General features: G+C 40.9%; 1 protein-coding gene across 2 annotated transcripts; it reads right to left on the bottom strand.

The window, feature by feature from the left end:
* Positions 1 to 5,389: 5,389 nt before the first annotated feature.
* kif26ab (kinesin family member 26Ab) lies at positions 5,390 to 211,105 on the bottom strand. Of its 2 annotated transcripts, XM_072269687.1 has the most exons (16): positions 210,536 to 211,105; positions 209,803 to 210,051; positions 123,188 to 123,694; positions 104,778 to 104,947; positions 67,205 to 67,388; positions 46,808 to 47,017; positions 46,600 to 46,693; positions 45,150 to 45,412; positions 44,713 to 44,896; positions 44,432 to 44,591; positions 41,945 to 42,107; positions 38,300 to 41,756; positions 9,495 to 9,688; positions 8,996 to 9,019; positions 8,703 to 8,853; positions 5,390 to 6,766 (listed from the first exon to the last, which is right to left on the bottom strand). In XM_072269687.1, exons 1-16 carry the CDS (start codon positions 210,584 to 210,586, stop codon positions 6,588 to 6,590), a joined length of 6,240 nt encoding a protein of 2,079 aa, XP_072125788.1. In that variant the 5' UTR covers positions 210,587 to 211,105; the 3' UTR covers positions 5,390 to 6,587. The 2 variants fall into 2 exon arrangements, with proteins under 2 accessions (XP_072125788.1, XP_072125795.1); XM_072269694.1 differs by lacking the exons at positions 5,390 to 6,766; positions 8,703 to 8,853; positions 8,996 to 9,019; positions 9,495 to 9,688 and adding exons at positions 34,651 to 36,579; positions 36,774 to 37,010 and having other exon boundaries at positions 210,536 to 211,103.
* Positions 211,106 to 282,899: the final 71,794 nt, after the last annotated feature.

Below are 282,899 nucleotides of genomic sequence, written 5' to 3' on the forward strand. Positions count from 1 at the left end.
ACTTCCTTTCCTGAACAAAGGAATAACATTTGCCACCTCCTCTGTATATGAAATGATCTCCCAGCTGCCCGTGTTGGGAAACTTGAAGTTTATCTGTCTACCTGTATTGCACTTTCCTATACCACAATACTACACCCTGAATTCTATTTTCCTTAACTACTGTGATGTACTTACTTAGGGCATGATCTGTCTGGCTGGCACTCAAACAAAAGCTTTTCAATGTGTCCTGGTACACATGACAATGAGGATCAAATACCATCATTAGGGAGAAATCTATACAGGAAGCTTATACAAGTCTGAAGCTTTGAAGGAGTTGGATTAATGTATACATTCAAAGCTGATAATATCAGAACTCATGATTGCATTTCCAATATATTAAGTAGCTATATTAAATTAAAAGATACTAAAATTAATCAAATTGAGCAGTGAATGCCAACACCACTCTCATCCTATAAACAAAAATAATTCATTGTAATTGATTTCAAAATGAATCCTGGCATTGATCCCCTTAAATGAAAAATCTCACAGAACGTTATATAGCAGATTATTTTGGAGTGTAGTGACTGCTGTTTTGAAGGCAATTGCTTAGTTAGCATTGACTAGTGGAGCACTGAAAATTTTAACTCCATTACAAATGTGATTGAAAGCTGTTGTCGTCACTTAGAGAAATAAAGCAGATATGCAGAATACATTTCAAAATGGTATAAATAACATAGTTTTATCTTGCCTGTCTTCTCCTTAAGTCAATAAAATCTTCCTCATTTCAGCCTTTGAAGTTTAATTTGTTTCTTGCCTTCAACATGTCTGTTCTGCTCATTCTGCCACCTTCAATGTTCTGGTTCTCATGTTTGGATTTTTTCCCCCAGACCAAGTCACACTTACTTACAAAAAGATTTGTTTTTGTAAACTGTGGGTCATATGACCATCAATCAGGCAATGGATATAGCCACTCCCTGAGGAAGCAGCGCTCATGAATGCGGCTAAACTGGAGTGGAAATGGGTGGTGTAAGTAGTAGCTTGCTTAGAGGAATCAAAATGTGGATGACCTCCAAGGAAACATCCAATGGGGTTGATTTTGATGCACTTTAAATATTTGACTGGTGTTGAGAGTGGAATAGCATAATGTGTCCCGACCAGTACTACCTTCAATCAATATCATGGAAAATAAATCCTCCAGACATAGGCACATTTTTGTGGGATTGTGCTGTGCACAAATTGGGTGCCACATTCCCTACCCACCACATTTCCAACCTGCCACAGTGACTGGATTTCAGAAAGTACTTAATTAGCTATAAAGCGTCTGGGGAAGTCTTGAGGTGAAAAGTCCTTCTTCTAATACTGGCACATTGTGAAAAATGTGGCTGGGAAATGGGAACATACTGTACAGCTCTGAATGCTAAGTAAGTGGTAGAGAAAGAAGTAGATCACCTCAGAAGGATTATCTTCTGCAGACCTTAATTTACAGCACAGCCCATGCCCCCGTGGGCTTCCCTCAGATGATTCTCCATCATACTAACTGCCCCTAAGTGAACATAAAGACATCAGGAGGTGGAATTTCAAAACTGAGGAGCCAAGACATTTTCCAGCTATTGTCAGATATTAACTTGCCTCCTACCATGCCCTTCACTTCCACCCTAAACAACTGATTCCATGTGAATGCAACAGTATTGTTGTTCAGACAGAAGAATCAGGCCTAGGTGACTTATGGAGAAAAAGTTAAGGAAAGCAATTTTACTGTGTCCAGACTGCTGTTTACTTGGTCTTTTCCTAATATATAGTTTTAATCTTGATAAACTATAACAACATGACCATAATGGAGGAATATCATTAGTTTTTAAAAACAAACTGAACTATAATAATTAATTCATTTCTGAATCAGTCCAGATAGAAGAATGAAAGTTAATCACAAGGAACATTATAATCATTTGTAGAAATTTTGTGAGAACTCTTTCGAAAGGACCATACTTTACCTACTGCAAAAAGTCAAATTTTTACCGAGTGAAAAACAAAAAAAAATTCAATTCAAACAATCGAACATCTACAACTACAATTGACTATACTTTACCCATATAGTTGCTGTTTTACTCACTGGCTGAAAGTTGTTTATTATGCCAGTGTGTGGTAAAAACAGTGCTTATTATTTATGGTGAGGCTAATACACTGAAATAGTGTCAAAATGAAAAGGAAGGTATTGTGCACGATGCAGCCCATGATTCACACATAATCCTGTGGCCACATTAATCATTTCGGACCACTGGTTCCAATTGTACTGCAGGCAAAGTCAACTCATGATGCACAATGGCCTATGTCTAAGCTTCAGATGACGGATTTCAAACATGATACCCAGACTGCCCTGGTAGCAGTCTCTCAGCTTATCCTGTCAAAGACCTTTTCACCTTTTCCTAAATGTTTCAGAGAATCAGATACTTTTAAAATTAGTTGAAATAGTAATTAAAAATATGTTAGTGAATAAAATGAAAAATAATAAAATTGAAAATGCATTTAACTGATATATCATTATTTAAAACATTATTATTAATAAAAATCAGTAAGAAACACAAACAATTTTTTCATTATTTTTCCCATCCAGTGCAACAATCAAATAATTGAGGTCATGTTAATAATGTACAGTGGACATGGCTGACATATAACATCAGATATGATATGTCCAGGCATTCTACTCAGCACAAACGAGCTCCAAGCCCAGACTCAGGTCAAGTCCAGATGAAGTCTGAGAGGTCAGATATCCCAGCATGTGACCTCCAGAGGTTTTGATTTTCCCACTTTGCAACACAGAGGTGCAGAAGTCGGGAATATGGTAACACACGCTGACCCTGGAATTAACATGTGCAAAAGAAGACAACCAATGTACAAAAGAAGAAAACTGTGTAAATAACAATGATGCTGAGAACGTGAATTGTAAAGAGTCCTTTAAAGTGAGCCTGAACGTCATTGAATCAGTTGCGAGTAGTGCCAAATGAAGTTGGCCACATTGGTTTAGAAGCCTGGTGGTTGTAGGATAACTGTTCCTGTACCTGATGGCATGAGACCTGAGGCTTCTGTACCTCCTACTGTATGGTAATAGTGAGAAGAGGACATGGACTGGATGGTAGTATTGCCAACGCTCATCTAAAGAATCCAGTCAGGATTTTGAAGTGTGACTTAGCATAAGAGTTTCATTAGAACTAAGTGTTCATTCAACTAATTTGAGTTTACAGGTTAAATGGTTCTTCAGGATCAACAAATGAATAAGGAAGGTTTCCTGGATTACAAGACTGATAGAACTGGAAATTACCTAAGAATTTCAGTCCATGCTGCCATCCATTGACTTGAATCTGCTACTACATCAATACTTTCGACAAAGGAAGTGACAAATGTTGAGACATCAGTGTGATTGAAATTTCTGCTCACACAAAATGTGTTTTGTGGACGGTACTGTGTGCCCGAGATAAAAATGTTAATATGTAGTTACTATTTTTAATAAGAAGAAATTGTGAAGTCTTTCACATTTCACCATTTTTGCCCATTTTCTCATCGATAGGCTCCTTTAAAATTTATTTCAGCATAACTCTTGCTCTTAGGAGATTAGTTTCTCAAGACAATCACCTACTGGTTTCCAAATACAAAGCTAACCCAGTCAAAAGCCAGGTGTTTTATCCACCCATTTATAGCACACCTCATGCTAATTTGGATCTTAACCTCCTGCTATGAGTAAATTGTATAGACGTCTAAACTATAGTCAGCAGGGTCCACCTTTACATATGTAGATTGAGACATGATGGTAATATGGAAACCCAAATGCGATTTTAACTGAGCCCTGAAGCCACTCAGTAAGAGGACTGGGATGTCAACTGAGACTAAGATGTAATTTTCCATCTGGGCTGTGATAGGCCAGGAGAAGCTCAAGTGCTCCTTTGAAAATATAAACCTCCCTTTCCCCACTTCACCCCACCTGTAACAGCCTGGACATCTTTCTAACTCTATGAATTCCATTTCTCCATGCCTGTGTGCTGCACTGGTGAGGGGTGTTACCCAAACTTTAATAAATTAGAGACGGAGGTGGTTATAAGGGAGGAAGTAGGTTGAAATGTTTTTCTATGATGACTATGATGACCAGACTTGCTCTTCCCAATCTCAAAGGCAAATCACAAACCTATTTTGTAGGTTTACCTGCTGGCTCTGTTCTGGATTTGCTCCTGCCTTCTGACATACTACAGTTAAACAGACAACCACTGCAATCTCAGCAGAGTGGACACAGCCTCGTTTTTAGTTCCCCACTTGGAACATTGTCATCAGGCAAAAGATGTTAAATTTGGCCCTTTCTGTACCCAAACTAGATTCTATGAAAATAAAATAAAAGAAAGGCACTGAAAGTTTAGATCTATGCCTAGATTAATCCACTGTTCAATCTAAGAGTTAAAACAAATATCTCTAATGGTTTCTTCTCATTAAATTTTTGAGCCTTTGTGAAAGTTATCCTTGTACTGGTCTGGCAAAACGGACAGAAATGAGGGTTCTGATTAACTTTAAACTTTAACTCTCACTCTCCACAGGTAAAGATTGATCTGTTGATTCCTTCCAATAGCTTTTGGCTTTCTTATGGTAACTGCAAGGGTTGCCTGGGATGTCTGTCTGTTACATACTTTTCCAGACTTCCCTTGCACTCCTACTCTAGAGCAATCAACTCCCCATGGTGTCAGCCTGTCTCTGACCCCCACTCAATGTGGGACAGGCGGATGCTTGGAGAAATAATACACTCTCTAACCACACACCTGCCTTCACTACCCTCCCCTTGACTCTCCACCTCCTACCCCACTCCCCTCCATTTCCTAAGTTAGTCTCCTCTCCGACATCATTCCCCCCAGAAATATATTCTCTAATCCTAACCCCTTTCCTTCTTTGATCCCCCACCTCCACAGATAATCTTTTCTCCAATACCTTCCCTAACCTCCAACACCTAACTCCAAGATGTCCTCCCATCTTTATTCCTGTATCTTCCTTCTGTTTTTCTCATTTTCACCTCTTTGTCTACATTTTAGGCCTTGTCTGTCTCCAACTATGCCCAAATCTGATTAAGAATCAACAGCTTGAAACATCGACGCCATCCAATCCTGCCCAAACTGCTGAATTCCTCAAGTACTTTCTACTCTTGTTTTGGATGTCTGGCATCCACAGTATTCTGTTTTTAACACTGGAAATGTTGACTTTTCTGCAGTTGTACAATCTAAGAAAAACATGTGCCAAACTAGAAGTTCCATAAAGATTATCATTATTGCCTGATAGTAAAATATTGGATCTATATCTTTATGCAAAATTTTAATTATGAAACAGAAATATTACTGCCAGTCAACATGTCATTTATTCACAGATAAAACTAATGTCACTACCATAATATACATTTATACAAAGATGCTGAAAAAAATGTACAAATAATATTGTCAGAAAATATCATCCGCAATGAACTGTGATCCGATATTTATTATTTCTTTATGTAAAATTGTTGTTGTTTGGCAATATTCATAACAATAACAGCTTTTGGCCAGTATTAAAATGAAAAAGAAACTGTACATAAACTTCTATGCAGTGTGTTCACATGTAAATACATCTTCTATCAAATTTGCTTTTTTGGGTAGTAATCCTGAGATGCAGTATCTTTCAATGACAGAGTCAATACTGTTATTATTTTGTATACCTGCTTTTGGTTTTAAAAAAGAGTATATAAATTTGATCATTAATAACTTACAATATTGTAATCATTGTGCAGTGTCACTTTGTATTTGCAGTGAATCATGGCTGTGAGGGTCACCTCAGATCAGTTGGCACAGTGAGCTCTTTGCTGATATATTTATTACTGGCTTAAAAAACTAGGAATTTCATTCTGCACTTCTGTTCCAGTAGCAATGTGTACAAAGAAATAACCCAAAAACAGACAAGATCCCATATAAAAACATCTTCAAAAATCAGTACATTTCATTACATGCTTAGATGAATGAAACTTTAAACACTATTAAAACAGAATAACATGAAATATTATTATACACACGAACATTGTAAAATTGAAAAGATAAAGATGGCTCTCCTTTCAATAAGAAGGCAAAGTCAAGGATGTGAACATAATTTACTTATTGCTTTGCTACAACGAAAGTTTTTACATTTATCGTATAAATACAATATACATTATAAAATAAGCAATTTGTTTCAGTGTTTATTTAGGTATGCTGGTTTCTTTACTAGCACCAATGCAAATAAGTCAAGTGAATCAAAAAGGCACTTTAAGGTTTTTCAGTTCTTTGTTCTTCTTGGTTTATGTTGCCTTCTTTCTTCCTTTGGGGAAAGGAAATTGTTCGCATGAACAGTTTAAGCTTTCATTCTCTTTCAGCTCGGAGGCACAGTATTGATTTACACAGCTCACCATCAAGATTCATTGCCACCATATCAGCTCACCCTCAACATTCTCTTGCACTTTCTTCTGTCTCAGCATCACCAACCCTCACTCAAACACAATTCCTTTAAGTACTTCTCCTTCACGTGCTGACTATTTTCACGGTAGAATAACCCTTCTCACGTTCTCCCATTAGCTGTCTTCTTTACACTTGCACTTCCCTTAGACCATCATTCACGTCAGTGATCACACCAATATCAAAACAAGTCACCATCATTATTCTTGCCTTGCACAGGTTGACTCGCTGCTCTAGCTCCTCAGTTATCTCTTCCAGAGCCTCTAGGTACTCCAGCGACTCTTCATCCAGATCCATATCAATTTCAACTGTTGGCAGAGAGAATACAAGTGAGTCAAGCAAACAGAAGAATAGTGCATATAAAAAGTCTTTAGCATTCTGATGAAGCATGTGAAACATTAATAGCTCCCCCATCTCAGTGTCACAAAATTGTACTCTGGACACTTGAGGCTAGAAGTCGATGCTAACACAATAGCTTAAGATTAGCAATTTATTCTTTGGAAACCCATGGGCCATCACTCTCACACTGTAATGTAGGAAGTGATGAAGCTTTTCCTTTGTCCAATACATAAAACAGCCAGGATACTGAACATTACAATTCTTGTGTTGATGTACAATTTTCTGATATTTATCATTTTAAGCAGTTTGAGAACACTGCTTAGCAGCCTCTGTAAATTTAGAGGAACAATGCTACAGCATGAATCAGATTAGCTGGGGAGATGTTCCAGAGGGGATGTATTGATTCACCTGTAACATTGGCAAGAGATCAGTATAAACCCAGACGCTGAGGCCTCAACCAGTATTTTAGTGTTTATGGTTGCCTCTTTGAGTCTTCTGGCATCCTTACAGCTACTCTCAAAAATCCCCACAGAAAATGCAGGCAATCATTACTTTGTCATAGGACTTGTATTTGAAACAACATATTGGACAAGTGAATCCATTGTGAAATTACTCACAGAAACAGCAGATATATCACTTCTATATTCTGCAAAAATGCTATTATTTTTCTGTTCATTTCTATCCTTTAGCCATGTGATATATCCATGACAAATAACCAGAAAATCCATGGCATTCTAGCCACAGCATAATAGAAAAAATATATGAATTTGTTGACCTTGATTTCTTTGATCTCTCAGCAAGGCAGACAACTCAGTAAGCCACATTTACCCAGAGAAGGTGTCTCTGACAACTAAATATGTAATGATGACTGAGGTGAGTGATCATGATTTCTACCACAAACTTATCAGTACAGTAGCAGCACAGCTTCCTCACTGGAAACCCAAATACTCCTCACAACCACTGTACTGGACCTCTGAAAGAACCTAGCCTCCAGGTCACATAAGGGACAGAAATTAATCCCATTGGCAAGGACATTAAGGTTACTGATCTTAATGATCTGAAGCTGCATGAACAACACTACCATGTTCACCTACACCTCTTCCCCACCAGGAACATATTGAATGAATTTGTACTCTATCAAGAACTCCTACCAGCATTGTGTAACAAGTTACTGCTGGGTACTCTGGCAGTGTCAGGGTCGGGGTCAGCAATATCATCTCCACTAGTCTTATTGCTACAGTTAGCTCAAGGGCAATTGTTGATGCTCTGAACAGTTGCCTACCTGTCACTCTTGAATCGGCCATTAGAATTTACATTTTGATCTTTTCTGTGAAATTAATTATTTGCTTCTTTGCAATCATTAAGGGTTACCAATGCCTTTCCATAGATGTAAGATTCTGCTGATAAATCAAAATTATCAATGAACTCGGAATAAGCATTGTGCACTGTCCACTAAGTGTGTAATATTAATGCTTAAATAATTCTTTTGCTGCTCAGCCTTGGTGTGCATCGGATCTCTTCCTTTGTGAAACAAACTACTGTTCAAGATTCCAAATAAATCACACCGATCACATCTACATATAGTCCACAGTTCCCTCCTGAAGCTCTGACAAGTGAATACTCACTTTATAGAGATTTGCACCTGGATTCTCTGATGGATGATACGTATTTTTTCCCAGAAACTGCTTGGGCATATCCTTTGCATCTTTTTAGTTTTACTCCTGGGCTTAGATACATGTGTGCATTTTCACACACTGTAACATCGCATTTTGCTGCTTGCTGTATTTGCATTTTGATTGGAACGTAAAATAAATCAAACTGGCATTTATACATTTATACATGCCTATCTTTGTCATCCTGATCCTGCTTTCTAATAGAACACTGGAAGCCATGTGGTGCACTTACACTCTGAATTCCATTTATTCGGATCCATCATCAGCCTGTCCTTGGCTTGCTCCAGCTCCTTTGTCAACAACTCATGCTTCGCCTTTAACTCCCGAATCCGTTGCTGTCGCTTCTCCAACACCTTCAGCTTCAAATTGAAGTATATCAGACCCTGAGAGGATATAAACAAATGCCTCGTGTCAAAGCCCAAGTGGAGCAAGTGCAAATCAGTTGAAATTTTCACTCTGTATTTTTGTGAACTCAGAAGTCAAATAAAAATGTATCAGGAAAAGGAAATCATCTGAGGATCTCACCTCATCGACATCTTGAAAAGATTCCTGTGGCGTTAAAGGCAAGAGAGAATAAAGTTAGCCTGACATATACTTCAGAAGGAATATGGCATTTGTGTACAATACAAAAATTTGGGAACAAATCTAATTATAGTACTGCTGCTGCATTTTAACTTCAAATAGCACACCTGTTCTCATCTGCAAAGGAGTTAATGATGCTGGGACTGAATGGCTATAAAGTGTGATAAACCAGGAAAGACTGCCAAGACTCATTGATAACATATTCATGGATTTCTTTCATTTATACAATCTTTCCTGACTAAGCATGATTAATAGAGAATAGTAATGATTTTTATCTCCTCTTGGTAAGGGCACTCCAACATATGTATAATAAAATTAATAATTATAGCAATTTAATTGCAGTCAAGCTCCTGTATGTAATTGTACTTCATCTCCATTTAAGCAGCCATTCTACACTGCTGTCGAAATTTAGATTGTCTCAACTCACAGTAAATGTACTGACCTCAGTCTCTTCTTGCCTACATCTCTGTAACAGCTCCACATCATCGATTTCATAAACCTTAATTTCAAATGATTCCTTCAGGGTGCCCGGCAGAGGTGGCAGGTCCACCCACTGCCCAGTGGTGCCCGTTGGCTTCCGTCCCAGAGAAGAGGTATCGGGCAGAGGGGCTGGAATCAGCCGACGCCGCTGGGTACCTAAGAGAGAAAGATTAGCCCTCTGTTTACTGAATCCACTGCTGCAAGATCAGCCCTCGACCTACTACACAGCGGGAACAATCTCCCAACAAAATTTGCAGGAAAGTTTGCTGCAATCCACACTACAGTATTAGAACAGTATCTTCACCTTGACCAGTGTTCACTCTGCGCCAAAGTCAAATTTTATGAGTCAGATTTAAATCTACCACTGTACAATTCATACAATATTGTCAATATCTGAATACAACTGAAAGTCCATCTTATGTACTGCATCAAGAATTCTGATACAAAAAGCACTTTATCACATAAAGAGTTAATTCTGCCCATTGTGACTGCAGCAGCTCTTTCAAAGGGTTTCACAAATAAATCCACTGTCTTGCTCTTCTCCCACAGGCTACAATATCTTGTTTTTAGAAACAATTTGAAACACATAGTTTTTCTAGAATTTGACACACAAAGTGACACTCTGTTTATGTGATACAACTAGTGGGTGACAGAGTATTCTGGAAAACAAAACTAATATTTTAACTTGACATAAAAAAAGGCTTGACACCAATTGCTTTTCTTATTATTGAGCCATAACCTACAATTTGAAATTTCTTCAACTCTATTGACATATTGGACAGGATTACTAGAAATCTAATCAAGTAGGATTCAGCCTGTTCTCAGGGACAGCATTCTCTCAGTTGTGTCTGGAGTTTAGTGGGTTTGCAGAAAGTACTACATAGTCAGAGTCCCTCTTTTTGAATGAGACATTAAACCAAGGATATGCCTGTCTGTGGGGGTGTACGCAAAAGACCCATACCACTATTTAAAGGAGAGATGGCTAGCATCTAGCTCTCAAGCAAGCACCAAAATGAGATTATAAGGTCACAAGGGCAGCTGAGGATGGGTAATAAATGCTGAATCAGCTGGTGATGCCCTCATCCCGTAAATGAATAAATAAACAAAAAATCACGCTACTCACCATGGGATCTTGCTGTTGAAATTGGCTACATTATAACACTGCCTACGCTTGAAAAGTATGTTCCTAGTTCTAGAGCAACTTGGGACAATGTGTCAGATGACATATCAAGGCAAGTCTTGAGGTAGAGTTACTGCCCATCGCTCCAGTTCACTTCTGATCTCCAGTGCTGCACAGAATTTGCACGAACAGGTGAATTTCCTGAATGCTCTGGTTTCCTTCCAAAATTTGTAGGCTAATAGCTACAGTAAATTTTGCCTGCTGTAGCCAAATGGCAGGAGAATAAGGGTGGAATTCGGAACATTTGGAGGAACTCAGTTGGTCGGGCAGCAACTGTGAAGGCAAATGGATGGTTGAAGGCTTGAGTCGAGATGCAACGTTAAAAATCTTCTGAGGGTTGGAATGGGTGATGGGAGTAGAGAACTCAACGTGGCTAATGTTGCATCAGTAATTGGAAATGAAAATATCAAGATGGGGTAGAAGGCCTGAAAGTAGTGGTGAAGAAGAAGAGTAGTTCAGAAGATGGAGAAAGGTTTCCGGTGACATCATCATCCAGAATGGCAGCTTAAATCAATAGCTCCTCCGGAAAAACGCATATTTTACCCCGTTAATCCATCAAAAATAAGATCTTTCGAAAGTGTCTGAATTGATAAGGGGGGCAAGAATGGGGAAAAAAGAAGCATCACTTTGGAGCCTATGAACGAGAGGGATGCAATGAGCTGCTCTCCTACCCGAATGCGTGGTAGTGAGGCTGACAATGGGCCTCATTCAGGGGAAGCGGCAAATATGATAAAAATTCTGGAAGAGATATGGGGATTCCAAAAAGATATATGTAACCGGGTAACCGTCGAATCTTATTCATTATCGTTAAAAGTGTACTTAGGCATCCATCCGAATAATGCTAGAATAGTTATCTGTGCCTTTAAGTGGAGATGGTGATGTCATTACTCACGTGCGGGATAGTGGAGAGACCATTTTTGTTTTTGGCAGAAGAAGCTGGTGGGGCTTTGGGATTAAGTTCCTCCCAGAGATACTGGGCATGGTGAAGAAAGGTGAGTATTAATTGACGATATCCATGTGAATTCGTTTATGCTTGTTGGCGAATCGAGAGTATCAGTAATTTGACATGTTTTACATGTGGATGCTTTAGATTTTAACGAGTGAAGGCATTAGCGCTGGACAGCGTGGCCTGTGCACAGTTCCTTACCAGTCAAGTAGGTAACTTCCTGTAACTTAACTACCAGGCAATAGCTTGTAAAAGTTGTGCCAAAGTGTACCTTTTGTCTAACTTTATTATATCATGACTGATTGTGAATGTAACAGCGTAACGTGAATGTTTAGTCTCTGGAAGTTTAGCACGTGTGTACTAAAAAGAGAGTAGACGTTTTAGATGAGATGTATTCGCTTACATTTTCGCTGCTATGTATAAGCTACAGGGTTGGTAGGATTCTAATGTTGTTTGTATGGTGTTCCTTCAGAATTGCCACTACCGTATTAGTTCTGTATTAGTTTTGTATTAGTTCTGTCTGGTTTGCTTTATGTATTTTTATACCGCATACGCAATTCGTCGATACACAAGGGTGTGGATCGGAAGTTAAACTGAGATTGTAACGGCGGGAACTAGTTGTAAATTCATTCATTTTGTTTTGAGACCCTCTTCCAGCACTAAAACATCTAAAACAGATAAAGGAATTAAAACCCGAAAAAGTATTTGTTGTCCTGCGTATGTACTTTTCCCCAGGCTACAAAATATAAAACAGCAACTAAATGATATAAAGTCAGAGCTCGCCAACGTCAATCAAAAAATAGCATTGGCAGAGACACGAATTGAGAAGGTGGAAGATCGCGTGCAAAATGTGGAACGGATACTAAGTAAGACGATAAAAATATTAAGTCAACAAGAAAGTAAACAGCTTGACCAGGAGGGAAGATCACGACAGAAAAATATCAGGATATACAATGTTCCCGAAGAAGCAGAGGGTTTGTCTATGATGGAGTTTGTAGGAAAGTTACTGCGGGATGCACTGGAGATTCCCTCGACTATGGAGCCTGAAGTTGAGGGAGTGCATCATGCGCTCGTCCCGAGGCCTACTGGAGACAGAGAAGATAAGCCACGCTCAATAGTAATTAGATTCCTTCGATACAATACCAAGGCGGAAACTCTACGAAGGGCCTGGGGTAAGAAGAGGGTGTTTTTGAACAGGAAATTAATATAGTTTGATCAAGATTACCCCCCGGCAGTCCTGCAGAAATGGAAGGAATACTCTGAAGTAAAGCGAATATTAAAGCAAGGAAAGATTAGATTCTAAACTCCGTACCCTGCTAAACTGCGAGTGTTTTATGAAGATGGGGCGCAACTGTATCAGATAGTGGAAGAGGCGACTACAGACATGAAGAACAGAGGGCTGCCCGTTAGCGTGGTCAAACCAAGGGAAAGCTTGGCTGAGCAGTTATCACAATCTGCTTGGGAAATGGTAAGAGAACCGACAAGGCAGAGGATGGGAAGAGGGCGACAGAAAAACATCAGGGAGAGACTGTGAGTTTTCTGAAGACAGCCCTCACCCCCTCCAGAAGAGCCATGAGGTTTGGCTAACTTTAAAAGTGTTGATAAGCTAAACAGAAGCAAAAATAGACGGTGTAAAACCTATCTCAAGAAATACTTATTATAATGTGGATTTTATATTACTCAATTTTTTTATTCATTCATTCACTCCTTTTTCCCCACCTAAATGAGAATATATATATGGGAGGAATACACAGGGGAATCTTTTCTGTGTAATGGACATAGATTTGTTCACTTACTTCTATGGGTACTGTAATGGGGGCCCTCAACTCACAGGGAGGAGGGGCTATCTCCCACAGCTAGATGTTTCCTCTAGCTCAAACCAGGGTCATCTACTAGAGACCTCAGCCTTGGAATCACACCTTTGTTGCCTTTTTTTTATTATTCGCATTTCTTGATTCTTATTTGTTCCGGGAGTAGATCGATTAAATTTTATTCGGCTAATTTCAATGATACATTGACGGATAAATACACATGGCTAAGGACAAAGAAAAATTCATTTCTTTTAATGTCAATAGGCTGTTAAATCCAATCAAATGCAGTAAAATTCTATCCAAAATGAAAAAAAAACAAGCCCGTGTAGTATATTTACAGGAAACTCACGAGGATAATGAGCATGGAAAACTAAGGAGAATGGGTTTCACCAATTTGTTTTTCTCCTCATATAAATCAGGACATAGGAGAGGAGTTGCTATTCTTATCTCAAGCAAGCTAAACTTTGAAAAAAGTATTCGAAATGGGAGATAAGGATGACAGACGTATTCTGGTAAGGGGGAATATAGACGGAAATTCAGTTATTCTACTGAATATATATGCACTCCCAGGAAGTGATAATAGTTTCTTTCAGAAAATTACTAATATTATGGTAACGGAAACAGAAGGTCTCCTGATATGTGGGGGAGACTTAAATTTACAATTACAACCAAAGTTAGACTCTTCCAATAGAAAAACCTATGAAGCAAAGTCCTTACATAAGAAAGTTAATACACTTTTTGAGGTTGTTGGTCAATTGATATATGGAGGGACCTTTCCCCCGATGGAAGGGATTACACTCATTATTCTGCGCCCTGTTCTGTATATACAAGAATAGACAATTTCATAACGTTTGGAAAAGACAAAGACAAAATAAGCACCTGTGGAATTGGGACAATAGATGTAAGTGACCATGCACCTATACATTTATCTGTTGATTTTGACCTACAACCAAAGAATACTACTTGGAAACTAAATTCAAGTCTACTCAATGATCCCTACTTTAAGGAGCAAATTAAAAAAGAAATTGGTCTTTACTTAGAATTCAATGATAATGGAGAGGTTTCACCTTCCGTTCTATGGGATACTCTGAAAGCTGTCTTAAGAGGGAAAATTATAGCAGTATCTTCATATCCTTCATATAAGAAAAAAATAAGGAATAAAACATTACAGGAATTACAAAATAGGCTGAAGGAACTAGAAAAACAGACAAACTGAATTTGGCACAGGATACATTAGAGGAAATTTTAAAAATTAGGAATGAAATTAATAGTTTGGCTACACAAGAAATCAGGAAAAAATTAATGTTTCTGAAACAGAGACATTATGAAAGTGGATCTAAATCTATGAAAATACTGGCGTGGAAACTGAAAAAAATGGTAGCAGAAAATACAATTCATAGAATTAGGGATCCAAGAACAAAAATGATAAAAAATAAGCTAACTGAAATTCAAGAAGCTTTTGAAGTATTTTACAAAACTCCACATTCCAAAGTTCTAGGGAGAAGCATAACCCAAATTGACACCTTCCTGAATTCTCTAGAGATACCCACTTTAAGCGAAAAACAAAATAGAACGATGACTGCTGACATAACTGAAGTTGAACTTAAAGCTGCAATTAGTAGGCTTAAATTAAGCAAGTCACCAGGATCAGATGGGTATATGGCAGAGTGGTACAAAGAATTTAAAAACGAGTTAATTCCTGTCTTGCTCCCCACACTGAACAGGGCTCCAAAAAAAGCACAAATGACTCCCAGCTGGAAGGAAGCGATAATCTCAGCTATACCAAAAGAAGGCAAGGATAAAATGGAATGTGTGTCATTTAGACCAATATCCATTCTTAATGTAGATTATAGATTATTTACCTCCATCACGGCCAAACGATTAGAAGAGTTTCTACCCACACTGATACATAGTGATCAGACAGGTTTTATAACACAACGTCAAACACAAGACAATATATGAAGGACACTTCACATAATGGATCATGTACAAAAAGATGAAATCGAAGCAACAGTGATAAGCGTGGATGCTGAAAAGACATTTGATTCGGTTAATTGGAATTTTCTTTACAGAGTTTTACATAGATTTGGTTTCCATGACACAATTATTAAAACTATACAGGCACTATGTGACAACCCTACTGCTAGGATTAAAATCAATGGATATTTATCAAATAGTTTTACACTAGAAAGGGGCAGGAGACAGGGTTGTGCATGGTCACCGCTACTCTTCGCATTATATCTGGAACCATTAGCTCAATACATCAAACAAAGTGAAGATATCAGGGGAATTACTATTAAAGGGACAGAGCATAACATAGAGCATAGAACATAGAACACAGAACATAGAATAGTACAGCACAGTACAGGCCCTTCAGCCCACAATGTTGTGCCGACCCTCAAACCCTGCCTCCCCTATAAGCCCCCACCTTAAATTCCTCCATATACCTGTCTAGTAGTCTTTTAAACTTCATTAGTGTATCTGCCTCCACCACTGACTCAGGCAGTGCATTCCATGCACCAACCACTCTCTGAGTAAAAAACCTTCCTCTAATATCCCCCTTGAACTTCCCACCCCTTACCTTAAAGCCATGTCCTCTTGTATTGAGCAGTGGTGCCCTGGGGAAGAGGCGCTGGCTATCCACTCTATCTATTCTTATTATCTTGTACACCTCTATCAAGTCTCCTCTCATCCTCCTCTCCAAAGAGTAAAGCCCTAGCTCCCTTAATCTCTGATCATAATGCATACTTTCTAAACCAGGCAGCATCCTGGTAAATCTCCTCTGTACCCTTTCCAATGCTTCCACATCCTTCCTATAGTGAGGTGACCAGAACTGGACACAGTACTCCAAGTGTGGCCTAACCAGAGTTTTCTAGAGCTGCATCATTACATCGCGACTCTTAAACTCTATCCCTCGACTTATGATAGCTAATACCCCGTAAGCTTTCTTAACTACCCTATCCACCTGTGAGGCAACTTTCAGGGATCTGTGGACATGTACCCCGAGATCCCTCTGCTCCTCCACACTACCAAGTATCCTGCCATTTACTCTGTACTCTGCCTTGGAGTTTGTCCTTCCAAAGTGTACCACCTCACACTTCTCCGTGTTGAGCTCCATCTGCCACTTCCCAGCCCACGCCTGCATCCTATCAATGTCTCTCTGATAAATTGGCCTGTTACACGGATGACATTTTGATCTATCTAGGGCAACTAACAGGATACAAGATCAACATAGATAAAACCCAATTACTTTCATATAACTATAGCCCACCAAGCGGAATTGAAAGTAGATATCCCTGGGCATGGCAAACAGAGTCTTTAAATATTTGGGCATCATTATGCCAAAAGATTTGGCAAGATTATCAGAATGCAATTATCAGCCTATATATAAAAAAATTAAGGAAGATATAACAAGATCCTGGAACTTAATTCCATTTTTTTAGTCTCAGTTCAAGGATTGAATCTAGTAAAATGAATATACTGCCCAGACTATTATATCTCTTTCAGACCCTACCAGTAGAGATAAATCAAAATCAATTCAATGAATGGAACAAAATGTTATCAAGATATATATGGCAAGGTAAAAGGCCTAGAGTTTGTCTCAAAACTTTGCAATTAGCCAAGGAAAAGGGGGGATGGGGCCCACCTTCTCTTAGAGATTATTATTTTGCAGCACAGTTGAGAGCCATGATATGCTGGTGCAACCCATCATATGATGCTCAATGGAAAAACATTGAGGAGGGGATACTTCCCATCCCCATACAGGCAATTTTGGCTGATAGCAACCTACAAAGGTACATAAATACTATTGATAACCCATGGATGAAATGGACTCTTAAAATTTGGAAAACTATTCTAAAAGAAGATAAACTAGAGATAGATATTGCAATTCTTAAATGGTGTGCATATGACTCAGATTTTACACCGAATAAACTGGATGCTAGATTTAAGGACTGGACAGCTAAAGGAATAACAGTTCTTTACAATATAATGAAAGAAGGAACACTATTCAGTTTTGAAATGCTTAAAGAGAAACACTTATTAGAAAAACAAGACTTTTATCAGTATTTACAGATGCGACAGTATGTTAATAGGACGGTTAAAAATGTAACCAAGGCAAGTACATGTTTGATAGAGCTATTTAGAAAAGCATATAATTCAGATAACGGTAGTAGAATCATTTCAAGCGTGTATAAGGGTTTGTCAAATCCTAAAAGACATTCGACTAAAACAAAATGGGAGAAGGAGGGAGGGATAATTATATCTGAGGAAGAATAGGCAATAATATGGAGGTATCAATTGAAGTGTACTAGTTCACAGAAATGGAGGGAGTTCGGGTGGAAAAATTTGATAAGATATTTTATTACACCCTCTCAGAAATCCCATTATGATAGTAACCCCCCTGTTTGCTGCAGAAATTGTGGAAATCAAAATGCAAACCATTATCATATTTTCTGGGAATGCCCCGTTATCAAAGACTATTGGAATGGGATACACAATGCCCTACAAGACATCTTTAAATGTGAAATACCCTTAGAAAGTAAGACCATATATTTTGGGTATATACCTCAAGAATGGTTGAAAAGAGATAAATATTTAATGAATATACTGCTGGTGGCTGGTAAAAAGACCCTTACCAGAAAATGGTTATCACAGGACAGCCCAACTTTAAATGCATGGATGGAAATTACAATGGATGTTCACAAAATGGAGAAGATAACAGCATCTGTTAATCATAAGTTGGAACAATTTGATTCATACTGGGAAAATGGTATAACTACATAACACCTCATAGGACTGATTTTATTCCCACAAATCAATGATTATGTTGTAAAAAAATCACTCCCTACTTGTACATAGTTTTCTCCTTTTGCTTGTTCTTTCTTTCTTCTCTTTTCTATAAGTGTATACCTCAGATAAATATATGTGGAGATTTGTGGCATATATGAATATATGATATATATGTACAATATCTGAAATATATCTTATGGAAATGACTGATGATGAACTTCAATAAAAAATATATTTAAAAAAAGACAGAGAAAAAGGGCGGAGTTGGTCAGCATATGAGAGAAACAGGGACACAAGTGGGTTTGATGTGATTGTTCTGAGAGCTGGTATAGGCTCTATACCATTGAAGATAGAATAAATATGAGAGATTTATCTCTACCACATAGGTAAGATTGATAACAAATTTTCTATGGGACAACAGAAAATATATGCTGTCAAGTGCAAATTTCTTCCAAGATGATGAATAGAATGGCATTTGATGCCAAAGTCTTGGTAAGGAGTGATGCAGGGTTACTATCTGGTGCATTAGTTTTCAGTCATTGCATGCCTGATTGAAACTGTTTCAAATACACTCAATCGATAAGGCACAGTTCATGTGATTTTCTGTACCAGTTAGGTTTGCCTGAGGGCTTGGAAGAGGAATTTTCTTGCTCCCTTCTTCTCTCTTGGATTTGGACACTTTTTTAGCCCCTTTCAGGAAATTAAGTCTGTGGGGGCACTCATAAATTCATAATTTACAGCAGGTACTTTGTCCATCATGCACATCGTAGTGACCTCCAGTCATCATGAAGGGTGTCTTATGGATGAACAGGTCTTTAACTGCCTGTCAGTTTCACTCACTCACAAGTAACACTGTGCAATGCAACAGGCTTTCCAAAAGCCTTATCCGGGGGCTAAAAACAGCTATTACTTCAAGCTACATAATTGTTGACAAAAATTAGCAGCAGACATAAGAGATAAATTCATTCGAGATGATGTGTGGACACTGTCATGTTTAGAAAGACTGGTAGCACATTTAGGAAATTACATGACAATAATGACATTTACCATTTCAGTGAACATTGGAAACATCAGGAAACATGCAAATACAGAAATCATTAAAATATTGAGGTATTTGACATGCAATTAGTTCATATGTACAAAAGCCCATAAATATATTCATTTTACGTACTAAAATTAGCCCATATACCAACATCATTTTGATCCTGCCTGCAACAATACATCAAACATCCATTCAGAACCTTTATTTCTTGCTTTGCTATTCTGATCATCCTCGAGTTCAGAAGAAAAGCATGCTGTGAGTTCTGTTGAATGATTTCTGTAGCTTTCTCCCTCAATATATTTCACTATATTTCAAATATTCATGAGAATTAATTTGAACATGCAAAATTGATTTAAAATAAATGTTTTCAGGGAGTGAACTGCAATTAAGGCTTTCTTCTCCTGCCCACCACAATTTCAGTGGAAGAGCCCCAAAATTCTGCTTCTCTGGGATACCTCATGATCTTTCACGAGAGTTTGAATGGAGAGTGGTGAATCCCCCTACAAATTCAATCCATTCATTGCAGCCCTTCTTTAATTACTTACATAGGTAATTTCTGTTAAATTGCTAAGGGGTTCATAACCCTCTGAGCAGTGTTTGGTGAAAACATCAGAAATATCAAGATAAAAGTTCACTTCAGAAATTGAAGGGCATTTGCAATTCAAGGGCCAAGAATTAGATGTGCAAAGCCAATCTACGCTTCAAACAAAGCATATGATTAAAGTTGGGAATTAAAGGACGGCTTTGCAAGCAATACCCATACCACTACTATAAATGAAAGAAGAAATTACAAGTCGGATATTAGGGGATATTCTTTGCATATTCATGATTCACCTGCCATGGTTATGCTGCATATTAATTATGATTATTGAATGATCAGTAAATAGAAGGATCCAAGTTTTGCCTAAAAGTATTCAGTCCTTATATGGAGCAGATTTTGAAATTAATCTTTATTTATAAAGATCATGAGAAGGACATGTAGTCTATCTTATAAGCTAATCAACTTCATTACCAAATATTGCATCAAAGTTTTGCTCTACCTCCCAGACTCCACCATTTGCCAGAAAATTTTGTCTGTCTTGTGATGACTGATAGACCTGAGTGGAGAGAGAGAACTGTCTAAGCTGGGTACTTCTGCTGATCAGTTATAATTGCCCTCCCACAAACTCTGCAAAATTCTTTTGAGCTAAGTGCTGGAGGTCAAATCCATTATAGTGAAATGAAAAAAAATTAGTTTCTAATTGCTTTGAGACACTGAGGTCAGAACCTCCAACAGATTTTTCTGTAGATTACTCTCTTTGATAATATCCCTTGGTCTATCTGGGCTTTCCATGGGCCTCAGTTATTGGAACAGCCTTTGTTGCTTCCATTCAAAAATTACCAATTGCTCTTGTAGCATTTACACCCTCACTCATATTGTTGTACATGACAGCAGCCGTCACATTTTCATATGGTCTTATAAATGGTGTATTTTGCAATATTTTCTGAGTAATGATAAGCTACAATAGATTAATTGAGCTCTCCAGCACAGAAAGTTATTTGGGCCATCGTACCAGTGTCTGCCTTAGGAAATGGATCTCCAATCAACCCACTCACATTACACTTTAAATAACCACACAAGACACAGGTATGTTCAGCCACTTCCACAACACAAGTATATTTCAAATTAAAATAAATGTCAGAGAGATGTGTGAGCAATTTTAGAATTATTGAACAATTCGAATATCAGTGTCAAGCATGAAGATAAAGGTTTAGGAGATTTACTTCCTCTTCCCTCCTCTTGCTGCTTTATAATTGCTTTTCATATCCATTATCAATCAATCAATTACAACTAATACAATTCAAATAATTGCATTCCATACAAATGTTAATAGAAAGAGGTGCAATGAATTGGTTGTACGATGTCATAAAGTACTGTAAACAGCAGCAAGGTTTGGCACTGTGAATATAATATATTCAGTTTTTCACCAAGGTTATTATCTGTGAGAAAAAGGTGACTGAACTAGGTTAACAATTCACATAATGCTGTCTTCAAGATGGTATTTAAAATTTCTACACTGTCGCACAAATTCTTTTATTATCCTAAACTGAGTCCTGCCAGCTAGCAATGTAAGAGGCCATGACACCTACATCTTAGATACTTCCTCAAATCCAACACAACTTGTGCACTTGGCTAAAGGGCAATAATTTCCCCATGGTATTTAGATCATGGTTCTACATTATTTTCCCAGAAAGTATGTTCCCATAGTTGTACAAAATACTTGCATGCATTTTGCCAACCTGTATGAGCTGCCTCTTCTCAAATACCGTATCCAACAACCATGCTGTGAAAAGAGAGGAGACTAATTCAAGGTGAGGGTAAAAACAGTTGTCTCTGGATCCCACAAGGTATAATGAAAGACAATGACTTGCTAAAGTACATCCCATTCAATCAAAAATGGATTCAGGCTCTCAGTTCTGTGTGCTATTACCTTACTTTTAATCATTTGTTCCAAAGGCCACAGCTACTCCAAGGCATAAGGTTGCCCACACATTTTCACTTCAAGACTAAATATTACATTTACAAACTATACATGAATTCAGACATAGCATAGAGCCAGCTTTGTCAGCCCTTCTCATCATATAAAACAACATAATCCTCCTGTGGTTTCACTGGTGACAAACATAAACAGCCCATACCAATGGTATTTACAATTTGTTCACTTCTGGATCTAGCCCAGGGCAGTGTTCTTTCAGTCTTCTTGTAGATAGCAGATTTACAGAATTTCTGCACCTCTCTGGCCAACATTATCCATCCCCTGACCTGAGAATAAGTTCACAGTCAGGAGCTTCGTCAACTGTGAGATGTTTTGCTTTGCTATGTTGATGTTGTACTCTCAACCTCAGAGCAGCCAAACACTGCAAACACAGCACGTTTAATTAAACAAAAATTGACAATCCGTCCTTCAGTATAAAATATTCAGGTACAGCTGGAGGAGTTCCAAACTACATCATGCAGCTGCTTTACAACTATGTGAGTGAGGTATTACCTAAAGTTTCTTCATGTCCTTTCAAGGAAATATTCCTCCTAGCAGACAAATGGCTCAAGTTGGCAGGTCATCTGCAGCTTCTCATCCCTGCTACCACCCCCAGAAATATCCTAATCTGCCTTTGCCTCAGTTTCACTTATACAGCATAGTGTGGAATGTTCTAGAGAGTTATGAATGAAATCCTCTCAGTCCCGAATTATGTAATATTTTGTATGAACACAACTGGATCTAGTATCAATATTCTAGTCACCTAAAATTCTTTAATCATAGAAATCTTAGAGCCACGGGAATTTTATAACACAGGGCACCATATTGCCTGTTCCGTTTATGGATGCAAACTGTCATTGGAAGAATATTTCACAAACTTGCATGTCCCCAAGTTCTTTTTCCTAAGGTAAAAAAAATATCAATATTACACTTCCTTCCTTTCATCCAGATAGGATATTTTTACTGTTTTACAAGTGTGACTCAAATTTGAATCTGCTTTGAAATCTGTTTTTTTTTGCTATTTTATTCTCCAAAATAGATGTTACTTGCAGTGTGCAGATCTTTAATGGCATCATATAGCATAGAAACAGGTCCTTCAGTCCATCACATCCATGCCGGCCTTCTTGCATGAATCCTATCTCGCTGCATTAAAACTGATCTCTCTACACCTGGCCTATTCAATTGCCCAGCTAAATGACTCACAAACCTAGTGATTGTATCTAACTCCACCTCTTCCTCTGTCAACGAATTCCAGATATCAATCACTCTCTGCATGAGAAACATACCCCTCAGATCCCCTTTAAAACTCTTCCCCTCACCTTCAGAGTCAGAATCGAATTTAATATCACTGGCATATATAATGAAATTCGTTGTTTTGTGGCAGCAGTACATTGCAATACATTGGAATAAAAAAACTAAATTACAGTGAGAAATAAATTAAAATAGGTGCAAAAAGAGCATTAAGAAGAAAAAAAATAGTGAGGTAGTGTACATGAGTTCATTATCCATTCAGAAATCAGATGGCAGAAGGGAAGAGGCTGTTCCTAAATGTATCGTCAGGCTCCTGTACTTCCTTCTTATTGTAGCAATGAGCAATGAGAAGAGGGCATGACCTAGGTGATGGGGGTCCTTAATGATTGACACAGTCTTTTAGAGGCATCGTCTTTTGAAGACATCCTCAGTGCTGGGAGGGCTAGTGAAACCATAAGACGACAACATAGGAGCAGAATTAGGTCATTCGGCCCATCGAATCTGCTCCACCATTTCATCATGACCGATCCATTTCCTTCTCAACCCTGTTCTACTGCCTTCTCCCCGTAACATTTCACGCCCTGCCTAATCAAGAACTCATCATCTTCTGCCTCAAATACACCCAATGACCTGGCCTCCACAGTCACCTGTGGCCACAAATTCCACAGATTCACCACCTTCTGGCTAACGAAATTCCTCTTCATCTCCGTTCTAAATGTGCATTCTTCTATTCTGAGGCTGCGCCCTTTGGTCCTAGACTCCCTCATCATAGGAAGCATCCTCTCCACATTCACTCCATCTAGGCCTTTCAATACTTGATGGGTGTCAATGAGTTCCCTCCTCATTCTTCTAAATTCTAGTGAGTAAAGGCCCAGAGGTTCTCATGAACCTCCTCTGAACTCTCCAATGTCAGCATGTTCTTTTTTAAATAAGGGGCCCAAAACTGCTCACAGTACTCTGTGAGACCCCACCAGTGCTTTGTGAATCCTCAGCATTATATCCTTGCTTTTATATTCTAGTCCTCTCAGAATGAATGCTAACATTGCATTTGCCTTCGTCTCCACCAACTCAAACTGCAAATTAACCTTCAAGGAATCCTGCACGCGTATCCTCAAGTCCCCTCGCACCTTGCATTTTTGAATTTTCTTCCCATTTAAAAAAGTCCACGCTTTTGCTCCTTCTTCCAAAGTGCGTGACCAAACACTTCCCGACACTGCATTCCATTTGCCTCTTCTTTGGCCATTCCCTTAATCTGACCAAGTCCTTCTGCAGTCTTCCTGCTTCCTCAACCTGCCTCTCCAATTAGCTTTGCATCGTCTGCACATTTGGCTACAAAGCCACCAATTCCATCAGCCAAATCATTGACATACAACATAAAAAGAAGCACTCCTATGACGCATGTGGGACACCACTAGTCACCAGCAGCCAATCAAAAAAGGCTTCCTTTATTCACACTCTTTGCCTTCTGCCAATTGGACAATGTTCTATCCATGTTAGTATCTTTCCTGTAATACCATGGGCTCTTACCTTGTTAAGCAGCCTCTTGTACGACACCTTGTCAAAGGCCTTCTGAAAATCCAAGTACACGACATTCACTGATTCTCCTCTGAGTATCCTGCTTGTTATTTCCTCTAAGAATACTAACAGATTTGTCAGGCAAGACTTTCCCTTAAGGAACCATGCTAACTTTGGCCTATTTTATCAAGTGCCTCCAAGTACCCCGAAACCACACTTTTAACAATCAGCTCTAACGTCTTACCAACCACTGAGGTCAGTCTAAAGGCTGATTTATACTTCTGTGTCAAATCGATGCTGTATGTATGGCGTAACCACGAACCCTATGCAGAGCCTACGTGGATCCCTATGCTGTAGCCTGACGCGCACCTCTCCCAAAATGTAACTACGCATCGCGGCAACGCGGACCGCAACAACTGTGATTGGTCCACTTGGTAGCATCGCATTTCCTCCTACGCTGCAATAGCTTCCCATTGGGCGACTGAAGGGCAGGGAAGGAACTCTGGCTGCAATGCTTTCCATAAAGCTTTACAGACCTCCGAAATTATGGAGGACACATTTCGCTTTTACGAGAAAAGACGCCCGCTTTAAACTTGTTTACCCCGAGAAAGACTACCATGACCATGAAGCCTTGCACGGGCAGGTGTGTGCGCATGCGCGACATGCCCGAATTGCAGAGCGACGCAGACACACCAGCGCACAAGTGTAAATGCTCACAACATACATAGGCCACTTGCATAGGTTATGGCGTCCATTTGACGCAGAAGTATAAATCAGCCTTAATAGGCCTATTTCTGCCTCCCTCCCTTCTTGAAGAGTGGAATCGCACTTGCAATTTTCCAGTGCTTCAGAAACATTACAGAATCTACTGATTCTGGAAAGATCATTACTAATGCCACCGCATTACTTGTACTCATGATGGAGTTGGCGGAGTTTGCACCTTTCTGCAGCTTAATCCCATGTCCCTACCATAGGATACCCCCAGCACAGAAAAAGATTTTGACTATGTATCTGATTTATGCCTCTCAATCTTATATACTGTATGTCACTCAAATCGCCCCGATGTCTCCCTTGTTCCATAAACAACGTACCGCCTATCCAATCTCACCCCATAACTAATATCCTCCAGTCCAGACAATGTCCATGTGTATCTCTGCTGCACCCTCTCCAGTGCAACCACATGCTACTCCTCCTGGAGCGGCTTGCACTGGAATCAATGTAAAGGATTAACGTTCCTTCTTTCATCTGTTTTCCATGTTTGTTGTATACTTACACATTCCAATATGAATAGTATGGATAAAATCAGAATCAATTCTCAGCCAACAATGTAACAGTCAGCTCAACGCAATGCACACTGACTCTTATTGACTGATTGCACCCAACCTATTACACTGCAGCTCCTAATACAACAGAACAGTGGAAGTATATTTGTCATTCTTATGGCTACAGTTCAAGGGGATGGTTCATCACTGCCTTCTCAAGGCCGCTTAGAGGATCAGCTTAAAATATGCTGGTAGGTAATATTTCTAAATAGATTTTTTCTATTTAAATCAAAAATAGTTGGTATGACAAATTTTCAAAGCTACATCATGATTGTGCACTTATTTACTCAACCAGTGGAGGTGGAAAATCTGATTAAATGTTGTAGTTTGAGCACTCGAATGAAGTAAATTCGATCATCTGATTAGATGTTCCCCATGTGAAAATATTTTCCACCATCACATTACAAGCAAATTTGGAGTTTACAAGCAAGTCAGCAGATAGAAAAGAAACTATTTCTCAGATCCTTTCTAAACCACCCACTTCGAGCCTTGAACCTATGCAGTTGGCTTTTATATATCTTTCCTTTGGTGAGAACGTTCTTAGTATCTAGCCTATTTATGCCCCTCTTAATCTTGTACACCTTTATCAAAACCTCCCTACATTTCCTCCACTTCAGGGAAAACAAGCCCAGCTTATTTCATCTCTCCACATAACTGAAACATTCCATCCCAGGCAATGTGAATTTCCACTGAATCCTCTCCATGTGAAAACAGACTGTACTCAATAGCCCAGTTGTGGCTCAATTCCAAATGCATTTTGGGAGGACTAACAAGGCTATAACATACACAATGTGTGGTAGACTCCACAGGACTATTGAGGAAAAATGGACTTTGGCATCCAAATCCAAGAATCCCAAAAGTACAGGAAGAAAAATCAGTTAGGAAGGCAAATGAAATGCTTGCCTTCATTAGCTGGGGCATAAAATATAAGAACTAACAGAACACGGTATGCCTTAGCCTTGTTAGTCCTCCCACAGAATGTCACTTACCAGGATTCATTTCCATCTGCCATCTCTCTGCCCATCTAATCAACTCATCTACATCCTCTTATAATTCAAGACTATCATCCTTACTATCAATACCACTATTAATTTTGTGTCACCTGTGAAATTATTAAGCATATCTCTCCATCACTAGTCAAACAAATCCATCTATGAGAATTTGGTATTGAAGATCATGAAGTCCTGTGGCAAGATGAACAAACTGAAACAAGATAAACATAGAAACATAGAAAACCTACAGCAAAATACAGGCCCTTCAGACCACAATGCTGTGCCGAACATGTACTTACTTTAGAAATTACCCAGGGTTACCAAAAGCCCTCTATTTTTCTAAGCTCCATGTACCTATCCAGGAGTCTCTTAAAAGACCCTATCACATCCGCCTCCACCACCATCGCTGGCAGCCCGTTCCACGCACTCACAACTCTCAGCAAAAAAAACTTACCCCTGACATCACCTCTGTACCTATTTCCAAGCACCTTAAAACTATGCCTTCTTGTCTTAGCCATTACAGCCCTGGGAAAAAGCCTCTGACTATCCACATAATCAATGCTTCTCATCATTTTATACACCTCTATCAGGTCACCTCTCTTCCTCCGTCGCTCCAAGGGGAAAAAGGCTGAGTTCACTCAACCTATTCTCATAAGGCATACTCCTCAATCAGGCAACATCCTTGTAAATCTCCTCTGCACCATTTCTATAGTCTCCACATCCTTCTTGTAGTCAGGTGACCAGAACTGAGCACAGTACTCCAAGTGGGGTCTGACCAGGGTCCTATATAGCTGTAACATTACCCCTCAGCTCTTACACTCAATCCCACTGTTGATGAAAGCCAATGCACCGTACGCCTTCTTAACCACAGAATCAACCTGCACAGCAGCTTTGAGTGTCCTGTGGACTCGGAATCCAAGATTCCTCTGATCCTCCACACTGCCAAGAGTCTTACCATTAATACCATATTCTGCCATCATATTTGACCTACCAAAATGAACTGCCTCACACTTACCTGGATTGAACTCCATCTGCCACTTCTCAGCCCAGTTTTGTATCCTATCGATGTCCCGCTGTAACCTCTGACAGCCCTCCACACTATTCAACATAACCCCATCAGCCAGTTTACTAACCCATCCCTACACTTCCTCATCCAGGTCATTTATAAAAATCACAAAGAGAAGGGGTCCCAGAACAGATCCCTGAGGCACATCACTGGTCACCAACCTCCATGCAGAATACGACCATCTACAATGACTCTCTGCCATCTGTGGGCAAGCCAATTCTGGATCCACAAAGCAGGGTCCCCTTGGATCCCATGCCTCCTTACTTTCTCAATAAGCTTTGCATGGGGTACCATATCAAATGCCTTGCTGAAATCCACATACGCTACATCTGACGAAGGGTCTCGGCCTGAAACGTCGACTGCACCTCTTCCTAGAGATGCTGCCTGGCCTGCTGCATTCACCAGCAACTTTTATATGTGTTACACTACATCTACTGCTTTACCTTCATCAACATGTTGAGTCACATCCTCAGAAAATTCAATTAGGTTCGTAGGGCACGACCTGCCTTTGACAAAGCCACGCTTACTAAGCACTGAAGTAAGACTCACTGGTCTATAATTTCTTGGGCTATCTCTACTCCCCTTCTTGAATAAGGGAACAATATCTGCAACCCTCCAATCCTCTGAAACCTCTCCCTTCCCCATTGATGATGCAAAGATCATTGCCAGATGCTCAGCAATCTACCCCCTCGCCTCTTACAGTAGCCTGGGGTACATCTCATCCAGTCCGGGAGACTTATTCAACTTGATGCTTTCCAAAAGCTCCAGCACATCCTCTTTCTTAATGTCTATATGCACAAGCTTTTCAATCCGCTATAAGTCATCCCTACAATTGCCAAGATCCTTTTCCGTAGTGAATACTGAAGCAAAGTATTCATTAAGTATCTCTGCTATCTCCTCTGGTTCAATACACACTTTTCCGCTGTCACACTTGATTGGTCCTATTCTCTCACATCTTATCCTCTTGCTCTTCACATATTTGTAGAATGCCTTGGGGTTTTCCTTAATCCTGCTCACCAAGGCCTTCTCATGGCCCCTTCTGGGTCTCCTAATTTCATTCTTAAACTCCTTTCTGCTAGCCTTATAATCCTCTAGACATATATCATTACCTAGTTTTTTGAACTTTTCATAAGCTTTTCTTTTCTTCTTGACTAGATTTTCAAGAGCCTTTGTACACCATGGTTCCTGTACCCTACCATCCTTTCCCTGTCTCATTGGAACATACCTATGCAGAACGCCACGCAAATATCTCCTGGACATTTGCCACATTTCTGCCTTACATTTCCCTGAGAACATCTGTTCCCAATTTATGTTTCCAAGTTCCTGCCTGAGAGCTTCATATTTCCCCTTACTCCAATTAAATACTTTCCTAACTTGTCTGTTCCTATCCCTTTCCAATGCTGTTGTAGAGGAGATAGAATTGTGCTTACTATCTCCAAAATGCTATCCCACTGAGAGACCTGACACCTGACCAGGTTAATTTCTCAATACCAGATCATGTGCAGCCTCTCGTCTTGTAGGCTTATCTACATACTGTGTCAGGAAACCTTCCTGAACACACCTGACAAACTCCACACCATCTAAACCCCTCGCTCTAGGGAGATGCCAATCAATATTTGGGAAATTAAAATCTCCCACCATGACAACCCTGTTATTATTACACCGTTCCAGTATCTGTCTCCCTATCTGCTCCTCGATGTCCCTGTTACTACTGAACTGAATTCAGCTCTGATTATTGAGTGTTGATTTATTAGCAGCAATGCATGCCAGTTTAGAGCAAGCCCTGCTACACTATTTGTCAGTTCTATCCTCTTTCCTCATGACCAGCCGGAGAAAAGTTCTGGCAGTACATATTAACAGAGCCCAATAATTGACAATAAAATAGATTATTTTTCATCTAAAATATCAAAAAAACACACTGGCCAAAATTTTGGACTGGAATTCTCCTGAATTATCACGTCATAAAGATAATTTTGATCTCTGAATTAAAGATTATATTTCCACGTTCTGTGATTTCAACCAGTGCTCCCCTGAAGTACTGAAGGGATGCAACACTTTCACAAGTGCCAGTGTTCAGATAAAATCGCTTATCTGGGCTCTCACTGGTCGATGTAAAAGATTCTATGGAACTCTTTTGAAATTTGCAGTTATCTTCAGTGCCCTATCCAATAGCTATTTTTCAGTCAGAATATCTAAAAAGAAAGATAATCTGGTTATTTAAAATAGAAAAAGAAAATGCTGGATGGACTTTGTGAGTCAGGCAACGGCTGGAGAGTACTTCTACCATTTCTGTTTTTATTTCAGATACCCAAGCTCCTGTAGTTTACTGATTTCCATCAGCTTGTCATTATCGCATTGTCATCTGTTGGATATTATGATGTTGAAGTTGGTAACATGTAGCAATGCCTGCACTGTATAGGTGATTAATGACACTAAAGAACTGCTGCGATCTTTTCCTTTCTTTCCAATCCCCCCCTAAACCTCCAGCCACAGAGTCAGATGAATGCAGGATCTGGACTTTTGGAAGTAAAGGATATTTTAAAGTTTACCTCAATATTTTAGACAAATGGATTTTAGCGCAACAAATAACCAGCTTCAGGTGGAGCAGATTTAATGGACTGAATGGCATAATTCCACTCCTTTGTCTCATGGTCTGATATTAGCATGATTTAACCTGCTGAGTTAATCAGAGGTTCAAAGGGACTTGGGAATCCTCATCCAGGATTCCCTAAAGATTAATTTGCAGGTTGAGTCGGTGGTGAGGAAGGAAAATACCATGTTAGTATTCATTTAGAGAGGACTAAAACATAAAAGCAAGGAGATAATGTTGAGGCCGATGAGGCACAGGTGAGGCCTCACTTGGAGTATTGTGAGTAGTTTTGGGCCACTTATCTAAGAAAGCATGTACAGACATTGGAGAGGGTTCAAAGAAAGTTCACAAAAATGATTCTAGGATTGAAAGGCTTGTCATATGAGAAGCGTTTTATGGCTCTGGACCGCTACTCACTGAAATTTAGAGGAATGAATGACCTCATTGAAACCTATCGAATGCTGAAAGGCCTTGATAGAGTGGGTGTGGAGAGGATGTTTCCTATGGAGAATGAGTGTAGAACCAAAGGACACAGCCTCAGAATAGACAGACAGATAGATAGATAGATACTTTATTGATCTCAAAGGAAATTATAGTGTCACAAAATTACGAGTGCACAGATATTCAAATATGAGGAGAGAAGTAAGAAAGAATAAAAAATAAGTTACCTCAAACAGTCTAACAAGAGGTGGTCATCACTTCCCCAGCTATAGGTTGACTCATGATACAGCTGAATGGCCGAGGATAAAAATGGCCTCATATAGTGCTCTTTGGAGCAGCGCAGTTGTCTTAGTCTATTACTAAAAGTACTACTCTGTTCAGCCAAAGTGGCATGCAGAAGGTGAGAAACATTGTCCAGAATTGCCAGGATTTTCCATTGGGTCCTTTGTTCTACCACAGCCTCCAGTGTGTCCAGTTTGACTCCTATAACAGAGCCAGCCTTTCTAATCAGTTTATTGAGCCTGTTGGCATCACTTGTGTTGATGCCATTGTCCCAGCACACCACCACAGAGAAGATAGTACTGGTGACAACAGACTGGTAGAACTTGTGAAGGAAAGGCCTGCATACTCCAAAGGACCTCAGTCTCCTCAGAAAGTAGAGCCATCTCTGGCCTTTCTAGTACACAGCCTCTGTGTTGGTGCTCCACTAAATTCTGTCACCCAGGAGCAACCCCAGGTATTTAAGGGCCTCACCATATCCACGTCTTAACCATCAATAGTAACAGGAGCAATGTAGGTTTGGTCTTCCTAAAATCCATCACCATCTCCCTTGTGTTACAGAATAGAGTGGCGTCCTTTTAGAACGGAGATGAGGAGGCCAAAAGGCCAACTGTGGAGGCCAAGTATTTGGGTATATTTCAGGCAGAGGTTGATAGATTCTTGATTAGTCAGGACATGAAGGGACACGGAGAGAAGGCAGGAGATTGGGGTTGAGAGAAAAACGGATCAGCCATGACGATACAGCGGAGCAGATCAGTGGGCCAAAATTCAGCTCCTATACCTCATGATCTTTGAAGTTTTTCCTATAAATCTGCAATTGCAGATTTTGCTTTCTTTTGTTAATTTTCCTGTTGTAATATTTCTTTCTTTCCCTATAACTGTCCTCATTAACAGATCAACCAAATTACTTCATTTACAGCTTATCCCCATGGCAAAATGACCACACCCATTCAGATATCCTCTTTATTGTATTCCTCCTTTCTCTACTCTTGCTGCAACTTAAAACTAACTTATTTTCTCTCTCTCCACCCCCCCCCCCCAGTTTTAAAGAAGAGTCAACCACCTGAAATATGAACTGTTTCTCTTGCCACAGACGCTTCCTAACCGGCTGAGTGTTTCCAGCTTTCTCTGTATAGATTTCAGATTTCCAGCATCAACAGCATTTTTGATTTTACCTCATATATTAAATAACATCTAAATATTAACCCCCCACCACACCCCCCCCCGAACTTCTCTTAACTCCCCACATGTGCCATCATCAACCAGTTCTATGTTATTTCTCACAAAACTTTCTACCTCAATTTCTGACATCTTCCTTCTGCTGCTTGCTTCGTGTTATTTCAGTACAAACGATTTGTTCCAGACCCTTGTCAACCCTCAGCCCAAATTCCCCATTATTTCCATTCACCTCAGATGCACTGCTTCACTCTCTCCCAACACATTCAATTCAATTTTTATAATATTGATTTCAAAGCCTTTCGCTGTCTCAGTCTATTTTAGCTCTGGGGCCTTCTCTTGCCCGGTGACACTGCCTGAAACCTAACCATGTTGTATTTCCTCTCCTCTTTCGTAGCAACAAGGCTCTTCATTCCTTTTGTCCAAATTTCTGGAATTCTGCTTCTAATTGTATACAATTCTCCTGCACAATTTAACCTTTAACAACCCTGTCAATTATCTTGATAAATAAGAACGATATCTCAAAATTCTCATTCTCTTCTGTCATTTTTGTTTTCAAGTTTATCTTCCATAAATAACAGAGTGCATGCTTTTGAATATTTTGTCTTTTATTTCGGTGTTCATTTATATGTGGACGGATGTCTGGCACTCACTTCAATTTACAATGTTTCAATTTCCAGGAATTCTCAGAAATCAAATTATTTTCAAATAATGAGAACTATCTGCTGGTGGCACTTGTACCTATAACATTTAATTCCCTGAGCACAGCAAGAGTCCGAGGAAAATGGGAATGTGGTTACAATAGCTTATACAGCAAGTAGGGGAGATGATAACTTAGACTGGTAGCTTAATGAGCTAATTCCCCACAAAGAGAGGACAGGAGATATAGATGGGTCTTATCTCTGTGAAAAAGGATTGTCTGGAGCTTATTTGAGAGAAAGTATTTCCAAGAGAAAGAAAGACTAGAGACATAACGAAAAGAGAAAAAGTCAAAGGACAAATTTCAATTTCACTAGATAAAGGAAAAACAATGCAGAGGACTTTAAATACAAGCTTAAGGTAAACAGGGCTAAAGGCAGAATTTCGATGAAATAAAGGCTTACTAAATGATCTGAATTTTGAGAAGATTTATGAAGGAAGGGTGCAGGAGGAGTGTGGAAGCAGAATGTGTCAGAAAGAATTGGAAAGAAGTAAATCTGGAAGCAAAGGTTCTGTTGATAATGATAAGGTGAAGCAAAAGAATTGTCACTGATGTTAAGAGGAAGGAAGCAGATAACTAGACCTAGCCAGAACAATCCAAATGTAAAAGATGCAGTATTTATCATTTTACATTTTACATTTGTATTGGTCTGGCTCGGAGATGGTGAAGATGGATGTGAAAATTTTTGCAAGATTAGAGAAGAAATCATTTCCCATCTGTTTCCTGTTCATCTTCAGAAACGGTCCAAGATTACATTCAGTGGAAGACTGGACAGTGGCATCATTTGGCTCGGACAGGGGTGAACGGCAAAATGCTCGGATATAATTGTAACACCCACCTAATGTTTAAGAAAGCATACTAGAATTGTTTAGCAGATGCAAAGCAAATTCATAATTATAACCAGAGAATTGGAATTTTAGGGATGGTGGAGGAAAAGCAGTAATTAACCTAATTATTGGGGAATAGAATCAATTACCTTCAGTGAGGCAATCATTATATTTTACCTGAATGTTTTAGTCACACTCAACTAAGCCTTAAATTAAGCCTTAATTTAATCTAAACCTCAGCACCAGTCACTGAATGAAATGTATTTCTAGTTGTGCAAAATATTGAAAGGAAGCAGCTCAGACCAATGAAGTGTGAGCAGATAACATTCATATAAATGATTGACCGGCATCTTTTGAGTCATGCTCTGTGTTACACAAATTCATTGCAAATAATACAACAGTGTATTATTCAAAAAGCACACATAACTGTACATCATACATGTAGATTGCTATCTTCCTGCTACTGGTACCAGAGAGGATACCCCTTGCATTTGATTTTATTGGCACTCTCATGGACATGATGCCAAAATGAATGAAACGATTGAGAAAAAGGGTATAATTCCACACTGGCTCAAGTGCTGTTGTGAAATCACTGGGTGAAAGATCACGAAGAGAATAGAGATATTAATAAAAACACAATAGAGCCATAAATGAGAATAGAACTACTTTACTGGATAATTAGAAAAATAGTACAAATGAATAAGTTATTACTTAGTACAAAAGTAGAATACATTTAATTGTAGTTATCTACATTGCTGTCTTCAGATAAGACCATAAGACATAGGAGCAGGATTAGGCCATTTAGCCCATCGAGTCTGCTCCACCATTCCATCATGGCTGATCCTCTTTATCCCCCTCCTCAGCCCCACATAGATTGTACAAATAATGGATGATATGGATACATTGCAAATACCTGTATATTGTAAGTGCAATTTCTACCAGTACTTCGCAGTTCTGTGCAGAAATATTTAAACAACTAAACAATGTTGACAATTACATATTATCTGAAACGACTAGCACATAACTGTTCTTTTGTATCTTACAAGTAAAGTTTGTCAGCAAATTCCTTTGGATGATTGGTTCATTGCAGATGTGCTACTACTTAATGTGTCGTTGTCCCTTGGCAAGGTTTTCAGTTTTCTTCAAATATTGAGTGGTTACTCCTCAAAGCAACATGGAGGAGTGCAGCTGGTCTTATAGCATTATTGTGGGAATTCAACTATTTTATTATCTCTATTTCACCAAACAATGCAATATTTTCCGGATAAACTATGGCTATGTAGACCAGTGATCATCAGATAACACCCAACAATATAGGTGTGAAAACAACCTACTTTCCCTCAAATTCATCTGGTACATTCCTGTATAAGCAGGTGATCATTTAAATTAACCAAACATTACTAACCAATTTACCATTTCCACAAAGTTAATTTTCCAAAATTACTGCCGCCAACATTCATGTAGCATGGGCTGTTACACGTATTTACTCAAATGGTCACACCTCATTAGACTGTAATTCCCTGTATGATAAATCACCTCCAACTGGGGTTATTGCTCAAGACTGATTGCAATCATTGATACGTTCAATGGAGAATTATTTGATGTACTTAATCCCCTCTAAATGATGTGGACCAATACTGCTTCAATAGGGTTTTGCTACAACATTTGTTCAATAATATCACCATTGCTTTAACCTATCTAGCACATATAGGGATCAAATTGTCCCAATATCAGTATGTCTATTATAAGCAAAAAATATTCCACCTCTGCACTGCCCTGAGGGGTTAGGCAATGAATTAAAGTCTATGTTTGCTTCTTATTCATATTTCTCCCTCAGCCTTTGAATGTGGGACTTCTAAATGCTTGAGCTGACTCCAGAGAATCTCTGCATATGATCAGATAGGAGGAAGGTGCCTTCACACCACTGAGAGTCAGGCTATAGCTACATGGAGCCAGAGGTTATCAGATCCAGTGCAATATCCTAGGGATTGAAAATAGACTACTGCCATTTCCTATAGCTATAGTTTGCAAATAGAGTGGAGATTCAGTCTACATTCTGGTGGCCATAGCTCTTGACTCCATTAGCAAAAGTTGCAAATTGCAAACTGTAACTTGAGCCTCTATTATTCAATTAAGTGACAGGGAAATCATTGCCAGTAATGCACAAATACCTAATAACCATCCTTGTCGTTAAGGTGAATGATAGACTGTTCAAGTTAAATTAAAGAGAAAAGACTTGCACTTATATTGCAATTTTCATCTTCCTTTCAGAACCTTTCGAAACACTGTGTAGTCAATGAACGACTTTTGAAATGTAATCATAGTTGTAATATAAATCTAGTGAATTATTCCATCAAAGTTTGCTGCAGATAATAGCATAGATTTAAAGCTTGGCACAGGAAAATCAATTACTGCTATCAATCAGCTCCCGTAAGCCTCGCCTGAAGTTCATTTTCATTGAGAAACATCTGAATGGCATGCTGTCATTAAGTCCCAATGACTTCTCCCCAGCAGTGGACTCCTTGCTCTCTGGTTCTCCTCCAGGCTGTCAGGAAGAATCAAATCCTATTGCACTGAATTGTGTACAGCTCAAAAAATGCACCTAAGGAGACAAAAGGAACAAAGGACAAATTGTTAATCACCTGTGGGATTGAAAGCAGACAATTCAAATTCAGGCAGACTTGGAATACTTTTGGTGAAATTTTTTAAAAAGGTCCAGATTATTTTTTAGATTCTGCCTCGGCTTAGTTCAGACAATGATATTTTTCACACAAAACAAATTAATTTAAAACTCACCAGATTATCTGTAACTCCAAAGTAGACGTTTTGCCTGCTAGAAAGAACTTTGTGACTCTTCCATTTCTTCAGTGGCATAGCACCTTAGCAATGTCCTTTCAACCTTTGAACAATTTTTTTTCACAAGCCTTTTCAGGTCACAGATTCTTCTCTGACAAGGTTGTGGTGTAGCCAGCTGTTCAATGGGTGTTGATACTGAGGTGACTGTTCCAAAGAAAGCATCTTGGTATTTGACAACTATTGATGAGAATAATAACTCTCTTGGTGAAACATAACCAGTGCTCTTTGCTCCTGTTCAAGTCCACTTTGCACAATTATCATAAGCAGTTTAGGTTGCATTCAACATATTGTTAACATAGTCGGTGCGTAGATTTAAACAATGCCAACTGGTTTCTAATTGATTGCCTTAATCTACCACAAGTAAAATCTGATAGGCATTGCTAGTGAATTATGGAGAGAAATATTACATATCTAAACAGTGGGAAGCCCTTTCATTGACAAAACTGGGATAATATGATATTATATCATATGGCGATGACCTCCAGGAATGGACCATTTACATATTGTAGGCCATATCTCAGACTATCTTCAGTAATATCTACCATCCTGACCCAATAAACTAAAGGGAGTCCCACTGCTGCCAACTAAACGCCATTTCTTCTGCAACCAATTCTTTCTGCAAAACTGACCTTTTAATTTTTTAATCTGCCCTGAGGCTCTTAACAACATTTGAATGTTGAAAGTGCAAAGACATCCTTCACACCGTCTAGTGCCTACTGCAAGTAATGAGTAGTCCATCACATGATATACATTTCTCATTTTATAAGTTCTGTCCACATGCATTCATACTATATACCCAAGTTCAATGTCACCTCAGTTTCCAAAGGACATAACTGAAACACAGTATTACCCAGCAACAAACACATATCATTTTCTAACCCAGCTGCATTACATATCACGTTCATGTCCTTTCATTTTACAGACCACAGCTTCAGAACCTGCAAATTCAATTGTCTTGAAAATCATAGATTTAAATGGGAACTGTGTTTCCACTCAACAACCAGCAGAGTTGGGTACAAACAATGAACAAGAGACAAGATACTGGAAGGCAGTGGTGAACTGAAAATTGTAACCCAGAAAGAAATTGCTGTCATTCAAGGAAAAAGAAAGTGTGGGGATTGGTGGAGACAATTTAGGAAATAACAGGCAAAAAGCTCTTAGACAGCCTAGTTTCTAGAGAATGGTAATACTGCCATCATACAATGGTCTTTTTTAGTGGGTAGCTCCACAACTCTGTGGCACAATAATTAATGAAGTGAACTACTAATACAAGATTTGTTGTAACTTAGAGCACCTAAAACAGTAAATGTTTTAAAATGCTTGAACTGAAAACACATTTGCACAATACAACTTCAACTTCCATTATTATCTGCATAAGAATCATTATTTGCCCAGCTGTTTATTAAAACTTCCCATTCTGAGAAACACGAGTCAAGTAGTACAATAATATCATGCACAACGTTTACCTGCTGTCCGCTTCTTGGGGGACTTGGAACTTCTGTTGCGGCCAACTGTGGACATCCCACTTTCACTCATGGAATCGTGTGCGGATGACGCACTCCCTGTTGCCTCGCTGTCACGAATCATACTCTCATAGCCACTGCTACCACCGCTGTGATAAAAGAGAGCCGTTCTTCCCATGGCCGGTGGCAGCTCTCCGCTAAGGACGCTGCTGTTGTCACTACCATGCCCACTGCTGTAACGCTGAGGCCGTCTTGGTGCAGTTATTTTACTGTATGGAGAAGGCAAGACTGGCATCTGCATTATTTCATCACTCAAGTTGACTCCACTGTCATTCCCACTATCAGAATCAGCAGATCCTCTCAAATGGCCCACTTTACTGGATGAGGCTGCAGAAGCTAATTCAGACACACGGCTGTTGGCTGCCCTGACTGCTTGCTTTGTTCCCATAATTGTTCCTTTGCCAGGTTTACAACTGGCTACCTGTGCTGAGCGAGGTACTGTTTTTCCATTCGATGGTACACTGGAACTACGCCCCACTGACTGCGTTAACGACTTAACAGATGTGCTTAACCCCTTTGCACCGCTTGAAGAGAGGCTTCGACACTTGTTTCCTGCAACCAATGCCTTGTTATTGGAAGGACATTTGGTTTGATTGGACTTAACTGGTACCGGGACCACAGGAATAGATGGGGTAGACATTACTGGAGCTGACGGTGACACACCAAGCCTTGGTACTGAGCGTCCAGTTCTGCTGTTGTTGCTGTTGGCAGGGTGACCACCTTCTTTGGTCATACTGTTCTTGGATCCCACTGACAACAGACTATCACACCTCTCGAGTGACAGCTGACTTCCGCAGCAATGCACTGCCTCAAGTTTAGGCATTCTGGGTTTTGAAGCTGAAATACTTCTAATGGAGAACTGATCAGATTTTATGTTTGCTGCTTTGTTGCAGTTACCCTCAACAGCACAAGGAGCCACATTTAGTGCTCGATCTATTTCATCTTCTGATCTGGGAGGTGATACCATAACTGCCTCTGGACTGGTACATTTTTGTGGCACAGCTCTGTTTTTTTGCTCGAGACTAGACTTACGGACAGGGGGTGCTGGCGGTGTCCCATTGAGCCTTGGCAGCATGCTTGCCTTGGCTGCTGACGTTTTCCTACTAGCTGTTGATTTTAAGCTGCTCGTGTCTCGCTGGTCTTTGGGTACAGCTCCAGCACTGGCACTGGTGTGCATTATTGGCATTGTTGCAACCATCGCACTTCCTTTTTTAACCTGCACCACTTTTGCCGGCACTTCATTCTTTCTGCCATTCACACCTGTGACACCATTAGCCGCAGTCGATTTACTTGCCATTTCACACCCATACACAACTCGTTGTGTACAGGAAACTGTTGTGTGAAATTTGCTGAGCCGAGGAATGGTCCCAGTATTCTGGGCCATTTTTGTTTGCTGTTTAATTTGACTGTTGGTACCAGATTTGGGAGGTGACTTCACTGAGAGTGCTTGATCCTCTATTTTTGGTACTGATTGGCTGTTCGTGCGAAGTAACCAGGGATCCTCGAGCTCACTTTCTTGCCATTGCCTTTCTCCACAATGTACTGTACTCTGGCTCACAGCTGAGGTAGACTTTATTTTCCTGGGAAGACTAGAGGAGCAAACAGGGTTGCCTTCAGAAATCGTTGGGTCAGGATGGTGGACTGGGGTGCTTGCCTTAGTTACTGATGAATTATTAGTACCAGTCATCACTTTGGATAAACTTAAGGCATTAGAACCTTGGTTGGTGTGTGAAAGAAGTCTGCTTGAGCTCGTAATTTCATTAGCCAGTTCAGAAGGATGGAATGCACCATCATTCAAGATGCTTTGTTGAGCCAGTGTCAGTGGTGTGGTCATGTCTTGCAGCACATCAGGTGAATCCAAGTTAAACTTCTCACCGTAACTGTAGCAAGACTGCACAACAAAAGTATCGGATGGTTGTGCTCCGTCACTTTCTATAGCACAGATACTTACTTCACTGAGCCAGGAGCTAATCGATGAGCGTCTGCTGCTGTTGCAAAAAGAATCATCTGTAAGTAGCCCAGCAGTGTCTATATTTGATCCAGCATTGGCTGCCGGTGAGGTATAAGCTTCATAATCATCATTAATGCTACTAATAATACTGACGGGCCGTGAGCCCGAAGCCAGTGCCTGAAGTGAACAATCACTATTAAAGCTAATAATGCTAGCCGGTCGACCACTTTCCAAAATACCTTCAAATGACAGCTCCTCTACAACAGTAAATACCAACTCATCTTCTCCGTTCAGTTCCACTGGCTGCTGCAATGTCACGGTGGTGGTCAACATATCTCGGTCAATGCACCCGCTCCGCAATGCTGATCGTAAGCCGGTCGCGTCTGATGCACCAGATTGCTTATATCCACTTCTGTAGTTGCCCACTTCCTTTCTAATTATGGCTGATTCAGGTTTACTTGTGCCCTGATGGCTCATTCCTACTGGAGGAGTTCTAATTCCACCACTGCTGCTGAGTTCCAAACTAACGCTTTGCTTTTCTTTCAGTTGTGGAGGTGGGGGTGCAGGGCTTGGCAAAGGTCTCCTGTTGAAAAATGATTTCTCCCTCACGACAGGCCCGGGCGTGGCCTGCGGCTGCTCTTGCGTCGTAGAGCAGTTGGGTCTGTGCATATTGGTGGAAGCCGTGGTTGTCTCCTTGATTCCTTCTGCCTCATTATCACCACTTGCTTCCAGTTTGCTTCCTTCACCTTGAGTCTGCAGCTTTAAATGTTCAGTTGTTATGGAGTGAGGCAAGTGAGATGGGCTCCACACAGGTGATCCATTTTGTTGCTTTGCAGAAATGGGGGGCTCCAAATTCTGCCCTTTTTTACAAGACCCTGCTTCGACTGAAGAATGTTTTCCATACATTTGTGAAGAAGGTACCTTTTCTGATACCACGACAGATTGTGTCACTTCCTGTACGGAGATACATTGCGCATTCTCTACCCTTGGGGGTCCTACACTACTACTGCAAATGAAAAGTCCCTGCTCACAAGAAAATTTGATGGGTTCCTCGCTTCCATCAATACACTCCAATCTCTCTTGCAATTCTGCAAAAGTGTTGCATTTGAAATAATCCCTTTCACTCCTCTTACCAACGGTGGCAGCTTCCCTACCCTTCTTCGGCTCACATTTCTTGCTGAGGGAAGGGATTATGGGTACAAACTCTGGCGGACCTTCGTTATCTGTCAGTTCACGATCAGACAGTGCTGCACCGTTGGGACCGACGTAAATAACTGTATCACATGATTGTTCACTGCTCGAAGAGTAGTCGGGTTCACTAGATATTCCTAATGCTGGAAGATCAGGATCAAGAGCTGTGGTTCTTGCATGAAACGGCCTTAAGTGAGGCGGTCTTCGAATCCGACCTTCTTCACAAGAACTCTCCCCACCAGAAGAACTTGAGGCATACTGGTTCAAAAAGAAAACAGTTTACATTTAGAGTGGAAATAGAACCACAAACATAACAGAAAAGAAATCGAGATAAATACTTACTATATTAAGACTTAATGTTATTCACAACAAAGTAATCAAAATACTTTGCAAGTCCATATTAGAAACTAGTATCATTTAAAACTTAACACAAAACCGGGACTGACCTTGGACTTTTTCTTTCTCATTCGATGAATTCGCGCTGCAAGCTGAATGCTTGTTAGGGTTTCTGTATAGTTGACAGGAGAGTCAGAAATATGGGTGATCATAGTTGTTCTGCAGTTTATATTCCCCAGCGATTCTCTCAACAGCATAGTAAGCTTGCTATCTCTGTTGTGCAACAGAACAAATACATTTAAGTACAAGGAAAGTGTTTGATTAAGCATTTTCATTATTAGTTCATTTATACATGAAGGAAAATCTTTACATTTTGTGCTCTTTCCTCACATTCCACGTGTAATAGGGATTAAAAAGGTCTTAATTTAGAATTTCATTTCAGGTAAAGAAAAACAGAATAATTCTTCCCTTCAGTCAAAAAAATCTCTCCATTAACTTAAATCTTTTTATTCTCTGTGCATGGGGAACATTTTATGTCATTCCAAACAAATACAAATACAGCAAATATTACAAACTCACATGTTTAGCATAATAAGAAAGCCTTTTCCACAGAGATTTTTATTATTGGTACAAATGTAAAGAAACTGTCCACTCATTGGCTGTGCTTCTATATTTCTGGCCAGTGGCAATGAACTTAGAACAATTGGGTTATGTGTCAAATCATTTCCATCCAAATTTGAAAAACTATCTTTCTTTCATCAACTCTTCAATAATGCTTACATTAAATTAAAATGACTGAGATGCAATTTTCATTCATAAGCAAGCACCAAATTTGATCAAATTATTAACAGAAAAATTTGCTGGAAATGTCAGCTGACCACAGTTTGATCAGGGCGATGGGTTTCCAACAATTTCAGGGGATAGCATGACTAACAGAATATCTTCTAAACCAATGAAATTTAATGATTGCACAATAGAAGATAATGGAAGAGAAGGGTGAATTAGAATCAGATCAGGTACTGAAAGGAAAATAAAAAGAGGGAAATTGCACAAAGGGAAAGGAAGAGGAAATCAAAGCAGCAAGCTAAAATTAGAAATACTTTGATTTTCTAAGAATAATATAGTTCCAGGTGGGATGAAACTGAACAGTTTAAATTGTTCTTTCTGGGCTAGACAGTTCGGCTGGCATAGCAATTGGCAATTATCACATTTAAAGGAGCCTTAAAATCACAAGTTTTAACTTTATGCAGTGGGTTTAATGATCAATTAGTGTGCAGATTCAGCAGTTATTAAAAATAACAGGAAAACCAAGGATATATCTGGGAAGCAAACAGTGAAAAGGTATAAATTCATCAAAGTAAATTGATCTGTTGATTCATAATTCATGTTGGATTTCTTAATCCCCTCAATATGGTGCTTGATCTCCGCATTAATAATAGTGTGTTATTAACACGCTGTTATTTTTCCAATAAAATTTAGCTCAATGTGTCTCCTTCTGAGAGCCAACAACCGAGCCCATGTGGTCCTTTGTCCCTGCGGTCCTTTGTTCAAATTAAAAGTTTAAATTCATGCCATCTTACAATTTGTTAGTAAATTCTGGATAGTTTATAATCTGGCTGTCATGCCAAACAGAAATTAAGAGCTGAGTTGTGCCAGACCCTGATCACTCCCTCTGGCCTTACCATGTTTGGAATACCTAATGAGTGGCTGTGTTTTTAGAGTGGCTAGCCCCAGAATGCAAGGCAATTTGTCCCACTGAAGATTATAGCAAATCAGCTGCAAATCACACCTGGCCAGTCACTGCAATTCCAAGGAATATCAAGTAGGACAAAGCACAGGATCTCTTCCACCTGAAGTCCGTAGACCAACCCACCCAACCACGTGAAGAGGGCAGACCGTTTACTCCAGCAGACCACCTAGAAACATGGCTGCAAGCCTGAAGCAACCGATGATCATTACTTTCTAACATGCAGAAAACTGATTAAGTTGTAAAAGAGAGAGTTGCAGTTTATAAACCTCATTTTAAAAAAAAATAAGGAATAGCTATCTTATCTAAAAATGTAGCATAATTTTTGCTTTAGGAACCTGTTCTTTTTCCAAAATATCTAAAAACTCAGATTGGACAATAGCATTAGACATAGATTCAATTAGATTATTAAATACAAATGCTTCTTGACTCACAAATGCTCATACAACTCTATGCTGTAATAACACTGACTCCTTTAAATACTGTATGTGCCTTCAAGTTACAAAAGGTATTTTTTATTATAATGAACAGTGGACCATTCTCAGCCCATGGGAACATACTGTTGCAAAATATACGGAGTGTGTTTTGCCAAACTACTTCTGATCTCATGAATCAATTTCCAGGAAGTCATGCCTATCATAAATTGAGGAATGGCTGTGTAATAGCAACCATGAATCCCACTTCAGTTCCACTGTCTGCAACGGAAGCGGATTTAAGGCAGAATGGAACATTCAAAAGTTTCAAATAAACATACTCAATTTCTAGGCAGAATGCTTTTCATAAACAATTATCTCAGCAGCAAAATGATTTACCCAGAGTTCATTCTTAATTACTCATGAATTTTACTTACTTGTATGGAACATGTTTAGCCCCATTTACTAATGCCAAAATGACATTGCCCAGAGCTGAAAGTGACAGACAAAGACCACCGCCACCATCCCGACTCTTACTGAGAACCTTTTCACAGCTTCCCAAGTCTACCAGGTGCAAACGACTGCGCCCTCCGGACACTAAAGGGAAGAGCAAGGTGCATAGAACCAATGAGCCACTCTGAATTTACTAACAGATATAATGAATGCAAGCTATTTTAATGATAACAAAATACTGCTTTGACCTTAAAAGTGAACATACTTCCCCCTTTGCCACTCTTATCCATTCGATATTGGTAAATGTGAAGTGTAAAGAGCATATGGGAGTTCCTCCTCGCCTCCTCATCACAGTCTAGCCTACTGGTCCTTCTGGACGCAATTGCAGCATCAAGGAAGTAGGCGGCTTTTTCTGCCGTGGGGGCTCTCAGCTCGTTTTGATTCTGAAGCTGGATACGAAGAGAAAACTATTACTAATTGGAAGAGGGTTGCATTTCTGCTCAACAGATTAGGTCTCTGGGGCAATTCGTAATAAATTATGTATACCAAGGGAGCAAAGATGAAAAAATGCAAAGCCAAGACTGTGGCAGTGACATTTTAAACATAGCTGGAACATTTCAAATATTCTTTGATGCACAACAGAAATGTCACAATACCAATATACTTCAAAACAGCAAAATTAATGTAGTATAATAAAAATACCTGAGTCCCACAGACTGGGTCCTCTCGGAGGTAGACACCGGGAGACTGGCCATCCTGGAGGCTGCCGGTGGCCACTTCAGATAACAAGTCCCTAAGGTTTTCATCCTTGCCCCAGATCTCCACAGCAGAAACCCTGACCGAGAATCGAGTTCCAGTTTTCTCCTTGCGTTCATTTATTAATTTAAAAAGCCAGGATATTGCACAAGGAATAACACCAAGATTTTGCATTGAATTATCCTTTCCAATCATAGTATATGTCTTTCCTGGAAGTGAAAAGTAAATTAGAATATTCAATTGTTTAATTTCTTTAGTGATCTAGATAGACGTAAACATGATAAATTTGCCTTATTTTCTTGAGGATCATGTCACATTGACATCTCAGTGGTGTGCTCTGAGTACCAACAGACCTCAACATCTTCTGACTGGAAGATGAGGCAGCCAGCTGCTATGGTTGCGGTTACTGTGGAGGCAGCAGGAGGTGCATAGGCCTCCCACAGGAGTAGAGACCCAGACTGGCAAATTACACTTCAGGGTGAAACCTATGTGTGCAGAGTACACACTCCTCTTGGCAATGTACAAATATATTGGGTACATTGCAATATATGATGTCAGCAGGCCAGTCATTCAAGGGATCAGAAATCAGAGGACATGAGGATAAGTGTGATTAGTTAAAGAATCAAAAGATACATGAAGAGAATACCACTTATAACACAAAGAGTTAGAATCTGGAGTCAACTAGTGTGATAATGGAGGCAATCCAATTATGACATTCCAAAGCAGGGCTGAATAAGCACAAAGTGAAAGAACTTGCAGGACTGTGAGGAGAAGATGGATAAATTACTCAATCAGAGAGCTAGTATGGGCTCCCTAGGCTGAAAGGCCTCCTTCCAAGTCTAATGTTTCTGAGAATCTGTTACATTTTCTCTAAACTGCAAGGTACCTGAACTGGGAACGAGAACAAAGGTTTTACAGTGGATGTGACCACCAAATGTAGAGGTGATGGAGTGGCTGAACAAATTGACAGCTGCAATAATATTATCAATCACTGAAAACAAAAGGTTCAACGGTTGAGTACTGGAAGTGCCTTGGAAGTACAAGAAGCATTCCCGGGGTGGGTAGAAAAGAAGTAGAATAGAAGGGTGTAGGATATGTGAATGATGAACAATACAGGGAAGTCATTTTCATGACTAAGAATAGCTTATTTATTCAATAAGTCATGGCCAAAATCAAAGATCTAATATTAACTGTTATACTTTAAACCTTATTACTTTTGCTCCTACTGATGTTTCAAGAAATAATTTAGAACCAAATTTTAGTAAATCAGCAAAGTCCATTGAAAAGAAAATTCTACTTCAGTCGTATACTATCAGGTTTATTGTTACAGAGGTTGACAGCATGTAATTACTAGTCCAACACTGTAATTAACAGCAAAAATAAATTGGAAGCTCACCAAGCTTGACATGACCAAAACAGAATATGCAGCCATCTGCACCATTCACAACAGACTGAATGACTTCTGCCACTGTTCCTGAACAGACCTCAGCCTAGGATTATTAGTGCAAAAGAATAAATTATGTTACACTGGAATGAATACAAGACTAATTCAAGCTGATATTGAGAATGAACTTAGCTATTTACTTTATCTTCCTTCTGCTCACCTGCGAGGCATCTTGGGTGAAAACTGCATCAAATGCAAACATTTTTGGAGCTGCAACCACTGTTCTCCTGTGGGTGGAACTCAAATGCCCACTCACTGAGGGGTCGTAGAGGGTTATTTGTTTTTTGCGAGAGTCTACTTTCAGAAAGGACATCGATTCTGATGTATTGCTTGTCCCTTGGGAAGGACAAATCCGTACCATCACCTTCACCTGAAAGGAAACAACAAACAATCAGCTTTCAATATCACCTTTGAGCAGTAAGTTTGGTTTGCTTATTTTTTGCAGATGACCCAGGAAATGCAGGTATTTCAATGATTCGAACCAATTTTACCCTGTAAAATCCGAATTCGAGAAGTTGAGATCCAGATAATGTACAAGTATGCAGCTAACTAGTCAAGTATGACCTGTGTTAATGGGATTAAATGCCAAATAAACTGGGAGGTAATTTGAACTCCCTCATGCGCAACATGTGCTTTACACTTCATATCAAAAGGAAAAAAAGGTTAGGTAGTTGGGTAAATGGGCTTAGTTAGTAAATGTACCTTATTTGTTCCCTTCACAGATCTTTGAAAAGAAACTACAGAAATATTCCTGCAGAGGTAAACACCTTTCGCTTAGTTCACCATTTATGTGACTCGAACAAGAGGCTACACAGACTCCCTTCACAATTATCATGCAGTGATGTAGATGAACTAACCCAACGTGACCACTCATGGAAGAAGGTGCCATGGTCAGGCTGGTTCCTAAGGACAAGTGCAGAACAGAGTAGCAAATACTATATATTTTAGAACCTTCAAACAAAAACACTTCCATCCATATCCGCTGTACTCCAGTCGAACACCACAGCAATTACAGACAGTATATACACAGAAATAAGGCTCATTCTTATTATTGTTGCCATTCGGATTTCAAAGCCAAGATCCAAGAAGCAACTAAGGCTGACTATGACTCAATTAAATGGAAGAGGCAGTTGGCAGCATGTAATTGAAAAACCGCATACACATCACCAGGAAATACTTGAGTGAGTTGTCAATTTAATTTGAAGATAGCCTCTGTCTGTACTGTGTTCACTGAAACAGAGGAATGGCTGAGAGACAATGACAGACATGGTCTTGAGCCATCATGTAACTTTTTTCCAGTGCAGTGAGCATTTTCCATCTATTACAAAAGATATTTCTTCCATTCTGGCATCATAGACACAAAAAGAAAACAGACTATGCATATCAGCAACTCACCTGGTACAATTAATGCTGGCCCAGGAGCACTGAACAACAGGGTGCATTGGGATACCTAGCAGTGTTGGATGTAAAACCTCTTACAAATGATGCAGAGCTGATAGGGCAATATGCCTGATCTGGTGGTTAGCAACAGTCAGAAAAATGGACAAAATAAATAAACCTAAGAAGTCTTGCCCATTTTTATTACAAAAACTCACCAGAATTTGCTTTACTCTGGGCTGTTAATGTAAGGCATATAATTTCAATGGCCTTCCCAACCAATCTGAATAAAAATATAAATCCCAATAGACATTCTAACCACTTCTTCCTCTAGCAACCCTGTCCCTTTCATCGTTATCTTGTTTCCAACTTTGCCTCTATTGATCTCTTCAGTCCAGCAACTCTTATACTTTAATTTACCCTTTTAGTTCATTATAAACTGGCCTGGCATGCATACTGGTTTGCGTGTCAATAACATAGACAGCTAGGACACGACATCCATTGGCGACCATGACCAACGGAGGGCCTCTCTAATTATGAACTCACAACCAAAGTGAACCAACATGAATGGAGTCAGGCGGGATCGAAATAGCCTTTTTTCTTTAAGAACAAGCATTGGTGCTATTTTAATAAAGTTTCAATATTGACAATAATTTAATGAAGACAGGAAACTTCTGAGGCAATGCGTGGTTTTCACCATTTTTGCATGGAATGGAAATGATCTCCTCCATATACTGTCTGTTTCCTATTCAGGAAACAAACCTGCAATAAATTACTAAAAACCTACATTTGCTGCATAAACAAAGAGTCCATGAAGGTCGTCAATAGCACCAAGTGTAGAGTGCATTCCATGCTTTCAACACTACCTGCACCTAACTTCTGAGTTTGATCCAATGGAAAGCTCGAAACCAGTGTAAAAGCCCATAGCAGAAACTAAGCAAAGCTTAAAAATAAAGGAAACATCTGTTGTGAATCACTAAAAGGCATGGAAATGGCAGATTCAAGGCTAGCCCTACTCATAAAAACAGAATGGGGCCACTGTGGTATTTCAGTGTTTCACACAAGCCCACAGTCGTTCAAGCTGAATAGACAGAAATAAAATCCATCCTTGCATACTAATTTATCCAGTTAAATCTATTTTATATCCACACTTCATTTTATTTGCTGCTGCATCTTTATACTCTGTAGTACATTCTTAACCAAAAAAGCAAACTTATGTCTCCCAGCACTTAATGTTTTTTTATTTCTCTAGATTCTCGTGCATTTCTGATGTAGTCACTACAAACAACTCAACATTGACTGCTAGAAAGTGATAAGAAATTCAATTTTGTACACTAAAGAGCAACATATTGAAACCATAATTATAATGCCTCCCACATGCACCTTGCTAACGACTACTGACCATTCTGATAACATGCTCATTTTGTCCAGTACGTGCTCATAAAGATTAAATTATTGTATATTATACAATCAGACAATTAACTTGTTACATAGTTACTCTCAGACATTCAAACTGGGACTTTTTATAAAAAGTACCAGATTTAATTAACCTTAAATTAATACTGCTGTGAATCCCACTGATGAAATCCAACATTACTGCACTCCACTGTAAATCACATTATATAGGTCTCAGCTCAGAGACAATTTTACTGTGGATTTAATTGGAACTGATAGATGTGGATGACTTTCACAAATTAGATTGGTCTTCTAGCTCACTCATTAGCACATACATTGTTTGTGTATAGAGCAACTTACAGGGCAAGATTCAGTTTAATTTTTGCAAAGCTGATAAATAATTATGAAATGATACATAACAGAGTTTAGTGATGGCATGGAAAATTAAGCTCTATTTAATTTGCAGAAATATTTGGTTTACAAACTGGCTTTTGTGAAGTGGATATAAGTTATTAACTTACACATTTACACACTGATAATTCCTGCCCCAACTATTTTACAAGTACAGTTCTCAACTGCATATGAGGACATATTCAGAGGAAGTTTTTAGGTATAAAATCGTACCTATCTTCTGTCAATGTATTTTTTTAATTGCAGATTCTATAATATCCAGACCTACTCCTTAGGTTCTGTGTATGTTAGTGACCTTCTTTAATATCTTGGAAATAAATCTCAAGATCATGGAGAACTCAAGTCATGAAAATTCAAGGCAGATGGAGACACTGGAGGTAAACTTGTGCCCTGAAGTAGAAAAAAGTAGCCAAGCCTTCAGCTCTTGGCCATCGCCACAGTGACCACATGTGCAGACATAGGACAAGAGCAGGATTGGGCTACACCATTTTCTTCTCTACAGAAACCACCTAGTTTGTCTGAAGTGCAAGTAAGAGCTTCTGGAGTGAGAGACAAATTAAAAGGATTGAATAAGGAAACACTGACAGGGGTAATGACTTTCATTTTTATTATGCCATTGAAGGAGGATATTCAGCCTCTGAGTAATGCTAATTCTCAGAGCAATCATTCCCTAATCTTTCCTTAAAACCCATTTTTTCACACACGCAGATTAAGAACCTGTGATATGCCAATGTCTCACCTATGCTGAAGGATAACATCAAGTGGTCAATTATCTTACCAATCTGTACGCTTCTGGGATGAGGAAAGAACTGGGGCATCCTGGGAGTACCCATTTGGCCACAGAGAGAAGGTATAAATTCTACACAAAGAGCACTGGAGGTCAGCATTGAAATCAGGTCACTGGAGCCATGATACCACTGTTATGTTCTATTTTTTTGCGTACCGATATAAACATTCTCAGTAGGAATGTAACAGGCTCCTTCACCTAATCCTTCTACTTCTGAAGTCATCACTGCCAGAGTCAAAAAAGTTTTATTAATAACATTATGCTAGTGAAGAGAAAAAACAGGTAGAAAAAGAGGAGGAAAAAAACACTTGCTAAATAAAATCACCATATGTTAGCAGATAGAAAACAATTTTTACAGATCTGTTTTCCACAGTCCAACAGAAATGGTAGCAATTGAGAGAGAGCAGAAGAGATGCACCAGGATGTTGTCTGGAAAAGACAACTTTAACTATAAGGATACAGTGGATAGGCTGGGTTTACTCTCACTGGAACAAAGGAAAAGAGAGTGACATTTGAGGTTTATAAAATAATGGGGGGGGGGTGGTATAGATAAAATAGAGGTCAGAGTCTTTTTCCTATGATGGATGTGTCTAAAAGTAGAGTGTGATAGAATGAGTAGCTAGAAGTGGTAGAGGCAGATATAATTACAGCATTTGGACAGGTTTTAGGAAAACAGGATAGGCAAATGAGCATAAAACAGCTTGGCATGGACAAGTTGAGCTGAAGGGTCTGTTTCTATGCTATACAACTTTATGACCCTACCATTCTAATGCTTTTAGGTAACAATATGTGCATCATTAATTTGCAGAATTTAACTATTATATCAATTAAAATACACATGTTTTTAAGGAAATAATTCTCCTTCACCAATAGTATAGAGGTTCAATAGTAAACCCAGCAGACAAGCCCCACTTGTGAGCTTGGAACCCTGCTAAAAACGCCAAGCTCAGTATCCTACAGGACAAAGCAAATGACCCATGCACAAGCCTGATTACTCTCCAAAGCTCTCTGTTAAATATCAAAATGTATAAAGCAGGAGTCAGCAGGTAGAATGTGACATTTAGTTGAACAAATTTTTAATACACCTACAGTGTACAAAAAAACTAGTTTTACCACAGTTGGGGTACTTCATGCAGTTCCCCTAACGACACTAAAGGAAGCATGTGATGCCAATGGCAGAGTATTTACAAGGATGTTACCAGGGTTGGAGAAAACTACGAGAGGAAAGATTGACTCTGTTTTGTAAAAGAAGACTTTGGGCGGAGATTTCATCAAATTGCATATAATTATGGGACGACTAGATAGAAATGATTTTGGAAGAACTTATTTCCCATTTCAGGCAGGTGAATAAATAAGCTAAGCTGATTTAAGGTAGTCGGTAAAAACAATATAAGACAGATGAGAAATATTCATTCATACAATGAGAAATGTTAAGGATTTCACTATCCCTATGAGTAGCGGGGGTGGGGGGAGCAAGTGTTTACCATTACCAGAATTACTTTGGAAAACCCAGGGGTTTGTTCCAGTTTTTCTAACTAGACAAAGATAAAAGACTTATGGACCTTTTCCTGAAAGTCCTCTTATGGTCCCACAAAGGAACACTAGTTAGGTTTCTTAGTACACTGAACAATCCAACAACTTTATGGCATATTCATTTCCCATTTGCACAAGATTATGCTGATTATCCGAGAGATAATAGTGAGTAAACAGAAAATATGCCGCTTTGGACTATGGATGGAAGGAAACTGCCCTGTTCTTAATTGTGATATAATATTCAATTTAGAAGTTACAACGAAATTTATATGAACACTATGGCACATAAAAGCATTTTTTATTCTTTATTAAGCAAATTCACACAAAAAGAATTGTTTAAATAAGGTTTGTTAGTGGCCTCGCTTAACATAGGTTTAATGTTGGATTCAACAGGGAGAAAAAGGTACAGAGGAATATAATAAATTTAACTGTCCCTTTCTCAATCTCTCCCCTTGACACCCAGCCAGCTTCTCCATTTTATCATTGCTCAATTATTGACATTCTTCAGCTTCTGTATGTATATTGATCTCTCCGTTCCACTTCACATAATTATTATTTCAGGGCAACTAATGGAAATAAATCATCCCTTTGTCTTAATATTGCAAGTCTGTCAAATATCTCTCAACATTCTGTACAAAGTAAATCCCCCTGCCCGAGCTCTGCTGTGCATTATATTCAGTTGAGACTATGCTTCCAACTACTCAAAACATTTTTGTTTCTGATTTAACTTGAAGCAGAGATATTAAATTACTTTCTAGTCTGCTGATTTGTAAAGAACTAAAATCACTCCCCAAACTATTTGGCTGATATGCAGTATAGGGGGAGAAATCAAATCAAAAGGCTATCTCCCCTCTGGACTTCCTGAAAAGAAGCGAACTAAGATAGTAAAATAAATAAATAAGGGCCCCTCACTGCTTTTTTTAGTTAAAAATGAGAGCTGAACTATAACACAAGAGTTTCCGGTAACTGAATGAGAATCACTTCAGACAATACGAATAATTAAGACTGCAATAGCATTGCAAAACAGAAAAAAACAAATACAATGCAACACATTTTTAAGATCGTAAACACGAGGAATTCTGCAGATGCTGGAAATTCAGGCAACACACATCAAATTTGCTGGTGAACGCAGCAGGCCAGGCAGCATCTCTAGGAAGAGGTACAAGGTCCTGACGAAGGGTCTCAGCCCGAAACGTCGACTGTACCTCTTCCTAGAGATGCTGCCTGGTCTGCTGCGTTCACCAGCAAATTTGATGCGTGTTGCTCACATTTTTAAGATGTTAACTTGCTGATAACAGTGACTCAGTTGAGCTACACCATGAATTCAATTTTCTCACCCTTGGTTTCATATCAATTCATTGTCTGTCACCTCACTACCTACTCCAGTCCTATGATTTTCGGAAATATCATCTACAATTTTACTCTCTTTACTAGTCTTCCACAACGATCCACCATCTGCACCAATAATCTTAGCTACTCAAGCCCAAAACTCCTGAATTTCACACCTCTACCTCTCTCCCACCATTAGAATGCCATATAGATCTATGTCTTTGATCAAGCATTTGGTTAATTATCTCAATATTCCCTCATATGGTTCAACATCAGCTTTTGTTAATGACATTCCTGTGAGGCACCTCAAAAGAGTTTACCAAGTTATTAAATAAACTGAGATGTCATCAGTGCTGCTTCCCCCTCATAATACATTGATGAATACATAATGAATACATTTAAGTTATTCATTTAAACACTACATTATGTTGTGAAGTTATCCTGAAACTAAACTAATTAAACTAAGAAATAATTAAACAAAGCTCTAATATCTGCACTTATCTGCTATGATTTGTAAATAAATTGTCCTTTTAAAAGATCCATCCTGACACATCCTTCCATGTATACATTTTCAGGCCACTTATGTTGTTATTTTTTATATTGTAAAAGCATGCTGAGCACTATCCGCATTTTGCGTAGACAACCCTACCAGTATTTTATTTGACCTAAAACGATTGATTCTTGACTCACCAAAATTTAAAAAATAATCTACAAAATTGTAGAAAATATTCTATCAATCTGACTACAGGATGAATGCCTTTACCTAATTTACCTTGATTGATTGCTTGGATTAGCCGAAATAAAATCAATGCCATTCATCATCTGCAGGAATATCAAAAATGTTTGTAATGTGAGCTCTGATGCTGTAATTATTCTGTTGTAAAATGAACAAATCTTGAGTTGATTCACAAAGGCCACAGTGGCAATTTTTATTCCAAAAAAAACTATTCAACTAAAACAGCACACAAAGAATGACCATATCATCCACAATGGACTGGCAACCTATCAAAAATATGAAAGCAACCACTTCCAATTTCAGATCCCTGTCATTTATCTTATTACAAAATTACAGGCTAAAAAGATGGCTGTGAGTGATTTATATGATTTTTATCAACAATCAATGATTCTCCTTCTTCCCACCTCCCCACCCACACTCCCCAACCCACCAAGGTAACTATCTAAGAAAACAAGATACCTCCATGCCCTAGTCAAGTTGTAACATAGTATGTATAGATGTGATTAAGTTATAATCAAAATCTTGCGTAATTGTGAGCTAATTAGGAAGTCCCATTCTCCATTTACACTATTTCTCTGTGGAAGCAGGTTATTGGTCAAATTTCACTATTTAACCAGGTAGTAATTTCTTCCATTTGAGTTTAAATCGTTAAATTGCACAAACTTCTTTACTGATCTCAGGTGCACTATTTATAACACCAACTAGGTTATAAAAATGCTGTTCAATAGCCAGTGTTCTATTGAGAGAGTTTATATATGTCACATTTGCAAGTTTAATAGCCGTAAGATCCTTGTCCCTTTGTACTTCCCATGTAAAGAGGCAGTGCAAGACTTCCCACTGCACTCAAAAAAAAAGAAAAGGCATCAAATCTTACTGGCATCGACCCTTTTAAGCGCATTTTGTGTCAGACTGGAGAGTTTAATTGCCTCTCTTTTTGCCACGTGTCTCACGTAAGAGGTCTCTGTCAGAAAAACTGACAGAAGCTTTGTGATTGTAAAACACTTACTCACTGATCACAGAAGTGGAACACCACTTCAAGACATTTGTTGAAAAGGGAATTCAGAAAAGTGTTTTGAAATAAAGGTACCATCTAGCACATTAAAGTCATTCGGGAGAGGCATAATGAGATGCATCTCAGCAATGCTACAATTTCATAAATATCTCAGATGGAAATATGCACATACAGCTTAGAGACAAATAACATAGCTCTAGCAAATGATGAATTAGGATTCTTCTCACATATTCTTCAATAATCTTTCCTGAATTCATTAACATATTAATAAATGTAAATAAAGAAAAAATGCAAAAAGAAAGGTAGAATTAGATTTGTTTCAGATGATGACAGTTCACCAACATTACTGAGGTTTATTGATCCCTTGCATTACATGCAAGGATAATTGCTCAGTCAATCATTTAAGACATCTTACATTTCAATAATTATGCACAGAAAATCATCTCAATCTACCTCATTGTGAATCTGGGAAAAATTGACACTACCACAAATTTGATGCTACAAACTTGCAGGCTGGTCTCTTCTCTGAAGGTCATTAGGGTGTCAGAATAAACATGTGTGGCTATGTCAGGACTGTGATTTACTGACATTTAGTTGCAGGTGTTCCACTTTTTCCATCATAAACTAGTTTTAATACTGATCTGTTTGTAAAGCTTTGGACAGAAGACTATCTTTTGATGGGGTAAATACATCACGACAAATTAGGAACATCTAGATTTTAGATACAGCAGATGTGGTTACTCTGAACATTCTACCACAGGGCAAAAAAGTACTAGATTACAATTTCTCAGAACCTTTGTATTTAATAAATACATTAAATCATTGGAACTTACTGATTTTGTCCTTCTCAGTGCTTGAGATTTGCAACATGTAAGAAGCTGTCAAAATATCCAACATGAAACTGCATGCATTTTGTAAAAGGTACACCCCGTGGTTTAAGGGAGTGAATGTTTAGGGTGATAGATGCGACTGAGTTTTGAGTTCAACTTGTTGAGTGTTACTGGAACGGCAAACAGGTGGAGATTATTCCATCATATTCCTGCCTTGTTATTTTGTCTATGGTGTTGTGACTGTGATTGAAGTCGCTGGACAAACACTGAAGCTGATGATGTGGCAGTCTTTATTGTGCACAAGCAGACATCATTCCGCAGACATTCTCAGTGGAGGCTCATAAACCCAAAGATACATTACATTTTTATACCCTTAAGAGCAAAGTTTACAGAAGGTGATTCAATACAGTTTCAATATTTAGAACGACATTGTTTACTGCAATATTTTGGGTTGACAAATGGTTCCTTTGGGATACATAATGGAATCACATTGTAATTGGTAAGACACCTCTGAAGGTCCAAACACCTTTAGGAGAAACTAATATTCTAAAACCTTTTGATGACAGAGAGCCAGACACCCAAAATTGTCAGGGCTGTCTCTGAGTTCACGGATATGGTGAGTACACAAAAACTAATGGTTGCCTCTACCTGTGACCATGTTTGATCCGTAAGACTGAACTGATTGTGGACTTCAGAAAGGGCAAGACGAGGAAGCACACACCAGTCCTAAAGGAGGGATCAGACATGGAAAGAATGAACAATTTCGAGAACCTGGGAGTCAACAACTCTGAGTATCTGTCCTGGGCCGAACATTAAGATGTAGTTACGAAGGAAGCACGACAGTGGCTGCATTTCATTAGGAGTTTGAAGAGATTTGTAATGTCACCAAAGACATTTACAAACTTCTATAGATGTACTCTGGAGAGCTTTCTAACTGGCTACATCACTGTCTGGTACGGGGGTGAGGGGCTGCTGCATAGGATCGAAAGAAGCTGCAGAAAGTTGTGAACTCAGTCAGCTCCATCATGGGTACTGGCCTCCTTTAGCATCCGGGATGTCTTGAAGGAGGGACACCTCAAAAAGGTGGCAATCATCATTAAGGAGGTACAGCTACCTGAGGGCACACACTCAACAATTCAGGAACAGCTTCTTCCCCTCTGCCATCAGATTTCTGAATGGACATTACCTCATTATTTTTTTTGGCACTACTTATTTAACTATATATAGAAAACAACAAAATTAACAACATATACAGGTGATATTAAACCTGATCTGGTTCTGATTTTGATTAAGTGACAACATCCAACTGGTCTGCCAGTTTGAACTCAAGTCACAATGGTGCAAATAACTTAGCTCATGTTGCCTGGTTTGATGCAAGCCAATTAACACAACCCCATTGTCCTAACAACACACATCAAAGTTGCTGGTGAACGCCCATTGTCTTAACATTGGGTTCTTGCTTTGTCTGTGGAGCAGCTTCTGCTTTTAACCTCAGTTTACCACTTACAATTTACAAAAACAAACCAAAGGCTAATTGCAAGCTTCTTGAGAACTGAAGCCTTGTTCTTGTTTGAACTAATATCTGCTATATTCACATAACTCCAGAATACCCTCTAACATTGGTATCTTCACCAAAAACACTACAGTGGTTCAAGAAAGCAGATAAATGGCATCTTCTCCAGGGCAAATGGAGATGCATAATAAATTTCAATCTTACCATCAGCACCCACATATCAAAAATGCTCTCTAGCTGTTGTCTTCTCTGACTGAGAAGGATAATAGGCCCTCATTTGCCTTACCTAGTCCTCACATGATGTTATGCTCCTCAAAGAGGTCTCCCCTCAGCATCTTGATCTGGAAATATGCTGCACTCACTTCACTATCACTGGGTCTAAATCCTCGATCTCCCTGTGCAACAGCATCATGAGAGTACCTACATCTGAAAGACTGAACTGGTTCAACAATATGGCTGGCCACCTTCGGCTCAAGAACTGTTAGGGGAGGGCAACAAATATTGTACTTCCTCTTGAAAAATCTTGTTACAAAGATTTGAGAGTCAAAACAACCTTGACCTCAGAGGAGCGAGCAGTCCAAGCTTGGGAACATGGCCAAAGATCTTCCCTCAACATTCCACATAGTTCTTTCATAACAGTCTTGGAAAACCCAAGCCTACTGATTTCATCAGTAAGGTATGTGATGTTGTTTCTGTGGTGAGTCTGGGAGTCACAGAATCATAGATGGCCTTTGGACCATCTAGTCTGTGCCAAAACTGCTACTCTAAACAACATGCAGCGGGACCATAGCCCTCCATACCCCTACCATACCTATCCAAGCTTCTCTTAAATGTTGAAATTGAGTTTGCATGCACTACTTGCACTGGCAGCTCGTTCCCACTCTCATGACCCTATGTGTGAAGAAGTTTCCCCTCATGTTCCCCTTAAACTATTCACCTTTCACCTTTAACCCATCACCTCCAGTTACAGTCCCATCCAACCTGTGGAAAAAGACTTCTTGTATTTATCCTATCTATACCCTTCATAATTTTGTATACCTCTCTCCACTGAGATCAAAGTTTCCTTGACTCTCAAATTCTTGTGACAAGATTTTTCAAGAGGATATACAGCTCTTACAAAGTGCTTTCTCCATCCAATAACAAGGAAACAAAAGCCAAAAAACAAATCAATGCCAGTCAAGATTTCATTGATGTAACACACACAAAATGCTGGAGGAACTCAGCAGGCCAGGCAACATCTATGAAAAAGAGTAAACAGTCGACATTTCAAGCCAAAACATTGACTGTTTATTCATTTCCATAGATGCTGCCTGGCTTGCTGAGTCCCTCCAGCATTTTGTGTGTGTTCCTTTGGATTTCCAGCATCTGCAGATTTTCTGGTGTTTGTGTTTCCTTGATGTAGTCTGAATTGGAAGGGGGAGAAGAAAGTCAGCATTTCTGAGCAGCCCGTACTTTCTTTATAAGCCTCCAAGAACTCTATTAATAGGAAACCAGGGAGCTAAAGTGACATTTTCAATTGTTGCATTTTAAACAGTAGCTTTCACATCCACCTCAGGCTGTGTGCATGCAAAGAGCTTGTGCTGAGCCCAGTCCATGCTTTCACTTTGTACTGGGCGAGAGTAAACAGTTTAAGGAAAGCAAGATAATAATGAATGAGAGTGAAAGTAAACACGAGACACAGGACTGAGTTATTCATCAAGCAAAATATGGAATATTTCATGGACAGACTCAGAGAGTACTAGTCCTTCTTTGTGAACAGAATTCCCAAGTGAAAAACAAGCCTGCTTAATATTTTGGATGACAATTTTGACTATCAATTATTTGCCAATCTGATTTTATTCTTTGAATACTCCAAAATACAGTCACAATATTGCCATATGACACCCAATCATATGCAATTTCTAACCTGAAAATATCAATTACATACAAGGAGAGTAATCAGTCAACATGGGTTCACTTGATCTGCTAAAAAAGAATGGACAGGCTTCTATACAAAACAAATAGTAAGAAAATAGGTATTCTTCTCCTTTGCCCAGGAACAAAGACTAAACTGGTTACTTGTTAGACATGAATTCAGTTGCCTGTCAAAAATACCCTCTTCCTCCAAAAATTCCATCAGTTGGACAACTAATGAAACATTTTTTGATTTAAATATCACCATAGTGTTTGAGTAAAATACAGAACTGGCCTTGGGTTGTAGGTGGTCAGATTCTGTAACACTTGTTAACCTCTACAATGATCATCACATTGGAAGTTAGTCCTAGAAATGATAGAGATCTGCCCTTTTGTAAAACTATAATCCCATTTATAAATTTTAAGTATTTTGAGCACAGAAAAATTACACAAAAAGAAACAAATTACATTTTATTTTAATTAAAGGCATAATGTCAGGACATCAGGAAAGCTAGCTTTTCTTTTTTAAATTAGTGCTACAACATTTGCTTCATTAACTACAGAAACGGACATAGATAATTTCAGGATCTCATCAAATGCATAATTTATGTGTCCATATTTTAGAGTTTAAGTATCTTTTACCTTTGAGGCAGGAGTGCAAGCAAATGTGCAATCTGCTGTTCACACTTTACAAATGCTGAAAATCAATAAATAGGAGTGGACTGTCAAGCAACTTTCACAGACATATATTTGTGGGGTGACAACATGGAGGACATGAGCCTGTAGATTAGCTGATATCAACTGCTCCCACACCGGATAATTTTGCTGTCAAAAAGTAATTAGTGTGGAAATACTTAGCAGACTTGAATCACAAGCATCTCCTCTTATTTGGGAAAGCATTGCACTGATAATTGAGGTTTCACTGTAAGTATTTTTCTGTATAAACCTTATTTAAAATACATTTATTTATATTATTTAGAGATGATAGCAGGCCCTTCCGGCCCAATGATCACATACCCACCCCAATTACATCTGTGAGACCAAGTAATCTATTAACTTGTACATTTTTGGAAGGTGGGAGGAAACCCGTGGGGTCACAGGGAGCACATACAAACTCTTTACAGACAGCAGCAGAATTTAACTCAAGCTGCTGGCACAGAATAGTGTTACGCTCCTATAAGAACTACGGATCATTCTAATAATATTACGGCCATTTTAAAATGAATATTTTCTTTTGTATTCAATTAGTAGTTCCAAGAAGTTCTAAAAGGACAACTTTTGCAGAAAGCTTATAAAGCAAACACCTTATGCAAAATCTTACACTCTGGGTATGAATTTCAAGAGGATGGCACTGTTAGAGTTCAGGTGAAAATTGGCATTTAGCATTCACTGCAGAGATCACCATTAACCCAGCCCTAAAGACAAGAACAGGGAACCATGGGTACTTTATGTGCAGTAGTTTGACGTTATTTGATTACAAGACTGTAAAGTCAGTGCATTTGATCTTAAATCTGTCACACAGCTGTGTACATAAACGCTGTACAATACAGGTACTATCCATGTAGTAATGCACACAGGAAGCCATCTGCAACAATTGTCTCACCAGTATATGGAGAGGGGGTGATAGTACTTGATAACACAGTCATTCATGCATTTCCCAGTTGCCTATATTACCAGGGGACTATACTCTGATTAAAAATATAATCAACAAGTCTCATAACTGAAAGGAAATTTAAAAATTTTTAAAAGTAAATACAATTAGCCCTCTGCACTAGCTGGGTTCACAAAATCATTATATGGCTTAGAGTGAGAAATACTACTGAGCTTAACCATTCGGAAAAAAGCCACCATTCTGCTCCACGATAACTAATTCTGGAGTCATTGCTCCACACAGTATTGCCAGCGCCCATTCCATGCCTAAAACACTTAAGGAAAAAAAATTACAGATACCTGTTGAGATTTACCTTCTAGCCTGAATAAATGTGGGTCCATACAACCCCTGCAATTTATTTACATATAACATTCTGGATTTGTTCTTTCCATATCTTTGTTTTATCAATCCTAGAAGTACAGTTTCCCTGAAAAAAAGCTTTAATATAGATTTCATGTAATTTGTACATGCAGTGCCAGCATTTATGCCCAACTCCAATTGTCCTGAGCAGAGGTGGAAGACAAGAGTTTGACTTTGTTGGCCAGGAATTTCATCTTGGTCATTCAAGGTAAGAATGGTAGATTTCCTTCCCTAAGGGACATTAGGGGATGACATGGGGTTTTTCAGCAATCCAACAGTTTCATGGACACCATTATAAATACTAGCCTTATTCCAAGATTTAATTAATTTCTTAATTACTCAGCTGCTGTGATAGAATTAAAACTCATAAACCTGGACCAAACTTCGGGCCTTTGATGGTACTCCATTAATTAATCACTATACCATCATATCATAACTCAATTTCTAGAATGCAAGTCTTTCTCCTGCCCATCCTCATTCAGGAACTTCTAAAGTAAGAAGCAAACCTTTAGCTCCACACTGCCTCCTGAATTTAAATGTATCTCTTTACTCCCGGGTATCAGAGCTGGATTAACTATTCAATGTGTGGCCATACAGTTAGGTAGCAAGTTCTTCTGATTTATTTCAACTGCATACATTGTACAGTTAAGCATGCCATTGGCTTTGTTGACCTGCAGCATCAGTTTACCACGTTTAGCAGTAAATCCTGAAAGGGCCTTTGGAGACATCCTGGTTCATCTTGAATCATTTGAGCACCTCCATATTCATATGCATTTCTTCATGTACAAACATTTGTATTGCTGTCACTTTTTTGCATTAAATTTCATCTGTATTAATTTGTCCGTGGCCCTAGTAGCAACTGCTATATGACCGCAGTATGACCTCATCTTCCATCGAGGCATGTCATAGCTTTCCAGGTTTCTTATCAATTTCAACCACTTCTGGAAAAACCTCCAGCATTTTGTGTGTTGCTCAAGTAATTCACTTTCTCCGTTTGTAACAGAACTGAAGAGTTCTGCACCAGGTCATCCAGTAACATGCTGTTTTTCCCGCTCCACTACCATAGCCTGACACGCTAAAGTATTTGCTGCAGCTCGTTTTACCGCTCTAATACTACTTTGTTTGTGTTCTCTAACTTTCCCCATTAACCTGTCAGCTTCATCAACGGCTTGTCCCACAGGAACTCAGGACACATTCTGGCAGAGATATTCCATTGCTCCTATCTATCCCCAGAACACCTTCCTTCCAACTCTAAACAACCTTGTTTTCTCTCAGTCCCAGTTCTGATGGTCTCTGATCTGAAAGGTTAAAGCTATTTCTCTTTCCATGGCTGCTATCTAACCAGGTGTTTCCAGCATTTTTATGTTTTCATTTCAAATTTCCAGCATCTGCACCTTTTTGATTTTCAAATATCAGTTAAATTTGAAGGAATGCTATCTACTGCATTCTTACATTATACACACACTCTGACTTTGAAATACATTTCTCCTCCTCCATTGTTCCTTCTCAACAGTGGGAGTACCTTTATCAGTAGGGCTGCAGTGATCCATAAGAGAGCTTACCACCACCAGCTCAAGGGCAGTTAGAGAGGGTCAATAAATGCTGGTCTTGCAACATCTTCAACGTGCGAAATGAAGACATAGAAACTTGAGGACGAGAATCAAATAAACAAGAGTGACTCCACCATTTAGACTATTATTTATTCGCCTTCAATACCATAATTCCAAGCAAAGAATTTTCAAATTTCAAGACTTGAGACTGCAATTCCTTCCTTTGCAAGTGAATCCTTCACTTACTGACCATCAGACCACAAACAGTAAGGATAGGAAACAACACCTCTGCCACGATAGTGCCCCACAAGGCTGCATCCTCAGACCCCTACTCTATTCCTATCTGTTCCAACGTTCTGTTCCAACCCCATCTTCAGGTTTGCAGATGATATCACCACAGTGGACCATATCTCAAATAATGACGGGTCAGAGTACAGAAAGGAGATTGAGGGCCTAGAGACACAGAACCCTCAATGTCAGCAAATAAAAAAGGCTGGTCGTTGACTTCAGGAAAAGGGGGTGGCACACACTGCAGTTTACAACAATGATGCTCAGATCAAGAGTACTGAGAGTTTTAACTTTCTAGTTTACATACTACCAGGCACCTGAGATATTGAATGCTGCCATCCTGGTGCATTTCAAATCATTGTCCGGGTCTTTAATTAGGCTTCTTTGAAGAAATCTCTGCCCAATTATCATCGGCATATAACCCACAGTGCCAGGGGTCCCAATACGCTCAACCATTAATCTACTACAATTAGGAATGACTACCGTTCCATGCCTAGACTGCACTTCAGGAAATCTGATCACTTGGCTGTCCTTCTCCTACTTGCATACAGGCAGAGGCTAAAGAGCAATAACATAGAAGTGACCATGGCAGGCAGAGGATTTCTTCAAGTCGACGGATTGGGCCACATACAAGGACTCATCAGGGGATCTGAATAAATACACTATGGTTGTCACGGATGTTATTAAAAGAGTCGTGGGTGAGTGTGTCCCCACAAAACCATTCAGAGTCTTCCCCAACCAGAAGCCCTGGATGAACCATGAGATCTGCTGAGGCCCAGATCAGTGGCATTCAGGTCTGGTAATCAAGTAAGATACTGGAGGTCCAGCTACGATCTCTGTAAAGCCATCTCACAGTCAAAGTGGCAATTCTGGATCAGACTTGCCACTTGCCACTGCTCAGTAGCTGTGGCAGGGTTTGAATGCTAGTACCTCATACACAGTTAAACCAAGAGACACTGGCGACAACAAGGCTTTGCTCCCAGATGAGCTCAATGCCTTCTAAGCTCATTTTGACACCAGTCAAAACATGGAGGAACCTTCATGAACTCCCACAGCCCCCAATAACTCTGTGATTTCAGTCTCTGAGACCAACGTTAAGAGAATCCTTGCAAATGCTCACAGAAAGCATTCGGCCCAGATGAGGTACCAGGCCGACTGTTAATGACCCGTGCTGATCATGTGGCTGGGGTGTTCACTGACATCTTTAACTTCTTGCTTTAGCAGTTTAAGGTACCACCTGCTTCAAGCAGGCTTCAATTCTACTAGTGCCTAAGAAGAATGTGGTAACATACCTCAATTGCTATTATTCTGTCGCACTTATATTCCCTGTGATGAAGTGCTTTGAGAGGTTGGTGATGAAATACATTAACTCCTCCCTGGGAAGTAATTTGAATCCACTCCAATTTGCCTACCGGCACAATAGGTTCAAAGTTCAAAGCAAATTTATTATCAAAGAACATATATGTCACCATATACAACCCTGAGATTAATTTTCTTGCAGGCATTCTCAATAAATCCATAATAGCATAATAACCATTCAACCAGTGTGCCCAGCAGATGACATTTCATTGGCTCGTTACTCAACCTAGAACATCTAGACAGCAAAGATGCATACATCAAGATGCTCTTTATCGACTACTGCTCAGCTTTTAGCACTATCATCCCCTGAAAACTAATCAATAAGCTTCAAGATCTTGGCTTCAATACTTCCTAGTGCAATTGGATCCTTGATTTCCCCACACGTAGACACCAGTCAGTTCAGATTGGTAACAACATCTTCATCAGCACAGACGCTCCACAAGGCTGTGTGCATAGCCCCTGCTCTACTTGCTTTACACTTATGACCGCGAGGCTAAGCACAGCTCCAATGCCGTATTCAAGTCGCTGACAACGCCATTGCTGTAGGTTGAATCAAAGGGTGGTGATGAATCAGCATATAGGAGCAAGTGAAAATCTGGCTGAGTGCTGCCACAACAACAACCTCTCACTCAACAAAAACAAGAGAAAACCTGCAGATGCTGCAAATACAAGCAACACACACAAAATGCTGGAGGAACTCAGCAGGCCAGGCAGCATCTATAGGAAAAAACACAGTCGATGATTCAGACTGAGATGCCAACTGCACTCTTCTCCATAGACGCTGCCTGGCCTGCAGAGTTCCTCCAGCATTTTGTGTGAGTTGCCCTAACCTCTCACTGAATGTCAGCAAGACAAAGGAGCTTATTATTGACTTCAAGAGGAGGAAACTGGAGGCCCATAAGCCAATCCTCATGGGGGAGGGGGAATCAGAGGTGAGAGGATTTGCAACTTTAAATTCCTCGGTATCATTATTTCAGAGCATCTGTCCTGAGCCTAGCATGTAGGTGAAATTACAAAGAAAGCATGGCAGCACTTTACTTCCCTCGGAGTTTGTGAAGATTCGGCATCACATCTAAAACTTTGACAAACTTCTATAGACATGTGGTGGAGAGTATCTTGACTGGTTGCATCACGGCCTGCTACGGAAACACCAATGCCCTTAAATGGAAAATCCTACAAAAACTAGAGGCTACGGCCCAGTCAATCATGGCTAAAGCCCTGCCTACCACTGAGCACATCTACATGGAACACTGATGCAGGAAAGCAGCATCCATCATCAAAGACCCTCACCACCCAGGCCAGGCTCTCTTCTCTCTGCTGCCATCAGAAAGGTGGTACAGGAGCCTTAAGACCTACAGCACCATGTTCAAGAACAGTTATTACCCCTCAACCAACAGGCTTTTGAACTTCACTCATCCCATCTCTGAACTGCTCCTATAGCCTAGGGACTCACTTTTAAGGATGCTTCATCTCATGTTCTTGATATTTCTTGCTTTTTTATTTATTATTATTTCTCATTTGTATTTGCATGGATTGTTTGTCCGTCCTGTTGGGTGAAGTCATTCATTAATTCTGTTGTGTAGCTTGGACTTACTATGTATACCCGCAAGAAAACAAAACTCGGGGTTGTATATGGTGACAGATAGGTACTTTGACTTTCGGAGTGAACATCACCAATAGCCCGTCCTGGTCTGGCCATTGAGATGCCACGGCCTAAGAACGCTCTGTAGTGCCTCTGCTTGGTAAGGATGGTAAAGAAATTTGGCATGTCCTCTTTCGCCCTCACCAATTGGTAATGCTGCATCATGGAAAGCATCCTATTTAGATATATTACAGCTTTTTATATGAGCTACTCTGCCCATGACAAAAAGAAACTGCAAAGAGCTTTGGACCCTGCTCGGCACAGAAACTAACCACTTCTCACAGCCTCAATAAAGCAATCAACATTATCAAAGATCCCACCCTAGACACTATCTCTAGCCCACCTCCCACTGGACCAAAGCTACAAAAGCCTGAAAGCATGTACCAGAAGGCTGAAGGGCAGCTTCTATCCCATGGTTATAAGGAGGACTCAACCTCACAATCTATCATGTTATGATATTGTAACTTATTGTCTACCTGCACTGCATTTTAAATGTCATTGTAATATTTTATTCCACATTCTACTATTGTTCTATCTTACCCTTTTTCAATGCATTGTTATAAAGAATTACAAGTTTTCCACTGTACCTCAGTATGTGTGACAATTTATTTATCATTTTACGTCCCGTAACTTTACCATGGAAGGATTATAACTTCTGCTAAAATCAGCATAGAGCCAGAATATTTCTGAATATTTCACTGTATTTAGAAATTACAGTAAGTAAGGTAAGTAGCATAATTTCATCTAGATCTGTAGCTACTGAAAGTTACATTTAGGAGAAAAACAGCATTTAAAAAATCACCTTGGATTCAATTCATTTTGTGTATTTATCATTCACACAGATTTCAGCAGTGATAAAGATCAAAGGCACTGAGAATAGTTTATTCATACCTTTCCGATGCCTGGGTTGTCCTTGACTTTACACACAGCCCTCAAAAGGCATGGCGGTGCTGGGGGAGGGGACACTTGCAAAATACCACTGAAATTTGTTCTGTAGTTTGAAAGCTCACGTGAGTGCTGGATGAGTGGATGGCTTTTCTTTTGCTTTGAAGAGAGATTCAGCTTCTGTGCTGCTCTGTGAAATGTAGTGGGGAGGGGGAGAGAAAAAAACAGCAGGGTTACTTATTGCCAAATGCAGTCTGGTTCCACAAAACAGATGTTCAATGTCATCATTTGCTGTTTCCCAAATCAACTCACTTAATTCTAATCAAATTCCATAGGAATGTTCTATCAAGAGACTAATATAGGCAGACTCCAGCAGAAATACAGCCAAGGTAATATTCGGTTAATTTCTCTCTCACATAGTTTCAATTAAACTATAACTTGGTGAATGGGTTCAACAGCTGAGTCCAAAGCAGCTGAAATCTCAGCAACACTATAAAAGTTGAAATCAGCCAGATGGGCTGCCCGGGTACATACAGTACATGGTGATCTAACAAATTACTGGCATTTCAGAGGATTCACATTCCTATAGTACATTGCAAAATATATAGTAATGGTCACTTTTACAGCAACCCATTAATTACACTTTCAGGCATAATTCTGGTTTACTCAAGAGGTGTAAACAGCAGGCAAACACAGCAGTCCATAAATAATTTGGAACCATTGTGGCTCGTTAAAGCAGCATAGTTCAGTGAAACAAAACATGAAAGCACAAATGTACTTTCAGATCTCAGATGAAAAATTAATTTTGTCAAGTCATCACTAATAGTACATTCAATTTTATTTCAGCACTGACAGTAAAGTGGATTTAAAAGCTCACTTTTCCCACATAGCATTTATTTGAATAACAGCAGGTTGTTATGACCACAATTTATCTCAACTTTCAAAAAGAATGAGGTAAGTTGCTGATGTCTCTCCTTCAAATTGTGCAAATTATACATTCCTGGAAAGAAATGACAACTGTGGCCTCTGGAGGTTCCACTCCAAATACAGACAAGAGATGCACAAGACCTGATGAAATAATTATTACTTCAATAAAGTCTAGTATAGCATTTCCCTTGGGAAAGACTGTGAAAGGAAGCAGGATGTAAAAGCTACATATGCACATCTACTATTCATCTGGGCAGACAAAGGTTTAACCTGCTGCTACGGCAAGTTTCCATGAAACACACTTACAGCAGAAAGCACAAATGACACGGAAATCCAGTTTTAAAAAGACACATGCTTGTTCACCTCAGCCTTTTCTAAAGAAATATTTTTTTTAACGTAGCTCAGCTTCTATGTATTTCATAAAGAATATATTTCTTTTCTCAATTAGCAGTGGTAGCAGGTTTTTGGTCTAAATATATTTTAGTCAATTGGACAGTCAAATCCATTGCTTAAATGATGCATAGACCCAGGCTAAATCCACACTGGATTTTCTGTTTAGTTTGTCTGCATTTGAACAAAATCCACTTCTAACACCAAAAAATGGCAACAATTCAAAATCGGAGCATTGTAGAAAAAAATCAAAATTACAATAGCTACTTAGTGAAAGGCTTTAAATAACATTTTTAAAGCATGGAATTTTCCACAAGCATTAAGGAGCTAGTAAAAGTCATATCTTGTACACACTCAAATAATCCTGAAATTCATTTATTCTTTTAAAACTTCTTAATGAAACATCTACTGTACAAAATATGATTGATAAGCAGTATAATGAAGGTGTCCAAAGTCAACTGTTGTAAATCAATACAGGAAAAGATGCCCAAATTTACTTACAGTTCCCTCCAATCCATCATCTAGTTAGGGTTTATAACCAGCACATGAAGCCAATAAATAGCAACTTCCCCATCCATTTTGCTTTGACATTCCATTATCCGGGATGCGTAGGGACAGTTAGGTCCAGCAGCAATCATTGAGGTTTCCACATGATTACACGGTGACTTCTGATAAACCGCTGAGCGCAACAAAGACACTGCAGTGATGCCGAGCACAAGTCATCAAGATATATAAATACCTCATCAGATAGCTCATCATGAGAAGCTTGAATATCATATTATACATTTTCTTCTTCTTGGTAGGATTTTTTTTTAAAACATGCTCAGGCTTTTCTTCCTGCTTAAGTTTATTGTTAGTTGCTAATTTTCTACCCAGCTTCAAATTTCCCTCTCCATCTGATCCCCCATGTATCCAAAAGTTGCTTTAGCTCATAGAGGATGAGCAATTCTGCCTCTCTCTGGCACCTTTAAAATTCTCACTAGAGAGCTGAACACTAATCCAACCTAATCCGTGCTTACTCAAGAAACAAAAGCCCAGGCGTGATTTGTCCCGTGCCTCTCTTGTCCAAGGCTCCTCCTTGTCAATATCTTCAATGAGCAGCTTTCAGTTAATCGTGATGCAAATTAAAATTTCTCCATTACTTTGGTAGTGAACTGGCAGCTGTCCTTGGTCTCTCCTCCTCCCCTCCCATTTTCCAGTGTCACTGAGGAAGCAACACATTCACATTACATGATTACCGCTTCTGATTCCTTCCACCTTTCACTCACGTCACACAGATTATCATGAATTCTTCATTAGCCAGAAGAAAAAGATTCTACCTCCTCCTGCCTTCAGACTGCTGGGACATGTTTCTGCCTCTGCATTATAAAAATCATTTGACTTGGCTTGTCAACTACTCTAAAATCATTCATTACTTGTCCATCATGTTAAATAAACATTACTAAATAGTACAATGCTATTCCCAATTTTAATGCAAAGTTGAAAATGTTCTGGATAACAGAGAAATGTTGCATTTGGGTGAAGTACACATTTATTTCCAGTTTTCAAGTGAGCTGCTTTGAGAGCTAAAGCGGTGTATCATCGACTATACAAAACTGCTACTTAGCAACACATGTGCTAAGGAAATGGTGATTGTACATTGACCAAGATTTATTCATTTCTAAACCAGCACCAGTGTAATTCTCTTCTGTTGTTTCACTAAAGTTACATTTATTCATGGACTGATAAATGTAGACTTAGTTACTTTATTTTATACAGTTTAACTGCAACTCTACTGCCTCAAGCATTGTGCAGAGGGTATAGCAGCAGAGAAGATTGAATTCATATTGCCAAATCTATCTTGATTACAGTAAATGTTCTCAGAAAAGCAGCTTTATGCCATTTTCTTTGATAGGCTTTTAAACAGCCAGGACAGCACCTTATGGTGGGATAAGCAATGTCTGTGCCACAATGGCAAGATGTGTCAGAATTAATCGAGATGATATGCTATCAAATTTGCTGCAGTGACATAAAATTATCCCAAAGCTAATTTCTAGTACACCAGGTTAGAATAGTCCAGCAATCCAAATGCCTTTTATTTGATTGAGGTGATCAGTTAGTTCAAAGACTAAAATGTCATATATATTGTAATTAATAATTGATCATTAATAATAACTACATTGTTCACAGATTTATAAAAGCTCCAGATTAGCAATGGGACTGAAGCCATCTCTGATGGGCCCTGCCCCAAATTCCATTCCACCGCCACTAATTGCATCCATGTTCCTTGCCATTATATTGTTGATTTCCATATTCAGTGCTCTAATTTATTCTGAGCTGAATACAAAATATCACAGATGCAGAAAAGCTCAAGTGAAAACAGAAAATGCCAGAAATCCTCAGCAACACAGGCAGTAGATTGTTTCAGTGACAGTGTTTCATTAGTTATGAGTTCATGGCTCTGGGCCTGTACTCACTGGACCTGAGAAGAATGGGTGTGGGGGGACTCTCATTGAAACCGATTGAATATTGAAAGGCCTAGACAGAGTGGATGTAGTGGGTTTGTTTCCTATAGTGATGAAGTCTAGGACCAAAGGGCACAAACTCAGAATAAAAGAACGCCTCTCTATAACAGAGATGAGGAGGAATTCCCTTAGCCAGAGGGTGGGAAATTTGTGGAATTCATTGCCACAGACAGCTGTGGAGGCCAAGTCACTGGGTATATTTAAAGCGGAGGTTGATAGGTTCTTGATTAGTAAGGGCAACAAAAGTTACAAGGAGGTGGCGGGAGAATGCGGTTGAGGGGGATAATTAATCAGCCATGATGGAATGGTGGAGCAGACTTAATTGTCCGAGTGGCCTAATTCTGCTCCTATTTCTTATGGGCTTATGTAATTCTGTTTAAAAAGATCCATTTTAACATTTCTCTCAGGAGTAAAAGAAAAAGACTCCTAGAAACGTCAACCTTCTGAACCCAAACAAAGTTGATCAATATGTGAAACCTGAATCAGAATCAAGCTTATCATCACCCCGCCCCCCCCGTATCTCATGAAACGCGTTGCTTGGCGTCCACAGTACAGTGCAATACCTAAAGAATGATAAGTTAGGCTAATATATAAAAAATAAAGAAGTAGTTCAAAAAGAGAGCAAACTAGTGACGCAGGGTCCATGGGCTCCCGACTGCTCAGAAACCTGTTAAGGGCTTTTGTATAGGATGTTGTGGTGATGTCTATATTTTGGTGGAAGTGTTCTGGTACCTGATATCTGTGAGGGGAAGAAATGTAAATATAAGTGTATCTGGAAATTGAAAGTTTTGTTGTGCTGAGAAAAAAAAATTATATAAAAACAGAAAAAAAAGAATCAACAGCAAAGCAGAAATATGATAATAGAAATATTCCTATAGCATTCACTGCATTGTCAGACTCAATGTAATGGTCTGTGAGAAAAGTGCATTCTAGTCTTGGTTGCTTTTCTTCAATTTAGCACTGCTGTTATGTTTAATGTTTTAGTGAGTGTATGTTGCTTATTAGTAGAAGGTTAGATGGGAATTTGGATTAATATGGGATGCAATATACAATCACAGATAGTAATAAGCCACCCTCACCATTTACTTACAATATCTAATTTTCACATATTAAATCCAATTACTGTCTGGGCACAGCAGGTCAGAAAATCAAGTCATATAATAATTAAAGTAAAATAAAATGCATAATGATTATTGTTGTAAATTTTCTTAATAACAAGATTTGTCCTAACGTTGTTACCAATGATAACTGATTCTTTAAAATTTGACTGTAGGGCAAAGACATACAGATCACCTGGGTCAGGGAAGTGATTTGCCTTGGATTACCTGGGAATACAATTGCTTTTAATGTACAATTCACAGTCTCTGCACCACCTTTCCTCACTGAACAAGTCAGTCAGGTCTCCCATTTCATACCAATACCCAGTGACTGCTAAATAAGGACCGTATCAACCTGTATTGCAAAAACCATCACCACCAGTAATCTCACACTTCACCCTCCTAGTCGAGGGAACTGCATTGTTTGCCACGGAGCCCTGTGGATCAATAATGGGCATTTGGAGCCCGTCGAATCTTCCTCTGGGAAGGTGTCAAAATCTTAAACTGTGAACTGTGAGTAGTAAAGGAAATAAGACTGCATGACAAACAATAATGTGTATTCATGAGCTGCTCTTATGGCAGGAAAATACCATAGCATGCTTCATATTGGAGTAATCAGACAAATTTAGCTAGTGCACCAAATTCGTAAATAGGAGGATAGATAACCAAATGCTTAATTAAGGGGGTAGGTTTCAGAAATATTGAGAGATGTTGAGTTTTAGAAGAGAGTTCTGATGCTCAGAGACGTTCAGGAACAGCCACCAAAGAAAGGAGCCAGTGTTTGCCAAACCCAAGGTTGAGCTTCCAGTAATGAAGTATGGGGGATGTGATGCTGGCTGGCAAAACTTGGGATGAGTCAAGTCTGTACTTTACTGGCGCCCAAATAAGGTTTTAATAGTAGATGAGCTGATGGAGTTGCAAAGACAAACACTATTATACAGAGATGAAAGCCTTTGCGATAGAGAGGGTTGGAAAATCAGCTTTCGATTAAACAGCAATTGCATATAATTTCATGCCACCTTAGCTGTCAGGAGAGGAGAAGACCATCACAATAAGGAATGGAGTTTATGTCAGAAGCCATACACAAATGCTTTGACCTTCTTGTTGTGTTTTTGGAGCCTATATTTCTGTGACTGGGGTAGTTAACTTTCCACATCTTTCATCCCAAGAAGAAAAACAGAAAGTGCCACTTTACTAGACATAAAAGCTATGCACTTTAATGATCAAAGGAGTATTTACTCCCTGCTCTCTGAAAATCAAAGATCATAATTCCTAAACATCCATTTCACAGACTTTACTGGAATGATATTTCTCCTCTTGCAATTGAAAATAAAATATCCCTTGACACAATTCATGCTTACAGACTGATCAGGGCCAGGAGAATTGCACAACTGTATTGGGGGCTTTCTGAATTATAGTGCATTTAAATTAATGGATAAAAATGATCTGGCAGCTTCTATTATAGTTATATTATCCTCCCCGATTGAATTTTTTTAATGCACTCTCTTCTTTATAGCTAAGCACAATGAGAAAAGGGTTCTAGATTCAGAAATTTTTCTAAATCTTTGTTTATTAGTTTTCCCTTTCCCCTTCTCTCCCTAAGTTAATAGACTGAGATTCATGCGGCTCCAGTGGCAAGCAGATGTGCAAGTTCAAACATGAAAAGGAAGTGCTGATTAATTATTCATTTTCAAATGGTTTTTTTTAACTCACTCTCCACCAAGCAGAGACCTGGCAGGGAAGCAGTTAAAGTGGAGCAAAAACTTGCACCTTTTTCTTCTCCAATTTGATTGACTGCAATCTTAAATTATACGTAGAAGAAAAGTTCAAAGTGAAAATTATTATATAATATTATATACTACCTTGAGATTAATTTTCTTGCTGGCACTTACATAAAATTTTACAAAAAAATTATACATGAACAGACAAAGACTGATAACCAATGTGCAAACAAAAGACAAACTGTGCAATTAAAAAGTAACCACTGAGTTATAAAGAGTCCTTAAAAGTGACCTTCTTGATCAATTTAGATCAGGCAGCCATCTCCTGTCTTCTTCAAATTCTTGACTTAAGAAGTATTCCCCACGGTATTAAATTGCCGCTTTCAATTTCTCTACTCCAGCAGAAGAGTAATTCATATTTCTGTTTATAATCACAGTTGTTTTGATATTATGCTATGTCTAGGTTCCATGATTCCTGTTGTTCCATTGTTCTTTCTGTAACAGCGCACTCAAAACAATACACAGTACATTAACCGTGACCCACCTAGCATTTTTAACCATTACTTGTTTCCCCTTACAATGTCCACTTAGGCTCTAAGCTGTTATTTCATAAACAATAAGAATAACAAAGGAGAGCGATATAAGTAAACTAAAAGGTGAAATGTCTGCCCCAGAAATTTATTTTGCAGTTCTCATGGTGAGACCAATCGGATGAACCGAATTTACAGTACAACTCCGAATATGCAGCTTCCAATTGTTCAGAAATCCTGGTTGTTTGGCAGCTCACTCACTCATTAGTCTGGAGTGGGAGCCAGTGATCCAGAGTGCAAGTAGAGTGGGCTAGAGCCAGGGGTCTAGAGTACATCTAACACCCAGACCATCAGCTGGGTGTGCAGATGGATTTGGAGTTGGAGTCCGAACCCAGAGATCAGGAACAGAGGTAAATGTGTAACCATAGCAAAAGTCTGGAACGCTTGTACATTTCTTGCTCTGTTTAAACTCTTTGGATTCACTGTAACATTTATTATGACACTGTCTAAAGTATTTAAGAAATGAAATATATGGTCTTAATAGGAGTAATATTCAATTTATGGAACATATGCTTGTCCAAAGGGTGCCAGATTATTAGAGTTTTATTTGTATCTCACCAAGAAATCAAGTAAATTGGAGTAAGGGAAAATATGAAGCTCTCAGGCAGGAACTTGGAAGCATAAATTGAGAACAGATGTTCTCAGGGAAATGTACGGTAGAAATGTGGCAAATATTCAGGGGATATTTGCGTGGCGTTCTGCATAGGTACGTCCCAATGAGACAGGGAAAGGATAGTAGGGTACAGGAACCGTGGTGTACAAAGGCTGTTGAAAGTCTAGTCAAGAAGAAAAGAAAAGCTTACAAAAGTTTCAAAAAAACTAGGTTATGATAGAGATCTACAAGATTGTAAGGCTAGCAGAAAGAAGCTTAAGAATGAAATTATAGGAGAGCCAGAAGGGGTCATGAGAAGGCTTTGGCGAACAGGATTAAAGAAAGCCCTAAGGCATTCTACAAGTATGTGAAGAGCAAGAGGATAAGACGTGAGAGAATAGGACTAATCAAGTGTGACAGTGGAAAAGTGTGTATGGAACCGGAGGAGAAAGCAGAGATACTTAATGAATACTTTGCTTCAATATTCACTGTGGAAAAGGACCTTGCTGATTGTAGGGATGACTTACAGCAGATTGAAAAGCTTGAGCATATAGACATTAAGAAAGAGGATGTGCTGGAGATTTTGGAAACCATCATGTTGGACAAGTCTCCGGGACCGGATGAGATGAACCCCAGGCTACTGTGGGAGGCAAGGGAGGAGATTGCTGAGCCTCTGCCAATGATCTTTGCATCATCAATGGGGACAGGAGAGGTTCCAGAATATTGGAGGGTTGCAAATATTGTTCCCTTATTCAAGAAGGGAAGTAGAGATAGCCCAGGAAAAATATAGACCAGTGGGTCATACTTCAGTGGTTAGTAAGTTAATGGAAAAGATCTTGAGAGGCAGGATTTATGAGCATTTGGAGAGGCATAATATGATTAGGAAAAGTCAGCATGGCTTTGTAAAAGCAACACACATCAAAGTTGCTGGTGAACGCAGCAAGCCAGGCAGCATCTCTAGGAAGAGGTACAGTCGACGTTTCAGGCCGAGACCCTTCGTCAGGACTAACTGAAGGAAGAGTGAGTAAGGGATTTGAAAGTTGGAGGGGGAGGGGAAATCCAAAATGATAGGAGAAGACAGGAGGGGGAGGGATAGAGCCAAGAGCTGGACAGGTGATAGGCAAAAGGGGATATGGGACAGGAGGTCCGGGAAGAAAGACCGGGGGGGGGGACCCAGAGGATGGGCAAGAGGTATATTCAGAGGGACAGAGGGAGAAAAAGGAGAGTGAGAGAAAGAATGTGTGTATAAAAATAAGTAACAGATGGGGTACAAGGGGGAGGTGGGGCATTAGCGGAAATTAGAGAAGTCGATGTTCATGCCATCAGGTTGGAGGCTACCCAGACGGAATATAAGGTGTTGTTCCTCCAACCTGAGTGTGGCTTCATCTTTACAGTCAAATACGATGGCAGAATATAGTATTAATGGTAAGACTCTTGGCAGTGTGGAGGATCAGACGGATCTTGGGGTCCGAGTCCATAGGACACTCAAAGCAGCTGCTCAGGTTGACTCTGTGGTTAAGAAGGCATGGTGCATTGGCCTTCATCAACCGAGGGACTGAGTTTAATAGTTGAGAGGTAATGTTACAGCTATATAGGACCCTGGTCAGGCCACACTTGGAGTACTGTATTCAGTTCTGGTCACCTCACTACAGGAAGGACGTGGAAACCATAGAAAGGGTACAGAAGGGATTTACAAGGATGTTGCCTGGATTGAGGAGCATTCCTTATGAGAATAGGTGGAGTGAACTCAGCCTTCTCTCCTTGGAGTGACGGAGGATGAGAGGTGACCTGATAGAGGTGTATAGGATGATGAGAGGCATTGATCGTGTGGATAGTCAGAGGCTTTTTCCCAGGGCTGAAATAGCTAACACAAGAGGGCACAGTTTTAAGGTGCTTAGAAGCAGTACAGAGGAGATGTCAGGGTTAAATTTTTTATGCAGAGAGTGGTGAGTGCATGGAATGGGCTGCTGGCGACGATGGTGGAGGCGGATACGATAGGCTCCGCTAAGAGACTCCTGGATAGGTACATAGAGCTTAGGAAAATAGACGGCTATGGTTAACCTTATGTAATTTCTAAGTAAGTACATGTTCAGCACAGCATTGTGGGCAAAAGGGCCTGTATTGTGCTGTAGGTCTTTTATGTATCTTAGTCACCAACTACAACTTCTTTAAGTGAATCGAATATCTTCCAGTGCAGATACTTATGGTGTTACTTCATGCTCTTATTATTCCTTCAGAGAGGTTCCAGCCTATAGTCGAGCAGCAGTACAAGACTTGAAATAATAAACTATCAACCCCCCAACAGTAGGTTGCCTTCATCACACTTTGAGGGGTTTCTCAGCTTACTTAGTATGTAGCAAACTCTTTTCAGATCCACATGGGATAATTGGAGGTTCCAGTTTACGTTTATGTGAGAAGAAAGAAAACCTTTATTACTATTTCATGAGCATGAGTAAGCTAGATTTCACTGCAGGGAGGAATTTTTAATGTGTGTTTGTCTCTGCCTTTTTTCTCAATAAGGGCAATTTTAAGAACTAAGGCGTGAAGTTCAACTACCCAGCTGATTTGTAGCACTTAGAACAAAACTTTTCACACCAGTATGTTGGATAATTTGCAGTTTACAAAGACACCACAGACACTAATCAGGCCACAGATATTCTATCACTCATTGAACATTGAATGGTCCAGTAATCACCAGCTCTTCCTGACACAGATGTATCAGAAGTACCATAAATAAGCACAAACAAGAGAAATTCTGCAGATGCTGGGAATCCAAGTGACACATACAAAATGCTGGAGGAACTCAGCAGGCCAGGCAGCATCTATGGAAAAAAAGTACAGTCAACATTTCGCGCCAAGACCCTTCAAATTTCCAAACATATGCTGAAGTTGATTCGTAAATGGCCAATCAAGAGGTGTTGTATCATTACAGTAGCACCAATATAACGGCTCCAATTGGTTCAGTGCCTTGTAATTCTAAATCTTCCTCCTGGCAGAGGTCCAGGATGATAAAAATGCAGCAATATAATTGGGATGAATTTTAACCCAGCTAGCCAGTTTGCAGCTTGGGCAGATACTTATTGAAAACAATCACGTAACAATTTACCTCAGTCGCCACTTGCTGCACTTATTCAGGAACCAATTTCTTCTAAAGACAACTGATTAAATGTGCCATTCATGGAACCACAATGACACTTTAGTGACCTAATGAGCACAGTGCCAACATGGGTGTTCAATAACAGCTGAAGAAGAGAAGGAAGAGGTCAGGATTATCACCACACCATGCCACCATGCCACCCCCGGCTCCTTGATTACCATGCAAAATTGTCCTGATTTCTGAACAATTTGCTCAAATTCTGAGGATCATAATAGATCTCAAAGTCTTTCTCTAAAATATTAAACTGAATTTCATTTATATGCTCCCATAAAGATTTAAAATATTTCTATACAGGACATGAATGCACCATATCTTAAAGCTATTGCATGTCAGCTGAAAATATTACACTTATTTTGAACTATAGAACACAGAGAAAGACCATTCAGTCAAATAAGTTGGTGCTGGCCCTCTGGAATATTTATTTGTTGAGCCCTCTTAGCCTGCCCCTCAGCCAAATCCTTTTTACATCTCTATCCAGTTATCTTATAGTATTGCTTTTGAACTTATCTCCATATAGGACCAAAGTGTCGAACAGGAGAGTTCACCAATTAAGCAATAAATCCCAAAATAGGATTGATATATATAAACTAATCAAATGCATCTTGATTCATTTAGCAAATGCCAATGTGGTGGAAGTAAACAAAAGTATCTGAGCTGTCAAACAAGTTGCTTGCAAAGTGAACGCTCATTTTAAAAAAGATTAAAATTTGAACCAGTTCATTTTATCAACCACCATTTTCTCTGACACTGAGATGGGAAGCATACAGCTGGGAGCTGAATCACATCTGTATCATATTGGAAGCCTCCAAAATATTGCTTATCCTTCACAAAAATATAATGCAGCATGTCCATTAGATCATTTGACATGCGCTTCATATGGAGTGACAGGTAGTCTCCATAGTTAGTAAACTGGGACTCTTATCACACCCCTGTTGTTGAGACCTGTTTTCAAAGAAAATAATATATTCCATATTAAACAATAAAGAAAAACAAAAGGATAGTGCTGTTAGATTTTCCCATTTTGGCCAGCAACTAGGAATTTTGCTTGCAACCCACCTGCAGTTTCTCAGCCTGCACCTTATCAGATTCTTGACCACAGGCATCCATTCAAAAAATCAGGTCTAAATACTTTGCGGAAAACAACACGCACAAAATGCTGGAATAATCCTGCAAGTCAGGCAGCATCTACAGAGAAGAATAACCAGTTGATATTTATGGCCAGCATTCTTTCTGAGGAAAGGAAGGGGGAAGAAGCTGGAATAAGAAGGTTGCGGGGTGGGGGGAAGGAGTACAGACAAGATGACAGGTGATGGGTGAGACCAGGTGAGGGGGGGGGAGGGAAGGAGATAAAATGAGAAGCTGGAAAGTGATAGGTAGAAGAGGTGAAGGACTGAGGAAGACATTAGGCCAATAAAGAGGAGAGAGAAGTGGAACCACAGGGAAGTGATGGGTAAGAGAGGAGAGAGTTACCAGAATGGCTAATGGAAAAAGCAGGCAGGGGGGAGAAATTACCGGGAGCTGCAGAAATCAATGTTCATGCCATCAGACTGGAAGCCACCCAGACAGAATATGGGGTGTTGCTCCTCCAGCCTGAGATAGGCCTCATCATGGCATTAGAGAAGGCCATGGACCAACATGTCTGTATAGAATGGGAGGTCAAATTGAAATAGGTAGCCACCGGGAGTTTTGCTATTTTGCAGCAACAGACCGAAAATGCTGGATGAAGCTGTCTCCTTGTCGGTGTCGGGTCTCACTGGTGTAGAGGAGACCACACTGGGAGCAGCAGATACAATAGGTGGCCCCGATAGGCTCCCAGGATGTACTACAAATGATGGTGAGGGAGAAAGTATAGGGGCAGGCGTGCTGTAGGTGCCAGGAGGGAGGTCAGTGGACAGAACCAGTAATGCAACCACATTGGGCAGAAGGGCGTATTTCTGTATGCAACATTCTCAAGATTCACTCCAATATAAAATTTGGAGCATTCAGGAATAACGGCAAAATATACAATTAAACTGGTAATACTCAGTTTTTCGGTAGCGCTGGACTGGCGGATTTTACAGACTGTTGGATGTTACTAATACTCCAATACAATATTAGATCACATTTTTTAAACAGTTCCAAATTAGAATAATAAGTGTTCCAGTGGATCTAGCAATTTTAAAGGGAATGTGGAAACAAAGCCCCAGTCATTTTCAAGGGACCTCAGGATCTGGGACCCTAGTGAGTAAAGAAGTTGTGCAGGAAGTGGGATGAGTTCGAAGGCCAAACATGGCCTGTCGAGCCAGATACTGAATAGTCGGGTCAAGGATTATTGGAGTTTTACTGTACCTGCAGTCTCATCTACTTTGCATGCATTATGGTTGGTGCCATTTGATTTATTTAATAAGAACCCACTTTTGCATCTTACGGTTCTTCACAGCCTCTTGCAGCAAGTAATGGAACTGATTTTTGCAACTATGCTTGAGTGAGAGCCATGCTGAGCTTTCATTTGTAGCTATATTCAGTTAACTGGCTCTAACTTGGAAGGAGCCCAGTTGGAAGCCCAAATTTTCATTGAATTAGGATTCTTTTTAAACACTAGAAATCAATAAAGGATATCATTTTCATGACATATGCTGGTGATATTAAACCTAATTCTGGTTCGTTACGAAAGGAAATCATAGCTCACAATACTTTGTGCTTAAAGACTAACAGTACTTCCATAGGAAGAAAACAATGTGAATATCATCAAGAGCAAAGGATGAGATCAAAGCGGGGCAACATTCCAGCACTTTGTACTTCATTGCAGAAATTATTCATTGATTTATATTAATTGGTTCCCATTACAAATTTCAATAGGTAGCTATCAAAAGGTGGTTCCTGTATTCTATTTGTGAAAACTTCAATGTTCTGAGTTCTGTTTGTAGATCTTGAATTTAAACCTCCACAGATTTTTTTTGGCATTACATCCTGGCTGTTCCTCTCATTGGCTCAATGCATACAATGCCTCAAACTAGAAGCTTGTAATCATCTATCTGACCCATCTGGTACTGTGCAAACTTTCCGCAGGGCATCTGATCTGCCTTGCAAGTGGGGAAGAATACCTTTTGTGTAAACTGTGCCCTTTACTTTCTAGATGTGCAACTACCCTTGTTTCTATTTCCATTACTTTATGACCAGTGCTTTATTTTATATCAACAATATATACAAACAACAGATAATGTTCCAAGCCTGTTAACATTAATTGTGTGATGTCACTACATTAATCTCAAAATGCAACAATGATAAACTGGCAATTATTATATACTAAATCAAAATGAAGTAGTAGAATTGTTGGATGTTTATCAACAAGGTTTTACTTATCAGGTACGTTGTTATAGCATTAATTAAGCTCAACTAATTTAAACCTTTTGACTCAAGTATAGCAATTTACTGTATCTTAGAAAATTACTTTGAAGATTTTGTTGCCATGATAATGAATGTTAGATTTACAAATATTCACCGTAACACCATTTTCTTTGGGGTATGAACATTCGATTTATGAATCTACACTCCACCACAAGAATAAATAGACTTTTGCTTGTAGGAACACAAAGTGCCAGTGATTCATTTCACTCAACCTGGTTTTATTTACAAAATTTCATTTAACAGTTTTTTTCAGGAAGGCATTACTTTTGTGAATCAAGGGAGACCCATATCAACACAACAGACATTTGCCTCTTGCTAAATTACCCAGAACACAATCTATAGCAACGTTTACTTGTATTTTGGTTGGGGAGGTAGTTGTTTGGAAACACACTTTTAACCACTATTTGACCAGTTGTTGATAACTGTTCAATTAACGAAAGATAATTGGAGTATTCTGAAGCCATTGATTAAAAACATGTTAAAAGAAATTTGTAATTATAATATCTTTGTTTATATAAATTCTGTTATTCTGTAGAGGACAATTGAAGGCAATCTTCTTCAGTTAATTGGAAAATGATTTCAGCTGTCCAATATTCACTCATTCAAACTATTAACTTGATTAGCACATATTATAAAAATGTTCAGAAGTATGAATTTCAATTTATGATTGAATATCGTCTTGAAAATAGAAGAACACACATCGTTAATCCCCACTGTTCTTTTCAAACTACTAGTGCTTTTTCATGGTTTTAAGGCATTGAAAATATGAAATAGCTGAACTTAATAGTTTAAATTCTGAATAGTATATTTTCTATAATTCTTTAAATGAAACAGTTATCAAACGCATGATCAAACGCTGAGATTTGCAATGCTTTTTATTGTTTTTTTGTATTGTCTTGCTTTCAGCAAAAATCCTGTCAAACTGCAGGATATGGCTAAGGGGCAGATTGAATAGAAATCCCCAAAGGATAAGTGTTATCTTTTTAAGTACACAAACAAGGAACCTAGCACTTGTGCTAAGCTTTCTACATTATTTTTAAGGCTTATGCTTCTTATACATTTTCTCTTCTGATAATTACATTTGCACTGTGCAACTTTGCTTCATTTTTCTGATTTCAGTATGCAGTTGGATTTCACTTAACCTGTTTTTATGGTTAATAGAAGCTGTCTTTTAAGACGCTCTGGAGAGTTCTTTTTTCAGGGCAAGCCACATGGCAGAGGATAGTAATATACAACGCATCCAGAAACACTCAAAGATCGAGTGTCAAGGGAGGGTCCCTAACCTGCTCCCCCAGGCAGTGAACAACTTCACAATTTAGCGCTACTGCGTAATGTACATTGAGATCATAGGAATAAAGGAAATGAGATGGATGAGGTGATTTTTAGTAATGCATGACTTCTACTTCTGAAGGAAGAATGGAGCACCAGGGTACTATAATGTATTGATTGCTGTTTTCCCATTAGCAGCATAACTGTCAAAAGAAGAGGATTTCAAAACATCTGGCAATGTGGTGAAGTCAGAAGACATTAAAGTAAGTTGCATTGTAAGCATAATGCTCATTTGAAGAAGCAGATTTTTGATCACTCCATTCTTGTTAGCTCAAATAAAAACTTAATTAACAAAAGCACGTAATAAGGATATAAACTTTAAGAAACAGATTTTAAAATGACACCTATTTACCGCCTTTTATTGTGTATGTTCTTTATATACCATACCTTGCATAATCTTGCTAGCATATCCTCATTCAGTAAATAAAAAAGATTAAGCAAATGATTTTTATGATTTCTGACACAAACCTCATCTGTAAGACAGATTACATTTATTGAATCTTTTTTCTCAGTATATGTTAACTGTAAGTTTTAATACTAATTTCAAATTAGCACAGTGATAGCAATGGCACCATGATAATTATACTTCTTTAACATTTCAATACTAAATTTAACAAATAAACAGATAATCTAACAATACATCTAGAACCAATATTTGCCTGCAGCTTCCTATAAATAGTCGTATCACATATCCCTCATAAAACGCAAACAACAGGAATTCTGCAGATGCTGGAAATTCAAGCAACACACATAAAAGTTGCTGGTGAACGCAGCAGGCCAGGCAGCATCTCTAGGAAGAGGTGCAGTCGACGTTTCAGGCCGAGACCCTTCGTCAGGACTAACTGAAGGAAGAGTGAGTAAGGGATTTGAAAGTTGGAGGGGGAGGGGGATCCAACTCCCCCTCCCCCTTTCAAATCCCTTACTCACTCTTCCTTCAGTTAGTCCTGACGAAGGGTCTCGGCATGAAACGTCGACTGCACCTCTTCCTAGAGATGCTGCCTGGCCTGCTGCGTTCACCAGCAACTTTTATGTGTGTTCCCTCATAAAACACCTACTTATTACAACATAGCAGGAGGCTGGTTGACCCAGTGTGCCCATGCCAACTTCTGAGACAACAACCCAATTTTCTCTCAACTTATCTTGCTATGGCCATGCACTTTTGCCTATTGGCTCCCCATTTTTTCTTCCCTGCTTACCTACAGTAGGGATCATTTACAGAGGTCAACTAACCAAGTGGCACATATTCAGGATGTTACTCCACTCTTCAGCCAATGGTGATTTTATCAATGTAACTGAGTCCTAAAATGGGGTTATATCTACATATCCTTGAACAAAAATGGTCCTCTTACATTTCTATGGTAAATAAATGGATTTCTATTGTAAAGAAATGGTTTCCCACAACATTTTCAGAAATAATTTTCTTTCAAAGCATATCCATTATGTTGTCCCCAGCAGGCATGGTGCTGAAGGGTCTCTGCCCAAAATATTGACTGTTTATTCCCTTCTATAGATGCTACCTGACCTGCTGAGTTGCTCCAACATGTTGTGTGTGTTGCTCGAGATTTCCAGCATCTGCAGAATTTGTAGACTGGCTATAGAAAGACCATTGGGAGGTAGAAACATGAAGACACACATGTAACTTTAAAGCACCAGTAAGGTGTGCAAACCCACCCAGTAAATTTCAGGTTTTGGATGTATAACTCATCAGTCTGCGCCATTAAATGGAATGAAGCCAGAACCACTCAAGAGATCCACTCCGGACCTTCTACTGCTATATTTATGCTCTATTCTTGGTTGGTGCGGCTGTAACGAAACCCAATTTCCCTCAGGATCAATAAAGTATATCTATCTATCTATTTCTGGTCAAAGACAGTAAATCCCAGATCATGTAAATGCATACTTCTATATAACTTATTACAAGAATGTTTTATTTTAAAACCATACAAATTTGATACCAAAGTTGCCACTATTTGGCATTGTTACAAAATTGTCTCACAAGTTGAAGCTTTGACCAATGACTATTCACCGGAGGTGACAGATCATCAGGAAGCAAACAAGCTAGTATCCTGGTACTAACACAACTTCAAAACCATGGAAATTAATTTCAGCCTCAGAAGAAATTCGTCTCATCTCCACTCACTCATCATCAACAACTCTACAGTTAACATAGTTTCAACTTTCAAGATCCTAGGTATCATTATCAACTACACTGCCTACAAAAAGTATTAACCCCCCTTGAAAGTTTTCATGTTTTATTGTTTTACAACATTGATTCACAGTGGATTTAAATTGGCTTTTTTGACACTGATCAATGGAAAAAGACTCTTTTGTGTCAAAGTGAAAACAGATCTCAACAAAGTGATCTAAATTAATTACAAATATAAAACACAAAATGATTGATTGCATAAGTATTCACCACCTTCAAGTCAGAATTTAGTAGATGCACCTTTGGCAGCAATTACAGCCTTAAGTCTGTTTGGCTAGGTCTCTACCAGCTTTGCACATCGGAATACTGCAATGTTCCCCCATTCTTCTTTACAAAACTGCTCAAGCTCTGTCAGATTGCATGGGGATCATGAGGAAACAGCCCTTTTCAAGGCCAGCCACAAATTCTCAATTGGATTAAGGTCTAGACTCTGAGTTGGCCACTCCAGGACATTAACTTTGTTGTTTTAAGCCATTCCTGTATAGCTTTGGCTTTAAGGTCAGGGTCATTGTCTTGCTGGAAAACAAGTCATCTCCCAAGTCTCCACTCTCTTGCAAACTGCATCAGGTTTTCCTCCAGGATTTCCCTGTATTTTGCTGCATTCATTTTACCCTTTACCTTCACAAGCCTTCCAGGGCCTGCTGCAGTGAAGCATCCCTACAGCATGATGCAGCCACCACCATTCTTCATGGTAAGGATGGTGTGTTTTTGATGATGTGCAGTGTTTGGCTTATGCTAAACAGCATTTAGTCCGATGGTTAAAAAGCTCAATCTTGGTTTCATCAGACCATACAGCATTCTTCCAGCTGACTTCAGAGTCTCCCACATGCCTTCTGGCAAACTCTAGCCAAAAATTCACTTCAGTTTTTTTCAACAGTGGCTTTCTCTTCGCCAATCTCTCATAAAGCTACAACTGGTGAAGCACCCGGGCAGCAGTTATATGCACAGACTCTCCCATCTCAGACTCTGAAGTTTCCAGGGCTCTCACAGGTCTGCTGGTGGCCTCCCAATCTAGTCCCCTTCTTGCACGGTCACTCAGCTTTTACACTCAGCCATATTCTATCCATCTCTTGGTGATTGACTTAACTGTACTCCAAGGGATATTCAGAAAATATCTTGTATCCATTCCCTGACTTGTGCTTTTCAATATTCTACCCACAGAGTTGCTTGGAGTGTTCTTTTGTCTTCGTGGTGTAGTCTTTGCTAGGATACTGACTCACCAGCAATTGGACCTTCCAGATACAGGTGTAATTTTACGACAATCAATTGAAGCACTTGACTGCACACAGGTCTCGAAAATTGATCTCTATTTAACTCATTATGTGACTTCTAAAACCAATTGGCTGCACCAGTGATGATTCGGTGTATCACATTAAAGGGGAGATGAATACTTACGCAATCAATTATTTTGTGTTTTTTATTTGTAATTAATTTAGATCACTTTGTTGAGATCTGTTTTCACTTTGACATGAAAAAGTCCTTTTCTGTTGATCAGTGTCAAAAAAGCCAAATTAAATTGTGATTCAACGTTGGAAAACAATAAAACATGAAAACTTCCAATGGGGGGACTTTTTATAGGCACTGTTGTATCTCCTTAATTAACAAAAGAACTTGGCAGAGGATATAGTGTACTTCTTGCAGCAGTTGGTAAAATGCTATCTTCCTCAGAACGTACTGGTGCAATTGTACACTGCCACCGCAGAGGGGATTCTCACATAAGGCATTATCATGTGATTTGGTGCAGCATCCTCTTCCAATATATGAGAAGTACAGTGAACTGTCAGAGCAGCTGAAAAGTTCAGTGGGTGCAGTCTACCATCACTGCAGGACTTGTATCAGTGCAGGAGAAAGAACCCAGCAGGGAAAAATCATTACAACACTATCCACCCAGCAAAATTCCTTTTCCAAAAGTTTCCTTCTGGAAAGTGCTCTCAGCTTAGTAAATCAAAAACTTAATGCCATCTTAGAAGTTTCTTCGCCCAGACAGTTCAACTGCTCCCCTCTGTCTATTACCTCATTCACTGCACAACCCTGTAAAGAGAATTATTTACTTCAAGCTATTACTTCATTCACTGCATTGCACTGTTTACTTTAACTTCTAACTTAACTTTGTATAATTATTTGTTCTTATAGTTGTTGATTCTTTTTGTTGCATGCTGTGCCAAAACACCACAGCAAATTCCCTATACAGTAGATTCCAGTTAATTGGGCCATTGATTTTTCAGGGTAGCCACTTATTTGGGACAACTTTCAAAGAATAAAAACTAATTGTGAAAATAGCCAGGATTCCTTTTGTTGATTGGGACACGGTGCCACTTAATTGGGACAGAAGACTGTTGCCAGACAGTTTCTAACTAGCGTCAGTCGCCTGCACTTGTGTGGTCATCATACACTACTTAGAGTGAACAGTTTTTAAATAGCTTCAGTTCTGTGTGTTTGTGTTAAAAAAGCAATTATTTTTGCCACTGATAGTTGGTGAGAAATAAGCAGTAAAACAACTCCAAACTATTTTGCTCACTGTGGTTTCAATCATTCAGACTTGGAGATGCAAGAAATGGCTGGGAGTGAAATTGAAAAAATTTTACTACTTCAACAAGTTAAAATGTTACAATCAAAATTAATATTTGGAAGATGTAAGCATTGAAAGCATTATATAAAGGAAGTCCATTATCTGCACTGATTTTGTTCAAAAGAACATGGCAGCAGAGAATTCCTCCATCAAGAACAATTAAACTCTAATAGACAGTTTTACAGTACTGGTAGTGTTCTAATTTGTTCTGTATTTCATTTAAATATATAATTTGTTATTCAGTTAAAATTAGTTTGTATTTTTATACCTTTAAATTATTTCCAGGAAACTTTAGCTAATTGGGACAGCCACTTAATTTGGCAAAAATATACTGGTTCCAATGTGTCCCAATTAACCGGAATCCACTGTACATATAAATGTATATGGTGAATTACGTTAATCCTTGTATCCTTAAATGAATCCATTTGACCAATACCTATGTCCAGGCTGAAGATTTTCCTCACACTTTTCATTTGCCTGAATCCCCATTCACTTATTCTTGTTTCCCCTCATGTTCTCTGGTCCCCTTTCTGTTATTTCCGCTGTACTCATCTCCAATCTTGAGCTCATTTTCCATTTCAGGCCTCCAATTATCCTGTCATTTCCAGATGGCAACAGTCGTTAGGTAGGTACCAAGGGTGGACAAGCATGGGGCGGGGGGGGGGGAGCTAGTACTAATGGAGGAGGAGAACAACAGGCACTACAATAGTTGTCAGAATCAGACTACAATAGTTGTCAGAATGCTACAGACTGGAAAGACTAGTCCCAGTTCCATTCGATGTTTAAAAATATCTATTTGACATCCAACACTGGCTACAGAGGAAGTGCAACTGTTTAAAGGTGGGGTCTAATGGAAGCTTTAGGCTGTTATTTACTGTTTTCCAATCCACATCTTGAATAACACCACATACTCAGCCATTAAATCCCTTCATATCAAGCCTATGAATGATATGAATGCCCAGGCTTCCACTCAGTTCATTTCCCATAATATTTATGAGACAGGGAATTGTTAAATTTTTGACTCTCTGGTCAAAGATATATGGATTGAGATACTGATAAAGACCATAATAAAACACGTCAGTGAAATTCACTACAGTTCGGAAACAAAACTGAAGTAGTTTGTTCTGGCTGTCTGATCGGTCTCTGTCTAATGTAACTAACGGAACGTGAAATACAATTCACGTGGAATTTCAAGTTGAAGTTCATGAAACATAAATAGATACAGTACATCAGAGCTCAATTTTACACTCTGTATTGTGGATTTGTTATGTGGGAGCATATTAAATTGCCAGATTTGTTCTGGTGAAGTCCTGATGACAAAATAAAGGATTAGACAATAATATTTATAATGACACAAAGGAGTTGAGAAGATAAAACCAGCCATTTTACAAATTTGGCATGCGCTCTCACCCACACATATCAAAAGAAAACCGGGTAAATTTCTGTCCATTGAAATAATTGAATGGCAGACAAAACCCAAAACTCAGAGCAGAATTTTTGAGAATGACCCAAAGGTGCCTCAGTTACAATTGTAGGAACTGTACAATTGTACAAACTGCTAACCGGTCAGCAGGCAAAACAGAATTCAGAGGGTCAGACAACAGCCATGGAAGGAAATGAACAGTTGACATTTCAAGTTGAGACCCTTCATCTGGACTGAAAGATAGACAGGAGATGGCAGGTATAAAGAAGTGGAGGGAAGAGACTGCTGAGTTCCTCCAGCATCTTGCATGTTGCTCCAGACTGCAGCACCTGCAGTTTCTAGAAAAAGCAAGGTATTTAACTCAAATATCCGAACAGCAATGCACAGTGCAAATTGCAAAGCAGAACAGAGAATTAATCCCAAAAATGCCAACCATCAAACATTCGACCAGCAATCTATTATTATCTTTAATAGCTTCTTCATTGCAATGTAATTACCTTCTACACAATTTAAACATTGCCAAAAACTACTCATACAGAGCCATTTATTTTTTATGGCACAGGAGGCAGTAATTTGGTTCACTGTCAATGGCAACATTTTGCGGAACAATCCAGTCAGCCCAGCTCTTTCACCATAGCTCTGCAAATTACTTTTCCTCAAGTGACTTTCCTAATCCATTTTCAAAGCGCTAAATACCTGTCTCCACCTTGAGAAAGTGAACACCAGATCAGAACCACCAAACATTATTCTCATGCACCGCTGTATCATTAACCATCAGTTTGAAACTGTCTCTGCTCCTCGTACCATCTGGAAACAAAAACTGTGAATTTCAATGTTCACTCTCCATATTCATCATGATCTTGTACACTTCTCTCGTACAGCCCCTCCGCCCCAGTAACTTTGAAACTGAGATCCCTTATTCTACAGGCCATTCTGATCAATCTTTTCTGCACTTTCCCATGAGCTTCAGATCCTTCCCAAGCTAAATCATTAGTGGCAGAATACAACAAAATATTGTAATTATATTTTTTCCCTTTTTTTTTGAGGTATCTTGGAATTGAATGAGTTTCCTGTTCTCTGGTTATGTGGGTTATGCGGTGATGGCAGAGGCCAATGTGGGACAGCAGCCTCTTCTACATTTGAGGCAGGAGGTCACTGATAGGCCAGGCACAAGTCGCTTGGAGAGTGAAACCATACTCTTTGTTGCTTTTGTTGCAGGGACCCGAGGTTCTCAATACCATTCAGAATGGCCCTTCTTTACCTCTGTCATGTTTTCCATCAAGTTTGTGAATTAGCTTAATAATGTTTTTATTACTAAAATCAAAATCTATTTATTAGTAAAGGATTCAAATCATAAGCACTGATTTCCTTCTCTATCGGGACCCATGCTGCGTAGATGCGGTTGTTAACCTTTACAGGCAACAATTCAATACCACAAGCAACAACTTAGTGTGTGTTCCAGATTCAACCAACTCTGCTTTCTGTGTTAGTAATTAACTTCTTCAGCCACTGATTCTTGGAATCATTGGACTCTGTCAAGTTCTAACCCCTTCAACTCTTGCGCCTTCATTTCAACATCAATCAACAAGTAACAACTGGGACCAGAAGCCCTGGCTGGCAACTTTGATCTTAACCCTGAGTCACTGAGACCAATCACGGTGACCCAAGCAACAGAAAGCTCTGCTCAGCCAACTCACCTGCAAAAGGCTTGAACTCAGGACATGCTCATGTTGTCTGACACACTACCCCATTGATGTACTTATCCACTAAGTCACGAAGTAAACTTGCCAACTGATAGATTTTTTAAATATTTTGGAAGGCTTGGTCCTACATACTTGCAAGGAAGAGTTAATGTCACTTACTTTTTCAACAGCTCAGAACAGACCTGCTGACTACATTTAGTGAACTGCTAATAAGGCTCAGGCTTTCTCCCCTGGGTAACATATATTTCTAAAAGAGAATGATGCAGCTAATATCCTTGTGCAACAAATGCACCCATTTGTGCAAGACTGGTTAAGTTATAAAAGTAACGAATAAAACAATAAATATTTCTCTGGAAAGGGAACTGAACAAATTCCAAGGTGCTGCATATTTTTAAAGCTGAACATCTATATCTCTCTCATTGTCAATATTTCTCCTTCTCTCAAACAGATGTTTTACTTGCCTTGAAAACTTTTAGACTAACCTTTCTTACATTTTTGTTTCTCCAGCATAATTATCTAATTGGCAATAATATTCTCACTAACAGTGATGTGATGCAACTTTCAATGGATCAGAGAACATACTAAACCAACCGGAACAGAATTAATCTGACATCTGTCCTTTGCTGGTTTCTCATCTTAACACCTCTATTACTACACAATATGCCTGCATGCGTGAGAACTGGATTTAAACCCGATTCGGAATAGGACTAATTGTTCTAAAGACACAGCCATTCTGTTTTCAAGTTGAGTGAACACAGATGAAAAATTGATTAAAAGGAAAAAAACTACCAATAAATTTAATACAAATCACTGTATACAATATTAAGAGGGATTACCTGGATGTGGGAAAATGAGTCTAATGACAGCAAGAAAAACACACAGCAAGATTTATCAAAAATGTTAATGCACAGGTGCTTGGATTTGCTGAACTCAACTCGGCAGCAGTTCAAAGGACAAACCAACAAAATACCTTTAGGCAAACAAAAGGAAAGTCATCCACAGATCCCTGTCCTGTGTGATGGGCAGCAGAAACCTCCCAACTGCTATTTTCTCCCAGAATAGTCTTCTTCAGGAGCTGCTTGTGCTTGGATGCTGTGTGAAGATGTGTCTGAGCTATCATTTGACCAGCCAGTATTCAGTGAAGATTGATATGCTGCCAGCCTTGCATCTGCTCTCCTTTGCTCTTGACAGTAAAGCACTCTGGCATTGACATTGAATGGAGTGGTTCTGCCATCAGAGAGGCAGCTGATCTCCATCAAGTTTGGTGCTCTCCATTGTTCACACATAACCATGATGAGAGGTCAGGTAGGTGGCAACATCAAACTGCAGGCATCAACAAGCAAGCACAACTATGGAGCTGTGGGCAGTGCAAATGGGTGAAGTGGATGCTGACTCCTGCCTGACGCTCTTCACAGTGGACAGGGCACTAACGTGAATGGAGCAGTAAGTGACCTGACCTCATAATTTGCCATACTATCCTACCCTTTTATGTAAGTCAAAGGGTGTCTAATACGTAGCTTGGGAGAATATATTGATAGAAGTAGGAACTTTAAAGATGCACAGTGATACCATGAACTAACAGAAATAAAACTGCTAAATCTTAACATCATGAAGTAAATATTTCAACATTAGTGATTTGCCACTAAAAACAGCTGAAAGACTTTTGTGTGTTACGTCCTCAGTCAGGCATATCTGACACTTAGAAGCTTGGGACAAAATTCACTAAACAGATTTCATAATCACTATTTGACCTATAAAATTAACCCTGATTCTCTTTCAACAAATACCAGTTGAATTTGCTGAGCATTTGCAGCAAATTCTGTTTTCATATCAGATTCCAAGTTATGTTTTTCCTTTGTACTATCAGCTTCATTGTGTTTAATTGAGGATCACAATAATTTACTGAGTAGTTCTATTTCCGACTTATTTCCTTATTTTAGCTCTGATATAGAAGAGGCTTTTTGTTTTTTAATGCATTCATAAGATGAATAAACTTCCTTCCTTTTATGTCTTTTGGAAACATTCTGGCCATGAAGAATTGAGCTATTAGTTCCTGACCCTTTCTGATCATGCAACCCACTGACATTCCCATTAGTTTGAATTCATTATGATCAGCTAGACTATTATCACTTCACATTTGTCTTATTTAAATACAAATCAGTGACCTTTAGCTTTCCAAGTCAACCACTGTGTACATAGCAACATGTTTGACACATTATACTGCTGTCACTTTTTCTCATGTGAATAACTTGGTATTTAATGCAAACCTGGGGTGGAAAATAAACAATTATTTATCACTGAATTTCTTCAGAATCTACGTAACCAGCGTCTTACATCCAGTACATTTAACAGCTGTAGCTAAGCAAGCATTTTATTTGCAAACTGACCACAGCAATTCTTCATACAATTTATTGTCAAGGGCAAAGTTTAAGGCCTATACAACACACTTGCAATAGAGGGAAATGGATAATCGTTTTTTTATGATGCATATGTTACTATGGTTACTTTCAAGGTCAAATGTCAGAAGTCTGAATCCTAACACAGTGTGGTAAACCATGTATATATGTTGTAACTCGGTTACCTGTCTGGACACACACCTCTGCTGACTGCCCCTGTGGCTCCTCTGACTGCCCCTGTGGCTCCTCCCACAGAGTCCTGTAAAAAGGTGTTCGCCTTGCCCCTCCCCCTCAGTCCAGGGGCAGACACTCACTGTGGAGGTCGTATTGTACAGCGAATAAAAACCTTTCAGTATTTTACCAAACCTCAGTCTTTTGGAGTAATTGAAAGTGCTTCAATTTTATTCGCTGTACATTTTAAAACATGGAACAGGCCCTGAGACCAGACAAATTAGACCTCGATCCGCAAATGCCTGATGCTGGAAACGCTTTCGAACTCTGGCTGGCCGGCTTCGAAGCGTATCTAGAGGAGATTAAAGCGACCGACCCCGTAGCAAAGCACAGAGTTCTACTCTCCAGGGTCAGTCCACGGGTTTATTCGCTGATCAGAGACCAGCCGAACTACGACGGCGCGATGAACGCACTCAAAAGACAATATCTGCGGCCGATAAACAGCGTCTATGCTCGGCATCGTTTAGCGACACGGCAACAACGGTCCAGGGAGTCGAGTGCTGAGTTTGTCCGGGCCCTACAGACACTCGTGCGGGTCTGCAATTGCCAGGAGCTGACGGCGGCGCAGCATGCAGAACTCCTAGTGAGAGACGCCTTCGTCACGGGGACCAGGTCAGTGTACGTGCGCCAGCGGCTGCTGGAAAAAGCCGATCTTACCCTAAGTTCGGCGATCCAGCTGGCTGATACGTTGGAGGCCGCTCTGCATAACTCCGAGGCTCTCCAGGCACGCGATCCCCCGATGGCCTCGTGGGCGCCGCAGACCCCGCAACCCGCCGGCGAATCGACCTCGGCTGCAGTCAGTCGTGAGTCCACGAAGTGCTACTTCTGCGGACTGGAGAAGCACCCCCGGAAACGCTGCGCGGCCCGACAAGCTACCTGTTCCAGCTGCGGAAAGAAGGGCCACTTCGCCAAGGTCTGTAACGTGTCACGTACCCCGCTACTGACCACACACACACACCGACCCGCGCACCCCACCCAACATCATGCCAACTGCCACACTACCGACACCACTTGCGGCCTCTCCACCCTCAGGATCCCTCCCCCACCGCTGTTCGCCAACCTGACCCCCGACTGTAAACCCGTGGCAACTAAAAGCAGGAGGTACAGCGTGGGGGACAGAGCTTTCATTAAGTCGGAGGTGCAGCGGCTGCTCAGGGAGTGGGTCATTGAGGCAAGCACAAGTCCTTGGAGGGCGCGGCTGGTCGTTGTTCGGAACGGGCAGAAGAATAGGATGGTCGTGGACTATAGCCAGACCATCAATAGGTTCACGCAGCTCAATGCGTACCCTCTACCCCGCATCGCGGATATGGTCAATCAGATAGCACAGTACAAGGTGTACTCGACCATAGACCTAAAATCCGCTTACCATCAGCTCCCCATCCGCCGGGAGGACCGCCCTTACACTGCCTTCGAGGCGGACGGCAGGCTTTATCAATTCCTGCGCGTCCCCTTTCATGTCACGAATGGTGTATCTGTCTTCCAGAGGGCAATGGACCAGATGGTGGACTAGTGCCAACTGAAGGCCACGTTCCCATATCTGGATAACATCACCATCTGCGGTCACCACCAGCAGGATCACGACAACAACCTCCAAAAATTTCTCCAAGCTGCCAAATCTTTCAACCTCACCTATAACAAGGACAAGTGTGTATTTGGGACCACCCGACTAGCTATCCTTGGGTGTGTCGTGGAGAATGGAGTCATTGGCCCTGGCCCTGACCCTGACCGTATGCGCCCCCTGTTGGAACTCCCTCTTCCCAATACCCTCAGAGCCCTCAAAAGGTGCCTGGGCTTCTTTTCATATTACGTCCAATGGGTCTCTAACTATGCAGACAAGGCCCGCCCCCGGTCAAGTCCACCACATTCCCCCTCTCTGCCGAGGCCCACACAGCCTTCAACCGCACAAAAGGGGACATTGCCAAAGCAGCAATGCATGGGGTGGATGAGGCCATTCCCTTCCAAGTAGAGAGTGACGCCTCCGACTTTGCGCTGGCTGCTACCCTCAACCAGGCAGGAAGACCAGTGGTGTTCTTCTCCCGTACCCTTTAAGGCCCTGAAATTCGGCACTCCGCGGCGGAGAAAGAGGCCCAGGCCATAGTGGAAGCTATAAGGCACTGGAGGCACTATCTTGCCGGCAAAAGGTTCACCCTGCTAACTGACCAGCGCGCTCAGTCGCATTCATGTTTAATAATCAGCAGCGGAGCAAAATGAAAAATGATAAAATTCTGAGGTGGAGAATCGAACTCTCCACCTGCAACTATGACATCATGTACAGGCCTGGGAGGCTCAACGAGCCCTCCGATGCCCTATCCCGGGGAACATGTGCCAGCGCGCAGATCGACCGGCTATACGCCCTACATGTAGACCTTTGCACCCGGGAGTCACCCGGCTTTTCCACTTCGTGAAAGCCTGGAACCTGCCTTACTCCCTTGAGGAGATCAGGATGATGACCAGGGACTGCCAAGTCTGCGCAGAGTGCAAACTGCACTTCTACCGACCCGAAAAGGCACCACACATCAAGGCCACCCGCCCCTTTGAGCAACTGAGTGTTGACTTTAAGGGCCCCCTTCCCTCCACCGACCGCAACGTGTACTTTCTTAACGTAATTGACGAGTACTCGCGGTTCCCCTTCGCCATCCCCTGCCCCGACACCACTACCACGTCAGTTATAAAAGCCCTGCGCAAGCTCTTCACTCTGTTCGGATACCCATGCTATATCCACAGTGACAGAGGGTCCTCGTTTATGAGTGACGAGCTGCGCCAATATCTAATGACTAGGGGAATTGCAACGAGTAGGACCACGAGCTGTAATCCCGGGGGAATGGACAGGTGGTGAATGAGAATGGCACGGTGTGGAAAGCCACAATCTTAGCCCTCAGGTCAAAGGGACTGCCGGTCTCCCGCTGGCAGGAGGTCCTTCCCGAGGCACTTCACTCCATCCGCTCCCTGTTATGCACAGCCACCAATGCCACCCCTCATGAGCGGCTCTTTTCTTTTCCCAGAAAATCGACCACTGGAACCAGCCTACCAACTTGGCTGATGTCCCCGGGGCAGTGCTGCTTTGGAAACATGCGAGGAGCAATAAATACTCCCTGATGGTCGAGAGGGTTCACTTACTTCATGCGAACCCCCAGTATGCCTACGTGGTTTTATCTGATGGGCAGGAGGACACTGTCTCCATCCGCGACCTGGCGCCCGCAGGAGCTCCGGGCCCCTACCCTGAACACTCCATGGTGACTATTGACCCCGTACCCACCAATCTATGTACCTACGAGACACCGTGCACCCCAAACCCTATACAGACACCACACGACACTCCCATACCGGGCGCGACGCACACGCACGAGGGATTACCGACGCCTAACGTGCTGGCACCTGAAGTCAGGCCGGAGCCAGCACAACAGCCATTGCCGGTGCTACATAGATCACAGCGACGGACTCGACCGCCTGATAGACTTAACCTGTAAATATACTTCTTGTAAATATTGTCAGTCACTTCACCCCGCGGGACTCTTTTTAAAAAAAGGAGGGGTGAATGTGGTAAACCATGTGTATATGTTGTAACTCGGTTACCTGTCTGGACACACCCCTCTGCTGACTGCCCCTGTGGCTCCTCCCACAGAGTCCTGTATAAAGGTGTTCGTCTTGCCCCTCCCCCTCAGTCCGGGGGCAGACACTCACTGTGGAGGTGACATTGTACAGCGAATAAAAGCCTTTCAGTATTTTACCAAACCTCAGTCTTTTGGAGTTATTGAAGGTGCTTCACACAGAGACAATTTTTCTCCTAAAAATTTCAACAGTGCTGATCATAGACAGCTTTGAGCCAAATCATTGGTGTTCTAGTTTTTATGAACTATACACATAGTGTAAACAGCATATTTTTAGAAATGGAACTCAGGATAATTGCATGGTTTGTTCATTTGTTAATATACTATTAAACTTTTTATCATGTTGGCAAAATAGTCACAAAATTTAACCAGCATCTAAAAGAAAATTGGTTTACTCAATGCCATTAAATTGTTAGAGCAATCATTTCCCCTGTTATACTGACAAGTGTATGACACCACCCTGCCCTGAGTTTAGCTAAAATTCACAAACCATCAGCAATGAAATGATCCAGAATCTGACAAGTCCACTTCCTACTTACCACATCTGAATTTGGGAGCTTCCATACATTTGCACAACACAACTGATGTCCTGATCTAGAAATTATAATATGCCAGAAATGTGTGATAAAGCAGCAACATAAGTCTGTTTAGGGCAAGGTTTCGCAGGAGATATTCTATTGTGTGTGAAGACCAAGACCTCGTGAGCATTAGAATGAAGCACACATGAAGAACGTCACACACCAGCCTTTATCGCATTTTCTCCAACACAGAGAGCAGAGATCACAGAGTGACTTAGGCAGCAGGTTAAGAGTGGAAAGATCTGGAAGAGAGGAAGTGGGTGGATTGCATGGAAGGGGAGGGAAGTGTTTAGAAAAACAATCAAGAAGGTGTGAATTTAAATTTGGAAGAGCAAAGAAACTTAAGGACATCATCTATAAGGATAAATCCATCTACCTCCCTGTCAATTGTCCAGATGAGATAGATCCTCTTACATGATAGTGATACAGACACCAGCTTTCCAGTTAGGTGTGGGTTCAGTATATAGGGCCCCTGGTATTCATAAATCAAGTCTGTACACCTTTGTTGAGTCCATGTGACCTTAAGAATGAGTGCTTCACAATGTTCTGCACATGCTCAGTGGGCGCCATTCATAAGCGCAAGGAGTTTGCTTGAAAAATCGGGAAGTGCACAGAAAGTGGCTGCACAATAGACGTTCGAGGTCACTGTCCATGAACCGGTAACATGGATTGGCTGCAGCAACAAACTAATTAAGGCAGATTCAAGGCACACCAAGAGGTCCAATCACTGAATTTCAGTCTCAACATAAAACGGAGGCATGAGAAAAATTAATGAGTGAGGCAGTAAGATTACCTTCCCTGTAATGTTTAGCAGGAACCCATCTGATCATTACAGTTAAAGCAAATTGATGCCTCAGAGTTTATAGTTACTAATTAAACAGTGAAATGCACTGAAGAACATCAAATTAGTCATTTTTCGGCACTGGTGTTACTGATATGCATTTTGCTGCCATTTCATTAAGAACAAACTGCCTCAATACACTAATCATATGCTTGGTCACAGAACAATCAGTACATTGAGCATCAGCAAGCTGTGCCCCCACAGCTAAAAGCTGATAAGGTACCTGTTCTTTTGAGTAACCTCAATTATGTAGAAGGCATTTCATGGCCGATTCTAATAACCAAATGCTTATCAGTGACCCATCAAGTGTCAGTGACTGCCATATGGTTTAACATTATACGGAGGCAGCATTCTTATCACTGCTGTTGGCTCAAGATGGAACATATTCAGCAACTATTCATTTCTAAATACAAACTACACAAGGAAAATTATATTTTGTCCACATTCTTTAAAATAATAATTTGCACAGCCTTTCAGGTTAATAATCATAAGCTACAACTGTGTCAGGCTAACAAAATTCACCAGGTTGTTAAGTGTTCTTTGTAATTGCAAATATTTACAATTGTTTGCACACGACATTATTTGAGTAGTGTTGTTGTCCTGGGAATTTCCCTTATTCACATAGCAAGAATTAGTGCAGCTTAGCATCCTAACTGGGGTTTAACAAAGTTGAGTGAATATGGTAGAAAAGAAAATACGATGGATATTGAAACGTGAAATAGAAACAGAAAGCCCTGCAAATATTCAGGAGATCGAACGGCATCTGTAGAAAGAGAAAGAAACATTTCAGGTTGGTACTGAGAGCTGATGTAGTTTTTCACTTGGTATCAAGTCAGGCTAATTAATACTTTGATTATTAAAATGATCTGTACATTCTCTTTTTAGAATATTTTGCCAATATTTTTCTGTGTTAAATCTAGAAATGACCTGACATGAAAGCCCAATGCTTAGTTCACAACATTCCCTTGTACTTGAATTGCTATTAATATGCTGCAGATCACCCAACAAATGGCTAAGTGTCACAATGGTATTGAAATTTGCATACCTCTAATTTTTGTTGCATCTTAAATGAAAATTGCAAATACAATGTAAGAATTAGAAGATTCTTTCAGTCTCTGAAACCTTTGATATGCTCACTTTGATCTTTTTAACTTCCTGCTACCAAACTTACAAATTGCGCATTGCAACACCACACTCATTAAAATAACACTAGTCTGTGCTTTTACTTTCATCAGAGACTTTCAAAATTTCCATTTCTGTGAGAAACTAAAATTTGATTAAAGAGAAAGAGCATTCCTTGGCTCTTCTGTTTTTAGTTTTCCCACTAAACTGTACCTTTAGAATTGATTATAAAACCACACTTCGAAAGTTAGAAGTAGTATTGCATGAGTGTGTATTTAACAGGGAAATAACAAGAAGAAATCAGAGACTGAAAGAGGGCTCAGCAGGAAATCACCTGGTGTGTCTGCCAGCTAACAACATTCCATCCAGGCACAAATATTACTGAGGTGGGGCCTCTTGCAGTTTTCATTAGACTAGTTTGCATGTGGAAGCTATGGTAATACTGGAAGTGTTAGCTAATAACAGTGTGATGAGGACAGTAGAGCATCTTGATGAAGAACAAGGCCAACAGCAGATCCAATGATATTAAAGGGACAAATTTTAAAAAGAGTAGAAAATATAAGAAAGAGGGTGAACGTGGGTGGGTGAACAAATATCCAGGCAGGTATAGGAAAAGAAAGAAAGAAGGAGAAAGAATATTAGCTTAAAAGGAAGATATGAAAGAGGAAAAAAGAAATGTATCCACTCTTTTTAGAAATTAACTAGGAATTTCTCCAGCGTATTTCACACTGGGCAAGACAGGTTAATTGACAATAACTGACAACCATTATGTCACTGAAAGGATGCTTGGGCTATTAATTGTTAGACCTAGTTTTCTGTGGAAAAGGGCTGAGTGAGCACTGACATATGTGATCCAATAATGATGGGTTACGTGGCCAATCAGTCTGCACATTAATAATGATGTGCCTTACACAGGTGCAGTTGATTATTTAGAGAAATCTCACACAAAATGCCTGCAAGATTTTAATCCACCGACTAGTCTAGGTGACATCACAAGCAGCAGGATATCATAAACACGGGAAAGTCGCTGCAGAGGCCAGAAATCCAGAGCAACACACACAAAATGCTGGAGAGACTCAGCAGGCCAGGCAGCATCTCTGGAAATGAATAAACAGTCAACATTTCGGGCTGAGACCCTTCTTCAGGATGAAATGGAAGGGGGAAAGACTCCAGAATAAAAAGCTGCAGGGGAAAGAAGGAGGCTAGCTAGAAGGTGCTGTGGTAGCAGGTCTGGGTGAGTGCATGGTTGAGGAGTGGGTGGGTTCACCCAGACTCACTACCTCAGCATCTTCTAAGCTAGTCTCCTTCCCCACCACCCACCTTTTTTATTCTGGAGTCTTCCCCCTTCCTTTTCAGTCCTGGAGAAGGGTCTCGGCCTGAAACGTTGACTGTTTATTCATTTCCATGGATGCTGTCTGACCTGTTGAGTTCCTCCAACATTTTGTGTGTGTTGCTTAGGATATCATAAAACTCTTTAATGTGTTGAACACTGAGACTCATTGCTAGTCTGATCCACCATTGGCAGATTTCATCTTTCTCCTTCATATGTTACAAGTGGGACCTTTGTAAAGGGCATCACTGAGAATGCTAATTGTCTGGTGCATGTAAATGGTGAGCCTGTGGTCTACTAGATCTTAATAAACTGATGAGTTCAAAAGTCAGTTAAAAATGACAAACCTTGTGATATGAAAAAGTTATGTGAGTTAAATATGGTTTACTCATCTAATCAGCGAGCATTGTGCTGAGCATTCTGCAAGTGTTGCCATGCTCCCGGCGTAAATATAGCATGCCTACAACTTACCAACCCGAGCAATACATCTTGGGAATGTGGGAGGAAACCGGAGCACCCGGAGGAAACCCATGCAGTCACAGGGAAGAGCGTACAAGCTCCTTGCAGATCGTGGCAGGGATAGAACTCTGATCTTACGACTGGCTCTGTAAAACATCCAGCTTCCACCTGTGATACTAGCTGCACAGAGGAGTTGTCTGTACCCTACGTGTTGTGGATGAAGGACAGTCCAGCTGCAAAGCTCCATTGAGTAGGCGAAGGGGTGCGAGGGGATGTGAGGGAGTGAGGGGGGCATGTAGGAAGATAGTTGTTGGAAAATGGAGTGGTCAGCACAGGAGTACCAAATCTGACTAACAGTCTGACAAAGGGTCTGTGCCCTGAAATATTTTCCTTTCCACAGATCTGTCCTGACGTCCTGAGAGTTTCTATCATTTTGTGCTTTTGTCTGTTACTCCAGACACCCTTGATTTTCCAAGGCTAACACAAGATCTTCAGCTACCGAGTCCCAAAACAAATTTTGGAGACACTGATGCTGCTGCTAACAAAACTCACTCTCCGCTTTCCTGTGAAGAGGCCTTGCATTGTTTTTCTGCACTGTGTCCGCAATGAGCCTACTTCCCCGTACCTTTAGACACTGTTTGTGCAGTGCAATTTACAAAATAAATGCACAATTCCTGCTGTGCAACACTAAAGCTATTCAGTGTTGCAGATCAAATTGTGGTTTCTCCCAACCAGAACACTAACATACCACATGGAGATCTCACGATTGCATTTCCAGCCAGGTCTCGTGGATACAAAGGAAATCTGCAACCTAAACAGAAAATGCTGGACACAAACAAGAGAAAATCTGCAGATGCTGGAAATCCAAGTAACACACACAAAATGCTGGAGGAACTCAGCAGGCCAGGGAGCATCAACGGGAAAAAAGTGCAGTTGACTTTTCAGGCCGAAACCCTTCAGAAGGAAATGCTGGAGGTGCTTAAGAGATCAGTCGGCAACTTTTTACTACAGATGCAAATCCAATCGGCTAAGCTTATCTAGTATTTTCTTTTTTTTATATAATCCCCCTGCATTTCTCTTATTCCAAAATTTATGTCCACATTTCATCAATACAAATAAAAACCTGTTTTAACATTAACTGAATCTCTTCTATATTGAATATTCAACTTCCAAAAGCAGTTACTCTGTAAAAGCACTGAGAAAGAATCATTCAATCACCATAGAGTTAATGGAGGAAGTTGTCAATACAGGAGCTACACAGTGATTATTGATATATACTGACTTTCTAGTACATAACACAGATATTTATTGTGGCAGAGGTCTCAAAGGAGCAGAATCATGGTGCCAGCCCTCAAGACTAACACAGCCTGCCAGAAAATCTGATGCAGAGAAGCACACCATAGTAGGATCAGGGGCCAAAGCTGGCGTGGGACTGTATTCCTGCATTATACATAGCTCATCTTTTTAATAGAGCAGGGGATCCCAAGCATTTTTTATGCCATGGACCTACCACCAACCGAGGTGACCCCAGTTTGGGCACCCTGAAACAGAGGATTACCAGAGACCACAGTGCACCTCTGCCAGAGTACATGAGATACCCAGAATAAAATCTTCCATAAACTCAAAAGCAAACAAATCGGGTTGCTTAGATACTGCAGCAAAAGCTTTTTACAAAAAAAAAGCAGGTTTGAATCCATTATCTCTGACATTAACTGAGATTTCTAAATTGTTTTCACTGACTGACCCACATGGCAATGGCAGTTTGTATCATAATATAAGAAGTGCCAGGAGTCTATGTATCGCTTCTTTTTATTTCCGTTCATAATATTAAGGGTGGCCGGTGTAGCAGCTTTTCTTACACATACTTGTTCAGGGATCTACACGGAAAGAGGTTTCAATTTTGTTGTAGAGCAGGGGAGAAAAGATCAGCAGGGTTCAGGTTCTGCAGATGGACATCACTTTGATCAGATCAACGTTATCCTACCTACCATCTGCCCTGCAAGATTTATATTGGAAACAGAGAAACAAATAAACTGGAAGGTTATGGCAAATCAAAAATAGTAGTATCTCTCATACCTCTATAGAGTTAGCTGATTTGGATGTTTTCACAGTTCAAAGCTTTATCATACCATAAAAGTATTTTAATTCGTCCAGAGATTTCACTTCCACTGTGCTCAATCCATGGAATAGACTGACTAGAAAAATTCTGTAAATGATGTTGATTTATTCAAAAAAATACATAGAATTCTTTCAATAATAACATTTTTCAAAAATATATCGATTTCAGGAAAAAAAGGAAACAAAGGAACCCTTTTAATCTATGGATCCCCAATTCTCTCCTGTTGTTGGGCTTCCTGGATTCATATTCTTGTCTGTTGTGGACAAACTGACAAAGGTTAATTGCCATGATATGTCAGGAACTCTATTATTATTCATGGAATTATAAAATTATATAAGCACAGCAGGGAGCCATTTGCCCTATTAACACACAGTGGAGCTGTCTAATTAATCTAACCTTCTTGCCCTTAACCCAAAGCCTTATTATTCTTTTCCCTTCAGTATTTACATTGTATATTATGACAAGAAGAATGGTAGACGGTTAGGGTCTTTCATACAATAAAAATACCCAAATCCCATCTTTCAAAGGTGGATTTCCTCCAGCCTGTCTGAAAAACCATTCAGAACAGAGAAAGGAAAATCAGAGATTCCAAAATGCAGTTACACACACACACAGAAGAAGTTTGGACAGAGGACTGGCGATGTATGCTTTGAACATACAAAGCATAATAGGAGAGAAAGCAGATATAAAAGGCGAGATTCTCCTTGGCTAGATAATAACAAGAAGAGTGTCTGCTTTAGCTCTCCTGCAATATCTAATGTCACTGATTCCAATGCCAAAGGTGCCAGAGCAGCGCAGCGGCTAGTGCAAAGCTATTACAGCGCAGACCATCGGAGTTAAGGAGTTCAACTCCAGCATCATCTCTGAGAAAGTCTGCATGTTCTTCCTGTGAGTGTATGGATCTCCTCCCGGTGCTCCACTTTCCTCCCACAGTCCAAAGACGTACCAGTTAGTAGTTTAATTGGTCACTGTAAATTGTCCTGTGACTAGGATGGGGTTAAATAGATGAGCTGCTGGGCAGTGCAGCTCGTTGGCTGGAAGCACCTGTTCCATACTGTATCTATCAATAAAATAAAGATCTACCCCAAAAAGATAAGAGAAAATCAACTTACAGAATGACAGGGAGAGAAATCATTTGTATCAAATTACCTAATAATGCAATAATTTACTTTAAAAATCAGTTTCTAAAGCTCAACCATTTTTAAGCTTTTAAGTGAAAATCACATCAACCAATCAAGCTTGACTGAAAATGTTTAATCCAATTTAAAGCTTCCCATTGACAAATGAAATAATCTGATACCTGATGAAGAAAGAAGCTGCAGCCGAAGTGCCAGAAGAAATCCTTCCAGGCAGTAATGAATTCTGAGAGGCTGGTGCCCCTGCTGCCCAGGGCTGACTGCTGCTCTTCTGCTGGATGATGGCTTCTTGCGATAAACCTTCCTTTCCACTCTCCGTCATTGTTGTTTGTGTCTAAAAGCAAAAAAGTAAACAGTAAAGGATGGATGGTGAACTGACTTGTGAAGCATCTTGCTTTATATCATTGCTGTCTAGCTCCCTTATTCATTGCACCAATTACAGCGGTGACAACTAAAATTAATTAATGTGGACAAGCATGTCTTACAATGTCCAGCATTAGGAGGTTACAACCAGGAATTCACTAGACAAGGAGCATACAACTAAGAGGCTTTGGTCGGAGTAATGCACAGTTAAACAGCCTGACAACCATGAAGTAATGGAGAAATATAAACCGATTTCCATTATTGTCACACATTTTATCATTCAATTGCAGAGTCGCTCGCCTTTTGTAATGAATATCTGTTTCTCAGCAGTCTATCACTTAGGGTTACTACCTGTTTAAGTGGCAGCTCATACAAATGTAATGAATCACACTCTTTGCAAGGTCGTTCCCCTTCCCTCTTTGAAACTACCACTTCTTTGAACTCAGAATTTTAAAATTATATTTTAAAAATAGCATAGCACCGTACCTTCAATGAACAGATAGTATTTTAAGCTTCCTAAAGAGAACTGTCCAAGCGTATAATTATGACATATGTACACACAAACTAGATTAATTTAAAACAACTATCTGGTATAATTGCTGAAGTATAGTAAAGTGAAATATTGTACTTTTCAAATCACTCACACTAAAACACAATGATGGGCACTTTAATAGCTCTCCAATTAAAAAAGAAGCATGCTCATTAGAGACTCTTCTTGGAAGTGAATTTATTAGTCAACTGGCATCGCATCCAGAACAATTCCATGTGTCTAATAATCAAATAAGAAATATTTTGCAATAAAGATGAGATAAGTATGAATAGCATCATTACTAAAAGAGGAAATTTGGCCATTGGTCCAAGCTGGACTGAAACACCTGGTGTGTGTGGTTAATTCCAAATTGTCAGCGTAACTTTGAAAGTAAGTTTCAGATACAGTGTCCTTCATACTAATTTAATCTTTTGTTTAATTTGCTGAATCAATAAATGCAACCACTGGGTTTTAGATGATTTGGTCAGAGAAATTAAACGAGGAGAACATGGGAAATAAAGGAAGGAGACTAGCTGACCGTATTACAGTAAGGAGTCACAAGCTTTGTTTAAGTCCCTATGAACAATGCTTCCCCATCCATCAGTTACTAATCTAACTTTTAAGGCCAGACCAGCATCTTAATTGGACCATTTACGACTACTCAGTATATTTAGCTTGGTCTCTTATAGATCACGTTTCTCTGACCCATTTTGATTTTTACATTTACTAATCACTGTTTCTATGTCTCTTCCAATAAGATAGAAACATAGAAAACCTACAGCACAATACAGGCCCTTCGGTCCACAATGCTGTGCCGAACATGTACTTACTTTAGAAGTTACCTAGGGTTGCCCATAGCCCTCTATTTTTCTAAGCTCCATGTACCATGTCAATGATGTCAATGTATTTCTACATATATGCAAAGGCAATTATTTGTAAAGCAAAATCCTGCATCGAGCTTTGTCATTACAGCAAGGTGGCTGAGAAAAGGAAAGGACTGGCAGCTCAGTATTCCAGGATACAGATTCAACAGGTGTGACAGAAGGGGTGTAGCCTTTTAGATAAAGGAGAACATAACAGCAGTAATTAAAGATGACATTCTTGGAGGATATTGCAGTGAGGTTACATGGGTAGAAACAAAAAGGGGAGCGACCCTCTCTTGGGCTTGCATTATAGATCCCCACCCCAAATAGTCAGCGGGAACTTGAAGAGCAGGTGTGTACAGAAATTACTCATAGTTATAATAGTATTAGTGGGAGATTGATCTTCTCTTGAGCCTTAATTTAAATAATAAATTGTATGAAATGATTTTTAATTTGCTTGTAATTTTCATTGAAGATATAAGTTGCTATATTAACCCCCCCATCTTCTAAACAGAAGATTTCAAACAAACTATAAACTGTATTGCCACAAGAATTAAAGCTGTGAATGCTGTTTGCTCAGACTGTGATTTTTATATTGTCGCATTTAACCCAAAGGACAAAAGGACCAAGGCAAGTCTTTCACTGTTCACTATGTAACACATACTTGCTATGTCGTAATTTTTACTCATCTGAATGCGTTGACAGAAGGTACACAATTGCGAGGTGAGGAATTTGGCAAGCCTATGACAACCCTCTTTAGGATTTGTTCAGATGTTTATTCAGAATAGGTACATAACTTTAAAGTTTTACAGCTCTTCTCCTCAGCCATAAACCGAGAACAAAAGATTTACTTGCTTTGTTGCTTAAGCACCATTGTATAAAATGAAACAGTTTTGCTTAAATAAAATGAAGGTTTTCCAAATAACCCATTACAGACTGAGGAAAAATAGACAACTGTTTTCAAGTCATTCTTGTTAGTGGCACTGTACAGTCACAGCTGAACCTCTTGCTACTAAAATTCAGCTCCATTGACATCAAAAGCACTAAATTTCAGAAGTGGAAGATGGGATATAATTGCTACAATATCGTTTGACAGTGAGATTGAATGACAATTTTTAAATCTTCTGATTAGCAAAAACTCAGTGTAACTACATATTTACATGGGACTAGAAAGATGACATAGCCTTGAAGCCTGTTTTGCCATCACATCTGATCATGGCAAATCAAATCGTCATGAGTGGAAACACCACCTTTACCACGACAGGCCTAGTAGAGAGTCAGAAGCTATTTCTATTACTGAGGAAGGTCATGTTCACTTAGTGGCCACTTTATTAGGTACACCTGTACACCTGCTCGTTAATGCAAATATTTAATCAGTCAATCCTGTGGCAGTAACTCAATGCATAAAAACATGCAGACATGGTCAAGAGGTTCAGTTGCTGTGATCTAAGTGACTATGACCATGGAATGATTATTGGTGCCAGACAGGGTGGTTTGAGTACCTTGGAAACGGCTGAATTTCCTGGGATTTTCATGCACAACAGTCTCTAGGGTTTACAGAGAATGGTTTGAAAAAACAATAAGAACATTCAGTGAGTGGCAGTTCTATGGGTTAAACAGCCTTAGTGAGAAAGATCAGAGGAGAGAATGTCCTGATTGGTTCAAGCAGACAAAAGGGCAACAGAAACTCGAATAACTATACGTTACATCAGTGGTGTGCAGAAGAGCATCTCTGAATGCACCACATGTCAAATCTTGAAGTGGATGGGTGACAGCAGCAGAAGACCATGAACATACACTCAATGGCCACTTTATTAGGTACAGAGGGTACCTAATAAAGTGCCACTGAGCATAGTTCATCTTGTTTATGCTGGTCCAGAAAATGCTACATCGATCTCATCAGAATCAGAATCAGGTTTATTATCAGCGGCATGCGGCGTGAAATTTGTTCACTAATCCCACTTCTTAACACTAGTTACAAAGTTCTGCAGGTCACATTTCTTCAAGTACACAGTCACCACACTTTCATGCGGTAATTTCAAAACCCCTACCACACTCTGGGTGAAAGAAAGGATCTGCTGACATCTCCACTAATCACTTTAAATCTATATCCCTGGGTTTTTAACAAATCCTTCCCATTGACTCTATCCAGACCCCTCATAATTTTATACCTGCCATTTAAATCAGACTCCATAGAAAGCTAACCTGGCTAATTCAGTCCTGCCTTGAGCTAAATGTTTTCAACATTTGTAACATCCTTATAAATCTCCTCAGTACCATCTCAAGTGCAATCACATCTTTCCTATAATGTGGTGAAATGTGTAAAATTCGAAATGTAGTTTCAGTAGCAATGTACATGTTCTAACATAGCTCATTCCATTCTGTGTTTCCTTATTCACCCTTTTGGCCTTTTCTACTGTTGGTAAGGATACGTGGACATACATTCCAGGATACCCTTAATCTTCCCCAACATTCGATATCCTTCTATTCTGATGCTAGGTCGCAGGCTTAGGTATTAACAGTTTCTCTTTCTACAGATTCTACCCAACCATCTGAGTGTCTCCAGTAGTTTCTGCTTTATTTCAGATATCCAGCATCTGAAGATTTTTTCATTTTCAATATCATCCCACCTTTTGTGTATTTCCTGGCCTTGTTTTATCTCCCCAGATGCATTATTTACACCGCTCCAGATTATATTTCCTTCCCACTTTCTTACAAAACCTCATATAACTTTGTGTACTCTAAACCTTTCCTATTTACGGTCAACCGCACAGCTAAATTCTATATAATCTGAAAAGTCTTTTATTATGTCTTTCACAATTAAACTTTAATTATTCATGTACATTTCAAAATGCAAAGGACCAAGTACCGAGACTATTAAAACCCCAGTGGTAAAAGAGTTTAAATCATTAAAATGTCCTTCAACAATTACCTCTCATTTCCTCTCACAGAACTAACCTGAGATCCAATTTACACCTCTCTGTGGATTATGTGTTCGGCATTTTTGGCCAAAATGGCATCAGGAACCTCATCACAATCCTTGCTCCAGAATCACTGTGGTTGACTTTTAATGGCTTTCCTGTTCAGTATCAATTAGGCAGTGTTGGCAGTAACCGTGACCAATTAAAAATCCCCATTTCTGCATTACCAATCTGCGTTCGTCAATGCCCTAACCTTGTACAGTCAAATTCTGGAAGTTTCAATTGTCCCAACATCTACCAACTGTTTGGAAGATAGGTTCTGGCATTTTCACAATGCACACTGCACTGCTGTGCCAGTATTCTCAGTATCTGAGCATTGATTGCCATCATGCATTCAGTCTACAGGGACTGTATGTTGGTTAAGTACAAAGGTGGAAAAGAATAGTGTTACCATATCTTCAAGATCTCAGAACTGGCATATCAGGACACTTAATGCCATAGCATACTGACAGTATTGGGCAGAGAGGTACACCAGCCATAATACACGTGTTGTACTTTACAAAGGGACTGTGCTAAGTCAAAGCAAACATCATGGGCGGGAGGAGAAGATGGCGACACGACGCAGCTCGCAGCAGTCACTCCGGTGAATGATGTCTGTTATCTGTCAAGTAGGGTGACGTGCGCAATCCTGATTTGACGGAGACAGACGTGAGAGCACGGAGGAACATCTGTGAAACTTCTGAAATGCCTGCTTCGCTGCCGCTGCTACCGTGTGATCCAGAATCTCCAGAGGGGAAGGCCCCGAGTCCTCGGTTTTGCTTGTTGCTTGGTGGCCGGGGCGGGGTCGAAGCGCTCGGCAGAGATGGTGCTCAGTGCTCAGTGTCAGAGGGCTGGTCGGAGGCTCGAAGTTTTTGGACGGACTCAGAGTCGGTTGCGGTCAGGTGCTTCCAATGCATCAACAAGTTTGCGGCGCTTGGAGTTCAGGGCAAGGAGAGTTTCTCTCTTCTCTCGTCTGCTTGAGATGATGGGCTATCAGGACTTGAGACTTTTTTTTACCGTGCCCATGGTCTGCTCTTTATCAAATTACAGTATTGCTTTTGAACACAGAAGGCCAGGCAGCATCTCTAGGAAGAGGTACAGTCGACGTTTTGGGCCGAGACCCTTTGTCAGGACTAACTGAAGGAAGAGCTAGTAAGAGATTTGAAAGTGGGAGGGGGAGGGGGAGGGGGAGATCCAAAATGATAGGAGAAGACAGGAGGGGAAGGGATGGAGCCAAGAGCTGGACTGGTGATTGGCAAAAGGGATATGAGAGGATCATGGGACAGGAGGCCCAGGGAGAAGGAAAAGGGGGAGGGGGGAAAAACTCAGAGGATGGGCAAGGGGTATAGTCAGAGGGGTAGAGAAGGAGAAAAAGGAGAGAGAGAGAAAGAATGTGTGTATATAAATAAATAACGGATGGGGTACAAGGGGGAGGTGGGGCATAGTGGAAGTTAGAGAAGCCAATGTTCATGTCATCAGGTTGGAGGCTACCCAGACAGAATATAAGGTGTTGTTCCTCCAACCTGAGTGTGGCTTCATCTTTACTGTAGAGGAGGCCGTGGATAAACATATCAGAATGGGAATGGGATGTGGAATTAAAATGTGTGGCCATTGGGAGATCCTGCTTTCTCTGGTGGACAGAGCGTAGGTGTTCAGCAAAACGATCTTCCAGTCTGCATCGGGTCTCACCAATATATAGAAGGCCACATCGGGAGCACCAGATGCAGTATATCACCCCAGCCGACTCACAGGTGAAGTGTCGCCTCACCTGGAAGGACTATCTGGGGTCCTGAATGCCTTCTATATATTGGCGAGACCCGACACATACTGGGTGGTTGTTTTGCTGAACACCTATGCTCTGTCCGCCAGAGAAAGCAGGATCTCCCAATGGCCACACATTTTAATTCCACATCCCATTCCCATTCTGATATGTCTATCTATGGCCTCCTCTACTGTCAAGATGAAGCCACACTCAGGTTGGAGGAACAACACCTTATATTCCGTCTGGGTAGCCTCCAACCTGATGGCATGAACATTGACTTCTCTAACTTCCGCTAATGCCCCACCTCCCCCTTGTACCCCATCTGTTATTTATTTATATACACACATTCTTTCTCTTTCTCTCCTTTTTCTCCCTCTGTCCCTCTGACTATACCCCTTGCCCATCCTCTGAGTTTTTCCCCTCCTCCCCCTTTTCCTTCTCCCTGGGCCTCCTGTCCCATGATCCTCTCATATCCCTTTTGCCAATCACCTGTCCAGCTCTTGGCTCTATCCCTCCCCCTCCTGTCTTCTCCTGTCATTTTGGATCTCCCCCTCCCCCTCCCACTTTCAAATCTCTTACTAGCTCTTCCTTCAGTTAGTCCTGACGAAGGGTCTCAGCCCGAAACGTTGACTGTACCTCTTCCTAGAGATGCTGCCTGGCCTGCTGCATTCACCAGCAACTTTGATGTGTGTTGCTTGAATTTCCAGCATCTGCAGAATTCCTCGTGTTTACAGTATTGCTTTGCACTGTTGTAACTATATGTTATAATAATGTGGTTTTGTCAGTTTTAGTCTTGGTTTTTTCTGTGTTTCTGTGATATCTCTCTGGAGGAACATTCTATCATTTTTTAATGCATGCATTTCTAAATGACAATAAACAAGGACCTGTCCTCATAATCTGATCTAATCTAATGTTTTGATGCTTATTTCTAGAATATGACTCAAACAATCAAGAAGTTTGCACATAAAATTGGAATAATCAAATTTTTAAAAATTTCCCTAGTTAAATAATTGTTTCAATATCTCTATCATGTGTATGATATGCTGAAAATGTTCAGAGGTTCCAAGCTATTATATATAGACACAGACACTCAAGCGGCCGTTTTGTTTGGTACCTGCTGGTAAATGAAATGCATCACCAAACATCAGAATGGGGAAGGAATATGATTGATCTAAGTGACCTTGACTGTGGAAAGGTTGTTAGTGCTTGGCAGGGCGGGTTGAGTAATTCAGAAACTGCTGATCCCTTGGGATTTTCACACAGAACAGTCTCTGAAGTTTATAGAGAATGGTGCGAAAAACTGGGGGGAAAAGCACCCAGTGAGCAGCAGTTCCCTGGGCCTTGCTTATTGAGAGTGGTCAGAGGATTATGGCCAGACTGGTTCAAGCAGACCAGCAGGTGACAGTAACTCAAATAGACACGCGTTACAACATTGGTGAGCAGAAGAGCATCTCAGAATGCAAAACATGTTGAATCTTGAAGTGGATGGGCTACAGCAGAAGAAGACTATGAGCATACACTCAGTGGCCACATTATTTATACAGTATACAGGAGGTACCTAAAAAAGTGGCTATGGAGTGTTTGTTACAGGGTGTTTGTGTCTGTATGCTACAGGCATACAGCATACTTTTGTATCACGTACAGGCATACTTTTTCTCCTTAAGTGTTAAGCAAATTGTTGATGAGCTATAGTAAATATACCATTAGACAAAAGGTTAAAAATCTTCCACAGAACCAGTAGCTTTGTTAGTCTCTACACATGTTGTTGCTGACTATTTTCACAAGTTCTTATTGGCTGATACTTACGTCATATAGTGATATCTGCTCGTTTTATATTACCTCAGCCCTGAATTAAATTCACTTTATATAACCAATGGTCTCACATTGAGTCATAGAATCAAATGGGAATTAAATATCAATTACTGGCAGAACAGCAGGTTCAAGTCAATGCAACAAGGCAAATTTTAAAAAATTATATTTGATAAATGCAATATTGAAGCAACCCAAATGACTTTAAAATCCCCAAAATAATTTTAAGTAATGATTCCTTCAACTGGTAAATACTTTAAAACACAAACCTCATTAGACAAATGCAGGTTTAATTTACATTAAATTGAATCTATGAAAAATTCAAAGTGAAGAAGCCAAACTGTCTCTATAATTTTCTGTTGATGACTGCCTGCTCTATTGCATTTGAACAGAAAGAAGAATCAGAATCAGGTTTATTGTCACTGATATACGTTGTGAAATTTGTTGTTTTGCAACAGCAGCACAGTGCAACACATTAATAAATTGCTATAGGTTATTCTAAGAAACGCAAGATAAATAATTAGTGTGAAAAGAGAGCAAAACAATGAGGTAGTATTCATGGACTGTTCACGAATCTGATGGCAGAAGGGAAGAAGCTGTTGCTAAGACATTGAATGTGCGCCTTTGGGCTTCTGTATCTACTCACTTACAGTAGCAATGAGAAGAAGGCATGTCCTAGACAGTGAGGGTCCTTAATGATGGTCATCACCTTCTCGAGGCACCACCTCTTGAAGATGTCTTCGATGGTGGGGGGGGGGGTATGCCCATGATGGAGCTGAACCTTCTAGAGCTATCTCCCAGTCCCGTGTATTGGACCCTCTATACCAGGTGGTGATGCAACCAGTCAAAATATTCTCCAGGGTACACCTGTAGTTATTAGCTAGAGTCTTTGGTGACAGATCAAATCTCCTCAAACTTCTAATGAAGTATAGGCACTGGTGTACCTTCTATATGATCGCATCAATACATTGGGCTCAGGATCTAAGATGTTGACACCCAGGAGTGTGAAGCTGTTCATCTTTTCCACTTCTGACCCCTCACTGAGGACTGGTGTGTGTTCTCCCGCCTTCCACTTCCTGAAGTCCACAATCAGTTCCTTGGTTTTACTGACATTGAACTCAAGTTTATTGTTGCAACAGCGCTCAACCTGCTGATCTGTCTCACTCCTGTATGCTCCACCTTGCCTTCTGAGATTCTGCCACCAACGGTGATGTCATGAGTGAATTTACAGATGGTGGTTGAGCTGTGCTTAGCCATACAATCATGATTCTAGAGAGAGTAGAGCAGTGTGCTCAGCACACATCCTTGAAGTCCACCTGCGTTGGTTGTCAATGAGAAGATGTAATAACCGATTCGCACTGACTGTGATCTCCCAACGAGGAAGTCAAGGATCCAGTTACAGAAGCCTAGTTTTAGAAACTTGTTGGTTGGTACTGAGGGGTGGGCAGTGATAATGTTGAACAGTGAGTTGTAATTGATATATAGCAGCATGACTTTGATATTGCTGTTGTCCAGGTGGTCCAAGGCCAAGTGGAAAGCCATTGAGATTGCATCCGCTGTAGACCGACTGTAGCAATGGGTTCAGACCCTAGTTCAAGCAGCAGTTAATTCTAGCCATGACCAAGCTCTCAAAGCACTTCATCATAGCAGATGTGAGCACTAAAGGGCGAAAGTCACTTAGGCAGCTCACCCTGCTTTTCTTGAGTACCAGTGTGGTTGATGGTCTTTTGAAGCGCATGGGGAACTACGACTGCAGTAGTGAGAGATTGAAGGTGTCCTTGCATACTCCAGCCAGCTGGCTGGCACAGGCTTTCAGTGCCCCACCAAGTACAACATCTGGGATCTGGGCCTCGCACCTTGCAAGGGTTCACCCTCTTGAAAGATATTCTAATATTGCTCCCAAACTGACTTCGAACTGAGCTACATTTGTAACACAAAATATTTGAATGATATACTTTGTTTGATTTCTTGATGCTGAGAGCCATTCTTCTGTGTGTTTATAATCAAAAATAATAGGCCTGGTCTTAAGAACAGTGAGTTTTTGCCACCTTTGCATCATGGCTCATTCCAGATCCCACTCAACCCCATTCATCTGCCTCCCTGCCACACCCTTTGATGCCCTGACCAATCAGGAAACTATCAACTTCCACTTTAAATAAATCCACAGACCTGGCCTCCACCACAGTCTGTGGCAGAGCATTCCAAAGATTCACTATTCTCTAGCTAAAGAAATTCCTCCTTATTTCTTTTCTAAAAGATTGCCTATCAACTTTGAGGCTGTGCCCTTTAGTTCTGGACATCCTCTCCACATCCATCCTATCTAGTCCTTCCAACATTTGGTAGGTTTCAATGAGATCCCCCCGCATTTTTTAAAATTCCAGTGAGTACAGGCCCAATGCTGCCAAACACTCCCCATATCTTAACCCCTTCATTCCCGGAATCATCATCGTGAACCTCCTCTGGGCTCTCTCCAATGACAACACATGCTTTCTGTGATATGGGGCCCAAAACCGTTGATAATTTTCCAAGTGCAGCCTGACTAGTGTCTTATAAAACCTCAGCATTATCTCCTTGTTTTTCTATTCTATTTCCCTTGAAATAAATGCCAACATTGCCATTTGCCTTCTTTACCACAGACTCAACTTGTAAATTAACCTTCTGTGAGTCTTGCACAAACATTCCTAAGTCCAGTGGTCCAATATCAATTCTCACTTCCCTTTTACTCTTTATATAACTGAAAAACCTTTTAGTATCCTTCTTTATATTATTGGCCAGTTTACCCTCATATTTTATCTTTTCCCTTCTTATAGCTCTTTTAGTTGCCTTTTGTTGGATTTTAAAAGCTTCCCAATCATCCAACTTCCCATTCACTTTTGCTACCTTATATGCCCTTTCATTGGCTTTTATGCAGTCCTTAACTTCCCTTGTCAGCCACAGCTGCCTACCACTACCATGAGAATTTCTTCTTCTGTGGTACATATCTATCCTGCGCCTTGTGAACTATTCCAAGAAACTTCAGCCGCCTCTGCTCTGCTGTCATCCCCGCCAGTATCCTCCTCCAATCCAACTGGGCAAGCTCCTCTCTCATGCCTCTGCAATTTTCTTTATTCCATTACGATACTGATACATGTGACTTATTCTTCTCCCTCTCAAACCGCAGTATGAATTCAATCATATCATGATCAGTGCCTCCTAATGGTCCCTTTATATTAAGCTCTCTAATAAGATCTGGTTTATTAAACAATGCCCAATCTAAGATAGCTTTTCCCTGAGTAGGCTCAAGCACAAACTGCTCTAAAAAGCCATCTCATAGGCATTCAACTAATTCCTTCTCTTGCGATCCGACACCAACCTGATTTTCCCAATCCCCTTGCATATTGAAGTCCTCCATTACAATTGTGATATTGCCCTTATTACATGCCTTTTCCAGCTCCCTTTTCAATTTCAACCCTACTCCTTGGCTATTTGGAGGCCTTTATATAATTCCCATAATGTGTTTTTTTTTACCCTTGCAGTTTCTTAACTCCACCCACAAAGATTCAACATTCTCTGACTCTATGTCACCTCTTTTTCAAGATGTAATTCCATATCTTGCCAACAGAGTCACACCACCATCTCTGCCTTCCTGCCTGTCCTTTCGATATAAAGTATATCCTTTGATATTAAGCTCCCATCTATGGCCTTCTTTCAGCCACGACTCAGTGATACACATAACATCACACTGACCAATCTCTAATTGCGCCACAAGTTTGTCCACCTTGTTCTGAATGCTGCATGCATTTAAATACAGCACCTTCAGTCCTGCATCCTTCACCCTTTTGAATGTTGCCTCCGTGGTACAATTTAACTCTTTGCTCTGCCTACACTTGTACCCAATCATTGGCTTGTACTTCCTTACACTCATGTTACGCCTATCACCTACTTGTAAACCTGTTGGCTCATCCTCAGCTCTATCATACTAGTTCCCTTCTCCTTCCATATTATTTTAAGCTGCTCCCAACAGCTGCTAGCAGGAATATTGGTCCCGCTCAGATTCAAGTGCAACCTGTCCCTTTTGTATAGGTCACACCCGCCCTAGAAGAGGTCCCAATTATACAGAAACCTGAATTCCTGTCCCCTGCTCCAATTCTTCAGCCGCACATTTATCTACCACCCCATTCTATTCCTGTCTTCATTCCTGTGTGGCATAGGCAGCAATCCCAAGATTATTACCCTTGAGGTCCTGCTCCTCAGCTTCCTTCCTAACTCCCTGTATTCTGCTTTCAGGACCTCCTCCCCTTTTTTTAATCTATGTCACTGAGACCAATATGCACCAGGACTCCTGGCTGCTCACCCTCCCTTTTTAGGTTATGGTAGATGTGTTCAGAAACATTGTGGACCCTGTCAGCTTTGAGGTAAACGACCATTCGTGTTTCTTCTTTGTGTCCACAGATTCACCTATCCATCCCCCTAAATATCGAGTCCCCTATTACCGTTGCCATCCTCTTCAGCTCCCTTCCCTTCTGAGCCACAGGGCCAGACAGTGCCAGAGGCACAACCGCTGTTGCTTCCCCCAAGTAGGTCGCCCCACCCCCCCCAACAGTACTCAAAATGGAGTACTTATTGTTGAGGGGAATGGCCACAGGGGTGTTCTCCACTCTCTGACGTTCTCCCTTCCCTCTCCTGACAGTCAACCATTTATCTGTCTCCTGTCACCCCGGGGTGACTACCTCTCTGTAGCTCCTGTCTATCACCTCTTCACTTTCCCTAACAATCCGAAGGTCATCTCCATGCACCTGGTGCAGGTGTGGCCATCGGGGAGGCTGGTAGTCTCCTGGAAATCCCACATCTGACACCTAGAACAGAACACTGGCTCTGTAGACATACCCCCTGTTCTCTCAAGAGTTAAATAAGAAAAAAGAAATAAGAAATAAGGAATGAACTTAACTACTTATCCTTCCTCCGCCAGTTCTCGCTGAAGCCCTGTTGAGCCAAAGCCTTACCACTCTGACTCAGACCACTCCAACACCAACTGCTCCCACGATGGCCGCTCTGCTGCATGGTTCCCCTCTTTTATGGAGACTGGGTGAAGCTTTTCACCAGACTTGGGCGGGACTCTTCTACAAGTTACTACTCCTTCCTGAATCTCTTTATAGCAATAACATGATAGGTATCCTCTTGACTGCCTTTATTATCACTGTTGCCATACACAAACAACTATCCAATTTAAACAAGGACCCCAATAAACAAAGAGAGAAATAACTTTTGACAACATTATAAAAACCTTGCCAAGTCCATCAATTATAAATCACTAGTCTTCACCGGACAAATTCATTACCAAAAACCCTCAATGCCACAAACATGGGAAGAGCAAATTATATGTGGCCATGATATTCCATCTCACTGAACACAAGACTAAATTCTCCATATTTTCTGTATTTAAGAAGTCAATTGACTTTGTATCTCATTGAAAAAGTAAGAGGCCCAAAAAATAATTAGATTATAAGCAGTTAACCATTGTAAAACTAAAACATGACGGGAGACAGTGCAATGCCATTGTTAAACAACTCACAAATACCTGTGGCTTGACACAGTTTAAGCCCAGCCTTCACACAAGGGAACACGATGTGCTACTTACTGTTACTGAACACTACATTCAAAATTTCCTCCAAGAAGAACATGAACAATACAGATAAAAACAGAAAATGCTGCGATACTCAGTAGGTCAGGCAGCATCTGTAGAATAAAAACAGTTATCATTCATACCTTTCAACAGAAGAACATGTTCCCACCTCTGCCCAAAGCTCAGCAATGGAAGTGTAACTCTACCTTGAGATATACAAGGCATTTGATTGCGGAGATTATTTTAGGTCACTGACAGCACAGATGAGTGTAGAATCTATCTTCCAATGACAGTGGAATGACCATGCATGAGTCACTGCGTACTGCGAGGGAGGGGTTTCATAATTCGGACCCAGCAACAACTAAGGAGCAGAAATACATTTGCAAGCCAGGAATGTGTGTGAGTGGAAGGGAAACAGCTGAAGGCAATATTCCCGTATTCCTGCCAGGCTTTTCTCAAGTTCAGTTTACTTTCGGGCTTGGGCGGAGAGTGAACAGCATTCGTGCTGTACTCGGGTCAGGGGATCTCCAATACAGATTGGAGGAACAGAGAGGTGTACGGCTGGCAGATTGCAAGGAGCAGGGCCATGAGGGAGCTGAATCGAGGGAGAGAACTGTAAAACTGGTCTGGTTAGTTTACAGAATGAATAGCTCTGCAATATTCAAAAAGACTCTCATCAAAAATTACACATGAAAAGAAAAATGAGGGTTTGAAAAATAGTACATGCAGTTTCCCTTATGATAACAGATGGTGGAAGCTGTGGGAATCCAAAATATCTTTATTGCATTAATGATATAACACAGTCTACTAATGACACTACAATTGCAAAAGAACTCTGCATATGCTATCTGGCTTACCCATTTGCCAACATCATCTGGTTATCACATAAGCTCCTGTTGCTCACAGATTAATAAATTCTATCATCACTTGAGGATGTTTTCCACAGTGGATTCCTGCCACAGTTGGTACTGCACTTCAGAAAGTGAGGCTCCAGGTGAGACAAACACAAGTGTCCAAAATTCTCGGCTGGAACTTATAAATCACCAGATATGATACTTTAAAGTGGGGAGGGGGGCATACAGGTAATGTGCAAGGCCCCAAGACAACAATGATTCTTACACAAGGATCCAGTTGGACAGTAGATAGGAGAGGGCTCGTGGAACAGAGGGGGTGAGGGCAACAGGAAGAGGACCTGCAATCACAAGGGAGGAAGAGAGGAAAATAATCCTAGAGGTAGATTTGGGGCAGTGGTTCATGAGGAGGGTTTGAGATGTGATCAAGGAAGGCATGGAAAATGGTCTTTAAGAGGACTGGAGAGCCTGAAAGAAGGTGGAGTGCAGAACACTAAGTGAGGTTGGAAGACTGAGAGAGAGCAAAGATCAATGCTTTGGACTCACCAGGGCAGTAGCCCAGATAAGGACAAGAACTATACAGTGGTGCTAGAATGGTTGTGAACCCTGCAGAATTTTCTCTATTTCTGCATAAATATGATCTAAAATCTGATCAGATCTTCATGTAAATCATAAAACTAGATAAAGAGAACCCAATTAAATAACTTACGCAAAAATATTATACTGGTTCATTTATTTATTGAGAAAAATGATATTCAACCCTGAGATTCATTTTCTTGTGAGCATACACAATAAATCCATAATAGAATCAATGAAATGCTCAAGTTGGATAGAATCAACTTGGGCATTCAACCAGGGTGTAAAGGACAACACTGTATTGTTCATTTAGCACAAGTAACCAGGAATAGAAAACCATTCCCAGTTACTTGTGCTAAATGAACAATATCAAAGTCAAATTCTGTCCCGAGCTGTGGCCCATCAGGCTGGTGCTTATGCTGGTTTCTGTGGCGTGAAGCGACTGAGAGTACGAGACTGCCCCCCACCCCCCCCGATAGGTCGCCAGTCTATCGTGAGGTTAACCCCAAGCATTTGCCGGTACCCATTTTCAGCTGGGTGGACTGGAGCAGTGTGTGGTTAAGTGTCTTGCTTAAAGACACAATATGCTGCCCTGGCCGAGACTCAAACCCACAACCTTCAGATCGTGAGCCCAATGCCCTAACCACTTGGCCATGCACCACAAATGAACAATATGGTGCCTGTATATTATGCTCAGCTTCCATATCAGCTCCAGATGTTGGTGGGTTTCCACTTCAACAGAGGTTGCTTCAGAAGTGAAGTACAAAGTACAACCAATACCATAAACATTCATTTGTAGTAAGAGCCTGCTTGAATGATAACCCATACATCACCTTGAAGGTCCTCCACGATCAGCATACAGTCACTGCAGTATATATTATGTACAAAACTCACTGCAATTACCTAACAGGGCTCATCTTCCAAACGCACAATCCCTGGATTTCACCGCACATCATACATCAACTTGACGTGGAAATATACCCCTATTCCAACATCAGCCCCTGGTACCTTCACCATTTGGTTCAAGACACGGACAATTAGGAATATCCAGTGACACACATATCCACAAATTAGTTAAAATAACCTACTCCTACCTCCATTCAAGTGAATGTAAGGCTCAACAAAGATGCTCATGTTCCTACATCAGTATCTACTTAGATGAGTTATAGAGTCATCCAACATGGAAACCAGCCCTTCAGCCCATCGAGTCTGTACCAAACAACTAGCACCCATTTACTCTAATCCAAACACTAATCCATTTTATTCTCCCTGCAATCCCCTAGATTCCACTGCTAGAACATATTTTATCTTCTAATCCACAGATCTTTGGGAAATGGGAGGAAATCGGACCACACAGTCGCAGGTAGAGCCTGCAAACTTCACACTGGAGGCCAGGATTAAACCTGGATGCAACACCTCTACTATCTCCACCACTGGGCTGTCCAGAAGAGATACAAAAAAGGCTAGGCCATCTTATCGCAGGATCAGCTCCAGGGCAGGAGTCTCTGAAGACTAGGCAACATTAAGCAGGTTTAGATCTGAGCATTAGAGATATTTCATAATGCCAAATTAATGAAGAGTTGAACATGAGAAATAACCACAAACACACAGGGATATGCAGGATTGAAACTGACGAAAACATGCTGAGAGTTCCCGTGGAAGATGAATAGGACAGGCATGGACTCTGGAATTGGTATTGTGATGCTCAGGTAGAACTTAACTGGTAAATTGGTTTACTATTGTCTCATGCACTGAAGTACAGTGAAAAACCTGCCTCACATACCATTTTAATTCAGATCAAGTCATTAGAACAATATACTGAGGTAATACAAGGTATAACAATAACAGAATGCAAAATGGAGTGCTACGGTTACAGAGGAAGTGCATTGAAGGTTAACAATAAGGCACAGGATCATAATGAGGTAGATTAAGCATCCATCATATCATACAAGGTCTTATAACTGGGATAGAAGCTGTCATTGAGCCTGTTGGTACACGCTTCCAGGCTTCTGCCCAGTGGGAGTGGGGGTGGGGGAGAATAGGGAATGCCCTGGGTGAGTGGGTCAGGAGTCATCCTAATCTCCTCTGGCCATATCTAAGCATCCATGGAATCCCATTCATCCTTCTCCTTATCCCTGTTATCTTTTCTAACTTCAGACCCCTGTACAATTTGTATGTGAGTCTAGTTCTGGTTATTTAATCCTTCTTGAATTTAATTGGCCCTGTGTTATTCATCCATCCTTCAGAGACGTAAACTCTGGAGATCACTCAGTGCTTCACAATGCTCCATAAACTCTATTTTTGTTGTTCATTTTTTCTCTGTGGTTCAGTATCTGCATCTGATTGATGATAATGATAGTGTGAAGTGTCTTCGGATATTTTACTCAATTAGAGGCAGTATATATAGCCGGATATGACCAGAGATTAGGGTGACTCCTAATCCCTACACTGAGTCAATCTGTTTATCTGAAATCAGGTTTCCCTGATTAAATATTAGCATGACCAAAGCCACCATCCTAGGTTCCTCAATTGCCTCCTTAGCATAGATTCTACATCTGAGATGATGAGAGGCATTGATCGTGAAGATGGCCAGAGGCTTTTCCACAGGACAGAACACTCAGTGGGGGGGGAGGGGCATAGGGTTAAGGTACTTGGAAATAGGTACAGAGAGGATATCAGAGATAGGTTTTTCACACAGAGAGTGGTGAGTGCATGGAACACACTGCCGGCGACGGTGGTGCGGGTGGATACATTAGGGTCTTTTAAGAGACTCTTAGATAGGTACATGGAGTTTAGAAAAATAGAGGGCTATGCGGTAGGGTAATTCTAGGCAGTTTCTAGAGTAGGTTACATGGTCAGCACAACATTGTGGGCCAAAGGGCCTGTAACATGCTGTAGATTTCTCTGTCCTATGTTCTATCTCTCTCCAGCCACTGTCTTCTGTTAAACTAGTCCAATCTATAAGACTATACGACATAGGAACAGAATTAGGCCATCCTGTGTCTGTTTCTACTCCCTTTATCTTTCCAACACAAATAACATCCGCTTCAACATCACTGTACCTATTCCATTCTCCACACCTGCCCTAACTCAAACTCTGAGAGGTATACAGAATATGTTTTAGTTTAATAAATTGAGAAGTATCAAGCAAGTATTCATTTGTTTCCAACTTTTTTTTTGGAAATGCTAGATCCTTGAATTAACAAGCTGTAAATCTACAGATATTGTTTTCTTCAGAATTGAACAACAAATTACTCACCAGATAGGCATGAGGAAGGAAGTTGTTGACTCTGGAGATACTCCACATACCCTCAAGGTACTGCTGTGCCTGAATGGTGACTGAGTTCAGAGCACTGCTCAGACCACTGGAACCAACAGTTACTTGAACACTGGACTTTGAAAGGCTGCTTGTACCCTGAGACCAGCCAGATCCTTTCCGTCTCTCCATGCCATTTATTACATTTCCCGATTTTACAGGCTGTCTGCTCATTTGTCCTTTGACAAAGGGCCAATCTCTTTGTGAGGAAAGCGTGAGCGCATTTTGGGAAGCATTGCTCGAAGAAACGGCGTTGGAACAGTGTGGCAACTCAGGTATGTCCTGACTGGATTCCTGGTCAAGATTATGGACCATCTGAATGGCTTCCTTTCGCAGCTGATTTAGGTGGGTTGCACAAATCTCACATCTGCTCTCACTTTCGTTTCGACTTCGTTTTGAAGAGTCAGGCACTTGAAGCTTGTCAAAAATAAATGCAGAAAATCCTGGGTCCTGTAAACAGGAAAGAAACATTAACTAACTTGGACTAATTGCAAATTATCCTTATTAGCTCCACAGTCACATTCCTGATGACATTAAATTTCCACAAATCTACATGTAGCTTTGACTCACAGACATAATTGATTCCTGAATCGTATCCATATGCAAAAAATAAAAATAATTATCAAAAACAAACTGATGCTGCTTGCATACCTGATAACTACCCATCTATTTACACTAATAATTAGCTCTGCATCAAAGAGTTGAAAGTAACTGTGTCTTTAACACTCAGGAGAGAATTTGGTTAGTGAGCCTTATTAATGAAAACATTAATATATCACAAAGGAGCCCTTTTGTGCAAAATCTCATCAGAGGGAAAATAAGCCTCATAGCATTCTGAACAACTTAATGTCTACTGATAAACTGTTGTAGTATAACCCTTGCCCTTAGCAATGAATAACCCACCAGGTACATTAACAAAGACCTTGTTTTGAGAATATGTTTGGGCTTCCTGGTGTGCCAGGGCAGAGTGACCAAATTTTAAACAGCTCTGACCTAGACAGTTGTGGCATTGCCTGTGAACCTGCAAGCTATCAGTCACAGTTCTGTAGTTCACAGCCACCCTCTGAAGTGTGAAAATGCTTCCACTAAGGGGATGATTCAAAGGCAAATGCCACTTCTTTGCTGCTGGTTAATTTATTTTGTTCCTTTTGCAAGCAATCCCCTTAAACTTGTTTCATGGTTATTCAGTTTTCAGGGTCCCAAAGCCCTGTGCTGTCATTATTTTTCCACAGCGGCAAGATATTTCAGCTATCAGTGCAAAAACACTCAAGAGTCAGCCCCCTGTGTACATTGGTGAAAGCTTTAGAAGGAGATTAAATCCTGCACAATATAAAGCTGCCACCGAAACTAATGCCACACATGGAAGCTGACCAACTAAAAGCTCTTATATCATGCCCCATGACAATTATAGGTTACAAAGGGGATAGCTAGTACAACCGGGGATACTTTTTCACCAAGCACAGGGTGTCAGAGGCAACAATAAACAAAAATAATCCTCAACAGAAGATTTCTGAGTAGCATACCCTTGACCAAATCTTCCCTCGGCAAAGGTCATAGTGACTGCAGGATTCTCATTTAAGTTACAAGTGCATTCAAAAAAAATCCTTTTAAAAATTATTAACACGGTTTAAGCAGTTGAAGTGTCATGTTCAGTAACCTTATATTCCATCAAAATTATATTAGGAGCCCCACATATGTTGTAGATGAGCACACAAAGTAGGCCATGTTTCAATCATTGGTGTGGAGAAAATCTGTTGATCTAAGCCATAGAAACTACTGAGGCATTACAGCGAGTTTCCATAGCCCAAAGTTAGGGAGAGAAAAACAGGCAAGATTCTTCTTCTTGATCAGTGGCCAGTGACATCTGCTGGAAAGCTCAATGTAACCTTCGTAATCAATAGACTTCTCACACTATTGCATGAGGTATGGCCACTTGGGTATTTGGTTTCTGAAGAAAACATGCCCATCATGAGGCAGCAATACCAGAAGAGAAAACGGAAGGACATGAGCGACACCAAGCTTAATTTTACAATCAATAAAGTAATCATAGTGTAAAAGTCCCCATTCTAAATCAGGATTGAATACAGCATTAACTCTGCAATCCGAAATTGCAATCTATCTGAAGCACCAAGTCAAAGACTTTATATTTTAGAAATATTTTGGTAAATCTTTATTTTCAGTGATATCCGGCAATCCATTCAACTGGATTGCTTATTGAAGATATTCCATTGTGAACATTAATTTGGAATCAACTCCTAGCTGGTGCTTTGTTAAATTAAATGAATATCCATCACAGTTACTCAGGTCAAACCTCAAATTAAAAGCTGTTAATGCTGCTAACCACATTTCTTATATTAGACCTTGTCAACATTTGCTCTCTGGGCTTGTTCATTTTTAAATGTCACTTTGAGCAAGTTACGTACAAAGCCATTTGCCTTTTGCAATCTGTGCTTTCATTTCCCATCTCTAACCAGCTCCCTTGCATCCCCCAATACCAAAATGCACCGATCATTTTCCTATGCCTGAAAAAGTTTCTCTTGTGCCACGTATGAATTCCAATTTCCAAGTTACAAGAGGGCCTTCAGTCACCACAATATTTCCGTATCCAGATCTTAACTCACTCCCTAACTTCAACTTTATATTGCAGTCCCAAGATAAATAAGTACTTTCTCCTATTCAGGCTGTTCACCCTGACCCATCCATAAAATTTTTGGCTCAATCTAGATTGCACTCCTTGAGTTGCCCACGACACCTAATTAAAGCAGCTTGCCACGCAACAAACATATCCTTAAATTCTTCTATTGTTACATCTGTGAGAAGCTCACGAACCTCTTCGACATTAGAGTAGATACAACTGTTAGGTTCTCTCACATTGGTTTTATGTTTTTGAACCTTCCTCCTCCTAAAATCTTCTTTAGTTTAAATTCCATGTTCCTGAATAAGCTTTGAACACATTGTGACATTTGTCTACATTCTAGCAGAACACTTACATAGGATGTCGCTAGTGCAGATTGGCTACCCAGTCTGGGCCCAAGGGGACACAGCTATGCATGATATAATATGCTGAAATATTTAGGTTGGATCAGGGCAGTTTAATACTTGATCCAGGTCAGCACAGTCTGCTTACTTTTACTGTTCCTTAATCCAGATGCACAAGTCAGTGTGTCATTTCTTTCTGGAAATGCCTCTGGCTTGGGTCGGGTATGGGAAAACTTAAACACTTGGGGAGGGGTTCTGGTAGCTAGCCATGGTTGGGTCAGGTTTCAATATTATGGCTGAGGCAACCTGTAATTGTTACAGTGCCTTGAAAAAGTATTTAGCCCCCAACCCTTTGTTCACATAAATGAGTATTACAACCAGGGATTTTGATCATTTCAACTGAGAATTTTTATTTGTGAATCACATGCTCCTATTTTTCCCCGCACTAGAGCCCCAAACCAGGCAAAATTCTAAAGCATGAAAAACTAACAATTCAAACTAACAAAACTGAAACGTCAGCAGTTCAAAAGTATTCACCTCCAGTTTAAGCTTTCGAGCAGAGGCTAGCAGGTTCTTATCCAGGATCTCTCTGTATTTAGCAGCATTCACCTTCCCATCAATTCTGGCTGGATTTCCAGACTCTGCTGCTGAAAAGCAGCCCCATTGCATGATACTACCTCCTCCATACCTCCAGTGTACACTCTACCTCCAACAGGAATGCTGTTACCTAGCTGATGTACAATATCAGATGTGTAATCTCTTATTTAAGCCATACATGCTGCTAAAAAAAAAACATATCTTTGCCCGTAAAGACTTTGCAAAGCGTCACTTAGAAGATACTGCAACCTGGCACAGCCTGGGCAATTTTGCAAGGAGGAATGGGCACATCTTGCTCCATCACATTGTGCAAAGCTAGTAGAGACTTATCCAAAAAGACTACTGGCTGTAATAGCTGTGAGAGGTGGTTCTGCTCAGTACTGAGCAAAGGAGGACGAATACTTTTAAACTGCTGACATTTCAATTTTTCAATTTTTAGTTTACATGCTTCAGAAATTTCCTTTTTTTTGGGACTCTACTATGAAAAAGGGGAGCGTGTGATTCACAAATAAAATTTCTTAGTTAAATTGATCAAAATCCCTGGTTGTAATACTCACTTATGTGAACAAATGGTTGGGGGTTGAGTACATTTTCAAGGCGCTGTACCTAATGGTTTGCCTCTGTACTAAGATTTGATGTGAAAAGTAACAGTTCCATTCAAACTGCAGTCTGGCACATTGTGACAAGAAGTTGCGAAGCTTTTTGCCCTGTTCTATGATGCATTTCACAGGCCTTTTTCCCTGTGCGTCCTCCCCCCCCACCCCGCCAACCCCCCCCCCCCACCCGCTGTGAAGGAAACCCACTTAATGTTTCTCCCACTTCGAAGGACATTAACAACTGGCTTAAAGAATAGGTGTGAAATGACAGAAACACGCACGAGTTAGGCAATTTCCGTTAACTAAATTCACAATTGAAATATCGCAGAGGTACCTACTTAACCTTAACAAGCCTGTGAAAATGCATTAATTTAATCTGTAAAAATATGCACCCTTCCATAAAAAGTTACACCTGGAGATCCAGAAAGGATAAGAACTTTAATGTATTAACTGCAGGGTGTCATCTCCCCTGTACACTTGTGAAGGTGAGAACATGTCACTCCTTGACTGAAAGCTTTTAAAGAAACAACAAAAATGTAGTGTGACAGGAGAAACAAGAAATGTGGGAAAGTCAGACTCATGTGGAGCACGGCAAAGCAAGAGATTATTGTAATGACATTTATCTATCAGCCAAGAAAACATTATTTTATCATATTTAATTTTTGAAAATTATCATAATTGTCAATAAGCAGGAAATTTGCCCAATAATGCATTCCGCTAACAAAAATATTGGTTTATATTTAGGAAATTGATGCCCTCCAGCATTAACAGAAAATGCAGAAGGTAATAATCTTTAATAAATAATCTTCCAGAAATAGTAGGGGACAGAAGGTCCAGTGAGATGGAGGAACTGAGCGAAATACTTGTTAGTAGGGAAGTGGTGTTAGGTAAATTGAAGGGATTGAAGGCAGATAAATCCCTAGGGCCAGATGGTCTGCATCCTAGAGTGCTTAAGGAAGTAGCCCAAGAAATAGTGGATGCATTAGTGATAATTTTTCAAAACTCGTTAGATTCTGGACTAGTTCCTGAGGATTGGAGGGTGGCTAATGTAACCCCACTTTTTAAAAAAGGAGGGAGAGAGAAACCGGGGAATTATAGACCGGTTAGCCTAACGTCGGTGGTGGGGAAACTGCTGGAGTCAGTTATCAAAGATGTGATAACAGCACATTTGGAAAGCGGTGAAATCATCGGACAAAGTCAACATGGATTTGTGAAGGGAAAATCATGTCTGACGAATTTCATTGAATTTTTTGAGGATGTAACTAGTAGAGTGGATAGGGGAGAACCAGTGGATGTGGTATATTTGGATTTTCAGAAGGCTTTTGACAAGGTCCCACACAGGAGATTAGTGTGCAAACTTAAAGCACATGGTATTGGGGGTAAGGTATTGATGTGGATGGAGAATTGGTTAGCAGACAGGAAGCAAAGAGTGGGAATAAACGGGACCTTTTCAGAATGGCAGGCGGTGACTATTGGGGTACCGCAAGGCTCAGTGCTGGGACCCCAGTTGTTTACAATATATATTAACGACTTGGATGAGGGAATTAAATGCAGCATCTCCAAGTTTGCGGATGACACGAAGCTGGGTGGCAGTGTTAGCTGTAAGGAGGATGCTAAGAGGATGCAGAGTGACTTGGATAGGTTGGGTGAGTGGGCAAATTCATGGCAGATGCAATTTAATGTGGATAAATGTGAAGTTATCCACTTTGGTAGCAAAAATAGGAAAACAGATTATTATCTGAATGGTGGCCGATTAGGAAAAGGGGAGGTGCAACGAGACCTGGGTGTCATTATACACCAGTCATTGAAAGTGGGCATGCAGGTACAGCAGGCGGTGAAAAAGGCGAATGGTATGCTGGCATTTATAGCGAGAGGATTTGAGTACAGAAGCAGGGAGGTACTACTGCAGTTGTACAAGGCCTTGGTGAGACCACACCTGGAGTATTGTGTGCAGTTTTGGTCCCCTAATCTGAGGAAAGACATCCTTGCCATAGAGGGAGTACAAAGAAGGTTCACCAGATTGATTCCTGGGATGGCAGGACTTTCATATGAAGAAAGACTGGATGAACTGGGCTTGTACTCGTTGGAATTTAGAAGATTGAGGGGGGATCTGATTGAAACGTATAAAATCCTAAAGGGATTGGACAGGCTAGATGCAGGAAGATTGTTCCCGATGTTGGGGAAGTCCAGAACAAGGGGTCACAGTTTGAGGATAAAGGGGAAGCCATTTAGGACCGAGATTAGGAAAAACTTCTTCACACAGAGAGTGGTGAATCTGTGGAATTCTCTGCCACAGGAAACAGTTGAGGCCAGTACATTGGCTATATTTAAGAGGGAGTTAGATATGGCCCTTGTGGCTACGGGGATCAGGGGGTATGGAGGGAAGGCTGGGGCGGGGTTCTGAGTTGGATGATCAGCCATGATCATAATAAATGGTGGTGCAGACTCGAAGGGCCGAATGGCCTACTCCTGCACCTATTTTCTATGTTTCTATGTTTCTATGTAATTGTTAATTCATAAATGATTGAACTGAAGAAACTTCACCTAACTTTTCTGTAAAATGAAAAAAAAAAGCAAAGATTTAAAAAAAACAACACAATTGATATATAAAACCTATTCTATTCTGGAATTTATTCCACTTACTTAACAACACAAATGGAAGTTCCATTAAATTCTTCCTGAGAAATGAATTTAAGAAATTAGGATTAGTAGAGAAGTGGCAGTGAAGGAATCAATGAGATTAGGTGCCGATACATCTCCTGATAGGCCGAAGTTGAAGGTTTTGAGAAAACAGGATATAGCACTGCTAGATAGATTGATCTCTGGAGTTTCCTACATTCTGGAGGGCCTCACGGGATTTATTTTACAGTCAGCCTTCCGTATCCACGGGAGACTGGTTCTGGGACCCCCCACGGATACCAAAATTCGCGGATGCTCAAGTCCCTTGTATAAAAGTCTAAGAGAGCTCATAAGGGTATTACGAAAAGCGAAAATAGCGTCCAGTGTTTGCTTTGCAGCGAGCTGTTATAGACGCAGTGCGCACCCTGAGCAGCGAGAGTGCTTTATCCCGATTTATTTTGTGCATCCGTTAGCAAGTTGTGTCCTAAGGTATCAGAAAAGCCTAAGAGAGCTTGTAAGGGTGTTACGCTTAGCGTAAAACTGGACGTAATTAAGTGTTTCGATCGTGGTGAACGAAACAAAGACATTGTGCGTGCGTTGAACTTGCCTGCGTCCACCATTCGTACTACTTACACGCAGAGAGAAAGCTTCTTGAGTGTTAATGGGGTTGCACTCATCCAGGCGATTGGCGAGTATTCCATTACACTCCTGACCTGAGCCTTGTAGATGGTGGACAGGCTTTGGGGAGTCAGGAGGTGAGTTACCTGCCACAGAATTCCTAGCCTTTGACCTACTCTGGTAGCCGCAGTGTTTATATGGCTAGACCAGTTCAGGTTAACCACAGAAATTCATGTGGCAAGTTTACCCACACAACTGAATAAGGTATGGAGAATGGATATAGAAGTAGGGGAAAATTGTTCCGACATTGGTGGAAGAGAAAATGTTGGAATCGATTAGAGACCCCATAAAAGAACATATTTTTTAAAAAATCAACATTCACTATGAATAAAATAATTTTGATGAGGACACTGAGTTTTCCCTGGGTCAGGTTTCTCAAACATTGTAGGCTAAACTGGGGGAAACCAGAGCACCAAAAAGCCTTCACTAAAATTTGCCATAGAGCCAAAGAAAAGTTTGAATGAGGAGACTGAGTATGAGCATCCAAATTGAGTGATGATGCAAAGTTCGATGACAGACTGAATTGTAAGGATATTGAAGAGAAGCTTCGAAGAGACATAGAAAGGCTACGTGAATAGGTAAGGGCAAGCCAGATGGAACACAAATAGAGACGTCCTGTAAGTGATTGAAAATCGTACACAAGCCTGAACTACACTAAACATTAGAATACAGCTACAGTAAGAAACGAGGAAGGAATGTAGTATATTGGCCTGAATTAGAAAAAATATTTGCATTTAAGAATAAAGACACCTTACTATGATAGTATGGAGCCCTGATGAGCCTGTATCTGGACTGGTGTGTGTAAGTCTAGTCTCCTTATCTAAGGAAGGGTATACTTCTGATAGAGGGAATGCAATGTTGTTCACCAGATTGATTGCTGGGATGAGAGGTATTGAACTATAAAAAGGAAACAAGCAGTCTGGACTTATGCTTTCTGTAGTTCAGAAGAATGAGAGATGATCTCACTGAAATATACAAAATTCCTACAGAGCTTGACATGGTCAATCCAGAAATAATGTTTCCCCTGGGTCAGTTGTCGAAACTCATCCAGACTAAATGTTGGGGAACCAGTGAACATGGAAAAAGCCTCCAATAATGTGCCAACTGCACAAAATTAGTACTTGAACTTTGCTCATTTACTCACCATAAAAGAGACTTAGTATTGCAAGAATGAGCATAACGAATCTGAGTTTGTAGATGATGTAAAGCTAGGCAGGAGATTAAGAGGTGAAGAAGAGATGACCCAAATAGTTCTTAAAAAATAATCCACTACCAATTTTCCCAAACTTAATCATAACATTTCCTCCACAGAACATAATTCTGAGGCTCACGGAGTTTCCATATTTGCTCTCACAATGGCGACACCTCCCTTCCTAAGAGGCTGAATGCCTTCTATGCACGATTTGTTGCAATGAATGATGTGATATGAAGGAAAGTCCTCTTCCCCCCTGAGGAACAGACACTCTGTCCAGCTGCAGTCGAGATGAGGAGGATCCTAGCCAGGTAAACCCACACCTGGTTGGATGCTGAAGAGTTGTACAGCCCAGATGACAGAGGTCTAAATTGACACCTTTAATATCTCTTTGCAACAGTCCACTGTCTCTGCAAGCTCCAAGGCACCCACCATCATTCCAGTGCCCAAGAGAGTGATTGTCCTAAAACAATTACTGCCCAGTGGCACAGACCTCAACAATCATGAAATGCTTTGAGCAGGTTGTAATGGATCATATAAATTCCCACTTTCCAGCTACATTGGACCCTTTTCAGTTTACCTACTGCTTATATTGGTGCACTGATGATGCCATATCCTCGGCCCTTTACTCTGTCCTGTCACACATAGAAACGATGCCTTATACGCCAGGTTGTTTTCATCGACTTCAGCTCACATTTTACATGATCATCCTTCAGAGGCTGTTGAGTAAACTTTCCTCACTGAGACTCACTGTAACTGATCTTGGGCTTCTTGACAGAAAGACCCCAGTCAGTCTGAATCAGCAGCAACATCTCAAGCACTGGTACCCACCAGAGCCATTCACACTGCTGACTCACAAATGCACAGCCAGATCCAGATCAAAGTACATCATTAAGTTTGCTAATGATACAACAGTGGTTGGCCTCATCAGCAAAAATGTGTTGGTATGCAGAGAGAAGGTAGAAAGGCTTGTCAAATGGTGTGAGAGCGACCTGAGTCACAACATGGACAAGATGAAAGAGATGATTGTGGATCTCAGGAAGGCACAGGTCAACCACTCTCCATTGCACATCAGTAGGAAGAGCACAAAGTTTCTTTGTGTGCACACAATGGACAATCTAACCTGGACCCACGACACTTCCTCATCAGTCAAGAAGGCACAGCAGCATCTACATTTTCTGAGGAGACTGAGGCGTGCAAGGCTCCTCGCTCCCATTTTAACAACTTTCTACAGGGCCACCATCGACAGTGTCCTGTCTGACATCATCACTGTGTAGTATGGAAGCTGCAAGGCATCGACTACAAGACCCTTCAGGGGATAGTAAAGACCACCAAAAAGGTCACTGGAGTCTCGCTCCCCTCTATTTGTGATATTTCCTGGGCACATTGAGTACCAAAGGCCTGAAGCATTGTTGAGGATCCCAACCACCCATTCAACTATCTCTTTAACCCTCTACCAACAGGAAGGAGGTACAGGAGCATCAGGACCAGGACTGCCAGATTGGATAACAGCCTCTTCCCTCAGGCTCTGAGACCCTGCCACCACCAAGGTCTCGTCACTACCTGTGCTGCACACTACATGCACTTTAAATTAAATTGTATTAACTTATTTGTGGCAATATTTTGTTTTATGTGCTGTGTGTGGTATATGTTTTGAGGCAGCACAATGGTCCGGAGGCACATTGTTTCATTTGGTTGTTTGTGCAGTCAGATAACAATAAATTTGAACTAGAATAAATGACCCTCGACTTTCTCTCATCGTTAAATATTTTTCCTGTTTTAAGCAGTTTACTTGACTATTAATTATTCACTCCCTTCACCATCAAAACACTGTTGCTGCAATGTAACTATCACACAATACAGGATAGTTACTCACCCAGAGCGGTTCACACACGATTCTGGAGAAACTCAGCAGGTGAGACAACACTGATGGAAATGAAAAAAAAACTGTTGATGTTTCAGGCCAAGGCCCTTCTTCAGGACTGGAAAAGTAGGGTGAAGATGCCAGAATTAAAAGGTGGGAGGAGTTGAAGGAGGACCAGCTAGAAGGTGATAAGTGGGTGGGAAAGGTAAAGGACTGGAGAAGAAAGTATTTGATAGGAGAGGAGAAGGAAAAAGGAGGGACACCAGCGGAATGTGATAGGCAGGTGAAGAGAAGAAGTAAGAGGCCAGAGTTTGGAATAGAAGAAGAGAGAAAGTGGAGGGAATTTTTTCTTTTTCTGGAAGGAATGCTCATGCCATCAGGTTGGAGGCTACCTAAACAGAATATGAGGTGTTTCTCCTCCACTCTGAGAGTGGCCTCATCATGGCAAAAGAGGAGGCCATGAAGTTAGAAACCATAGAAACCATAGACAAACTACAGCACAGAAACAGGCCTTTTGGCCCTTCTTGGCTGTGCCGAACCACTTTCTGCCTAGTCCCACTGACCTGCACACGGACCATATCCCCCCATACACCTCCCATCCATGTATCTATCCAATTTATTCTTAAATGTTAAAAAAGAACCCGCATTTACCACCTCGTATGGCAACTCATTCCATACTCCCACCACTCTCTGTGTGAAGAAGCCCCCCCCCAATGTTCCCTTTAAACTTTTCCCCCCTCACCCTTAACCCATGTCCTCTGGTTTTTTTCTCCCCTTGCCTCAGTGGGAAAAGCCTGCTTGCATTCACTCTATCTATACCCATCATAATTTTATATATCAAATCTCCCTTCATTCTTCTACGCTCCAGGGAATAAAGTCCTAACCTATTCAACCTTTCTCTGTAACTGAGTTTCTCAAGTCCCGGCAACATCCTTGTAAACCTTCTCTGCACTCTTTCAACCTTATTTATATCCTTCCTGTAATTTAACACAATACTCCAGATTCGGCCTCACCAATGCCTTATACAACCTCATGTTACTCTAGTACCATCGCCCAAACGTATAATCTTAACCACCTAGAAGGAGAAGGTCACGGTACATGAGAACACCAGTCCCTGCAAGTTCCCTTCCAAGACATACACAGCATCTGACTTGGAAAATTATAACCTTCCGTGATGTTGGGTCCAAACCCAGGAATTCGTTATCTGGTAGCAATGAGTCTTGACAGCTGAAGGCACAGCCACCAACAATGAGTAATTCACTCGAGGATAAGCAAGAGCCCAGAATTACAGAACACTGTTAACTCATACCATTGGAGGCTTGGAGCAGGTTACAGAGATAGTGCAGGGAAAAACATTTGAAAAAGGGATAAGAATTCTAAACTCAAAATGTCGCTTAACTGTGAGCCAATTTAAGTCAGCAAACACAGGATGGGTGTACTTGACTTGCTATGAGTTAAGATATAAGCAACATTATTTGCAAAAGATAGAGACTGAGGACTATTGAATGATCAGGTCTAGCACTAACAAAGGCCTGGATGGGGGTTTCAGCAGCAAACGAAGCAAGGTAGGGAAAAGCCAGCCAATGCATGGAGGTGAAAAATTTTCAAACCATTACTGACCTATATGAGGTTAGAAAAGTTGTTTTGATTTAGAGAGAAAAATCTTTGAGATACATCCCGGTATTTGATTACTTTAGTTGATAACAGCTTCACATTAACTGAAACTTTCAGTGTGGCTCCACAGGGTTCAAAAGAAAATCGCTCAAAGGACCCAGGAAACTAATTTCTTTGTCATTTAAAATCCATGTCCTTATCTGATTCAGCCTTTCCGCTGTTGTATGAATTTCCCTCTTGCTCACATCAAATGTGAAAAACCACATCACAAGAAATGCATCTGACCCTTTATTTTGCTTAGTCCATTATACCAGGAGGCTGTCTCAATTCAAAATGATCAATATGCCTATTATAAAGAGATACACAACAAAATTGTTCACTTCTGCGCAATCACGTTAGCTATTTATAAGATCAGAGGACTTGGAAGTTCATAGAATGCACTGTACATTTTCTGTCTGTGAAGAGGTTTCCATGACACAATACCACCAAACACATGAAATCAGAATCACACCAACAGTTTGAAAGTGATGTGAGATTTTCAAACCAAAATTTCAAATTGCACACAGGATGTTTTATAATATGAACCATTATTTTTGCTGATCGATCTTAAAAGCACTCATGCCAAATAACTTGATACTGAGGGACAGCAGAAGGAGACTTTTAGACAACACTCCAATAGGCAATCCAGCAACACTTCACAACACTAAGGGGACTATATAATAGAAAGATATTGTTATTATTTGGTGCTTAAAAAAAAGAGGAGCAATTATTTATTTTCTAGTGTTGGTGGGTGGTGAAAGAGACTGCTTGCTGCAGTGTTGCCATGCATACCAGCTTCTCACAGCCTCGGCTGAAATCAGTTGAACTGACAAAGGTGACTGGAATTCAGTGATCTGTCTGAGCTTGAGAAAGACAATATACAGTATATGCCAGCATTTTGTGCCTTGATTGGTTTTCAAAACCTCTTTCTGTAAAATGTGTACAGTTAATAGGGGTAAGTCTCATTCATAATGCAACACTGAAAACTAATTGGCCAATGTTCAGTTTCTATGCACAGAGGTACCAGAAGTCCTGCTAGGACAACATGAAGCTGTATTTCATGAGTCAAGAGACAGAAAGGAAGATTTGCTACATGGATCAATACATGGAGCACAGTTTAAAAAATCTGTGCCTTTTCCTATTTGAAATGGGTATGAAAAAGGCTATGTTATTTAGCAAATGCAAGAAAATCCGCAGATGCTGGCCATCCGAAGCAACACACACAAAATGGTGGAGGAGCTCAGCAGTTCAGTCAGCTTCTATGGAAAAGAGTACAGCTGACATTTCAGGCCAAGACCCTTCAACAGAACTCATGACTCATCAGTCCTGGTTACTCTTCTCCATAGATGCTGCCTGGCCTGCTGAGTTCCTCCAGCATTTTGTGTGTGTATATTTAGCAGAAGTTCCACTTTCAAAATGGAATGGATGCAAAATTAACACAACTACAATGCCCAACTACAGGAAAGAATACAAGCCTGACTTTTGCCTTGCTACCTTAGGCACGCCAGGGAGGATTTAGTCTGGTGTGAAGATAAAGTGCACTTCTGCAACATTGCTTTAATGCACAAGGCAACATGGACCAGCGGCTACAATGCTGGAAAGATCAAAGCCATTGGGAATGGATGAAAACTAGGTTTTCACTCTGCTAGAGTCAACCCCCATAAGGCAGCCGGGCAAAGACAACATCCCAGGCTGAGTAGTGAGGGAGTGTGCACACCAGCTCACTGATGTCCTCACAGACATCTTCAACACTTCACTCATCTAGACTGCTGTCCCCACACACTTCAAATCAGCCCTGTACTAAAGAACTCTACACTTTCAGTGTTAAAAAACTACTGCCCAGTGGCATTGACACCAATCGTCATGAAGTGCTTTGATAATGGCATATATCAAAAACTCTATTCCTACCACATTCACTCACCAATATGCTTGCCAACAAAAATTGTTCTACCACAGATGCCATAGCATCTGTCATGCATCTGGTCCTTACATACATGGAAACAAGGACACTTATGTTAGATTGCTGTTTCTGGATTTCAGTTTGGCATCCAAAACTACTGTCCCACAGACCCCGGTGAACAAACTCCTACTCCTTGGTCTAAATACACTACTGTGAAACTGGGTGTTGCACTTCCTAATGAACAGACCTCAGATAGTCAGCATGCACAACCGCTCCAGTTCGGCATACAACACTATTGTCCCACAGATCTTGATGAACAAACTGACCTCTGACGGACAGGGTGCACAATCGCTCCTCCCTCCCTATAATCCTCAGCATGGGCACCCGGCCCCTAGGCCAGTGTGCTGAGCCCATTGCTCATGCTTGACTGCACAGCCAAACACTCAAGCAATCACATCATCAGGTTCTCTGATGACAGAACAGTGGCGGTGCTTATCACCAACAACCATGAGACAACGAACAGAGAGGAGGTGGAAGAGCTTGAGCCTGGTGCCAGGCAAATAACCATTCCCTTAATGTCAACAAGACAAGGAGATTGTTATCAACTTCAGGAGAACTCGCACCAGTCACACTCACACCCCCTTTACATCAGCTGCAACCCACACGAGGTGCTGGAGGAACTCACCAGGCCACAAGCAGTTTCTAACTCCTGGGAGTGCCCATCACACACAACCTCTCATGGCTCCAGAACACATCCTACACAAATCAAGGAAGCTCACCAACACCTCTGCTTTCTGAGGAGGCTGAAGTGAGCTGGACTTTGCACATCCATACTCACGACATTCTACTGACACTGAGTAGAGAGCATCCTGACAAGCTGCCTCATTGCTTGGCATGGAAACTGTGCACAGAAGCGGGCAGGAAGGCTCTACATCAGGTCATCAAAACTGCCCAATGAGTCACTGGCACCAGCCCAGCCACCATCAAGGACATCTATACAGAGAGATGTTAGAGAAAGAGGCCAGTAACATCATGAAGGATCTCACACACCCTGGTCATGGACTGGTTGCCCCTCTCCCATCAGGGAAGAGGCTACGTGGCATCCACACCAGAACCACCAGATTCAAAAAGAGTTACTTTCCCCAAACAGTAAGACGGATCAATACCTGCACCACTAACTCCACCGCTACTTTATTATTTTCTGTTAGTCACCTTATGAACAGCCTAGCATCACTTTATAGACATACATTCAATCTATGTATATAAGCTAGCTTATGGACTTATATTTATTGTGGTTTTTGTTATTATTGTGTTCTTTTTTGGGCGTGTGTTGCATCGGACCCAGAGTAACATTTTTTGTATCTCCTTTACACTTGTGTACAGGAAATGACATCAAGCAATCTTGAACCACAAAAAAATATAAGAATAAGAACAGCAATAGGCCATCCAGTCCTCTGAATGAGCTCCACCAATTATTAAGTTCACAACTCATCTTCTACCTCAACACCATTTATACATCCCAGCCTGTTGAAAGACATTGGAACAGCCTTTGGTCCAGGCAAGACATTTCCGATCTTTTTTAAGGCACCCAACTTTCTAGATCCGCCATCTGTCCAAGTATCCACACTAGCATATGTTGGTGAGGAGATCAGCAGCAACTATAACACTGACAGGCTAAAACCAGCACCGTGCCCAGATGAGGTGAGTGCTCTGTGTCAGCTGGCAGCGGGATGGTCCCAGGGTGAAGTACCTGTACAGATTGCGCATCTGTTTTATCCTGAGAGGGTCATGGCAGGAGAAACTACATCAGTGTATACCTTGGCCACCATATGACTCTCCTTCACCATTCTTTCTGCTGGCGTTAGTACAACAGAAACTTCCTACATCAAATTAGTCAGCACTCCTGTCCGACCCAGAGACCAGCAATGGGTCACCTATGATGCAACCAAGTCTTGGGGCCTGGTACTAGGTACAGCTTCTGCTGTAAATGACCCAGCAATGTGTTGAGATGCCCTGGCATGCAGTTACCAGTGCTTAGGAACATCTGGACCAGAGCAAACATCTAACACATCTCTCCGCAGCTCAGTGTCTTCAAATGCAAGTGCAAATTCAAATTAAGGAAGGGCTGAGTTTAGTGGTAACGATCCACACTGTCAAACAGCTCACGGATATCATCAACCATCACCCAAGGAATGGACATTGTGTGGGGCGCTGGCCAGCAGCTGGTGCCAATGAAACCCAGCTTTAAATCATTGCAACACCAGGGAGAAAGGTCAAGAAAAAGCAGAGAAGGCAACCTTTCCCATTCTAAATTCTCTCGGGAAAATAACAACTATTGCAAATGGCCCTTTTGTGCTAGTTTTGTGAATTTTGGAGATTAATCAAAAATGCAATTGATTTTTCTTAAGACAAATCAAATTGTCTGATAGAAATCCAATAAAATGTTGTCTTAAATGTCCTTTGGATGCTCTGATGAATAAATAGCTTTTACGTTTACACGGAAATAAAGAGAAGTATGTAGTCACAGTATCTAGGTTTTGAAACAAATAACTGCATTGCAGCCTGCTGCCTTATAAATCATGGTTTTTCTGTCAAGGGGTGGTCTCCTCCTCAGATTATTTTTCTTCGAGTGATGTCCAGAATGAAAGATATAATAATCAATGTAGTTACACAGTAAACATTTGGACAGCAGTGATTTATTCCCACATGAAACCTGATGGTAGAATCAATGAGAAAGTGACTTCGTGCATTCCAATTTAATAAGTATAAATCACTGACCAGATTCAGCTGACATATTTTTAATATTTTACATATTAAAATTGAGTTGTTTCGTATTAGAAGCAAAACTTCAATGTCATCCATCAAGAGTGCCAACTTCACATCATCTCAGCCGCACCTGTACTATGCTTTGTGCAGTTGTATCACAACTGTTCTGTGGAGGTGCAAAGATTAAAGGAAGGGATTAGATTTTATTCGTCTTTGTTCAGGTACTCGTGTTCTTCCAGAGTCAGCCAAAATCCACACTCCTTAAACTGGAAATATTAATAAAAAGAAAGTGCCCATAAGGTTAGAGTAAAAGAACAGGAAACTGGGATGAATTAGAACCAGTGAAGTGCTGATTTCCAGAATATTTTCTTTCTTTATCAATCTTTTTATTAGTATCGTAATGATAAAGATTAACATAACATAGTAATCATACAAAGTTATTGGGATTACATTGTTGTAATTATCATATATAAATATAAACCCAGTTAATACATGGGATATTAAACCTCCCAATCTTATAGGATACAAATACTATATATAGACAATTTAACATGAAAAAGGAAAAAAGAAAAAAATAATATACCCCCCAAAAAAAACTAATCTAACAAGATAGACCAACTAAACTACAGAAAGAAAAAGACGTGGGCTGTTGTGAAACATCAAAAAAAAAAGAACCATTAGTGTCGTTGACTCCGCTCCCCTCAACACTTACTAAAAAGAAATAGAGTAGGTTTGGAAAAGGTCAAATTACATCATATGGAAGTATTGAATAAATGGCCTCCAAGTCTCTTCAAATTTAATACAGCGATCATAAATAACATTTCTAATTTTTTCTAAATTTGAACACAACATAATTTGAGATAACCAATGAAATGTGGTGGGGGGATTGATCTCTTTCCAATTCAGAAAAATGAATCTTCTGGCCATTAGTGTTACGGTTTCAGTTACAGTTTAAAGTAGTGCATAGGGTTCATATGTCTAAGGATAAATTAGCTCGTTATTACTCTCATATAAATCCTATATGTGATAGACGTCACTCCAAGATATCCTCTTTAACTCATATGTTTTGGTCATGTCCTCTTTTTAAAGAAAATACTGGAAAGGTATCTTTGATATTATTTCAATTGTTTTGAGTATTGATTTACCACCCCACCCTACTACTGCAATTTTTGGTTTACCAATGATAGAACCAAATCTTTTATCATCTTCAGCTTGTCGGACGATTGCATTTCTTATACTAGTGGCCAGATTTCCAGAATATTTTAATGATGCGACAGTAGCCATTTAGGAGTTTCTACAAATTTAGGAGCACACATAGTCTATGAATGTAAATTTCTTCTTCTGAAAAAGACTGAAACAAATGTTTTTTCATAAAATCTGGTAAATTTCTTTTTGTTTATTTATATTTTATTTTTAACTAAAATTATTAAATCTCAATCCGATAGTTGTCTGGCTTCACAGAGGCATCCTCCTCAGCTTATCATGCTTCCTTTCCGTCTTTTCCAGCTCTGAATTCTGGTTCTTTGATCATAAACTTTGAAACTGTTTTCCTTCTTACAGATGCAACCTGACCAGTTAAATATTTCCAACATTTTCTGCCCAAGTGGAACGGTGCTCCACTGCTCCTCTACTCAGTTTATGCTGTGAAGTTCCATGGTGAAGATGAATGCAAGGTCTTCGTGGTATTAGGCATCCCATTAACGTCAGAGCTTTCAGAAGACAGATGGGGTAAGCATAAGCATGACGTGTAGAAGGATTGGACACTGATAAAGGGGGAGCTTCAGGAGCTGGAGGATCCCTTTTTTCCTAGCAGGTCTCATCAAAACAAAAGAGATTTGGCTTTTACCCAGTTCACATCCTCCTCACTCAGTCCAACTACAGATCTCATCACAGTTGCTTCACACATTCAGAAGGCTTAACACCTTGCCTGGAGCTAGTTTTGACAGCCCAGTTCTTGGGGGCCGGGAAATTTGTCACAGGCAGAACAGGAGAGTTGTTCACTGGGTTCCATTTTCACTGAGCTGAGGCATGAGAATCCTGCCTACCCACAGTAAATTCTCACTCACTGAACTCATTGACGGCAATAAAGATAATACAGGAGATTCTTAAGGTATATACAGCAACTACGAGCACATTCTTCTCACCATGAATGTTATCAGTACAAGGCTGGTTAGCTACACTGACTCTTAATTACAACTTATCTCAAAATGGGAAGTGCTGATTTTAAGGAAGCATTGCAGGGTAAGACATATGAAGTATGTTTTAGAGTCACTGGCATTACTAATGCCACATTTAAAACTATAACTACTTCATTAAATTATATAATTAATATCTACATCTCTTTACATTCAGTAATATCAATAGTCCTTATCCCAACAGGGAGGCTGATTTCATTTATCAATCAAAAAGTGATTTGAAAGTCCAAAACATAAGACTAATAGAAAGAAAAAAAGAGAGGAGCCCAGGAGAACGTGTCTTCATTTTTACTTCAAGCGAGGCGCACACATGACACCGCAGTGCGATGAAGTATGCCATTCACGTACCATTACCAAAATATTAAATACACAACACTCCTCCCTGCTTAGCTATAAAATCCAACTCAATATAGAATGCATTTCAACTATATACATAGTATCTAATACAACTGCTATAGAGACATCCACAGCACAATACATTTTAAATTATCACATTCAAACCTAAAGATTTAATCGCTGTAGAGGATTTCTTACACTTGCGGACAATGTCTTTCCTGACAAGGAGTGGGGGTGGGGGGGCCACTCTGCTGGGCAGGTGAGACTTGTGGCTCAGAAACAATCTCATCTTCTGGGGCCTCCTCCATAGTGGTTGTAGGGGTTGACTCTGGGACTACAGGAAGTAGTTCTATGAGCTCTGGATACCTTTCTTCTCCTTTCTCCAAGATGTTCTTGACATCTTCTGGATGTGTTGCCATCCCAAACAATACACGGCAAGCTGCTCGATCGCTGATCTATCCCAGACCACCAGACAAAGCTTCGAGCCAACACTTCCATTTTGACCACGCCAAGATGACTGACTTGTAGCTCCTCCAACACTTGGATAGTATAACAACTCTGAATGCCCATATAAGGAAAACCCCATCAAGTTCATCCTAGCCCTGGAACAAATGGGAGAATTGAAAGCTCTGCTGCATATTCCAGCCATTTTGAGTTGCCATGTTGACCTGAGATAGTGTGGGCTTTCTTCTGGTTTCCCTTTGCATTATCTGTCCCATAATAGGGAGACATTTAATTTGCATTAGGGAGAATGCATCATGAGGAGTGTCCGCTTTTGTAAATATTTTCATGTGTTTCCTTTTCCATGGGTAAACAGGACAATCCCTCACTATTCCCATGATTAGTTGTCCTCTTGAATTCAATCTTGTAATTGTGTCCTCCAAGAAACAGAACTCATCTCTGAATTCATACTGCTGCTGTTGGTGGAACACTCTTCTGTGGATGAAAATGGACGCCAGTGGCTGATGATCAGGAATGAGGGTAAACTCTCTCCCATACAAGTACTGCTTGAACCATTTTACACCCCAAACCAGACTCAAGTCTGGTTGTGATCTGAACCCATAATATTCTAATCTTTTTAACATTGTCTTGAGACTTTGGAGGTATTCCTTATCATCCTCACTGGTAACAATGATGTCATCCAGGTAACACTGAGCGCCCGGGCAGCCTACAGTACCTGGTCCATAGCTCTCTGCCACAGTGCAGGTGCAGATGCTACTCAAAAATAAGCCTATTATAAAATAAAGCCCTTTGTGAGTGTTCATGGTGAGAAACACTCAAAGTTTCTTCCACCTCCATCTGTAGGTAGACCTCAGCTAAGTCCACTTTGCTGAAGTGTTTCCCTCCAGAAAGGTTTGCAAAGATATCCTCCATCCTGGGCAGAAGGTATCGATTTACTTTCATTACTGGGTGATGGTGACATTAAAATCACCACAAATCCTGACAGACCCTTTCTTCTTGGTTACTGGGACCACTTGTATTGTTCATGGGCTCAACTCACCCTTGGGAAGAATCCCTTCAGCTCACTGGCTTCTTATTACGGATGGTATAAGGAACCGGATGTGCTTTATAAAACTTAGGCGTGGCATTTTCATTTAACACTGATTTACCCTTGATATGTTTGAGCTTTCCAATGTCATCTTTGGATCTGCTGTGGCATCATCCAGTACCTTCCTTAATAGTTGACTCTACTGCAGGGGATGTGAGATGCAAATAGTGGGATGAGACTTCCTGACAGACCTGAGCCGGAGCATTTCTAACATGCCATTTAAAGGAGGAGATGCTAAAAACAAGTAGCAAAGGACATGAACAAGATTTGAAAGCAACGATGAATAAGACAGTGAAACCATGAAGGTAAATGTTAAGGCCACGAGTGCCACCTGACATTATTCAAGAGTCATTAAACTGGAAGGAAAAATTAGCTTTGGTTTGGGAATAATGATATTAGCCACAGCTGGAATTGTCTGTAAAAATGCATTGTATCATGGCTATGAAGAGGCCAAGAAGCTTGTCCGATAGCATAATGGCCAAGTCTAAAATTCAAGAGAAAGTTTCTTCAAATCCAGCCTAAGAATTTTAATACAATTTATAAAAGAATATATGACATAATAAATTAATGCTACATAAAAAGACCATTTAAAAAACCTTATTGGTTCACTCCTACCTTTCAGGAAAAGATAACTGCTTCTCTACCCTGTCAGATACACTTGTGATTCAAGATCAAAGCACTTTGGTCAACTGTTTAGACACCTCCTCTTCACTTCTTCCTATTCTGTCCCAGGTCTGAACACATTATTCTGAAGTGAAAGGCACGTTGGGGATGTTTCCATTATGTTAAAGATCCTCCACAAGTTGTTATTTTGTTTTCAGATAGGAGTCAAGTTATGAAGATTTAGACACTGAAATTGTTAAGAGCCATACTTTGGCAAATACTTAATTTTAAAAAAAACTAATAACAAGCAATAGCTCTTGCAACAGAAACCAGTAATGAGCTTGTTTAGAAACAGTCCAGAAACCTGAACACGTGTCAACCTTTAACAATTGGTATAGCTTAATAATTGTACAATAGATCACTGGCTTGTATTAATCACTGTAAAGGAATATTTGAGATAGTTTCACTGGGAAACTACTTCTAACATTGTCTGAATAGAACTCAGTTCAACATGAGACAAATAACACCTGTATACACAGGTTTTTCTGGAAAGCTTTTAATGTTATTGGGTTATATTCCATTAACTGAATTGCTAAAAGCACCTATTCATCACTAATCAATCATTCTGTTATCACTTCTATCTGCACACTGTTGATCTTGGCAGCTCTGAACACTAGTCAGCTCACTGTAGCTCTTCAATGATTGTACTCTACAAACGTAAGATTGGTTCATTGGTTAGTACGAGATCAGGTACCTGCAGGTAATTCCTTCTTCAGCACAATTATCATTGTCAGACGATAGTTGCTACCAGGTTTGATCTTCATGAGTATTAAAAGTATCTACACATTTGATTCCAATAGCTAACATAGTGCACAAACTTACAGTAAGTCTTTATAAATAAAGTATTTATTATGTTGGTGAAGTAAATAAGAAAACTAATGTATTGTACGCATCTCAAACTAGTAATCTGTGCACTGGAAGTTGATCAATAACTCAGTCAGGCATACTGTCATCACAAAAGGTGTTTAAAGTATTTTATAGTTGCACTATCAACAAACTGTAAAACTGACGATGAAGGCAATTAAATGATACAAAGACCCGAAAATTGAAGCTGTCAATTAAATTTTACCTCAGTTCAAAATGTTTTGAAATTAAGACTCCTTTCCTATTCTGATTTGTATATTTTAGAACAATGTACAGTACTGTGAAAGTATAGTACAGAACTTAAGCACCCCAGATTTTTTTCTATGGTTTCAAATGGTACAGCCTCAACAGAGCCTTGATCAACATCATTGAGGCTGTATGGGATTACTCGAAGAGACAGAATCAAGCAAGACAGCCAGCGTCTGCAGAAGAACTGTGGCAAGTTTTCCAAGATGCTTGGAGCAACCTATCAAATGATTTTCTTATAAAAGCGCACGACAGTGAACCTAAGAGAATTGATGAAGTTTTAAAGTCAAAGGGTACTCATGCCAAATGTTGACTTGATTTAGTTTTTTTTACTGTTTACTGTTCTTTATAGTTTTTTTCAATATTTGGAAACTTTTCATTTCATTATTTCTTAAAGCAGCTTCGCTTTACAGAATTTTTTACATGTGCCTAAAATTAATTTTTGCACAGTACTGTATGTAAAAATCTTAAGCTCAGTTTGCTCTGAGTAATGAGTACAGCATGATTTGTACATCATGTATTTCCTACCACAATACTACCAAATTTTATATATATATATATATATCAATCTGAATCTAAAGCTGCCAGGAATTATGTTTTCCAAGAAGCTTGATTCTTTATATATTGTTTTGTTGTGGATTTTTGTGATTGTCAATAACTTCGCATCCACCTCCATAAATACAGGCCCAATATACAATATAGGCATTGGCACCATCCTCTTGCCGGGACCAGTTGAGGATTTTCATTTGATCACAGTCTCCTTGTCCCATTTGTGTCGCCCATGCCATCTGATTCAGCGATTCCTGCTGCAGAATGCACGTGTATCAACATTAGGTCTTGAACTGGTTTAAGCCTCTGCTGAGGGTTGTAGTAGAACCTACTACTACCTAAACTCGGTTGATTATACAGAATGCACTGAAGATCACCAGTCTGTAAAAATGGAACACTATGGGAATCAGTACTTTAATTTTCTGAAGGAACACATGATCTTAAACTTTTCCACTTCCTATCTTACTTGAGTTTGCTACTGTCATATGGAAGGTCAAATTTTCCAGACCCTCTTGAAACATAACCCTTGGTCATTGAACATTTGTTTCTCCTGTCCATATTTACCTCCATGTAAATCACTTCCATTCCCTACATAAATATTAATTATATGTAAGTTAAAAGCTGTTGTAAATATTGTTTACAGATTATAGGCTTTAGTCAGGAGCAGTTGTGGCTTGTCAACCATATGGGTCTTTGATAGCTATTCTGAAGCTACTGTTACGTCTCTGAGTGGTTCAAAGTTGACATGGTAATTTCTATGTACCAAGAGGTTATTATCAGCAAAAGGGCATCATAATTCATCACTCACAGTCCTAAAGACAAATCTTCAAAAAGACAAGCATTGCTTCAAATTACTCTCCATTGTGAGCAGCTGTCAAACATCAGCACTGCCAACAAAGTGCACGTTTTTATTATATAGTCATTTGAAACCTATGTTTGTCACAAGGTAGCTTCTTGAAGTAACATTTAACCACTTACATCAATAGCCTAATGTTCAAACTAATTTGTACTTGCATCTCATCTCAACAGATCTGGTCTGCTACAGGTTTCAGGTGAAACTGTCAGCACTGCAATTCCTCACCGGGTGCAAGATGTAGGTTTCAATCCTATAATCAGAAATGATCTTTAGACAACAAGATTCCCATCCATTCCACTTGCCAGGAAGAAGAGGGACTGACAAAATTTATCTTTTTAACTTACTACTTCATTCCTTCTGGCTGGCATTTTAACTGCTTTCTTGATTTAGGAGACTGAAGACATGCCAATCGAGGTTCTATGTAATCTCTGGATCGGAAACAGATGTCCCACAGAGTAAAACTGTGCTCTGAGCATCAACTAACTGGTATCCAATTTAATGAGCATTCAGACCATAGAGATGTGTGTTAAGCTGTGTTTGGTATATTTCTATCACACTCCTAGGTTGCCTGGTTATCTTTTCCCCATAACCAACCTGATTAAGTGGTTTACTGATAGTACTGTGCTTTGAATGCAGAAACACATGGAAAATGATTAACAATAAGGAACCTCAACGATTATGTCAAGCAGCAGATAGGTCTTTTTGAAGACACCAGATGCAGAACAGGATGCTTGTAGAAAGTTGCACTCAAGTCCCAGGTCTGATAGAATGAGTCACCTGTTGTATATTCAGGCAGCCTCCTGTAACAGGACCAGCTGCCTGCTGGCCCCAGTGGTCAAGCCATACCACTGCTGTCAAAATCAACATGAAATCACGAGAAAGCAGCAGCAGCTGAGATGATCAGCACGGCAAAACATTGCAGGATCACACTACAGATCGTGCTTGGGTCGCGGAGCCTGCGAAAATACTTACTAGCACATGGGAAGCTCCAGCTCTTGGATGAAAGGTGACATGCAGTATGCAATAACAAAAATGATAGAACTTAGCATAGACATAGTAATCCAAAACTTTGAAGTTATATTAAATTTGGAGAGTTACACTAGCTATAGTTATAAAGTTACCAAATATAACTGCATTGAAGGATTATCAGCTTTCCAGTGAATTGTTCTGAAGGTTCTTATGAGGGTTAATTTAAAATTATGTTTTATTCAATACAATTGCTACATATAATCTCTGAATACAGTTTGTTCTATAGAAATTATTCACTGATTGAACTTCAGAAAGTAGCAGTACTTAAAAACCTATGGGTGCAAATCATCTCCATTATGGAACAATAATCATTTTCTATCTGGGGGAAACCATTCACTAACAGAACTTGGGAGGATAACTGTATTACTACTCTTCAAGATATTAATGGGGCAAGTGCTATCCTTAGCTTTCAAGAACTGATATCTCGATATAATATTGATAAACACTCTCTTTTCTTCTACTTTAGAGTAAGATCAGCTTGTAAAGGCTATGGCGTTCCCTGGGGGTCAGATTTAAAGGTCCATCCCATTTTAAGTTGGATATAGAGTGCTCCAGGATAGATAGTGTCATATATCCATGATAAATTAAACTCCCAGAAATATATGCCCATATCAGGAATGAAAGCCTGGGATAGGGACATATCTGAATTGGGACAAGACTTAGACTGGGATGCAGTTTGGGATAATGCTGCCGGTGCTTCAAAAAACCCAAATCATCGGTATATACACTTGAAATTCTGTCATAGAGCATATTTAACACTGAGAATTAGACATCAAATGGGACTGGTTCCTGACCCTTATTGCTCATTTTGCCCCCATGGAGCCATTGGCTCTTCTATACATGTTGTATGGAAATGTCCAGGGGTTTTTGGTTTGTGGGGGAAGGTTATCAGTACTCTTACAGAACTTACGGGGGTACAATTACCAATGGACCCCGCTGTACATCTTCTAAATGATGACTCCCACCTTTCCCTTACAGAAAAAACATGCAAAGTCTGGCTGGCAGGCCTGACTGCAGCTAAGAAGGTTGTAGTCCAGCGTTGGAAACCTCCCCATGATATTTCAAATACTCACTGGCTTCGGAGCTTTTTGGACATTTCTTATCTGGAACTTTCATCAGCGAGAGTAAATGATGCATGACCAAACACAATCTTAATGTGGACAAATTTGATATCTAACTTAAAAGACCTTTTGTTAAAATAGGAATGCTTTGTCTGTGTATGCACTACTATTCAGTTGGTTGGTGGAGGGGAGAGGGATGAAGGGGGGGATGGTGAAGAAGGTTGGGGGGTGGCTGGGTTAAACAGTCAAAATGTAATTGGCAACTGGTTGTATTGAATGTAGTTTGTTGGTGTTGCAATAAAGTCAGTAAAAAATTTTAAAAAGGAAGTAGCAGTACATTATATATGTACTTTATATTTACAGTTATGAGAAAAGTTATTTGTTTTCTTTATAAAAGCTGGCCACCGTTCCAGACTGTATCCAGTACTTTGCATGCGTTCTGATGCAGTGTTATCTTCCTTCCTCTTCCTTTGAAGCCGTAGATTGATCAAATAAGTGCTGCACTTCAATGAAAGCTCCAAATGGCATTGAAGTTTAGTTGTAATTAAACAACCATTAAGTCTACATCAAAGCAGTTATTAGCCTTGAAGAATAGATCTAACCACCTTCTTGTAAGGGACTATACACTTTTCCAAGCAAAAAAAATTGTGCTTTATAAGAGTGGTCAAGCTTTCCCATTTTTAAAACAATTTGTAGAGATTTTTAAGTGATTTACTTTATTCAGCAAGAATGTGCTTTAATGGCTCACTCTTGCCTCATTAGTTAAAGGTTATGGATTTAAGCACCAGAATTTACAGTCAAGATTCAACACAGTTCTGAAAGGGTTATCCTGCCCACAGGCAACCATTAGCCAAGACTCTAAGGGAACATGTCCATCCAATTGCTAATATCATGACTTTTATATCTATCTGAGAGGACATTTTGCTGTATCAATTTAAAACACCATATGTCAGCAGCACTTCCAAGAGTACAGCATTCCATACACACCAGAAACTCTCCCAGTCACATTTCCAAGGATTGAGGCTTGCACTCAAATCTTCTAGGCGAAAAGCAATTCGAGGTCCACGAAGTTGCAGCCAAAAAGTAGAAAAGCCTACTCTGATTTAATTTACATCTAAATTTGGTTGGTTACAATTAATAGGATACTTTATAAGTGGCACCAATCAAACAGAAGCTTTGATGTTCTAATTGGACAATCAGAAAAAAACAGCTGCATTGTACTGCATTGTGCACTACACAAGTTTCCAATGAGTTCATCAAAAAGTAATTTATTATCAAAGTATACAACTCTGAAATTCTTCTTCAGATAGACACAAAACCAATGGCAACATGGTCATTAATCCCAAATCCCTCCTCCCCCACAAGTAATGAACAAAAACAGACCAGGCACATCCCCTTTCCCCACACACAAAAAAATGAGAGATTGGACAAAAAATACAGAACATAAAAAACTATAAGACAGAAAAAAAAAGTCTATACTCCAAGTCCATATCCAAAATGCAGAAAATCTGGGTAACATTCTCTGGGCATGGCAGCAAGCCTTTCCTTCTCTGGTAGCAGGGTGATCCCACCAGCGATCAAAAGGCAGTCTCCCCTCTTTGGCAGCAGAGTAATCTCACCAGTGACCAAAAGGCAGCTAGCCAGCACTCACCTTTCACGTTCGCCTTGATGTTTCAATCTCTCTTGTCACTTTAATCAGCAAACAATAGAAGCTTTAACTAGCAAAATGGATTTGAACACCGGCTTGCAGGCTTCTCGCCACAAGGTTCACCCACTTTGCATCTGCCTCCCGGAATCCTCTCAGAGACTGCAGAGCACCGGAACACCTATATGATCTCCAAACGGCAAATCGCAGGCTCCAAAAGTTCCAGAGTCACATTCAAGATGAAAAACAAATGTAAAAGATATAAAAGAAGTGAATTATGTGGTTTCATGATCTATCCAGAAGATGTCAACTGAAGGAGCATTGTACGCAGGCACCATGTTGACTGGAAGTAGATTCTATCTGCACGATAACAAGCAGAAGATAACCGAGGGTTTATTTGAATTCAGAATTGATAGGATTCAGTTTTGATACATCTTGGGTTAAGGCATAGGCTGATTTAACATCGCATTCAGGTTCAGCCAAAAATGTCAGTTAAAATATTACAATTGAGCAAAACAGACTGAAGCAATGTGCTGATAGAAAGGTCAGCAGTCAGCACACTTCTCACTCCCAGTTGTAATTGGAGGTCATTGGGAAGGGTGGCTTTGTGAAAATATGGCTCAGTATGAGGTATCATCTCAATCCTTTCTTCTTGTGTTCGTTCCTTATCTTCTTTTAGAAATGTGAAGCAAAAGCAAAATACTACAGATGTTGGAAATAAAAATGGAAGATGATAATAACAGGCAAAGGAGCTTCAGACCACAGTTAGTGTTTGGTGTCTTCATTAGGCTTTTCAGCAAGCAATTCTGATGAAAGTTTATGGACCTGAAATGTACTCCCTAAAAGTTGTTGGATCTGCTGAATATTTCTACGATTTTATGACTGCAGTTTAAAATCTAATTTATGGAGATTTGTAACGGCTTCGCCATCCATTTCATGGCTATCTGTAATTGCATATTCCAGAAAATTTATGGACTGCCTTTATTTCTTTATTTAGTCCCGTGATAGCGCAGTTTACGAGATGTAATGTTGCACATGATTTTGATTAAAACAAATACATTTAAATAACAACACAGTTGCCATAAAGAAAACAAATACATCATTTGCATTTCAGAATTTGTACCCTGTAGGCAGAGCTGGTTTATGGTCCAGAACTTCAATTTCCAGATATATTTAATACTTTTTTTTCAACTAGGATTATTTGAGGAAAGAGAACCATTTTAAGTCAACTTCACTATTGTACAACAGAATTATTTTAACTATTTATTAGATCTACCCTGGACCCAACACGTTGATGCAATTGTGATGAAGGCATGGCAGCAGCTCCACTTTATTAGGAAATTGATGAGATTTGGTATATCTCATAAACTTCTACAGATGTCTGGTGAAGAGCTTTCTGACTGGTTTCATCACTGTCTGGTATAGAGCCAATGGAGATGTTCACAAAAAGCTGCAGAGAATTGCTGACTCAGCCAGTTCCATCATGGGGACAGCCCTCTCTACCATCGAGGACATCTACAGAAGGTAACATCCATCATTCAAGACCCTCATCATCCAGGACATGCCCTCTTCATGTTACTACCATCAAAGAGGAGGGACAGGAGCCTGAAGATCCACACTCAACAATTAAGGAATGGCTTTTTCCCCTCTGCTATCAGATTTCTGAATGTTCTATGAACTCATAAACCATGCCTCTTTTTGCGTATTTATTTATTTTCTGATTTAGAGTAAATTTTATGCCTTGGCACTATACTGCTGCCACAAGACACCAAGTTTCATGCAATGTAAGTCAGTGATGGTAAAACTGGTTCTGATTCTGAAAACCTTAAATGTAACTTTTGCAGCAAAACATTGCATTGAATGGACCTCCTTTACATGGGGGGGTGGGGGTGGAGGGGAGAGAACGTCGACTCAGACCATGAGAGGCCTGCGTCGGGCATTTTCATGCCTTACGAGGTGCAGATTGGAAGTCTATGTGGGGCGCCACTCCTCGCACAGACACTAGAGCAATGTGTGATTAAGTGCCTTGCTCAAGGACACAAACATGCTCCCACAGCTAAGGCTCGAACTAGCGACCTTCAGATCACTAGACGAGTGCCTTAACCACTTGGCCACGTGCCCGACAACCTTTACACAACCTCACTGTTAGTCTGAGGTAATCTGTTGACAAAGAACAGCAAATGAAAACCAAGAACTGTAGATGCTGTAAATCTGCAAAACGGAACAGAAAAGGCAAATGACACCTGGTAGGTTATGCAACATAGGCAGCACTGTAGCATAATGGTTAGCACACCCGGTGACCCAGGTTCAAATCCCACCACTGGCCCTAAAGAGTTTGTACATTCTCCCCGAGATCATGTGGGTTTCCTCCCAGAGTCTAAAGGTGTAATGGCTAGCAGGGCAATTGGTCATTTAAATTGTCCTGTGACTAGGTTAGGATTAAATCAGGGATTGCTGGGAAGGGCCTATTCTGCGCTGTATCTCAATAAACAAATATTTATTTGTTTATTTATTTATTTACTTAGGAGCCGTGAAGATGGCACCAGTGAACAATGCAACCAAAGGCAACGCCCTTCAGTCCTGACGAAGTTTCTCGGCCTGAAACGTTGACTGTACCTCTTCCTAGAGATGCTGCCTGGCCTGCTGCGTTCACCAGCAACTTTGATGTGTGTTGCTTGAATTTCCAGCATCTGCAGAATTCCTCGTGTTTACCCTTCAGACAGTTCATGAAAACACCTCTTTTATCTCTTCTTTTTCTTTCAAATGTACCTTTGCTACTGTTGGAACCTGTGATCCACGTTTTGGTGGTGTGTCTTTAGGGTGACTGAGCAATCTGGTGCTTTCTTGTCCCTGGGCGTGTTCAGTGAGGGTTTTGAGCAAAGTGTGCGGTCTCAAGGCCAATAAGCCTGGAGACGGGGCCTGAGCCCATGATTGACTCCATTTCTTGCCGATCTTGCTAATTAAAGCATCGAGAAAGATTGAAATCATCAAGACAAGAGCGGAAGGTGAACAGGTGTTCAACTTGATCTACCAGCCTCTCGCTGTCTGCTCCTAGAGGAAGCTGTGTACATGTGTCAGTCTCTCCCTCCCTCTCTCGCTGACTGCTGCAGGAGGAAGACCCTTGCATGTGACAGTCTCTCCCTCCATCTCTGATCGGGGAGGAAGATCCCTGCATGTGACAGTCTCTCCCTCCCTCCCTCACTGACTGCTCCGGGAGGAAGATCCCTGCATGTGACAGTCTCTCCCTCCCTCTCTCGTTGGCTGTTCTGGGAGGGTGATCCCTGCATGCAAATGGTCTCTCTCTCTCTCTGCCTTGATGTTGTCAGAGGATGGTGCCGAAGTCCTGGATCTTGGACAAGGTTTAGTCATCGCGGTTTGTGGATTGGACTATGTAGTTCATGTTACGATTTGTTTCTGGTTTCCGGTCACTCGTTTTTGTTTGTTATTATTTTCTGTAATTTTGATTGTGATGGCCTGCAGGTAACAAACGATGCAGTGCTAGATTAAACTGAGAACTGACCTGAAATGAATATGCCTGGACTCTTCTAATGACTTTTGTGAGTTGGTCATACATTGAGTTACTGAATACATTGATAATAAATATACATTAAACCTTGAATCTTTGAATCTAAATAAACAAACCTCTGTGGAAAGATGTTAACGGGGTTAACATATCAGGTCTGATGTTGCTATTCTTCCTTATACAAATGCTGCCTCACATCTTCAGTATTTTCAGCATCTTGTGTTTTTACCATTAAGTAAGAGCCAGTCGCTGATACATAAATAGCAAACAACATAGCAATAGACCTCAAGAATGCTCTTCCAAGGAGTAATGAAATGGATTGGTGAAGTAATGATATCTATCTATATTATCCTTAATAGTCAAATGGGTGCGGGTGAGGTCTGGGCCTGACGTCCTGCTCACACAGGGAAAGTGAACGCACAATACATCACCTCTCCTTTCCCGGTGTAGTGATCGCCACGTGGTCACTGTCTGGTCTGCTAGGCAGGATACCACTGCCAATGGTCTCTCCTACATTACTGCGTCCGTAGCCACACCTTCTCGCTGGTGCCCCCCTTTTCCACTGAGCTTGCGTGACCGAGCGTCCGGCGGTATAACTGGGTGGGTAGGCTGGGCTCGTTAGCCTTGGTTGGCAGCCAGCCTAAGAGAAGGACAACTCTGAATCCAAACCCGGGCAGGTGAGGCTCATCAGCCTTATCAGGACATCCACCTACTAGGAGAAGGACACTCCGACGTAAATCCTACGACCCGAGGACCTCGCTGTCACCGTCCCAGCTTGCTAGGCTATGGCAGATGAACCCTGGGTGTAAAGGGTGGGGCCAGTACCGCGCACACTGCACTCCACTTAAAATACCATTGCGCAGGCTGAGGGCACGTCCACGTCTACGACCATCCTCCCTGAAGCAGCCACTGTGGCTGGGCCTGCCTGTCCCGTATTGTCCTCGTCAGCCACCAGTGAGCCTGCAGAAGACGTGGGCAGCTCCCTTCCTAAATCTTTGCTCGCGAAGCCAAGCCATGATGAATAGTCAAATACTTACTGATTGCAATGTTTCATTGGTACACCAAACCATCTTCTTCATGCACAACTTCGTCAAAAGACAAGTACCCCTACAGACACCTCCTTATATATCCAATGGTGATGGAGGCGGATATGATAGCATCTTTTAAGAAAATGCTGGACAGGTACATGGATCTTAGAAAAATAGAGGGCTGTGGGTAACCCTAGGTAATTTCTAAGGTGAGGACATGTTTGGCACAGCTTTGTGGGCCGAAGGGCCTGTATTGTGCTGTAGGCTTTCTATGTTTCTATATCCTCTCGAGTGAGCAGGGCATGGGCGGGGCTCAATCCTGATTGACTGGATCTGAATTTCCTATTCCCGAATTAAGCCCTGCCCATGTCCTGCTCACACAAGAGGATATATAAGGAGGTGGCTCTAGTGGGACTTGTCATTTGACTAACTTCTGCCTGAAGAAGATGGCTGGGTTGAAATGTTGCAGTCACTATTTCTAAGTATCTGACTTAAGGGCAAAAGATAGTATGGATAGATTTGATAGTCAGTCACAAAGCTTCTGGAGAAGTAATGATCTGCCAGAATGGCAATGCATAAGTCTGTAGTTATGGTTCTTTATATGATGAATGCTTGATCTACTATACTGGATATCTGAAACCTCTCCAGGGAAACAATTAACCAGCACTTGAAGAGTACATTAATAAAGAAGCACCAACATGCATTTGTTCAAGGCAAATAATTGCCCTAAGATTGGACTTGGCTGCTTAAATGGAAAGAAAATTAGATTAAGGGCTCAGTTTAGATACAGCAGCAGACATTAAGGGAATCTTTTAGATGTACAGAATATAATGAGAATCAAAAACTTTAAAGGTTGAATCTACTACCTACCGGTTAATGGTTGTAATGAAAATGTGTGTAATTGCACAATGTAGGTGGGAGAGGAGATGACTGGACGGATTTAAAACAAAGCAAGAGAAGACTTAAAAGATAAGGAAGAAGGGAAACACAGTGTGTGAAGAGACCGGTCAGAAATGTAATCTCAGAGTTTTTTAGTTATTTTAAAAAGGAATGGGTTAACAGTGAATTATGGTCTGTACAAAGTGAATTTCTGAAATTAGGAATGGAATGCATGAAATGGAAAATATGTTGCTTCAAATTTCACCTTTAAGAGTACAAACAATATCCCAGGTAGAGCTGCAAATTGAGAATCAGGATGGAGGAGGAACAGGAAAATTACACACAGGACTGAGCAAACCTGATAAGATACTGGCAACTGATAAGTTCCCAGGTGCAGGTGCTAGTGAGATAGTTGGCACATTGATCATAATTGTCCAAAAATTCTTAGATTTGGAGTATTCTATTTGAATGTAAAATAGCAAAAGCAACTCCCTGATCCAAAAAAGAGAGACAGAATGCATAAAGCAACAGTCTAATTAGCATCACAAACAAGAGAAAATCTGCAGATGCTGGAAATCTGAGCAACACACAAAATGCTGGAGGAACTCAGCAGGCCAGGCAGTGACTATGGAAAAAAGTACAGATGATGTTTCAGGGCGAAACCCTTTGGCAGGACTGGAGGGAAAAACTGAGGGGTAGATTTAAAAGGTGGGGGGAGGGTAGAGAAACACCAGGTGAAAGGTGAAACCTGGAGGGGGGGGATCAAGTAAAGAGCTGGGAAGTTGATTGGTGAAAGAGACAGAAGGCCATGGAAGAGAGAAATAGGGGGGAGAGGCACCAGAGGGAGGCGATAGGTGGGCTAGGAAATAAGGTGAGAGAGGGGAAAAGGGATGGGAAATGGTGAAGGGGGGTAGGGGTTGGGGGGCATTACCCAAAGCTTGAGAAGTCGATGTTCATGCCATCAGGTTGGAGGCTACCCAAATGGAATACAAGGTGTTGTCCTCCAACCTAAGTGTAGCCTCATCACGACAGGGGAGGAGGCCATGGATGGACATATTGGAATGGGAATGGGAAGTGTAATTAAAATGGGCAGCTACTGGGAATGCCAGAAATGTATATCGGTGAGACCCGACGTAGATTGGAGACCATTTCATCGTGCATCTACACTCCCTCTGCCAGAAAATCCCTATGCGGCTTCCTTGTCCATTCATCCCTCCTGACTGATCTCCCTCCTGGCACTTACCCTTGCATGCAGAACAAGTGCTACACCTGCCCCTACACATTCTCCCTCACTACCATTTAGAGCCCTAAACAGTCCTTCCAGGTGAAGCGACACTTCACCTGTGAGTCTGTTGGGGTCATATACTGTGTATGGTGCTCCCGGTGTGGGCTCCTGTATATCGGTGAGATCCAACGTAGATTGAGAGACCATTTCGCTGAGCATCTACACTCCGTCTGCCAGAACAAGCAGGATCTCCCAGTGGCCACCCATTTTAATTCCATTTCCCATTCCCATTCCGATATATCCATCCATGGCCTCCTCCACTGTTGTGATGAGACCACACTTGGGTTGGAGGAACAACACCGTATTTTCTGTTTGGGTAGCCTCCAGTCTAATGTCATGAACATCAATTTCTCCAGCTTCAGGTAATGCCCCCACCATTTCACCATTTCCCATCCCCTTTACCCTCTCTCACCTTATATGCTTTCCCGCCCATCATCTCCCTCTGGTGTCCTCCCTCCCTTTTTCTTTCTTCCATGGTCTTCTGTCTCTTTCACCAATCAACTTCGCAACTCTTTACTTCATCCTCTCCCTCCAGGTTTTGCCTATCACTTGATATTTCTCTCTCTCCGCCACCTTTTAAATCTACTCAGCCTTTTTCTCTCCAGTCCTGCCGAAGGATTTCAGCCTGAAACGTTGACTGTGCTTCTTTCCATAGATGCTGCCTGGCCTGCTGAGTTCTTCCAGCATTTTGTGCATTAGTCCAATTAGCATAACATACCTGTGTATCACTGGGAAAATGTTAGAAGCTCTTATTAATAGTTATAGAAGGGCAATTTGAAAAAAATATGATAATCGAGTAAAGTCATAGTTTCTTGAAAGTAAAGTTAAGTTTGATTGTTCTATTAATTCTTTAAATATGAATTTCTGCTGTGAATAAGGGGGACTAGCAGAATGTGCAATACAGGTGTCCCCCGCTTTTTGAACGTTCGCTTTACGAAACCTCACTGTTACGAAAGACCTACATTAGTTACCCGTTTTCGCTAACAGAAGGTGTTTTCACTATTACAAAAAAAGGCAGTGCGCGAGAAAAGCAGCGCGTGGAAAAAAGCAGCGCGCGTCCCGAGCAGCCGCTCCACCCCCGGATTCGGAACTGCATTCTAGCCGGCATTGCTTAAACATGTGCCTGTGAACATCCGTTTGCAAGATGAGTTCTAAGGCATCGGAAAAGCCTAAAAGAGCTCGTAAGGGTGTTACACTTAGCGTAAAATTAGACATAATTAAGCGTTTCGATCATGGTGAACGAAGTAAGGACAAAGTGAGTTTGGCTTGTGGAAGTTGACGAAGATGATGTTGAAGAGATTTTGGCATCTTATGACCAAGAATTGCGTCGCCTCTGATCTGGGCCGACATTTACGTGCCGGGCGGCACCTAATTAATTAGCTTGTTTATTTCGGCTTTCTTCCTAAAGATGTGCTGGGTGTGTCCCGGCCACCGCTGTACCACTGCATGTTTCGCGGCACTGTATCGGTCCGCGGCCTGGAGGATGGGGACCACTGCACCACCCCAACCTCCGACAACTCAGCCTAACACACCATCATCAGTGTGCTCTGCGCTGTCCTCCTGATTCCCATAAGTGATTCTACACTGTACATACATTATTTCTACTTTATATCAGCTGTGTATTTTTATGTGCTATTTGGTATGGTTTGGCAGCTTCATAGCTTAAAGGTTACTGGAGAGTGTTTTTGCCAAGAGCACTTGCATGAGATTTTCGCTACAGAGAACTGTGCGGCAATGATTGTGGAAAAGTATTTCTACCTTATATAGGCTGTCTATTTATCGTATCATTCCTGCTTTTACTGTATGTTACCGTTATTTTAGGTTTTATGTGTTATTTGGCATGATTTGGTAGGTTATTTTTTGGGTCTGTGAACGCTCACAAATTTTTCCCATATAAATAAATGGTAATTGCTTCTTCACTTTACGACATTCTGGCTTACAAACCACTTCATAGGAACGCTCTACCTTCGGATGGCGGGGGAAACCTGTATTTAGACTTCCAGAAGGCATTTGATAGGAGTTATTGCAAAATCATAAAGAAAAACCATGGTGTGGGAGATTGGCTGGCTAACGTGAAACAGATGGTAGGCAGAAGTGGGCCGTCTCCAGGTTGGCAAGGAGTAATTAATGGCGTGCTCCAGGTTTGATATTGGGACCGCAACCTTTTATATAAATTACTTGAATTAAGTCAAAGACATGATCGCTGAATTTGCTGTTGATGCAAATATAGGCTGAGAGGAGACTTGACAGGCGTGTATGAAATCATATTAGGTTAGATAGTAACAAGAGAAATGCACTCATTAACAACGGCTCATGAACTAAGGGAGTCAGATTTAAAGTGATGTGAATAAGAGGAAGGCTAGATAAATTTCTCTATAAATAAAAAGACATTATGGTCAACTGCATAACCTGGCATCACAGGTTATAAATTACCAGGTGCATGGGGTAGCAAAGAGTAAGACCAACAAATCATTTCCAATGTTCCAAGAGTTACCATATTTCCAACAAGAGAAAGGAACAGAAAATTAAAGAAAGGGGAAGACCGACAAAATTATTTAACAGAATTTTCAGCGGTCAGTCACTAAAATGTGGCACAGGTTCAAAGACATTCCACAATTCAAACAGCATTCCATTTTAACTCAAATTTGGCCAGCTCCATCATAGGCACTGGCCTCTCCAATATTGAGGACATCTTCAAAAGCAGATGCATCAAAAAGATGGCATCCGTGTCACCCAGGACATGCTCTCTTCATATATTACCATCAGGGAGGTGGTACAGGAGCCTGAAGACACACACTCAATAATTTAGTAACAGCTTCTTCCCCTCTGCTATTAGATTTCTGAATGGACAACAAACCAACCCATTTTTGCACTTCTTATTAAATTTCACGATATAAGTCAGTGATATTAAATCTGATTTTGAATCTGAACTAAAAATTTTCGAGTGATCTGCTAAAATTTGTTAAAAGCAGGAAAAGAAGTCACATCCTGAAGAGAAGGTCCATCTCTTTGCAATTTAGAATTGAAGTGTTACTGCACTAATGTGCTAAAAGTCCCTCACCACCTTTCCTGCCATCAACACTTCCACTAACGCCGCAACTTCTTTCTATGCAATAACAAGGAAACACTTTTTGTTTTGTACACAAGATGCCTGGAGAATAGATAATGCTTAAAAACTGCTAATTCCCACAACCAGGTGCAAAATTACTGAAAATAATAAAAAAGCATCAGGTTCTTAGCCCAGCTGAGCATTTGTGAAGCATGACATAGATCTAATTATTGTAGTAGAACCTATGCCCACTGAGACCAGAAAATCCAGCAGCCAACATCCAATCTACTCGAGTCACACCTTAACAAATACACTCTGACACAAAAGCACAACTGTCTCCTACCGTTAGGGTATGAAAATGAACCAGTTAAACTTGTTAATCATTCTCTCCCAGAGCAGAAATAGAATGTCTTTCAATATAAATTTTAAAGCTACAGATAACAATGAATAAATATTGTCAGCAATCTAATGGCCACAGAGGAAAGTCACACATGCATACTTCATGCATCTGCGTGCTGTTTTCAACAATAATTATTTCCAGGCTATTGTTGGCATTGTTATTTTTAAATTTTCCCTTGCAGACAACTTTCAATGTCAATTCTATACATGCTTTGTTTCAGGATAAAAGCTCAAAAATTAATCTGAATCTGTACAGACACTAGTTCTTTATTTTTTCAAAAATATCAACTTTGAGTAATCTAAACCAGATGTTCACTTAAAATGTCATTTTTCTTTTGAAGAACAGAAATTCATTCCAACAATGGATAAAATTGCAATTAAGTAAGATTAACCATTGCTAATTTTCACCATGCCTCTCATCAAGTCTTTAAGGCACCAATAAATTGTTCGCTAAGACTATGTAACCCCAGAGTGCAATTTCTCTTATCAGCATGCCCAGTTTCCTAAGCCTTAGGAAACTCAAAGATCACAGCTATATGAAAACATAATGCTGTTTACTCATCAAAGTCCCTCAGAACAAAGCCAGACCCAGTCTGCTCCTTAAACCAAATCTGTCCAAAATGCTATTAAACTAACAAACTAAACTCAGCATTTTGTAGTGTCTGCACAAAGCCAAGGAGATAGATTTGTTTAAAAAAAAATGTAGATACAACACTTTAGTTCCTTTAATCCTTTAAAATTTTGAGGAAACAGGATAAGCGATCTCCATGTAACTAAACCAACCCAGAAAATGTGCTGGGTGGAATCAACCACAACCATGCTTCTGAAGATCTCTGCTTGACTGTACTGAGTACCCAGGAGCAGGAGAAAACCCCTTTGTTTTCATTCTCCTTACAGAAGTCCAGAGCAACAAGCATTCCACCATCTCAATGTTGGGAAAGTTGCCCAGAATCAACCTACTCTGCACCACCTTGTTTTTTGAGGAAATTGGACTGTTGACCCAGAAGTGACCATTTTGGGAACCCAGGGATATTCTTCTCCTCTCAGTGCAGCCCAGATTAAGTCCATTATTTACTTGCTATCTTTCAGATTCTTCTTTACCCTAAATACCACCTCACTCCATCCTCTAATGCTTTAACTTAGGAACTTTCCAAGCTCCTTGTGATAAATGGATCTATTTGTTTTAGAGCAATGACCCCTTCCCTTAGCACTACGTATTGATTGGTTGTCCGCACATGCACATTGTTCTCTCTCTTGCTGCAATGTGAATATACCAGTTAAAGCCATCTCCATCTACATATTAATGAATACGTAGTTGTGCACAGACACAACAAATTGGCGACGAGTATGAATCTGAACATCAGAGAATATCTCAAACTGCATCATCAGTTACAGGACAAAACAGCATGAGAACGCACACTATCAGGGACGCTAACAAATGCGTGAGTATAGTGCATAGTAACAGTGAAAGTTGCGCTGAATTAAAAATGAAAGTAACACGGCGATGGCTTCAGTTGGGAAAGTTGACAAATTTGATCATGCTAATGAAATTTGGGAGTTGTATATCAAGAATCAGAATCAGGTTTATTATCACTGGCATATGATGTGAAATTTGTTGAACTGTATGGTAATGTGAACAACATGGAGAAGCCCCTGCAGTTCTTAGATTAATGGGCTGAAGTACATAGTCTCTTACACAATTTAGTAACTCCTGAAAAGCCAACAAGCAAGATATTAGATGAAATTGTTACAATTTTACAAAATCACTTGAGCCCTAAACCACTGATAATAGCTGACAGATTTAGATTGTACAAAAGGAACCAATCAAAAGCTGGAAGCCTTTCTGAATACATTGCAGAACTGCCAAACTTTTCCAGTACTGTGACTTTAGAGATGGACTTTCCGATGCATTAAGGGACAGGCTTGAATGTGGCATGCATAGTCAAAGCTCTCAGTATGACATCAACAGTCCACTAACCAGAGACTGGCACAACTGCTTAATGCTAATGAGAAGGTGTTTGAAAAGGGTATTGGTAAACTCAAAGGCATGAAATCCAGAATTGAACTGGATGAAACAACATCAACATTCCATAAAGCGCGTCCAGTGCCTTACACACAATGCCCTAAAGTGGATGCTGAACTGCAGAGCTTGGAGGCTTCTGGAATTCTCTCCAAGGTTGAGTGGAGTGATTGGGCCACGCCCATTGTCCCAGTGATCAAGAAAGGGAAGGCCAGAGCCGTTTGCATACGTGGGGATTTCAAGGTGAGCATCAGCCCGATGCTACGTACTGTGCAGTATCCCCTGCCATGAATAGAAGACATTTTTGCATCTTTTGTAGGCAGGAGGTGGCTTTCAGAGATTGTCTCAAGCCTATCTGCAAATAGGGATTGAGGAGTCAAGCAGAAAGTTCCTTACAATCAACACGCAAAGGAACTGTTCCAGTATTATTATCTCATCTTTGGTGTCACATCCACGATATCCCAGGAACACAATTTACCTTGATGACATCATCATGACTGGCAAAAATGATGAAGAGCACCTCTAGAACCTTGGTAAAGTGCTTACCGGGTAGAGTGAGTATGGTCTGTGCGCAAAGAGAGAAATTTGAGATTTTCAAGAATGAAATCTCATATTGTGGACATGTCATTGACAAACATGGCTTACATAAGTCACAAGAGAAGATTGAAGCAGTGCTACAGGCACCCAAACCGGAAACTGTGTCATAACTCAGGTCATACTTGGGCCTTGTAAACTACCTCCACTGGTTTCTCCCAAACATTGCTACAGTGCTGCATCCATCGAACACACTGCTACAGATAGGAGCAAAGTGGGAATGGTCAGAAAGAAGTGAAAAAGCATTCAAGGAAACAGGGACTAATAACATCTGATGAACTGCTCATAATGGGTTATGACCCATTTCTGCCCATCAGACAGGTGTGCGATTTGTCCCCTTACGGGGTTAGAGCAGTTTTGTCACATATTATGAAAGATGGACGTGAACGCTCAATTGTGTTTTCTTCAAGATCCCCGACGAGTGTGGAACTCAACTATGCACAGATCGACCGAGAGGCCCTGAGTCTAGTATGGGGAATAAAAAAGTTCCACCACTATCTCTACAGACAAAAGTTTACACTAATGACAGATCACCAGTCCCTTGAGTCCATTTTAAATCCCAGGAAGAGTATTCCAGTGATGACTGCTACCCAGTTACAACTTTGGCACTATTCCTAGGAACCCACTCTTATGATATAGAGTTCAAGGGTACCAAACAACATGCTAATGCTAATGGCTTGTTACATCTTCCACTATTGACAACTAAAGAAAAGTCTTCATACTGTGACCCAGCAGAAGTGTTCCATACCATATTGGTGGACCAGTTGCCGGTAACAAATTTCAAAATACAAAGGGAAACAAAGAATGTCCCAACATTGTCAAAAGTCTATGAAATCACCATGCAAGGATAGTAAGCTCACAGTAATCCTACGTTTCCAAAGTTCTCAGTGAAACAAGACCAACTACCTGTCAAAAAAACACTGGTGTGTGGATCTTGTGTTGTGGTTCCCTCTAAGCTGTACACCAGAGTGTTAGAAAATCTGCACAAAGGCCAGCTGGGTACAGTCAAGATGAAGAGTTTCACCCAGAACTATGTGTGGTGGTCGGGAATCGATAAACAGATTGAAGGCTTGGCCAAAAGCTGTTTGGAATACTAAAAAGTTCAAAATGCACCCCCAGAGGCACCATTACACCCTTGGGAGTTGCTGTCATCACCATGGCAAAGAGTACATATTGACTTTGCTGGGCCATTCATGGACCCCATGTTTCTGATTGCTGTGATTGCCCATTTGAAGTGTCCGGAGGTTATACAAATGAAATCAACCACCTCAGCAAAGACTATTTACACTCTGAGGACTAACTTTGCTAGAAACAGCTTACCAGAACAAATTGTGCATGACAACGGTCCACAATACACGTCGGAAGAAATCCAACAGTGCATGAAGAAAAATGGCACCGGACACTGAATACAGCTCCTCACCACCCAGCAATGAATGGGTTAGCTGAAAGGTTTATCCAAACATTCAAGAAGTCCATTAAGGCGATGGACAAGGAGGACATTCCTCTACAGCACAAGGTGGACGACTTCCTTTTTGTGTACCAGAACTCTGCCCATGTGATGTCAAATCAAACTCCTGCAATGCTGTTCATGAGCAGGAATCTGAGATCTCACATAGACCTCCTGAAACCAGACCTCTGGAGGGAAGTACAAAATGAACAGTTCAGCCAGTTGTCAAGTGAAGCAGCAAGAAACATTGAGATTGGACAAGAAGTCATAGCGCTTGATTACCGAGAGGACAAGTGCACAGCCAGTAGGACAAGAACTGGGCCATTGATGTACACAGCGGATGTTGGAGATCAGACATGGAGATGTCATGTGGACCAGATACTGGATGCTCAACCAAAGAACACACCTGAGTCAACTGCATCGAACAAGACGGACACATTACAGTCACTGGACTTACCTATCAGTGATGATGTCACTGACAGCAACATGACACTGGAAACCGAGAACATTATCTTAGACAAGATGCCTACCAAATGTGAAGCCACTCCTCAGTCCCAGAGGTGCTATCCTGAAAGAAACAGAGCATCACCCAAAAGACTCAATCTTTAGGACTGTGAAGTTAGTAACTGGCTGTTATTGTGAAAGCATATTTATTTGAAATATGGGTTTATGAAAGGAAAATTGAATGTTTTTTACATTCAGTTTTATGTTCCATTAATCTAAAGGGGGAGGATATGTAATGTATGGATCTATTTCTTTTAGAGCAATGGCCCGCCCCCTAGCACTACATATTGGCCTGTTGTCTGCCCATGCAAGTTGTTCTCTCTCTCGCTCCCATGTGAATACACCAGTTAACGTCATTGCCCAAGTGCGTGCTTTTGTTTAATCAATATATAGTTGTGAACAGACACAACACTCCTCTACTAACATTTGCAATGGCAGGCCCAAAATCATCATTGGAGCTTGCTACTTTGACCACCCACTGCCCAAAGGGCAGGCTTGAATTTCTAAGCCACCCTTCCTCAACTGTAATGGGACAGACAAATGTTTCTCAAAGCCAACGGTACATCCAACAGGTGGGCAATTATGAACTCAAATACATTTGATGAATCTGCAGCTTTGAAGTTATCATGTAATCACAATAAATTCAATGCTACAGGTGGATCTTTGGCTGAAATAAGCAGGTCACTTAATCTATGACCATGTGTGATCTATCCTTGAGATTCTATCTTCATCTTCAGAACTCTTCTCATCAGTCCTCTCAGACACTCCATTATAAAGTTTTATCCACACCAAAAGCATCTGTAGGCTTGATTTCTCCTATATTTTCCTCAACAAACACCTTCTGGTCTATCTAGCTCCAAGTTGTCCAGAAAGTTAAAGACCATTCCTGTCCTACACAACGATCAATCATGTTCTCAATAATTCATTAACTTTTGAAAATCCCATCTTCATCTGTTCCTTCTGTGGTATTGTTTCATCTACCACTGCATCTCTTCCTATGTTATGCCTCACATTACTCAAAAATCAATACGGGCCTTCTGTTTTTTGCTACTATCTTCTCCACCTTAACATTTTCTTCCTACCTTGTTCCCCCTCTCCTTTTTCAGAAGTCTCCTTGTGTGTATCACAGTTTACTTTGCTCTTGCTTAGTGTCTATCAGGTTTTTACCAAAGGGCGTTACGTCCTTCTCACAAACAAGTCTGGGTGGGTTCATTTATGACCTCGTAGTTTTCCTGATTTGCAAAATAGGATCAGGAAAGAAAATTGTCTGCTGCATAGTTCACAGTGAACTCTGCCAAACTTAGGAAAACCTATCATGAGCCATAGGAAGTTCTTTCCTTTTCAAACAAGCTACTAACGTGAAACAATTGCACCCTGCAATTCCAGACCTTAGTGGAAACAGAATTTCCTCTAACACTTAGTTTCCCAGGACAGTGTTCTTAAAAGGGAACAGCCAAAATTCAGACTGTGAATTTAAGCTGCATAAGGAATCTGACACCTGCTTTTTAAAAAAAAGATGAAGTTTTTATTGGGGGGGGAGTACATTGCAACTCATAACAATAGTGCAATATCTTTTAAGTCCGAGTCACTAAAATGTCTACTCCATGCCCTTGAATACCAAAAAGGAAATGATATCATGGGGCTAGATTCTTAGACAAACTTGGCAGTCTGACCTCCTCACTACACCATTTTGCACAAAATGATTAGGTTTGCTATGAAGTAGTTGGAGGATCTTGGATTAAATCTCATTTGCTACTGGAAGGAAGCAGTCACCCTCGTAACAAGAAAGGCTCTCAAAACTTGACAACAAATGTCAAGTTACTGTTTTTTTTTTGCTTTAGCCACAATAAATGTTATACAAATGGTTTACAATTTCTTGGTATTTAAGTTGTACAAAGCTGGTCAAAATTTCTGCTTTGGGAAGATGGGGGTCAAGGGAACAAAAGTTTATATAATATTTAGTAAAAAATAAAGTTTCTTGAAAGGCAAAGATAAATCTCAAATTTATTATTGAGGTGTTCCCTATGCTTATTGAACATGACAGGAAAAAAAAGTTACACAGCTGTTTGGAGGAACATAATAGTGATGTGATTTTCCCTTGAACTGATAATGACAGCTCACATGCACTGCACTTGTAAACCAATTTTGGAAAGGCACTTTTTCATCCTGCCTTTCAAAGGCTCCATGCTCATTTCCTGTTGCTGATGCAAAGTCTAAAATGAAAACTCTAAAAAAACAAATCACACTCAGGAAATGAAAGCCACCTATGCAGCAGGAGAGGAGGGTGGGAGGGGAAATTCTGGGATGATTAGATCTTATCACCCCACAACCAGAACACAAAGCTTGATTTAAGACCTACTATGAAAAAATGCCTAAAGACTAATTCCACATCTCAGGAACAGACATACAGAAAACATATGGCCAAAACATAAGGGCTAATTTTAGCCAATTTGAAAGGAGAACAGAAAGGCTGGATTGATTTGATGAATCTTGCTGCCAGAATAGTGATGGACATTAAACATTCAGTGGAAAAGACTGAAGGGAGGGATTCACATTATCAGTAGTCTGGAAGCTATAACTGCCTTCAAGTTCAGCAACAATGTTTATAGTGTTATAACAGTTATGACTATGCTCCCTAAGACATTATTAAATTGTGTTGCACTTCAATAGCAGTAATGCATCATACAACCATTTTCTGATATTGCAGTATTCCGCAATCAATCATAAGTTAATAAAGCTTATTTGTACAATTCATAAGAACAAGTTAATCCTGATATTTCCATTTCTAGTAACATGGTCAAATCACAATGTTTTCTGCGTAGCTCACAGTAACATGGCAAAAATAACAATGGAATGCAAAATGTTTGTTGTCCTGTGGCAGGAGAGAATACCTAAATATATTAAGTTGCAAAGAAGCTGAACACACAAATGATGCATGTTCTTTGAGCATGGAGTTCAGTATTGCATTATGTGCTACTTCAATTGCAAATATGGAGGATGGTAGCATTACCACACAATTTGGAAAGAGTCCCAGGAATTTTCAATTTTGTGACCAATTTTGTGATGTTGCATGATACTGTATCATAAGACGAGGGGTTGGTGAAGCTGGAAGCATTCCCAAGGCCACAGTTAGCATCACATTCACAAATGCATAGGCCACCACAAACGTAAATACTTTGTACAAAATATACAAGAATCGTATGAGGATACTTTCTAAAACAGTTCTTTGATGTATGTTCCTTTTTTCTTGTTTTGTTAGATGGAAGGGCAGAATGGCACCGAAGTTAATGTGACTTACCACTTCAGCAACTCATAGTACTTAAGTTATTTTTACTAATCTTGGCAAATATCAGCAGAGATCTGTGGTGCGCTATCTGAAATTACTCATGCACACCATAGTATTAAATTTGTAAGGACAAAATAAAGAAGTTTAATATTGAGCAACACACATAAAAGTTGCTGGTGAACACAGCAGGCCAGGCAGCATCTCTAGGAAGAGGTACATTCGACGTTTCGGGCCGAGACCCTTCGTCAGGACTAACTGAAGGAAGAGTTAGTAAGAGATTTGAAAGTGGGAGGGGGGAGGGGGAGACCCGAAATGATAGAGGAGGGGGACGGATGGAGCCAAGAGCTGGACAATTGATTGGCAAAAGGGATATAAGAGGATCATGGGACAGGAGGCCCAGGGAGAAGGAAAAGGGGGAGGGGGGGAAGCCCAGAGGATGGGCAAGGGGTACAGTGAGAGAGACAGAGGGAGAAAAAGGAGAGAGTGAAAAAGAATGTGTGTATATAAATAAATAACGGATGGGGTACGAGGGGGAGGTGGGCATTAGCGGAAGTTTGAGAAGTCAATGTTCATACCATCAGGTTGGAGGCTACCCAGACGGAATATAAGGTGTTGTTCCTCCAACCTGAATGTGGCTTCATCTTTACAGTAGAGGAGGCCGTGGATAGACATATCAAGTTTAATATTGACTTATTTGTGGGTCATTTAAGAACAAGACTTGCCTACAAATTGGAGGATCAGGTAATTCCAGTAATCATTGGTGTCCAGGAGTGAGCAGGGAGAGCAAAGGTTGAATGTGATAGACACAGATATCAGCTGAAGTGTACAATGGGTAGACAGTCCACTAACCATCATGTGTCACTGAAATAAAGACACCCTCTTACAAAATGATTCCTGTTCAGTAAGAAGAAAGAACCAACAGTGTGAATTTTAAACCCTCGTGCTAATTTATTGATGCTCAGCATTAACACAGATTTATACCCAGAGGCTTAGAAGACTTTAATGTGACCCACAATTTTGCATGAAAGGTTGTGAGAAAGTTGATTTCTTAAAGAATTAAACTGTTTAGTTCACTCAAAAGGTACCATCTTTCTTCTCTTACAAGTCCCGAGCCATGTCTTATCTTGAAAGAGTGAAAGGGGACTTGATCCTGGAATCCATAAGATGATCCTAATGGGTGTTAACAGATGGATGCAGAAAAGATGATTCATTTTGTCAGAGAGCCTACAACTAGTGTGTCATAGTTAAAAATAAGGGGTCACACATTTGAGAACAAAATGAGGTTTTTTTATTCTCCCTCTGGGTAATGAGCTTTTTAAAATCTTTTTCACAAAGACTGTATAAATATAAGTCAGTGGTAGATAAATACTTGGTAAAGAAAGCGATGAAAGGTTACTGGGAGTTGAAGGGAGACTTAATAAATTATGGAACAAGATTGAGGGGCCACGTCATCTATTTCTACTCATAATTCATTGTCATTTGCCAGCTGCTAACTGGTATCTCCGCTAGGGGAGCAATCCACACATGGGAAGCTATTTTGTGAAAGCTACCAGGCTACCTGTTGGCAGCATAATCACTGCTGATCAGGTGCTCAATTGATGTCCATATACCATACTGTGCAAAAGTCTTGGGCACATATTTACATAGCTAGGGTGCCTAAGATTACTGTAGTAAGCTTAGTAATTAATGTAGTAATTTTATGTATTGCACTGTACTGCTGCAAAAAAAAAACAACTTTCATGACGTGTGAGTGATATAAACCTGATTCTGATCTGGGCCTCTATCATGGACTGAGAGCAGGAAAGGGGCAGGAAGAGGGAAATGAAGGTTGGGAAAAGTGGAAGAGAGAAGGGATGGAGCAGGAAGCACCAGGGAGACATTCTGTAATGATCAACAAAACCAGTTGCTTGGAATCAAGTGACCTTGCCAGGTATCTGGGCATCTGTCTGCCCGTTCCACCCCACCATCCCCCACCCATGTCACTCCTTCTTTGCCACCTGTCCCACACCCCTCCTGCTGAGCTCCACACTTGCCATTTCCAACATCCTTTGCTCCCTCCAGATTTACAAACTCGCTCTCCTCTCCACATTGGCATATACAGTACTGTGCAAAAGTCTTGGGTGCCTTTGCTATATATACGGTATGTGTACCCTACTGTACACCCATACTTTCCAATGTTTTAAGTAAATTTATTATCAAAGTGCATATAAGTCATCGTATACAACTATGAGATTCATTTTTTGCGCATACTCAATAAATCCATAGAATAATAACCACAACAGAATCAATGAAAGAATGAAACTATTTGGTATTCAGTGGTAGGGAGGGTTTTACCTGTGATGGACTGGGCCGTATCCACTGCTTTTAGCAGGATTTTTCATTAAAGGGCATTGGTGTTTCCATACCAGGCCGAAATGCAACCAGTCAATATACTCCCCAGTGCATGCCTATAGAAGTTTGTCAAGGCTTAGATGTCATGCTGAATCTTTGTAAACTCCTACGGAAGGAATTAATGTGGGAGGATAAGATGGCGACACGACGCAGTGCGCGCGGCCTCTCCGGTGATGAATATCTGTTATCTGTCAAGTAGGAGGCCGTGCACAATTCTGATTTGATGGAGGCGGACGTGAGAGCACAGAGTAACATCTGGTGAAACTTTTTGAATGCCTGTTTCGCTGCCGCTGCTACTGTGTGATCCAAAATCTCCGGAGGGGAAGGCTCCGAATCCTTGACTTTGCCTGTTGCTTGGCAGCCGGGGCCAGGGTTGAAGTGCTCGGCAGAGATAGTGCTCGGAGCTCAGTGTCGGAGGGCTGGTCGGAGGCTCAAAGTTTTTGGACGGACTCAGATTCGGACTGTGGTTGGGTGCTTCCAGGGTGCTGCATCGGCAAGTTTGCGGCGCTGGAAGCTCATGGCAGGGAGAGTTTCTCCCTTCTACCGTCTGCATGAGATGTTGGGGCTATCGAGACTTTGAGACTTTTTTTTTACCGTGCCCATGGTCTGTTCTTTATCAAATTACAGTATTGCTTTGCACTGTTGTAACTATATGTTATAATTATGTGGTTTTTGTCAGTTTTAGTCTTGGTCTGTCTTGTGTTTCTGTGATATCATACTGGAGGAACATTGTATCATTTTTTAATGCATGCATTTCTAAATGACAATAAACGAGGACTGGGTGTCCTCATAATCTAAAAAAAAGTAGAGGTGTTATTGGGTTTTCTTCATAATTGCACATATGTACTTGGTCCTGGACAGGTGCTCTGAAATAACAACCCAGAGCAATTTAAAGTTACTGACCCTCTCTACCTCTGATCCTCCGATGAGAACTGGCTCAAGACCCTCTGGTTTCTTTCTCCTGGTCTTCTTGGCACTGAGTAAGAGGTTGATTTTATGACACCACTCAGCCAGATTTTCAATCTCCTTCCTATATACTGGTTTGTTTTCACCTTTGATTCGGCCTATGATAGTGGCTCCATCGGCAAATTTAAGTATGGCATTGGTGCTGTGTTTGGCCACACAGTCGTAAGTGTAAAGCGGGTAGAGCAGGGGGCCAAGCCCACAGCCTTGTGGTGTACCTGTGCTGATGGAGATCGTGGGGGAGATGATGTTGCCTTTCCAAACTGACTCGGGTCTACAAGTAAGGGTATCAAAGATCCAATTGCACAAGGACATATTGAGGCCAAGGTCTTGGAGTTTATAGATTAGTTCTGAGGGGGTGATGTTATTGAATGTTGAGCTGCAGTCAATAAAGAGCATCAAGATGTTCCAGGGTTGAGTGAAGGGCTCAGAGTTCAAGTGAGTAAAGTTATCCACACTGATTCAGGAGCCTGATGGGTGAAAAGTGAACGTGAACCTGGTGGAGTGGGACTTAAGACTCCCCTACCTCCTTCCCGACGGCAAGAATGGATGGTGGCAGCCTTTGATGATGGACGCTACTTTCTTGTGGCAGCGTTTCTTGTAGACGCTTCGAGATAAGCGAGCAGAACTCTGGATGATTTTGCTTGAAAATGTGAAGCCTGGAGTAGTGCCGTCAATCACAGTTAACCCAAAATTAATAAGTGCAGTGTGGGTCAGAATCAGAACCTGTTTTTCACCACCAGAATAGCCAAAGATGAAACCTTGCAGCAAACATTTTTTTTGGTACTCTAAACTTTGTGTCACTCATATAAACCAGTATGAACTGTATCTGCTCTGGCAATTTTAACATCTTGCAATGTCATGATATGAATACATAGAAATAAAGACACTCTCTTGCAGAAGGATTCCTGTTCAGTTAGAACAAATACTGACAGTGTGAAATGGTTAAAAAACTTGATGTGCAAAAAGCTTTAGGTGAAGAACCCTGCAGAAAAGCACGGAGGCAATAAAATGTAAATTCCTGTCCACAGGGGTATAGACGGAATGAAGCAGGATCACTGGAATTTGAAATGCAGAGATCAATCACATGGGTTGGGCAACAGAACAAATGATATGTGAACTTCAGTGCAATAAAACCAGAGATGCAGAGTGGAAAGGAAGTAAGGGGGAGTCGAGGACCAGAGGGCACAGCCTCAGAATAGAAGGGCATTCCTTCCGAGATGAGGATGAATTTCTCTAGCCAGAGGGTGTTGGGACTGTGGAATAGACAGGTCATTGGGTATATTTAACGTGGAAGTTGATATGTTTTTGATTAGTCACTGCATCAAACGTTATGGGGAAAAGCAGGAGAATGGGGTTGAAGGGGATAATGAATCAGGCATGGTAGAATGGCAGAGCAAATGATGGGCTAAATGGCCTAATTCTGCTCCCAAGTCTTGTAGTTCTGATCTTATGGCAACACAAGCTGCTGTCAAAATCTCTGGTTTTAATCATTTTGATTCACAGTTTCTGTAAATTGCTTCATTCTGATGGGAACCCATGTCCACCATCAACCATTTATTCCTATTCTTTGTGTTAGATTCTCCAATTCCACGACTCTTGGGCTTCTGGCCTCCATGAAATCCCTCCCAACGTACTCATAGAAGTGCACCTGATTTACTCCTACTATTTCAGTCACGTCTTCAGTCTTTACTGTATGAGGTACTTTCATTAACAGAAGTCCCAAGGCATTTCACAGAGCAAAATACGCATCGGGCTGATCACAGAAACTTGTGAAACAGTTTGAGTTCTAAAATAGAAATAAAGGAAATAAATTATCAGGTGAAAACAGAAACCAGGAAGATTCTAGGACAAAGAACAATCTGACAGAGTAGCACGAAGTCCTGTAGGTGATCAGTATGTGCACCCAAATCTGATGACTTGGCTCATCAGGTTGTGTGATGATGCATTCAACCTGATAGCTCTTGGACTCGATTTATTGAAAATTACTGTGGTGCCCATGGATCCGATCACACTAAACATATTTTAGGACAAGAGTGTCAAAGGGAGAATCAAAGATGATATTACATTTGAAGCCTTTTTTATTAAAAATTGTTTGTAGCTCAAAACAAAAGTATTGTAACAGCTTTTCTCAGTGAGAACTCTTTCCCATTCATTGACTGTATGTGTGAATTCACTTTATTGAAACTAAAGGAAGGGTCTTTTTATTCAGGTACTATGCTCATGGATGGGTAATGTTAGCCTAATAACACATGAGCATTTCTGACACTTGAGTAATAGATTACAGCCACAATGTCATTACTTACCCTAACACTGCCCACAAGAGTAAAATTCAAAATGTACCTCCGCATGTGGAAAGCCACTCAGACGTAATGTGTGCAAATTTATTTTCCCATTGTTTTGACTGCAGTGATTAGCTAGCCAGAGTGTAAGCAATGATTTTATAGCACTGAGTGGGAACTACAACACCACATTCTGAAGAAATACAGATGTCCCATTAGGTTATCATCACTTACCATAAATATACCCAGTTTTTAATTACAGAGGTTTTCAAGGGTCCAGTGATACATTTTCTGAAAAAGCAAAATTGAGCAGTTTAATTGTATCCTTTACAAAAATGGTATATTAATTAAAATATACATAAAACAAGCAATTAGTTCATAAGTGTTCTCTTTAATTGTTTGAGAGCAGTTTACTGATTATCATAACCTTCGGCAAGGGTTGTTCCCGACAGTACTCCACTTTTTATTGTGCAGTCTGCATTAAATGCTGCTTCCTGTTTAGGAATTAAGTTGCACTTTATCCTTGTGTTCCCAGAACCACACCTATAAGATTCCTTACAACACACAAAAAGTGCTGGAGGAACTGAGTAGGCCAGGCAGCATCTATGGAAAAGAGTATAGTCAAAGTTTTGGGCTGAGACCCCTCATCAGGACTGGATGAAAAAACAATGATGAGTAGAGTTAGAAAGGGGGTGGGGAGGAAGAAAGACAAGGCAATAGGTGAAAACAGGAGGGAGCAGGGGTGAAATAAAGAGCTGGGAAGTTGAGCGGTGAAAGAGATACAGGGCTGGAGAAGGGGGAATCTGCTGGGAGAGGACAGAAAGCCATAGAATAAAGAAAAGGGAGAGGAATGCCACGGGAGGTGATGGGCAAGTAAGGAGATGAGGTGAGGGAGAGAAAAGGAAATGGGGAATGGTGAAGGGGGGTGAGGGGGCATTACAGGAAGTTAGAGACATCTATGTTCATGCCATCAGGTTGGAGGCTACCCAGACAGAATATAAGGTGTTGCTCCTCCAACCTGAGTGTGGCCACATTATGACAGTTGAGGCCATGGACTGCAGTGTCAGAATGGGAATGGGAATTGGTACTAAAATGGGTGGCCACTGACACTTTTTCTGGCAGACGGAGCATAGATGCTCGGTGAAGCAGTCTCCCGATCTATGTTGGGTCTCACTGATATACAGGAGGCCACACCAGGGGCACCAGATACAGTAGATGACCCCAACAGACTCACAGCTGAAGCATCACCTCACCCGGAAGGACTGTTTGGGGCTCTGAATGGTAGTGAGGAAGGAGATGTAGGGGCAGATGTAGCACTTGTTCCACTTGCAAGGATGTGTGTCAGGAGGGAGATCAGTGGGGAGGGATGAACAGACAGAGGAGTCGCATAGGGAGCGATCCCTGCGGAAAGCAGAAAGTGGGGGGGAGGGAAAGATGTGTTTGGTGGTGGGATCCCATTGGAGATGGTGGAAGTTACGGAGAGTTATGTGCTGGACTTGGAGGCTGGTGGGGTGGCAGGAGGATGGGGTGAGGGTAGAAATGCGCAAATTGGAAGAGATGAGGTTGAGGGCAGTGTTGATGGTGGAGGAAGGGAAACCCACTTCTTTGAAGGAGGACATCTCCTTCATTCTTGAATGAAAATCCTCATCCTGACACCAGATGTGGTGTAGTTTTCAGGAAACTGCCAAATATGGACGAGCTGATTAATATTACTGTGGTGATCTAGAACTTCAGTGAGCAGCAGAGTTCTTTTAAACTATACAGTTTATTTTCAATGCAAGTGTTAACCCTGACTGAAGTAGTTGTGTGATTTTTCAGTACAATAGAAATTCTAAACAATGAGAAGAAAGATGGATCTAAATCTGAACATCTAAAGTTCCACACATTCTACATGTTCGAAAGATCCCTTAATCAGAATCAGGTTTATTGTCACTGACACATGTGGTGAAAGTTGTTATTTTGTGGAAGCAGTGCAATGCAAAATATAAAAAAATCAACATAAGTTAAAATAAAAAAGAAATAAATAGAGCAAACAAGGAATAGTGACATAGAGTTCTTGAGTTCATGGTGAAGAAATTATTGTTCCCATCCTTGTAATGGAAAAGTTCAATATTGTGATCAGGTTTATGACATTGAAATTCAGCTTTCACCTCCCCCATTAGCATTAATTTTACTATTTTAGTCTTAAAATGAGATTCAGCCTTTCAATACAAAGTTTGAGGTAAAAAGAATAAAATTGTATATTTGACAGGGCCAGTTTACACTCAACCAATGTTCTTTTCCTAAGAGAGGAATATCAAGTGGAGATAGTCCCATGGTAGTTTTATAGCAGTTAAAACCCAATTTGGAAGATTAAAACCACCCTAGGATCAAATGAAGGTCAAGGTTAACCACAAACATGAAGGAGTTACTGTCCCAACCCCTTGAACTATAGCTTCTTGGGCTGTTTGTTCCTTCCATGGATAGTCACGTGAAGGCATATGATCTCTAAGCTGGCTCAAAATTATCTGTACTGGGCATATGAAGGGAATAAAGGTTCACTAATAGAATTAGTCAGATATGCTGAAACTCAGAAATATATCTTTCAGATTAAAAACCCAAAAATACAACAGCTCTTACATATAGAATATTATGGTGTGGTATGGGAACTGTACTTCCCTTAATCACAAGATTCTGCAGAGAGTGATGCAGACAGCCCAGTGCATCTGTAGATGTGAACTTCCCATGATTCAGGACATTTACAAAGACAGGTGTGTAAAAAGGATCTGAAGGATCATTGGGGACCCAAGTCATCCCAACCACAATCTATTCCAGCTGCTACCATCTGGGAAACGGTACCACAGCATAAAAGCCAGGACCAACAGCCTCCGGGACAGCTTTTTCCACCAGGCCATCATGCTGATTAACTCACGCTGATTTGAGTATCTCTGTTACATTGACTGTTCTATTTATTATAAATTGCTATGATTGCACATTGCATATTTAGACAGAGACGTAACGTAAAGATTTTTACTCCTCATTTATGTGAAGAATGTAAGAATAAAGTCAATTCAATTACAAACGTTTGTATTTTTTTTAAATGCAGATGTTAAAAATCTGAAAATTATACTAAAAATACTGGAAATGCACAGCAGGACAGGCAGCAACTGTGGAAAAAGTATCTTCAGATGAAAACATTAGAACTGTTTCTCCTTCCATAGAAACTGCTTGAACTGTTCAGTTTCCAGCATTTTCTGTCTTTAGTTCGTGTATCTAGAATACATAACGAAAATAGAAAATGCTTCAGAAGCTTTCAGATTTCCAGCATCTGCAATTTTTTTAATATTTTAAAATATGTGCAATAACAGCATTGAAAAGTAGAAAAGGCTTCAGGAGCTACTATCAGTATTAAATAAGCATAATGGATAGGGAGATCAAATAGAACGAGCTTGGACCTGGACACACATCACTCTTCACTTCAACCTAATATCTAGCATACAAAAATACAGCTTTGGTAAAGTAAACTTTGTGGTATGTTTAATGCTGGAACAGGTCAGTATAAAGTGGCCATGCATTTCCATAGCTATTCTGTCATTTAGTCTGCACTAACACCAGCACATTGAAGATGGTTTTAATATTTCCCAACCTGTCAGCATAACCCATAGTTAATTATGTAGGTAAAATAATCCTTTGAATTTTAACTCCAAATATCTACGGGGGTAACACTGAAAGGCAGGGTCTGACATATTCCTGAGATGGGAAAAATCAATTAAATAAGGTGGAGGCGAGAGGGTTGGAGCTTGGAGAGTTGGTGACTTTGCCTCTCACCAAGTTATCACCCACACCTCTTACTTCTTGGAGCTGTGTAACTCCAATACAAAACCCTGGCTACAGGAAGCCTCTTCAGAAATAAAGGGGAACGTCAACTCAGACCATGAGAGGCCTGCGTCAGGCATTTTCACACCTTACAAGGAGCAGATTGGAAGTCTGTGTGGGGCACCACTCCTCGCACAGACACTAGAGCAAAGTGTGGTTAAGTGCTTTGCTCAAGGGCACAAACATGCTGCCACAGCTGAGGCTCAAACTAGCAACCTTCAGATCACTAGACGAAAGCCTTAACCGCTTGGCGACGTGCCCAACACTTTAGAAATAAAGAAGGCATTAAAGTTTATACTTAATGTTCTGCAAAGAATACAATTTTGTGTTACACTGTAGCTGTGGAAGCCAACAAAATCAAAATGAAATTAAAACCACCAAGCTTCATTCCTAGTGATACTAATGGTGTCTTTATCTGTATTGAGGTCCAATATTTTTTCTGGGAATTTTCAACGTGGCACAATTAGCCTGGTTCCAAGCCCCCTGAAATCAGCTCACTGACATGTGTGCCCAGCTCCATAACGAAGTGGGGAGCCATGCATCAGGAAGTACATGAGCCAATTTATGTTCATATTTTGTGTGTACGTGGTGTGCATATGAATGTACATAAGCGAGCACGTACGGAACTGTCTGTCTGTCATGAACCTATGATCTACTGCTGCATTGATTCAGCTATTACATCTGAGACAATGTGAAATCTATTATTGTTTGAGCGTCTTCTTTTGGCCAAGTGTTACAAATTCCACAGGCTTATCATTTCTGAATGGACAGTTTCCCTCTTTTGACAAACTGCCAGTTCTTTTTCCAGAAACAAACCTTAAGTAATTCTGCTTGTTTTCAGGTTTCCCATTTCCTCCCCCCCCCCAGAAGAAAAGACACGGCTCTCCCTCTACGTGAATAGAAAGTTCTGAAGATAAGCAAAGCTACAGTAGAGCATCAAATCTTCTATTGATTTTCCACATCCAATATTTGTTTCTAATAATCTTAGTTACAGATGAACCGTTTACTTAGACACATGCAAGACTTTACTACAAAGTACTGTAAGCCCTTCTCAGCGACAAGCTCTAATCAATTCTTTGCAACTATTCATTACAGAAAGCTCCAGTTACAAATGCAGATGAATTTGACAACTGTTCTACTGATCAGACAGTTGCTTTGTGTGGTTCATCACTCACACATACCTCCCTCGTTCCTGGTTATCTAATCCTGCAAGCAGATAATACTGCCTTTACACTGGTAATGACCAGACCTCCTACTTCAGTCTGATAAGTACATCAGACCCCCCATTCTTGTCGTTAATGTCAGGATGAGATGCCATTTATTTTTATCAAATGGTGAATTTGACGAGATTTGTATTTCTAGGTGGGCTGCTTCTCATAGACCTGCACTGCCACACAAAAAGATGACAGTTTCCAGAACACAGGAGAAAAGAGGAGCTAAAATTCTATCTGCCAGGTTTTTAAAAGAGAGCAAATATTTTGGCACACAGACAATCCACGCTGCTTGGCTGATCATTTTCTTTTTGATGTCCTTCCTAAGTATCAGTTGCGAATAAACATGATTGATTTCAATATATTTGACTCCTTACTCATAATGCATTGATATTTTTACATCTGGATAAACAGATGGCATGATATTGTGAAGTGTTAAAAGAAACCATATTGAAAAATACTGCTGTTAATTGTATTTCAATGCACTCGTAATATGAAAAAATATATCAGCTCCAAATATGATAGTAATATTAAACAGCAGCTTTAAAATTTACTTCAAGTGCCTTTATGATGTACTTCCATTATGTTAACAGTTAAAATGCAACAGAATATCAAATTAATTTAATCAAATTATGGGCCGAGGGGCCTTTACTGTGCTGTAGTGTTCTATGTTCTTAACATTCAAAGGTTAATCATTGAGCATTAACATTGACTTCAAAACAATCCAGCTCACCAAAAGATCACCATTGTAGTTATTGCTCATTCATGTTAAAAAATATTGGTTCATCAACTTGAAGCTATGGTATAAGCAGTAGAACTTTCCCCCCCCCCCCAAATAATACTGCACTTTGTATGAAATTTTCACATTTTGTAAGAAAACCTTGGCATTATTGGCTTCTCAATCTCTCATTGAAAATGTGTTGATTTTTAACAGGGAGAATATCAGGCTGTACTTAGTGGCCAAGTTGGCATTATTTTTACGAAAGCTGAGGTCACAAGTGCTGGAAACTATGGCTGGCAGGTGCACACTATCTCACTATCCAGCAGAATCAGTAGATAGGAGTTGGGGTCAGGAAACCTGGTGAATTTGTGAATTCCTGCCCAGGATCAAAGGCGGCCATTACAGGCTTCTTATTGCCAGTCGAGCTATCACAAACTCGACATAGATTAGCAATCACATCATGGATTTTTCAACTCCTCAAGCTCAGTTACAAGCTGCTTTAGCTGAACGACTGGCTGGCAGTTGTAAAACTATTGGAAGGTTAAGTAACAATATCTAAGGTTTGTATAGCTAAAAAACAGACCAGCTTTCTGTTCTCTATTGTGGTTCCAGCTTGAAAAATGAAATAAACCTCAGCTTATCAGTCATAAGAAGTATGTGACCATGGGGTATTGTCAGCTTACATTATAGCAAAGGCACATGTCTAATATACTATACTATCTAGTTTATCTCGGTATTCTTTCTTCCAGGATATAGGAAACCAAAGCTAATATACTGATAAAGTGTCAGGATAGGCTGCTTTATGCAACAGTACAAAGAATTGATGGTTAGAAGTGGACTGTGGTATGAGGCCTGTCATGCAATAGAATAAATTGTGAGCTCTGTTCCCAAGTTGTGTAAAACAGCTCATTCAGCCGTTCAATCTTTATAATTTATCTCTCACAGTCAACTCTTTTCTTCCCAAAATTCATGAGGTATTCTGAATACATGCACAGAGTGCTCAACTGCTACAGCAAAGAAGTACTCACCCTGTTTTTATCATAGTTATCACTAGAACATGGATCTCAGGGAGATGAAAATTATTTATTAGTGAATGTCAAACAGCTTTGGATGCAATAGCGCAGGTGGTATTTTAAAGTAAAAGGACAAGAGGCCCAAGACAGAATCCTCATTGGCAGGGTCACAGGAGCCATGGGTGGAGGCAACCCACACCTGTAAAAAGGCAGCGGAGGCACAGCCTAATGTGCCCAGCACCATCTGTTCCTGTAATGAAGCAACCTTTAAAGAGGACACTGAAGATTGCTACATTCAGCAAAAACACGGCACTGTTACATTATCCCCCTTTCCACTTTCTACAGTACTATAGTGACCACACTCCAAATGTTGCTTCCTTAGCTCTACTGGGACATCCTGAGTTTACAAATGTCACAATGCAAATGCAAGACTATTTTTTTTCTCAGCTGATTTCCCGTCCTTGGATATTTATTTTGAAAAGACTGAGTCTGACTGAAAATAACACTTGTATAATTTTAGCTGCTTACCTTGGTAACACACGCAAAATGCTGGAGGAACTCAGCAGGTCAGGCAGCATCTATGGAAGTGCATGAAGAAGGGTCTCAGCCTGAAACGTTGTCTACCTACTCTTTTCCATAGATGCTGCCTGATCTGCTGAGTTGCTCCAGCATTTTGCGTGTGTTGCTTTGGATTTCCAGCTTCTGCAGATTTTCTAATGCTTGTGAAGTACCTTGCTACTTTTGCTGGCATGATGCCCCCGATAGCCTTTACAGTTAATATAGGATCAAAAAGCATTCACCACATTTGTTTCCTCCTGGTAGGTACTTGTGTGACTATGTAGCCTTCTACTGAAGACTGCTTATGAGATTATTAGCTCTATTTATCATCAAAAGACTGAAACATACAGTGAAATACAGTGCTTAGTGTCAACGACCAACACGGTCTAAGGATTGTGTTTGAGGTATCGCCGCAGTTCTGGCGCCAACATTGCATGCCCACAACTCACTAAGCCTAACCGTTCATCTTCGGAATGCAGGAGGAAACTGGCATGCCCGGAGGAAGCCAGTACTTAGATGGTCAGGTCAGGGGGGTATCTGGGGAATCCTCTCCAGTCTATCCCCAACAGAAAGCGAATTTTCCACCATTGCCCTCTTGCTGCTCTTTTGGTTTTTTATCCTTTCAAAGCCAGAACCACGCTCCATTTCAGTCCCAACCATATGGCAAACAGAAATCCTACCGGATCAATGGGCATGCCAGAGGCTCCAGGTCATAGAAATTCCAAATCTTGGACACCCATCCAAATCTTGTCCTTCCTATGACACCAGGCAAGCAGAGGCTCTGAAACAACCTTACTTTTATTTCAAAATCTGTGCTGGAAAGAACTTACTTACTAATTATATCACAGAAGGGGGCCAGTTGGCCCACTTGGTTTATACTGGCTGGCAGCAGAGCAATAACATTAGTCCCACGAAGGTCCTGCTGAAGGGTCTCAGCCCGAAACTTCAACTGTACTTTTTTCCATAGATGCTGCCTGGCCTGCTGAGTTCCTCCAGCATTTTGGGTGTGTTGCTTCGATTTCCAGCATCTGCGGATTTTCTCTTGTTTGTGATTGAATACCAGTCCCATTCCTGACACCTTATTTCTTCATGTCCTTGCATTTATTCTCTCTCACATGCTCAACATCTCCTTTTTTATTCTTCAGCCACTAATGTATAATCAGAAACTTTCAATGAACCGCCAGTGCAATTTTGGGATCAATAGCATCTGGATTCTGAAATAAAACTTAGCTTTTCCTGTATACTTCCACTGAGAGATGGGACAGGATATTTTTAGCCTCCATGTGTGATTGTTATGGGGCATATGCTTGAATCTACCAGCGATCACAAACTCTGAGGTGTTTATTTAATGAGAAAGCGATGAAGGAAATGTTCTCAAAAAGGATCACAACTACAGTACATTACAACGTGCAGAGTCAAACCTGCTAGTGAGTGAAGTGATACCCAATTATTAAGTCTATGATAAAATCAATTTCTAATTTTGCACCTTACATTTGTTCACACATCATTTTCTGACATTTCCTTCTGGCCTGAATTGTACGGTGGCTGATGGGCAGCAGCATCTTTAACAAATTCTGGCATAGTACAAACACCCAGTAGGTTTTATAATCAGAAATTGTTCAAATCAAATCAGACAGCCTATTTCAAAAGAAAAGCTTCCTAAATGTGCTCTTTCAGAGCAATAAACATCATAGCTTCTTTTCCTCCCAGATCCAGGCAATTTCAGGATCGCTTCAACCAAAGATTATGGCAGAGTGTTTAAATTGAGCTTGATCCGTAGTAATGATAACATCTTGTTTAAAAGAGAATGTACTCACAACTGGTGAAGTTTTCATTTCTTGCCGTCCGTCTTAATTATGTTCATTATAGCTAACAAGTAACTGGGCCATTTCGATACAGAACATAAAGTTACACACTTCTCGAAGAGACCTTGTCCACCCATTATATAGCAGCAGATTTTAAATTCCATTGAAAACAATAGAAATTCTGGATTTCTGTCAAGGGCAACAGGTTGCTAATTTACTCCAATTTGTCAGAAGGTGATTGTGTTGTTATATTTGTTGTTGATCTCTGTCTTTCTACTAACAGTCTTCAAGAACTGAGATCTTCCTGTAATGCAGGTGGTGGTGTGATAGGAAGATCGTCTTATCGCATGTGATGATTGTCATTGTCACTAGTGACATAGCTACAATACAAAGAAGATGATTAAATGTATTATTTGATTATATATCAGATGCGGCAGCATTTTGCCTTCCTGCTACGATTCCAAATGAATCACATAGATGAAAACTGGCATTGAACTAAGCTGAAATGGATTCAAGCTTCAAATTTATAAAAAGGCCTGCTGTGATTAACACATGCTGCAGTGTTTTCTCTTTATGCTTCTTTACTTCCTGTCAGACAGTGTATAAATCTGTTTCAGATTACTTCACTTTGATGATGTCCAGAACACAATATGAGTAATCTTTGCTGCCAGGGACTTATTCACTGATCTAAACCACAGTATTCCAGCATTTTCCACCAGTCTGACAGAAGGTCATGGGGAGCAGGATATCCTTCTTTTCGTTTCAAAGTTCAAAGTAAATTTATTATAAATGGACATATACGCTACCATATACCATCTCCAGATTCATTTTCTTGCAGGCATTTACGGGGAAAAATAAATACAATAGAAGTCAGTGGAGCAGTTAGCACGACACTATTACAGCTCAGGGCGTTTAATAGTTCAATTCCGGCACCGTACTGTAACGAGTCGCTGTATGGCCACACCATGGGTTTTCCCTGCTCTTCTAGTTTCCTTGCACAGTCCAAAGACAGTTAATTGGTCGTTGTAAATTGGCCCGTGATTAGGTTAGCATTAATCAGGGTTGTGGGGGGTGCTGGGACAGTATGGCTCGAAGGGCCAGAAGGCCTTACTCGGCACTGTATCCCTAAATAAATAAAATAAATTTTAAAACTATAGATAAACAGACAAAGACTGACAAGCAGCCAATTTGCAAAGGAAGACAAACTACACAAGTAAAAAATAATACCAAGAACATGAGTTGTAAAGAGTCCTTAAAAGTAAGTCTGTAGGTTGTGGAATTAGTTCAGGGTTGTGGTGATTGAAGTTATCCACGCCAGTTCAGAAGCCGAATGGTTGTAGAGTAATAACTGTTCTAATCCTGGCTCTGCATCTCATTATGGTCACTAAAAGCAGCATTGGGAAGAGATACAATGGATTCAGTGGAAATTGCTGCCTGAGGAATAATTGAAACAAATATTGTATAGACCACAGTTAAAGTACTGTGATCCATCTTTGGTTCCTCTACTCTAAAAAAACGTCAAAGCCTGTTAGACCACATAATACAAAATCCATAGGTCTCTATCAACTTTGCACATCTGGACACTGCAATTTTTTTCCCCATCCTTCTTTACAAAACTGCTCAAGCTCTGGCAGCTTGCATGGGGATCATGAGTGAACAGCCCTTTTCAAACCCAGCCACAAATTTTCAGTTGGATTGAGATCTGGACTCTTGACTTGGCCGCTCCAGGACATTAACTGTTGTTTTTAAGCTATTCCTGTGTAGTTTTGGCTTTAAGCTTGGCGTCATTGTCTTGCTGGAAAACAAATCTTCTCCCAAGTTGCAGTTCTCTTGCAGACTGCATCGGGTTTTCCTCCAGGATTTCCCTGTATTTTGCTGCATTCATTTTACCATCTACCTTCACAAGCCTTCCAGAGCCTACTGCAGTGAAACATCCCCAGAACATGATGCAGCCACCACCATGCTTCACGGTAGGGATGGTGTGTTTATGGTGATGTGTGGTGTTTGACTTATGCCAAACATAGTGTTTGGTCTGATGGCCAAAAAGCTCTATTTTGGTTTCATCAGACCATAAGCTTTCTTCCAGCTGACTTCAGAGTCTTCTGACAAACTCTAGCCAAGATTTTATGTGTTTTTTCAACAGTGGCTTTCTCTTTGCACTCTCCCATAAAGCTGCGACTGGTGCAGTACCCGGCCAACAGTTGTTGTATGTGCAGTCTCTCCCATCTCAGCCAATGAAGCCTGTAACTCCTCTAGAGTTGTCATAGGTCTCTAGGTGGCCTTCCTCACTAGAGCCCTTCTTGCACGGTCACTCAGTTTTTGAGGACGCTCTGCTCTAGGCAGAATTACAGCTGTGCCATATTCTTTCCATTTCTTAAAGATTGACTTAACTGTGCTCCAAGGGATATTCAGGGACTTGGAAATTTTCTTGCATCCACTTCCTGGCTTGTGCTTTTCAATAACCTTTGCGCGAAGTTGCTTGGAGTGTTCTTTTGTCTTCATGGTGTAGTTTTTGTCAGGATACCGAATCACCAGCATTTGGACCTTCCAGATACAGGTGTATTCTTACTACAATCAATTGAAACACCGTGACTGCATACAGGTCTCGAAAAACAGATCTCCATTTAACTAATTATGTGACTTCTAAAACCAATTGGCTGCCCCAATGATTATTTGGTGTGTAATATTAAAGGGGGTGAGTTCTCATGCAGTCAATTATTTTAAGTTTTATATTTGTAATTAATTTTTGTAGAGATCTGTGTTCACTTTGACACAAAAGAGTCTTTTTCTGTTCATCAGTGTCAAAAAGCCAAACTAAAACCACTGTGAATCATTGTTGTAAAACAATAAAACATGAAAACTACTGGTTGGGGAGGGGGCGCGGGATGAAGACTTTTCATAGGCATGTATATGGCACCTAGACTGCATGTTTGAATATACTCTAATAAAACAAACTAATACAACTATTCTACCTGACAGTACTTTACATCAACAAATATTACCCAGTACCTAGATATTAGACTCCCAACCTGTGCTCTGCCCTGGTTAGACTCCTTAGCTGCTTCCTGCTGTGGTATACATTCTGTCGAGAAGGTACCCTTGACTGCAATCTGAGTCACTTCTGAAGAGGGCCAGAATTTCACAGCAGCATTATCCAGGCCCAGTGGCTCTACTGAACCCAGCTGGCAGTTGCAACGTGAAAGAGAGGCAGATTCAAAAAGTATCAATTCCTCAGGAAACAGTCAAATGTTCAAAAATAAAATATTGTAGGTGCTGCAAATCTGAAACAAAAACATGAAATGCAGCAGCACCGCTCAGCAGATCAGGCAATGTGTACAGAGAGAGACAACACTGACATTTCAGGATGGTGACCCTTCATCTGAACTACCAATGTAATGTTAGCAATTTTAAAAAACATTAAATGATTTTGATATATTTCTAAGTAATATATTAGCCAGGAGACCTGCTTCCTGCTTTTTAACTATTCACCCTGCTTACTAAACACATTCAAAAAAATATTGTTGGGCCGCAAGAGCTTGCTGTGCATTGGGAGGCCAGTCAATGGTTGCAGGGAGCGCAATGTTTGGGGAAGATAAAGGCTTGACTTTGCAATTGATATTAATATTAAAGGGAAATTGCAGGTAGTGGTACTGGTGAAATTTCTGGGACCATGCCGTCAGCTGCACCTCTTGCAATAGTATCCAACTGAGATGGCATTACTATACATACAGGAAACACCCACACATTTTCTGCAGGACATAGCAAACATTGGAAAACAGGGCAGAACCACCCCCCAGAACTAACCTCTGTTGAATGGTTCCCATTATCACCTTCCTTACATCAGATTTCAGCACCTGTATCCTTTGTGTCCCCACTCATCACGCTCCAGTCTGCGGCTACGTCCACACTACGCCAGATAATTTTAAAAACGAAGCTTTTTCTCTTTGTTTTGACCCTCCGTCCACACTGAAGTGGCATTTTCATCCCCCGAATACGGAGATATTCAGAAACGGTCTCCAGAGTGAATAAATCTGAAAACGCCTAATATCCGTTGTAGTGTGTATGGGGTAAACGGAGAGATTTAAGAACGCTGTCATGACAACACAACAACAATGCATTTTCTGCTTCTGCTTGGTACTGCGCAAGCACTGTCGTACTGCTGTTATAACGCACGGTCGGTGTGAACGGCGTGAGAGTTAAATTGTAAAGTGAGCTTTTTTGACTATTTAAAAATGCTGTCATGACGTGCTGGAACAGATGGCCACAGCGCAGCATTTCGTTGTTTTCTTGAACGCAATCCCCCACATAACCTAACAATTTCAGAACAGACGGCAACGAGACTGAAGCCAGAAGAGTTAGAAATGTACTCACCAAATACTTTGACCCATAGCTTACTGAATAAATAAGTATACTCACTTCGCTCTGTTTTCTGTCCTTGCTTGTATGAAGGTGGTTTACCTATTTATGCAAGTACTTCTCTGACAATAGATGTGTAACAGCCTAATGTAACATTGTATGAAATACAAGATAACACTGATGCAGACGTGTTTTATACATTTAACAAAGTGCTTTATTAATGCAACAGAGTTAGTCAGTTTTTCAATGTTCGTCGTCAGCCGGGTCATACTGTCAGTGAACTCCCTGTCAGTTGCCTCCATACGCTCCAGTATTTGTTTTTTTTTCAGTTTTAAGTTCTCCTGCGCGAGAGCCAAGAGCAATTCCTTTGAAGTTTTTCTACTCTGTAACTGGACAAACACGCATTAAGTATACCATTCCCTCTTCACTTGTTTTCTGTGTGTCCTACGCATGCCCAGTAGGAGGAAATTCACCCAAATATCCATCTAATGTGGACAGAGATAGTTTAAAAAATGCTTAGTGTGGACGCCTATCATTTTTGCTCGAAAGCAGCGTTTTCAAAATTATCCAGCATAGTGTAGACGTAGCCTGTGTCTCCACCTTCACCCTTCCTCAGTCCATCTATCGCCTACCAGCTTCTGGCTCTACCATCCCCCTCTCCTGTTTATAGTGGCTACCTGCCTTCTCCATTCTCATCCCAAAACAACAATTCCTTCCCCTCCACAGATGCTACTCAACCCACTGAGTTCCTCCAGCAGTTCGTTTTTTGCTCTAGAGGACAGGATCTTCAGCTTTTTTGTTTCAAAGATTTTATAATCTTCTCAAGGGAAAACATTGTTCAAAATTCTTGCTTACAATTTCCATGATATTATTTTGTTCTTTGAACTTTCAAACATTATCTTTCAAAGTAATAACATGATCTAATGTAGATATTTATTGTAAATACAAATTTATCTGCAGACTGACACAATAATTTAACAGCCACTTATAATCTGACAATCACAGCAATCTATTTGTATTAAGTTGGCTCTTCACACATAACTGCTGCCTTTTTTTAACTGTAGTCCAAGGTAAGAACCCGAATCTGAAAAGGCCAGTGGGCATAATGGCAAGTCTTCATTCCAATATTATTTACATGATTTAAAACCCTGTATGGGTCCTAACTTGCTGCATGCATGTGGTCAGTTTTGCAGTATAACACCGAACAATAATATACGAGGACATTATTATATCTAGAATTGCTAGATAAACAAAAACAAGGTCCATCAGTTTGCCTTTTACCATTCTGCTGCTCTGTGGATACAATGAAGGTGCAGTTGCTGGTTTAGTCATGGCAACCAGTGTTAATCAATTCGACTGTAACATCCACAGGCAAGGTGTGAGGAATATGGGAAGCATAGGTTCAAAGTCACCCGATCCTCCAAAGTGTGTAGAATTATTCCTGCGTGATCAGACGTTTTCATTTTCATTCCCATCCCCATTCCAACATGGGGGTCCATGGGCTCCTCTTGTGCCATGGTGAGGCCACCCTCAGGGTAAAGAGCAGCAGCGTGTATATTCTGCCTGGGTGGCCTCCAACCTGATGGTATGAATATCGAATTCTGTTTCCAGTAAAAGAAAATTCCCTCCCCCTCCTCCTTACCTTTTCTCACCTGCATATCACCTCCCCTTGAGTCCCTCCTCCTTCCCTTTCTCCTCTGGTCCGCTCTCCTCTTCTATCAGATTCCTCCCTCTCCAGCCCTTTATCTTTACCACCCACCTGGAATCACCGTCCAGCTATTCTCCTTCCTCTTCTCCCTTCTTTTTTATTCTGGCATCTTTCCCACTCCCCCCCCCTTTCCTTTCCAGTCCTGAAGAAGGGTCTTGGCCCAAAACATCAAGAGTGTACTCATTTCCATGGATGCTGCCTGACCTGCTGAGTTCCTCCAGCATTTCCTGTGTGTTGTGCAGGAACATTGTGTTCAGTTCACGTTGCCTCATTATAGGAGGGATGTGAAGGCTTTAAAGAGGTTGCGGAGTTGATTTCCCAGGATGCTGCCTGGATTAGAGGGCATATCTTATGAGGATAGGTTGAGCGGAGTAGAGCTTTTCTCTTTGCAACAAAGGAGGATGAGAGGTGACATGGCAGACATGTGCAGGATAATAGGAGACATAGGTCGAGTGGAGATCCAGAGCTGATGCAAGGAAGACACACTTTTAAGGTGATTGGAGGGTTATGTTCTCCACACAGAGAGTAGGGGGGGTGGACACGTGGCCAGAGATGGTGGTAGAGGCTGACACATTAGGGGCCTGTAAGATAGGCTCATAGATGACAAAAAATTCAGAATCAGAATCAGGTTTACTATCACCAGCAAGTGTCATGAAATTTATCAACTTAAATGAAGGTCTATGTAGGAGGAAACAGTTAGATTGATCTTGACTAGGATAAAATGTCAGCACAACATTGTGGGCCAAAGGGCCTGTACTGTGCTGTAATGCTCTGTGTTCTGTGTTCTATGAGGTTACAAATAAATCTTGTGGTCAGAATCGTGATGAACTGGTGAATCACCCAACAGACATTTTTCAGGACTTAGTTATGCAAAGTATTACATTTATGCAGCAGTGTGCAGAAATACCACTCACTATCAATGCAGCTTCCATTTCCTCTAACATATCCAAAGGAAAGCTTTGTCAATCCCCACAAGTGCCTTTGTAACAGTTAAAACAAAATGGTCACCAGCTTGTATACCCATTTGTATAATTATCACCATCGAAGCATTTAATATGTTATGTATTTACCTGTTCATATACAATCTGAATTAATTATGTGAAAGGAAGATGTTTTAAGCACAATGAAATGAGGGAACCTACTGAAATTTCATCTTCATCTTCCATTAACACCACAGTATACCTTACAGTGATTGTAAATCTTTATAAAATTTCAGCCTCCCAAACAATTTTGTGCACAAGAACACCAAATGCTGTGTACTGAATATATAGACAAGAAAGATGATCAGTTGTCAGTATTTTGTTAGTTGCTCAGCTGGAATTTTGGCAATGGAGAGGTGACAGTTGGATTTGATGTGCTAAGTAGTGCAAGAAGCAGAGATAATTAGCCGGAGGTAGCATCTCCTTACAAATTTAACAATGCCACCAATTCCAGTTTACAATCATTTTCAAGCGACAATTCTATTTTCTATTTTTTCGATGCTTTTAGTAAAGTACTTATAATATCTTGCTTTGGGCTTTGTGACAGCTTCTCTCCGCTAAACATTTATCTGTTTGCCTCTGATTTTCAGATCTTGGCATCCACCCACAGGTTAGGTGAATGCTGAAGAGATTCCAAGCGCCTCCACCGTTCTCTCCTCCCACCATGTGCCCCTGCATTGAATCAGTACATTCCACATTGTGCCAAGTTGATCTTAGATCAGTTCATACCAACAAAAATAGAGAAATTATGAAAAGAATATTCTAAATAAGATATATACTGTAGATATGAGCGAGTGGAGCCTCATGAATATCTTGACAAAGACAGCCTAGAAAAGATGAAGGAATTGAAGCAGAATACCAGGGACTCTTAGGATAGAGAGAGGCAAAGTCATAGAGACCGTACAGATGTGAGCCCTTTGAGCCAACACGTCTATGCTGACCACTAAGTAACCATCCATACTAATCCCATTTGAAAGCAGTTGACACCTAGCATTCCATGCCTCAACCAATCAAGTATAAACCCAGATATTTCTTAAATGAGAATTTCTGCCGCTACCACCTCCAAAGACATATATTCCAAAATTCATCCACATTCTGGGGGAGAACTTCTTCCTCAGATTCTTTCAAAATTTCTTACTCCTTATCTTGATCATATGCCTTTTGGTTTTATACACCTCTGTTAGGGGGATGGAGGCGGAAGCAATTCACATTATTTACATTACCCGAGACTCTCCCAATTTAGTATACATCTACATACCTGTAGGGTATATGGGGTATCCAGGGAGGGATAGCACCTCTGGTGAAATGGCTTGTCATATCCATTCAGGTCAGCTCATTCACCTTTGGTCCTTACTGGACACTCAGCTCTCACTTCTGGCTCCAAGTAGCTGTTTGCAAGCGACAGTGGCCACACCCCTGTACATCACTTCGGCAGGCGAGCTAAACCAGTGAGGGTAGCCAGTGGCCTCGTACCCTAGTGAGTTAGGGACATGCCTGTCCTAGCATGTGAAGTCAGCTCTGGCAGACTGGGAGGATGAGATCTACAGTGAGACCCAATGGCTATGAAGGCGGTACTGCAGGGCTGTGGAGAGCGAAGGGCATGACAAAGCACAGAAGACATCATGGTCATCCACTGCGACCAAGCAAAACCCAGTTTGTGACACTTGTTCTACCACTGGACCAGGACTTCTGAGGTCGAGAGAGTGGAACTGCCCAGTGCAGTGGCTTTTCCACTTTAAAAACTCTCCGCCACAGGTTTCCTGTCATCATCGGACACAATGGATAACCACCTGTACCTGGACACATTTCACCGCATACCTCAATGTATACGTGACAAATAAAGCTAATCTCAGCTCATTCCCCTCAACCTTCCCCACACCAAGTAAACAAACCCTGCTTTCCAATCTCTGCTCATAATTGAAATGCTCCATCCCAGGCAACATTCTGGTGAATGCTTTGTGCATCCCCTCCTGTGTAATAAAGGCCCTCGATAACCACGCTGTAACCTAGCCAATGTTTGATGAAAATATACCATGAATTTCCCTGCTTGTATATTCCATGCTGGGTAATGAAAGCAAGTGTCTTGTATGATCTTATAACCATTTTAGCCACCTATTTTGCTAGTTTCAGGGATCTTGGACTTCAACATCAAGATCCCTGTTTCTCAGTACTCCTGAGGAGCCCACCATTCATTGTGTGTGTCATTCTCTTAGTACCCCTCCAGAAATACACCCACATCACACATACTGTACGAGGATTAAAGCCTGACATTGCTCTGCCCATTTTACCAATAGCCTAAGACTGCCTTCCAGACCATCACAATTTTCACATCATCCATGAAGAATCATGCTGCCTGCATTCACAACCAGGTCATTAATGGATATTTTAACCAGCAATGTAGAACATCAGTGATTTAGCAAATCCTTTAAAGGATAGTTAACTCCGCCCACGGCTCTCAATGTGTCTGTCCATCATTGATGAAATGCATTGAAGACTAGCAAAAGCAAATTCAATAAAAATATCCAAAAGGAATTTGGAAATTATTTCAAGAGGAAAAGAAATACGGAACTTTAAGAGAGGAGGGGCAGTGGACTGAAACGAAAGAAAGCGTTCTGTTTATACTTGTGCTCAGAACATTCCAAATCCATTTTTGTACACCAGCCGTAGGAGTCAGAGGACCAAACACACCAGCCGCCTTCATGCATGACATGATTTCACAAATGAAAGCTACAACAACAAGCACAAGATCAAATCACAAGAAGTAGAAGTAAGAATAGGTAGTTTGACCCCTAAAGTCTACTCCATCATTCTCTCAGAGCTTGGCAGATTTTTTTTTTAAACCTCAGCACCACTTTCCTGCACTAACCCCATGTGACTTGAACACTTATATAAAAGAAATGCATTTTTCTCATGTGCTGGCGGAGTGTAAAATGGGGAATTGAGGATTGGCCCTTCCTCTATATTCATTATCGGGACACAGGAGTCACAGGTAAGGTCAGTGTCTATTCTTCAGCCCCAACCAATTGCCTTGCCAGTCTATTACAGGGGAACAAATGTGTTGCTGTCCATGTCAGCTGAGGGTTGTGTGCTCAGTGCTCTGTTGTCTATCACATTCATTTGAAAATGTAGCAGAGATTTCAGCTTAAGGCCCTTTTCAACATTCTGAACCTCCGACAATGCCACACTCCCTTAATATTAGGGTAAATTATGTATAATTAACTTCTTCTCATACAGAGCTGAAAGTACTACCACTAAGCCAAAATGGTAATTATAATGAGTAGCATGTATGGTTTTGCATGTTCAAAGCAAATGCAGAGATCCCATGGGATTGTTTTACATTTGTTTCCTGATGCTGCACGATTCTCTTACATTTTGTCTGTTTCTATTTTAACAACATGTGCAAACCTCTCTCTAGGAGCAGGGCTAGCTATCCCTAATGACAGTATAACGTTAAACTATGTGAATTTGTTGTTAGGTCACTTAAATGGATATTAACCAGATCATAATATTTGTTTATGCCAATTACAATGCAACAAATTAATCAGGTAGGATCATGAAAGAATACATTAATTAAAAACGTCTCTACTCTTCCTCTGTTAGGCCTTTAACTAGGGTATTTTGCCCATTCTGTCTCCATTCTAGTTTTTACGGCTCTCCTCATAAATGTGTCATTTCTCCTTTCCTTCCTTCTTCCTTGTCTTACTTTCACTCCACTTGCGCAAAACTAAATTCAATTTGGATACTAAAAAGTGAGTATCATGTAGTTTGCTATGTTAAATGTCATCTGGTTCACCATTGTCCTTTCGTAAAGAAAACCTGCTACACTTCCCTGGTCTGGTCTGTATGTAACTCAAACCTACCTGCTCAAAAGGGTGTTAAGAGATAGAGATTAAACAGTGCAACAGCAGCACTGATATCGTAGGAATGAGAAGAGAGAAACAACCATCCCTGTATCGCCTGTTTTGCAGGTTCCAGGAATGGAAGACACTGCAGAATGCAAATCAAGCTGACTGATTTCTTTTGACTTTGTTACAAATGTTTTGGCTGAGCAAAGAACCTGCTGCTTTATCAGGAACTTTACTCGCCAATACTCAGGCCCAACAAGCTAATGTGTTTCTTATTCCATCTGCTGTGGTCTGTTGGCAGGACACGAAGCAAAAAACAACATTCAGCAATTATAAGACATAAAGAATTATATAAAAATAAAGTTAAAGTAAAGATAGGGAATAAAATGTGTATAAATGCCAGTTTAAAGGACAGGAGCAACAGAAACTTACCAGTTAGCACACTGATAGACCCTGCAAGCACTTTCAATTAATCTCATGCTCTATCTACCCAGTACAGAGCTACTTTGCAACCCTGGTTTTGAACAAGCAGAACTCCAGATACCAAGACATTACTACACACATAAAGCCACACCCATGCTCCCTGTTGAATTTTCCTGCCTGCATAGTGTCCTTGACCCTCAAGGTCCATCCAACATTCCCTGTTCGTTTCAGTCTCTGATCTCTGACTCCTTCCTTCCTTCCTTGCAATCTCAGATTAATTTATTTTTCAAGAGGAACAAAGTTCTTTAGTATTAAAAGAAACAGGAAAGGCACTTTAGATATATAAGATCAAAGATACAAATTTGACTGAGTAGGATAATGCAAAACTCTCAAACTAAACACAACCTAAGCCAAATCATGTCCATAGTTTGCGTTCATGGAGGCAGACAAAGAGGCAAGCACAAATAACTACTCATTCACAAGAGGTAAAATGTTCAATTAATTGTAATAAAGAAGAAGACTAGCATAATACCATAGTTTTCATAATTCATATCTCTCAAATGAACACTTATTGGATTATGAATCATTGTTGTAAGATGGAAAAGACATCAGTAATTTTTTTTACACAGTGAGATTCCACAAGTAGTAATATGAAAATCACGAGAAAAATGTACTTTAGTGAAATACACTGACGGAATAAATTTTGGGCACGGTATAGGAGATCAGCCTTTTTCTCCCCTTTTACTTCCATCTGAGGAAGTCAGGTACTTGGTTTGACATAGACGCCACACGCCTGCCAATGCAGCACTCCACTGTGACTCTACATGGAATGACAGCCCAGAGTTTTGTTCTCACCTGGTATTTGAACATTTTACTTTCTAGTCAAATTAGCAAACTTTAAACAGAATGAACAATTATTTGACTGTGCCCTACGTGCCTTTTATTATACTTCCGGCTTTAACAATGGGCAGCCTCATTTTGCACATGAGGGGAAACTCAGGGAGGCAAAAAACTCTTGCCTTAAAATGATAAGTATCTAAAGAGCTCTGCCTAAATAATCAGGCCTAAAAAACTAATGTGTTTCTTATTCAATGTAATCAGACTCTCCGACCCTGGCAAGAAAGTCAATACAATGAATTTCTAAAGCAGAGTGCAATGTGCCAACACCAATACACATTATGTTTTGAATTTCTTAGTAAGTATTTTCCCAAATAGGATCATAGCAAACAACAAAAAATATCAATTTCTGACTCACATATATTTGAGAAAAATAATTAATAAGTATAAGAAGATTTAGTGTGAGTGTAGGTTTTCACAAATAAAACAACATAAGGCATTTTATGTTTAGTGAAACCCTAACATATTTTATTGAACTCCAAAACCAAAACACAAAAGCATGCTAAAGAGCTTTATGTAATAACGTCATCACATCAGACCAGCCTCTTAAAGTGAAAGCCCAGCTCAGTATCAGTGGTTGCAAATTATGTACATTTTCCCCAATTATGTTACCCTATACAGGACCCCGCCCCCTAGATTTCATTAAAACTGCATTGTTTGCCAGTCTGGAACTCGGAAGAGCCGCCAGCTTGGGTCCTGTGTTCCATGGCTGGAGGAACAGCAGATGCCTCTGCAGGTGGCTCATCCAGGGGTGCGTTGACTCTCTCATGGTCATGACATGACAGCAGGGACATGGCAGCAGAATACTCCAAATCTTGGTTTAAGGTAATCTACCAAAACCTGTTCAGGCTTACCCCTCTTATCTATGATAAAAGTCTTTTCTCCCCATTCCAAAACACTAAATGAGCCATGGTAAGGACGCCTAAGGAAATGTTAATGACATTGAAATGGCAACCTTCTAGCAGAAAACAAAAATGGTGCACAGCCAGATAGAGACTCAGTAAAACGTGCTGTACTTCCTTTCAGGGGTGACAGAGCTGCTGGCTGAAGAAGGCAAGTGGCTGCCAAACCCCTCAACCAACTGTTTGTGCACACCACCCGCAGCGTAGTATGAGGTGTCAGTAGAAATGGCTATGGGTGTGTTGGGGAGTGGGTGCACCAGTACTGTTGCATTAGAAAGAGCTTGTTTGGTGTCTAACGCCCTGGTCATGTCCGCTGACCAGTCAAGCACATAATGAAGGGAATTGTCTTTAAGCATACTATACGGGGGGGGGAGGGGTACAAGTTCAGCATCTCACGGCATGGCGCAGTGACAGAAATTTACCATACCTAAAAACCCTTCTGCAAAGATGTGATGGCCAAGAAAGTCAGTGGTAAATCGTAAATCGGCATTTAGCAGGGTTAATAATCAACCCATGTTGGCTTAAATGCTCGAAAGTGTGCAGAGAAGAGATACGTGTTCGGATTTGGACACACTGGTGACAAGTATGTCATTCAGGTAAACAAAAAGGAAATCTAAGTCTTTCAATATAGAGCCCATCAGTCATTGGAAAGTCTGAGCTGCATTTTTCAGCCCAAATAGCATGCACAGAAACTCAAAAGGGCCAAAAAGAGTTATCAATGTACGTTTTGCAAATAAAATGATGTCAGGTGTTTCACGTTTAATGAAACCCGTAACATATTTTGTTGATCTGCAAAATGGGAACACAAAAGCATGCTAGAAATACTTTTGTAATAATGTCATCACACCAGACCAGCCTCTTAAAGTGAAACCTCCACTCAATGTCGGTAGTTGTGAATTATGTACATTTCTCTCAATTACATTACGCTACATGAGTATTAAAGCTAATCAGTTACATTTCTATATAATCATATATCCAATTAAGTATTCATAAAGATTTTTCAATTCATTTGTTGGTTCTTATGAGACTGTAGATCACAATAATAAAATTATAGTTTTAGGAACTACCTGAAAAAAATGCACCTTTACAATTTAAGGCAACCCATTACCAGGTGGTTATGCACTGTATATATGAAGTTTCTTATTTATTCTGAGCTCTTGAGTTTCTGTTTACTCATCTTAATGTATGGTGTATAATTTAACACTAAAAACCAAGTATCATCCATAATGTCCATATCTCAATTTACTTAATAATAAAAAAAATTCTATTGCAGTTCCAGTGATGTCCAGTAAGAGAAATTAGTTGGAAATAATTCAACAGCATCAATTACAATTAATTTGCTCTTGAAAGGTAGTTATCTTATTGCCAAGGAGTCATTGGAGACATTCAATTTATTATCACCTTAATTGCAATTGAAAAATCCTTCTGATGAACGGTATTTCCCATTTTTCACACATTTGTCTGTTCTTCTTAACCATCACAGCCTCAAGGAATAGGCAGCAGTATGAACTATTCAGTGCATTACCTGTGAAAAGTATTGTTCTTAATATGTGGCATCATCATTTCTCTCCCTCCCTCTCCCTCTCCCTCGTAATGTGTAGGTAGGACATAAATTCAAGACAGTAAAGGAATGAAACAGTTTGGATTACATTTACAAACCATAAGATTACATGTGAGAGATTTTATAAAAAGTCCATCTAATGATTCTGTTGAGTTACCTTTCACAATGTTCTGACCTCCTAGTCTGTGGTTATTTTAAATTACACAAAGCTTTTAAAAAATTATTACTATCCTTGGAAGTGGTGGAAAATTTCAGAGTCTTGTTTTGCCCCCAAAAATGTGACTCATTGCAGTCTCGGAAGTCCACTATTTATGCAGTTAGTGAGTATTCCTGATCCCAACCACACGGAAGAAACTTTCCCTCCACCAATTTTGCTCCTGATTTCTCCACTGATGCAACAATGCAGTTTTGTTATTTAAAACTTTTGCACATCTTTCTCTAAATTCTGTCAAACAACATTTTAATTTTGTATAACAGCCTTCCTCACATAGAATGAATATTCTCCTCTGGATAGTCAGTGGGTATTACGTAATATCAGCCAGTATCTTACAAAAGGAAGGTTGTCAGTTGGCACTGGTTTTGCAGATAATTGGCAGGCACATTATATTGTGACTGGTAACTCAACCACTATTAGGGGCATTAAGCTTCAGCATAAATTTGGATCATTGCTTCACAAGCAGGCCACCACAAGAACTAATCCATGTCACTAGATAATAAGAAAACCATATAACCCTTCTCTTTTTGGCAAAAGCTCATTTCCTGAGCTGTTACCATGACGAACCAACTATCACTCAAAATGCATAAGTCAGTTTAGTTCCTGTAATGCATTCCAGACTAAGGAATAATTTCCTTGCGCTGTTTGCAAAGATCACCATGTGTCGGGTCAAATGTCTGTCTCACTTCCCACTTTGATATTTTTCTTTGTAGAGTATGGGCAGTGACCAATTAGCTGGTTTTGTCATTAGGAAGCACTTTACAAACACCTAGAAACTAAAGGTCAGTGGCAGCAATATTCTACTGCTGATTGAACATGAACCACATACTTGAGTCTGAGTAATCATAATTCCTTCCAACTGTCTGTATGGAACATGTACATTCTCCTTCTGACTGTGAGTTTCTTGTGGGTGCTGTCATTATCTTCCACATCCCAAAGATCAAAGGTGGAGTTGTGAGAGTGAATAGTTTGCTGGGAAGTGTGCAGTGTGATGGTATTCATCCTGAGAACTGGCAAAAACAAGCAGCTTCCTTTAATGTAGTGAGAAATATTACATTTTCCACTTAGCCCATTTGTCCCTATTCAGCCAGAAGTGTCAAGTGGATGGATAAGTCTTCCGCCCAAGATCCTGATGATTGCGGAAGCTCTATCTACTGGAATTAATTCTAGAAACATCTAACCATGGCTAGAATTAACTCCTGCTTGAACAAGGAGCTGCACACACTGCAATTTGCCTATGACACAACAGCTCCTCAGCAGACACAGTCTCACTGGCTCTCAGCTAGGCTTTGGAGCACCTGGCAACAGCAAAACATTTGTCAGACTTCTGTTTATCAATTAGAGCTCAGCGTTCAATGCCATTGTCTCCTCAGTACTAAGCAACAAGCTTCAAAACTCAGGCCTTTGTACCTCCCTCTGCAACTGGATCCTCAGACCACAGTCAATGCCGATCGGTAATAGTATCTCCTTCTTGGTGACGATACTCTATTCACTGTGCACACATGACTGTGTGACGAGGCACAGCTCAAAAGTCATCTATAAATTCGCCGATGACACCACTGTTGTTGGCAGAATCAAAGATGGTGACAAGGAGGCATACAGGAGTCAGACGGATTGTCTAGTTGAGTGGTGTCACAGCAAGAACTTTATTTTATTTAGAGATACCTCACAGGACAGGCCCTTCTGGCTCAATGAGCCACATCTCACCCAACAACCCACCTATTTAACCCTAGCCTAAACAAAGGGCAATTTACAATGACCAAATAGCCTACTAACTGGTACGCCTTTGGAATGTGGAAGGAAACCCGGGCACCCAGAGGAAACCCACTTGCCCAGGGGTGGATGTATAAACTCCTTACAGAGGATGCCAGAAGTGAACTCTGAACTCCAACGCCACAAGCCTTAATAACGTCGTGCTAACCACTGCGCTATGGTGGCTTTGCACTCGATGTCAGTAAGACCAAGGAACAGATTGTGAACTTCTGGAAGGGGACGTCGAGGGAACACGCAGCAGTCCTCAGTGAAGGGGTTAATCGTGTAAAGCGTGAGCAGCTTCAAGTTTCTGGGCATCAACAACTCAGAGGACCTGTCCTGGGCCTTAAGCATTGATGAAATCATGAAGAAAGCACGCCTCTGGCTATCCTTCATTAGCAGTTTGAGGAGGGCTTGGTACATCACCAAACAGTCCTGCCAGTTTCTTCAGATGCACAATGGGGAACCTGCTTTATGGTTCCATCACCCACAGCCTCATCTGGAGGTGCCAATGAAAAGGATCACGAGAAGCTGCAGAGAGACGTGCACTCATCCAGTTCCAACATGAAGACAACTCTCCCTGCTACTGAAGACATCTTCAAGGGGTGGTGACTCAAGGTGGCAGCATCCACCTTTAAAGGCCCCCACTATCTGGGAAATGTGCTCTTTGCACTGCTATCATTAGGCAGGAGCTTCAGAGCCTGAAGGTCAAAACTCAACAAGTCAGGAAAAGTTTCTTCCCTTCTGCCATCAGATTTATGAATGCTCTCTGAATCCATAACACTGCCCATTATTCACTTTTTACACCATTTATTTATTTTTCATAACTTATATTAAATTTTATGTTCTGCACTGCCCTGCTGCCACAAAACAACACATTTCACAACATATGTCAGTGATAATAAACCTGATTCTAAAGGCAATCTTTGACCAATTTGATTCACACCATGTGCTATTAAAACAATGGCTAAGAACACTGCACACAGCAAAGGCAATGAGACGTGACGACATCCAGGCTACCGTATAGGCTTGAAGACCCTGTCATGCCTGAAGCCAAGTGTTCCAGTACAGAGACAACACAAAAATCTCCCCAAGGATGCAGAAAATTGCCTAGGGGATGTCTTGCCTACAAAAAGCAGGAGATTAGATGCAGGAAGGATGTTTTGAATAATAGGGAAGTCCAGAATTAGGATCTAAAGGAATGGAGGAGCCATTTAGGATTGAGAAAAGGAATAATTTCTTCACCTACGGAATGATGAACCTGTGAAATTCTTTGCCACAGAAAATAGTTACGACAAATCTCTACATATTGAGGAAATATTTAGGTCACTATAGTTCTAAAGGCTAAAGAGGGTGGGATATGGGGAGAAAGCAGGGACAGAGACTATTGAGTTCAGATGATCAGCAATATAAAGGGAACGGGGCTCCATTTCTGCCACATATGGACTGCTCTAATCTTATTTACCCCCACCAATATACTTGTAATAATCTTTGGTGAATTGTTTTTCCTTTTTTCTCCCGCCTTACATCTGGAGCAATGGCTAGCTCCAGATGTGGTTAGCTAACTGGATGCAGATAAGGAACTAACACTTCAGCCGTCCTGGCTGGTGGCCTGGTTACTGTATCAATTGTGGTAACACAGAGCAGTGAAACAAAAGTAAACATAAGATAAGGGGAACCAATTATTCCTTGCCAAAGCACACCTCTTTTCTGCAGGCCATGTAGTAGAACAAGTATTAAAACTGGAGAAGACTAGAGCATGTTGAAATGAAAACTACTATTTAAAGTGCATAGTGAAAATAAATCTGTAAACAGACTTGCATAAATCTGCCTGGTAAACAGAGCCTTTTACTGTTAATGCTGTTTAGTGACTCAGTGCAATGTTTTAATCATAACAATCTTAAAAAAGGTTTCCACTAATTTTGCTGAAAAATACTTCAGTTTGAACACTGATTGCTGATTGCTTCATTGAGAAATTGCTGGAGGACTTCCTAAGTCTAATAGAGTGAAGAAGTCAATTAACGATAGGAAAGATTGCTATCAACAGAAGATGCTTCAGTAATTTTAACTACAACTGTTTAATTCGACTTATTTAAAGATCCCCTTTTTTGAAAGAATCCTAAATAAGCTTCTCGCTCATAAAAGAAGCATTATTTTCAACAATGCTTTGAACAGTGTACAAATCCGCACAATCACTTTACATGGTTATAATCAGCACAGATAAGCAAATACGCTTAAGCCTCCGATGCGTACTTCTTTGTGTAACCATGTCTGTTGGGTAAATAATATTAGGAAAAGGTACAATTTTGGCTTGCATCTGCTTCACTGTTTGAGCTCATATTTCATTGTTTCAACTGTGTTCGTTGGTTCACTCTCATGTGGCCATCTTCACCCAGAAAAGTTCCCTTCCACCCGTTTTGCTTCAGGTCAGGGCTTCGAAACCTTATACTTGAATTCAAAAACAACTTTAAGAAAGGTCACCAGGGTTCCAAGAACAATACAAAAGGTTGTAGATTGCTGGAGCTTATAAATGCAGAACACCAGCGTGAAATTCGAAGTAAAAGGGCCTCAAGCGATCTCCAAACTGTTGTAAAGGAATTAGGAAATTATTGTAAACCATGTCTATGACAGCTGTTAAATAAATGGTTAATTTTTGTCATAATTTTCCTGTTGGTTGAGCTGTTCTACAAATGTGAGGTACAGCAAAATGCTCCATAACAAGGGCATAATACCCATAACTCTCCCCGAAATGATCCTCAGACGTAATTCTTTGTGCTTAATACTGAAGAGACCAAGAAGGGTGTAGATTTGGTCATACTTTCACTATTCGCAGTTTAAAAACTAAGTGAAGCTGATCGTCAGCAGGACGGAGCTGTACAACCAGATAACTCCAGTAGGGAAACACATCAGTCCTTCTGCTTCTCTCAGGATTGATGCCCCTTTAGAATCTAATCCCCACCCATCCTCTCTCCAGCATCGTCGCCAACAAAGGGGCTGAACCTTTCAGGCTTGACCCACCCCGCAAGCAGCAACCGAAGTAAATACTATTAAATCAAAAGGAAATGGAGGATGCCATTTCCCAGAGAAAAAAATAGCTTCTTCGCTGTTATTCCCTCATCCAGAGTGAACGACCATTGGGCTGAACTAGGTGAGCTCACTCCTGATCCCTGCACTTGATGCCAGTGCAGCCGACCTCCTGATCCCTGCACTTGATGCCAGTGCAGCCGACCTCCTGACCCCTGCACTTGATGCCAGTGCATCTGACCTCCTGACCCCTGCACTTGATACCAGTGCATCTGACCTCCTGAACCCTGCACTTGATGCCAGTGCATCCAACCTCCTGACCCCTGCACTTGATACCAGTGCATACAACCTCCTGACCCCCGCACTTGATACCAGTGCATCTGACCTCCTGACCCCTGCACTTGATACCAGTTCAGCCGACCTCCTGACCCCTGCACTTGATGCCAGTGCATCTGACCTCCTGACCCCTGCACTTGATACCAGTGCATCTGACCGCCTGACCCCTGCACTTGATACCAGTGCATCTGACCTCCTGACCCCTGCACTTGATACCAGTGCCTCTGACCTCCTGACCCATGCACTTGATGCCAGTGCATCCGACCTCCTGACCCCTGTACTTGATACCAGTGCATCTGACCTCCTGACCCCTTCACTTGATACCAGTGCATACGACCTCCTGACCCCTGCACTTGATACCAGTGCATCTGACCTCCTGACCCCTGCACTTGATACCAGTGCATCCGACCTCCTGACCCATGCACTTGATGCCAGTGCACCCGACCTCCTGACCCCTGCACTTGATGCCAGTGCAGCCGACCTCCTGACCCCTGTACTTGATACCAGTGCATCTGACCTCCTGACCCATGCACTTGATGCCAGTGCATCCGACCTCCTGACCCCTGCACTTGATACCAGTGCAGCCGACCTCCTGACCCCCGCACTTGATGCCAGTGCATCCGACCTCCTGACCCCTGCACTTGATACCAGTGCATCTGACCTCCTGCTCCACCCATGAACCAGGGCTTAAGCACTATTGTGCTGGTCAATGGACATTTTGCATTCAGCTCCTCAATTATATGCCAGCTATAGATGGCAAATGTAATGTACTTACATAACTAGTTCATTTTCTTCTCTTTACATTATTGAATGCTTCAAGTAATTTTTGTCATTTAAATGTGTTCTCAAGTAGGGTTTTTTCATTTTTTTATTATTTAGATGCATTTGAAATATGATAAATCTTTAAATATTCGGGCAGTTGCCATATTCAGGCAGGTGGGGCTCATCAGTTTTGAACGGCGACCCACCTCAGAGAAGGAACACTCTGGTTTTAAACCTCTGCTGTCTTGCGGCAAATACCCACCCATGGGAAAGGCTCGGGGAGTAAACCCCGAGGAAGAGATAGGAATTGGGGTCCCTAAGGCAGTTTGATGTTGTTTACAACTTCACTCTGGCAACCTCTGCAACAACACTGGTGCCAAGTTGTATCAGCGCTTGCCCTTCCCTTGGACTACGTCAGTGACGTGGAGAGAGGAAATACACTACATGGGCAACAACGGGTTCTTCAAATCTTCCCACCCAGGCTTGCGCCCTGGAGAGGACCTAGTCCACCCGTGATCCCCTGGGATGGACAGTTGCCTACTACTGCAGTCTTTGGTGACAATAAGCTTTTAAAAGAGCATCATGTTGGCCTGAAGTAAAACTTCAGGATCAGCCACAGAGAGCACCATGATTGTCAAAAGAGTGCCTGTGGGACTAGAGTGTGTGATGAACGTGAGGAACAGACCAGATTGAACATGAGCTAGCCCAGTATTCAGTGACATATCTGCAATTACACCGTTCCCATCAGTATGTTCAATGCGGCTATATCCATGAACCAAGGAGTGGATTACAATTGATATCATTTTCATCAAAATCACAAATAGTCTCCCTTAGTTCCATAAATGCCTGTACTTCTAAGATTATTTAAAGTAATCCAGAAGTACAATGTGAAAATGTTGTTTGCATCACTGAGTCAGCATTGAACCAGAGTGATGTAGGCCTCCATTCCATTGGGTGCTGGCATGGCTCTTTGTTTTACCACTCTGCTCAGAGTAGCTGTTGGCTGAACAGATTTCCGAAACAGAACAAGGAGCAGTGCCATTAAACTCTCCTCATTTCCCTCATGATAGTTTTGCTGGGAGCTCTCTTACATTAGGAAGGATAGGGAGGCAAAAATGTGCCGAGGACAGTCGACAGGAAAATTCCTCTATTTTAAAAAGCTTTATATTTTTTGCTAAGAATTTCTTCCATTCTCCCCCCAAACCTTGTTGCTTGCCCAGCAGTGAGGATCCATGCTCTTCATTCAGTGATACAAGTGACATTTCCACATTTTACAAATCGCATAAGTTACAGAATTCCAGAAGCACTTATATTTATATATTGAAGCCATACAGTCCAACATGCCCCTCCTAACTGAGGAAGTAAAGAAAGACCGGGGTATGATTACATAAACGTCTGAAAGTGGCAACTTGAGTAGACAAAGAGGTGAAGAAGATGTTTTGCATTCCTCAAACACAGCACTGAGTGTCGGTGTTGGGACATCTTGTTACAGCTACGTAGAGAGTTAATGAGACCACACCTGGAATATTCAGTGCATTTCTGGTCACCATATATGTGATTAAGCTAGAGAGGATACAAAAAAAGGATTGACAATGATGTTGCCAGGACTGGAGGACTTGAGGTATGAGGAGACACTGGATAGGCTGGGGACTGCTTTCTCTGAAGCAAAGGAGGTTGAAGGGTGAACTTAACTATAAAATTATGATGAGCTTAGATAAGTTAGGTAGTCACAATCTTTTTCCCACAGTAAGAGAGTCTAAAACTAGAGGGCACAAGTTTTTGATGAGAGGGGAAAGAAGTGAGTGGTGGATATATAAAATAAGCTGTCAGTGGAGGTGGTAGAGGGAGGTATATTTATCATGTTTAAAAACAATGGACAGGTTCCCGGACAGGAAACATTTAGAAATACATGGGACAAAGGCAGGCGAACAGGCCTCACTCCAAATGGCACTTTACAATCAGCATAATTGAAATGGGCCAAAGGGCCTCTTTCTATATTACTCCAGGACTCCATAATTGTTCCAACTCAGGAAAGGAGAAAATCCATGCAAATTACAAATGATCTCAAATTACAGCTGATCTTTGTAGACTAAAGAAAAATACTGATAGTGATTAAAAACAACCCATGACCCAGCCATCCCACCAATCTGACAGAAACAGCTGGAGGTTCAAAGATGCAGATGATCTAAGTTCGATAGCCAGTCAGAGTGGAGGTAACTGGCTAATCTTCCTGTCAGTCAAATTTGGTGACCACATTGCTATAAGTAACTGATTCTGAATTTATGCGCTTTAACTATATAACTTTGTTTATGGTGTCATAAAATGTTTGCTGTAAGCCATACACTTTATCAATTTCTAATTCATGGCAGAGCCAGTGTAGCCTATAAAACAGAGCATAAATAAATTATTGTTTCAATTATTTTAATGAAAACTAAAAGTGTAAGAAATGGTCTGTAATCACAGCTATGTTTAAATTCTATATTGCACATAATTATAATTTTTACTATTTTCAAGCGGTTTTGACCAGCCACTAATTCACATTCAAATCCTTGACTTTTTTTCATCAGGTAACACTTTCTAAAGTAAAAAATATCAGAATTCCTTGCAGTTACGATGTATGAAAATGATTTTCACTATCGTTGCCAGAAGATTTAGCTGACCTATGCAAGCCTTTGCATATCAATTACAACCCTTCAAAATCATAGCAACTGCATCAGTTCAATAGAAAACAACTTGTTTATTGAAAGGACAATGTCAATAAATCATTACGGATGTGCTGATTTTACTAGCTCTCTGTTCAAGGCAATAAATCAGTGGATAAATATAAGTAATACACAGGAAAAATACTACTAACTTCCTGTTCTATGGAGATCTGGAAGTTGAACTTTTGGGTGTAAACTGTTTCCTTGCATAATCATCCTAATAATCCAGCATCCTATCTGTTTTTGTCATCAACTACTGCACGGAACAAACCTTTGTATCCAATCACTATTTTATTAGTGGTCTACTGAAAAAAGGTAAGTGAAAATTGTACAATATCAAAAAGTAAGAAAATAAAAAATCCTTATTTTTCACTGGAGGATGTAAGCATTAGCCACTTAATATTTATAGACCGGCCTAATTTCAAAAATACTTCATCACTTCATGCTCATACCCTTAAATGAATGACTATATTTTGTTGCCTACTAGAATATGTCTTGTCATACCTCAATGTTCTGTTTTGTGATGGAAAGTGAATGGAAAACCTTGCCATAGTAATAGTGCCTTTTCAGTTACTTGTCATACAGCCCAATGCATAATTTCTTCAAACCACATATCCATCCACCAAAACAAGAGAGTACTCCAATCCAAGTACAAGATGATTTCAAAGCCATTGTTGAAAGATCCTGTGATTATTTGGGCAAACAAAGTGTATTCATTCAACCTTTATTTTGTTTGGGGGGGGGGAATAGCTACATTATTTAAGTATACAATATTAGGGGTACTGGGCTTGAAGGAGAGGTTGAACACGCCTGTATAGTATTGAATTTCAACAGTAAAGAGTTTGGTTGTGGGTTACTAAACTGAAGAAAAGGGCAGAGTCAAGTGTATAACTTCAGAGAATAAGCCAGTTGGTTCAAAGGAGCATATGCCTAACTAGGCTGAGTTTCTGTTTAACTTTCAAAACACAATATTGCTGAGGAGTTGACAAAAATATATTTTACCCATTTATTTCAGAAACCAGCCACATTTTGAAGACATAAAACAACAAAGGACATCCATTTGCCTTTATAAATAGTTTGATTAAAATATCCAACCACAGTGGACTTTACTTCAGAATCAACATCAATATGAAGGTGAAAACAGTGCTGTGATCATTTTTTCTTGGAAATAAAAGGTCAAATGCATCATTCAACCCTACTCCGCTCTACCACCAAACAAGAAGGACCACACAAGGTGGTCTTGAGAGAAGAGTCTCCTCATTTGAACACCTGCCTCCCAGAATGAGCTCTTTCCCATGACTAATGTCGTCCTTCAGTGACATGAACAGATAATGCCCCGATTATAATTCAGAAGAATTTGTTCATTGTGCACAGGTAGAGGAGTCAGCGGTGTCTAATTCTGCACAATGGAATAAAGTAAGTTTCTGTGACAGTTGATGGCAGAAGTGTAGACAGAACATTTAGCCAAAACAAATGAAATTTAAGATTGGTACCAGACCTTCAGGGTAGATCAGATCAAAACCCTGAAATATGGCATTATAATAGTTTGAACCTCTAATAAAGGTCGTTTTTGTGTGGGTAACCTTGGGTGGAACTTCGTTTCCTATTAGAGAACACACATGGTGTATGTGGGTGGGAGTGTACGGTGGGGGTTCTTTGATTCCTCAACGTAAGAAACGCTTAAGCACATTATTTCAATTGCTGCAAAATGAGTTTGTGCTACTAAATGAAACATTTTTCGCCCTGTCTCAAATCCTTGGATTTTCAGTCACATGCGCCAACCAACTGAAAGATCAACGCAATTAGTGAAAATCGATTGCAGGAAATTGTCCTCTTTTTCAATCCAAAGGAGTACGCATTTGCCTGACCGCCTCTCACAGGGTGCCTTTGCGGCGGTGTCCTGCCGGGGTAATCCCCACACGACACCCCATCCTCACCTCTAACGTGTACCTAACGAGCCACGGTCACCCGACTCTCCCACTGGGGAGTTCGTGACGTTGAGACGAGACCCTGCAGTAAGAGGCCGCTTTGGTTTTGTTTGCTGAGGGATGGATGCCTGCTTCTCACCCTGAGGGGAGGCTGTCAGACAGTTCCGTGGTCTCCCGTCTGCAACGCGCCACCGGCGCGTACAGCTCACGTCAGTCGGTGGCTCGGTCCCACCGCCCACGCTGCGACTGCTCTTGAGCGCTTTATCAGTGCTCTGGTTCTATCCGCTCGTCAGATTCACATATTGAGCGACTACTGACGCGTCAACTCCCGCTCTGCGGTCTGCGAGCAGAGAAGAAATAGGAGCGTGGCGAGGCACGCCAAGAGATCTCAGTGTAAAACAAATCAAATCCTGTAGCTACTGCCAGATGCCAAGAGTTGGAGACAGCCAAGGATAGGGGTTCTGTGCAGATGGGCAGCAGTGCCAGTGGGCTGATTTTATTTAGTTATTAACTCATACCTTGGTGGACCCGGGAATGACGAGCTTCATTGCTTGTCTTCTGAGCTCTGCCAGCTTGGCTTGGCAGTTCTTACACCAAGCTCCCTTTTCCTCCTTCTCGAAGGGACATGACTCCATCCCGGAGACGGCCCCTGCCCCCTCCGGAGCGGGTCGGTTGCCACAGTGATCCTCCTCCACCGCCTGCAACCTCTTCTTGAGGCCGGACTCCTGGGGCACCGCCGTCCCCTTGCTTGGGCATCCATCGAGCACCTATGAACCGGGCAGAGAAGACAGAGGGAAAGGCATTGTAAGATGTGCTGGACCCCTTTAACCTTTGCAATGGAGTGCACGACAAACTGAAGATCGACCGAATGGAATAACAGTTTGATATGTTGTTAACCCTGCTCTCAAACTATCGCCAGTATACCAGAGCCATTCATTCAGCATTGGCAACATACGCCTGTAAGTTAAGTCTGGTTCATAACAACGACCCTATTGCTGAGTTTAAATACACTCTGGCAAAAGTGTTGCTAATGGTTGGTCATCAAAGTAAGGGATCTTCCAGGTTAGGGGGCATCGGAAAGCAAATCATGTTTTCTCATTCTGTGTCTCACAACTTAAATGTCCTCTTCCATTGTGTCGCTTGCAACACAGCAAATTTAGACCCGATATAAGTCAGACCTACCTGAAACGTTTCCTCAACCTTACACACAACCAAGTACAGGAACTCTCGGCCACAGCCTGAAATACTTACTGGCAGTCTGCGAAACGCCGGCTCCAGCGAGTGAGATTTGCTCCCTGGCATTGTGAATCAAGTCACTTTCGGTTAGTTCAGGAACACATTAAGTAGCGGCCAAAGAGAGAGAAACTACAACGGTGACAGGTCCCGTCTCTCCACTGGAAAGTGTGAATTCATTTCAACGGCACAACTGGCACCGAATGCAGTCAGTTTCTCATTATCAGGAGGGTAATTGTTTCTAAACTACCCTGACTTTTCAATTGCCCCTGAAAAGCTTAACCCGACATTTGATCATTTTGGGCCTCCCCGTCCGTCCATCATCCATGTCCTAAAGGGGACAAGAGTAAGTTTGAGTATCAAGTTTGTGTGGGTCCGGGGAAGCGACAGCGTGCCTTGGAGTGGGTGGAGCACAAATTGATGAAAACCACTGATCGGCTCAGGAGTTCCCGTGACTGACAAATAGCTCAAATAGCACAAACCCGCAATAACTTTAAACTGACACTATTAACTTTCAAACGGACAAGCTTGGCGAATTCACACGTAGTTGTTTCCAGTGATAAAACAACCGTGAATTGTCCGTATGACCCAAGTCCTCGAGCAAAGTGCGAACATCTCTGAAGAAAGTCATTTCAGAACCTGCGAAGGCGTCAACAAACCCTGGTTTTGTTCCACTCTGACACTCACTGCTGCAATTGCTATTCAAAGCGGAACCTTCCACAGATCGCCACAATCAGACAGGCATACCCTGAGAGTGCCCGCGGTGGCGCTTTGGTGAATTTTAACTATGCACATGAACAATCTACTCGAAACAGAGCTGTAAATTCAGTTCTACCTGGGTTCGAATTGCCGCTTTACTTCATTTTGACCTTGATAGCACTGACTTTAATCTGTGCTAGGGCTGAGTTGTATGCCTGTGTGTGCGTGCGTGCGTGTGATTCTTTTTGTGGTAATACTTTTTGACTAAGTGATGCTTGTTGTATGGGTTATGTGATCTCATCCACTCAACCAAGAATCTTGCAGAATGCAAAACAATTAAAATATACTGAAAGCCAACTTAAACTTTTGAGTCTCGACCTGTCATTTTGTATTTTTTTGTGTTAATCTGGGCTACAGAATTGTTCATTATTTGTTCCTGTAACGACCTGCGCTGAGAGGGGTCGTTCCTGTAGTTACAGCGCCACCTGTTGGCCGTAGATCTGATCCGCACAGGACCAAATTCTTATAGAGGGCCAACGAGCTTCGCGGCAAATAAGCTTGGTATTCGTAGAGAGAGAAGGAAAAAACTGGGTCAGAATTTGGTCAGCGTGGAAATGATTGGGCACTCAGTACACTATAACTGGAATTTAAGAAAACGCTTTACAGGACAGAGTGAGTTGGCAAAATTGTACTGCACTTGTTTGAGGTCACATGCCCATGAGCATTTTACAACATTGGGGGAAGTATTCTTTCAAAACCAAACAGAAAAGCAAAGGACCGTTTTCAACATCGGAAGTCTGATTATGAAACGTCTATCCAGAACCTTTCACTAAACGATGTAAAGTATAAGTATAAAGGTGATTCCCGATGAACACGTGCAAATGCCAGATTCCATTCAATATTTCAATGTCAGTGTAAAAACCTACTCTTTCTGTCTACAACACCCGACCGAACTGGGCCATACTTTGCTGTATCTAAACTGTGAGTTAACACGCTGATGGGACATAAAAGTTGTGGAATTTCTACTTCTCACGCAAAGGACTGCAATGAGCAGACTGGAAGATTGGAAATCGTCAAGTGCTGTATAGCGATGCGTGTATTAGAATGCCTTGTGGGTACGGTTGAGTCTGACATCGGGACTGGACTCAGCAACAAAGAATGGACAGGTGTCCAGTACGAAAATGGTATAACTATGAGACGCCTGCTTAAAATAGGTGTAGAATTCATTTCAAGTCGCACGTCTTTCTAAAACGTACCATTTTAGCCGCATCGTGTGTCTCGCAGCATTATTTGGTGTGTGTAACGGAAACCATTCCCCCATTGACCGTCTGTTAAATTACAATGAATTCACAGACCGGCGAGTAGAAAAACAAACGTAGCTCTGTGCTGGGGCGAAAGCTACAAGAGAATCTTCCCATGCAAGCAGACAATACAAAAACTTTACTCGTAATCTTAACTTTAATGGGAAACTTCGGCTTAAAGCGGAAGGGTAACAAAACGCCCAACAGATTTATAAATACACTTGTGACTCGGTCACAAATCCAGATTTCACATGTCAGAGCAAATCCACATTAGATCTCTCTCTGGGACTGCTTTTGCACTCACTGTAGCGAATTAACACTGCAGAGTTGGTCTTACAATGTTAAACCAAAACGGTATATTTTGTATTGTATGGCTGAAGCACCACGCAGCCGTGCACAGTAAGTGACCATACAGGCGCTCCCTGCTGCTCCGGGCTGCCGCTGTCGGCGGTCTCCGGGCTGAACGCCTTCCCGGGGCTGCTCCAGTCAACGCGCTCATTAGCGGACGCGTGCTCGGCTCCAGCTTTGAGCGCGCCCCCGCGTTGCCAGACTCTCAGAGAGTGGCCCTGGGGTGTGAGATGGGGCGAGGGCGAGATGCTTTAAGTGCCCAAATCCCCCCATTAAATGTCCACAGATGTCTGTGCCCGGGTCAAACCTGCCGCCTACCCTCCCTCCCTCCCGCCTCTCTGCGCGCCACGGGCACTGTCAGCACACGTGCATCAGCACTGCGTCCACTTGCTTTCAATCGACGCCGCTAATCTCTGCGCGCACCCATCTGTACCCTGTGCTACAGCACACCGGCTTGTTACGTGCCTTAGTGATGGAGCTGCGTGTGCACAAAATTGCTCCACCCAGTGATCGCGGTCCCGCTCCGGGCGCGCTCCCGCACACACCTCCTCTACATTACACGCCACTTTTTGGTTCTTACACAATTAAAATCCATAAGTCTGATGTCCCCCCCCCACGGTGTCTGTTTTCTTCACATGGTTCCTTGTGATATTGTTATGGCGTGAACAATGGAACATTATGAAATTAATACAGATCTGGAATTTCAATTGTTTTATTCCCAGTGCCCCAGCCACCTGAAGTCGCGGCTACTTACCTGATGAATATGTACACAGCGAACACAACCCTCCGCTGCCACGTCTACTCGGGCCATTTTAATTGCCGAGAAGTTCATATCAAACTCCGTGAAGCAACAGAGCAAAGATTTTCAAACAAATATGAACTGTCCCGGGTGGCGTTCCTTCTGGCGCAAAGCTGACTGAATTGTAATCTGGAAGCTGAAGTGTTCAGATGGTATCGGTTAAAGATGAGGGGTTCGTAGTTATTATCAATATTTCCGATATTGTAACATCATCGAGCCCGCAGAGAGTCATAAATAATTTCAGAGCACACACTTAAACAATTTTAGTAATGATGGAGTTTTATTAAATGAAGATAACCGAAGCCTGCCGTTTTTTAAAAAAAAGATAGGTCACAACGTAACATTGGAGAACACTCACCTTGTGTTTCCTCCTTAAAAGGTGACTGGTGAATCCAAAAATAATGTCAGAGTCCAGGCAAAAGGTGCCGATTTCCAGTAAGTTTGTGCTTTTTCTGGGAGGGGACCCTGGTGTTGGTTGGGAAGACATGGTGTTCTGCGATCTTCGAGCTTGGTCCCCGAGCCTCACCCCGGTACAGCCTCATTCACTCCGCCGTGACATGCTGGCTGCCACAGCCTGTTCCATACCCGAGCATGCCGCACAAAATCCCGCTAATCCTCAATCAGATAGAATCCGGTCTCTCTACCACTCCCCTTGCTAATGTCCCGCCAGGGTAGTCTAATCCAGAAGCGAATCTTCTTGCATCCACTTGTCCCTCTGAGTGAAAAATCATCAATATCCATTAGCAAATCTTCAGAATATCCTCGGTTTCTTCTTCCCGCGGGGTAAAAGATGCGTTCCAAACGCGGGGAACAACTCCTTGGATCTCTGCCTGTGTGCTGCGCAGAACTAAAGGTTCCGCTGTGGATTGAGAGAAGTCAGGCATGAACACAGTGAAGTTATCTTTTTTTTGTGTGTGGACGGCAGTAAGCTCTCCTCACATCACATCATTCAGTGATGTGAATGAGGAAAAGCTGCATCCCTTTAAAGTGTGCTAATTGTTGGCTGACAGCCTGGAAATGTGCTGCTGGAGATGGACTCCCGGTGACTCCAGAGAAGCCAATCCCACTGTGGCCAGCTAGGTGACATAGACTACTGACAGAATGAAATCGATTTAGCTCTCTATCTCGGAAAAGAATATGGCATATTCTTATGAAGCTTTCATCGACACTTGCAATTCCAACCCCTAAAGATTCGACCCCTTATGCTGCGAAAAAGGCATACGTTTATTGGGTTTTTGGATTAATCAATAATGTTCTGACTAGTGTAAACATAATTTGCATTCTATCAGGTTTCTCCTCAGTGGTTAAGATTTCCAATCAGAATGATAGGGAAAAGAGGCTATTCCATTTGATTGCGCTCAATTGCAGTAATTTACTGAACCGCTTCTTTTATAAATGTGAGGTAGGAGTTTAATTGTAAAATAATCTAACACTGCTGCAGCGCCATGCCCTGTCAGTTATTTATCACTACGGAATATCTGCAGCATATTTTCTTTAGAGAAAAAATAATAAGGGTTAAGGCAATGCTGCATGTCTTGTCGACGAAAGCTGGGCAAAATGATAACAGGAGAGCAATCGCAAAGTTATTAACACTCTCTGCGTTCGTTGTTCCAAATAAAGTAAAACATCAACGAATCGATTGTCCACAAAGCCTATTAGAGTAGATAAAGTCCATTATTTATATGTTTTGAAAGCGATCCTCAGACATTAACATTAGTCTGTTAATAAATATCTTATCACCCGGACACAGAGCACTAGTCCACAGATAACCAGACAGTCATTACCTTTATAATAAAGAAATTTGTGTCAGTGGTTTAAAGAATGTCTCTTTTTTTGGCCAGTGGGTGGATTTGCATGCTCTTGGTGAAATATGTTATTTTAGTTTGCTGGTTGTTTACATAGCAGTCATTTAAGTAACTTATCATTGGATAGGAGTTCACAGCGATTGTTTCAAATTGAACAAAAGATTCATAAAGTGAGTTGACGTTATGCATTGTAAGGCTTGTCTTGCTCACACTGGAACCATGGTAAAGCGCTTGTGAGAGGCAAGAAAGACAAAGTCCTCCCTTCAAGTTGAATTATCTATCGATTTAATGCAAAATCAAGCATTTTACGTTAAAAAAAACACACCCATTCGTTCCGCTACTACCTACTGCTTTCACTTCACACGAGAAATATCTTCATTAGGTCAGAGGTGAACGGGGTTCTGAGTGGTCGGTTACAAAATGTCACCTCCATTAAGGTAGAATACTTACGCACTCTTTCAACTCAGTAGAGAACTTTCTAGCTTTGAGCTCACTTTGCAGTTCTGTCGGAACACGGCAGATGGTATCAATTTAGCATAAATGGTTGAATAAAACCTGCCCCCTTTTCAGTCGTTCTACTGTTCACGCGGCTTTCAGTCTTCAAAAAAAGTATAATGATAGCCAGTGTAAATCTTGCAATAATTGACTGCTGTTTCTTGAGGGCGGAGAGGGGGCGCTCAATGAAAACAGGAAACGCTATGGCATAAGGCGTGAAGCACTTACGGTACATACGTTAAATATTTAATTAAACGTTTGTGCAGTTTATAAATGGTGTCATAGCATTGGTTTAAAGATTTAAAAAAACGCTGCCTTCCTGTACACTAAGTTAACCCACTCTAAACGAACGCCATTGGCGTACAGTGCATTGGAAGATTAGTGTATTCCTTAGCTGCAGCGCAATTTTACATTTAATTTGCTAAAAAAAAATAATAGATTGCAGTCTAGAGGACTCTGGGGAAATCTATGTGACGGAGCCCAAGAATCCATGAAATTCAATGTAATGCACTAATCATGGAAGCATTATTGTATTAATGGCTATAATGCTTGTTTGTAATCCCATCACAGGATGTGGAACACAGTTTCGGTGAAGATGAATCAGATTTAGCTGATCACTGAGTAACTTAATGGTATATATTCAACATTTAGGCTACACATTAATTTGGCTTTAACGACAGGTAAATATGCCACAACCCGTGTGTAAAAATCGCTCCCAACGTTCCTAGACAGAAGTGTGAGAGACGTGTTAGAAATTCACTTCTCAAGAAGCACACAGGCCACATAAACGATAATTAGAATTCTTTGTAAAGATGATTTATCGTGTCTATCATCGTGGTTGAAAAGCCTAGGTCACCGATGAATGCTGATGAAATTCCAAAGATCTGCTCCCTAAAGACTTTCCGCATCTGCTGTCCTCTATGTTGGAAGGAAATAGCCCAGGGCACGCATCTTATTAAAGCGAGATAAAAATGTAGACATTTTGTCAAGCAAAACATTTCTTTGTGCAGCAAAAGTATGCCACCCATACGCACATACACCACAATAGAGTTACAACAACACATCTCTGCGTTTGGTACAATCAAAATGGATTGTTTAATATGATTAATTATTTACAGTAGGCCTAGCAACAGGAAATGTGAACATATTTAAAGCGTATTTGAATGCGTTTGATCAACTATTCAGAGCCCCTGAAGGCCTGAAAGTTCCTCAAAATAAATCTGGTCTAGCTGTATGTTGTTCTTCAGGATAGAGTACTTGAGTTTGATCACACAGAACTGGGATAAGGTAGCCACAGGTCATGCATTCCCAAATACTTCACTTCCAAAATTCATTAAACATAAAGTACACAATTGGCTCAGGTCAAAACTCCGAAAACTGACATTTTCTAATGAACAACAGTTACACGCGTACTTTCAGTTGTTTATGTCCAGTTGGCATGTCATTACTTGCACTGAGTATTTAAATTTACATTTTCTGTTCGCAAGTCATAAAGGGAACGACGAGGAACAGTTTGTAATCCGCGATCTTCCATTTAATTTCCTGTCATCTTAATCGGGTTCCTCCCATCCACAGCTGACGTGCTAGTTTGGTTGACTGTGCAATGCTTCATTTGTGCGGGTTGCTGATAAATCATTAAAGCAGATACCCTAACTTTCATAACTTGTTTTAAAAGGGAAGGGCATCACGCCTTGTTTTGTTTCTCTCATGCGAGCTTGAGTTAAACGATCTCCGACCAAATTGATTTTGTGCTGTTATCCGTAGCACAGGGAACACTTTTTAATTTCGTCGCAATTTAACCATCCGAAAGATGTTACTGTTCCAGATCTCTAGTATAACTGGAGTTCATGAGGCTGCAAAAAAAGGAAAGAGAAATTATTTTGAGGTTTACGTGGCTAATTGGAAGAACCTGGTACCACAATGAAAGGTTAACTGTGCTTTAAGACTGGTTGCGTTGTCATGTACTTAATACTCTTTTTGATAAACGTAGAAACTGTCTTTCCTTTTGAAATTACAGGAATGAAGCACGTTACTGTTTTCCTAAGCTCATTATCCGCCTGAGCCCAGACCATTTCTAAATTACAGTCTATTTTGCTAGCCCCGCTCACTTTTCATGTGGTAGGCCCCTGTTTACTTGGCAAGTCCCTTGAGCTCAGAGATATTTTGTGTATTTGAATATCGCTAAAGCTTTCGAGGCCTAATAAAAAGTTTGAAAAATAATCAAGATGTGTATTCATTAAACTGAGCCATATTATTGTTGGAACGCGGATACGTAATATAGATGGACTGGCGACAGCTTGACGATTCTGCTGGGCGCTGTTGGATTCAGCACCTTGGCCAGCGCTGAACTCGCTCCCTCATCCCCTCCCCCAGTGCTCAATAGAGTATTGAAGCATTAAATGTTAAAGCAATTATACGACCTTCGTAACCTGGGATGCTCCGACCGTATCCAAGCGATTATAAACAATCAATTACAGCGTTTAAATATTGCGTTTACGATCATTTAAATGAATGCTGTTCCAATAAAGCGATATCTCTGTGATAAATGTGCATTACCTTTCACGCTACTTCTTCAATGCTGATTCCATTTGCGGCTTGCTCATATAAGGAGCTGAAACCATTTTATAGAGACATCTTTCCTTATTATATTTTGATATCTTTTCACTTTGCAGTTTAGGTTATTCCAGTTCATTCTTATCATGTCTACAGACATACTGTCAGATTCCATTAGAACATTGCCATACACTGGATAAAATTAAAATAAAACAAAATCATGAAGGACTGTTAATAGAATGGTCTTGAAGTACTGTGGTAAGATAACTGGCAGGCCAGTAGAGAATTGTGAAATAGGAGGAAGAACAAGGAACTGGGAAGGGAAAATAGAGAATGCCCAAGTTAAGAGATGAAAAGGTAAGACATGAGTTGGCAGATGTGTCTTTAAAATTAGTACACAGTAAAACCCCAGAACAAGCAGAAGGATGGTGAAAAATAAGCAGAACAACTCAGAAAAAAGTGAGAAGGCCCAGGAAAATGTGACCATAAAAACAGATCCCATAAAACTAAGCAAATGAGGCTAACAATACGAATACCAGAACCAAACCAACAATCATCATGAGTATCCTTATACTTGCCTGTTAATTATTTCTGTATTATTAACATGCATTGTGAACATTTGTAACTCTAGTGCATTAATGTTACGAATAAGGTAGATTATATATTTGTGAGAGCAATGATGTAGTTTGATTCAATTTCGAAATAATCCTGTCAGAAGTGGCTACTGCAAACTGACTTGAGTGAATGGCGCAAAAAATAAAAGCAGTTGTGAAGCATTTTGAGGTAAAGAGATTAGGCATGATATCTGGACACATTCAGAAAGAAGGGACTAGAAAGAAGGATAATTACTCTCAATATGTAATTGAAAAAGCAGCACAGTCTGGATAGAATAGGTTTGATCTTTAACCTGTTTTAGGATATCTCTGAGGCTTTTAGCAAGAGTGCTTACCATTCTAATTACTTGGCTGAGGAGATAGACCAGAATACACAGCAAAGTAATTTACATTCAGGAAAGGGAATGGCAGTAAAGTGTTACACATTAGGCCAGGATGCTACCAGATGAGCTGGATTCAAGAACCATGTGATCTTACAAGATTCTCCAACTGGAAACTTGCACTTTCTGGTTGTGGAGAAATATAGTGCTGAAAAGTGAAAAAAAAACATCTGCAGATACTGGAAATCCAAAGTAGAAATAGAAAATGATGGAAATACTCAGCATGTTAGACTCAGCCAAACTTATTGAAAAGTGTCAGATGTCAGCTCTTTTTTTTCCCCAGAGAAACACATGGTTTGTGCTTATAGAGATCAGCAATGTAAACTGTACTCTGCCATTAGGCCATTCGTACATCGGTTGGCTTAACTGTGCCTAGCTATCCAAATACATATAAAACTACACAGAGCAATTTTTCATTTTCTGAATCTAGTCATCATTGGTCTGGCTATGCACTGGGAAGGTGACAAGGGTTCTGCTCTTTGGAATAATGCCCATTAAAGTTAGTAAATAGTAATACAGTGCCATATACATGAATTTATTTCCCTAAAAAAGAACCATTTAGTTTTTCAATGGGATCTAAGAGTTTCATACATCTTTACTTACTCCCGAGCAGTTTCCACACTTTAAAGCTGAATTGAAAAGCTTAGTTTGCTATTGTGGAATTTTAATTCATGTTCCCTAAAATTACTAAAAGTCCAGTTCTTTGAATTCAATGACTGGGGCCGCTTCTTTTTACATTGTACATCAACGATTTGGATTATGGAATAGATGACTTTGTGGCTAAGTTTGCTGATGATACGAAGATAGGTGGAGGGGCCGGTAGTGCTGAGGAAACGGAGAGTCTGCAGAGAGACTTGGATAGATTGGAAGAATGGGCAGAGAAGTGGCAAATGAAGTACAATGCTGGAAAGTGTATGGTTATGCACTATGGCAGAAAAAATAAACGGGCAGACTATTAATTAAATGGGGAAAGAATTCAAAGTTCAGAGATGCAATGGGATTTGGGAGTCCTCGTACAGCATACCCTTAATGTTAACTTCCAGGTTGAGTCAGTAGTGAAGAAGGTGAATGCAATGCTGGCATTCATTTCTAGAGGAATAGAGTATAGGAGCAGGGCTGTGATGCTGAGGCTCTATAAGGCGCTGGTGAGACCTCACTTGGAGTACTGTGGGCAGTTTTGGTCTCCTTATTTAAGAAAGGATGTGCTGACGTTGGAGAGGGTTCAGAGAAGATTCACTAGAATGATTCCAGGAATGAGAAGGTTAACATATGATGAACATTTGTCCACTCTTGGACTGTATTCCTTGGAGTTTAGAAGAATGAGGGGAGACTTCATAGAAACATTTCGAATGTTGAAAGGCATGGACAGAGTAGATGTGGCAAAGTTGTTTCCCATGATGAGGGAGTCTAGTACGAGAGGGCATGACTTAAGGATTGAAGGGCGCCCATTCAGAACAGAAATGCGAAGAAATTTTTTTAGTCAGAGGGTGGTGAATCTATGGAATTTGTTGCCACGGGCGGCAGTGGAGGCCAAGTCATTGGGTGTATTTAAGGCAGAGGTTGATAGGTATCTGAGTAGGCAGGGCATCAAAGGTTATGGTGAGAAGGCGGGGGAGTGGGACTAGTTGGGAGAATGGATCAGCTCATGATAAAATGGCGGAGCAGACTCGATGGGCCGAATGGCTAACTTCTGCTCCTTTGTCTTGTGGTCTCTCTTATGGACATAGTCTTTACAGTACACAGCCATGGTTATCATTAAATCTTTCCATGGAATGGGAAATAATCAGTCAGAAATAATCAATAAATCTTTGAGCTGTAGTGACACAGATCAAAGAGAAACCAAAATACAATCTCTGGATATATGACAAAGCAATTAAGCAGGCAGATAAATTACAGAGAATTGATAAAAAGTTAAATAGTATTACGAGTGAAGAAAAATAAGAAATTGACTTTGAATTTTCTAAAACCATCTAAAAATGTACTTTTGAAGTTGAAAGGAGTAGAAAAATGTGAATTGTAACGCTTTAGTTGTTCTACTCATTCAGTCAATTAGTTTCAGAAATTCAGGAATGTTAGTATTTTTTAGTGATGATAAACATTAGGGTAGTTTTTACTCCACTAACAAACTGTCTGGAGCATCAGGTGAGCAAGCAGAGTACTCAATTGTTGTGGAGTAATATATTTTTTAAAAGATGGAAACAAAGTGTAGATAAGGCAACAAAAAGAAGTCTAGCCATAGAAATTTGGTGACCTACTTCTGTAAACAAAAATAGTTCTATCTAATCTAATTTAATTTTTTACCTGAAGTAATTTCAGTTAGAAATCATTCCTGTGTTAAATTGTGCCATTTGAAAAATCAGTGAGGGCACTTCCCATGACAATCTATATTCGTGTGCTTGATGTTTTCCCAGCATCAGGCTTGCAAGTAATGAGATCAGAATTTGCATAATGCCTGTTCACAGCTCTATACAAGTGCTGCTGTAGAGTTTTATTTCAACTATCAACATACAATGCTCAGTTCCCTTTCTTGTTGTTTAAATATATACTCTGCTACACTAGGAGTACTTTTAAGATGTCTTAGAACTTAAGCACTGCTCATACACTGCCTAAAGTCCAGAGAGTGTGCTAAAACTAAGTAAAGTTTTCTCCAATGTTTAGCTGCTATGATACTCATTCAATGGATGGTCATTATGGGACTTACTGGCATGAATGTGGCGAACCACTTCAAATGAATCAAAGGCTCAAGGCAGAAGGCAATGTCATGTCCATAGGCCTATTCCACACAGGTTTCAGAAACACCACATAATATCTGATCCTCTCCAATAAACAATGTATTCATAAGCTGACATTTTCCTAAAACCATTAACATATTGATCAATGACATTTTGTGGAAAGATATTTGGCCTTGCGCTCATTCCTGCACTGCCTACAATCAGTCCAGGTAACTGCAACAGATGTCTGCCAAAGACAGTGGAATAAGTCCATCTATTATCATTACAATGAGAAGAAAGCAATTTTCAATCACTGGAATTTGCCAGAATTATTGACTTACTGCGAGTATCAGCAACTGCTGACTACACGTGTGTGCCCACAGAGCTCACCATAATAAACTTGATCAGCCTCAAATCACAGACGACTGTGAGTCATCAGAAAAATTCTTCTTGGTGGACAACAAGCTTTGAGGCAGCACACATGCTTTCTATATTCTAAAGAAATCTATGCTGCTAGAAAACTTCAGTGACTGCTGGATAGATCATAGAGTCGAAAGTCTACACTCTGCTTCCTTGACAAGGTCAGCCTCCAACGACTTCAGCTGAGAACAGATGCAATAAGAGCCACAGAGCATCCTTCATTATCATACATTATCAAGGACCCACACTATCCAGCCCATGCCCTTTTCTGACTGCTTCCAATGAGAAGATGCAGAAGCCTTAGGTCCCAAACCACCAGGCTCAGGAAGAGTTCATGAGTGCCATCACAAAGAAGGCATGGCAGCACCTCTAATTTCTTAGACATTTGCACTGATTCAACATATCATCTAAAACTTTGATAAACATCTATAGATGCATTGTGAAGAATATACTGGCTGGTTGTATCAGAATCAGAATGAGAATCAGGCTTATTATCATCGGCATGAGTCATGAAATTAGTTAACTTAGCAGCAACAGTTCAATGCAATACATAATATAAAAAAATGGTAAAAATAAATAAATCAGCAAATCAATTACAATATATGTATTGTATATATGTAATTATACAATATATGTAATAGATTAAAATCATGCAAAAACAGAAATAATATATATTAAAAAAGTGAGGTAGTGTTCATGGGCTCAATGTCAATTTAGGAATTAGATGGCAGAAGCTGTTCCTGAATTGCTGAGTGTGTGCTTTCAGGCTTCTGTACCTCCTACCTGATGGGAACAATGAGAAATGGACATGCCCTGGGTGTTGGGTGTCCTTAATTATGGACGCTGCCTTATCACAGCCTAGTATGGGAGCACCAAGCTCTTGAACAGAAAAGCCTAGAAAAAGTAGTGGATATAGCCCAGTCCATCACAGGTTAAACCATCCCAGCATTGAGTACATTTACAAGGAGTGCTATTGCAGGAAAGCAGCATCCATTATCAAAGACCCCCACCATCTAGGCCATGTTCTCTTTTTGCTGCTGCCACCAAGAAGGAGGTACAGGAGCCTCAAGTCCCATACCACCTGGTTCATGAACAGTTATTGCCCCTGAACCATCAGGCACTTGAACCAGAGGAGATAACTTCCCTCTTCCCAACACTGAACCGATTCCATAACCTATGAACTCATTTTTAATGTCGCTACAACTCATTTCTCAACATTTATTGCATATTTATATATTATTATTATTATTGGTAGTAGTAGTATTAGTAGTAGTAGCAGTAGTTTTTTTCTCAACTCAAGCTGGTAAAACTGGAAGTACAGGCATAGCCAAGCACACTCATTTATCAATCGCTAGGAAGTTTTGAACCATTCTAGTTGTTTTTAGTATTGTGGCTTTCTGGAGATTTACATAAATATTGCTGTGTAGGCCTAACTGTTTAATGCTATTGTTTAGTGACTTTGGGATTATTGCGGTATTATTATTGGGACAACGTATACAGAGGTCTCTAACTCTGAGCCAGGCATCGACACTTTCTTGTTGACGTCTAGTCTGCTGTGATCATGGGAATGTCTTCCATGGAGGGTCATTGTCTTACATTGGTTAGCTTTTTTTTCCATAGTGATAATTTCTTCATTTTTCTCGGTTGTGCTTTCATTTAAGTTTAGTGGTGTGTGCTTCTTATCAGAATTTCATATGCTTGCATAGAATGCTGAATCCAGTTTTATTGATGAAATTGTATCCTAGAAGTTTTATCTGACTGTTGTGTAAATTGTTTTATGTCGATTATTCCTCTTCCTCCTTCTGTCCTAGGTAGTGTGTTCAAGTGTACATAGTGTTTTCTAAAATTTGTCATTTCATTTCTTATTTTTCTTTGTAAATTTCCCAGATCAGTTTCAGACAAAAATATTATAAAAGAATATGTCAATATGTGTACAGTGAAAATGATTATTGCCTATTGTTATATTTTTACTATTAAGCTCTACCTGGCAGATTTTCTTAAGCCTTGAAGTAAATTATGTTGGAAGTTTTCCCTTTATTACACTCTGGTCTATTTTATTTGCTTGTTGGTATCTCAGATAGTTATATGCTTCATCTCATCCATTGGTTGTGTGGCATTCTGTTGCTCTGTTTTGTATTCTATAGGCTCCATAGCACCTTTCCTTACGTTTAATGTTCTGCACTTACCAAGTCCACTGTTCATGTTTACATCTTTAGAAAATACCTCTACTATTTGAACGAATTGCTTTAGCTTTACTGATGAAGGAGTGTATAATTTCAGATTGTCCATGTATAGAAGGTGTGTCAAGGTATCGACGCCTGGCTCAGAGTTAGAGACCTCTGTATACTTTGTCCCAATTTGGTTGTTTCTGATTTGTTATCCTAATTTTATCCCATTCTGTAAATTAGAGAGCAGGTTTCAAGCTAGGCAAAACCATAGCAGACCTAGAGTATCGACCTGGAAAATGCCTTGGTTTATTTTCATAACGGTGGTTGTTCTTTTTGGTTTTTAATAGATAGGGTGATTATAGAACACCAGTACTTCATCAGCTGTTGAAAGTATTTCACACTTATTGTGTTTAGTTTATATATATTAAGAGCTTCTATTAACCACAAGTGTGGGATAGAAACAAACGTTATTTGGTAGTATGAAAGATTTCTGCTGTTCCACTGGGCTTGACTTAGGGTTACAGTTGTTCCTTACATCTTTCATACCCTTACGACATTCGTTCTACTCCTCTGTAAGTACAAACGTTTGTATATAGTGCTTATCTAGGTGAGCAGTGACTAGTTGCAAGATGCATGATGTGACACTTTTATATATAGTTTGTAAGCAAGTAATAGGACAATATTGTGAAGAGTCATTTATGATTTCACATTTAGGTAACATATGTTACCTTCTATCAAAAATTCAGCACATTTTCAGGATTTTTTAAGAAAATTGTTGATATGTATTAATAGGTATGGATGATGGTAAGTAATTTTTTATACCAATATTTATGAATATTATCGCTGCCAGTAATTTTCCAGTGTGGGTGCTTTTTATAACTATTTTCAGCATAACCATTGTAACTTCAGGTACTTGCATGTCTTCAACTTTGTGAGTACATTCTTTCTTCTCCCTAATCCATCTTGCTTCTTAATTGTGTGTTGCCCTGCTTGACCAGATATTAGAGCAAAAGTTCATTATCTCTGTGTTTGTTGGTAATTCTCTGCTAAGGTTGGTGATATTTTGATGTGTCAAATTTAGTTTCAATGTTCTATATAAACCTTTTTCATTTTTTTCCAACTGATAATTATGTTTTGTTTGTCTGGCATATTTTATATATCTACTTAGTCTGGCTTTGTATGCACCAAGTTTTTGTTTTAGTGTATTTATAAATTTGACAATCTTTTTGTTAGGTTGATCGTATCTTGTATAGATCTTATATTTCCGTAGTATTTCCTTAGCTTTTCTCTTAACTTTCTTGCTCAGGTTTTCCATTTTATACTCCGTTAGTTAGGCTATTTCTGCTGTTAAGGTTTCAAATTTGGTTCTTAATCTCTTCTGCCATTTTGATGTTCTCATTTCATTATTCAGTTTTGGATTTCCAATAATGAATGCTTCCATCTTGGAGCCATTGCACTGCACTGCTGTTAATGCTGCACAGTATGTTATTGTGTGTAGTTCTTCAAATGTTTCAAGTTTTCCTAAATATTGTGGTAATATAACATTGTTGGGAGTATTAACAATTCATTATTATTATGATTATTGTAATATTTATCTTTTCTCAGCTCAAGCTGGTAAAACCTAAGGTGCAGGCACAGCCAAGCATGCTCATTCCTCAATTGCTAGGAACTTTTGGACTATTCTTGTGATCTTTAATATTGTGGCTTTCTGAAAATTTACATAGATCAGGGATCCCCAACCTTTTTGCACCGTGGACCAATTTACTATTGACAATATTCTTGCGGACCGGCCGACCGGGGGGGGGGGGGGGGGTAGGGTTGCCAACGGACAAGAGTAGCAGTCAAATATGTTGTGTTTACCCCGAGAAAGACTACAATGACCATAAAGCCTTGCGCGGGCACTTGTGTGTGCATGCGTGTACATGCCTATTTTTTTCTACAATTCATTTTTGGTGATTCTTTTTGGGGGGAAGTGGCTAATAAACTTAATTTCATTTCTAAAAGGTTTTATCTAATGAATTTAATATTAAACACACAGTACATATTTTCCTCACATGAATATAGTGATAAGCCAACTATCAGGAGAGGACAGGGGAGCTTGAAGTAAGTGTTGAACGAACTTCCAGTAGAAGTGGTAGAGGCAGGTTCGATATTATCATTTAAGGAAAAATTGGATAGGTATATGAAAAGGAAAGGAATGGAGGGTTATGGGCTGTGTTCAGCATGGACTAGAAGGGCCAAGATAGTCTGTTTCCATACTGTAATTGTTATATGGTTATATGGTTATGCAAGTCACTTATAAGTCAATAGCATCATAACATTTTAAGTAACGATTGGATATTAAACACACAGCACATATTTTCCCTGTATGAACATATAAAATCATTGCAACACACCAATATCGCTGAATCAGTGGGAGCCCTGGGCTTGTTTTCCTGCAACAAGATGTTCCCATCGAGGGGTGATGGGAGACAGCGATATTCGAAGGGGGTTCCTTATGTCCAGTCTATTCCGCAATTTAGTTTTCGTTGCGTTCATTGCAGAGATATGTTGGAAATGGAAGAAACGTTTTCAGTGCTTTTGTGGCTATCTCAGGATATTCAGCCTTGACTTTGATCCGGAATGCCGGCAAAGATGATATGTCAAACATACTTTTCAGCCCATCATCATTTGCAAGCTCGAGGAGTTGATCTTCTTCCCACGCTGACATGGATGATGCGTGCGTAATGACCTCGCGTGCTGACAGGGAATGAGGAAAGCTGCAACTGACTCATATCACCAAATCATATCGTTTCCTCGCTGCCCGATAGCACATGCTTCGTGGCCCGGCACCAGTCCGTGGCCCAGTGGTTGGGGACCGCTGTTAAGTATTACTGTGTAGCTGTAATTGTTTAATGCTATTGTGTAGTGCCTTTAGAATGATATCAGTTGTAGATATTACTATCAGGACAAGGTATACCCTGTTCATATTCCAAAGGCTTTCAAATTCCTCTTTTAATTCAGCATACCTCTGGCCTTTTTCTGTAGATTATGTGTGTTTGGAATGGCTATATCTATTAAATAAGTTCTTCTTTGTTTATCCTGTATTATTAAATCCATATGATTATGATGGACTGTCCTATCTGTAGTAACTGATCGGTCATAATATAGTTTGTGGTATTCTAACTCCAAAACTGCATCAGGCTTGTATTTATAGTAACATATGATTTCTTTTATGAGTTTGTATCTTAAAGCAAGACTTTGCTGAATGATGTTTGCCACTTGATTGTGCGTGTGTAAGTAATCAGATTGCATTAACCTGCTACAGCAACCTGTACAAACGAGAAAATCTGCATATGCTGGAAATTGAAGCGTGTGGCCACCGGGAGATCCCACTTTTTCTGGCGGATGGAGCATGGGGGTATGGGGTAGGAAAAGATGTGTTTGGTAGTGGGAGCCCCTTAGAGATGGCTGGAGTTATGGAGAATTATGTGCTGGACCGGAAAGTTAGTGGGGTGGCGAGGGGATGGGGTGAGGGCAGACTTGTGTGAAAGGGAAGAGATGTGGGTGAGGGCAGTGTTGATGGTGGAGGAAGGAAAGTCCCTTTCTTTGGAGAAGGAGTGCATCTCATTAGTGCTAGGATGAACAGCCACATCCTGAGAGCAGATGTGGCGAAGACCGAGGAACTGAGAGAAGAGGTTGGCATTTTTACAGGTGACAGGTTGGGAAGAGGTTTGTCCAGGTAGCTGTGAGATCAGTGGGTTTGTGAAAGATATAAGTCTCCAGATATTGAGAAAGAGGGGGGAGGTGTTCAAACCTGTAATGTGTCAGATTGTTTCTGGGTTTTCTCGGCATTTTCTATATTTATCATCTTGAATTTGCTGGCCTTTTGTTATGTAGTTTTGGTCATTTTTTGCATTAACCACCTGATCCTGTATTGCTACAAGAAACCTTCTGTTTCTGGGAAGAGATCCCCAACTCTGAGCCAGGCATTCAATGCTTCCATGTTGACATCTAGTCTGCTCAGATTGTAGGGGTGTCTTCCAAGGAGGGTCATACTCTTCCATTGGTTAATGTTTTCTTCAATAGTGACAACGTCTTTATTTTTCTGAGTTCTCTTTTAAGTTTAGTGGCGTACGCTTCTTATCAGAATTGCATATGCTTGCATGGAGTGCTGAATCATGTTTTCATTGATGTAAGTATGTTCTTAGAAGTTTTATTATTATTATTAATTTATTTTTTTGTATTTGCACAGTTTGTTGTCTTTTGCACGTTGGCTGCTTGTCTGCCTTTGTTGTGTGTTGGTTTTTCATTGTCTGCCTTTGTTGTGTTTTGATTTTTCGTTGATTCTATTCTGCTTCTTTGTATTTATTGTGAATGCCCACAAGAAAGTGAATCTCAAAGTGGTATGCATATGCTGACATGTATGTACTTTGATAATAAATTTATTTTGAACTTTGAATTATTGCCATCAGGCTCCGGAACTAGCGTAAGTAACTTCACTCTCCTCAACTCTGAAGTTCTTCCACAAGCTATAGACTCACATTCAAAGGCTATACAACTCATGTTCTTGGCAGTTCTGTGGGGGGGGGGGGGGGAGCGCCTTGTGTTAGTGGGAGAGTCTGAATAGAATGGCCAGTATGGCTTAGGCTAACAGGAAGGTGACAGCAACTCAAATAACCAGGTGTTATAATAGTGATGTGCAGAAGAACATCACTGAATGCACAACATGGTGAAACTTGAAATGGACAAGCTACAGCAGGAGGAGACCATGATCATATGCTCAGTAGCCACTCTATTAGGTGCAGGAGGTACCTAATGAACTGGCCACTGATTGTAAGCATACTTTGATATTAAATTACTTTGAAATCTGAACAAAATACCAAGGAAGGAGAAGAAAATACCACAGAACTACGTTTGTATTTATGATGAACTCGCATTGTTGACATTTGCCTGGATTCCGCAGCAGAACATATCGTAAAAGTGCAGAGACTCAGTCATAATTTGTTCATGCTGCGCAAGTGCTGAAGGAAGAACAGGAAAGAAAGTTGGAACTTGAAAGCCATGAGAAAGAGCCTAAACAGCAACGGGAGCAGGAACAATGCTATACTCACACCTCCCATTTTGGTAGTGCCTGTCAGTCGAAGGAACTTCATCTTATCCTAACTGCCTCATTATTTCTCCATAAGGAACCTACAGAAGTCAAGGTGCCAACTGGCAAAGTCCAGATGAAGCATAATACTCTCCATCTGCTTTGTCAACACAGCTACCCTGACAACAACAAATAAATGGATGTCCCTGATTTGTTACCTGCACAATTGGCTGCAGCCACTCTTTACTTCCTGCCAAATGGCACCTTGCATAAAGAAATTTGACCACTACTAAGAATATAATTTCATGCAAACCTCTTCGCCTTGCAAATGTAAATAGTCATTGAGAAGTTGCATGATTTGAGCTGGCTACTCAAAATTGCATCCAGCATAGCTGAGAGTAATGCACATCACAATTCTCTGATCAGCAACTGGAATATCAAGAGACTAACATTTCTATTCACTGAGGGCCACTGTCTTTCAATGATGAGAAATCCCTCACGGAACTTGAAATGAACTTTATTTAAAGCCATTGCATCAATTGATCACTTCAAGGTAAACAATAGGAAAGAACCGATGAAGTCTCAGCGGTAGATGAAGTACATTTCCCCTCTGCTCAGAATTATATATGATGACTGTAGTGTCTGTCATGCATTTCTGTACAGCTGCTAACTTTTGACTATCAATCTCACACCTATTCCTGTCTCTTTCGATCACACAGGCATTAGGGTGACTCCATGGGAATGAGAAACACTGAGCATTTGTTTTATTTCAGCATCCTGATAATCCTCAGCACCTCATTGCAACTGCTCCCTATGAAATTGCCATTATAAGTATTGTCAGAGCAGACCATACAGAGGAGAAGCTAGGAACCAACTTCAAGTTGGCGGTCATACTCAGTCACACCAGCGTCAGTCAAGTCATTTCACAATCCTGTACACCACTGTAGAGTGGCAATAATTCTTCATGGAAAGTCATCCCTCACTGTCCAGCAACAATCACAGCTTTATGTGAGCCCAATGACATGAAATGGATGACATTAACAACCTAACAAGATTCACTGTGTGCTACAATGCAGCAGCTGCCACACCAGAATGAATTATTTCTGTATGCTAAAGAATATTATGCCTGCTAAATGGGAATGCATATGAACATTGGTTGTCTCTTGAGAGTAATAAAGAAAAATCAAATGATACATAAACAGAAAATCAAGATATTTGCCTATCAAGGTAAACTTCTCAATATGTCTCTCATATTAGTGGTTCCTCTCAGTCAAAGTAACTTCATCTTATGTTAGCCGCCTCATTACTTCTCCCTAACAGAGAAATTCCCCTTGCTTCTCCCATCATACTCCTTCACCTTCACAGGCTTCAGGTGAGAGTTCTGCAAACTGAATTTTTTTACATGGAACTAAAAGGTGTCTGGACGGAGATGATAGAAACAAATACTGTAGCAATATTGAAAAGACATTTCGAGAGGCAATGAGGAGGCAGAGAATGGAGGGATTCAGTCCACGTGCAGGCAGATGGAATTAGTTTAATCTGGTAACATGATCAGCACAGTCATGGTGAGATGAAGAGACTATTCCTGTGCTGCGCTGTTCTGTATTTCTATGTAGAAGTTTACGACGTTCAGTCGTGCAGACAGTGGCACAATGGTTGTGTTGCCCAACAGCACCGTTGATAGCTTAGGAAATTTAGTCAGCCTTTTCTCTGAGGAAGGCTTAGCTATACTGTCATCTTGCCAATGAGAGGTCATTGACTGACCTCTTCTGTTTATCGCCCAGTGTTTGCCATCTGACTGCTGAGCATTTTTTTGCATCTTCTGCTTTTATTACTGTCATATCACTGGCAGGTTCTCGGCTCACAAAGTCGTGGAAGTGCACTTGCCTAGTCAGCAAACTTACCAGATCGGTTGCTCCAGGACAGGTCTCAAAGATGTAGAAGTGACTTCATTTTTAAAGTATTTGCTCATTCAGGCAAAAAGGCCATTCAGTATATGCAGTTTAGCATACATAGCATATCAGGTGGAGACAGAAAATGATTTTTCTAATGTATTAGAAATCTGCATTTATTCTGATATTACTTTATCTCATATACAGGCAAAAATGTAATCCTCTTAAAATTTTAGGAAATATCTTCAGTGATGATAAACACTATTGTATATAAATCTACAATTTGCTGCTCAGGAACAATCAGTATGGTAACACAATGAACGAAATGAAATTTGATGGCATGAAAGGAAAATTGATGAAAATATACCTCTCTCAATATTCACTGAAGAATTATAATTAAAGGATCAGAGATTTTTTAAACAAACATTTTTATATTCAGAATTGAGAGCACCAACTGAAGAGTTGAATCAGGGGCATATAATTAATTTACAACAATTGAATACGATCTGCCAAACAGATGCTGTGCATTGTTTTTACCTTCTCATGGAACACTGTCTCCATGAGAAGCATTTTTTTTTCTTTTGGAAAAGTTCACATTGAGTGATGTGTTTATGCAGTCAGTAAGATTAATGTTTATAAAGTGAAACAATTATTTCAAAGTAGATTTTATGGACATAATGTGATTTTAAAATGATAAAGTTATTGAAGTATTGCAAAGGAGGGAGACTACAGTGAGTGCCTTTTCTAATCATCCCAGATTTAATGGCCCTGAGGCACTGATATTTTCCAGACAGTAGAAGTAAATAGGCTTCTGATTCAAAATGGACGATACCAGTCAGAGACTTTATGCTTATAAAACAATCTTAAGACTTCAGTTATTATTTACGAGCTTGCTTCAAGCTTTGTTTTTGAACTTTATGGCGTTATCTAAAACTCTCAAACTAAAATACAGTTTACTAGACTTCCGTGTAACCATTTGTAAAAACCAATCTAGGCACCAGATGGCGACATAACAACAGCGAGGACTCATTTCATAACATGGGGATTAAGACAACGTTTGAATCAGTGGTTCCCTAAAGTAAAGCTGATCATCTCACAATATACTTGTTAGTAAAACATATTTATTCTGCACATATGAACCAATATTCTTTCTGCTGATAATGCTGACATTAACTCCAACTTCTGGTCTACAGAATTTAGGAATGTTACAACTTTTGAAAATTGTTTCAGCTCCCTCAGTGAAAATTCAGGGAGAAAATAGAAGGCAGTGAGGTGGGATGGGAAGGTGAAGGAGATGGACAGAAGAAACAGTGGGAAAGAGGAAAAGGTGAAGAGACGCTTTTGAAAAGGAAGAGGGTGCCAGAATTAATAGTGGGCAGGGATAGTGTCAGCACCAGTCATTAACAATTTAGGACTTAGAGGCAAAGTGTTGTCAGGTTGAACTTTGGAGAAATAAGTATCCCTGTGTGCATTGGAAGCGCAAAATACCTTATGAACAAATTGGGCATTGGATAGAGCATAGAAGCCATAAACTGAATACAGGTGTTGCAAGCATTTGAGTGAAATTATTTAGCCTGTTGAAAATCTACTTGTTACCTTTTAATTTAGTGAATTGAAAATATGCCAAATGTGAAGTAAGACTTTTATAAATTGGATCATATGCACCAATTCTAATTTAAAATTGTCTCTCTTTACAAGCTCTAGATTGCTGTAGAGGTAAGTCATCTTGATTTTCTCCTTCATAGTTTTATGGTCCTGAAATTACACCAGTAATTACATGAAAGGACAGTGGGCATATCTAAAACAAAACCCACAGAGCTAGTTTCCGCAGGTTCTGAAAACGAGACTTTCGTAAGTGTTCGACCTTTGTTAATTTCTAAGAACTTGTCCAGAACGTTTGGTAACATCACTGAGGCTGAAAATGGATAGGGGTGTGGATGAATTGTCTCTCCTTCCACATAGAGTCTTAGTGCTGTGAGGCAAAATTTAATGCATTAGGCATAGAAGTAACAATAGGGACTATTTGTCTATTAGTCCACCTTCATGTTTTTTCAGCATACCCAGTGCTATAAAAGCAATTTGCAATTAAATAACAACTGTGAGGTCGCCCAAGATATCACATGACCATTTTTACCAAGCTATGTAAAATATGAAACAGTTGCATTGCCAGCAGACCCATTGGCAAACAACCTGCATTTGGATGGGACATTATGAAAGATTTCCCATCTGCGCACAAGAGTACAGAGACTGGAGCACACTGCAAGTCAGATGCAGATACATCAGACCTCATGCTCACAACTGAGGCGGCAATATTCTGTATGCTGATTAGACAAGGAACTGGATACAATTCACGTCTAGTCCCTTAGCACCAAGCCTGGTGCATCTGGAAAAGCTCCATTGATTTGCATGAGCTGAAGGATCTAGATTTAAAAGACGATTAACTTTTTTTTAGTACTACATTCTTTTAATGTATATTTATGTTTTGATTAATTAACATCAATTTCATGCTTTTTTCAAATAAATATATATAATTTTAATTTTTTAAGTGCTTCCAGCAGTTTCAAAATGAAATGGTGAGAGGTTCTCTGAGATTACTAACAGAAGGGCGTCAGACTGTAGCAGTGATGCCCGCAGTATATTGGGACGTGTGTTCAAAAAAACAGAAATAATTCTGCCATAGGCCTAGTCCAGGCAGAGGCCTCAAATCACAGGCCGGGATAATCTGATCAGCTCCAATAAATTAGATTATGAGAACACTCAGTCCTCGTTTATTGTCATTTAGAAATGCATGCATGCATTAAGAAATGATACAATGTTCCTCCAGAGTGATCTAACAGAAAAACAGGACAAACCAAAGACTAACACTGACAGAACCACATAATTATAACATATAGTTACAGCAGTGCAAAGCAATACCATAATTTGATAAAGAACAAGCAGACCATGGGCACGGTAAAAAAAAGTCTCAAAGTCCTGACTGACTCCCAAGTCCCCGATAGCAGGCAGCAAAAGAGAGAAACTCCCTGCTATAAACCCCAGGCACCGACAACTGCTGATGCATTGGAAGCACCCGACAACAGCCGACACTGAGTCCGTCTGTCCGAAAACTTCGAGCCTCCGACCAGCCCCTCCGATACAGCCTCCCAAGCGCCATCCTCTGCCGATCACCTTTGACGTCGCCCCAGCTGCTGAAACAAGCAAAGCCGAGGATTCGGGGCCTTCTCCTCCGGAGATTCTGGACCACACAGTAGCAGCGGCAGCGAAGCAGGTATTTCAGAAGTTTCTCCAGATGTTCCTCTGTACTCTCACGTCTGTCTCCATCAAATCAGAATTGTGCACGGTACCCTAAATACAAATGACCAATAGCTTAATCAATGAGGTAAGTCTGGGGGAATTTCTTTAAGGAAGAAACAGACACAGATTAGTGAGAGAATTCTGGAGCTTGTTCCCAGGTGGCTGAAGACACTGCAAAAGCTTAGCAAATGAATTTTCAAAAGATAACATTTATGATACCTTCTGCAAAACATTCCTTTACATACAGAATATGCCTATTTGACAATTATCAAAAAATAGGGACAATGAATAATTTCAGTTTCTGCAACAGATATCTTTCTATTTCTTTAATTAAATTTGGACATTCACTTTGAGATTGTTAAATTGAATAAGAAATGAAAAGGTCTTTGTTACCTTAACAATTGACACCTCTGCCAACAATTACTGTCTTATAAATGACTTAAATCCAATAAATAATTGAGTTTTTTGTTCTGCAAGAGAATGAATCAGTTAGCAGTAATTATTGGGCAAAAAGATCATTTACATAGCACAGGGCTTTAATGTCCTGAGAGATTGAAATTCATTTTGAATTGGGTTGTTTCTCGTAGTTTGAACACTGTGGCGCACATAGAGTATAATGAGAATTTGAATGATGTGCTTGTGCCCACACAAAGTACACAAGGCATGTAGGATTGGCATTGGCATGCAATGAAGTATTGAAGTTGATGCCACAATGTTGAACCATGAATATGCCACTACAAATAAGACCAAGAAAATAGGCCCTAAAGGGCCAATGAAATGTTGATGAACTGAAAAGAGGTAGCCATGAGAATTCTTAAATCCCATGTTTATGTTCTATTTCAAAGTGATCGTTACACCTTCTTGTCTTCCAGACCACTGCTTGTTAGTTAGCTTTCCAGGCTTGATGATGTGTTTATTCACCCAACCTGATCTGGAGCATATTACGTTTTGTAACTTCAAAATATTAAACTAATTCAAGGAAAACACAAGAGTCTGAAAATGTGGGTGTAAGTTCGTCTTTACTTTAAGTGAGGTGCCACATATCACGTGGTAGTGTGATAATGTATGCAATTCACTTATTTTTACATATAACCCATAATGAATTATTTAAACAAACAAGAATACTTAATCAAACAATATCTGCAAAACTACTCAAATATTATTGGAATATTAAATACAAAACAGAGTATGTATTTGCTGAGTGATAAAATACATGTTCAGTACACAGAATGTGGTGCACCAGTGACTGATGTGATGCGATGCTTGTAAAATGGTATATTTACACCTGACAATTTAGTCCTTCATATGAACTTCCAATAATATTACATATAAAATAATGTAATATCGATTCTTTTATAAAGAGACATATTTATATCTTGGCTTGGTGATCAGCTTAAAGTTATCTTAAGTTATATTCTTCTTGTCTCACTTCCCGGTGCTCCAGTTTCATCCCACATTCCAAAGAGATGTACGGATTATGGTTAGTAAATTGTGGGCATACTATGTTAGTGCTGGAAGCACAGGCGGTATTTGTGGACTGTGCCCAGCACCAGCACGTCCTCCGACTGTGCTGGTTGTTGACATTAATGATGTAAATGATGTATCTCACTGTACATGAGACAAATAGGGCTCATCTTTATCTTTACCTTTATTTTAATATTGCTTAGGTGGGATAATATTACCTCTCAGCTGTGTTGACTTGGCTGCAGACATTCCTTACTGCAATGAAATGGGGCATTGCTTCAATGAGGTGTTGTTTATTGCTGGTGGTATTGCTGTTAATACTTCCTGCTCCATTAGTTCTCACAGAGGCTGGAATGGATTTGGTTTCCTCCCGCCTGTTGAAATACCTTGATCTCAATGATGACCTACCTTTGAGTACTAGGTTATCAATAGCTTTGCCAGGTTTTCCTAGTTCCGTCTTATAGATTTACTCCTTGTTCTCTCCATAACGCAGTAATTGCTGAAATTAATGGGAATGTAGATCAATAAAGTCCAAGGGTTTAATCACCTGCCTCCCAGAACTTTGAAGAATGTGACACCAGACAGTGAATACACTGATTTCCATCTTCTAAAATTTCATAGATTCTAGATCAGTTCCCACTGGCTGGAAAGTGGGAAGGGGAAAAAAGGGTATTATAGATGAGTTTACCTAACACTAACCATCAGGAAAATGTTGGAAACTTTTATTAAGTGGTGAGCAATTGGAAAATAATATTAGGATTGAGCAGGGTCAGCATGAATAAATGAAATGCTTAACAACCTGTCACACATTTTTGTGGTGGTGACTAGAAAATAGATCAGGGTGCAGCAGCTTTTGTGGTTTGTCTGGACTTTGAGAAGGCCTTTGATCAAGAGCCATAGAAAAGATTATAAGACATTATTAAAGATAATAATGATCGGTATTTAGTATGATGATTCTGGATCCAGCCAGCAGAACATATGAGACTGCACTGTTGTTTGACTGATGGTACCTTCTTTCTGTATGTTTGTTTTATCCTTTCAAGCCATTTATCCTGAATCATCTGCTGACAATTCATTTGTAACTCTAAGCCTCTCTCTCTCGCTCTCTCTGACTTTCAGTCAGTTTTTCCAATGTCACATTTGCTAGGTACAGTGCTTTCACACCAAAATCTCCCACTTCTTTATCCTGATTTGTATTGCAGAGTGAAACCATCACTCAGATTTTCCCTTTATCACTCATGCTTTTCTGAAACCTACTGAAAATTTAAATGTTAATTTTTTTGACTAAGACAGGAATATCATCAGCCTCCCTGTCCGTTGTGGACTGAAACAGTAATAGTTGTAGTGTGATCACTCGAATCACATATGACGTTCCCCTAAGGGATTCCCACAATGTTAGCATGGGATCCCTTAATGGAGAACACCTGTGCATGATTTTGTTTCACATGGGCATGCTGATACTCAGGCAGCCACCGCACAGTCCTTCACAGGTCAAGGTCAGGGTCCGATAGCATGGAGTGCAATGCAAATGTTGACCTTTTAATGCCACAGCCTTTCTCCACCTTCACTGCTGCTATGATCTTCCACCAGCTCCGCTCCTGAGGTCTTGGTTGGATTGTCCTTTGCCTGGAACCTCCCACTTGAGTGACCCCACCAAGAGCTAAGCACCAAATGGCTAAATTCAAGAAGGCACCAATCTCGGGATGCCAGAAACTCACAAACCTCTCCAGCCCAACAAGTTGACAGTCATCCTTTGGTCTAATCATTAGGGGGTGCTGGTAGGGTTGCCAACTGACCTGTATTAGCCGGGATATTCCATATATTGGACTAAATTGGTTTGTCCCATACGGACCACCCTTGTCCCGTATTTCCCCCGCTAAGGTAGAGTGTTCCTATGAAACCGTTCGTAAGCCGAAATGGCGTAAAGCGCAGAAGCAATTACCATTAAATTACATGGGAAAATTTTTTGAGTGTTCCCAGACCCAAAAAATAACCTACCAAATCATACCAATAACACATAAAACCTAAAGTAACACTAACATATAGTAAAAGCAGGAATGATATGATAAATACACAGCCTATATAAAGTAGAAACAATGTATGTACAGTGTAGTTTCACTTAACAGAATCGGGAAAATTAAGCCAAAACCGATTTGTAGAAAAAAAATCGGCACATACACACATGCGCACGTCACGCATGCGCACACAGGTGCCCGCGCAAGGCATCATGGTCATGGTAGTCTTTCTCGGGGTAAACACAAGTGTCCCATATTTGACTGCTACTTTTGTCCCTTATTTGGGAGCGAAAAATTGGCAACCTTAGGTGCCAGAGACATCCAGTCTCCAGTGCTCCTCCCCTGATTATTATCAGCTGATTATTTTCACGTGCCTTGCTTTGGTTATCAGTGAATTTATGCCTTATTTTGTTTCTCTATTTAAATCCCTCTGCTTTGTTTGCCTTTGCTCAGCCTTGAGTTTACCTACCCTGTGTGTAGTGGTTCTTGAGGCCTAGCCTGTGTTCACTATGAACTAATCCTCAAGTAAAGATTCTTTGTTCAACTCCATCCTTGTCTCTGGTCTCCTCTGCAGTTGAATCTACCTGGTCTATATCTGTCCTAGTCCACAGGTTAACGATATGGAACTGTGCCTTCGCTACCCAGTTTCAGCCCAGCCGGGCACCCACCTTCATTACAGCAAGACTGAGCAGACATGTGGACCCAGCAGAGTGTGAGCACCTCCGGTCTGTGCTGGCCAGCCAGGAAATCATGGTGAGTGGACATGAGTGTGTACTCCAACCGATTTTGAACTCACTGCAGATGCTCACTGAAATTATCCAGCTGAGCCAGCAAGTTCTTGCTGCCATCCCTGCTCCCAAGTCTCCCAAACTGCTGGCATCTAACCAATTTGATGGCAACCAAGGGACATGTAGAGAGTTTGTACTCAGTACTCCAGTCTGAATTTTGAGCTGCAACCCACCAAGTTTCCCTCTCACCTCTGCACAGTGGCCTACTCTGGAAAAGCTCTCAGCTGTGATATGGCACCCTGGGAGAAGAGGTTTCTAAGCTGTGCAGACTTGTACCTCTTCACCAGGGAGATGAAGAGGCTGCTTGATCACCCAGTTAACAGATGAGAGGCAACCAACCAACTACTTCACTTTCATCAGGATACCCATAGCATAGCTGACTAAGCGATTGAGTTCCGTGCTCTGGTGGTAGAGAGAGGCTGGAATACTGAAGCCCCAATAGCAATGTTCCACTGTGGGTTATCAGGTGAAATTAAAGATGCATTGGCAGCCAGAAACACAGTTGACGATCTCAAGACCCTCATCAAAACCTCCATCCATGTTGCAGATCACCTCCAGGACAGGAGAAGAGAACGCCGCAGTGAGTCCTCCAGGGCTGCCAGTCATCGAGCACCTCCAAACTCATCATGGTCTTGCACAGCCCCCAACTCCCCTCAGCTTCCCCCAGTAGAGCTGATGCCGCTGGGCAGAACCCAACTTTCTCCAGCTGAGCAGGACTGGCAAGTGAAGGGAATGTGCTGCCTGTACCGTGGTGAGCCGGGCCATTTCTGTTCTGCCGGTCCTGATCTGTCCAGGGAAGGGAGGTCTGTGATAGCTCCCAGGTCTGCTACATCTGGAGTCATGCTGTCCACCTCCATCTCCTGGAACAAACACCAACATGCCCTCAGAGCTTTTGTGGATTCTGGTGCAGCAGCAGGCAATTTCATAGAGCTCAGGTTAGCAAGGCATCTGAGTTCCCCCCAGCTTGTCTCAAACAATCAGTCCTGGTCATACCTCTGGACGGAAGATCTTTGGGCCCTGGAAGTATCTGTCTCCATATAGAACAGCATACCAAGTCCATCCAGTTTCACCTAGTTCATTCACTGCAGTTCCAGTTGATCTTGGAACACACCTGGTTATCAGTCTCCAAAACCCACAAATTGACTGGTCCACTGGTATACCCCACAGATGGTCTTTTCACTGGGGGCTGACTGCCTACCCACCTCTCCTGAGTTATCTTCAATTCCTCCTTAGTATGCAATCTGCTAGAGGTTTTCAGTAAGAAAAGGACCACAGCCCTCCCACCTCATTGAGCAATTGAGGTGCTGCCTGAAATCTGTCGGAAACAAGGAAGGGTCTACTCCCTGTCTTTTCCTGTGATGGTGGCCATGAAGGAGTACATCTGTGATGCTCTTGCAATTGGTTTCATCTGCCCCTTCACATCCCTTGCTGGAGCAGGCTTCTTCATGGCAAAAAGAGGATGGTGGACTTCAACCATGTGAAGATTATTGAGCCCCCAATAAGGTCACAGTGAAGAGCCGATACCTCTTGCCACTAATGAACACAATGTTCGGGTTGCTGCAAGGGTCAACCATCTTTACTAAACTGGACCTCCGGAACACATACAACCTCACCCACTTTCAGGAGGGTGATGAATGGGAGATCACTTTTAAAAGCCCCACTCGCCACTGCGGATATCTTGTGATGCCGTTTGGCTTAGTCAGTGCCCTAGCAGTCTTCCAGGCCCTTATCAAAGATGCTAAATCGCTTAGTCTTTGCGTACCTGGATGATATACTCATCTTCTCCAAGACCCACCACGGACATGCCCAACTTGTTTGATGGGTCCTTCAATGTTTACTCCTGACATATTCATTAAACTGGAGAAGGGTTCCACATCTCCAGAGTCTCCTTCCTCTGGTTTACTGTCTCTGAGGGGAATCTACAGATGGACCCTAGCAAGACCCCAGGGATTTTCCACAACCAGCAATGATCAAGCAGCTCCAGTGGTTTCTGGGTTCGGTCATTTTTACCAGAGGTTCATCTTCAACTTCAGCTCCTTCGCAGCACCCCTTACTGCTCCGACTAAGGGAACCTCCAGCCCATTTCGTTATACTTCAGAAGCCAAGGTAGCTTTCCAAAAATGAAACATCACTTCACAACAGTTCCCATCCTTGTTCTCCCTGACCTAAGATACCAATCATTATTGAAGTAGATGTAATGACTACTGTCTGACCAGAAACTCCATCCCTTTGCTTTCTTCTCCCAATGACTCTCTCTTGTGGCAAGGAATTATTACATAGGGACTAGAGAGTTGTTGGCGGCTAAATTAACCCTAGAGGAGTGGAGGTACTGGCTGGAGGGGGCCGAACACCCATTTGCAGTCTAGCCCGAACACAAGAACCTGCCTTACATTCACGAGGCAAAGTGGTTAAATTCATGCCAGGCTCAGTAGTCCCTCTCTTTTTTTAATTTATAGATTTTGTCATCAGCTACTATCCAGGTTTGAAGAATCCGAAGCTGGACTCCCTCTACAGACAATCTGAACAACCAGACCTGGTTGCCGTCCCAGAACCCATCCAGGCTGGTGGCACCAGTCTGATGGCAGGCTGAGACCATCATCAGGAGAGTACAATAGCGGGAGGCAGACTCTGGAGCAGCTCAGCGGGTCACCTTTTTACCCCAGAATCTATCTGTTCAGATGTGTTACAGTGGGGGCTCACATCACGTATTGCAGAACATCCAGGGCCAGAGCTCATCAAAAGGAGATTCTGGTGGCCGGGCGCGGATGGGAATGTTAAATCATATGTGGCAGCCTGTCACATCTGCACCTAGAACAAAGAACTCAGATAATGTCCACAGGGGCTGCCTCACCCCCTGCCCACTCCTTCCCGTCTTTGGTCCCATATCTTCACAGACTTCATTACTGGTCTGTCACCATTACAAGTTAACACCATGATTATAGTGGTGGTGGACCCACTCTCCAAGGACTGGCAGTATGAGCCCCTATCCAAGCTTGCTTCAGCTCAAGAGGCAGCCAAACTTGTGCTGCAATGTGTTTGGAGTACTCGGCTTTCCCCGGAATGTTGTTTCTGACCGAGGCCCTCGGTTTACTGGCCTCTGTTTACTTCCCAGTTCTGGAAGGCCTTTTTGTCAGCTCATTGGAGCTATGGTCAGCCTTTCACTGGGATTTCACCCCCAGTCCAGTGGAGAGATGGAGAGGACCAACCAGGACCTGGACAAGACCCTGAGATGTCTTGTGTCAGATAACCCATCCACTTGGAGTGATCATCTGCTCTGGCCAGAGTTTGATCATACCTTCTGCTCCACTCTTCTGCAGGTAAATATGACTCTTTTTAAGTGTCAGTTTGTTATCCACTCCCTCTGTTTCCTGAGCAGGAGTCTGAAGAGGACTCCCATCTGCTGAACAGCTAGTGTGTTGTTGCTGGCAAAAGTGGAAGAAAGCTCATGCAGCCCTGCTGAAGGCCTCTCGGCAGCCACAGTGGCTTTCCAACCGTTGAAGGCAGCTGGGGCCTTCATTCCGTCTTGATCAAAGGGTCTGGCTCTTCACCAAAGACCTTCCATTGTATGTTCAGTGTCAGAAACTGGCACCACGCTACTTTGTTCAAAGTTCAACCCAGTCACTTTCTGCCTCCCACCTAAAAGCCCTTCTGTGCAGGCTTAGAGACTACCCCTAGCCCCTCACATCATCGACGGTCATCCAGCATGCACTGCCCGTCAGCTTCTGGACTTCTGCCTGGTTCATAGTTGGCTCAAGTACTTGGTGAATTTGGAGGGTAATGGCCCAGAGAAAAGATTGTGGGTTCCCTCCCATGACATCCTGAATCTGGCCCTGATCAGGGACTTCTGAATCACCATATGAATCACCCTGGAACATCAGGTGCTGGCTGTATGTTGTGGTGGGGTCCTGTCATGCTTCATCCTGATCACCAGGGGGCGCCAGCATCCTCCAGGTTCCAATACTCCTCCATCCCTGATTGTTAGTCGATTACTTTCACCTGTTTTGTTTCAGTTATCAGTACACCTGTGTCTTATTTTGTTTCTCCATTGAATTCCCTCTGTTTTGTTTGCCTTTGCTCAGTTTTGAATTTACCTAACCTGTATGTAATGGTTCTTGAGGCCTAGCCTGTGTTCGCTACAAACCAATCCTCAAGTAAAGATTCTTTGTTCAACTCCATCCTCATCTTTGGTCTCCTCTGCACTTGGGTCCGCCCAGTTTATGGGTCTCTTGGTAGTCCACGGGTTAAAGATACAGAACTTGGCCTTAACAGCCCTGGTTTAACCCAGCCTGGCAACGACCTTTGTTACAGTGACAATCCTTGTGCCCCGGATCTGTACGAGTATTGTTCCTGATTTTACAATACAATCACCATTGCTAGTTCTTTTATTTCAAAATCAGCATTTGTGTCTCTCAAGCTCTGGATTTTTATTTCTTTCACTTCACTTATCTAGTGCCAACGCGTTATGACTTGTTTTCCAGGCCAGTGTTGTTGATTACATACCCAGACTCTGATCTACAGCTCAACAGTCTGCTTACCCATCCAGCTTCACCACATCTGCTGACTGAATGGTGCCATGTCTATTCAATATATAGACCATAGCAGACCAGTGAGTAACACACACACACACACAAACCACATGAACAACTCCCGATGGAGGATGTCAGCCCCAAACTGTTTATTCCTCTCCATAAATGCTCCTTGATCCGCCGAATTCCTCAAGAATTTTGTGTGTGTGTGTTGCTCTTGACTTTCAGCATCTGCAGAATCTCTTATGTGCACTTTATTAAAGTGACGTGGTTCAATTTTGTCTGAAACGTGTACTTGCGTCTAACAGCATAGTTCCATCTCAACCAGACAATGGTATAACATTTACAATAATACAACAGCTAGCAGCATGAAGTATGTGGAAAAACCTGATATACTGGGATGGGTATCAACGAAACTAATGGGGCAGAGCAAACCTAATGTCATCTCTCTGACAATTCAATGATCTATTTATTGTTCCCTTTTAAGGACTCCTACGAATCTGTGTAGTGTGTGAAAACAAGACTAAACATGCCTTTGTAAATCAGATTTTGTATCCTATTTACTTAAAATAAAGCAAAAATTACACAAATGTTTCCTTGCAATCATATTTCATTAAGATTTCTACACACTTAATGTAGTGCGGTTGCTTGAGTCGAGGGGTTTTTGGTGGATTTATTTAATGGAGAACGCCTGTGCGTAACTTTGTTTAACGTAGGGGAGGCTAATGCACAGGCAGCCACCACACAGCTCTTGACAGATTGGAGTCGGGGTCCAGTGTCCTGGAATACAAGATGACTGGGGACCTTCCTTTGCTGCAGCCTTCCTCCACCTTCACTGTCGATGTGGTGTGTCATTGTCTTCCGCCAGCTCCACTGCTGAGGTCTTGGTTGGGTTGCCGTTTGCCTGAAACCTCCCGCTTGACCTTACCACTATGGGTGACCCTAGCAGAAGCTAAGCACCAGATCGCTAAACTCAGGATTATCAGGAACTCGCTAGCCTCTCCACCACGACAAGGTGCCAATCCTTGGAGAAGGAAGTAAACTAAATGTAAATGTGTGACTTGTTGGCGTATGCTGTGGTCAATTCCAGTTTAGAATTTCTGAATGAAAATCAACAAAATTTTAGAATCTGTTTGACTCTTTTAATACTTTTCTCACGGCAGTTTTGACTATTTTAAAGACACAAATTTTAAATGTTCTTTCTCACAGTTCATATTTTTAAAAAAGAGTTTACCACTCATATGTTTTTTCTTCTCAATGTACCACAGATTGGCTACAGGATGCTTAAGAATTCTATGAGTTATGATGGGTTGACCAGTATTAACCATCAGAGCTTTCAGACTTGTAACTGCTCTTTAGGTTTTGTGAGTGAAGTGAATTGTTGTAAATTAATCATAACCTGTTGGATTTCATTTAATTCTATTTCTTAATAAATACAAATAGTATATGACGTAAAGGTGGTGACTTTTTCGTTCCAACATGACTGGTATTCTAGCTTTGTGCTCCACCTGTTCTCTGTGGAACCCACCCAATTCTCATTCTATTGAAATGAGTGTAATAAAAATTGTGCAGATTCTATAATGGATGGATAACACAATCCAGCACATTACAACCAGATAAAGAAGCTGAGAATTTATTACATGGTCTTTTAAAGTAATACTCAACATTAGACACCAGTGATAAATCCCATTCCACTTCCAGAGCATATGTTATTTGTAACAATTTGAATCATTCACTCCATTATCCTACATTCTGTCATGGGTAAGAACATAATTCTCTGAACAAGAGACAAATTGTTGAAAGAAGCAGATCTAAGGTGAACAGATGATACGGTATTTGAATACCTTTTAATTCTAATACAATTCACTACACCTATAAGGATGTCATTAATTCATTTGTTTATTTAAACTGTGCAAGATTTAAGAATTAAAATTAGCTGTTATTTTATTCAGAATAAAGCACTCAAAATGTTGGAGGAACTTAGTAGGTCAGACAAATTCAATGCAGGGAAATTATTAGACAACATTTTGGACTGCGACTCTTCATCAAGACTGAAGAGATAGGGGACAGAAGCCAGAATAAAAGGTTGAGGAAGGGGAACCCCGGCTGTACGGCAGACAGAGCAAAGGTGACGACAAGTGATTCTCCCAATCTGTGTTGGGTCTCACCAGTGTAAAGGAAGCCACATCTGTTCATTGTAATGATCTCCTGGTGGCCAACCATTATAATTTCAATTTCTTTTCCTATTCCTACACTAATAGGTCTGTCCACTGCCTCCTCTATTGCCACAGTGAAGACACGGATTTAAGGGGCAAAACCTTATGGCATCAACATTTATTTCTCTAACTTTTGGTAACCATTCCCCTCTGTTCCTCTCCCTCTCATTTTGTTTTCTCTTATTCTTCTCATCCAGTTACCCTTCCTCTTTCCTCTTCCCCACCCTCAGGTGACATGCCCATCACCTTCAACTTCTTCCCTTTGAATCTCCACCTCCTTCCCTTTCCTGCTGTCTCCCATCAGATTCCTACTTCTTCAGCCCTTTTTCCTCTTCCACCTATCAGCTCGCAGCTTCTTACATCACTCCCTTTCTCCCCATGCCCCACCTTTCTACCTTCCCCCCTCACATAGATTAAGCTGTCACTCACCAGCTCTTGCCCCACCTCCTACCCCCCCCCCCACCATTTTATTCTGCCTTCCGTCCCTCTATCTTTCCAGCCCCGATGAAGGGTTACAGCCCAAACATCAACTGATCATAAACGTTGCCTGACCTGCTGAGTTCCTTTCTTTTGTGTGTGCTGCTCCAGATTTCCAGCACCTGCAGTCTCTCCTGTGTATGTTATTTTTAAATTATGCTACCACTGTTTTCTAATCACTAAATAAGTTAATTAAAAATCAGATATTTCTATAGCTGTATTACTTTAGGAAAGAACACTTAAAATATATTTTCTTTCAATCTGGAGACATATAATATTAAAGTGAAACCAGACATTTGGAAGATCATTAGAAATGCAAATAGACTATTAAATGATGGATCATCAGCTGTTTTCTATTAACTTTCAATGAATCTAAAAGTATTGAATAAAATTTGCAGATAAAACAAAAAAGAACAAAGTTTTGAATTTGTTTATACATTCATTACAGATCAGATAGATTATTTGGCCTTGTGCTGGCTAAAAGTAAATAAATAAGAAAAAAATGCTGTCCAACCTTGCCCTAAAAATCTTATCTTACATGTTTTGGATTATGATTTCCTAAAATAACCATTTCAAGCTATAATTGATTTTAAAATAACATTTTCCTTTTAAAAATTTACAATAGTTCAGGTACTGCTGTAATCTCATGTGTAACTTTAAATTTCTTTCACATTCTGAATAATATTTTTTAAATAGTTTAAAATATTATTTTTTATGCTTTGTTTGCTTCCTATGCGAATTTCTCAAAGCAATTACTATGCACTTTGGTACCCTGATATTTCACCAGTTTGACATCAAAAGATTGCTATTAAGTCACCTATTATTGGGCACTTACCCTTCTAATTGTATAACATTGTCTGAATTAATCAGCAATTTCACAAACCAGAATCAGGTTTAGTATCACTGGCATATGTGGTGAAATTTATTGTTTTGTGGGTGCAGTATATTGGAACAGAAAATTAAAAACTGTCAATTACAATAATGAAAATAAATAATGTGCAAATAAAGAGCAAAACATAAAAAGACTATAAGACCATAAGATATAGGAACAGAATTAGGCTGTATAGCCCAACAAGTCTGCTCCACCATTTCCTTGTGGCTGATAGAATTTTCCTCTCAGCTCCAGTCTCCTGCCTTCTCCCCATATTCCTTCATGTCCCGACCAATCAAGAATCTATCAACCTCTGCCTTAAATATTCATAAAAACCTGGCCTCCACAGCTGCCTGTAGCAAAGAATTCCACAGATTCACCACTCTCTGGTTATAGAAATTCCTCCTCATCTTCGTTCTAAAAGAACGATCCTCTATCCTGGGGCTGTGTCCTCTGGTCTTAAACTCTCCCACCATAGGAAACGTCTTCTCCACATCCACTCTATCAAGGTCTTTCGCCATTCAATAGGTTTCAATGAGGTCACCCATCATTCTTCTGAATTCTAGTGAATGTAGGCCCAGAGCCATCAAACGTTCTTCATATGACAACCCATTCAATCCTGGAATGACTTTCATGAACCTTCCTTGAACCCTCTCCAATTTCAACACTTCCTTTCTAAGATAAGGGGCCCAAAACTGCTCACAATACTCCAAATGATGCCTCACCATTACATCATTGCTTTTATATTCTAGTCCTCTTGAAATGAATGCTAACATTGCACTTGCCTTCCTCATCACAGATTCAACCTGCAAATTAACCTTTAGGATATCCTGCACAAGGACTCACAAATCCCTTTGTGCCTCAGTTTTTTGTATTTTCTTTCCATTTAGAAAATTATCTACCCTTTTATTTCTTCTACCAAAGTACATGACTTTACACTTCCCAACATTGTATTCCATCTACCACTTCTTTGTCTATTCTCTTAATCTGTCTAAGACCTCCTGTAGTCTCTCTACTTCCTCAAAACTACCTGCCCCTCCACCTATCTTCATATCATCTGCAAATTTTGTATCAAAGCTACAATTCCATCATCCAAATCATTGACATAAAATGTAAAAGGAATAGGTTCCAACATAGACCCCTGTGGAACACCACTAGTCACTGGTAGCAAACCAGAAAAGGTTGCCTTTATTCCCATTCTTTGCCTCCTACCAATCAGCCATTGCTTTATCCATGCTAGAATATTTCTTGTAATACTGTGGGCTCATAGCTTGTTAAGTAGCTTCATGTGTGTCACTTTGTCAGAGGCCTTCTGAAACTCCAAGTACACAACATCAACCGATTTTCCTCTGTCTATCCTGCTTGTTATTTCTTCAAAGAATTCCAACAGATTTGTGAGGCAAGATTTTCCCTTTGGGGAAACCATGCTGAATACAGCTTATTTTATCGCATGCCTCCAAATACCCTGAGAACTCATCCTTAATAATGGACTCCAACATCTTCCCAACTGCTGAGGTCAGACTAACTGGCCTATAATTTCCTTTCTTCTGCCTTTCTCCCTTCTTGAAGAGTGGTGTGATATTTGCAATTTTCCAGTCTTCCCAAACTATTCTAGAATCTAGTGATTCTTGAAAGATCATTACTCATGCCTCCACAATCTCTTCAGCCACCTCTTTCAGAACACTGGGGTGTACACTATCTGGTCCAGGTGACATATCTACCTTCAGACCTTTCAGTTTCCCAAAAACGTCCTCTCTAATAATGGCAACTTCACACACTTCATGACCTCTGACACCTGGAACTTCCATCAGGCTGCTAGTGTCTTCCACAGTGAAGAAAGATGCAAAATACTTGTTCAATTTGTCCACCATTTCCTTGTCCCCCATTACTACCTCTACAGCATTGTTCTCCAGTGGTCCAATGTCCACTCTGGCCTCTCTTTTACACTTTATGTATCTGAAGAAATTTCTGGTATCCTCTTTAATATTATTGGCTAGCTTACTTTCACATTACATCTTTACCTTCTTAATAACTTTTTTTGCTTGCCTTCTGTTGGTTTTTAAAAGCTTCTCGATCCTCTAACTTCCCACTAATTTTTGCTCTATCAGATGCCCTCTCTTTGGCTTTTATGTTGGCTTTGACTTCTCTTGTTAGCCATCGTTGTGTCATCATCCCTTTAGAATACTTCTTCCTCTTTGGGATGTATGTACAGTATCCCAAAAGAAATAGTGAGGTAGCGTTCATGGATTCATTGTCCATTGAGAAATCTACTGACTGAAACCACTGTAATGGTATATTTTGAGCATGCAGCCTCATGATAGAACAATAGTTGTATATTTGGATTTTCAGAAAGCCTTTGACAAGGTGCCACACATGAGGCTACTTAACAAGATAAGAGCCCATGGAATTATGGGAAAGTTACATACGTGGGTAGAGCATTGGCTGATTGGCAGGAAACAGAGAGTGGGAATAAAGGGATCCTATTCTGGTTGGCTGCCAGTTACCAGTGGTGTTCCACAGGGGTCCGTGTTGGGGCCACTTCTTTTTACATTGTACATCAACGATTTGGATTATGGAATAGATGGCTTTGTGGTTAAGTTTGCTGATGATACAAAGATAGGCGGAGGGGCAGGTAGTGCTGAGGAAACAGAGAGTCTGCAGAGAGACTTGGATAGATTGGAAGAATGGGCAAAGAAGTGGCAAATGAAATACAATGTTGGAAAGTGCATGGTTATGCACTTTGGCAGAAGAAATAAACGGGCAGATTATTATTTAAATGGGGAAAGAATTCAAAGTTCTGAGATGCAGCGGGACTTGGGAGTCTTCATACAGGATACCCTTAAGGTTAACCTCCAGGATGAGTCGGTGGTGAAGAAGGTGAATGCAATGTTGGCATTCATTTCTAGAGGAATAGAGTATAGGAACAGGGATGTGATGTTGAGGCTCTATAAGGCGCTGGTGAGACCTCACTTGGAGTACCGTGGGCAGATTTGGTCTCCTTATTTAAGAAAGGATGTGCTGACATTGGAGAGGGTACAGAGAAGATTCACTAGAATGATTTCAGGAATGAGAGGGTTAACATATGAGGAACGTTTGTCTGCTCTTGGACTGTATTCCTTGGAGGTTAGAAGAATGAGGGGAGACCTCATAGAAACATTTCGAATGTTGAAAGGCATGGACAGAGTAGATGTGGCAAAGTTGTTTCCCGTGATGGGGGAGTCCAGTATGAGAGGGCATGACTTAAGGACTGAAGGGCGCCCATTCAGAACAGAAATGCGAAGAAATTTTTTTAGTCAAAGGGTGGTGAATCTATGGAATTTGTTGCCACGTGCAGCAGTGGAGGCCAAGTCATTGGATGTATTTAAGGCAGAGATTGATAGGTATCTGAGTAGCCAGGGCATCAAAGATTATGGTGAGAAGGTGGGAGAGTGGGACTAAATGGGAGAATGGATCAGCTCAAGATAAAATGGCAGAACAGACTCGATGGGCCGAATGGCCGACTTCTGCTCCTTTGTCTTATGGTCTTACGAATGAACTCCATATCATTGGGGGTGGGGGGGCGCGGATTCAGGGATTGATGGACAGGAAATACAGGAAGGTAGTTATACCTAACACAAGAGATTCTGCAGATGCTGGAATTCCAGAACAACACACATAAAATGCTGTAGTGACTCAGCAGGTCAGGCAGCATCTATAGAAATGAATAAACAGTCAACATTTTAGACCAGGACCTTTCATCAGGGCTGGAAAGGAAGGAGGAAGATGCCAAAATAAAAAAGCTGGAGGTGGGTAAGAAAGACAAGCTAGAAAATGTTAGGTGAAGCCAGGTAGCTGGTAAAGCTAAAGGGTTGGAGAAGAAGGAATCTGATAGGAGAGGAGAGCGGACCATAGGAGAAAGGGAAGGAGGAGGGGCACAGGGGTGTGTAAGGGGCAGATGAGAAGAAGGGGTAAGAGGCCAGAGTGAGGAATTGAAGAGGAGGGATAAGGGAGGGAAAAAAAAGTACCAGAAGGAGAAATCGATGTTCATGCCATCACGTTGGAGACTATGTAGACAGAATATGAGGTGTTGCTCCTCCACTTTGAGTATCCTAACCATGGCAGGAAAGGGGATGGGGATAGGAATTAAAATGTTGGCCACCAGGGATTTCCACTTTGGCGAATGGATCAGAGGTGTTTGACAAAGCAGACCCAGATACAATAGACAAGCCCAACAGATTTGCAGTGAAGCGTTGCCTCACCTTGAAGGACTGTTTGGAGCCCTGACTGGAGGTGAGAGGAAGAGGTGAATGGGCAGATGTAGCATTTCTGTCATTTGCAAGGATATGTGCCGGGGCAGATTAGTGGGGAGGGACAAATGAACAAGGGAATCAAGGAAGGTGCGATCCCTGAGGGAAGTGGAGGGCGGGGGCTGGTAGGGGGAGGTAAAAATGTGTTTGGTAGTAGGATCCCATTGAAAATGGCATAAGTTGTGGAGTATGATGTGCTGGATGCAGAGACTCATAGGGTATTAGATGAGGACAAGAGGAACTCTCTCCCTGTTCGGAAGGCGGGAAGATTGGATAAGTGCGGATGTTTGGGAAATGGAAGAGATGCAGGTGAAGGTAGCGTCAATTTTGGAGGAAGGGATACCCCATTCTTTGAAGAAACAGGACATCTGATATCCTGGGGAAAAAAAGCTTCATCCTGGGAACAGATACAGTGGAGTTGAAGGAACTAAGAAATGAGATTAGCATTTTTATAGGAGACACAGTAGAAAGCGGCATAGTCAAGATAGCTGTGGGAGTTGGTAGGTTTTTAAAAGATGTTGGTAGACATTTTGTCTCCAGAGATAGAGACAGAGAGATCGAGGAAGGGGAGAGAGGTGTCAGAAATGGACCAAGTGAATTTAAAGGCAGGGTGGAAGTTGGAGGCAGAGTTGATGAAAATGCTAAGCTCGGGCATGGGTTCGTGAATCAGCAAAAATGCAGTCATCAATGTAGCACAGAAAGAGTTAGGGGGCATTACTGGGGATGGCTTGGCATATGGACTGTTCTACACAGCTAACAAAAAGGCAGACCCATGAGGGTGCTACCGGCTACCCCTTGAATTCAGAGAACATGGGAGGAGCAAAAGGAGAAATTGTTGATGGTGAGGACCAGATCTGCCATTCGGAGGAGGTTGGTGATGGAAGGGAACTGGTTATCCTGAGAAAGAAGCAGAGAGCTTTAAGGCCTTCTTGTTGGGGGTAGAAGTGTACAGGGACTGGATATCAATGGTGAAAATAAAGTGATCAGGGCCAGGAAATTGAAATATGTTGAGGAGATTTAGATCATGTGAAGTGTCATGGATGTAAATGGGAAGGGAATGAACCAAGGGGGATAGAATACACCTAACGTGCAGGACACAGATGGGATAGGTAGCTAATGGAAGGCACCGCTGTGACGATTCCCCTTAATAACAATTCACAGCTGAACCTTTTGATCATGTTTCCATGCTTTTATGCATTAAGTTGCTGCCACATGTTGGGTGGACAACCTAGCAGAGGAAAGCCACGGCAGTCCAGTATCTGGTTAGCTAGTTCTGTGATGCAGAAGGGAAGGGTGTAGAAGAGAGATGCAAGGCTGATAGGTGATTCATCGGTTAGGGGCAGACAGATGGTTCTGCAAGCAAGAACGAGATTCCTGGATGGTATGTTGCCTCCCAGATTACAGAGTCGCGACATCTCGGATTGAGTCCATAACATTTTGGGGGGGGGGGGTGGTGAGTATCCAGAGCTTGTGCTCCACATCTGTTGCAATGACACATGCAGGTAGGGTGCCGAGGTCCTAGTGAGTGAGTACAGGGAATTAGGTGCTAAATTAAAGGATAAGACTCCAGGGTTGTGAATCTGAATTGCTACCTGTACCACATGCTAGTGAGGCCTAAATAGGAAGATAAGATGTGTCTGAGGAGATGGTGCAGAAGGGAGGACTTCAGGTTTTCCGATCATTAGGCTCTCTTGCAGGGAAGGTAGGACTTGTACAAATGGGATGGTTTGCACCTGAACTGGAGAGGGACTAATATCCTTGTTAGTGATAGTTTGGGAGGTTTAAACTAGAGTTGCAGGGGACCGGGGCCGGATAGTGGAGTGGTTGTGGGGAAAGATGTTGTTAAGCCTACATACAAAGATCAGAATCTGAATCGAGCATGGTGGGACTAATAGTTTCAGTTGCGTCTATTTCATTGTGAGGAGCATAGTAGGTGAGGTGGATGAGCTTACAGCATAGAGCAGGACGAGCTGGAGAATTCGTCGACTAAGACTATATGGTTGTTGGTGTTGTTCCTCTCTGAGCCTTGTGGCGCATCAGGTGGCAACCTGCCATTTCTTTAGCAGCTTCGTCTGTTGTGTTTTACAAGGTCGAGTTGCTAGCTCACGCTCAGCCCAGCACGGATGGAAAGTGTGCAAGGAGCCAGCCTGGTTCACTCACCCAGGACCACTCACTTCAAAGTCTAATGCAGATGCAACTACACCACCGGTAAGGCTGTAAGGCTGTATGGGCAGAGCTGAGAAATAAGAAAGAGATGACCACATTAATGGGATTATGCATTCAGTGGCCACTTTATTAGGTACTCTGCGTGTGTGTGTGTGTGTGTGTGTGTGTGTGTGTGTGTGTGTGTGTGTGTGTGTGTGTGTGTGTTTGTGTATAATGCATTAGGGTTCAGGTTCGGGTCTGAACATTAGCTGAACCTCTTGGCCATGTCTACACACTTTTTATTCAATAAATTACTGCCACTTGATTGGCTGATTTTAAATTTGCATTAGCATTGTCAGATCTAACCAATCTTACAGAGTTTTTTGAGGAAGTTACCAGAAAGTTGAAGAAGGCAAGATAGTGGATGTTAACTACATGGATTTTAGGAAAGTCTTTGACAAGGTCCCACATGGGAGGTTAGTCAAGAAGGTTTAGTCGCTTGGCATTCAAGATGAATGTGAAGTAAATTAGAAATTGTCTTTGCAGGAGAAGCCAGAGAGTGGTAGTAGATGGTTGCCTCTCTGACTGGAGACCTGTGACTAGTGGTGTGCTGCAGGGATTAAGGCTGGGTCCGTTGTTGCTTGTCATCTATATTAACGATCTGGGTGATAAAGTAGTAAACTACAACAGCAAATTTGTGAATAACACCAAGGCTGAAGGCTCAATGGAAAGTGAGGAAGCAATCAAAGCTTGCAGCAGGATCTGAACCAGCTGGAAAAATGGGCTGAAAAATGCCAGATGGAATTTAATGTGAGGTGTTGCATTTTGGGAGGATGAAACGGGGTAGAATTTATGGGATCAATAAAGTATGACTGTGGCTATGACTATGACTAGGACACTGAGAAGTCTGGTAGAACAGACAGATCTGGAAACACAGATGCATAATTCATTGAAAGTTGCCTCACAGGTAGATAGGTTCATGAAGAAAGTTTTTGGCACATTGACCTTCATAAATCAAAGTCCTGAGTACAGGAGTTGAGATGTTATGTTGAAGTTGTATGAGATTTTGGTAAGTCTAATTTGGAGACTTGTGTGCAGTTCTGGTCACCTGTCTACAGGAAACATATCAATAATATTAAAAGTGTGCAGAGAAAATTTAGAAGGATGTTGCAGCACTTCAGGACCTGAATTATTGGGAAAGGTTGAATAGGTTAGTATTTTAGCCTTTGGAACATAGACGATTGAGGGAAATTTGATAGAGCTATACAAAATTATGAAGGGTATAAATAGGGTAAATGCAGGCAGATTTTTTCCACTGAAATTGGGTGAGACTAGAACTAGAGCTCATGGATTAAGGATGAAAAGTGAAATGTTTAAAGGGAAAATGAGGGGATACTTCTTCACTCAGAGGGTAGTAAGGGTATGGAATGAGTGCCAGCAGAAGTGGTGGATGCAGGTTTGATTTCAACATGTCACAGAAAATGTCACTACAGTGTTCAGGCAAGACAGACTGGAGAACTTGTCTAATGAGGCATTAGGGGTAGATCTGAAGAGTAAGAAAGCTATGATCACATTAATCCGGCTATTTACAGACTACCCAAAAGGATTTAGAGGACCAAATTTGTAGAGAGATCACAGACTCTTGCAAGAAACATAGGGTTGTTACAGTAGTTGATTATAACTTTCCATATATTGACTGGAACTCCCATATTGGAAAAGACTAGATGGGATAGAATTTGTCAAGTGTATTCAGGAAAGTTTCTTTTATCAGTCCATAGAAATCTGAACAAGAGAGTGTGTGATACTTGATTTGCTATTAGGGAATGAGATAGGGCAGAGGACAGAAATTTGTGTGGGGGAATACTTTCCATCTAGCAATCATAATGCCATTAGCTTCAAAGTAAATATGCAAAAAGATAGGTCTAGTCAATGGGTTGAGATTCTAAATTGGAGAAAGGCCAGTTTTGATGGTATCAGAAAGGATCTGGCAAGTGTGGACTGGGAGAGATTGTTTTCTCACAAAGCTGTGTTTGTTAAGTAGGAGGCCTTCAAAAGTGAAAGGGGAATGGGAATTGGAATTAAAATGTTTGGCCACCAGGAAGTCCCGCTGTAGCATTTGGAGCAGAGGGGCTCAAGGTGTTTAGTTCTGACCCCATTTGCGTTCTAATGTGTTGGACCATATCCTCCTCTTGTGCCAAGATGAGGGGTCCCTCAGGGTGAAGGGGCCACACCTTATATTCCATCTGGGAAGCCTCCAAATTGATGGCATGAATATCAATTTCTCCTCCCAATAAACAAATCCCCCCCCACCCCCACTTCCTCTATTCCTCATCTCACCTGCCTATAACTTCCCCTGGGTCCCCTGTTCCTTCCCTTTCTCCTATGCTGCACTCTCCTCTCCTACCAGAATGCTTCTTCTCCAGCCCTTGACCTTTCCTACCCACCTGACTTCACCTATCATCTTTCAGCAACTTCCTTCCCCTCCCCCCACCTTTTTATTCTGGCATCTTCCCCCTTCGTTCTCAGTCCTGAAGAAGGGTCTTGGCCCGAAACGTTGACTATCTATTCATTTTCATAGATGCTGCATGACTTCCTAAATATCCCCAGCATTTTGTGTGTGTTGATTTAGGTTAGGACTTTATTCCTTGGAACATATAAGATTGAGGGGAGATTTGATAGATTTGATAGAGGTATACAAAATTATGAGGGGTATAGATAGAGTAAATGCAAGCAGGCTCTTTCCACTGAGGCTGGGTGGGACTACAACAAGAGGTCATTGGTTAAAGGTGAAAGGTGAAAACTGTAAGGGGAGCCTAGGGGAAACTTCTCCACTCAGTGGATTGTGAGAACGTGGAACAAGCTGCCAGCGCAAGTGATGAATCTAAGCTCGATTTCAAAGTTTTAAGAGAAGTTTGGAAAGGTACATGGATGGTAGGGGTATAGAGGGCTATGGTCCCAATGCCGATTGATAGGAGGAAGCAGTTTAAATGGTTTGTCACAGACTAGATGGGCTGAAGGACTTGTTCGTGTGCTGTACTTCTCTATGATTCTATGGCTCTACTAAAGAGAAATTTGGATAGGCACAGGGCATGGAGGGCTGTGGGCTGGGTGCAGGTCAATGGGATGAAGTTTGGCATTATCTAGATGGGCCAAAGGGCTTCTTTCTGTGTTGTAATGTTCTACGATTCTATGACTCTCCACTGGTGGAAACGTCCCAACATCTAATCTGTCTATCCCCCTTAGGATATTTTATGTTTGAATAAGGTCACCTCTCCTTCTTCTAAACTCTATGGTATACAGGCAAAACTAGTTAGACTTCCTTGGTAGAATCTCATTCTCATCCAAGGGATTCGCCCGATGTTTGTCCTTTATATTGCTTCCATTGTGATACATTTGTTTTAAGAAAGGAACTCAAATCTGTGTGTATTATTCCTGGTGAGGCCTCACCAACACCCTGTAGAATTGCAAAAAAAAAGAAAGCCTGCCTATTTTCAAACCCCATTCCCTCAGCACAGAAAGCTATTTATTCCATTTGCTTTGGTGGAGGAATGCTTTCATTTTTAGAGAACATTGTTGCAATGTCAGAGAACACCGAATTACAGCCAATCCCAATACGTGCCATTGAATACACAAATCAGAATGTAACGTCTTATCCATAGAGTGAGAGAGAGACAAAATAAAAGTATCAGGAAGGACAAAATTCATTGGAACATTGCAAGCATTAAGTCATCTGTACTATGGAATTTGGCATTGATGGATTTAACATGATTACATTGTTCCTAAGGATTTGGGTATAATTTGAAGACAAACAACATATTTGTGCCACTGATCAAAAACTCAAGCTAATAGCTAGAGGTAAAGGAGCAGAAAAAGACATTTAGGGAGAATTCTAGATCTGGGCACAGGTGTCCACAGGAAAGAGGAGCAGGCCTCTCGGCCCTCCTCCACTATTTGCTGGAATTATATTCCTTAAACTTAGCTCCACTTTTCTACCTATAGCACGGCATGGTAGCAGTTAGCACAATGCTATTACAAGCCCAGCAATCACCAATCAGCATTCAAATCCCACCACTGCCTGTAAAGACTTTATACGTTCTCCCCATGATGGCATGGGTTTCCACCAGCTGCTCTCATTAACTCCCACGTCCCAAAGACAGATGGTTTAGGCTAGTGAATTGTGGGCATGCTATGCTGGTGCCAGAGTCATGGCAACACTCCTAGGCTGCCCAGCACAATCCTCACTATCTGATGCAAATTACACCTATCACTATGTTTCAATGTTCATGAGACAAATAAAGCTAATCTTTAAACCTTTACATTTATCTGTTCTCTATAATCCTTGATTATCCCATAATCCAAAAATCTATTTTATCCCTGTATGATGTGAAATCCCGATGTGTTTGGAGTGAAGAATTCCAAAGACACATAACCCTCCTCATTTCATGCTTACAAAGTCAAAGCTAATCCTAAAACTCTATTCTTACTTCCAGCTTGTCTCATCCCAAGAGACATTCTTTCAACCCATGCCCTGCAATAGAGATATTAGAGAGATTAGATTCTTTTGTCTCCCGAACTGCAAAATATAGAGTCATTCTGCTCAATATTTCCACACTAATCAATGAGCAATAAAAATCAGGGATCAGCAAGGGTCTGGAATGGGAAGTTGAGAGGGATGTCAAGTGGGTGCAGAGTAGAGAGAGGAGAGGCAAAGGGCAGGGAAGGGAGTTGAAAGCACAGACAAGAATTTTAAAATCAAGGTCTTGGTGGTCCAGGAACCAACTGTGGCCAAAAACACAGGTTCCATGTGTTCACCTTGAGTTTTCATCTCCATGCTGCCTATTAGAACAATCATCCAAGATACAATGAATGCTTCTGCATGTAGAAGACTCAATTTTCTCTCAGTGCTACTCTCTTTCCCTCCTGTTTTCAAACTGTCAGGATGCTTGCCCGACAATTAGCATTAATTGAGCAGGAATTTCATTCAGTGAAATACTGGAAGAACAAAGCCATTGCCTTGTCAAAGATTTTGCTCTGCAGTCATTTTCTCCCCAGTATCTTTCAAGAACTGAATCATTGTTTTCTATTTTGGTGCTTGTTTTACCCCACAAAGTTCATTTGGCCACATATCCACACTGTCAGAAATAATCACTCTTTCACTTTCTGTGAAATCCTGCAACTACTTCCTGTAACCACATCCTGCAACTTTGGTAGTCAAACCCTCAGTCTACACTTTAATATTTATTCTCCTACTTCAAGGGTCTGTGATTGTCCTCATGATTTCCCAGAACTCCATTACTCATTGCTGAATTTGCAATATCCCATGTGTCCAATCTTTGTGCTTGTTACTTTACAGGTATTCGGTAAAGCAATACTTTAATTCCTAACCCCACCCTCTGCTCGCCTCCCATTCTTCTGTTGCAATTTTCCCCAAATTTAATTGTTCTACCAGTAACATCTGTGCTTTCAGCTAACTAAATATTATAGTTATACCACTCCTTACATTAACCTCTACTGTTCTGCCTCTTTTTTTGACAATCCCTAAAACACTCACTCTTGCTCAAACTTTTAATTATTTACCCAAATATCACCTTGAGGTTCTGTATCAGTTTTTGTTTGATAATACTTCTTGGAATGCTGCTTCATCCAGCTGTATACATGTGTACAGTTGAATAACAATTAAACTTGATCTTGACCTTGAAAATCACTTACGGACAAGCACTGGTGACCAGGACTGGACTGACTGCAAGTTAGGATAGAGGCTTTTGAATTAACTTGATCCAGTGTGGTGTGCTTGCTAATATAATTCACAGACCATCCTTTTCTTTATTATTATGAGTTTAATGTGGTATTTGAAAATCAAAACAAATTGTTCAGGTTGCAACAATCATGTTAATTCTTTTAAACAATTCTCAGGAAATTAATTTTGGAAGGGATAGAACACAACTATGCAAACCTCGGCAGCCATTATCTCACACCCTCTTCCCGAGTTAGTCATCTGGGATATTGACCTTGTCAATACCAGGCACTTATTTCAGACAGTTAATATTCATGTGTGGGAGTCTGCAGCCAGTGTCGACAAACTAAACTGGAGGAATAGCTCAATCCGTTCCTGTATTAATATCATCTACTTCTTGAAGTTCTGAATATCCATTGGGAGCAGGAATTACGAATGCTTTTTTTAAAAATAAATATCTCCCTAATCTTAAAACGAATATCAGAGTTGTATTGTACATGCATACATTGACTATAAAATTCTGAAACAAGGCCCGCATCGTGTACCAAATGTCACCGCCGTCTTCAACCAGTTCAGCGCCTACCAGCAATCAAACTTGATGGAAGTCTCCACATAATTGCACATCCATTTGTTTAAATACCAGCTACTCGCTACTTCAGTAATCAGACCAACATGCCAACACAATTAGTATCTTCTTATGATGCTTTTAAACACAAAGGGAAGATGGAAATTTATGAATCGGCCCAGATGGAGCATTGCCTCCGCATGGTGATTTGGGAAAGTTAAAAAAAAGGCCTTGGAAGAGGTGCAGGGATCGTTTACCAGCAAGCTGCCAGGAATGACGGAATACTGGAATACGATTAACAGTGGTTATGTGATGGAAGTTTCCAGGGTGACAAAATAAGGCTTGGAAAAGCAAACAAAAACTATTTTCTCTGACAAGTGCCTCGGAATTCAGAGACTTGAAACTATTGTTAACATATTCAGAGAGGAGTTGGAGAGAATGTTCGCCGCTCAAGGATTGGCATGCACACTCTACCCAAGGAGGAGGTCCGAAATGGTACAGATAATCTGGCGTTCGACTGTTCCAAAATGCGGACGGTTCGGCATTGGACTCCCTCGTCAGTTCAGGAGTGCGTCCAGACAGCAGGCGGGATACACAGCTGGGGACGGGATACGGACTGTCGACCAGGTGTGTAGCCGGAGCTGGATGGAGGCAGGAGAACCAGGGGTCGGAAACACGGGCCGATAGGTGGCCAGAGCGGGATTACTTGTATATTTCCCGCTGCTTTAAAACTCGCCGGGTTCACTGGGATACAGTATTTGCATACTACTATGGGACGTGTAAAAGGGGGAAATAAAAGTTTGTTTAGATATTGTAACATCCAATCGACCCGATAATTTGCTACACCGGCTTATTCCAGATGATGCCCGGTTACCGGAGTGGATGCCGTTGCCAACAACCATTTTAGAAGAAATTGGACAGTTGCACGGATGAGGAACAGACAGGGTTTTGGGACAACGAGCGGCGTGTGGCGCCGAACACGAATGCGCTTTGAAAAAGCCAGCAATCACGGGGACTGAGCGGCCGCTTCCTCTGTAAGGGATTTACATGATTTACAAAACACTCTATTCACCAAGTGGCTCCTCTTCAGTGCACCAACTGGGCGTCGGGGGCACGGAAGTACGTTTACAAAGCAGACAGACAATGATGTATCTGTTTGTGGCTGCCACTGGCTCGCCTGCTTCTTGTAAACAAACTATAACCAGGCTTACATTTATGCAAATCCAGCAACGCAGACAGAAACTCCGAATCCACAGCCACGCCGGTGCAGCTTCAATCCCTTTGCAGAGGTCCACAGTTCGGAGGTCAGTGTCCTCCGGATCAAGTGGTCCTAAACATTTCACAATGTCGGTAGAAAACTGTTGAACTGCTTAGAACCACTGCATCCAGAGGACTTTTTGCCGATCGACAACACCAGGACATTCCTCCCCGACCCTATTCCTTCCGTGGAGAGCGAGTCGCTTCTTCATTCTCGGTCCGGCCGGGAGGTAGAACGTGGACCGCTGGTAAAGCGAGAGAAGGAAAATAACTTTAACACAAGTTCAGGGAAAGATGGTTATTCACCTTAACTAAATCTAGCAACTCAACCTGCCCTCAGCTGCTCCATCCCTGGCTTCCTGTTGCTGTGAGCAGTCGCCGGCAGCTGCAAAAGTCTCGACGGACCAAGTTTATTGCAACTCGAGCACCCACTAACCTTTTTTTCACCAGTTCCCATTTCCCAGACCAGGGCAGTGCCTGCACTTCCCCGTGGTCCCGGGTTCTCTTCTGCAAAACCGGCAGCTCACAGCTCCGTTTTATAGCGCTCACCGGGAGCGGCAGAGCTCGCTGGAATGAAGTCCTCTCCTGACTTACCAGTTCTTCTAGGTTGCATCACCTCTTGCAGATTCTCTCCTGGGGAAGGGTGTGGGGAAGCCAAAACCTGTCACCAGCGCCCGGCCGCACGGCATCCAACTGCTGATCCGGTTCGCTGAGCTCAGAGTCTGCTAGGTCTGACTAATGAACACCCCACCCACCTATACAAGTGGGGTCAGGGTGTAGAGCAGAAGGCATGGCACGTACACCAGTGTCGAATAGGGCGTTCTCAAACCCCTGTTCTTTATGCATGGACTCGCAAGCTGGGGGATAGACTTAAGGGACGCCCGTGCGAGCCGCCGCTGTACTGGCAGCTTGGGGCCAGGAAGTTGGGAGCCTGGGTCTTTCTCCCAGCTCTCGCAACCCACGCTCCACAGCAAAACCTAGTTGTTGCATTGGTAGAGGGAGCGACAAGTTTAACTGGGCGCTTGATCCTGAAAGGCTGAAAACCTCTAATATTTATAACAATGTGATTTAAGTCCTTCGGAGTAGCGAATTTCAAAGATTCAATACCACGCAAACAAATTGGGGAGCACTTCGTCGAGCACCTTTGTTCCATTCACCGCAAAAGGCGGAATTTCCCGGCGACTGCCCATTTTAATTCTACTTCCCATTCCCATTGCGAAATGTTGGCCAAGGCCTCCTCTACTGTCATGATGAGGGAACTCCCAGGTTGGAGGACAACACCTCATATTCCGCCGGAGAAGCCTCCAACCTGATGGCAAGAATATCGATTTCTATAATTTCCCGTGATTTCTCTCCACCCCTCCCCTTTTTTCTTTTTTAATTCCCCATTCCCTCTCCCCTCCTGCCCCTTGTCTTTTTCTCAATTGCCTATACCTCCCCCTGGTGTCCCCCTTCCTTCCCTTTTTCCTATGGTCCAATCTCCTGTCCCATCAGATTCCTTCTTGCCAGTCATTGACTTCATTCCCCCACCCCCACCCCCGCCCAGCTACCTTTCTGCTCTGTCCCCCACTTCTCCTTCGCGACATTGACCACTGCATTGGCACTGATTCCTGCACGCAAGCTGAGCTCGTTGACTTCGTTAACTTCATTATCTTTGCCTCCAACTTTCACCCTGCCCTCAAGTTTACTTGGTCCATTTCCGACACCTCCCTCCCCTTTCTAGATCTTTCTGTCTCCGTCTCTGGAGACAGCTTATCTACTGATGTCTACTATAAGCCTACAGACTCTCACAGCTACCTGGACTAGGTACTCCTCTTCCCACCCTATATCTTGGGATCTCCCAGTGGCCATACATTTTAACTCCATGTCCCATTCCCATTCTGACATGTCTATCCATGGACTCCTCTACTGTAAAGATGAAGCCACACTCAGGTTGGAGGAACAACACCTTATATCCCGTTTGGATAGCCTCCAACCTGATGGCATGAACATTGATTTCTCTAACTTTCTAACACCTCCTCTTCGTACCCCATCCCTTATTTATTTTTATTCCTCCCTCCTTTTTTCTCTCTCCGTCCCTCTCAACATCACTCCTTGCCTGCTCTCCATCTTCCTCTGGGCTCCCCTCCCCCTTTCTTTCTCCCTAGGCCTCCTGTCCCATGATCCTTCCCCTTCTCCAACTCTGTATCCCTTTTGCCAATCAACTTTCCAGCTGTTAGCTCCTTCCGTCCCCCTCCTGTCTTCTCCTATCATTTCAGATCTCCCCCTCCCCTTCCCACTTTCAAATCTCTTACCATCTCTTCTTTCAGTTAGTCCTGACTAAGGGTCTCGACTCAAAACGTCAACTGTACCTTTTCCTATAGATGCTGCCTGGCCTGCTGCGTTCCTCCAGCATTTTGTGTGTGTTCCTTGAATTTCCAACATCTGCAGATTTTCTCGTGTTTACCTTCCTGCTCACCTGGTCTCACCTATCACCTGCCAGCTTGTACTCCTTCACCCCCTGCCACCTTCTTAGCCCTTCCTTTCCAGTCCCAATGAAGGGTCTCGACTGAAACATCAACTGCTTACTCCCCTCCATAGTGCTGCCTAAACTGCTGAGTTCCTCCAGCATTTTATGTTGCTCTAGGTTTCTGTATAACTGCTTCTGTTTGAAATAAATTTATTTTCATTTGAGTTCTAAGTGGCCCGCTGCATATTGTAAGACAGTGACCATTCAGTTTTGGGGTCTTCAGCAAGCAGAAACACCAGCTCTGTATCTAGCTGTTGTGTCCTTTATGAATTTTGTGTGTGTTCAGGAAGGTAGTCTTTCAGTCTTCCACACTAGAGAACAGTGGCCTGATCTATTCCGTCCTTCCTCATTTGATAGGTTTACCATAAGATAGTAAGACCATAAGATATAGGAACAGAATTCAGTCTCTCAGGATTCAGTCTACATTCCCTCAATAAGAAGTGAATGCCTTTTTTAGATAAACAGACCAACTTTGAACACAATACTCTCATTGAACACAATACTCCCAAAGTCATGTAATCCTTACTCTGATACTGAAACTGTGTGCACCGAAGGCTGTCACATAATTTAGGTTCCTCGTTGAATATAAGCCTACAGTGACTTATGCACAAAGAAACCCATGTCCTCTAGAACATCAGCATTTCCCAATTACTCTCCATTTAAAAATACTCAATGCTTCTGTTCTTTTGTACCAGAGTGGATAACCTCACATTCTTCCACAATGTATTCCATCTGCCTTTGTACCCCGCTCAACTTGTACATAACCGTGTGAAACTTTCTTGACATCTCCAACACTCATCACTTGTCTTGTGTCACCAACAAACTTTGAAATGTACATTTGCTTGCTCAGTGAAATGAACACAGATTATGACTAGTTGGAGCCCGAGCGCCAACCTCTGGAATATGAGGCCAATCATCCTGAGAATTTGTTGCTTAGCCAGTTTTTTTTACTCCTTGTTTAACAGTTCTCATGAGCCTTGAGCGACATGCAGAAAACGCTGGAGAAACCCAGCAACCCAGCATCGACAGAGGGAAATCATCCTGATAAAGTGTCTCACCCCAAAATCCCGACTATTTATTTCCCTCCATGGATGCTGCCCGGCTTGCTGGGTTCCTCCAGCATCTTGAGCATGTTGCTCTAGGTTTACGGCTAGTACAGAATCTTTTGTGCCTCCATGTGCTGCGAAGCAAAACCAATCTGCCAGAGAAATTCAGTGGGTTGAGCAGTATTTGCAAGGGAAAGGAATTGTTGATGTTTCAGGTCGCAATCCTATATCAGGACATTGCATGGAGAGGGAAGGTAGCTGGTATAAAGAGGAGGGGGAGGTGAGAGGGAACAAGGGGGGGCCCTTTAGGTGATTAGTGAACCAAGGAAAGGTGTGAAGAATAAAACAGATGGAACCTGGGAGGGATGTGGAGGGATGGAGTTGGGAGGCAGGTGGAGCCAGTGGGAGGAGGAGAGAGGAGGGTGAAGGTGGAGGCTGCTGGACGGGTGAAAAGCAGGAACACAAATACTACCAGTGCTGGGACCTGATAAGTAAGGAAAATAATAATAGAATTTACATAGAACATAGAAACATAGAAAACCTACAGCACAATAAAAGCCCTTCGGCCTGCAGAGTTGTGCCAAGCATGTCCCTACCTTACTAGGCTTACCCATAGCCCTCTATTTTTCTAAGCTCCATGTACCTATCCAAAAGTCTCTTAAAAGACCCTATCATTTCCACCTCCACCACCGTTGCCGGCAGCCCATTCCACGCACTCACCACTCTCTGAGTAAAAAACTTACCCCTGACATTTCCTCTGTACCTACTCCCCAGCACCTTAAACCAGTATCCTCTTGTGGTAGCCCTGGGAAAAAGCCTCTGACTCTCCAGGTGATCAATGTCTCTCATCATCTTATACACCTCTATCAAGTCACCCCTCATCCTCCATCGCTCCAAGGAGAAAAGGCCGAGTTCACTCAATCTATTCTCATAAGGAATGCTCCCCAATCCAGGCAACATCCTTGTAAATCTCCTCTGCACCCTTTCTATGGTTTCCACATCCTTCCTTTAGTGAGGCGACCAGAGCTGAGCACAGTACTCCAAGTGGGGTCTGACCAGGGTCCTATATAGCTGCAACATTACCTCTCGGCTCCTAAATTCAATTCCATGATTCATGAAGGCCAATACACCGTATGCCTTCTTAACCACAGAGTCAACCTGCAAATAATTATCCTTGTCAAACAGTAACACAACTTATAGATCATCTATTGGTTTGAGCCACAGCAGAGAAATTGCCTATTGGCTACATTAAGTTGTTCATTTGTGTTGCACAATTTTGTACTCTGAAGAACTGTTATTGTGGTTTGGAGCTTCTCAGAGTCATGCAGCAGATTTTCATCTGTATCACGTCTACTGTGGATTGTCTTCTGATTCTGAAATAATGAGTTATTATTTCTTTGAATGAGCAATGACTCATTTACAATAGAACCACCCCTTCTGAGGATACCAAATTCAAAAGGGAAAAAAATCTCTCCAAAACAAAAAGCATTGTGGTATGGTTTCTAGAAACCTTAATGAAACATGTAGTGTTGGAATCATTAAAGGCAGGTGACATGGAAACAGGGAGAAACATAGAGTTAATCTCTTAGGCCAATGTCTTTTTTCAAACCAGTCATGAATTCTATTCGTGATTTGCAAAGATTCATTGCTTCTCATAGATAGATTCAATATTTTCAGATCTGAAATAGCTACTTTTCATTAAAGGGGAATAAGGAAAGGGAAATGATGTGTAATCAGATCTTACTTAGATGGAAGAAAATGGAAACAATTGCTTTTTAGTTTGACCCAAGTAGTCAGATATATTATTAAAAATTAATGTTGGAGGAGAACAGTGTTTCGAATATTAACATCAATTGAACCTTATTTCATGAATAACATGCAAGAAAAATAAAACTTAAGAAATAGGAGCGGGGAAAGTCATCAGTCCTCCTAGATTCTTCTGCCATTCATTAAAATCTTGGTTAATCTTAAGATTAACAAGATTAATTTTTTATAAAATACTAAGGCTTTCATTCTGATATTGAAACATTGAAAAAAGGGATTAATATGTTGCCTATTCTTCACTATTTTTTTCACTTGTATTTTTTTCTCACGGTAACACGTTGAAGCTGCACCCTCTCTAACATGCTGGTGGAGAGAGTTTTACTTGTTTTTTTAGCGCTGGAAATAGTTACATTCAGACACGTCTCGTTAGCGTGGCAGCAGGATGGCCGCATTGTTTATTCCAGGAACCAACTGATTGCGCTCATGCCCGCCGGATTAGCGAACAGAGCAGCGGACATCCCGGCTGAAATCTGGATGAAAACACACAGAGGATGCAGAGGGGGATCAAAAAGGCGAGGGAAGAGGACCGGGTCGAGACAACAGAGGCTTATGGAGAAGAGAAGTTATAAGTCTTGTCTCCCCTCTCTGATCATGGGAGATGTGAGATCGCTGGAGAATAAAATGGATGAACTGACGGCACTTGTCAGGGAACATTTCAGGAGAGCAGTGTCTTTCTTTTCTTTTTAAATCTTTTTATTAATTTTTCAAAATTGTAAACTCAATAACAAAGTTAGTACAAAGAGATTGGAATAATGTGCATCAGCATATTGTTATTAGTGCAGATTGTTATTAATGATTATGATATAGTTGGGATCACAGAGACATGGCTCCAGGGTGACCAAGGATGGGAGCTCAACGTTCAGGGATATTCAATATTCAGGAGGGATAGACATGAAGGGAGGGGAGGTGGGGTGGCGTTGCTGGTTAAAGAAGAGACTAACGCAATAGAAAGGAAGGACATAAGCCGGGAAGATGTGGAATCGATATGGGTAGAGCTGCGTAACACTAAGGGACAGAAGACGCTGGTGGGAGTTGTGTACAGGCCATCTAACAGTAGTAGTGAGGTCGGAGACGGTATTAAGCAGGAAATTAGAAATGTGTGCAATAAAGGAACAGCAGTTATAATGGGTGACTTCAATCTACATGTAGATTGGGTGAACCAAATTGGTAAAGGTGCTGAGGAAGAGGATTTCTTGGAATGTATGCGGGATGGTTTTTTGAACCAACATGTCGAGGAACCAACTAGAGAGCAGGCTATTCTGGACTGGGTTTTGAGCAATGAGGAAGGGTTAATTAGCAATCTTGTCGTGAGAGGCCCTTAGGGTAAGAGTGACCATAATATGGTGGAATTCTTCATTAAGATGGAGAGTGACATAGTTAATTCAGAAACAAAAAAAAAAATTCAGAACTTAAAGAGGGGTAACTTTGAAGGTATGAGACGTGAATTAGCTAAGATAGACTGGCAAATGACACTTAAAGGATTGACGGTGGATATGCAATAAAGGTTGCATGGATGAACTACAACAATTGTTCATCCTAGTTTGGCAAAAGAATAAATCAAGGAAGGTAGTGCACCCGTGGCTGACAAGAGAAATTAAGGATAGTATCAATTCCAAAGAAGCAGCATACAAATTGGCCAGAGAAAGTGGCTCACCTGAGGACTAGGAGAAATTCAGAGTTCAGCAGAGGAGGACAAAAGGCTTAATTAGGAAGGGGAAAAAAGATTATGATGAAAACTGGCAGGGAACATAAAAACTGACTGTAAAAGCTTTTATAGGTATGTAAAAAGGAAAAGACTGGTAAAGACAAATGTAGGTCCCCTACAGACAGAAACAGGTGAATTGATTATGGGGAGCAAGGACATGGCAGACCAATTGAATAATTACTTTGGTTCAGTCTTCACTAAGGAGGACATAAATAATCTTCCAGAAATAGTAGGGGACAGAGGGTCTAGTGAGATGGAGGAACTGAGCGAAATACTTGTTAGTAGGGAAGTGGTGTTAGGTAAATTGAAGGGATTGAAGGCAGATAAATCCCCAGGGCCAGATGGTCTGCATCCTAGAGTGCTTAAGGAAGTAGCCCAAGAAATAGTGGATGCATTAGTGATAATTTTTCAAAACTCGTTAGATTCTGGACTAGTTCCTGAGGATTGGAGGGTGGCTAATGTAACCCCACTTTTTAAATAAGGAGGGAGAGAGAAACCGGGGAATTATAGACCGGTTAGCCTAACGTCGGTGGTGGGGAAACTGCTGGAGTCAGTTATCAAAGATGTGATAACAGCACATTTGGAAAGCGGTGAAATCATCGGACAAAGTCAACATGGATTTGTGAAGGGAAAATCATGTCTGACGAATCTCATTGAATTTTTTGAGGATGTAACTAGTAGAGTGGATAGGGGAGAACCAGTGGATGTGGTATATTTGGATTTTCAAAAGGCTTTTGACAAGGTCCCACACAGGAGATTAGTGTGCAAACTTAAAGCACATGGTATTGGGGGTAAGGTATTGATGTGGATGGAGAATTGGTTAGCAGACAGGAAGCAAAGAGTGGGAATAAATGGGACCTTTTCAGAATGGCAGGCGGTGACTAGTGGGGTATCGCAAGGCTCAGTGCTGGGACCCCAGTTGTTTACAATATATATTAATGACTTGGATGAGGGAATTAAATGCAGCATCTCCAAGTTTGCGGATGACACGAAGCTGGGTGGCAGTGTTAGGTGTGAGGAGGATGCTAAGAGGATGCAGAGTGACTTGGATAAGTTGGGTGAGTGGGCAAATTCATGGCAGATGCAATTTAATGTGGATAAATGTGAAGTTATCCACTTTGGTAGCAAAAATAGGAAAACAGATTATTATCTGAATGGTGGCCGATTAGGAAAAGGGGAGGTGCAACGAGACCTGGGTGTCATTATACACCAGTCATTGAAAGTGGGCATGCAGGTACAGCAGGCGGTGAAAAAGGCGAATGGTATGCTGGCACTTATAGCGAGAGGATTTGAGTACAGGAGCAGGGAGGTACTACTGCAGTTGTACAAGGCCTTGGTGAGACCACACCTGGAGTATTGTGTGCAGTTTTGGTCCCCTAATCTGAGGAAAGACATCCTTGCCATAGAGGGAGTACAAAGAAGGTTCACCAGATTGATTCCTGGGATGGCAGGACTTTCATATGAAGAAAGACTGGATGAACTGGGCTTGTACTCGTTGGAATTTAGAAGATTGAGGGGGGATCTGATTGAAACGTATAAAATCCTAAAGGGATTGGACAGGCTAGATGCAGGAAGATTGTTCCCGATGTTGGGGAAGTCCAGAACGAGGGGTCACAGTTTGAGGATAAAGGGGAAGCCTTTTAGGACCGAGATTAGGAAAAACTTCTTCACTCAGAGAGTGGTGAATCTGTGGAATTCTCTGCCACAGGAAGCAGTTGAGGCCAGTACATTGGCTATATTTAAGAGGGAGTTAGATATGGCCCTTGTGGCTACAGGGATCGGGGGTATGGAGGGAGGGCTGGGGCGGGGTTCTGAGTTGGATGATCAGCCATGATCATAATAAATGGCGGTGCAGGCTCGAAGGGCTGAATGGCCTACTCCTGCACCTATTTTCTATGTTTCTATGTTTCTATATATAGAATGAATTTTAAGTAACATAAATATAAAAGACTTCCAAACTCATAATGAAATTAATCATTAAAAAAAGAAATAAAAAGAAAAAAATATATATAAACAAAAAAAAACCCAAAAAAAGCAAAACAGGGCTAGACCAACAGCTTGTATCAGACACATTCAATAATGTTGTTAACTCCGCTCCTCTCATCATATAATTTAAGTTTAGAAAAAAGATTCAGAAAGGTCAGATTACATCATACGAAAATGTCGTGTAAAAGGTTTCTGAGAGCAGTGTCATGTGCTTCACTGAGACGTGGCTGCACGAGGACATACCCGATCAAAGCATTTCCATAGAGGGCTTCCAGACATTCGAGCTGACCGGAATTGCACTGAGAGCGGTAAGCTTAAAGGAGGGGGGCTTGCGGTTCTGGTAAACAACAGATGGTGCAGTCCTGGGCACATTACGATCAAGGAACGTGTTTGTAGCCCGGATATTGAACTTTTTGCTGTTGGACTCCGGCCATATTATTTGCCAAGGGAAATCTCGCAATCAATTGTGGTTGTTGTGTACATCCCTCCCTCTGCCAACCCGACGTTGGCGTGTAACATCATTTATACCGTCATAGCCAGATTACAAACCCAGCACCCGAGTGCCCTCATTACCATCTCGGGTGACTTCAACCATGTTACCAAGGCTAGAACACTGCCCAACTTCACGCAGTATGTGAGCTGTACAACCAGAGGGGAGAGGACTCTGGATTTGATGTACGCTAACGTTAAGGATGCATACAGCTCCTCTCCCCTCCCCCCACTGGGAAGGTCAGATCACAACCTGGTGCACCTAAAACCCTGCTACGTTCCTCTGGTGAAAAGTAAACCTGCAACCTCGAGGACAGTGAGAAAATGGTCGGAGGAGGCTTATGAGGCACTCCAGGGTTGTTTTGAGGTGACAGATTGGCAGGCACTCTGTGAGCCACATGGAGAGAATATTGATGGGCTCACATATTGCATCACTGATTACATCAACTTCTGTGTGGACTGCAATGTTCCGACAAGAACTGTCCTTTGTTATTCAAATAACAAGCCATGGGTGACAAAGGACATTAAGGACATCCTGAACGCTAAAAAGAGGGTGTTTAGAGATGGAGATAGGGAGGAGCTGAGGGCAATACAGAGGGACCTGAAAGCCAGGATCAGGGAGGCTAAAGACAGGTACAGGAGGAAGCTTGAGTGGAAACTCCAGCAGAACAACATGACAGAGGTCTGGAGGGGGATGAGGACCATCACTGGGTTCCGGCAAACTAGCAACAGAGGAGCGGAAGACAGTGTGGACAGGGCCAATGAACTTAACCTGTTCTTTAACAGATTTGACATTGTGGCCCCTGCCCATCCCCCACATGAGCCATCTGTTGTTGGCCCCCAACCAACACATATTCCACTCTCCCCTCCTACCCCTCCTCACAGTCACCCACCCTGCTCTCATGACTATACCCCTTCCCCACATGAAACCACCACAGTGGGCTTCACAGCTGAACAGGTGAGAAGACAGTTGAAACGTCTCAACCCAAGCAAGGCTGCAGGACCGGATGGTGTCAGTACCAGGGTGCTCAAAGCCTGTGCCCCTCAGCTATGTGGAGTACTTCGCCATGTATTCAACCTGAGCCTAAGGCTCCGCAGGGTTCCTGTACTGTGAAAGATGTCCTGCCTCGTCCCTGTGCAGAAGACACCGCGCCCCAGCGGCCTCAATGACTACAGACCGGTGGCATTGACCCCCCACATCATGAAGACCCTGGAGAGACTTGTTCTGGAGCTGCTCCGGCCTATGGTCAGGCCACACTTAGATCCCCTCCAGTTCGCTACCAGCCCCAACTAGGAGTTGAGGATGCCATCATCTACCTGCTGAACCATGTCTACACCCGCCTGGACAAGCCAGCGAGCACTGTGAGGGTCATGTTTTTTGACTTCTCCAGTGCGCTCAACACCATCCGCCCTGCTCTGCTGGGGGAGAAGCTGACAGCGATGCAGGTGGATGCTTCCCTGGTGTCATGGATTCTTGATTACCTGACTGGCAGACCACAGTATGTGTGCTTGCAACACTGTGTGTCCGACAGAGTGATCAGCAGCACTGGGGCTCCACAGGGGACTGTCTTGTCTCCCTTTCTCTTCACCATTTACACCTCGGACTTCAACTACTGCACAGAGTCTTGTCATCTTCAGAAGTTTTCGGATGACTCTGCCATAGTTGGATGCATCAGCAAAGGAGATGAGGCTGAGTACAGGGCTACGGTAGGAAACTTTGTCACATGGTGTGAGCAGAATTATCTGCAGCTTAATGTGAAAAAGACTAAGGAGCTGGTTGTAGACCTGAGGAGAGCTAAGGTACCGGTGACCTCTGTTTCCATCCAGGGGGTCAGTGTGGACATGGTGGAGGATTACAAATACCTGGGGATACGAATTGACAATAAACTGGACTGGTCAAAGAACACTGAGGCTGTCTACAAGAAGGGTCAGAGCTGTCTCTATTTCCTGAGGAGACCGAGGTCCTTTAACATCTGCCGGACGATGCTGAGGATGTTCTACGAGTCTGTGGTGGCCAGTGTGATCATGTTTGCTGTTGTGTGCTGGGGCAGCAGGCTGACGGTAACAGACACCAACAGAATCAACAAACTCATTCGTAAGGCCAGTGACGTTGTGGGGATGGAACTGGACTCTCTCATGGTGGTGTCTGAAAAGAGGATGCTGTCTAAGTTGCATGCCATTTTGGACAATGTCTCCCATCCACTACATAATGTATTGGGTGGGCACAGGAGTACATTCAGCCAGAGACTCATCCCACCGAGATGCAGTACTGAGCATCATAGGAAGTCATTCCTGCCTGTGGCCATCAAACTTTACAACTCCTCCCTTGGAGGGTCAGACACCCTGAGCCAACAGGCTGGTCCTGGACTTATTTCATAATTTCCTGGCATAATTTACATGTTACTATTTAACTATTTATGGTTTTATTACTATTTATTATTTATGGTGCAACTGCAACGAAAACCAATTTCTCCCGGGATCAATAAAGTATGACTATGACTATGACTATGGCTATGACTTGAGGAAGCTACCGAAACACAAAAATACAGACACGAGTACAGTTGGTGACCAAAACTCTCATGCTGCGTGAATGCTTACTACTAAGAATGATTTTCTTCCTTGCAATCTCTCTGTAAAACCACCAACTATAGTATTGATGACAACAAACATATTCACTTTAAAATTGGCTGTTCTGGCATCAACTGATTTAAGAGACAAACCAGGCTGAAGGTAATCAAAGTGGCTTCCTGTACTGACTTATTTAATTGATGACAGTCTTGTATCAAATAATGTCTTAAAGTAATGAATTCCATTCTTATCCATCGAATGCAGCCCATTATATGCAATAACCTGATTTGTTGTCGGAAAGTTGGTACACTTAGAACAAAGGATAAATGAAATGGGTAAAGCATATCTCAGGGCTACCAAAACATATTGGTTCGACTGGGATATGTACAAAAATAGCACAGGTTATCCGTCTAATATACTCTTGACCTTAATAATTGTCTGAAGGAAATTATGCCGCAATTTTATACTTGTCGAAAGCTACCTGTGAAACCTATTCCATCTGATAAAAATTGGGACAATACATCACTCTTTATGCTTAGGTGCTTACCTATAAGTTAACAGATGCAACATTCTGAGTTTGCAACCTCTCCGTTAATTTTTCTTGTTGTTTTATTTTAAAGTAGAATAGAAAATTGTTTGCTTCATAACACATTACTGCCCCTGGTACTTTAACAAGTTTCTAAGGCAAAATAAAAAAAAAGTTCTGAATTCTTTATTGATAGATTTTGACTCCAATCATGGAACAAATGAATAAGAAGTGGAGACCAAGCTAGCTGGCAGACTGATAGAACTGGGCAGCGCTGGGCAGAGACAGTGGCAGTGGTCCAAGCTGTGGTAAAACTATCTACTTCTCTTTTATCCTCTGTGTAATGTTTAATGTTCCAATATACTTTTTTTCTTATAAAAGTAAAAACACCAAAGGTAATTTGGAATTCTATTTCTTCAGCTTTATGATGTGTGAAAAAATAAACTTGTTGGAAATCACCACTCATGACTACTGTATCCAAGGCGATCTGCCGGCAACAGAGTGGAATGAAAGCTCCTCATTGTCCTGCAATAAAGCATAAAATTGTAGGACTATAAATAGTTGTTTTGCAACCATATTTATAATTTCAGAATGCAAATGACTTTGAACTAAATTTTCTTTGCGAGCAGAGATTCCTTAAGCAGTCATTGCTTCATTGAAATAATGTTCCATGGTTTATGATTAAGCAAAACAAATTGTTTTCTTATGATTTAGTGCTGGTTGTTCTGGCTTCTAACCTTGCTGAGGTAAGAGCTGCATCTTCAAGAAAGGTTTTTGGGACCTGGGTGGTGAGATTCAGAAGTACCAGATGAGCAGAAGTGCCATCTGAAAACTTGCCATACGCCATAAAGAGTGTAATAGATGAAGTGTTGCCTGGCCATCAGCAACAAGAGCACATATCTCTACAGAGCAATGAATTATATGCAGAAGGGTAAACAACGCATCCTTAGCAATGAAAATTAAAAGGCACTAAGGGAAAATACAATATACATCAGCTGGCAAATGGAGATGTAGGAAAATAACTGTTACTACAAGATTACCAAAAACAACCAGAAGCAATACATTTAATGGTCTAATTTTAGACTTCAAATCTCCCTCAGTTTAAGTACAACTAAATGTTTTGCGATTATTCCTTGCTTTTAAGGTGTGAATTTTAAATTGTTCTTTTTCTACAGGATTGCTCCTGAACATTATCATTTATTTTCTGAAACAAAAAAAAGTAACCAGGAATTTTTAGAGGCCATCTCAACACAAGGCAAGATAATTAGACAGAGAAAATTCAAATTACAATTCACTAAAATTGCACAGGCAAAACAGATAAGCTGCGTTATTAGCTCAAGCTAGAAGCTGATGTTCATTATATTGTATTTCCAGTTAATGTGAGAATGGATCTGGTATATAAGGACAGTGTGATCACTCATAAGTACATTTTTCCCATATGCATTGACTAATGAACATGGCCTTTGTTTCTACCGTGTAAGCAGGAGCAAAGCACTAAAGTCCATTCATCTTAGTCGTACCATTTAAGAATATTTTACCATGTCAATATAGAAAGACATTGCACGCATATGTACACCCTATTAAACTCATAAAGATCAGGTATCCTTGTGTTAGGTGACAGTGGAATGCTTTGTTGGGGTGAGCTCACCTCATCACCTGTTTAATGTTGTTGCCTGAGTTGAATTACCTGGCGGCTGAATGTATTTGTAATTTGTCGCAAATATCTTGACTATAAAGTTCTGAAAATTTTGCACAGAGGTGGGGAAGAATCTCAGTGGTAATCCAGAGCAACAAGAAAGGTTTAAAAGGTGAATTTTTAGTGTGGCTTTTGAAGGAGAAGTGCACTGAGATGTGGTTCCATGAAGGGGAAGTGCCACAGTGGTAATTAACTGGTCGGCTCATGCAGATGAACAGTTAAAGCAAGTAAAATGAGAGTTCAGTTATTTTGTTGCGATCATTGGCACAAGGATAGGGTCATGGGAAGGTGGGATTGACCTTCCACTTCAGTGACCTGGGGGGATCTGGGAAGCACTGGCTGGAACAATAGAAGCAGATTCAATACTGATTTTCAGAAAGGAAATATATAAATATGTCAAGGAGAAAAGTTGCAGGGTTGTGAGGAAAGTGCAGGGAAGTGAAACTAAACCATAGTATTTTAAGCAGGTAGAATGTGCACGTGGCCTCCTCCTGCATTGTATTACTCTGTGTGCCATTACTGAATAGTCAAATTAATTCAAATAACATAAAGAATTGTGTCCCAGAAACTTCAGCACTTTCTCAGCATCACCCACATTCTGAGATAAGGGAGCGAGTGTGCCATCACCTCCTTTCCCCTTGCTAGCCTCATTATTTCAAACTTCTAGCATTAAATATCAAACAGAAAACAGCAAAGCTTGAAACAGTCAGACAGCATCTGTGGAAAGAGAAGAAGTGTTAACATCTCAGGTCAAAGGGCTTTTATCAGAATCTGGAAATAGGAAAAACAGCTATAATTTGCAGAGAGAGATTGGCAGAGGGATGGATAAGACAAAGGAGATATCTCTGATAGGGTGTGTTATGTTTATATTACATAACCATATGCCACATATTGTTACATTTAACGTAGTGAATTAATAAACAAGAATGCTTAATCAACAAGATATTTACATGATTGCTCAAATATTATTGAAGTATTATATACACAACTCCTATGCTTAGCTATAAACTCCAACTCAATAGAGACCACGTCTCAACTATATACACAGCATACTATATAATACAGCTACTATATGCAGACATCCACAGCATAGTAAATTTTAAATTGTCCCATTCAAGCCTGAAGATTAATTCACTGTGGAGGACTTCTTACTCTTGTTGGATAATGCCTTTCCTGACAAGGGGGATCACTATGCTTGGCAGGTGAGACTTGTGGCTGTGAAACAATCTCAGGTTCTGGGGCCTCCTCCGTGGTAATTGTAGGAATTGGCTCTGAGACTGCAGGAAGTGGTTCTGACAGTGGTAGCCACCTTCCATCTCTAACAATTGACCCCTCAAATGATCAATGTGTCATCTCCAGATGATATCAGGCACAATCTCCACTGAGCAGGGCACTGGTCCAGTTCTGTCCTTAACCCCTTCCCAGTACCATCTTTTGATCACCTTTATAGTCCTTCAGCAGGAGTGAAACATTGAACCTCTTTGTGTGAGTAGTCTTCAATTTGCCTCAGTTATTTGTCCTGCATACTCCTCCTGAGATTAGGTTTGAGGAGATCCACGCGTGGGTTGCAAGGGATGGCCCAGAAACAACAGAGCTGGTGAATTGTTGGTTGTGCAGTGTGCTGCATTGCGATATGCAAAAAGGAAATTGGAGAGCTTCTGATTCAGTGTTCATGTAGTGTGTTCCCCTGACATGGTTTGCAGTGTGTTCTCTAGACTCTGGACAAAACTTTTTGCCGAGCCTTTTGTAGTTGGGTGATATCGTGCAGATGTAATGCAATGTCTTATTCCATTCATTTTCAGGAATGAGTGAAACTGTTCCACAATAAACTGGGGTCCATTGTCACTGACTAAGTGTACTGGAACACCAGTCCTTGTGAAGAGGCTTCTCAACACATAAACAGTGAGCGAGGCTGTAGTGGAAGCTATTGGGATCACTTCTGGCCACTTTGTAGCTGCATCCACTACTACAAGGAAAGCTGTGTCCACGAATGTTCTGGGAAAATCCACACGAATCTTCTGCAGGCCACTCCCGGGGATAGAGAGGCACTGTTCTTGGCATCTTCTGGACATGTTGGCATCCCGAACAGTGCATGGCAATCTGCTCGATTGCTGATCTGTCCCAGGCCACCAGATAAAGCTTTGAGCCATTGTTTTTATTTTTACCATCCCTAGATGACCGGCATGTAGCTCCACCAACACTTTAGCTCTCAGCTTGGATGGTACAACCTCAATCTCCACGTATGGCAACTCCATCAAGGGCACATCCCTTGCTTTCATGCTGGTAAAAATAGGAGAACTGGCACTTTGGGTGGCCATGTAGACCGGAGGCAGTGGGGGGTCTTGTCTGCTTTCCCTTTGCATCATCTCTGCCATAATATGGAGACTTTCAATTTGTAGTAGGAAGAATACGTCAAGAGGAGTTAACTTTTTTGTAAATTTTTTTGGTATTTCTTTTTCCAGCGTAAACAGTATTTCCATGATTAGTCATCCCCTTGAATTAAATCTTGTAATTATGTCCTCCAAGAAACAGAGCCCATCTGTGGATTGAAAATGGACACGAGTTGTTGATGATCAGTAATGAGGGTAAACCCTCTCTCATACAAGTATTGATTGAAACACTTTACATCCCAAACCAGACCCAAGGCCTCTTTGTCAACTCATGCATAATTTTTCTCAGCAGTGGTAAGGAAACATGATGCAAAGGCCGTGGGGCATTCATTTCCATCACTCATAACATCTGACATGACTATGCTTATACTATTAGCTGAGGCATCGCAGGCAAGCTTCATTGGACAATGTGGATCATAATGTTTGAGTACAGTGTCTGACATCACCATTTCCTTTGCTTTTTGGAAAGCCATCTCACATTGCATTGTCCATTGCCATTTCATCCTGATTTGTAGTAATGCATGCAAGGGGTGGAGTACAGTAGCCAGGTTTGGCAGGAACCTGTTATGGTAATTGACAAATTCTAAAAAGAACAGCAACTGTGATATGTCCTTTGGTGTTGAGGCAATCCACCACCGCTTGAATTTTCTCAGCACATTTATGTAATTCTTGTGCATCAAAGGTAAGTGGTACTTGGTTGAAAGAATTCACACTCTTTTACCTTTGATATGTTTGAGTTTTCCAAAACGATCGTTGAATACTGCTCTGCCATCATCCAGTACCTTTCTTAATCTGCATTCAGTTGTCTTTATTGCCAGGGATGTGGCATGCAAATTGTAGATGGATCTCCAATCATATTGCAGTTGTCTCAGCTACTCATATCATCACAATGTTGCCCCTCCTATTTTTACCACATAAAAGCCCAATGTGGTTTGTTGGTTATTGTATTTCACTGTTACAAATGTCATTCCCAAAGGAGTTATTTTTTCTCCACTATAAGTTCTCAGTTGGATATCTGCAGGCTTCAGTTTAGTATCTTTTAAATGACGTCCAAACTCATTTCGTGAAAGGACTGAAACAGTCAAGCCAGTGTCCAATTCATTCTGGTGTAAACTATATTGCTTGTCTGTTATTAGTTTTCACATTGTAAATCTTAAGGCTACATGGTCTGGTATCACATCATTATCAAATTTTTCATCAACAGCTTGCAGGTTAGTGCTCTTTTAGAAACTGCAACTTGACTTTTTTATCTTTGTATCGTCTATGGGAGTCCATTTATTTTTGCCTGCCTGACATGTTCTTTGTATATGACCTACTTTGTTGTATTTTCTGCAAATTTCATCCTTAAACCTACATTGGACTGGTGAATGTGAGCCCTGCACAATGGTAACACAATTTGTATGGCTAGGCAGGTTTCTGTTTATTCATTGCAAATTTTGTTCACACTCAATTTCATTCCTAACTGCAACTCGATTGCATTTCTGTTTGCTGTTTCCATTGATACAGCAATTTCAACTGCTGTTTTAAATGTGAGCTGCGCTTCAGTTAGGAGCCATCTTGAATGCTTTCTTGTAGGATTCCAGTGCATCATTAAGTTCATCACTGAACTAACAATGCTCAGACAATTTCTTCAATTCTGCCACATACACTGAAATGGATGCCCCTTCCTTCTGATTCCACTTATGAAACCTAAAGCGTTCTGCAATCTACAATGGTTTCAGTTCTACATGTTCCTGCATTACTTTCATGACATCTGCAAAGCACATTTCTGCTGGTTATGTTGGAGCAGTCAAACTCTAAAGCAAACTGTATGCCTTTCAACCCAAGCACTGAGCAAAAATTGGTACTTGTTTCTTATTGGCTATTTCAGTTGCTTTAAAATACTGTACAATTTGTTCAGTATATGTGAGTAAGTATCCATTGAGCAATCGAAGATGCTTATCTTTCTGATGTAGCCAGACATTTCTGCTTTTTCTTTAACTCAACCCTCTCTACACATGCTGTGTTGTGCATTTTTTTCTCGACCATTCCTCGCTGCACTTCAATAGGTCGATGGCCATCTCAGGTTTATTGTAAAAATATCTCATTGCCACTGTTACGTTTTATAACTTCAAAGCATTAAACTAATTGGAAGAAAAGCAAGGGAGTCCAAAATGATGTAAGTCCTGATGAAGGGTCTTGGCCCGAAAAGTCGATTGTACTCTTTTCCATAGGTGCTGCCTGGCCTGCTGAGTTCCTCCAGCACTTTGTGTGTGTTGTTTGGATTTTCAACACCAGCAGATTTTCTCTTGTTTGCGAGTCTTCATTCCTTCATTGCTTTAAGCGTGGCATTGTGTAGCATCATGGTTTATGCAATTCATGTATTTTTACATATAACCTGTAGTGAATTGTACAAACCAGAATGCTTAATCAACAAGATTACTCAAATATTACCAAAGTATTAAATACACAACAGGGTGAGACCAGGGTTGACATAGAAATAACCTGTAGAAGTACAAATTGAGTTCTGTTCAATGAACTTCAGATCCGGCCTTCTAGATCTCTACATCATCCTTCAGAAAAGAAATGGGGAAATATTCTTCCCATTTGATTATTAATTTTGCTTCTGTAGAATAGTTTCTCTTTATTTACACCATCAAAACCCCTCATAACATAGTTCTATTAAATCTTCCATTTCTTTTCTTTCCTGCCTTCTCCAGCCTCTCTGCATAACTGAAGGTCTTCATGCTGCTGTACTTCCAGTAAACTGCATCTATTAAGCCAACACCCTGGATCTCCTTTCCCCAAGAGCACAGTGGGAAACCTCAGTAGTTCAAGCAGGCTGCTCACTCACACCTTCTCCAAGGTAGTCGAATAGCTCAACTCGCAACTTGTCGGCAACAATGACATCCTATGAGTGAATAAAAAGTTTTCATCTCAAAGGAGAAAGTATCATACATCTTAAGCGTATTCAGACCACGTATCACACCAACCTATTCTATATCCATTAATAAGAAGGATGTAAATGTTACAGTTTTCTTTAGCCCCATCGATGCCCATAAATATCTCATGTCCTTATATAGTAATATCTTTGTCCTTGTCCTAGACTTCTCCGAGCACTTCACTACAGCTCTACCTTTTAAGTGCAAATTAGTTTCTCCACCTTCACTCTTCCTGATCATATCCCAAACATAAGAGCCCAGTGCATCTATAGATGTGAACTTCCCACTATTCAAGGCATTTACAAAGACAGGTATGTAAAAAGGGCCCGAAGGATCACTGGGGACCCGAGTCACCCCAACCACAAACTGTTTCAGCTGCTACCATCCAGGAAACGGTACCGCAGCATAAAAGCCAGGACCAACACGGTCTGGGACAGCTTCTTCCACCAGGCCATCGGACTGCTTATCTCATGCTGACACAACTGTATTTCTATGTTATATTGACTATCCTGTTGTACATACTAGTTATTATAAATTATTATAAAAAGAGGTAGTGGGTAGTGACTCCATATGTCACTACTACAGGGCATGACGACCCTGATTTACATGAATCCCCGGCTCAGCTGGCTCCAGCTGACAGTACCCAGTGTGGGCCCCTATCCAGGGTTACAGATCCCACTGCCTTGTGGGTATCTTCGGGAGAAGAGAAGGCTAAGGAGTAAACCCTACACAAATCCGGAGTGGAGCCCCTAAGGTGGTTGGATGACGTATCACGTCACCTCCCGGCAGCTCCTGCAGCCAAGTTGATGCCAAATGTACTGCTTCGCATTCCTTTGGACCACATCCGCGAGGCCAAGAGGGGGATCTTGATGTCTGGGCAGCCCAGGATCTTCATATTCATTGCCCAGTTCTGCACCCTGGGGCGCATCCATTGTCTACTCAGACAGACGGAGCCATTAACTAACTATAAATTGCACATTGCACAGTTAGACGAGACATAATGTAAAGATTGTTACTCCTCGTGTATACGAAGAATGTACAAAGTTTGTAAGTAATAAGGTCAATTCAATTCAGTTCTATTCCTTTTGTTAAAAATGTGAAAAAAAACATATCAGATTAATAGGCAAACAGATTTCTTACTAATTTAGCAATTACATTTTCCAAACTCATGGAATTCTAACATTAATACAGAAGGTGCATCTGTGGAGAGAGGAGAGGAACAGTTAATGTTTGAGTTCCATAATCTATCATCAGCAACTGTTAATCCCAAACACAAGAGGAAAATGGAGTCATTGCAACATGAAAATACCAGGCATACTTATGCTCACCTGCACATGGGCGTATAATGCATAGACATTTTCAAGAGCTCATCCTGTATAAGAATAAATGGTACCTGTTTCCCCAGTCAGGTAAGTTGAACTGACATTTTAAAAGAGTAACAATTAATTTAATTCTGTTTTCAGGCCTCAGCTATACCTGAACTTCAGTTCAGTTCAGCTATCTGAATTAAACATTACAGCATAGTCGCAGTTTCAACATGCCCCACTGACAAACTTTGTTGAGGATGCACACAAATTGGCTGATAAATTATAGCACTAATCAGAACAGGGTAGATGAGTGATCTGGAAGACATTGGCTGCAGAGAGATACCTAATAACAGAGAGCTTTTGCCTGTGTGTTCTGCCTATCAGATCCTGTTAGCCAAGCCCCAGAACATAGTCTGCCCCGTAACAGCATTTTATGATATTGTCTGTATGATATCTCTCCACTTTTGGATTCCCTGCAGTTGTTAGGAGCTTCATGAATTCCATGGGACATCAGAGATGGG

The sequence above is a fragment of the Mobula birostris genome, chromosome 1, assembly GCF_030028105.1.
Source record: "Mobula birostris isolate sMobBir1 chromosome 1, sMobBir1.hap1, whole genome shotgun sequence".
Lineage (NCBI taxonomy): Eukaryota > Metazoa > Chordata > Chondrichthyes > Myliobatiformes > Myliobatidae > Mobula > Mobula birostris.

What these genes read in the sequence shown, in the direction of transcription:
- kif26ab (XM_072269687.1), bottom strand. Translation starts at nt 210,586, where the DNA reads ATGCCAGGGAGCAAATCTCACTCGCTGGAGCCGGCGTTTCGCAGACTG. An exon ending in TGAGAAAGAAAAAGTCCAAG is followed by an intron (nt 41,757 to 41,944) that starts GTCAGTCCCGGT and finishes TTTTTGAACCAG; the next exon opens with TATGCCTCAAGTTCTTCTGG. An exon ending in CTTTTCAAGATGTCGATGAG is followed by an intron (nt 8,854 to 8,995) that starts GTGAGATCCTCA and finishes ATATCCTCTCAG; the next exon opens with GGTCTGATATACTTCAATTT.